Raw genomic sequence first — 223830 nt, 5'->3', positions numbered from 1 at the left:
TTAAAATATCCTAGGAATGACAGACAAAACACTCTAAACTCCTTAAGCTTGCTCAACCCATATTTCAGCCAAAATGATCAAGAAATGGAGATCCTAAATTCAACAATGATGTGGCTACTGTGCCTGCCCCACTTAAAACAAGAAGCACTTCCGTCACCTATTAGGCAGGTGCCTGAAACTCTCCAATTAGATTTCACTCATCATCCTCAACAAACATTTCATTCTGTTAGCTGAAGCCAGTGAGGTTTGTGGTCCTTGGGAAGAATCAGAGTGCCCCACAGGCAACCCAGTAACCAGTTACAAGTAACTGATTCCTAGTGTCACTGAAACTGTTCAGTTCCTGTTCTTTTGACTTCAGATTTCACAGGATGGCAGGGAAGAAAGAAAAGGGGTACTGCTTGGAGGGAGGAGCATGGAGGTGGGAAGGGGTGCAGAAGGAGGAAACTGGAGGCACGGAGAACATACTTTAGCTACCTTACAATTGAGGCTAATCATTACAATTTAGTCAGATTCTGCCTGGGACCTGGGAAGTGACTCCTCAGAGCTGGTGAGTCTGCGCCAGCAGCTTGTCCAGGCTGGCCCTGAATCTCCAGAGAGCTAGAAGGACATAAGAGTGCTATCTCCATCTGTAACCTGGTGTGATGAGGCTCCCGTTCTACCATGGGGACCATACCGCCCACCTGAGATGTGATCCCACCAGCCTCTGTACAAAGGACTTTGATTTGGTGTGGATCTGATTAAACGACTGTAGATGTCCTTGGAAGCACTGTGTGGAAGAATTTTAAACAGCTTCTCCTTTTTAATATGCACTTCCTCTTCAGTTTTAATTATTTTGTTCCTACATTTTCCCTTTCAATTTACTAAAATCTAGAAATGTAATTAGAGCAGAGGCTGGGCTCAGAGAAAGCTGCCAGGATTTCTACAGCATGATTAAATACACTAGGCATCCCTTTAGTGTGGGGCTGAAAAATAGGATTCTCATTATTATCTTTCCTTATCCAGGAAAGAATCAGTACCACGTACAGATACGGATTTATTGAAAACGCAGCACTAATTAAAAACTCACCCAGCCTCTTGATGAGGTTTGGGGGGGAAAGTGCAGTTATTTAATTATTTCCTCCATTTACTGTTTCTTTGTTGTAACCACAACAAGCAAGAAACCCCCTCTTCTCTCCCCTCACGAGGGACTTAATGAGGCTTTTTTATCTGTGCAACAACAATCAAGCTTACAATGGCACCAATTCAATTCACTGCTCTTTGTGATGGTAGGAAACATACAGAACTTGTTTTCTTAATCCAAAACACAAATGACAAAGTGTTCTTTGGCCATCATGAGCCAGGTCTGGGCAAGGAATCTGTCCCAAAGACCCCTAGACGTCTGGTATTTATTCCGCCAATGAGGATCTTCAGCTCCATTTTACAGTCCAATAAGCAAAGGCGTGGTTTCCCTTGAAGGTGTAGGGGAGGTAGAGGCAGGCAGGAATGAATAGAAGATGAGTGCCTGGATAGGAGGTGGAAATTCAGGAAGGAAGATCCTTAGTAAGGGCATGGTCCTGTCTAAAGTGACAGATGACATCCCCTGGGATACAGATGTAAGACCACACTCAAGGAAGCATACCAACAAGAACACACTGATGAGGTTGTGCTAGGGTTGTGATGGGGTTAGTAGAAAATTGGCAGCGATGAAACATTTATTGATTGATTAACTTTCCTAGTGAAGCAGCTGTGGCTTAATGAATGAGCTCCAGCCGCCTTGGAGACTCAAGTTCAAACCCAGCGCTATCGCTTTCTATGTATAAACTTGGACGAACCTCCCTGAGCCTGTTTTTCCATATGAACAATGGAGAAAATAATGCTCACCGTATCATAATGTTGTGAGGATTAACTGAAATAATATATGAACATAGCACAGTCCCTCTACACAGAATAGAATAGACCCCGCTTATTTACGGATGTGTTACTGAATGTGGATTTGGGGGTAAGTGTTCACATGCCTGCTGGTCTTCAAGCCTCACTCTAATCGTTGTGCCATCCTTGCTCCTTTCCTTTACGCCCTTCTTTAGAATTCTTCAGGAAGCATGGAATCAAAGAAAGCAGCACGGGCTTCTCGGCCAGAACCCTGACACTTGCTAGCCAGGGTCCCTGAGCAAGCTCCTTGACCTCAGGGTCTGTTTCCTCACAGATCAGTCAGGTTTCTGGTTGCAAGAACTGCCCCAACGCTGGCTATATCAGCCCCAACTGGAATTTACTGAAGAAATATCTCTGGCTCCCAGAATTGTCAGGAGCTGAAGAATCAGTCTTGGAAATTCGGCAGAAATCAAGGGCTAGTGGAGGAAGAACAGCAACCTTCTTTAATAGGACCTTCTGGCCAGGAGGTCCAACCTCTGGGCACTGCCACAAAGTGCAACCACCAGACACATGGCTCCTGCTGCTGCCATTGCAAAAGGACGTTTAACCTTCCTTCCGTCTGTGTGCCTCAGGCTGTGAACCCAGAGCCCAGGCAGCAGCACCCTGTTGACTAACCTAGACCACATCCTGGGCCCTGACCACCATGGGGGAGGGGGGAGGGGCAGTGAAGAGGGAAACGAAGAAAGGTCTCGCTGCCACGGTGTCCACGGTGTAACGTTCAGTACTCCTTCTCACTGACGCTGTCCGCAGCACGATACTCATCCCAAACAGGAAGGCGGTCAGATGCTGGACCACCAACCCTCCCACCTCATCCTTGAAACAGGGCATTCATCATAGGGTAATAAGCAGCATCAAATGACATGTTTGTTCAAAAGTGCTTGGCATACAAAAGACATTCTGTTACTTTACTTCCCTCTTTTATAAAAGGTTTGGAATGGTGTGCTTATCTGAGGATTTGATCAACGTGCTTATAGATATAGAAGTTCTGCGTTTTTCACCCAGAGAAGTGGTTGGGAAAGATCATGTCTGAAGAGTGGAGTATATCAAGCAGAGGAGAAGCAGTGTGAAAGAGAAGAGAGGAAATGGCAAGTCTGAGTCCACCTTGCCTTTGATTTTCGTCCTGGACTGGCCACACAGCTCCATCTCCATCTTGTTCATCTTTAAAATGGTTCTAAGAATTACCTAAAGTCATTGTTTCAAAATAAGTTTTAGAGGGTCAATATTTGCTTTCAAGAGAGAATATATTACCAAAAAATGGATTATATTCACTGTTATGAATTATTTTCAGTGGTTTCTTGGCCCTATTCTGAATGGGCTTGATCCACTACCTGTTGGTATTTGCCCTAAAGTAACATTTACCTAAATGTAGATAAGTTGTTTAGGAAAAACATTTTTTTTCTCTGCCTCCACTCAAATAGAAATTACTTCGGATTTTACAATTTTAGATTATCCTTGCCATGGCTCTACTTTATCAAGGTGAATTGATTTCAACTGCAAGTTGATTCTACATTAGAATCCTATTTTTTAAAGGGAATTTAATCTAAAATTCAATTATGGAAAGTCTGTGCCCAAATGAACAGTCAAGTAGCACTTACTGAATGCTCCCCGGGTACAGAGCTCTACGGAGGTAACTACAGGAGGAATCAAAAGAAATAGAAATAGTGTCCCTATTCACAAAGAGTTTTCAGTTTAGAATTTAAAAATTTTTAAAACCGGAAGGGACCATACTGATTCTCCAGCCCAGTGGTTTTTGGTTTTTTTTTCGGGGGGGGGTGGGGGGTGCAGTACGCGGGCCTCTCACCGCTGTGGCCTCTCCCGTTGCGGAGCACAGGCTCCGGACGCGCAGGCTCAGCGGCCATGGCTCATGGGCCCAGCCGCTCTGCGGCATGTGGGATCTTCCCGGACCGGAGCGCGAACCCGTGTTCCCCGCATCGGCAGGCGGACTCTCAACCACTGCGCCACCAGGGAAGCCCGGGAAGCCCGGGAAGCCCCCAGTGGTTTTTGAACAGTGTTTGCCTCTCAAGCTCTGGGCTTCTGAAGATTTGCCTCAGGCGTTCCAAGGAAGGGGGGAGCACAAAGGGGGCGGGGGCAGTCCAAGCCAAGCCAGTCTGGTTCTCTATCCACTCATTCAGACCAGAAATTGAGCACCATCCTTGAGTCCTCTTCTCCCCTAATACCTTACCTCTAATCCATCAGGAATTCCCATAAATTCTAGTTTCAAAGTATCCCTTGAATCCATCCACTTCTATCTCCCCAGTCCCATTCAAGTTCTAGCCAACATCCTCCTTTGCCTGAACCACAGCGAGAGGGTCCTAACTGGTCTTCCTAATTCTTTGCCGTCCCTCAATCTGTTCTTCACTCAGCAACCAGAGCAATCGAATTAAAACTTAGATCATGCTGCACCCCTGCTTAAAAACTTTGAATAGCTTCCCATTGTACCAAGAATAAAACCCAAACTTTGTACCACTGTTTTTAAGAGTCTCATATTCAACTATATCCCCTGTTGCTCTTTTCTTCCCCATCTTCATTTCAGCCACACTGGCCGTCTATCAATTCCTAGAGCCCATCAAGCTCTTTCCCTCCATGAGCATTATGGTTACTATTCCCCCTACCTTGAACAATTTTCCCCTAAACTCTTCACATTGGCTGGTTCTGCCTCTTATTTCAGGTCTCAGTTTAATTTTCACAGCCTCAGAGAACCTTCTCTGACCACTTGCCTTATCTAAAATAAGGACCTTCTAGGTATCTTGGTACTCTGTTTACTTCCTTTACAACAGTAACAATAATTTGTAATTGTCTTGTGTATTTACTTATTATCAATCTCTCCTAATCAGTTGCTGGCTCCAGCCTGTTTGTTTTGCTCTCCATAATGTCCCAGCATTCAGCATGGTGCTGACACATGGACAGAAGCTGCTTAGTACATACTGAATGAATGAATGTACCGCAGAAAACCCTAGACTTGTCTGGAATGTCTAAGAAGGTTGGAAGCATGAAAGGAAGGTTAGTATGCAAAGGGCGTGGAGAAGGGGAATGAGGAAAGAAAGCAGGCCAGGCAGATAAAGATCCTAAGGCCAGAAAGAACATGGAGTTTTTTGTTTTTGTTTTTGTTTTTTTTGCGGTACGCGGGCCTCCCACTGCTGTGACCTCTCCCACTGCAGAGCACAGGCTCCAGACGCGCAGGCTCAGCAGCCACGGCTCACGGGCCGAGCCGCTCCACAGCATGTGGGATCCTCCCGCCCCGGGGCACGAACCCGTGTCCCCTGCATCGGCAGTCGGACTCTCAACCACTGCGCCACCAGGGAAGCCCAACCTGGAGTTTTTGAGAAACTCAAGGAAAATTAGTGTGGCTGGAGTACACAGAGTAAGTGGGAGGGCTGTGGGGAGTGGGCCAGGAGGGTTAGGAAGAGCCAGCCAGCATGTCTCCCTATGAGCCAAACCACAGGACTGAGAACAGGGGAGGAGTGAATTCCCTAAAGGAAATTCAGGCAGAAGGAGGAAATGAATGCTGGGGGCCAACAGCAGACGACCATTACTCCTGGTTTTTCCTTCTACCTCTCTGGCTACTCCTTCTCAGTCTCCTTTACAGGCTCTTCCTTTGGACATCCTTTGAATATCAGCTTTCCTTGGATTGTGTTCAGTTCCTCTCCTCTTCACACTGTCCTCTCTTGCCTTGAGATGGCTCCTTTATTCTCACTGCTCCACTGCCATCCATCTGCTAAAGAATATTCCAAATCTGTCTTGAGCCAGGTCTTTCTCTTGAGCTCCACTTACATATCCAACTGTCAACCTGATATCTTCAGTTGGATGGACCATAGGCACCTAATATTCAGCAGATGTAAAACCTGATTCTCCTCCGGTGCTCTCTTGTCACACCAAGTAGCTCAAGCCTGGGAACAGGAAAGTGTCCTTGACTCTTCAATCCCACTTCTAATTCAACACCAAGTTCTGACAATTCCATGCTTCAGCTATCTCCCAGTTCTGTCTGCTTCCTTCTGTCTTCACTGTCACCTCCCCAGTCCTTTCTGGGATTGCAGCAGCCTCCTCCCTGGGCTCCCAACCTCTGGTCTTCACCCTTCCAGTTCATGTCTGCTCTGCAGCCCGAGTGAGATTTCTAAAAAGTCAATCTGATCGAGTCACTTCTTTGCATTCCACCCTTCACTGCCCTCAATACAATATCCATACTCCTTAATAGAGGTGAAAGGCTCTTTACCAGTGACCTATGCCTTAGTCTCCAGGTGGTCTCTTATGCTTCCCACCGCACCTAGCAATAAGGTTTCCTGTCACACAAAGAACTACTTTCAATTCCCTGGTAAACCAAGTTCTCTCTTTTTGTACATACTCTTATCTCTTCCCAGAAAAGTCTTCTCCACAGCTTTCCCTGACCCTACCCTCACCTTCCCCTGGTTAATTCTCTGCTGATTCTCCAGCTTCGATTCATCTGTCTGTTCCTCCAGGAAGCTGTGCGTGTCCCCTAGCCCTGAGCTAGGTCTTCCCATATTTCTCCTCTCACTGCAACCCCTGTATCGTGGTTGCCTGATTCCCTCTCTGTCCCTCACTAGATGGCAAGCTCTTTGGGGGTAGGGATTTCCCTTTTTTTTTTTTTTTTTTTTGCTATTATGTTTTCAGCACAGGGAACATTCCTAGCATGTAATAGGTATTCAGATAAATGCTTGTGTGATGAATAAATGAATTAACTAGTGAAAGAAACATTCCTTTCCGGAACTTGGATCCTGTCATTTCAGGCACAGAAGCCTCCAGGAGCTTCCTCTTCCTGCATCCTCGGTTTGGCCACAGGCTGGTGGGCAGCCTGTGAGAGCCCTGAACATCTGCTTGAGAGGCTCCTTGACTCACCGCATCCACTGGGAGCCCAGTCTTCCCTTAAAAGGCCACCTTATCGGAAAGTGCCAGTGATGGCATTTATGAGCTCTATTTTTATCTACGTTGGAAAAGTCTCAAAGTTAATTCTCAAGCCAACAACATTAAACTCAGGAACGTGGATGAGCAAGAAAGCATCTACATGATGCCTTTGAGTCACAGCTTTGTTTTCCGTGGCAAGACTTCCAGTCCTCCCGGTCACTGGGCCCTTGTTTTTCAGGACTGGCTGACTCTAAAAAGCTTCTGATCCCCCATTCGTTAGAACTAGATCCTGCAGCCCTTAATGGTCTAGGAAATGGTGTCCTCTTCCTTAAGGTTTGCTTAACTCTGCTGGGGCCTTCAGAGAAGAACACAGAATAGATTACCAGACACCTCCCGGTTTATTCAAACCAGCTTTCTACCCCCATTCCCAAATGGGAATGAATCGTGGGTGATAGCATTGCTAGCAGCAGGAAGGAAGGAGGTGCGTGGCCAGAGGAGAGGGCTCCCGATGAGCTTGGCCAGAGAGATAATTGGACAGAAGCTACAGAAATGAGAAGAGTAAACCCAGCAGAGCTGGCAAGCGAGTCGAGGGCCTATGCCAGGGAAAGGATTCGCTGTCAGAACTGGGGGAGATTGAGAGAGAGAGAGAAGGGAGGAGTATGGAGAGAGGAAAATGACATGAAGGACTGAAGGAGGAAGGCAGCAGGAGGGAAGGAAACAGGGGGCAGCAGAGACGGGAGGAACCACAGGTAATTTGTAAAGTGAAGAGGAGGGAGGGAGCACACATTTCCCTTTAATCCAAGGGGGGGTCCTTTGGGGAAAGGGGATGTTGGACAGTCAGGTGGAGGCCCCAGAGAGATGGTCAGTCACACCGCCCATGGCAGATTAGAAATGAGACAAGGAATGTTCTCACTCCCAGATTCAAGGTACTAAATGGGCCACGATCCCTGCCTCTGGATATTTAGAAAAGATAGTTTTTGTCAAAGGATGCTGGAACTCGGAGGACTCGAGCCACTATTTGAGTCTCCTCCCCTTTCCCTTAGCAAAAGCCTAAACAATTCAGCGTCCATGCCCCACTGTCTTGCACCCCGATCTCCCCTTCCCAGCAGCACCCACACAGCCCAGGATCACAGCCCCTGTGCGTCTCTGCCTCTGCTGGCTACTCTGGGCCAGGGACCAGCCTGAGAGCTTGGAGTCTGGGCTGAGTCAGCACTGCCTGTGGGAGAGATTGCTTCCTGGAAAGTCTTGCTTCAAAGCTTCTGGCTGGCCAAGGGCTGGTAGGGAGCAAGATGCACACTGGAGGCTGGATGATGCATCTTTGGCTTTCAAGATACCTCTCACCAGAGGGAGAATCATGGGACAGAAATTTCCATAATCCCGCTTGAAGAGTGACTCCAATGTACTTCAGGCTGCCCCTCCACCCTCCACCCTCTCCGCTTCGGAAAATCACATTTCTCAGGTCTCACAAGAGATTTCAGGGCCCAGATGGAAGTTCTGATTCCTGATTGATCTGGTTACTTCTGTAAATCAGACAAAATATATTTTCTGAGCCTCAGATATCTATTTTCTGAAGATATGTCCTTATTCATTGGGGCAGCAAGAATGCTCCCTTAAAAAGAATGCTCCCTTGTGTGGGCACAAGGCAGAACCCTCTCTTGATAAAAAGGACAGCATACCGTTTAGCAGAATCGGCAGACTGCTCCAGGGGTCAAGCCCGCCCTCCGTCTCTGGGGGCTGCGATGGGGAGTCTAAGCCATCCTCACCCTTCTCTTCAGCTTGGGAGTTTTGATGCCCCCCAATGCAGGGTGAAGGGTCATTCTGATGGTCTCACTTTGGACAAGTGAGAAGAGAGAGCATTTTACTTTGACCCCCCACAACTGCTTGCTATGCAGCGGGCACTCTAGAGGGTAGGCAGTGAGTGGGTGGCAGCAGCTGCCAGACACCTTCCCCTGAGGATGTATCAGTTGGTGCCAAAAGCCTCTATAAGCTCTTTCTGATCTCTGTGCCAGCGACTACGGGTCCTGGAAGGAAGCCAGGAGTCCACCCTGAGCCCTGCATTCTTCTCCTCCCCCTCATCCACCGAGAATGAGGTGGGATGGCTTGGGAGCTCACTGAGAAAGGAGCCGATGGTTCTTAGACACATTTTCCAGCTGTCACACCTGCTAACGTGGGAACTCACACTCATGAACACGTGCATACTCAGCAATAAACTGTTTCAGGCTTTCTTGTTCCATCCGTCCCATGCCCAAAGCAGTGGGAATAAGAACTTCCATCAACAAACTGTTGTTCCCAGTTTGCCTCCTTCTCCCTCCCTTCTTTCCACCCTTCCACAAACATTTATTGATGTCTGACTGGCACCTACCCTGTGCCAGTCACTGTTAGGGGCTAAAGACACACGGACACAGTCTTGGGGGAGAAAATATATGTAAATACTAATCAGACACAAGACAGTGATATAGTGTTGCAATATGAGAGGTGGCAAACCGGTGGCCATAGGCCAGATCTGACTTGTAGACACGTTTAGTTTAGTTGGCAAGGAATTTTAAAAATTGTCAGAGTTCACATAAAAATCAGTATTTCCATCTGTTTTTGAAATAACAGATCTGGCAATAATCCGAAGGAGGTAAAACACCACTGTCCCCTTTAGCTGGGATGTTCTCTCAGTGTCACAGGCCACATACCCACCCCCAACCTCACCCACTTCCCTGTTGAGTTAAACTGGTTCTTTTCGTTCATCCACGTTCGCTACCACCATCATGCACGTGTTAGAATTTGGGACCCTTAGAATGAAAAGCCATCAGAAGACCTAAAGGAGGGAACCATCAGCTCTGCTCAAGGGAGACAGATCAGTTATCCCTTGAACTAAGTCCAAGTGCTTTGTTGATTTGATGACTTGTATACTGTTTCTCCCCTGCCCCCATCGTCAGATGCATAAGGGAAAGGCTCCAGTCGGCTCCCTCCTCCAAGTATCTCCAACCCACAGCCGAGTGCCTGGTACAGGGCCGATCTCAATGCACACTTGTGAAATGTGTTGAATGAATGGAGTTGCTAGAAGCATCAGGTGGAAAAGGGAATTCCAAGCAGAGGGAACTGTGGGTGCAAAGGCGTGACAGTGAATAGTATAGCGGGAAGCTGCAAATAGTTGGTGGTGAATGGGGGTGGGGGCGGGGTGCCGGAAGTGTGAGGAGGGTGGGATGAGGTAGGGTGGAAACAGCAGGAGTTGAAGCCGGGAAAAGACTCCTGTGGGATCCCGAAGGGCTTTTTAGATTGTATTAGGAAGGTAACCATGGAATCTTGGAAGTGATTTAAGGAGTGAAGTGACAGGATCAGATTCTTGTTTCACACAGATGACTCTGGCAGGGTGGTGGGGTGGGGAGAAATGGGAAGCTACAGAGGGAAGACAGAAGCAGCAAATAGAAACTTCAACTCAATATTCCCCTTTCTGAGGCCCTTGAAATGCCACTGGGGATCTATTTTAAGAAAATGGTGCCCCCTGCTGACTAGGCCTGGGCTTGCATCTCCCCCTGGCCAAGAGGGAAATTACAAAATGTTTGGCCCTGAACAAAAGTACCTGGAAGCCCTGGGCACAGAATTGCAAGTGGTGATGCATCTGAGAGTGCCTTCCTTTCCTAGAAAAAGAGGGGCCCAAGAGAACGGGTGACAATGACTAATGCCACAAACTGTTGCCAGATAAATACAGAACACCAGCTAAATCTGAATTTCAGATAAACAAGACACAATGGTTTGGTATAAATATGTCTCAAATACTGCATGGGACATGCTTATACTCAACAAGTATGTGCTGCTTATCTGAAACTCAAATTTAGCAGGGCATCTTGTATTTTTATTTGCTAAACCTGACAACCTTAGATAAAGTGTGTTGGAGGGGCCAGGAGAAAACTAGAAATGAAATCGGATGCGTTACCCTCCTTGGGTTTCTCTGCAAACTCAATCTCACCCCTCCATCTAAACAGAGCTGGAGATGATACTTTCTCACATTTTTTTTTTTTTTTTTTTTTGCGGTATGCGGGCCTCTCACTGTTGTGGCCTCTCCCGTTGCGGAGCACAGGCTCCGGACGCACAGGCTCAGCGGCCATGGCTCACGGGATTAGTTGCTCCACGGCATGTGGGATCTTCCCGGACCAGGGCACGAACCCGTGTCTCCTGCATCGGCAGGCGGATTCTCAACCACTGCGCCACCAGGGAAGCCCGATACTTTCTCATATTTTGCAGTGTTGCCCAGTTATACAATAACTCTATTTGTGAAATCAGTTTTCATTAAATGAGCCTATGATTACAGTGGACCCTGTGTATGGACCCCTAAGAGAATCTAAAGAGAGCTGTGGACCCTTTTTACAACAAAACCAACCTACTAGCTTGACATATGTGTGAGTACCTGTGTTACACACACATTTTTACATTAAAATTTCAGGGAGTTCTCAGCCTTCGTGTAAGAGTGACGTTCCCTCTAGGGCTATGGTCTGAATGTGGCAGTTCCAGGGTCCTGAGTAGGAGGAAATGGTGTCTAGTCAGCCCCTAAGCTGAAACATGATGCTTCTGCTAGCTCTGGCCACCCACACACCATGACAAAACACAGAAGTGGGCAGGAAGAAATATTCTGTCCCCCCCACTTGGAGAATGCCTTGAACCTCTTCCCTCTTCCACCTCTCCCAGAAATAACAAGGAGTCGGGCATATTTGGACAGAAAACCCACCAGCCCTTGCGGACTTGCGCCTCAGCCGAGTGGAAGGCACGGGATGAAGTCGCTCCCCGTTCCAAGACCCTCTTTGTTCTCCTTTCCAGCCTTCTTGCCACGGCAGGCATAGCACCCCGGTTCCCAGTCTGAGGACGGTGCCTGTCAGAAATTAGCTTTCACCAGTAGGGGGACGTTCTTCCAGGATAAATTCTGGGTGCTCTGAGCTGGGTGATGAAAGCCTTGGCCTGAACATCCCGGGAGCAGACCTTGGAGCTGACCTTGGAGCAGAGGTGCCGAGCCTGGCTCCCTCCTGCAGCCCTTAGAGGAAAGCCTTCTGGCCCCGCAGCCTGCTCTCCTCTTGACCTGCAGAGGGAAGGCAGAAGGTCAGGCAGATGTTGTTTTAATTAGACTCTCTCAGAATGTTCTAAATCATGTAAAACCTCATTGCATGTTGCTTCCATCTTTGTCAGCATGCTTATGCGACATTCAGCTTCAGTAGACTGAATTATGGAATACAAGCCCCAAATTGACCAAGGTGTTTCAAGCCAGCAATCATAGGGATATGCCTACAATGTATTACCATAGGATGACATTTTATGTTGAACATTTTCTGCAATTAATCAATTTTTCTTATTACCTATATAGTGGTATGATTTCCAACTATCATTTCTTTGGAAGAAGGATTCTTTATTCTGAGGTGGATAGCCTTTCCTAAAATTTCTGGACTCAAAGTGTCCTTTTATAAGCCATAATGATATTAGATTTTTTTTTTAAGTCCTTACTTGAAAATATAAAAAGCCAGCATACTTATATCAGCCCCTCAAATTATTTGAAAATTCTACTGGATCAGGAAATCCAAACAGCTGGAAACCAGTGGCTTAGGCTTAGCTTGCTGACCTCTGACACGTGCTAAGTGGAGGCTCACTCTGGGCCCTGCCCTGCCACAGAGTCGTGGGACCTTCAGCCGATGCACTTTGGTGGACTTTGGGCTCCCTATTCCGAACATGGGGAGACTTGTTTTTGGCCCAAGCTCTCTCCAGGAGTGTTGTTAAGGATAAAATGCCATGAACTAAAAGAGCTTTGGGAAAGGAGGAGCTCAATAAATATGAGATTGCTGTTCCTAAAGACAGCTGGTGTGTTTTCAGTGGGAAGGGCTGAAGGATCCCGCAGAGACCCAGGACAATCTCTCTGCCAGGACATCTGGGGAGAGTGACCGGCACCACTCAGAAAGCGTGCAAACTGTTCCACCGACAAGTGGGACCAGACGGCAGAGGCAATGGGCCTCCTGAGGAGGTTGGCTTCTCCCCCTCCAAGGGCATAGGTCCAAGATGCAACTAGAACTCAGGGAACCTTGAGCTCTAATTAATCTCTCTGGGACATACCCAGGGACCTACTGCAAGTTGCCCCCTTCCCTAACTTGTTTTTCCATTTATAAAAGGTACAGATGCCTGCTCAGTCCTCTTCACAGGGGTGTTACAGGGCTGTGAGAAAACACATCACCCAATCCTAAAGAACTCACTTTAGAGATTATACACAGTGAATGTTTAATTCCTGCCCCTTTAAGTCCTTTGAAAAACAACATATAATTTTTCTTCCTTATAATGATTAATTGCAGAATAGCCTTCCCTATGGTTTGACCCCAAATCACATTTGTGCGTCACTCCCCTTGCCCTAGGCTAAGAGGTGTACAGGAAATGGAAAAACCACTCTACCATGAACCTGGGCACAAACACCTAAGGAAGTAAGCCAGATAGTTTGACCAAAATAGACATTAAGTACAGTACACCCCAAAAGAAAAACACAGTGCTTGGGGAAACGTGTGTCCTGGTGCCCTCCCTTATACACATAGCTGAGAATTAACTGCAGATGAAAGTCCTTTGATGCTTAGAAACCTGAGACATCAGGCTGCCCAGGGTTAGTGATCAACAGTACTTCTGTTTGAACTTGCCTGGTATTTCACGTTTATCAGTACCATTATAACCTAGCAGAGTGTTACCAACGCCGAGCCTGACTTGGCACTCTCAGTTCCTGTGATCCTGTAGGTGAGTACGCCACCCCGAAAGAGCTGGCAGCTCACACAACATTTTAAAATATCTTGCAATTGAGCTGAAATGACGCCTCACTGTAGAGCCACTCACCTGCTCCTGTGCTCTCACTTGAACTGAGTTGAAGCAGGAGCACGGGGAGAAGCCAGGCAGTTTAAAACCTCATTTCCCACCTGGCGGTAGAGCCAAAGCTGCCTTTCCACTTCCTTTCATCTTTACGTGCTCTCTCCAGCTCAAGCCTCACCTTGCCCAGACACCTTCCTTCGCTGTTAGCACTGCATTTCTGAGATGCAATGATTTATCTACCTGTCTCCCTATTAGACTGTGAACACCCTAGAGGGTAAGTACTGGTCCTACTCAACTTTGAACTCACAGCATGTTCACAGGACATGTCACACAGAAGGAAGGGTTAGATGAATAGACACAGGACGGAATGAATATACCAGATCTGGGCTCCTGGCTCACCTAGGACAGGCTTGCTCTAGTATCAGGTGAGAGCCATGCTGAGCTGTTGGAAATCCTTCTTGCTCTTGGTGACTTGTATGAGGCATGCCTGAGACCCCTGGTTGGGGATGGCGGGGCGTAGAGGTGGAGGGGACTGGCCTGATAGCTGGGAAAATGTCAATTGTTAAAACAACAGGCCCAGGCGAGGACTGCTTATAGGCCCCTGGCCCTGGTAACGTGGTCTCACTACCTAACCAATCCACAGAAGACAGTTTGGAAGAACTATCAGTCCAGGAGGGAAGGAGCTAATTGATGCAACTTTCAGGATGAGAAACAGAGAAAATAAAGGGGTGGAGAAAAGAAGGAAGTTCAGCCAGTTGCATTTAAAACCTCTTCTCTCAAGGAGGAGTTCAAGATGAGAGGGGGCCTTTCGGGGCAGAGCTGCAGTGACACTCGGGCCCCTAGAGAGTGAGACGAGTGCAAGTGAGGCAGGTCTTGAAAGGCTGGGCGGGGGGTGGGAAGGCAGCCGCGCAGGAAGGAGGTTGGGCTCCCATCTGGAGAGCCAAGGGGCTGGGGCTACTGAACAGATGGAGTGAAAGTTGCAGCTGGTGGAAATGCACTTTCATGTGTAAAGTTTGGTCCACGGAGGATTTCGATTTCCAACTCTGAAGGCAGCAGTGGGCAGGTGGCTCTGCTCCACGCTCCGCCTTCTCCTCCCACTGCCACACAGATAATTCGACAACGGCGGCTCTATGCCAGGACTCAGCCACCGTGCCTTCCACCAGCATCCCTTTCAACAGGCAGGAGCTGGCATGGGGACACCAGGGCACAGCCAGGATGGCAGAGGACTGCAATGTTTTAGCAGCTGAAGGGGGCAGGGGAATAGGAAGGATTAATCCAGCCTTCCCAGGAGGGGACCGAGAGGACCAAGAACAGACGCGGAGGTGGAGAAAGGGAATCAGACCTTCCAGAGCTGTTCATGACATACACACTGGGTCTCCACTCTGGACTTGGTTGAGCTTTGGCTGAAGGGGAGGCACTGGGGAAATGTGAACACACAGCAGACTCTGAGGCTCTGGGCTCATTTTATCTCAACCTTGAGAGAAGTTTCTCAAGGAAAGAATATATCTGTAGTTTTTTAAGAAATATTTACCCACCAGAGCTTTAAGAGAGAAAGTGATTTTTACATTCTCTGGCTCTGACAGACAGTTACCTGTCCTGGCATATTTAGGCCTTGGCCTGTGGGAACAGAAGCCACAAGCACAACAGCTCTTGGGGGAACTGGCCACCCAGCCAGGTTAACCACACCCACAAGGGAGCAGCTTGGGCCATGAGCACCAAGCTCTGCCTCTTCCCTCTCTCTTTCTTTCTTTACTTGTGCAAGGCTGTGCTCCTGGCCATCAAAAACAGAAATAGCCACTCTGTCTTGTTAAAATCCAAATGCTTTTTTTAGAGTATGTGATTTTGCTTCCTTAAAAAAAAAAAAAAATAACAAAAGCAACAAAAAATACCCAGACTGAAACCTAGTCCTTTATCTCTATTGTGTCCATTTTCCCAAAAGATATCACTGTTCAAGAAAATAACTTAAAATATTCTTGGAGTGGAGGTAGTCTCTCTCTTCCTAGTGGGATGTCTTCTTGGCTCCTTTCCCAAACTTGGCATCGAGACCAAGACCTATAGAGAGAGAGAACACGGGCTTAACTTTATGGGGAGAAATGAAGCCTACAAATGTTTTGGGGTGGTGGGGGGGTGAGCCTTGGTTCTCTAAAATTGGAGCTTTAAATAAAACTACTTTTCAAACATTGGTTTTATAAAAGCTCCTCAGAGAAAAGAGATTGGTATCCAATGAAAAATAATCACCAAGATACTGGTAATTACATGTATACATGAAATACAGCAGGGACTTCCCTGGCAGTCCAGAGGTTAAGATTCTGCACTTCCACTTCAGGGGGCACAGGTTCAATCCCTGCTTGGGGACCTAAGATCCCGCATGCCACGTGTGGTATGGCCAAAAAAAAAAAAAAAAAAAAGACATACAGCAAGACTGAAAGAAATTTAAGAATCAAACTTCTAAGCTAGGTCTCTCAGCTTACCCACAGCAGCATAAATGAGTCGGGAATAAGTATAATAATTTTACCCTGCTCAGTATCTGGGGAAAAGAAATCACTCAAATGAAATGTTCCTTAGGAAAGCTGGAGTAGAGGTAATGCTTCCTTCTCTCTTTAAAAAAATTTTCTCTAGGGCTTCTCTGGTGGGGCAGTGGTTGAGAGCCCACCTGCCAATGCAGGGAACACAGGTTCGTGCCCCAGTCCGGGAAGATCCCACATGCCACAGAGCGGCTAGGCCCGTGAGCCACGGCCTCTGAGCCTGCGCGTCTAGAGCCTGTGCTCCGCAACGGGAGAGGCCACAACGGTGAGAGGCCCGCATACCGCAGAAAAAAAAGAATAAAGCTCTGTCACTGTCCCTTTGTGTGGTCCAGAGCAGCCCGCTCTGGATGGAACTTACCCAAGAACACAAGCACAGTGCCCACCCACTGCATGGGGCTGATGGGGTTGGCGAAGAGGATCACAGAGGCCAAAATGGTGAAGAACTTTCGAGTTGTGGTGATGATGGAGCAGGTCAGGGGACCAAAATACACCACTGTCATGAAAATGAAGCTCTAGAGAAAGACAGGGAAAGACTAGGTCAGGCTGGTTCTTGGCTATCTATCTGCCAAGAGGTCTGAAGTCTGTAACAGGACATCATGGCTAATCTTGCCACCCCTCTTCTCTCAGCCATGCCAGTCTCTTTTGGGGAAGCCAAGCCCAGTCTCTTTTGGGGAAGCCAAGCCATCCTCCATCAAGGCACTCACCTGGCCCAGGGCACTAGTCAGGCCAAAGAGCAGGATGTTATAGATGATGGTAGGGTACCGTTCGGCAAAGCTCAAGAACTCCCAGAGCTCCCCAGTGAACAGGATTCCTAGGAAGAAATGTCAAAAGATGAATGGTGCATCTTGTGTGCCCATATTCACACACCTGCAGAGGCCTGCTAAAGCACTCTGAAGGAGGGCATGGAATAACATATGGAGTGAGTTTGTATTGTCCCATCAGGCATCTCCTATTTTTCTGATTAGAGAAACTAACTAAAGACTCATCTGGGAAATACTTGGAAGTTAATGAGTTACTTCTGCCAAAGTGATTGAAAGCAGCAAACCTCAGATGCTGTGAAGCTACTGATCCACACATCCCTAGCTCAAGGCAGCTCCAAGCACCGGTCGATTCCAGCCATCAGTAGCCTCCTCTGTTAACCCTAGTGTGTTGTATGAAAAATACTCCCTGTGTGCGCCCAGATTTGAAAAAAGTGAGGAAGCACTGATTTAAAAGTTCAAATACATCCGTATTTGAACAATGTTCAGTATTCACCACATACCAATGTCTCATCTCCCTCAGAAGAGGGAGAGTTCCCAGGGCACCCCAGCATTTTACTACTGTGAGTCCTCCCATGGTACCTGGCACAGGTCTACCCCTGATTGCGCCAGTAACAAGGAGGAAGCAGAGCCAACTGGTGAAGGTTTCTCCAAGAAGGCTTCTCAGGGGCTTGGACGTAAAGGCATCTGAGAACCGATAGGCAAAGTTAGCAACTGGCACCAGAGCTAGAGATTATGTGGATGAGGGCAGTCTGCCCTCTGCTGATACGTAGAAAGAATAGCAGAACTGCTCCTTACCAGCTCCCAGCAACAATGTCGACCAAAGGTTGATGTTCAGCATCATGTGGTTCGAGCCTGTTTGGTAGTGAGCCCGCATGTGGTCCTGGGAAACGCCGGTCAGTCCATCCAGGGTGAGAGACAAGAGCTGGGAAAGAAAGAGTACAGCCTGCAGTGAGAAGGCCACCGGACCCTCCCTAACGCAGGACACGGAACTCTCACCTTTCTGAGACCCCTCAGAAAAGCCGCTGCCTTAAGACAGAGTCATCAGAACAAAATGCTGCCATTTGTCCAAAGGCAGAGGGTGGGGAGAGACCATGTGCGCGCCCTCCTCCCCTCAGGCACTCAGAACGACAGGTGATCTGAGCCACATAGATGTAATGTGCTCAGAGCAGGGCAGGAAGCCTACCACTTCCCAACACAATGCCGTGAAGTCTGGCATGCAGGGGCCTAGAACAGCTCATGGTGAGCCACACTCGTTCTTCCACTAAAGCTGGAGAGAGGAAATCTAGTCCCAGCACGTTAGCCTCCTGGCTTGGAGTATAGTGCTCCAGAGACTGGATTCTGCGGTCACACTGCCTGGATTAGAATCCGGGGCAACGTAAGCCACTAACTCTGCCAATTAACAGCCATGTGACCATGGGCAAGTGATTTAACTTTCCTTTGCCTCAGTTTCTTCACCTGTGAAATGGAGATAATGCTATCTAAGTTATGAGGTTATTGTTGTAAAAATTAATTAGTTTACATGTAGAACACTTGGAACAGTGCCTAACACCTAGTAAGTAATAGCTACTATAGTATTTTTAAAATTTATTTATTTATTTATTTACGGCTGCGTTGGGTCTTCGTTGCTGTGCACGGGCTTTCTCTAGTTGCGATGAGCGGGGACTACTCTTTGTTGCAGTGGCTTCTCTTGTTGCGGAGCACGGGCTCTAGGCACGCAGGCTTCAGTAGTTGTGGCTCATGGATTCTAGAGCTCAGCCTCAGTAGTTTGTGCATGGGCTTAGTTGCTCCACAGTATGTGGGATCTTCCCAGACCAGGGCTCGAACCTGTGTCTCCTGCATTGGCAGGCAGGTTCTTAACCACTGCGCCACCAGGGAAGCCCTATAGTATTATTTCTAACCCTGGCTTCCACGTTCCTTGGAAAGCCACAGTGAGAGACACATTATTCCTTTCCTCTTTGCTCTCAGGTCTCTAGAACCTCACACCAGCATTTAGACACAGGCCTCAGAGTCATCCCTTCTCCAGAAGGAGAGCCGACCCATAGTGAAATATTTTAAGCTCCCCACTATGGCCTTAGCAGAGCCAAGGGCTTTGCAGCCAGAGACAAAGACCAGAAATGTGGGGCAAGAAACATCACAACCTCCCTCAAAACATATAACTGGCCTTCTGCCTGCATAGGTGGGGATACTCCTTTGTTAAGATTACTGGAAAAGGCTTCCTTTCCCAACAGGATTGCATACCAGGAGCAGCTCTCCATAGCCAACTGTGTGTTCTTCTATCCCGACTACTTTCTTGGGTTTGTACATGAAAAGGGCCACTCCAGCCACAATTAGCAACACACACAGGTACTTGGCCATTGGATACTTCTTCTTCAAAAGGGTCACTCCAAGGAGCATGACTACAGGGAAGAAACAAAGTGAAAAATTCAGGCACCCATAGGCATTGATGAGCCCAACACTCTCCTCCTAGGAGCCAAAGACTCACGGGAAAAAAAAGAATGTCTGAGAAGGAAAGCCGACAGAGGACAAAAGGAGGGTGCAACGCTGGCACCTAGGCAGAGACGACTGAGCAACAAGGTTGAGCAAAGAGTATAAGGAAGGGAAGAGGTAGAGAACAAAGGTGAAAGTTCCAGGAAGGAACAGGGCAGGGGAGGGGCAGTAGGGAAGAGTGACAGGTTGAGGAAAAGGAAACCGATGATCAAATGGTATTTAGGGTGTCTAATGACAACGTAAACACATGGGACACCAAAATGACTGACTACGTGAAGCAGGTTAAGTCAGCCTCTGGCTCACAGTGAGGATTACCAGCTAATGAACACCCAACACCACAGGAAGTGATAAAGGAAGGGCAGGGGGAAGGGATGGAGGGAACCCTAGAGATAGCTATGGTGAGATGACAAAGCCCAGAGGATTAGAGCTCTAGCAGAGGAGGATCAAGCTCGCTGCAGGAAGAGTGAGGAAGGAAGATGGTGACCATCTTCTTCTGCTTACCTGGGATGGGCTTGCACGATTTACCAAGGACCTGAAATTAAATTCAGCAAAAATAATTTCTGAGCGTCTTTGATGTGCCAGGTACTGTATTTAGGTGCTACGATAAGATGAGTTAAGTGTGGGGCCTGCACCAGAGACTGCAGCCTCAGAAAGCAGCCCTACCACAGCCAGCCCACCACCACTAAACCTCAGATCTATGGTTCTTCACACTCTTAACTTCCCAAACACACTCTCTTTTTATTTAAGTCACAGGCCAGAGGGAAGAATCTTTCATCCTTTTCAAGCAACTTCTGAGGCAACCCTCATTCCACCCGAAGGTTTCACCTGAGTTGGGTAGTTGACAAACTGTAGTGCTGAGTTGCTGGAGACCATGGCACCCAGATAGGAGACAGAACAGGCAGCATAGAGCCAGCTCCGAGTACGATCCACCCTGGCAGTGTCAAAAAACTGGATCACTGGGAGAAGACAAAAAAACATACAAGAGAAAGCTGGTGGGCCTAGGATGGACCACTGAGCAAAAGTCAAAGCCACATGAAAGGAATTTGCCTGTCAAATAAGATGAGAAGCACAAACTATTTCTGTCCTTTTAGACTGGGAAATCTCTGAAGATTCTCCAACTCTCCAATCCCACCTAACCCTAACACAAGACCTCATGGAGGGCAGGGGTGGGGGTGGGGTGTCCATTCAGTTCAAGGGACTAGTTAGCCCTGCTGCTAACCCCCAGGGAACAAAGAGAGAATGCTCAAAACATGCTTGAAGCTGACACATAAAGGAAAATCAAAAGGACAAAGGAAAAAGCTTTAAGTATTCTCATGGGGATCTGGAACACAGAAGACCCATTCCCTGCACATTTCTGACTGAGAAGTTGATTTAATCTAAGGAAATGGGGTTTCACCCTTTTCCAAAGCCACTAATTTTCTCAATCGAACAGAGAGGCTGTTGCAAGCACTAAAGGGGCTGAGGGTGTTGAGTTAGACCTAATGCCTAGGATACAAAGGGAAGGGGACACACAACAGATTACTATCTAAGTACTCACAGATCTTGGCAAACACAGCATTGATCACGCATTGGATGAAGACCAAAGTTAAGGCAAAAGTGAACGTCTCCTGCTTGGCTCCCTCCCCATACTTTCCTCTTGTTCTAAGAATGAAATGCATGAGACAGAGGGGAGGAATTAGTATACTTCCCTCAGTGCCATCTACTAATCCAGAGCCACTGAACGCTTTGAAATTTTCTTGCCTCTCTAGACGTAGGGAGAGTTTGGTAAGGATCACCGGGCTCATTGACATCAGGAGCCGATTTTATTGGATCTAGAAACTAGACATTCCAAGCTGCTGATCACGTAGCCGAAGGAAAAAAAAAAAAAAAATCCGTACAGGATGGAGCTAGAGGAAACGTGAAAAAGTAGCTGGTGAAACGAGATACCCCGGGCAGAAGCAGGGATTTGGGCTACAGCAGCAGGGTCGAGGGCAAAGGAATCCGCTACCTGCAAGCATCTGGGAGTTCCAAAAAGGGGCCGGCACAGGTCATGGAAACCGAAACCTGTAAAACCTGGCTCCTTAGAACCAACAGGAAAAAACAGCAACCAAGGAAAGAAAAATAACCAGCTCCCGAGAATCCAGAGACCAACTTTCGCGTTTTGGAAACCTAGGGAGGTTCAGCGGCAAAGGCGGTCAGGATGCCGGAAGGGCGAGGCGGCGTGGGGGTGCAAAAGGGACCACTGGGGCCAGGGGCGGGAGGACCGCGAACCTGACCACAGGCTGGGGAGACAAGGCGGACTGGTCAGGGGGGCGGAGGTCTGCGTTCCGACCCCGGGGATCCGCTCACATCTTTTCCTGCAGGATCCCATAGTAGAAATAGCAGACAAAGACGCCGAGGAAGCAGAGCGGCAGGCGCAGCCGGTCGGGCACCAGGGAGCTGCTAGCGGCCATGAGACGCCCGGACGACCCGACCGGAGACCCGCTCACAGCCGGCAGCAGCGGCGGCGACAAGTCCAGCCGGACATCGCCGACCGGCGACAGGGGCTTCATAGGAGCTGCATGCGACCGCCGCTGAGCAGGGCCTCAGCAGCCACCGCCAGAACTGCCAGCTCAGGACCGCCGAGGGGAAACTCTTCAGAACCCTGAACCCGCTTCCAAGGAAAGGACACCCACCCTGGGGCCTTGGCCTCGTCCCTGGTGGCCAGGGGAGCCCGCTGTCCCGAGGGTAACGCCTTACCCTCGAGACTTTCCGACCAGGCAACTCTGAGGACAACTGAGACCCGGAGCTCGACGGGATGGCCTAGGAGATAGGTGGACGTGTAATGATGACGTATAAGGATGTGGAGGTGACCAATTGGCTGCGCTGTGCAAGGGCAGACAGGTGGGAGGGAAGGAGGAGTGCGCCGGCCCGGCAAATCGGAGAGTCTTTTTCCCGGTCGGCTGTCAGGCTTCTGCTGGGTCCTAACGCCCGGAAATCTCAATGGAGCCTTAGCGCCCCCTAGCTGTTTCCCGGCGTCCCCGACTCTAACCCCTCTACAGGAAGTGTTGCTCAAGGCCTGGCTTTTGGGGAGCCGTCCTCCCCCTAGGGCACATCACTAGGCTCCCAAGGGCGGCAGGGCTCTTGTTTTAGCTCTGTCAACTTAAAGGCAGGGTAACCTACGCATGTCATCTAAATTCCGAGCTACAGTTTTCCTAGTCTATATTGTTACTAAAAATAGCCACATTGTCGCCTCTTGACTGTTCTGAGGATCAAATGAGCTGAGGTTGGTGAAACGGTTTTATAAACTGTAAAGTGTGCTGTGCAAGTTTAAGGTATTTATTAGTCATTACTCTTTCTCAACTCTAATCTTATTTCCTCACATCCTCGAGGTGGAAATGGAAGCTTGCCGAAGTGGATTTTCTTCAGGGTCTTACAACTCACCAACAAGGGAGCAAACCCTCCTGCATTGATGAGCTCCTTGTTGGGAGCCCCTCCCTCATCCCAGTGTTGGACCTCCACCTGCTGACACCAAGAGCTAGGGCGGGACTGACCCCAAGGCTTGCCACTACCGGCCTCAAGCGCCACGGTAATCACTGGACTCTGGGTTGCTCTTTGGGTAGAGGCTCCTTCTCCCCTTCTAGCAGCCTGCTCCTTTGGCACAGCCTCACGCAAAGGAAGGAAACTCAGGGCAGCACCACACCCATCCCTCCGGGCCTGACTCACTAAGACTTTGGGGGTAGGCCAAACATCTTTCAGGGGAGGGGTAAGAAGTAGAAGATAGGGTCTGTCCGCAACCCCCTGTGTCCTTTATATAAGTTGGGGAGGGAGACCCCCCCACACATTTGCTCTCTTGCCCAGTGGCTTACTTTACTGTGTTAGCCGACGATTCCAGGGCACGGAGCTGGGGTTCCAGTCCCAGCTCTGCCTCTTTACCAGCTGGGACTTCAAACAATTCACTTGACCTCTGGGTCAAGTTTCCTCATCAGAAATTAATGGAAATATAATAACAAGCGGTAGAGTACTGTGGTTAGAAGCACAGGCATTGGATTCAAAAGATCTGGTTCCTAGTCCTAGCTTCCCTGCTTTGTACCTGTGTTTTGGGGGCAAAGTTTATCAATTTTTTTTTTGTCCTTCCCTCATTAGTACCGTGGGATTTATCACATCAGATGGTTTGCGATATTTCAATGACATTTTATGTAAAGTATTTTACAGTGTATCTGATGCTTACCTAGCCAATACATGGTAGTTGGGATAGCCTGGCTTAAGAGTTTGTTTTGAGGTTTTATGAGATAGATATAATTGTAGTTATTATGACTGCCCTTGGGGTAGTCAACTTTTTACCCATACAGTGGGGATAATGTGTCTTTTGTGAAAATGCTTTGTAAATTGCAAAGCACTATCAGAATGTTCGGATGGTTATTCTCATTTTCCCCAAAAGCCTAAGAGCTCTTGGGGGGGGGGGTGCACTATAAAGCTGAGGAACAGTTTCTTCTACCCTCTGTGTTGTGGGTACTCACTGACGTGAAAAGAATACTCACAAGGAGCTAAAGCTTCCCTAAAACTGTGCCCAGAGATTTGATCTGAATGCCATTCCCTCATCTTGTTTTCCTTGCTGGTGCAAGGAGCACCCACAATGTCAAAGTGTCTCCCCTTGGTCACCCTGCTAAAATCCACTCTCCCTTAGGGTATTTTTCCAGACTCACCCAAGAAAGGATGACTTCCCCACTGACTCCTTCACCCCACCTCCACCACACTCTTCATTCTGGACAGACTCTCCCTGGCCCCACTGTTTCTATGTCCAAGTAGAGAATGCAAGCCTGCTGTCCTGAGGACACAGACTCTGGATCCATCCACCCAACATTATGTGTTAAGTAAAGGCTCCTCTTAAAGACAAGGATGATGTGATTAATATGACACCCTCAATCTCCATCCCGCTCCCTCCCCCAAAAAATATTTAACAGAACCTCAAGCTGCTGGGAATACTTATTTATTTGGTCTATTAACACCAAGATCTGCAAAAAACAAAAAACAAACAAAAAAACACAACTTCTAAACACAGGATAATAAAACTTGAACATTAACATTCTTCTTCGATTTTGTGTAAGCTCTGCAGTATGGAAAATATACAAACTTCAAACAGCTGCAAAAATAGTGTCTTTGGGAGAAAATAGAGTTTCTACATCGATACAAGAAAAATAGGCATTTTTCTAATCCAACCCAGTCCTGGGGCAGGTGGAGGGTGGAGAGTCACCACTTGCCACCCAGAGGAATGCCAGCTCTCCCTCTCCCCTACTACCCACCTGGGGCTGGGCAGGCTGGGCTGCTGCTTAAGACAATCTTAGGGTGAAAGCGAGATGAAAATGCCACTTAGGAAAACGCTTGGTTCCCCCTCTGCCAGCAGCTGGATTGGTCAAGTGTTATGGCCCTTCCGGGCTGCTTTGGTCAGCTCCTCCAATGAGAGGGAGGTATGGGGATGGGACTAAGAGGATGGGGGAATCTATTCGGGTCTCCTCATCTGTGTCTGGGGAGGAGAGGTAAGGAAATCTGTGGTGTCCCCTCTCCTTTAATCATGGCCAGCTTGCTCCATGATAAAGACAAGGGCCCCATACACAGTCCTTTGGACTCACACCGAGGGGTGGGGGAGCCAAGACCTTCTGGGTGAGTTTTCCACCAAGTAAGAGAGGTGACAAGAACACGGGTGTGACTTGTGAGCTGCCCAGCTGCTAGTGGAGAAGGCAGGTCCCCTCACATTCGAAGGGGCAGGGGTCCATCGGAAAGAGGACCCAGGGCTTTGACACAATAAATGAAAGTGCTCAAAGGCCAGGAGGGAAGGGCTCCTTCATCCCCCATCTCAGGGGAGCTCAGGAGGGGCCTGCCACCAAGGCACTGGTCTCCATGGTGAAGTGGGGGTGGGGCCCTCAGACCACCAGGGAGCTCTGGAAAAGCACAGGCTCTTCTGACGGTGGGGGGCGCTGCCAAGGCTCGAATGGCAGCGAGGAGGCCTTGGGGGCCTCTGGATCCTTCCGAGGCGGTGGCCTGGGGCTGGCCGGGGGAAGGGGGGACCCCGGGCTTGAGGGGCAGTTACGGAAGATGAAGCCCATGCTGGGGAAGAGGGGCTTCATCAAGCTGACGGGGCAGAAGGCCGAGCCGGTTGGGTTGAAATGGACTTTGTTCTTGTCAGGACAGGAAGTCAGGAAGGCCAGGTCAGGACCTGGGGACCTGGAGGATGGAGAGAGAAACACAGACATACATGTGTGCATGCACACGAACAGCCAGTGAGAAGGGATGAGAGGTGTCACAGCATCAGGGGAGCAAGGGAGCTAGGTCTCTGTTCAAACATATTGGTAACTTGACCAAAAAACAACAGGCTACTGAGCAACAACCAGTGCTCAGTAGGCCCCTCAGCTCTCCATGTTTTCGAAATATGGCTAAACAACAGGAAATCTACTTTAGCTAAAAACAGGAGGGATTAAAGCTAGATGGGAAGGAGAACTTCCTGACAGTGTGATTCTAGAAGAGGATACCGAGAGATCTTTTAATTTGAGAGATTTCATCGCTGACTAGTGGTTTAGGGGCAGACCACTTGCCTGAAAGCAGAGATCCAAGCAGAGTGACTATAGCCTAAAGCAGGGTTTCTCATCCTCAGCACTATTGGCATTTGGGGCTGGATAATGCTTGGTTGTGGGGGCTATCGTGTGCATCGTAGAATGTTTAACAGCATCCCTGGCCCCTACCCACCATACGCCAGTAGCACCCCACCCCAAGTTGTGACAACCATTGCCAGATGTCCCCTGGGGGGAAAAGTATCCCCCATTGAAATCTACTGACCTCAAGAATCTAATTCTTGAGCAGATTTGAAAGGTGTGATTTTCAAAACCCTTGTTGGGAGGAAAGGACAGCAGCTAGACCTTATCAGATCTAGGTTCCAATTCACCACATGCTCTTGGCCTAACCTGCCTCACCTCTAACGTGGACAGAATCCCTACCCTCTGATCATGTAGGGGAAATGAAAGGATTAAAAAAGGTCAGGTCAGAGAGTTCTGGAGTAAGGAATCCTTATGATAAAAAAGGAAGAATGTCTGGCCATGCTTCAAGGGTGAAGAGCCCTGAGAAGCTACTGGTTATGAGGATTCTGGGCAAGAAGACAAAAGTGTGGGAAGATAGTCAAGCTCTGCACCAACGCTTCCCATTGCCTAACTTTTTCTTGAAGTGTAATGTATACGTACAGAAGAATGCACTTAGTGTACAGCTTGACAAATTGATTACTATTTTAATTGTAGAAGTCTAATCATTCCAAACCCAGGAAGAAGAGTGAGGCACGCAGAGGAGGGCAGATGTTGGCCCAGCGTGAGAGATGGAAGGAGAGGCAGAGGGAAGCGAAGGCCCATGTGCAGGGTGTGTTTGGAAGCCTGGGGTCCCAGAGGACTCTGCAGCGGCAAGGTGCCCCCTGACTGAGAAGGGCTTCCACTTTAGGAAGAGGTGGGGGAGGGGCAGGAGAGGGAATGCTCTCAGTGTGTGCATGCATGCACGAGGAGGGTGACCCAGGGGAGACCAAGTAACACTCGAAGGACGTGAGGGCAACCGGCGTGACCCTGAATGGCTTGATTCCCTCCCTGGGAAATCTTACACGGTGGGCAGCCAGGAAGAGGAAAATGTGGCAGAGGAACCACTAAACACAGTAACTTCCCAGTAGGAAAGTTCAGACAATGAAGAGACACCAATGAGCTGAGAATTTCTATCCCAGGATATCTAAGAAAGTAACTGATGGATCACCACCTCTCTCAAAGGGTTAACATAGGGGCAGGAAGCTGGATGAGATGACTTTAAATCTCTTCTGGCCTTATGAGCCTACAAAAGAATAAAGACAAGCAACAGCCTAATTGCCACAAGCAATTCCAGGTTGTAATTACTCAACTATACCGTGGACTGGGGAAGAGTACAACAGCCCAGAGTCTGCTTAAGCTACAAGATCTGGCCTCTTGCCCCCACACGACCCCAGAGGACCGAGGGTTCTCGGAGAAATGCCAGGCAACAGTGATGACGGGAGCAAACCCTCAGTGCCCCTGGTTTTCTCCATAATTCCCACTCTGGGTTATATATGTACCTCCTGCTACGACCATGGGTTGTCCTCTCCCTTATCTGAGATACAGAGGGAGCCATCAAGGCCCCACACCCTGTCCTAGCTAAATCTCCACTCACACACCATAACTAAACTTCCTCACTGCCATCGAATCCACAGCTTCCAATGTGAATCGGCCCCGATGAATATTACAGTGGCAGTGGGAAGATGATGAACTCTCTTCTGAGCTCCTGCTAAGGGGGACTGTGGGGCATTTGGAAAGTTTTGGCTCTTGATTCTCTCTGCTAATGGGAGGGAACTGTACTAAAGAAATCAACTTAAGAATGACTTCTGAATTGTCCAGTCTGGTTTGGGAATATTCCATAGTCCTTACTTGCAAGGACTGGAAATTTCTGTCTGGGAGTTCATGACACTTGAATCACTGCAGCTGCAGGGTGAAGATTTGACTCAGAAGCAATCAGAAAACTTTTTAGGCTCCCCCTGCCACACTGGTGGGCATGAGGTGCTTCTAAGCTCTGCCTGAAGAGAATTACTAGTATGTTCTCTCTCTGATTAGGGTCTAGCAAATTCTCACACCTTCCCCAGGGATGGACAAAAAATAGAAGAAACACAGGATTTAGGTTTCAGATCTCTTTCCTTTCCAGCTCCTGCTGCGCTTGTGGCTGGCATGTGGGCAGAGAGCAGGTTTCTATGGAGATCAGGATAAGCAAAGACTTAGGTGCTCAGAGGAGGTAATGTCAACAAGTTTGGTCATGGAAAGACTGCAATACTGATCATCTACAGCTGACAATGTCTCCAGGACAAGAGGGAGTCAGACTAAAGAGAGGCCTATCAGGTGGGATGCCACAGGGCCCAGCCCACATCCCTGTCCCTCCCTCGCACATCCTTACCCCCACCGACCCACTGAGGTACTCACGTGGCCTCTTCAAACACCCGCACTCTCTCACAGCCTTCTGGGGGTTCCCGTTTGAAGACGTAGCTGTGATTGGGCCGAGGGGAGGCGGCAAAGGCAAGGACTGGAGATGGGCTGCCCTCTTCAAGGAAGGCTGGGTGGCCTGGAGGGGAAGCTGCAAACAGAGTAAGGCTGAGTTCCATGGTGCTAAAGGAAGGTCTCTGCTTTCCCGGACTCAGGCCTTGGTGTAAAGGGGCAGGACTGGGAGATATGGTATGGTGGGTGGCAGTGGTTATGTTAATCCAGGTTGTTTGTCTACACTCTACCTTAAAACATCTTTGAGGCAGCCTTACAAGAATACAAACCCCTTGTATATGTGTGGCTGATTCACTTTGCTGTACAGCAGAAACTAACACAACATTGTAAAGCAATTATACTCCAATAAAAAAATATTAAATACCATAAAAAGAGGCCCAATAAAATAATGATGATAAATAAAATAAAATTTTTTGAAAAAGAGAAAATAAAACCAGAATTGTAAGGGAAAAAAAAATACGGGCAAAAAAAAAAAAAGACCCTGTTATACAGGATAAAAAAATTACAGTTGAACTGAGGGAAAAGTTGGGTCTAATACCAATTCCATATTCCCCGGAGGTAGACTGCGACTGGAACTCCAAGTCTCAGACTTGAAAGAATCCTGACTTCTCTATCTCTGCCTTCTTCCAAGACTGCACCGCCCTGCCTGCCAACATACCACAGCTTCTTCCTTCCCATGGTCTTGAATATCTATCCCTTCTTCCAGGAAGAGCTCTTGTACTGACTCAGACAAGCAATCTTTACTCAACCTAACTTGTAGGATAAGATTCCTCTCACTTTCCACACAGCACATGTACTTTGCCTAGGTTGTAAATATTGACTTTATCTGTATTTATCTCACATTTATTCTTTATTTTCTATGCTCTGTTTACCCCTGTATTGTTAGATCATGCCTTTGACCAGCCTACCTCATGGGGTTGCTGGGAGGATCAAGTTAGGTGATGCAGACAACAGTGCTTTAGAATGTCAGGATCATTATGACGGGGAGGAGGGACTCTTATCTTGTCCTCTCAGTGACGCAGCCACGGCAGAATAGAAAGTGGAGATTTGGACTCAGAAAGCTTGGGTTTCGATTTGGGTCAAACTGTGTGACCCTGGGCAAAAGACCACATTCTTTTATTTACAGCATTCACATCCGCCTTGAGATGTATTGCGAGTGATGGGTACAGTGGACACCCGAATGGGCTCGTGGGCTCTCCACAATGGCATGCTGAACCTCAGCCAAAAAATGGGGGTGGGAGGGATTGCTTCTTTGGATTACAGTGAGGATTAAATAAAATTGTAAGTGCAGAAACTTCACATAAATTATAAATTAGAATCTATATCAAGGACCACTATAACGTATGGAATATAGATGACTCCCAAAATATTCTAGTTGGTTAGTAAGTAAAAAATGCCTGGCCAGAAATTGATGAGAGTTGGAAAAGGGCACGGAGATGACCCCATACCCCATGTGGGTCCCGCAGCCTGGGCCTCCCCAGCTTACCTTTGTCACTGGGGATGGACGTCAGCTCCTCGGCTGCACCCTGGTGTTCCTCACGGAGAGTCTGGCCAGAAGGCTGGGGGGATGCCAGGGGCATGGAGGGAGAGCTGGCAAGGTTTCCAGGCTCCAGGAGGAGGAGGGGATGATCACAGCTGCCGCTCTGTGGGGGAGCTGGGGCACGGTGCCCGTCAGGGATTTCAAGGATCTGCCGAGGAAGAGTGGGGGTAAGGCCTGTCTCTGCAGGCTGGCAGGGCTGCGGTGACCCTTAGGGTCATCCCCTTGCCATTGTCCTTGTCCTCTATTCACAACACACAGTGACAGCAGGACACCATTTCCTCACATCACTGACTTTCCCAACAACTCCCAGTCTAAGAGACACCTCCTCCTGCTTCTCCCAGAGTGCTTCATTCTTTCCCCTCATAGATAGAACTTTATGACTACATACTTATTTTATGGTTTCATCAAGGTGTTGCCCCTACAAGGCTGTAAGCCTCACGAGGGCAGGGGCCTCCTGTGTGTCAGGCTCTGAGAACACAAAGGTGAATAACACGTGGGGGCACAAGAGGGGGCAAACCAGCAGGACACTGTAACAGCTATAGGCCGTTGCAGGACAAATGTGCAGATTATTACCATGTATTAAATACACCCCCCCTCATTGTTTTTTAACATTCAATGGTACTTATGTCCACAGCTCACCAGTCTGTGTGCACATGTAAAATCCTACATATATGCACATTAAAAATCAACCAGCAAGTAAATCATAAACTGAGGAGTGTGCCCATTAGAATTATATTAATATTGCCCAACTGGCATTCCCCAGTTGTCCTGTGTCAGTACAAAAATGTGCCTGAGACTAAAGAAAAGGGAGCAAATAATTCTGCCTGGGAGTGGAGCAGGGGAGAAGGCTGCACAAAGGCAACTGGGCGTGAAGGATGAACGCATGTCACCAGGTAGAGATGGAGGGAAGGGAAGCATAACTCTAGTACTGGGGCCGCTTGAACTGAGGCACAGCTGGGTGACGGTGACAGTGACAGTGATAAGTATGCCAGGAACACTGAGCTTGTGCTTTGGCTGAAGAGTGATGCCTAGTCCCTTCCTCCCAGCCAGGTGCCTTCCTCCCTGCTGACCCCTGCTCCTTCTCCTTCCACTCAATGCCCCAACATCTTCCCCAACTTCACCCACCCAGCTCTGCTATTCTTGTGGTCAAGTCCATCTGAGTCTAATAAACTCAATTTGTGTTCCTCCCATGGGGTGGTTTGGGCATGTTTCTCTGTTGACATGTGCACAGCCTGTGAGCCCCCAGACAGCACGAGTCCCAACTCCCTGTGTCCAGACTCAGCAAGATGCTGCCTATCTGTGCATCCGGAGTGCGGCCCCCACTCACCCGCAGCAGCTCCTCCTCACCCTGCTCTTTCACAAACACCTCCTCCAGCTCTTGGTTGAGCCCTTCCAGGCTCCGGTGCAGGCAGGGGCTCAGTCGCAGGACAGGGGACCCTGAGGGGAAGCTGGGAGGGGACGCCTGAGGAGGAGGTAAATGAAGCCATCACTGAACCCCACCAAGCCCCGTGCAGTTATCAGTTCTGACCAGGGGGTAACAGTCATGTCTACACAGCAGAACCAAGTGAGTAGAGGAGAATTCGGGGACAGTTACCAATTGCAATAGGTCCATTCAGTGGGGTTTTCTCCAGAAGGCAGAGCTTTGAGGGGTCCAGAGTGTGCTTTTAGAGTCTGCATCATGGCCTCAATCGTGCAGGGGGTGGGGATGGAGGACAGAGACATGCAGTACAGCAAGAAACCCTTTCCAAAGTTGCACCAAAACTTCACCCGGCACCCACGTGGCCACAGGCCCTGCAGTGCAGGAGGGCTCAGAGGACCCACCCACCCCAGGGGGCCTGCCACAGAGGATGACAGAGGGGTGAGGGCTGGGGAAGAGACGTACCCTCAGTGCTCCCCGCACAGCATGGTCCCCTTGGAGGGGGGATCCCCGCTCCTTCTCTTTCCCACTGCGGCTAAGCTTTGTCCTCTGCAGCTGTTGCTTCAACTTGGTAATCTGGTGGCAGGGAGAGGGGGAGAGGACAGGCAGGTGAAGCAAAGCAAAACTGCACTGGGTCCTCCCTCCCAGGCGTGGCTCCTGCCAGAAGCCCAAGAAAATATGTAAAAGGAAGATGGAAGTTAATCTTCCATCTCAAAATACCTCAGTGGTGTCCAAAACTGTGATGATAGGCTCATCAGGCAAGCTGGACACCACAGTAACCAGATTACTGGATTTTTTGAATTACCATGTATTCCACAGATGGCTCACGTTCCGAAAAATTAAAAATATACAACACTGAAACCATTTTTGTCTTTCACAGATTCCAAAGGCATGGAATACTACTCTATTAATAGAAATGGAAAATGATGTTTTTGAATTCACTCCTCAAAATACATTCACAGCTATCTCAAAGGCCCTGGGACCAAGAAGGATGGAAGGATTTCCCCCCATTTTAAAGTAGACTGCACTGAGCAAGGAGCAGCCTCTCCAGAAGGAATATCAGCTTCTGTCCCAACTTCACATCCTGTAAGAATTATGGAGTATCAACAACAATTTTAAATATTGTCCCAGTCGCATTTGTAATTCTGGACCTACTGGTCCTTAGTGTAAATACTCTGATAATTACAAACTGTAAATACTTTGTATTTCCCACTAGCCTTAAATACTTCATATTCTCTCTCTGTTCTTGCAACCAAGAGGGCAGAAGCCACTGCCCTGTAAAGGGTGACCCCTGGTGAGTCGGCCCTCCTGGGGGCTCCCCACAGCATGCCAGGCGGAACTGGGTTGGGAGCCCTGGAATCCAGTCTATGGCTTTCTCTTCTCACCCTCAACCCCTGTGGCCCTCATGAGAGGGAGGGAGGGCCAGGAAGAAGTGTTTGAGGACACATCATTATTTATCTCTTCTTTTAAAAATAAGGCTGGATGAGTAGTTAAGTAGTAAATGAGGTTGGGGGCTTCCAACTCCCAGAAACTCACTCTTTTTCTCCAGCCTCTGAAACACTTATCTGGATCTAACCTCAAAGTGAAGTGAGAACAATGGCTACCCCCACCCTGAGCTAGGCTGCTGGAGGGCCAAGCCCCTGCCTGCAGGAGGGTCTGGGCTCATGAAGCCAGGACACCAGGAGGGTGGGAGGCAGCTATGAAGGTGCCATCTCATTAGGAAAAGGCTAGGTTGAGGCAGATGAGACTGGAAATGTGGGTCCACTTTGGAGCGGATGTGTTCATGGTGCTGGGGGTAGACGAGAGGCAGCTTCCCGGGCCAGGGAGTCAAAGGGGGCTGTTACCTCTTTTCGGTGGTCTGTGCTACCCCAGGATGCTGAGCGCTTGTGTGTACACGAGCTGGCCCGCTCACCTTCAAGCTCTTGCCAGGACAGGGGGGTCTGCAGGGAGAGAAACCCAGTGAGACAGAGCAGCTTCTCAGGCTGGCTCCGGGGAAACAGACACACCATTTCCCAGACAGAGGTGCTGGCTCTGTGAAGTCTTCTCTCATCTGCTCATCAACCTCCTGGACACTGCCAGCCCGTTTTATTCTTTCAGGCTTCTCCACCTGTACTGCCTCTTTCCCAGTCCATATCCTCCAGGAAACCTTCCCTGATGAGCCAATAAGGCCAACCTGCTCTTTATTCTCTTATGACTTTTACACACGGATTATAGCCCCAACTATTCCAAGTGCTTCTCCCCAGCAGTGAGGACCAGAATTGTCCCTCCCTATCCCAACCAGCTCCAAAAGAGCACTTTTTGGAGGCTCAGGGAAACACTGGCATCCTCAATTCCCTCCCCATCTATGTGCCCAGCACGGGCTCAGGTTCCTGGGAGCCTAATGAAAACAAGTTACCAGACGGGACTCCATTAAGGAATCATTAATTGGTAAGACAGGAAAAAGCTCAACAGAGATGCCCCATGCTCCATCCTGAACCGAAGCAGAAGACTTCTGTGCAGTGCAGTACCTCAAGCTTGTTCCGTGATTTCTCCCTGTCCACAGAGGGTTAGGGTCCCCAAAGTCCTCCTGAATACATAGGGAGGGGAGATTTTCGCAAACGAGGGAGCCAGAATTCTGAACTCAGCCCTGACTCCTGACCCCTCTTGGCTTTATCACAGCTCCTTCTCCCGGGCCCTGCTCTGCCCCTGTGAGAACTTGACTCTCAGTCCGCCATCCTCCCTCCCCCACTGCACAGAAGACAGAGGACCCAGGATGGAGGCAGGGGGAGTTGTAGACCCACTTCCTGAGCCCCTACCAGAGGGAGGAAGAGGTTGGCTCTAAGCACGAGGCAGAGGAGGACACAGTCCCTCCCCCCACCACCAGCATCCCTACTTCCATTCCAAGGGAGGGGCCCAAGGGGGAAGGCTCTGGTGGAACCAGTTCCTCTCTAACTTCTTTGCACAAGCTGCCAAAACCATGAGGGCCTGGGAACTGTCTCCTCCAACAGATCCGCTGACCTCCCCCGAGAGGTTGTTACAAACAGAAAAGGGGGAGGATAAGAGGGAAAAAGCCCAACAACTCACCACCCAACAGCTGTTAAGAAGAGCTCGGTGATGGCAGTCTGAGCGGGGCTGTGGGAGTAGGCTGCCCTGCACAATAGCTGCCAAGGAGAGGGTCCACGGGGGTGCTGAGCCTTCCTGCCTCTTCCTTCTCCCAGCTGCCCACCAATCAGGGCCTTTACCCAGCCGTGTGACACAGCCAGGGTGAGACAACTGCTGGAGTCCCTTCCCTGAGGCCAGCACCGCAAGGGAGACCCTCCAGAGATGCTTGCCCACTATTCCTTCTTTAGCAAAAGGGCAGAGAGCATATCCTCAGGCCTATACCCAGAAGCCTCGAGGTGGAGCTGGCTCTGACAGTAGAAACCAAGCAGCTGGTCTACTTCCAAATGCCTATCAGGGTGTTGGCAGACAGAGCCTCAGAAAAGGCTGCTGCAGATACTGAAAAGAGAGGAGAAGCCCACAGCCCCCTGAGCGAAGCAGATGCACGAACACTCCTCCCCTCCCAGGGCTCCAAGCCAACCCTATAGATAACTAGGCCTGCTCATCAAAGCTGAGTTCCACACAAGCTTGTTGTCCCTGGAAAGGTGGCAGAGACTACAGAGGAAGGGTGACAAAGGCTAAGGTGTTGATGCCTGTTTCTCCTCCTCCAGGAAGATACTGCACTCACAGGTGGGGGGTGAGAACGAGGTAAAAGCAGCCACATTCAGGTTGTCACCGGTTCTACTAATATCTCTTGCAAACTCTTCAACTGCCTCTTTCTTCTGAGATACGTGAGGGGGTGGAAGGAGAAGTGTAGGCTAGCGCTGGAGGCTGGAACGCATGTGAAAACTCACGGCAGCTGGGATCATCTCCTCTCTCAGTCCATCTCGCCTCAGTCTGCTCAGCAGCATCTCCCAGCAACTACTGCCTACTCTGTAAACTGTGCTACAAAGGCCATCGCTTTGCCTCAACTCCCACCCCTGGCCATAGACATCACCATCTTACCCTCCATCCGTGGGCTCTCTGTCCCACAGGCAAATGTAGCTCCATCTCCTTTTTCTTTCCTTATCCCTTGACCTCTACGCCTGGTCTCCCCACACCTAAGACGGCCCGCCATACCAGCTCTTCCCAGCCTTCCCATCAGGGAGCCCTTCCTAGCTGTCCACCTCATGCGGCCTGCTGCCTCACTCTGCATCTTCTCTGATCAGATGGGTTCAGGGTACACATCACTCATGTACTCAACAAAGAGTTACTGAATGCAAACTGTGTGTCAGGCACTGTTCCAGGTGCCGGGGATATAACAAGGCACAAAATGACAAAAATCCTGATCCCCTTTGAGTTTACGTTCTAGCTGGAGGCACGGTTTGAACAGTGGTAAGTACTAAGAGAGAAATACAGCAAAGAAAGGGAACAGGAATGCTGGGCTGGGGAACGTGATTTTAAATGTCAGGGAAGTCCTCAGTGAAAAGGGAACATCTGCGGAAAACATGAAGGAGATGAGGGGTGAGACATGTGGATATCAGAGGTGAGAGTGACCCAGATGGAGGAAATAGCAAGTGCCAAGGCCCCCAAGCAGGAGCCAGTCTGGTGGGTTTGAGAATGATAAGGAGGCCAGTGTGGCTGGCGCAAAGTGGGTGAGGGGCAGAGTAGTAGGAGACGAGGTCTGTAGGTGTGACAGGTTGAAAATGGCCCCCCAAAGAAATCAGGTCCTAGTCCCTGGAACCTGTAAATGTTACCTTACATGGTAAAGTTTTTGCAGATGCGATTAAGTTAAGGATCTTGAGATGCAAAGATTATCCTGGTGGGGCCTAAAGCCATTGAAAGTGTCCTTATGAGAGAGACAGAGGGAGATTAGACACTCACAGAAGAAGGTAAGGCAATATGACCATGGAGACAGAGACTGGAGTGACGTGGCCACAAGCCAAGGAATGCTGGCAACCACCAGAAGCTGGAAGATGCAAGGAATGGGTCTCTCAGAGAGCCTCCAGAGAGAGTATAGCCCTGCCAACACCTTGATCTTGGCCTAGCAGAATGAATTCAGACTTCTGGCCTCCAGAATTATGAGAGAATAACTTTCCATTGTTTTAAGCCACTAAGTTTGAGGAAATTTGTTACATCAGCCTCAGGAACCTAATACAGTAGGTTATCCTGTGTTTGAAGCTGTTTACATGCTGGCCTTGAGAATTCTTCAGGCAGGCACATGCACAGGTATGGGCTTTGGCCCCTCCATGGTGACCTAGGAGCATCAAGAAAGGGACCGTGCCCGCCCCTTATTTCCAGTGCCCCTGGGTGGACAGGCCCTTCCCTCCTGGGTCTCACCACAGACATCTGGGACAAGGTCTCCTTGGAGCACAGAAGAGTCACAGCTAAGGAAGGTTACCCTTCAAAGAGTGACCCTTCATGGCGCAATGGGGGTCAAGCCGGGCTGTGTGACAGCACCGTAAGTAGTTGTTCCAGACAGTCCTCTGGAAGCAGGGTAACGCTTGAGCTCAGCAGGCCAGTCATGTTTGTCAAAGGGACTCACACACTGGAACAGATTTATTTTAACACCCTGGCCCAGGGGGAGCAGCTAAGGGAGAGAAGCAGGGCTACTTACTGGCCATGAGTGGCATCAGCCAACTATGCAGACGATGCTCAGATTATGCAAAACTGTATGTAGGTTAGACCACGGAAGCTTTGCCTGGGATTCTGAAGTCCCAGGGCAACATGTGGGATAACTGGGTGAGGGCGAGGATAGCTTTATAACAAGAAGGCAGGGGTGAGATGGAGCCCAAACCCTCCAAACTGAAACCTCTTTCTCTGCCCCCCACTCAACTAAGCCTCTACCCAGATTCTGAGATAGGAAGAGTCCTGGTCCTTGCTGTCTCCGGTGACCTTGGCTGGGCCCTGGGAACATAACCCAGTGTACCTATGCGGATGTGTAGAGCAGCGTGGTGCCTGGCCTAGCATATATGCTCAGTAACTACTTGCTGAACTGAAATTCAACAGGGAATCAGCCTCTTGGGACTCTGGCCAGAAAAAGAGGCAGGAAAGGCTCTGAGGGTGGTCTGCCGGCCAGCGCCGAGAACTCTAGCAGCAGGTGGCCAAGGCCACCATCTGTGGCCCTACGGTGACTGTGCAACCCTCAGATTTTCCATCATGGACCCATTTTCAAATATCCTATGCTGATGTCAAACCATACTGAACAACTGGTTCTGCTCACTGGTTTGGGAAATAGGCACTCTGCCCAGGCCCTCACACCCGCAACGAAAGGCCCATCATAAGCAGACTGAATCGTGCGTCATCACCAAATGCTAAGGCACTGGATTGGGAAAAAGAGGAGGACAGCACACAGGTAGGGAAAGTCACAGAAAGGGAAGTCTTCCCAAACAAAGCATGCCACCTCTGCCTCTGCCCTTCAGGACACTCCATGAGGTCTCTCAAGGACTTAAGCTAATTTTTTTTTCCCAAAGGATAACTCAGGCCTAAAGAAAAAAAATGTCTCTCATAAGGGTATCCCTACCTCACCTGGAGCCTGCAGAGGAGATGGGGCTGGGGATGAGCAGAACGGGGGTCCAGGCAGAGCAGGCACCCAGGGTCCCATCTGTCTCCAGGATGAGAACACCAGCGGGGGAACTTGGCTCCAACAGTCATTCCAGCTGTGGTGAGACCACTTCCTCCCTCCAGAAGAGTGCGAGAAGACTCCCAGCAAGAAGGGAGGGGGTGACTGCAACCACCAGCATATGCTGCCATCTCCCGTCCCAGCCCCGGGCCCAGTGCCAGGAGCGGCCGGCCCACAGCACTTGATGGCCAGCTCTGAGTGACCAGCTGACCTGGGGGAGGGCAGTCAGGAGAGGGGAAAACAGATTCAGATTTACCTGGACAATCCTGACAAAGTCCTCTGAGACACAAAGAAACCTCCAGATGATGGTGACACCACACAAGAGTCTTCCTATTCCTCGGTGACTGGCCCCTCTGTGTCCAGCACCCACTGCACCCAAGCTGTTCCTTACACCCACCAAGCTGACCTCTGGGAGACCTGGTCGTCCCGCTCCCATCACCCATCCTGGCTCAGAACATGTAGCAGCTCCAAAGCCCTCCTTCCCCAATGACCAAATTCACACCTCCTTAGGAGAACCAATTTCCGAAATAAGATCCATCCACCTCTCTTCCTTACTTGCCCCAATTATTTGGGTGAGCCCGCTCTCCATGTCAGACTGCAAGTTGCTTGGGAACCACCCGTGCTATCCTTTGTGCCTGCCTAAGGGCTTAAAACACAGCTAAGCCCAGGGAGGGAATACTGGGACTGTTGGCAACCTGCTGCAATTTGAGAACCGAGAGCTTTTAACCCATCTTCTGCCTTGGGAGAAGCTTTGAGGATGCAGTGTGCTGGGCTATCTAAATGGCAGGTGTTCTGATATGAAACTTGCAGGGCTCTTGCCTGCTCTAGAGGGTTCAGAGAGGGGAGCCGAGCTGCTTGGCCTACACCATGACTATGGCTGCTGTCCTTACTGCAAGTCCTGCCCCTGGGAGTGCCAGGCTGATGAGGTCTCCAAACACACACTCTGGCGGCTAGCTGGGGTGTGTGGGGGGCTGGGTCGGGGGCACAGATAAGAGAGCAGAAGTGAGGGCCTGCCAGGTGCAGTGGGGGGTACTTCACTGCTGTGGCTAGAAGAGAAAGCGTAGAAGGTGGGGGTAGCGGTGGGAACAGCCCCCCTCGAGCTCAAAGGAATTAGGGAAATGTGCTGGCATTGCCTATTTTTAGTGACTTAAAAGCTTTCAAGAACTTTGGTAGATCCTGCCTCCCTACCTTCCCTCCACTCTTCTCTGCACCCCCTTGTGTCTCCCCCATAAAACCTCTCCCTCATCTCCAGTCCCTTCTGGGTGATGTAGCCCTGCTCAGTAGGGAAGGAGCACCAATTTCTTTGGGAGATGTTGAAGAAGGTAGCTTGCGCCAGACCAGGGTGCTCAAGCAAGAATTTGAATGAAGCCCAAAACCTAGAAGCAGAAAATTCCCAGAAGGCCAGGAATGAAAGATGGGCAGAGCACATACTTGGGTTTGGATGCCCACGTTGATCAGAATTCTCCCACCTCCTGACTGCAGCCACAATATTGACAGGTTGCTAAGGGTTCCTCGAGGGCTGGAGCCCAGCCCAGGGAAAGAGGAAAGCTGCACAGCTCGGCCTTGCCAGACCCGCGGAGGCGCATCGCTGGCCTCTGTCTTGCTGTGGCAAGAAGCCCGGACTTGTTATATAAAAGATCTGGACTGCAGCTGGAGCCTGAGCAAAACACACAGCCTAGAGCCCATGCCTCTAAATCCGGCCAGGGAACATCTGAGGCCAACCCTGCCTTGAGTTGACAAAGAGAACGCCATCTGAGGAGTGGGATGGAGGCTTCCTAGAAGGCTGGTAGCAGGAAATGACAGTGATGGGGATACGAGGATAGGTAGATGGGCTGCATGGAAGCCTGCCATCTGATGAAGGGGGATGTAATCATGAGCTTACACAACCAAAGCAACCTCAAGTTCTGCTCCTCCAGGAAGCCCTCCGTGACTAGACGCATTATTTGGACTAAACACTCTCTCAAAAGAGAAAGAGGTGTGTGCTCCAGGCACGTGAAGGGGAAGTATAACCTATCCTACTTGCCCTTTTCAGGGGACACAGGGAACAACAGTGTCTGGGTCTTCCGGGAAGTCGGTGTGCTACCTGGAGCGTGCTCTCCCTTCACAGTCTGTTCCTAGATCTAAAGAATGCCATTGGACTTCCCTGGTGGCACAGTGGTTAAGAATCCACCTGCCAATGCAGGGGACACGGGTTCAAGCCCTGGTCAGGAAAGATTCCACATGCCGCGGAGCAGCTAAACCCGTGTGCCACAACTACTGAGCCTGCGCTCTAGAGCCTGTGAGCCACAACTACTGAGCCCACATGCCACAGCTACTGAAACCCACACACCTAGAGCCTGTGCTCCACAACAAGAGAAGCCACCACAATGAGAAGCCTGCACACTGCAATGAAGAATAGTCCCAGCTTGCCGCAACTAGATAAAGCACACAGGGAGCAAAGAAGACCCAAGGCAGCCAAAAATAAATAAATAAATAAATTAATTAATTAATTTTTAAAAAAAGAGTGCCATCAATTTTTATTTTATTTTATTTTTTTTTGCGGTACGCGGGCCTCTCACTGTCGCGGCCTCTCCCGCTGCGGAGCACAGGCTCCAGACGCGTAGGCTCAGCAGCCATGGCTCACGGGCCTAGCCGCTCGGCAGCATGTGGGATCCTCCCAGACCAGGGCACAAAACCACGTCCCCTGCATCAGCAGGCGGACTCTCAACCACTGCGCCACCAAGGAAGCCCAAGTGCCATCAATTTTAACAGCAGCAACTCTTGTTGGTCCAAGGTGGCATATTCCTATGAGAGTTCCCCTCCTGTAAACTGTGCCAGACATTTGGCCCCATCTCATCCTTTGGCTCCCTGTTCACTGGCCTTCATGGAACTGGCATCCAGACTCACCAAGGTCAAATCTTGTTCTCATTTCCTTGTTCTCCAGTCTGACATGCCAAGAACAGTACTGGGCAGTCAAACATTCACTAATAACATTTGAAAATGGATCTGATTTAAAAAATAAATAAAAGGGACTGGGAGATGTACTCTGCAGAGGAGGACAGGGGAAGCGAGCACACAAAACCCTTTCCCATTTGGCCGGCACCCCACCTCCAATCAGGCGGGGCGGGCACGCTCCAGCATGCAAAGGAAGAGTGACTGGCCCAGCATCCCCCAGGACATGGGCTGCCTCTCCTCTGAGCCTGTGTTCTCCCCACCCTGTTTCCTCTTTCCTGAGAACAACTCATTTGTTCTGAATTTGAACAGGAATGGGCTTAAACTGCATCAAAAGGGAGACGATCTGACTCTTAAAAACTTAACTGCTGAAAATGTTGAAGTCCTGAGTCAGATGAAGAGATATCTTTGTAAAATTTCACATATGAGATGACTTCTTGCTCAGGCTAACACTACCTTTCTCAAAAACTGACCAATGGACTGGATGATTACAGAGATCCCTTCTAAGTTTAGGATTCTTAATGAAGAGAAAAACCCTGAAGAGGGGACCTGGGCTCCATCGGACTCAAACGGGTCCACCGAAATCCCAGGCAGGGCTGCTGATTAGGGATCAACTCTCCATTATCTGAGAACTTTCCACTCCTGTTGCTCTAGTGGGATCTCTCCTGGCTCAACACACTTTCGGGCCACCTCTTCCAATTGTCTGGGGAATGCATACTCAGTTGAATGTTGGTCTGTTTTGGCAACATCAATCTCATTTATTAAAACCTAGAAAAAATTCCAAAATCAACTCTTGTATACCCACACATGAATACTCAAAGCCAAACTGATAAACCCAGATTGCCTTCTCTCTCCCACCAGTCAGGTGGAATGCAAACTCATTTTCAGGTAAATTTACGAAGAGAACCAAGATGGTTAACATGAGATGATGAAAAGCTACATGGAGCATATGTACAGCCAAAACCCAGAACAAGTCACATCAATGACTGAGTATAGGTAAGTCGACCCAAGGCCTCCTCGGCCAGCCCACCGCCCCACCTTTATCCCTTATCCCATTAGCAGAGAGCTTCATTACCTGGGTGGCCTTGTCATTGGTACAGCAGGTGAAGGCCCCATCAGCATCTCGTGGCCACTGGCCCAGAAGGTAGGAGCTGAGGATGGTGTCCAGGGAGAATGTACGCCGGACTTGGGGTGGCTGAGGCCTACACACTGGCTTTTCTGGGGCCACGGAACACGGGACGCTGGCTGGAAGAGAGCACAGCCCGCACACCTGGACATCAGCATGGAGGCAGCAGACACAGTAACCAACCTTCCCTCTTTTAGGAAGCCTCACCAGACTGACGCATCTTCACTTATATTTACCTGCCTCCTACAGAATCTGAAGCAGCCCATAAAAGCACATACAGCGTGATGAAAGCTCTTCTGACTTATCCAGCTGGTCTTTGTCACTGGAAACAATTTACACCATTTCACTCTGGATGAGGAGTTACTTTACACATGTCTTTTCTCCTGTTCCTAATGGACTACAGACTGTGAACTCCCAGGTCTCCGCACTGAGTTTCCTGAGAGCAGGACTGTTTCCCATCATTAAAGAAGTAACTGGAAGTGGACAAAAACCAAGTTTTCCTCCATCTTTTATCCTGCCTTTTATTTCCTTTTATCTCCTGCCTTCTTCCAGCACTGATTGCAAGGCTCCTATGTACAAATTCAACCCAGTTAACTGAAGGACTCTTCCTATTTCCTTCAAGACCATTAGCTCCAGGGAACCTAGGTGACTGAGACAAAGAGAACGACATAACTACTTTCAACTATCCAGGATCCAGGAGAATATCCTAGTCTTTTGGTTCTCTCCTCTGTCTCTGACTTCTGGCTAAATAGAACAAAAATAAAGCAGTTACAAATCCACTTATTTTATTTTTACCTTGATTAAAGCTTTCTGGGGGAAGGTAAAAGTTGAAACTGTTGCTAAAATCTAAGCGTTCTGGAATCATCTGTAACTTTCAGTCATCTGGGTTGACCGTGTTTTCCGCAGCCACATTCAAAACACACTACGATCTTAAGGCCTGTAAGGCTCTTTCCTTTAAACAGAGCAAAATGCTTTCACATCTGTACTAATCTCTTGATAATTTATGTGTGCATTAAGCACAGCAAAAGAACTGGGGACTGTAGATATAAAGAAACTTGAAGAGCTTTATATTAAAAAGACACTAACAGGTTGGCAGGTTCCTCAAAAAGTTAAATATAGAATTACCATACCATCCAGCAATTCCACCTCTAGGTATATATACAAAAGAATTGAAAGGAGGGTCTCAAAGAGATATTTGTATACCCATGTTCATAGCAGCACTATTCACAATAGCCAAGAGGTAGAAACAACCCAAGTGTTCACTGACAGACGAATGGATCAACAAAATGTGTTCTATACACACAATGGAGTCTCAAAAAGGGATGAAGTTCTGATACATGTTATACCATGGATGAAACTTCAAAACATGCTACATGAAATAAAACCAACACAAAAGGACAAATATTGTATGATTCTACTTATATGAGGTACCTAGAATAGGCGAATTCATGGGGACAGAAAGTAGAACAGAGGTTACCAGGGGCTTAGGCAGAGAAGAGAATGGGGCATTATTATTTAATGGGCACAGAGTTTCTGCTTGGGGTGATGAAAATATTCTGGAAATGGACAGTGGTGATGGTTACACAACATTTAAGTATACTTAATGTCACAGAATCATAAACTTGTAATGGTTAAATGGTAAATTTTATGGTATGTGTTTTAGCACAATAAAAAAAAGGAAACACTAATAATACTATCTACATTCTCCAAATCCATTTAAATATTTACACACATTTTGACACAGTATAATCAATACAAAATTTACTACATGATATTCTGCTTTGTTCTACCCATTTCATATACCCATTTCCAAGTATTAACAATCTACATATCTGTCATTTTTAAAGACTATATAATATTCCACCAGATTGATCAACAGGAGTTTGTTTAGCCACTCCCTTATTATTGGACATTTGAGAGGTTTCCCCCACCTCAATTTGGATATCATAAATGTTATTGCATGGATAACTTTCAGTCTCAGGTTTTATCTAATTCCTTACATATTTCTAGGTCATTTACCTCAGCCATCATATAGTATGTGCTCATTTAAAACAAACTAAAGGGACTTCCCTGGTAGTGCAGTGGTTAAGAATCCTCCTGCCAACGCAGGGGACACGGGATTGATCCCTGGTCCAGGAAGATCCCACATGCCCCAGAGCAACTAAGCCCGTGCACCACAACTACTGAAGCCCACGCACCCAGAGCCCGTGCTCTGCAGCGAGAAGCCTATGCACCGCCACAAAGAGTGGTCCCTGCTCGCCGCAACAAAGCCCACGCACAACAACGAAGACCCAACACAGCCAAAAAATTAATAAATAAATTTTTAAAAAAACAAATTAAAATGACTTATAAAAGTAGTGTGGGGAATTCCCTGGCAGTCCAGTGGTTAGGACTCTGCACTTTCACTATCGTGGGCCCAGTTTTTTTGTTTTTTTTTTTGCGGTACGCAGGCCTCTCACTGTCGTGGCCTCTCCCGTTGCGGAGCACAGGCTCCGGACGCGCAGGCTCAGCGGCCATGGCTCACGGGCCCAGCCGCTCCGTGGCACGTGGGATCTTCCCGGACCGGGGCACGAACCGGTGTCCCCTGCATCGGCAGGCGGACCCTCAATCACTGCGCCACCAGGGAAGCCCGTGGGCCCAGTTTTGATCCCTGGTCAGGGAACTAAGATCCCGCAAGCCATGTGTTGCGGCCAAAAAAAAAAAGTAATGTGAATTGTGGAAAATTCAAAAAATACACAAACAAACAGAAAAAACTTCAAATCTCAACACCCAGAGATAATCATGGATAATACTATGAGATATATATCCTTGGGGGCCTTGCCTTCTATGTGCGTGCATGTGTATGCTTTAAAATGAAAAATGGGATTATACTGTACATATTATTTTGCAATGAGTTTTCACCTTGTATCATAAACACCGTTCCAAATCAATATATACTGACCTACAACACACCCTTTTAAATGACCTTAACACTCTTTAAACTCTTCAAAGGCTTTCTTTCAAAGACAGTACTCAAAGGCCTCGTGTTCTGGTCCCACTTACCTTTCCTTTACCCGTCACTCCTCTCCAAGATCTCTATGTCCTGGACAAACTACACTATGCACCATTTCCCACCCATGTCTTGGGCCTGCCCTCCTCTGAGGTTTTGCACATGTGCTCAGGGCTGAAATCTGATCCATCCATCAGGGCCAGCCTAAACATCTCCACCTCCACGGAGCTTCCAGAGTCCCCTGGAAGGAATGTCTCAGGATCTTCTGATTTTCCCCAGTACTCTGTACTCTTCTAGTACTTCCCAGCCTCTATTGGATTACAAGTATTTGTAACTCCCAGCTAATAAACAACCTGTGGCCAAGGGCTGTCTAACTTATCTTTGAACGCCACACAGCATCTAGAGCATAGGGTTGGAGATTGGCAGATGCCTAAGTATTTGCATAAAATCAAAAACCTGTTACTATAAGGGAGAGCCTGCTCTAATTACACCTGGATTCTAAGTTTGTGTGCCTTGCACACCCACGCTCACCCTGCTCCCTGTGAGTAAATCCCCCTGAGCTGCTTGTTCCCTTTCCTCTCTCTGAGGCTCAGGGAGGCCCAACCTCTTTCTTCCCCTCCCTGCACCTGTCACCCAGAAAGTTAGTGACAGGCATGCTGGGTTCAAGCTCCAACTGTATCCCCTACACTGGCATTTCAACCACTCATTCTTCTATCCTGGGCTTAAGATCAAAAGGTGGCAATCTGGATACTTCTGGGAGCTCCTGACCCATGCTGGCAGCCTGGCCAGACACCAAAATGCTGTCCTGTGGTTCTCCCAAACTGTCTCTAAGAACCCACTGATGAGACGGGGGCCCTTGAAGGCAAGTTTACAAGATTACATGACAGACAAGCAATGAGGCAGGTGGGAAGCAGATGAGACAGAGACTGGCAGAGAGGCCAGAACACCATGATTCTAACAGCTCCTTCACCACTGTCGGAAGGAAGAGGGCTGTGATTCCAGGGCTGAGAAAAAAGCACTGGGGAGAAAGATTTATTGGGGCCACCTCTCCCAGCTCCTCAGCAGAAATTGCTGCAAAAACCTCCTTTAGAATTTTTCCATTCTGAGACCCTAAGTATGCTCTTCTGTTTGTATAACACTTTCAAGTTTTGCCTCCTCCTCACAAAGTACTTGTGTGTGTACAGTCTTTTGTTCTCCTAAAGGGGCTCCAGAAAGACTGATAAGGAGACCAAGGCACAGAGAAGTCCAGTCTCAGATTGGACTTGGTCGCCCAGAAAGTCAGGAGCAGTCCTACATCCAAATCCAAGCCTCCTTCTTCCTACATCAGTTCACGGGGCTCTTGGCCCTTTTGCATCAGAAACACCTCCAAGGGTGAGGGACACCTGCCTACATACCTGAAGAAAGAAATTCCTGGCAGCTCCTTCAGGGAGGGGATTAAGGAAGGAGACCACATAGCAATTTTTTGTTTGGGGTGTTGGTTGGTTGGTTTTTTGGAGAAGCCTTTGAAACCTAGTGGGAAGGATTCTAGTAAACCATGCCCATTTTACAGCTTCCCACTGATACCCTTCACAGCCCACCACATTCACGAGTTACAGGAGGAGTCCAATTTCAAGGGCAGTAATCAGAGATGACATTTTACTCCCCAGCACCCCCAGGGTTGGGGAGGACCCAGGATCCTGGAATTTGGTATAAGAATCCAACCACCCATTTTGATCAACTCTACATCCAAATCTGATCAAAGTTATTCATAAAGACTGAGCGCTTCGTCAGTTCTGACTTGCTCCTCCACATACAAAAACAAAACAAAACAAAAACACAAATACAAAAAAAAAGGGGGGGGGGAGGAAGGGCGGATGGGGACAAACCAAGTACCCCAATCCAGAACCAGCTGCCTCTGACCCAGCCCCCTCCTCTCTGCTAGGTCTGCAAGGATGTCGCTGCATTTAAGACAAACTGGAGGACTCACCTCAGTTTATTTTCCTGAAACGAGACCGCTGGGCCTCAGACTTATTTCTACAGTGACCACATCCTAGCACAGGGTGCCAGCCCAGCTCCTGACCAGCCGCAAGGTGACAGAATTCCCGTCTGTCTCAAAGCCCTCAGCAAAGCCGCAGCTCCCCTCCCAAACCCCCACGTTCTTAGACCCTTTGAGGAGACAAAAGTGCCAAGTTTCCTACATGCCCAGAAAATAAGGGAGGGGGCCACTTTAAAAAGATGAGATTTTGACAGGAAAACAAATCTACCACTTATTTTATGTTTTTTTATTTATTTATTTAGCGGTACGCGGGCCTCTCACTGCCATGGCCTCTCCCATTGCGGAGTACAGCCTCCGGACACACAGGCTCAGTGGCCATGGCTCACGGGCCCAGCTGCTCCGTGGCATGTGGGATCCTTCCAGACCGGGGCACGAACCCGTGTCCCCTGCCTTGACAGGCAGACGCCCAACCACTGTGCCACCAGGGAAGCCCTCTACCACTTATTTAAAAAACCCCACCCCAAATGGTTTGATGATGACCTGTTAATTTGGGCACCAGAACTGATTAAGGGTGAAACCAAGGTTCAGTTTCCTCCCAAATGCAACACAAACCAAAACCAAAGCCAGACATTGACATGTTCTGTGCCATCCTCGAAGGGGCCACAGGCTGGAGCGGTGTGGCCCCCGAATATCTGGGAGGCGCTCAGGTGTGAGGGATCTGGTTCTGACTGCAGCTCTGCCCTCACTGTGGTGTGACTGCAGCCCACACCTCATGCCCTTCCCCACACCGGGCCTGCTCTCCCATCTGGCAGGCAGGAGCACAGTCCCAGCCTCAGTTACCTCTCAGGGATGCTGTAAAGAACAGAAGATGAGATGCAAAAAGGCTTTAAAGTCTTCATTAGATAGATCATGTCAAACCAATTACTGTCAGTTAGCCCCTCCCCACACCACAATCTTTTAGGACTGAAGGTGTGGGTGGGGAAGGAAGAGGAGACATGCAGGGTGAGTTCCAGCCACCACTGTCCCCTGGGAAGGCCCACAGCTTCAGTGTCAGAGCCCTTTCCTTTCCTAGTGTTGGTCTAACCCAGCCAGGACAGCACCCGGAGTGAATGATGCAGGCGAAAGAGAGCTGCTGGGAGGCGTGGGCATCAGCAGCGCTGTCAGCACTGAGACCTCCCTCAGTCGGGAACATACTCTAAGAAATCTCACAAGTGAGTGCAGTTGAAATAGGGGTTCCTGGGCTTATCCCTCCCTTATGGGTGCACCCACCGGAAAGATCTGGGGATGGGGTTCTGCCCTGCAATTGTGTGATTATGGTTAAAGGAGAAGTGTTGAGAAGTCACAACGGTTGCTTGTGGTTGGAAGATGAACTGGTTTCATTTCTGGAAAGTACCCCTCTCAGATTTGGGAAACAGGACAATTGGCTGCCCCGTCTGAGAAGAGACGCCCCTATCATGACAGGCCAAGACAAAGCAGCAAGTTGCGGGGCCCAGGCTGGGTGGCTGAGGGAGGGTGGGGTGTCCTGTTTACAGTGCTGTGGGGTATTATCAGCCCATCGCATGCAGCAGCCTCCACAGCCCAACCACCTGGTGAAGCTCCCTGGCACAGGGCCAGGCCATTTCACCATGCAGCTGAGCAGTGGCGGATGCTTTGGTTCTTGGGCAACGGCAAATGGAAAAAACAAAACAAAACAGCACGCACCAGAGATAAGAAGCCTTAGGTGCTATCTTCCGGAGCCACTTGGCCCTGTCTCCCAACTGCGTATGGCTTTGGGGAGAGTGGGCTCTGAGTGGAGAGGACCAGTGGTCAAGTGTCTGCTGCGCTTTGGGGGACAGTGAATAGGGCAGAAACATACAAACGGCTGACGAGGGGCCTGGCACGCCACAACAGAATGACTGATTCCTTCAGTAGCAGATTCTGAGTGCCCACCACAAACCAGCCCTGTGACAGGCACTGGTGACACGGGAGGAGCAGGACAAGAAGCTGCTGACCAGGCTGAAGGAGGGTAGGCCAATACGATCCCTAAGGGCCAGGCTGCCCGCTCAACCTCTGCAGGGGGGTTCCTCCAGCCACTGACTCTTCAGAAGGACCATCATTTGGTCTCTGCTGTTCCCTCATATTCCTGGCTGATATCAGCTCAGGCCTGACCACACCAGCAAACCCCACTGCGGGAACCCGAAGGAGGAGGGCGACAGCTCTTAGAAGGAGGGGTCAGGGAAAGGAGGAAGGCAGCAGACGACGCAGGAAGTGAGGCATCTGTGGCTGCCCTTCTCAACTTGGCCAGAGATAGACTGTGGGGTGGAGGCTTAGCAGCTTATGAGGAGAGACCAGCCCCTGACCAGAGGGGTCCTGGCTGGGAATCTAGGGGGGCTTATTCACTTATTTTACTATCTTTGGGGCGATGCAGCAGAGAGAAACCTGGGAAACAAAACAAGGCTACTCTCCACCCATCCTCCATTAGCTTGAGGCTGAGTGACCCCAAAATACCCAAGAAGGACTACAGAAGGAAGAAGAGAGACAGCCAATGAGATTTCACAGGTGGTAAAAACTCAGCAACTGGCAGGTTCAACAAACAAGTTATCAGTCACTTTCTCATGTCACTGGGGTTTGAGCCATTATTAGCACTAATCTTCTCACCTCCCTCTTTAAAATAACTCTCATTATAACAGAAGCTATACATATACAGGAGGAAATTTTTAAAATGCAGATTAGCAAAAACTGAAAAACAAAAACGATGCATGCCGCCACTCAGAAATCACCACTCTGCACATCCTTCCTGACCTCTCCCTGTGCACCTATGTGTGCACATGTATTTTTAATAAAATGAGATCTTATTACATGTTTTTCTAACAATATGCTTTTTTCAGCCACTGATCTTCACTTCAGGAGAAGCAGGCAGGGAAAGGGCCACCCAGGAGGCTGAGGCAGGGCAAACGGTTAGACACTGAGGGAGCAGGCCCTGTCCTGTCCCATCTCCTAGCTGTGATGCAGCACTTTTGTTGGGGGTGGGGGAGGCGGGGGGAATGATAACCTGGAGGGGAGCAAAGTGAAACAGGGATGCAGAATTTCTAAATATTCCCCAATACCAGATTTGCAGTAAGTAGGGGAAGTTCCTCCTCATAGCTTCACAGGGATTACTTTTCCATTTCAGTATGTGTGTTGGGATTAAACAGTACAGGCAGTCTTCTGAGCTGCTTGCGGTCCTGCGCCGCTTAACTGCTTAACTCAGGGACATGTGGGTTTTGGAGGGAAGCTGTGGTCAAACCGAAATCCTCAATATGACTGTACAAGAGTTAGAAGCCCTCCTTGGAAAGCCCAAGGAGACCCCATCCATCCCAGCTGGGAAAATTAAACCTGGGGCTTTAAACACTTCTTTCAACCCCAAGCAATAGCTCATTTCAATCATAACAGGGAGAAGAAACTAAAGAAATGAGATTAAAAAGAAGGAAGGGGCTTCCCTGGTGGCGCAGTGGTTGAGAATCCGCCTGCCGATGCAGGGGACACGGGTTCGTGCCCCGGTCCGGGAAGATCCCACATACCGTGGAGCAGCTGGGCCCGTGAGCCATGGCCGCTGAGCCTGTGCATCCGGAGCCTGTGCTCCGCAACGGGAGAGGCCACAACAGTGAGAGGCCCGCGTACCGCAAAAAAAAAAGAAGGAAGAAAAAAAGAGTAATAGCACATTTCCCTTACCAAGAAGGCTTACCTAAAGAGAAAAAAAAAAAAAAAAAGAGTGATATTTGTATACACATGAAAAACTTCTCAGCCAGGACCTCAATACTAACTCCATATTGAATACTAACTCCATATTTAATATTAACTCTGTATTTAATACTGTCTCCATATTTAAGTGTGTAGCTCAGGTGAAAACTTTTCTTGCTGTGTGTCTGACTCCCCAGGATGCAGACCACATCCATGGGCAGCTGGAGAGAAGGGTCAGGAGAAACCCATTTGGAGGTGTCACTATGGGGAAAAAATGAGGAGTACCCTAACTCTTATCAGCAAGGAGGGAAAGGGTGAACCCAAAGCATACGTGTGTGTGTGTGTGTGTGTGTCTGTGCGCGCATGCGTGCATATGAAGAGTAGACAGCGGTTACTCAGACATTTGCTCAATTCTCAAGAAGCTGCAGTTAGAAAAAAAGGAAGTGGCGTGAACTTTTCACCTTTTATCTGAATTCTATGAAGAGGAGTTCTGAAGGATTTCAACATTCTTAAAACAGGACAAAATACTAGCAGTTACTGACTGGAGCATGCCTTCCTTTGGGATCTATTTGGCCTTTGTTAAGAATAGCATAAATAGCCATAGCCTAGCCTTCTCCCCCTAAAAGCAATCCTCACCGCCTGGCTATTTGGGAGTGATGAATTTCTGGATGGCTATAAACTCAGAGGACAGGCATAAACCCTTCAGTATCTTCACTTCAGACAACAATCTGATTCTTATCAAGTAGAGGAGAAATCATGATGTCCACTCAGCTCTTTAAAGATAAAAGAGGTGAAGGAAGAACCAGAGATTGGGGAGGTTCATCTACAGTAAATCCTGTGAGAGGACAACTGTGATTGAAACCCTACTCTGATTTTTGTCCTGAATGTGTGCGCCCCACACACTCTCAGGGATTCTCTGGGTGGGGGCCCAGGAACACCCTCGTGTAGACAGGTGAACTGATTTCTCCAACACCACAGAGCAACCTGAGACACAGGCCTTTCTTCCCCCACAGAAGACTTTCAAAGTGCATTTCCCCCCTTGTGTTTCATTGTCAGACTCAACTGTCATGACTGCCTGGCTGCCTTGGTTCAGGAACTTCCCCACAGACTGGAAGAGTTCTATTATTTTCCCTACTAGGAACCAGCACAATCAGACCTGGGTCTCGGGGACACTGTTTTACCCACTGGGCATGTAGGGCAAATGGAGGAAGACAATCAAAAAGGAGAGATCCCTTTTCTAGTGAGGACAGTGGAAATCGAGTGAAAGAAAAAAAGGAAATAAGAATAGAATTATAGATAATGTTCAAAGAGTCAAAATAATTTCTGCTTTGTGAACAAACCATGAACTTATTTTTAGCTACATCCAGCCTGCCTTCTCCCTGACCTCACGCAAACATCCAGACAGCAGCATATGTGTGAACAGCTGATACTCAATTTACTATCGGCCCAAGTCACACAAAAGACCTAGAGTTTGACAGAATTTGATGGCCTCATTTTGTTGCCTTCCCGCCAATGATTCTAAAAGCCCAAAGAAAATTTTTTTACTCCTCTTTAGAACAACTCACATCAATACTCATGTCCTTCAGTGTTAGTTTAGAACTGGCTTTATGCAGCTCCCAAAGTAACAGCTCCGTCAGGAGGAGTCAGCAATGGATGCCAAAACAACTGGGAGAAACACTGTGTGGAACAGAACACTTACATAATGTACCACATATAAGAGGATAATGTACTTTTACAAAGGGAAATCTGGTTGTCACCACCTCAAGTGATCAAACTTAGCATTACTAGTGATGGACATTCTGACACTGTGTACCTCCTGAAGTGATGTATTATGAAGTACACAGCTTCACCCACGAAATGTTCATGCCCAAGATGTTTTACCTGAATTGAATTGGGCCCCAGACCTAACTTCCCACTTGCAGGAAATACAAGAGATGGAGGAACAAGTCAAGTGCCATTGAGAGGAAACAGAAAACTCCAGAATGTGGGACAGCTAGAAGGCTGTCCACACTTTCAATAAGTCAGTAATCAAAAAAACTAAAAACAAAAAGACAGGGATGGGAGGGGAATTTTAAACAGATTTTTTTAAAGACATAACCAAATGAGAACCTTGACTGGACCCTGGATCAAGAATAAAAACAAAAGAGCCACAAAGAGGAAATCTGAAAATGAACTGGATATTAGATGATATGGAATTATAGTTTCCTTATGTGTAATAATGATATTATCATTATGTAGAAGAATGGTCTTATTTTCAGGAGATGCCCTTGAAGTAACGGGCGCAGTGTCAAGATATTCACCTTGTTTTCAAACAGTTCACCAGAAAAAGTGCCTATGGATGCACATATGTGTATGTCTAGACACACATATACATAATACACACAAGGAGGGATGAGAGATTACACAATTGTGGCCAAAAGTTATCAGTGAGTCTAAGGTGAAAAATAAATGGATGTGTACTGGGCTTACAACTTTTCTGCAGGTTTAAAATTTTCCAAGATAAAGCTGTGAGGGAAAAAAAAAAAAAAGAACTGGCTTAATTTGGAATTTGGGAAAACAATTAACTTCACTCCTTAGCAAGGATCTAAACTGTTTAGCAGTTCAGTCTTGGCAGGTTGTAGTCAAATTCAATTGGGTCACTGCTCCGGTCTTCTAATTTGGGGAAAGAGAAGGTGGGCAAGAAGAAATGAAACAGTCAATGAGGCTTACTAGGAGGCAAGGAATTGAAGGATGTAACTCAGTACAAGGTAGAATTAAGATACTAAGGGAAGGAAACTTTAAATTAAGAAGTGGCATGTCGGGCTTCCGTGGTGGCACAGTGGTTAAGAATCTGCCTGCCAATGCATGGGACACAGGTTCAAGCCCTGGTCCAGGAAGATCCCACAAACCGCGGAGCAACTAAGCCCTTGCACCACAACTACTGAGCCTGCGCTCTAGAGCCCGTGAGCCACAACTACTGAGCCCGTATGCCACAACTACTGAAGCCTGCACACCTAGAGCCCGTGCTCTGCAGCAACAGAAGTCATTGCAATGAGATGCCCACACAATGCAACGAAGAGTAGCCCCCACTAGGCACAACTAGAGAAAGGCTGCACACGGCAACGAAGACCCAATGCAGCCAAAAATATTAAAAAAAAAAAAAGAAGAAGTGGTATGTCATCCCAGGAGAAAGACTCAGATTGTGCACAGAATTAAAGAGTTCCTATGATCCAGAAACGTAGTTGGAGTTGGATATAACCTCAGATATGCCCCACCAAGTTACCTTGGGCATCCATTCGCTCATTCATTACAGGAACGTAGAAACCAGTGAGATCCCAGGAAAGATGGGTAAAAATAGCTAAAGCGAAGATAGCTAGATCCCAAGAGAAAGATGAAGTGAATTAGAATTTATGTCTTTTTCTGCATGAGTATAGAAAGGAAGGGCAGAACAGACTTTAGTTAGAATAGGAGAGATTCCAGCTAGATAAAAGGAAGAACTTCCTGCTCATCAGAATGAATGAGGGAGATTGTAGAGTCTGCCCCTGAACAGCTCCAGGGAGAGATCATTACATGCCCCCAGAGGTCTCAGTATTCACCACCCAGAAGGCAGGCGGTTGTACCTAGAGAGTTTGAGCCTCCTTTAGTTCTAGAATTCTCCAACTATTAAAGGGTAAATAAGAGATGGCTACTGACCGATTCAGCTAAACTGAAAGCCCCAGAGCCCATGCTGTTATCGGGGCAAAATTAGTTAAGGGAGAAAAAAGGCACAAAGTCAAAAGGACATATGCCTTACCTAGGCTGATCAGACAGCTGTGTTGTGGGCTCCCAGACCATCTCTCCCACTTCCTCCCCCAAGCAGGAGAGTATAAATAGCGCTCAATTTACCTGTGGCTCGCCACAGGCAGAAGGGCTGGTCACGTGGTAACTGCCGAATAGACATCAGAGCTCAGAGGGCAGGTTTGCTCACTTGCTACACCTCAGTAGGTCTGTCAGGACCTCTGCTCTGGTTCATTTTGCTCTGGGATGGGGGGTGGGGAGAGGGGCTTAAAGGAACAGTTACACAGTTATGTCCCTCAGGGCCATGAAGATACAGTCACAGAACTTGCCTTGCCTTCAGGGTCTAAAATCTTATTAGGGTTAACTCTGCTCAACGCTCAAAGCTTTGAAAACCTGCGTGGATCATTTTGTCCCACTTGCAAAATCTTCTCTGGTTATGCCCATCTCTTTACTTAAGTTCTACTGCGTCCCCAGTTTCAAAAAGGAAATACCTAAGAGACCACTACATCCCACCTAGTGATTCCCTACCTGGCCTCTGGCATTCTGGAACTGATCCACCCTGACCCCAAATCCCAGGCAAATTCCCAGGCTGGGCCTGGTGGAAAAACCCCAGTGTGTGCTGGGCAACATTCCAGGGCTGCCCCTGCTCTAAAGCCCTGGTCTTGAAGGTTGCTCAGATCTCCTAAGGGAGGCTCAAAGGTTATATAGTGCCTCCAGGGTAAATCTTGTCTGAACACAAATTAGACAGTCCCTCTAGAAAGAGCCTTGAAAGGTATGACCTTGGGAAGATTTTTCCTACCCTCAATGTCTGCCTGAGACCAATGATAACTTCATAGCAGAAGGATGCTTGTCAAGACACCTCTCCACATGTGCTTCCAGGCACAAAGGAGGACATGCCAACACATACCACTGGATGGTGAGTTACACCATCTCCCCCATATACAATGAGCTTTGTATCTGCTCTTAAATCAAAAGCTGCTTAACAGTAATGACGCCTTCTTTTATAAGTCAGGTAAAGAAAAGGCTTATCCTCCTGAAGCAAGAGGAGAATATGGTCCAGGGAAACAGTCTGGAGTGTTAATTACCAAGACGCCCCATCCATGCCTCTAAGAACTGGAAGGGAAAGCACAGTGGTCCCAGTCCCCTCCAAACAGACAGCTCTGGCCGTTTGCACGGCAGCTCTAACACAGACCTCTACACTGCAGACAACCCAGTAAGACTTGGGGACAGCCTTTTGTCATCCTCCTGCAACTTGTCTGGATTCTGGATGCCATCGACCGGGTGCTGATTTTGGGGTGGGACAGAGCCAAGAGAATACTGGAGACAGCCTATATAGCTTGATAACTGCCTAAGGACAAACAATCTAACTGTATAAACTAGTGTAATAATATAGTAAATGCTCATGGGTCTATTTCACAGAACTGGCTGGAATCCATGAAAAAATCCTTTGATGCTAACTTAACCACAGTCTCACACTCTAGGGCGGCTGCAGGGAGGCATTTTAGATAAAGGACACATAGTAAAGATTCTCCAAAAACTGTTTTTTCTATGTTAAGAAGTAGAGTCAGACTCATTCACTTACCCCAATTCTGGAAGCTGGCGGGAAATGTCAGTAAGCAAAAATGTCAGGAATAATTCAAGTGCCTTCAAGGAGCACAGATAGATGCAGAGCATGCGGTTTGGAGGGAGAGAATAGGGGCTGGGAACAAACAGTAGGGTCTGAACCCCTAACTCTGCTTAGCGGTGATTACCAGATCCACCCCTTCTGGTGCCCTGCGGTTAGTGGAAAGTTCTCATTGACAAAGAGTGAAGCCCTCCCTTTGTGTATGAAGTTGTAACTCCTGTCCACTTGGTAAGACATGCCTCACTAGGCCATAGGCTCCTGTACATTCACAAGGTGGTGGGCACAACAGACCAACTGGTACACAGCCAAAAAAGCTGTCTGGCCTGGCCCATAACTTGGCATTGCTTTCTAGACAAAACTCAACTCCTTTTCCCCTTGGATCTCTACCATAAAAATGCAAAGTAGTATTACTCTATGGCTCTGGCACATGAGAGCCTTCCGATTTCATGTATTTGAAGAAATGAAGAGTTGAGTGAAGAGCAGAGTGAGAGTTTTTCTCAGAATGAGGAAGAAGTTTTCCCTAGAAGGTACCTGGACATCCTGAACATGCTCAGTGTGGATCAGCAGCCTGCTGCAACCCTGCCGACCCCTCTGCAGGGTCAATGTGGGGCATGGACTGGGCTCACACACACGGCTGCAGGTGCCCAGAGGTTCTCAGAATCTGATGCCAACCTTGTCCAGCTCGAGCAGCGGGACAAGCTGCAGTCTCCTACCATAACAGTCAACACCTGGGCCCAAATCCTGCCTCCGCCTCAGTGTGCTACATGAACTCAAGACGAGTCACTTAACTTCTCTGGGCTTCAGTTGTTCTTTCTGTTAAATGGGGAGAATAAGAGATGTTATAAGGATGATAGAAGAAAACTTTAAAGAACTCCTGGTACAGTCAAATTAGTCTAGCATATATTCATTTTTTAAAACTTTTTATTTGGAAATAATTTCAAACATATAGATGTAAGAATAAGACCAGTATCCAGAAGATCCATATGCCCTCTACCCAGATTTGCCTATTGTTAAACATTTGCCCTGTTTGCTTTATCATTTGCTTTCTTTCACATGCACTTTTCCTCACATACAAACTCATACACATGCCCTCCCCTACATTCACACCCGGCACCCACACATTCACACTCAAGACACACACACAGACACTCACATCCAGATACACACGCATACTGTCCTTTGTTGGGTTTTGTGTGGTGGCCTGTCTGTAAACAACCAGGAGGGACAGGCGGGTGGGAAGTTTGAGGCGAAAAGAAAGCAAGGGGGCCGTGCTACTTTGGTGATGGGTCCACAGCACTGCTCCCCGCTCCCTGCCTCCAATGCAAACAGCAAGCCCTCCAGTATTCTGGTTTAGAGATGAACGAGCACACGGACAGGGACGAGGAAAAGTACTTGTTACATAAGGTAGTTGGTCACTCTTTTCCTCTGAACGAGAAAAACCACAAAAAACAACAACAAAAGCATTTATATGAAGCATGGAAATAGCTTTATTATGTAGAATCATTTTTATAATACTTGTTATAATGGGGCTTTACGTTATGTAGTTGGAAAATAACTGGGAGAGAAAGGTTCCACATAAGCATACGGTTATTAGAACATTCAAGAATTCTATACGAAATCTGGTTTTGTAAGAGAAATAAGGAGGTAAAAGCTGCCCATAACCCTCTCTATGAAGCAGGTCAGGCAGTTCTCCATGACACTACGTCCCTAGTTGGAGCTTTCTCCTGAGTTCAAGTCCCTTCTGGTCCCCTTAGTGGGCACACACTTGTCTCATAAAGGCACTATCACATATCACAACGACTCCACTCCCAGTTAACCTAAAGCTAGGAGAGGGAGACACGCCCAGGCAGAGTATGGCAGGGGTGGGGGAGGTCTGCACCAGCCGTCGCCTACACGGAGGACTAAAGTGTCACCTATGACACAATGCCACCTGTACCTAGCCCCCCCACCACTGAAATGCACCACCCACATCTACTCCTGAGTGGTTTTGGGGGGTTCCACATAGTCACACAGAAGAAAGACACCCTTTCCTGTAAGCTCCATCTTAAGAGTATCTCCCTGACATGGCCCCAAGCTCAGTAACCATGACCATGACCCCACGGAGGCAGGAAAAACCTGCCTCCTGGGCCCTAGCTGTCCCTGGTTAGCTTCTCATTCCATGTGGAAATTGCATATCTACAACCAGTTGGAAACACTCAAAAGCAGCCACCACATCACACATATAATGTAATAACCATCACCCTCCTGTCAGCTGCACCAAGTGGATAGTTACTTATGGGGTGTTGAAGGAACAAACAGACTTCTCTGCAGCCCATTTTCCACTCCAATTCTCTTCTGGTCAGTTAAACAAACGAAGTTTTGCTCCTGAAATACAGGTATATAAGCAGAAGGGAAATAAGCCGGCTGTGTGCTGGGCAGGCAGCAGAGGATGCCAGTCTGGGGGGAAATTCCCCATGGACTCTCCACACATATGTGGGAAGAGCCCTGGATCAGGAGCAAAAGGGCTTTATTAGTCACATGGTCTTGGGCAAGCCACTTCCTCTCGGGGCCTCAGTTTCCTTATCTGCAAAAACAAGCAAATGCCACCTGCAGGACTGTGGCAAGGTTGAATGAGAAACGTTCCAGGGTACCGACTGCGAGCAACAAAGAGCTAAACATGAAGAACGCGTTGTCAAAACTAACACTATCCATACTCTCAGCTTCCCTGAAAAATGCAGATGAATTTTGGGGCCTTCCAGGGTTGGGATCCACAGACTCTTTCTTTCCACAGAAGCAGCTGCTTTAGACTTCTCTTGTGAACACAAAACTCCCCAGGATTACGGTACTAATGAGAAAGAGTCCAGGTGCTGCCTTCAGCATTAAGACGTGCACATACCACATGGATGGCCTCACATGGGCCTCCTCTCCCCAACTTCGAAATCCAGACGACATGATATTGTGAAAGCTCTCTGGTTGCATCCCCTGTCATGCCAAATGCTATCCACTCCACCCTCAACTCCAATTTGTGTGTCATATCTGATGGGCATGAGTTACAAAGACAATCCCCAAATAGGGGCTGGGCGTCAGGTTCTCAGCCAGCTTGCAGGTGTAGGGGAGGGAGCGCATGTGTTATCAGCCGCGTTTCTCTCAAAGCCGTGTGGGCGATCAAACATACACAGAGCACAGAAAACTCTTAAAGGGAAGGCAGTGTGGCAGGTGGGGGAGAAAAAGGGGGAGGAGGAAGAGAAGCTGCCTTTCTTTCCTTGCAATCACATTTTCATTCTGTTCAAAGTTACCCACAGCTGAGCAGGTTTATAAAACCATTTTTACTAAGCCACCAGGCCCGTGGTTGGCAGGGGAACATAGGCTCCATGGATGACAGTGTAGGTATCAGGGCTTGGGGAATGACAGTGAGCATCTCTTTCCAGCATTTCCCCCATTTGGTGAGGAAAAGAGAAGGAGAATCAGCAGTGCTTCATATAAAGGATGGTGCCTGGCTTGGGAGGGGGGCGCTTCCTGCCTTATCATACCTCTAAAACCACCCTAAAGCCAATAGACAATTCTGCTCCAGCCTAGAAAAGCTGCTAATTCAGATTTTTGTTTTCCTGCTTTCCTTTGCTATACATTATAGCAGTACTAGGAATTTGGTGCAAATCTACCTGGAGTGAAAGAACATCCCGTATTCATCTGTCTCCTTGGCCTCTCACCCATATCCACATATAAGCCTAAAGCCAGGTCTTCTGGCTCTTTTACAAACTCACAACAAAATCCTAAACTTTGGCTGTTTCCATGGATCAACCTGGTAACTAACGGCCCAAGCTCACCCTCTGGCTTTAAGTGTGTGGGGAACAGAACCTACAGGCTTAGCGAAGACATCCATGGAAATGCCACGTCTTCGCCACCAGCTGGGCTTTGAGTCCAATGACCAGGATGAATGGGAGACCAGTGATTTGAAGAGAGAACACTAAGACTTCGGGCAGGGTGGGGGGGCCTTGTAAGTAGCTAAAGAGAGGTACTATAAAGGGGGCACAGAGTGTGGGGGCCAGAAGTGGAAAAAACCATTTCAAATGAGCCGGGGGAAGTGTGGTTCACTCTCCCCACCCCTGCTGCCTTTCCAGCAACTCCATCCAACAAGCATTTATTGAGCACAGCAATCCCCATCTGCCCTGGCCCTCCCTCTGCAAAAACACTCAAATCTGTTCAAGCTGCAGGGGGAGTTCCATTGCACTTGAACTTGAAACATGAGGTGCCTACCTTTTAAAAAGGCAGGCACACAATTTCCAGCATGGAGCAGAAGGGACTAAAGAGATTTGAGAAAGTTAAAGAACACAGCTGACCAAACAAGGACACACCAGTGCCACTTTCAAAAGGGAAGGGAGAGAGTAAAAATTTAATTTAATGGTAGGGAGAAGAATATACTGGCCAATTAAAAAAAAAAAAAGCCTACTAGAGACATCGCAGTAATTCTCTAATTAACTCTACCTAACACTGAATATTCCTTCATTCTATACCTCCTCCAGCTTGAATTTATCTTTTATTCACTGGTGCACATGTTAGTAATTTGCTTTTAGAGTTGTATGTTTACTCCTACCTTTGCCTCTTGAGGAGGTTAGACCTCCATGCTCTCCTGCATGTTTTCACTTAGGATCAGATGATGAGGGATGCAAGCAGCAGAGCAGGTGGTAATCTAGACCTATGCTCATTAACAAAGCTCCCCCCAGAAAAGCCACCCACCATTTGCAAGATAGGGAGTACAGGGGCAGAGAAGAGGCACCCCAAACTTATCACTCTGCCTGCCAAATACTGCCCAACTCTAAGAAGCCACATTCAGGCAGGCTCTGAGAGAAAACTCCCCCACCCCTGAAGCCTGCCGCTTCAGATCGACCAAAGCCCCCAGAGGAGTCTTCCCAGGCCTCCCCCAACCTCCCCCCTTTTAGAATGTGCAAGCAGAGCTGAGCCCAAGGCACTCGCCACCCCTGGTGTCAGCTGTCTGGGGCTCAAGAGCAGGGCAGGTTAAGTGTCTGCACACGGTCCAGACTTCAGTTCCAGGTTCCCCAGGGGCTGGAGTTGTAAGTTTTTCTATTATGAAATACTTTGATAGCATTCTTTTAAGTTCGTTGAAGCCACCCTTGATTGGCTGTGATGCTCCCACACAGTAAAAGTCAATTGAGGCGTACTCAGGGCCTAAGAATAAACATTTAAATGACTCCAAGCTGGGCGTTCAGCTTTGTAGTGACCCTGAGGAAAAGTGTGGAGGAGAAAACAAAGTGCCAGGAAGAGTTTTCAAAACCAGGAGGTTCACTGAGGACCATGAGCTTGAAGCCTGGGTGAGAGCAGCCAGCTGGGCAGAGCTTCCCACCAGACAGCTGTTTCCAAGAACAAGAGCCCCTTCACAAGCTCCACACAACTGGAGAGGAACTGGAAAACAGATAATTTACAGCTTCAAATATAATCCAAAACTCTTTTCTCTCTGAGATCAGGATTTGTTTTGGACCCAACAATGTGACTAGATTTGGCTGTTTGGTTAATTCATAAACCAGCAAACCAAATAATGGAGCCCTCTGTGAAGACTCAACTCAGGCAGAGGTGGGAAGTTGACCAGATTCCCCACTCAACTTTTCTTTGCTTCCACTCTTCCCTGTTCCCTCTTCTATCCATCTCAGAGGGGGATAAAACTTACTGACACACGAAGAGACAGCCCAGTCTCACTAAACTAACTTGCTGGTGGTCACCCACCTTCACTCTGAAATGGGAAGGAAACACAACGTTTTCTCCCTTCTAGCCCTTTCAAAGGGCTCCAAGCTGCCTGTGGAATAAGAGTAAGCCCAGGTAAGTCTAGTAAAGCATTTGAGCTAGTGTCATATAGCATTTGATATATATGATAGTGTCAATAAGAACTCAAAAACCAGACCTGCCCCCAGAATATGTCACACCCTAAAGTTTGAATCCTTTGGCACCAAGGCTCTATGTGAGAGCTGAAGAATCCAGAGGATGATGCTCCATTATGATCCAAGGAATAGGGATTCCCTGGTGGTGCAGTGGTTAAGAATCCACCTGCCAATGCAGGGGACACGGGTTCAAGCCCTGGTCCGGGAAGATCCACGTGCCACGGAGCAACTAAGCCCGTGTGCCACAACTACTGAAGCCTGTATGCCTAGAGCCCATGCTCTGTAATGAGAAGCCACCACAATGAAAAGCCCGTGCACTGCAACGAAGAGTAGTTCGCCACAACTAGAGAAAAGCATGCGCGCAGCAACGAACATCCAACACAGCCAAAAATAAAATAAATAAAATAAATAAATTTTTTTAAGAAAAGAGCCAGGGAATAGTGTGGCCTTGGTGCCCATCACATCATTCATTATAAACTAGCAGAAAATGCAGGTAAAGTGTTCTCTGGCTATTAAAGCCCACCAACCACTTTGGCAATGCTCATATTGCCACCACAACTATGAAAATTTTGCGATCCTGCCTCAAATTTTCTAGAGGACAATCTATATCTGGAACCAGAGAGAACAATGCCCTCTTACCGCCACACCCCACTGTTGTTCTCAGCCCTTCTCCACTGACCTCAAATGGTTTAAAAAATCCTCGCTCTATGTGACCTAAGTGGAGAGCTTCCATATGTATAATCCTTTACTGTCCAAAATACTGAAGAACACATGGATGCACTCTCCTTTGGGTACCAAAAGGATAAAATAGTTAGGCACCTTAGCCCCGTTTCAAGGATGCCATCATTGGTGATAACATTTAAGAGTCAGGTATTTCAGCAGTGCATTTTGCTGACCACGTGCCTAGTGCTAGCAAAGCTGTCAAAAACAAGCTAGCAGTGTCAGGCTGGGAAGTGCCTAGTGTTTAACGCCTCCCAAACAGAAGCTGCCTCAATCACAGGTTTTCAAAGCACAATTGTAGCTCTTAAAGGACTTTAACTGCAGCCCCAAGCTTCATTATAGCAAGATGGCTCCTTGGCATAGAAAAGTTACACTCTATTCTAATCTCCAGGCTGTTTCAAACCAAGGACAATGGTTTGATGAGGGCTTTGTCTCAAGAGTTTCTAATAAGCAACCTCCTTTATGTGGCTCCATACCTCTCTAAACACCCATCCCCTAAGGACTAAGTTTACAAAAGCACTGCAAGGAAAGGAGTTTAATCATTACCAATAGCATTTAATAACATTGCTGCCTTACATTCACTGAGACAACCACCCTGGAGAACCTAATGGACATTTGAAATAAACCCTTCCTATGTCCCGGTGAGGAAGTCAGTATTAGAGGGCAGCCATGACTACTGCCAGCTCTCAACGATCTGTTCAGAAAAATAAAAGGTAAGGAGAAAAATCCAAAACAGGAGATAAGCCTAAAGTAATTTCCATTTGATTTTGAAATATGTTCACTGCAGTTGTGGGCTGTTAGATTTGGAAGGCGGTAAAAGGGGAGGAGATGCAAATTTGCCTAACAGTTAAGCTTTTATGTAAATCCAAACTAGTTTATATCTACCGAATACATGTCACCTGACAAGGGTGGGGGTGGGCAGCATGGATTCACATGTGCTGATCTTCTATAAAGATTGAGAACTGAATGGAAGCTGATGATCCCCCTTTCTTTTTCCCTAAAATATGAGTGGGGATACAGGCTTCTTAGTTTTCTTTACCCCCTTAGGATTTTCTGCAGAGGTGTATACTACCTACACACATTTGAAATTAATCTTTTTAATAGGAATATTGGTCAGGAACATTGTTGAAGACAAGGAGTAGGCCAATTTTTTTCTGAAAAGTGTCATGTAGTAAATATTTTAGGTTTTGTGGGCTATTCCGTCTCTATCACAACTACTCAACTCTGTCATTGTGCACAACTACTCAAATTCTGTCAGTGTGCAAAAGCAGCCACAGTCAATACCTAAATGAAGGAGCAGGGCTCCATGTGTTCCAATAAACCTTTATTTACGAAAACAGGCAGAGTCTTGGATTTGGTCTGCAGGCCATAATGCCAAACCCCGGTTTAAGAAGAGTCTGGTGGGCAGAGGAGGTTCAGAGGCAGCACTGGACACCCCCAGCACCCAGCTGGCCAGTGGCGCTGGTCCACTAGAGAAGAATTTGCAAAGCTGTATTGAACATTAGCTTCTGGACATGGATATGGAGACACTAAACAGAATAGGTAAGACTGGAACCCAGAACAATTCACCTCCTAGCACCATTTTGTCCATCATGAGTGGTCCTGGAAGAACATAAAAGTCAGCAGCCTCCAACTGACTAAAGAAATAAACGAGATTTAATTAAAGGGGAAATTGCAGTAAGAAATTTATCCTGGGTTTCTGTTAGCCACTAGTAGCTCTTAGCTTCTTAGAGTTGACCTTCATTTTTCTCTCCATTCTCTTCTACCTTCCACACCCATTGCCCAAGGCTCGTAAAAATGAAGCCATTCCTCACTTTACGAAGACATCCCTTACAGATGAATGGCCACAGAAGGTAAATCCTGCTCTTTACACGATAATCCTTTTTTTTTTTTAAACAACATCTAATATACCTAGTCAAGAACACAACAGGGTGTGTGCTGGAGAGATAACTGCACAGCCCTGAGCACTATGTCACTTTGAGATGGGAAACAGAAACAGTGACGACACTTAATTGTTCCTAAAACTCCGTCTCAGCCCACATGCTTTTTTAAACAGTTGGGTTTCAGAGCCCTGTTTAGAAAGCTCATTTTAAAAGATGAGCGAATAAAAGTGCAAGGGGAGGCCCTGAAATTCTGAAACCTGCAGTACTGGTTTCAGACCAATATGGGTTTGCTCTTTGAAGCCTGAAAAGGCAATGGGCTCTGGCCAACAGTGCTCTCACCTTGGCTGGGTGGAGAGAATAACAACAATATAAGCAGCAGCAAACACTTCAGAGTACCTTCTACTTGCCAGGCACTGTTCTAAGCACTTTATAGCTACTGACTCATTTGATTCTTATGATGTAGATATTATTATTCACACTTTACAGATGAGGATATTGAGGCACAGAAGTTACTTAACTTCCTCCAAGCCACACAGCTAGTAAAAGGTAGAACCTGGATTCAACACCCAGGTAACTCTGGCATGCAAAGCCATTCTCTTAAGGGCTTATGACTGCAAGGCTTTTACTTCTATCACATATATCCTACAGGCCCAGAGGAAACCACTTCTGCCACTTCTCAAGGCCAAGGAAGGGAAACAATCTGAACACACATAAAGGTAAAAGTTAACATTCGGAAGACCTGATGTGCTCCCAAACCAAAGGCCAGGAACATTTCCTTAATGTCTGGCCACAAAGAACTCCACAGGCTCAGGCCACTCTTTCCTCCTCCTGTCTTTCCTCTCTCCTGCCTCACTGAAAACTATAGATAATCCCACTACAGACCAGGTAAGTGCCTTATTAGTGCCTCTGGGCTACTAATAGGTGGAGAAACAATCCATCAGCCCAATCCATAAGCAAGAGATCACCCAATCTGCCTTAAATCACCCAACAAATTGTGCAGAGCTCTAGCTTCCTATGTTTTTACCAGTATCTTAGGGTCCCTGGCCCTAAAAAAGGAACAGGCCATGTGAAGAACCCAGTCATCCAAAGCTACACTATTCTTTCCACAGCGTCCACCAGTGTTTGTCATTTAAATATTAGTTCTATAGTAGACACAAAATAACTGCTCTTAAAATATGACTGCTAGGGCTTCCCTGGTGGCACAGTGGATGAGAGTCCGCCTGCCGATGCGGGGGACACAGGTTCGTGCCCCGGTCCGGGAGGATCCCACATGCCGCGGAGCAGCTGGGCCCGTGAGCCATGGCTTTGAGCCTGCGCGTCCAGTGTGCCCCGCAACGGGAGCGGCCACAACAGTGAGAGGCCCGCGTACCGCAAAAAAAAAAAGACTGCCAATAGATTTCCAGCTAATACACAGGCAGGCTTTCTGCTGATTTCTACTAAAAGCTAAGGTTCAGGTGCTTACTGTTCTACTAACTTCCCTGGACTCCAAGGAAGCACAAACAAAACCAACAGGCTTGTAGTCTTCTGGTTTGCTTTACAGCAGTTCCTGATAGGCATGAGTTTATGTGGGCATTGCCCTGCTCTACAGATTCTAGGCATACTTTTACTAGTTGGTTACCATCTTGCTACCAAATTTGACCAAGTTTCTGCGTTCCAAGATGCAATGCGAACACTTACAATGAAGTCCAGACAGACTCGGATTTTCTACTTCAGAGACCCTCTTAATCCCATTCCTACCTAGGAAGGCACCATAGCAGCTATACTTTCAGGAGGGGGTGTGCTGAAACTAAGTTTAGTAATCACAAAAAGCTCAAGAAACTCTGGTTTAGAGAATGTCATTAACCATCAGATGGCAGGGACCATGAATTTTGTACATTTGGTAGACCCTGAGGCTTTGGAAGTGTGCAGTCATCTTTTCACATTTGGTGTGAATCAAATGCAAGTCTCACTTTCAAATTCTTGCCAACCTCCTCATGCAAGTAGGTTCCTTTTCCCATTCCTAACTGCCTGCATTTGCAGGGGATCCATTACAACTTTGAGTGTGAAAGCAAGATTAAGCTTGCTCTTCCCTACTTTCCCCATATCCACCACATTATTAAGCTGCTATTAAGACATCTTTTTGGTGCTGTTCAGAAAGTGGGGGTATTTGCCACAATGTACTTGATTATAGCCCTCACCCCACTGCCACGTTGACTGACATGCCCAGGACAAAACAGCCTTGATGGGGGGAGGGAGGAAAGGCAGGGGGCAAACTACTCAGGTTCTACACACACACACACACACACACAAATGGTTGGTTGGAAGCCATATTAAGCAGGTCAGTGAGTGATCTGGGAACATACAACTTCTGGGCCAACCAAGAGGAATGTAGGGAATAGGAGCGGAGCGTTTGTACGGTAGTAAAAGCCGTTAAACTAACTTATTCCAACGGCTCAGAAGAAATCAGCTCCAGGAGGTGGCAGAAAGGGAAGCCCACGTGAAGTGGTGGGAAAAGGAATTCTAGAGCTGCAGAACGGGATGCTGGTGCCAAACTCAAGTTGGAGAACACACACATAGCTCCACGGGGCTCTCCTCCATGCCCCTCCCCCTTCCCGTGCAGACATCCAGCGCCCACCGGCTCCTCGCTCCAGCTCAAACCCTGCATAGGGCGCCCCCATCACGCGCCACTCACTCCTTCCTCACACCTCGCTGCCACCCCTGCATCTTCCACTCACCCCCACACGACACCTCTGCCCACTTTTCGGTTACGCCCCCAAAGCCAGCCTCCATCTGCCAGGTTCCTTCCCTCACCTCTCGGCCCCGACTCCTTGCACACTCTGTCCCGGCGGTGCACTCCGCTTTCACGACTCCTCGCTCTCGCTCCTTCCGTCCTCGCAGACTTTGCGCGACCCCCTTGCTCTTCCTTCGCCCCATCCACTTCCCCCTCACACTTCTCCCCATACCCCTCCCCCCAGTCACGCGCCCCTCCTCCCCCAACGGCTCCCCTCGCCCCCCCGCACCCAACTCCAGGCCCGACTCACCTGCGCGGCCACCCCCGTCCCGGCGCTGGTGCGGCTGCTGCAGCTGGAAGGGGACGGTGGCCCTGAGCGGCTGCAGCCCAGCCCGGGGGGAGCCAGCGGGGGCTGGGGGAGAGCAGCCCCGCCGGAGCCCCCCAGCCCCCCCGCGCCCCGGCCCCCAGGCACCTCCGCCTCTGCCGCCCACTGCGGCCCCCGCCATCGCCCGCCCGCCCGACTGCCGGCCTGCCTCGGTCCCACAGCGAGCCCCACACAGCCCCCCAACCCCCGCTGCTGCTGCTTATCTGCCCTAGGAGGCGGAGACCGGCCCCCCTCAGCCCAGAGCCCTCATTGGCCTACGGATCCCCAGACCCCTCCTCCCAACCAATCCTCGGCTTGATCTTCCCATACCAGAGGATGATTGGCCGATATGCCCAGCGATCCAACCCAAGACCCCACCTCCACCCCACCCCTGCCTGCTGTCCCACGTCCGAGGGTCCGCTGATTGGTCCGTCCGGAAGAGGGCTGGTTTTCCGGCGCTGCCAATGAGAAGACGCAGAAAAGGGGAGCGTCACACCCAGTCCCAGGTAGTATGCAAATACGATATCACGTGACGTCAGGCTAAGCGGGGGCGGGACCGGGTGTAAAATGGAATCAAGCAGTAGTGAAATCATTATGGGGGGCAGGGAGCAGTGTCAAACTTTCAGCAGTTGAGTCTCGGCAAGTATGGAGAAACCAATAACTTCAAAAAGCCTTACTTTTGGTTTAACCTAAAAACATTAGTTTTGAATCCTCATAGGATCTCAACGCTGCTTGCCAGCTCCAAAGTAAGTTTCTACAAATTAATACAAAGTTTGCATAATATTTGCATGCTATTTGCATTATATCCGTGAACTTAATGGCTACTGTGCCTCACGTGACACCACATTTGTCTTTCTTCACATTTCCCAGTCCTTGCTTGGTGTTGGTCCAACCTAAAAAAAAGCAGCTGCTAGCCTGTAAATTAAACTGAGACTGAAAAGGAGCAGAGTCGTCCATTCCAAGTCTAGCTCAGCAGAGTGGAAGGAACAAAGTGACTGAGAAAGTTGACCAAATTTGCACAGTGACTCCATAAGCAAATCCTGGTCTTCCCAGTTCAATGCTCTCTGACCTACAAGTCAAAATGAGACTGGACGGTCCCCAAAAAGAAGGCACGCAGTTGTGAAAATCATATGCTATAATATACATGACGAGATTTGGGGAAGAAAAGAGGGTTTAAGTTACTATTCAAAATTATTACTCTTCAAAAGAAAAAATTGTTACTCGTGGTATTCATTAACCATTTTGTTCTCTTATATGGAAAAAGTGAAAGGCAATCAACCCTGGATTCTCTGTGATAAGGGACCATCCAAATAATTAGATAATTCCCTCCAGGTTTATATTTAGCCATGATATCTATTTTTGATCTTGCTACAGATTTATCTTTCTATTTCTGTTTTTGCCCGGCTTAACGTTAAAATGAAGGTATTCCCTGAAGCCATACTAACTAATCAGAGAAAAGGAGGTAATCTGGGAGCGTGCTGCAAGGCAAGGAGAGGTCATTCTCGGGATTAAATATTGAAAGCAGAAAATACCCAAAGTGCAAATTCATGAACTGGATGAATATTAAAATCAGCCTATGTACAGAGAACAAATTGAGGCAATGGAACGTCCTAAAGAAAGGTTTTCTTTGCAAAGAGTATATCCTTGCAGATTTGAAAAATTTACTTCGAAGTCTGACATTTGAAATCTTTTTTACTGACAGGGAGATGCTGTACTCCTTTTCCATGAAGAGGACAACTTTACCAAAGGCAGATAGGAATGAACAAAAATTGATGAACTGATAAAAATTCAGTCTTTATAAACTTAAGTCAGTTTTTTAAAAAAATCTCGCAATTTATAACATTCCTCAATTCCAATTCGTTCAAAGTCTTCATATACTTTTTTTTAAAATCCCCATGACAATCTGGAAAAAGAAAACCATGGATTCTTATTATGGTGCAAGTAGAGAAACTGAGGCCCAAAAAGGTGAATCTTTTTGATTCCTAGCTCAGATCTCTATCAGATCTTATTGCACCACCCTGCCTCACATCTTCATTAATAAAATCAGTAATAGTAGCTGATAACATTCAGTGAGCTCCTTTCTCCTTGCCAGGTATATATTAAGCATCGAGCATACATTATCTCATTTGATTCTCACCATGATACCTATGAGATGAGTATTATCTCCTCTTCATTGAGACTTCAGAGTGAAGCAAGATTACTTATTGCCCAAGGTTACTCAGGCAGCCTGACTCCAGAGATGAAATCCTAATCTCTATTCTTTTAAAACTTTCTTATGAACATAGAAGGATTAATATGTATATTTTACATAAAGAGTCTCCAAAGATGCAATTTGGCTGAGATGTTAAAATGAACTCTTGTCTAGTACTTCACAGCTTTCACGTACATCATCTCATTTAATTTTCACAATAGGCATGTAATAGGTAAAATATTACCAAAGATACTACAAAAAAAGAAAATTACAGACCAATATCACTGATGAATATGGATGCAAAAATCCTCAACAAAATACTAGCAAACAGAATCCAACAACACATTAAAAGGATCATACACCATGATCAAGTGGGATTTATCCCAGGGATGCAAGGATTCTTCAATATACGCAAGTCAATCAATGTGATAAACCATATTAGCAAACGGAAGAATAAAAACCATATGATCATCTCAATAGATGCAGAAAAAGCTTTTGACAAAATTCAACACCCATTTATGATAAAAACTCTCCAGAAAGTGGGCATAGAGGGAAACTACCTCAACATCATAAAGCCATATACGACAAACCCACAGCAAACATCATTCTCAATGGTGAAAAACTGAAAGCATTTCCTCTAAGATCAGGAACATGACAAGGATGTCCACTCTCACTGCTATTATTCAACATAGTTTTGGAAGTCCTAGCCATGTCAATCAGAGAAGAAAAAGAAATAAAAGGAATACAAATTGGAAAAGAAGAAGTAAAACTGTCACTGTTTGCAGATGACATGATACTATATATAGCAAATCCTAAACATGCCACCAGAAAACTACTAGAGCTAATCAATGAATTTGGTAAAGTTGCAGGATACAAAATTAATGCACAGAAATCTCTTGCATTCTTATACACTAATCATGAAAAATCTGAAAGGGAAAATAAGGAAAAACTCCCATTTACCACTGCAACAAAAAGAATAAAATACCTAGGAATAAACCTACCTAGGGAGACAAAAGACCTGTATGAAGAAAACTATAAGACACTGATGACAGAAATTAAAGATGATACCAACAGATGGAGAGATATACCATGTTCTTGGATTGGAAGAATCAATATTGTGAAAATGACTATACTACCCAAAGCAATCTACAGATTCAATGCAATCCCTATCAAATTACCAATGGCATTTTTTACAGAACTAGAACAAAAAAACTTAAAATTTTTCTGGAGACAGAAAAGACCCCAAATAGCCAAAGTGGTCTTGAGGGAAAAAAAACAGAACTGGAGGAATCAGGCTCCTGGACATTAGACTATACTACAAAGCAACAGTAATCAACACAATATGGTACTGGCACAAAAACAGAAATATAGATCAATGGAACAGGATAGAAAGCCCAGAGATAAACCCACACACCTATGGTCAACTAATCTATGACAAAGGAGGCAAGGATATACAATGGAGAAAAGACAGTCTCTTCAATAAGTGGTGCTGGGAGAACTGGACTGCTACATGTAAAAGAATGAAATTAGAACACTCCCTAACACCATCCACAAAAATAAACTCAAAATGGATTAGAGACCTAAATGTAAGACCAGACACTATAAACCTCTTAGAGGAAAACATAGGAAGAACACTCTGACATAAATCACAGCAAGATCTTTTTTGACCCACTTCCTAGAGTAATGGAAATAAAAACAAAAATAAACAAATGGGACCTAATGAAACAAAAGTTTTTGCACAGCAAAGGAAACTACAAACAAGATGAAAAGACAACCCTCAGAATGGGAGAAAATATTTGCAAATGAATCAACGGACAAAGGGTTAATCCCCCAAATATATAAACAGCTCATGCAGCTCAATATTTAAAAAATAAACAGTCCAATCCAAAAATGGGCAGAAGACCTAAATAGATATTTCTCCAAAGAAGAATACAGATGGCCAAGAAGCACATGAAAAGCTGCTCAACATCACTAATTATTAGAGAAATGCAAATCAAAACTACATTGAGGTATCACCTTACACCAGTTAGAATGGGCTTCATCAGAAAATCTACAAACAACAAATGCTGGAGAGGGGGTGGAGAAAGGGAACCCTCTTGCACTGTTGGTGGGAATATAAACTGATACAGGCACTATGGAGAACAGTATGGAGGATCCTTAAAAAACTAAAAATAGAATTACCATATGATCCACCAATCCCACTACTGGGCATATACCCAGAGAAAACCACAATTCAAAAAGACACATGCACCCCAATGTTCATTGCAGCACTATTTACAATAGCCAGGTCATGGAAGCAACCTAAATGCCCATCGACAGACGAATGGATAAAGAAGATGTGGTACATATACACAATGGAATATTACTCAGCCATAAAAAGGAACGAAATTCGGTCATTTGTTGAGAGATGGATGGATCTAGAGACTGTCATACAGAGTGAAGTAAGTCATAAAGAGAAAAACAAATATCATATATTAACGCATATATGTGGAACCTAGAAAAATGGTACAGATGAACCGGTTTGCGGGGCAGAAATTGAGACACACATGTAGAGCACAAATGTATGGACACCAAGCGGGGAAAGCCGCAGGGGGGTGGGGGTGGTGCTGTGATGAATTGGGCAATTGGGATTGACATGTATACACTGATGTGTATAAAATTGATGACTAATAAGAACCTACTGTATAAAAAAATAAATAAAATAAAATTCAAAAAAACTAGGTAGAATATTACATGTACAATAGGTAGAAAATGCAGATATTATTGTCCTTATTTTACAGAAGGCTAAGTCACAGAGGCTAGATGACTTGCCCAAGATTTTCCACTTAGTAAATGGCAGACCCAGGACTAACATCCTAGGTCTTCTGACTTCAGATTCAAGTGTTTTCCCAACAAACACTCAACTTCTAGACCACTAACCTGCCTGAGAGCCAAAGTGTAAGCCAGCTAGTCTCTTGAAATCTGTTCTTACCTGACAACTTTGTGCATTTTAGGACCCAACATGTAAATTCTCAGACAGTCTTAGAAGATGATGTGTGATTTTTATTGGTTGGGCCATACAGTGTGTGTTGGAGGTAAAAGCCCTGGAGTGAGGAATCTTGAAATACTTTGGACAAATGGCTTCCTTTCTCTATGCCAGAATCAACTGTGCTTCATCAACCTCACAGAGCTGTTCTAAAGATAAAATGGCGGGACTTCCCTGGTGGTGCAGTGGTTAAGAATCCACCTGCCAATGCAGGGGACACGGGTTCGAGCCCTGGTCCAGGAAGATCCCACGTGCCGCGGTGCAACTAAGCCTGTGCGCCACGACTACTGAGCCTGCACTCTAGAGCCTGCGAGCCACAACTACTGAGCCCCTGAGCCACAACTACTGAAGCCTGCATGCCTAGAGCCTGTGCTCCGCAACAAGAGAAGCCACTGCAATGAGAAGCCCTCGCACTGCAATGAAGAGTAGCCCTCACTCACCACAACTAGAGAAAGCCCGCGCGCAGCAACAAAGACCCAACTCAACAAAAAATAAATAAATAATAAGTAAGTAAGTAAAAAAAACAAAGAATCCGCCTGCCAACGCAGGGGACATGGGTTCGAGCCCCGGTCCGGGAAGACTGCACATGCCATGGAGCAACTAAGCCCATGCACCACAACTACTGAGCCTGTGCTCTAGAGCCCACGAGCCACAACTACTGAGCCTGAGTGCCACAACTATTGAAGCCCACGCGCCTAGAGCCCGTGCTCCACAAGAGAAGCCGCCACAATGAGAAGCCCGCACACCTCAATGAAAAGCCCGCACACTGCAATGACGAGTAGCCCCTGCTCTCCGCAAATAGAAAAAGCCCGCGCACACCAACGAAGACCCGATGCAGCCAAATATAAATAAACAAATAAATAAATTTTTTTAAAAAAAGATAAAATGGCATTTTATTGGACAGAGGCATTCTTCCCTTGGAGAGAAGGGTAATGTGGGTAGTCTCAAGGATACGCAGTTTAAATTTTATTCTAAAGCTGAAGTACCAGGAGTAGAGAGCCTGGACAGTGGAAGAAGAGTTGGTGGAGGCGGCACAGCTGAAGAATTGGATCTTCTGAATCCAGAGAGTCGTGGTCCTTCTTGATAAGCTGGCAAAAGACACTAAGTTGACCTAGCTGGAGGAATGCAAAGGCAGGCATGTAGAGGAGATCCCTGTCCTCTCCTTACCCAGGTATCATGCCCAACCAGCTGTCTCTTATTCCCTTCTCTATCACTGATAGCTTCTCCTGGCATGGGCATGATGGGAGGATAAAGTCCTCATCTGAAGATTAACCCCTGTCTGTTTCCTCCAATTAAAAAACCCATGGCTTTGAGGAGGCTGCATGCAGCTACGGGGAGATGTCTTGCCTTACAAAGCATCTTCTAGCTTGCAAGAAAACCTTTGTCACTGTCCCCCCATCATCTTTATCAACATAATTGTCACTAATTAATTCACTTGTCACAAATTTATTGAAATGACCACAACGTGCCAGACACAGAGCTAGGCACTAAGGAATGACAATAATGTTCGGAGACATACTTCCTATTCTGGAGTTCACAGCCAAGCAGGCCTTGAAGCCTGTAAGCAGAAGTGGTCTAGATGCTGTTCTGATTGAGACATGAGCTGGGTCCTGCTTTCAGGGAGGTCAAAGGCAAGCACTCAAAAACATCAAAAGTGGAGGATTACCTACACCAAGTATATCAATAAATTGTTTTTCATCTATGGGAGAATTACTTGCATTAGAGGGTTCCAACAGCAAATGCTTAGTCCCTTGATCCCAGCCTGATTTGGGATGTCCATACCTGTCACAAATAAATGAGGACTCAAGGAATTGCAGTTATTTTTCCTACAAGTGTGAGTCAGAGATACAGCCCCTCCCCAAACAGTCCCTATAAGGCCTGGGGTCTTCAAAGCTGCAGAAGTCTGAGGGACTACCAAGGATGAAAGGCTGTGGAGAATTCTGGAAGATCAGAGGATCCACCGGGAGGCCTTATCCTGCTGGCTATTGAATTAAGAGAAGGCTGGGGTTGTCATAGCCAAGAGAAGCTTTCCAGTTCCGAAGGCACTGTCCGGCCCTACTTCCAGGGCACCGTGACCCTCACCCTGTGCATTTATGCCATAATAACCAACAAGAATGGAAATTCTAAATCACCATTTTTACCCTTCAGAATCTGATACTCAGTAGCACTTGTTCAGCAGGGACTAGAGAAGTCCTGACATTCCTTGGTACCTGGGGGACTATCTCTGAACTTCCTGGTAAATGTCTAAGTACTTACGTCTTTGGCCCCTGGGTTCCAAAATGATAAAAGTGAAAAATAAAATGACACAGACACACAGTGTCTCTTTCTGACCTACCTCCTTCCCTCAGCCTCTGTCTGAAATGTCAGGCCCAGTTCCTCAGGGAACGAGATCCTGAGGAAATGGGGTCAGAGCTAAAGGAGCAGAGCAGCCTGAGAGGGATTGGGAAGGAGTGTTGAGGGAATGAATGAGGTTATGGGAACAGAGTAGGGAGGGGGGCCTAGCCCTCAACCTCTCTCCCACTCTGGTGGCCTCCCTCTCCCTACATCCCTGCCCTATTACTCCCGAGGTAACCGTGGCCTGGATTTTGACCTTCAGTACTCTGACACACTTTGTCCCTTGCTGCGGCCCACCACTTCCTATCCTCTGCTTAGTTATCTCACTTGTTCATTCTCCTTCTTTCAGGCTGGGTGATGTTCACTCCTTAACTCTTCTTTTCCTCTCGGTGGGAATCAAATTTTCCTGTTAAACTGCAGCCTTTTAAAACTGAACCTTCCTCGTCTTTAACAATAAAGGATTTGTTGGATGTTTCAAAATAGGTAAAGGGTAAATGTGGGATCAGAGACATCAAAATTTTGGAATACAGGACCTAGTGGCGCTCCATGAAAAATACAAAGTAGATCTTTTTGGAAGCACTGGAAGAGACATTAGAGACTGTATATGATCCAGTCCCTTCATTTTACAAATGGAGAAGTGGGCGCCGAGACAAGGGAATGAATTGCCAGAGGCCACTTGGCAAATCAGAGGCAGGACAGGAGACCAGGGCTCCTGCATCCTGGTCAGTGTTGCCTCAAAACATAAATAAATAACTTCCAAAAGAATTTATATGGCATACTATTCAGCAATAAAAAGGAATAAACTACTGATATATGCTACAATGTGGATGGACCTTAAAAAACATTATGCTAAGTAAAAGAAGCCAGATGCAAAAGACTACATATTGTATGATTCCATTTATATGAACTATCCGGAAAAGGCAAATTTATAGAGACAGAAAGCAGATCAGTGGTTGCCTAGGGCTAGAAGTAGAAGCAGGGATGACCTGCAAACAGGCACAATGGAACTTTTTGGGGTGATGGAAATGATCTAAAACTGGAATGTGGTTATGGTTGCACAACTCTATAAACTTGATAAAAATCATAGCATTATTCATGTATAATAAGTGAATTTTATGGTATATAATTTATGCCTCAATCAATCTGTTAAAAAAAAGGATTTAGATGTTTATGGATGAGAGATCTATGATGCATGTCAGACCCTGCTAATCTTTTAAGGGAACATCTAATGAAAAAGATATACCTACCCCCATGATATCCATAAAAGTTCACTGTGAAAGACATAAGATTTGCTTCTTTGACCTATGAAATACCCAGGTTAGCATTCTTCATTTTTAAAAAGTGTCCTCCTCACTAAAATATGTAAGTTTCCTGAGGAGAACAGGCATGTCTTTGTCCTCAGGCTAATTACTACACCTAGCACTGTGACCAGCATGCAGATGGTGCTTCACAAAAAATGAATTAAAATAAACTAGTTCTGCTGTGTCATGTGATTATGGGTACCTTGAGGGACCATCTGGTTTCTAGAGCAGTACCTCGGTGGGAAGAGTTTGCATCCTCTACACACTCCCAGGCCCCTCAGAGAGTAAAGTCTCTGGAGAGGAGATGCTGGTTGCATACATTCCTAGGAGACTGTATATAAACCAAAAGGCCTATTCGTTTCACCCCCTTTAGACCTCTCTCTTCTCTGCTATTGTTCCCATTTACCTTCTCCAGGTCAGCCTCAAAAATACAATGACCCCTGGAGCAAGTAAGCTACAATACCCTAAACATTCTTCATCTAATTCCACACCTAATCCTTTCCCCTTCCCCTCACACCATGCACCAAATCAGGAATCAAGTACCATGAAATCCACTTCAAATATATTATAAATATATTTGGGCATAGGGCATAGGCTCAGAACTTGTTTTCAGAGCCAATAATATTATCTAAAGGGCTTTTGTAATAGACAACTGCAAAATATCACCACAGATGCATCCTCAGTTTTATCTTCTGAACCTTGGATATGATATTCCCCCTCCCTCCCTGCAATTCCACCATCTTCATCACCAGCTTCAACTTCCAATCAGACCTCAGGTCCTTCTAGCATTCCTCAAATGACCCTGTGAGGCACTAATGATGCCCCCAGGACTTAAGTGTTCGGTTTTTAGCCCATTATTTTGTGCTACTTTATGGGTAGCTTCATAATTCCTCTTCAGTCATTTTATATATGTTTGTCCTTTCTCACCAATTCTGAGCAAAGGGACCCATTTGCTCTGTTATTTCTTGTCAGCTACTAGTGCAAGCCATTGCATCCGGCGATGTTGAGGCAACATTGGTTGTTTTTCCAACTAATGTTTCTGATCACTCCTGAAGGCTGAGGCTAAAAGCCCTGCAGGAACTTCCCTGGTGGTCCAGTGGTTAAGACTCCACGCTCCCAACGCATGGGGCCCGGGTTTGATCCCTGGTCAGGGAACTAGATCCCGCACGCCACAACTAAAAGATCCCGCATGCCACAACTAAGACCCAACGCAGCCAAATACATAAATAAATAATAAATAAAACAACACTATTTAAAAAAATAAATAAAAGCCCTGCAGACTAAAAGTAGGGAAGGCTCCAGGTTCTGTGAGGCTTAATACATAATTTGGGGGTTCCTCTTTAAGTTAAACAGTAAAATAATTATAGAATTAGGGAGAAGGACTTGGAAAGGTTCTGTGCAAGTGAGGGGCTCTGACTCTTAAGTTTCATTAGCTTCATTGTAAATTTGTTTCTGACTGAGAAAAATGAAGCCTGGTTACATCCTATCCAACTCTTCAGCCCTGATTGATCAGGTGCCTATTCCTGGCTTTTCCTGTGGATATCTTGTACCCAGCACATCTATTCCACAAGAAGGTTCTGGCTCAACAAAATGGTCTTGGCAGCCAAGTCTCTCTATTTAGTGAAAAAGTCCCAAAGGGCTGGATTAACACTCCTCCCACTTAGTAACTTGGAGGTACTTAGAATAATGCTCCTTTCAGAGCAGGTGATTTCTTGCTATGCATGGTGGAGGGTGAGGACCTTGTATCCAATTCTTCTTGGAAGACCCTGATGGCTCAAAGCCTCGAGGAGTTGTGTTGTTATGCAGCAGAAGGGTCTGGAATGTTCCAGTACATTCCACAAGTGGCCTCTGTGACCCCTGCTTCTATTCAGCTTGGGCAAAGGCCTGGTAATCTACAAAGCAGCATGTATTCTGCTGGGGTAGGAAGCAGCTTGGTCTTACTTCTTCCATGCCACTCTGATAGTATCATACAAGTTAGTACCTTCCTTGGAAGTCCCACCCAGAAGCTCCATCCAATTCTCTGACCTACTGGGTGTTTGCCCAGAATGTCAAGTCAGGGTCTAGATCTCAACCCTGTTAATTTTTTGGCCATATACACCCAACTTTGAATTCTTCCCCAAAAATTCTTCCTGGGATCTCTGAATCTGTGGTGGGTCTGCATTCCTCAGAATGCCCAAGAAGTTTGTGCCACCTGTGGAGACACTAACATCAGGGTCCCAGAAAGAAGGTAATATAATTAGGATGCTATAGACCATGTGCCCCAACTACACAGCATAGAAGAATACTTCTGCTTACTGGGAGCTTCCTATAGGCTAAGTAATTTGCACACATAATATTATTTAACCCTCAGTCTTAGTTATTATATCCTATCCAGTTGGTGTAACTATCCCCAATTCACAGGTGAGAAAACTGAGGCTCAGATGTATTGGAGGTTATCTAGCTAGAGAAGACAGGTTCATCTGCTTTCAAAGACTGTGTATAACCACTACTGGGGGGTTCAGTGGACTAGGTCAGAGGGATGCAGACCTAGAGGTCCACCCTTACCCAGAAGTTGAAGGTCAGAGTTAGGAATACAGACCAGACCCTATAACCCACTTCCCTGCCTCCCTGTCACCTCCCCTAGCCCTAAACTCTCTAGAACTCTGACTTTGTTTATAGTGCAGAGAAGCAGTGCTCAGAAATTATGGAGGTGAGTCTGGCAGGTTCCAGCTGTTCTTGGTGAGGGAGTTGAACATTTTTTGGAACTCCTCCTTGAAAAAACCACGGACTAAATGCACTTCCTTTCTCCAAGCTTCCTACCCTGGGGAAGGAGAGAGTTGGGGAAGCTGGGGGGTTTCCATTTAGGAGAAACCAGAGATGATCAAAGGAGGTAGGACAGTGGTGCTGCCCTTTAAGAAAGACTGTCAGAGCTCTGGAACTTGGACTCTTAAGAAACTTCTGTAAGGTGCCAAGTAAAGTGAGAAAGCTCTTCCTGGGGTCAGAAGAGGAGCTACAAGAGGAGGCCCTAGGGAAGACTTGGCAGAAAAGGGTGGGAAGGAAGTCAGACTCTATCCAGGACCAAAAGTGTGGTTTAATTCTGAACCCACCAAAACCAAAAAAAAAAGAAAGGGGCTCACCCCTTGACTCCCTATGTCCGGGGTAGGACAGCGAAATAAGGGGAACTCTTGCCGGACCGTGCTCTCCATTTTGACACAAAACACTGGCTGTACTGCCTGCCCAGCCTGCCAGAGAGCTGCTGGAAAGAGCCACTGACCGCTGCATTTGGTTGATAAATGATGGGCACCCCTGCCTGCTGCCCATTCTCTTTTTTTCTCCCTGCTTAGTTTGCAGCCTTCTGCCTGGCAGGGGGCCCCAGAATAGGGGTGGGAGAGAAGGGTCCTCCAGACAGTATTTAATCCTTAGTGATTTATAGGCTGCTGGAAGGGGAGGCGGGGGATGTCAGACAGGGGAAGCCCCTGGGACTAGTTTCCATGATGCATCAGCACACCATTGACAAGAGTCTAAGTATTTTCCTGATGCCTGTGCCTTCAGGCCCATCCTTGAGAGAAGATACAGCCCTTAGCCCTCTGGTACCAGGTAGGATGAGACCAGCAGAGCTGGCTGGGAAACGAACATACAACCAAATCCTAAACCTTTAAAGCCACACACTGCTGGGAGAGGGAAGAAATAAGTGAGGATGAGCAGCTCAATAGTTGTTTTTGGAGGATTTATTTTTTTAATGTACAAAAATTCTTTTGAACCCTCCATGGCTCTAAGAAAAACTATTTGAAATGTCCCTGCTTAAGGGGCCGGGGGGGCTGGTAAGTGCCAGGGATGGAAGGCTAAATGCCAGGGAGGCTGGTTGCAGGGATTCTTGGAACCAGGGCTATTGGCCTCCCTGCTGTGGGCTCAGGAATACCAGCCCCAGGCTCTGGTTGCCCTGAGAGATGCAGCCATTTTTACTTCTGATTGAAGGGCACCACCTTCTGGGATTTTCCCCTTTGGTGAAAACCTGAGTAGAATATGCCCAGGGAACCAATGGGGCATGTGCCCAAGAGTCTGGAGGGCACTGGAGATAACAATGTGAGGCAGGGTGAGATCAATGCTTTTTATAGTTTAGAGTTTGGTCCCTGCTGGTGGAGAGAAGATGCATTTTGTGAGAGTGTATGGTAATTGCCCTTCATAAGGATGATCTCAAAAGGTCAAGGGATGGGCCTTGAATAGCCCTAATGTCCCTGAAATAGTCTATTGTATAGCTATTGTCCATACATGTAAAGGAACCCTTCTTGACCCTATTCATACTTTTCTGCCTCTGGGATTTCCCAAGTGAAAATCGTATTATACTTTATCCCCAGACCCGAGTCTACCTCTTTTAAGCTTCAACAACAAAATAGTTCAACATACATTTCTTGAGCTCCTACTATGTGCCAGGCATTGTGCTGGGTTCTGGGAATATAGAGATAAATAACACACAGTCTCTTCTCTGGGGAGTCCACAGTCTAGTTTTTGAAAGATTTTCCTTTGCACTGACTTTTCGGATTTGGTAAATAAATCTGCATCTATCCCCTTTATATTTTCATATGCATGGATCATAGTCTCAGCTTCCATCTTTCCACAATCTTTAAAATTTTGCTCATACGGTAACCTCCATTTTCCCCTTGACCAATTTAGATAACTGTCTTTGGACTCTGATATGTCTTCTTAGGAGTTGAGTGACCAGAATTAGATACCATATTTCATATACAAATGCTATATGAATGTGTGTACAAGAGTAATGCTATGTTGTCTAACTTCCTTCATTTATCATTATTATTGCCATTCTTTCATACATCCAATAGTTACTGAGTACCTATTAAGCACTATGTACTGTGCTGGGTGCTGAGAATGCAATGGTAAATGGACACTGCTCTCATGAAACCTAGTCTGGGTATGTGTTGGGAGGACAGAAGCAAAGAATCCAAACAGTCACACAAATAGATATATAATTATAAACTGAGACAAATGTTATGAAGAAAAACGCTGGGTGCTGTAACAGTATAGAAATAAGGGCTTTGGTCTAGTCTGGAAGCTTCGGGAAATAGTTTCCTGAGGAAATGACATTTATCTTAGATCTGAAGGATTAGTGTAAAGAGGTGAAGAAGAGAATGCGGGAAGAACATTCCAGACACAGTAAAGAGTATGTGCAAAGATCCTGAGGTGGAAGGAACCAGGGGACTCCTGAGAATTGCAGGAAAGCCAATGAGGTTAAAGCACAGAGAATGAGGTTGTGTGGGATGGGATGGAGAATTAACCAAAGGGCAGATCATGCAGGTCACTGCAGGCCAGGTAAGAATTTCAGTCTTTATCCTACAGAAGATCATGGAACCAAAGTCTTTACAGAAAAGCTTTTTCCCCAGATTATTAATGCTGCTTATACTTGTCTTGAAGGGGAACAGTAATGATAGTCTGAACTATTAGGAACTTTCCCAGTTTCCTGGCATGGTGTGGCTGTCTGGCTGGCCCTGGGGAGGCCCAAAGCTGATGAACCGGCCCCAGCCTGGCAGCCTTCAGGCAAGGGATGGACACTGTCAGTATGGACAGAGGGGCAGGGGTGGAGGGTGGGTGGAGTGCTTTGCCTGAGGTATCAGCCCCACAGTGACATTTGGAACAGCCCCAAGCCTATGGCTCTTGTTCCTTGATAAGTCTATCATGTGTACCCCCCCCATTTAAATGGTCTTCTCACCCTGCCACCCTCCCTACAGCAGCTGTGCACCCCACCCAATCTGGGGAAGGCCTCTGGATAAGAACTCTGACACTGCCCAGAACCTGAGGTCTTGGCCTTCTGAGTTCAGGCCTTAGTACTGTCTGGAACCATGTATATACATATCCCTGATAGTTTTCCAGAGTTATTAATGGAAGCCATGGGAGAATAGGGTCATGATGGTTGGACTTGGCCTTTCTGAAGCCCTCTCTTTCCTTCCAGGCCTATCTTTGGAGAATGTGGTCTGGTGTAGTGACATCTACTGGCAAGGCTAGGCAGGTAAAAAAAATGACCAGATGCCCACTCATCCTCAAGTAATTTCCAGACTAGTAAGAAAATCATCCTTAACCCCTGAGATTGGGTTGGGTCAGTAACCTCAGTTGGTTAGAGCAAGACTAAGAAGAGCAGGGTTGTGAGTTTGGACCATGTATGTGCTGATTTACCTTAAATAGAGAAATTATTTTCCTAGTTGTAGCTCGCATCCCTCACCCTGGCAGTTGATTCACATTTGGGTACAATTAGTCACAAGGGAGATTGACTGAGCATGGGTAAGTGACTCAGAGAGAACCATTCCTGGCCCCAGTTCCTGGGAAAGCATCTCCCAACAAATGAAATGACCCTCAGTTTACAAACGGCAGAAGGCAGGGTCATTTTTGACTGGTTTGAGAATTTTTTTCCAAGTACTCAGTTTCTCCTAGGTCATCAGGAAAATAGTGTCAACACAACCATCTTCAGTTTCTATAGTGGGCAAGAGTGACGACAGCTTTTAAAGCGGCCCCTCAGTTCTTGCTGAGATATGACATAACTTGCCTCCCCATTGCCTTCATCCATGTCATCTACACATTCTGTTCATAATATCATTCTCCTTTTTAATAGCATGCATACCTGACAAAGAGTTTACCACTAGAGGTAATAGGGAAGCCAGAGAGAAAGAGTGAGGAGAAACTACTAGAGAAATCATTATGAAGCAAATCTTCTGCTTTCTTAGTAACGCTGATTCCATAGCTGAATGTGGCTCAGACAAAGCATCTATCTTTCATACAAACTTAAAAGAAAATCATCAAGACCTCAGTAGAGAAATGAGTAATACATAGGATTTCATGGAAGAGGAATCAGGACTAGTAAAGAAACACATGGAAGACTGAAGTCTATCTTAACTAGAAATAAAATGAAAAGCACATTTGAGGTGCAGTTTTCATTTTTTTACTAAACTTGCAAGATTTTATTAAGTGGTAACACTCAGTTCTGGGAACATCTTAAAATTGGTATCCTCCCACAATGATGGTGACACTTTAAATTTGGGCAAGTCTTCGGGGAAAGAAATAAAGCAACGTATAAGAGGCAGAAATAAAAACAGGAGAGCTACAGATGCATGCAGACTCTCACTGCAGCATTATTTGACTTAAAAGACCCTCAATGATCCCAAATAGGGGAGTGAGAGCACATTATGTCACAGAGCCACATTGCAATGTCACATGGCAATTACAATTACGAGGACTACAGAGAAACATGGGAAATACTGAGAATGTGTAAAAAATATGAAATTTCATGTAAACAATGAGTGCATTTATACAAAACATGTACATGTAATAAAATGTACACATGTGGAGAAAAATAGGAAGGCAATATGCAAAAAATAAAAATAGCTCTATGGCACCAGTGAGATTAAGGATGTCTTTTATTTTTTCAGACATTTATTTAGTGTTATTATACTGTGTTAGTAACTTTTGAAAAGGTGGAGGGGGTTGGTGCCGGTGAACGTCATACTCCCCCAGCCCCCTCCTATACACACTTGTCCTAAATCATCAGCTGGAGGAAGAAAAGACCATGTGTGTTTATTCACAGTGTGCACTCAGCTCCTACCCAATGCCTAGCACTTATCAGATGCTCAATAAACATAATTTGAATGAATAAATGAAAATGCCTGCAGTCTAAAAAGTCTCAACCCATGATCACTGAGTACATTCCATCCTGGGGAATAAAGAATTTGGTTTTGCTAGAATTTTAAAAATAAAAAATGAAGGTCCATCCATAACAGCAATTCCCTGGTTTTCTTGATAAGTGAATTTGGGCATGGAGAACCCAGGGAGAGACAGTCTGTTAAAGCAAACCCAATTACCACCCAGGAACATATGTTGCCCTGAGGCCTCTGCTGCCATAACAACATTTCGTAACTATAACTACAGCCCTGGAGGCTTTGGCCCTGTCAAATAAGGAAAAGGATGTCTTCATTGTATGAGGGCTTTGTGCTCAGATTGGCTTCCCTAGGGAGCTTGGATTGGGGAAAGGGAGGTAGATAAGTGGAAGAAAGGAGATGAAGGGCAGGAGTGGGAGAAGAACTGCTCCTGAATCAGGATCAGAGCGATTTTTTTTTTTTTACTTTTAACAATTTTCAAAATGCAGTTATTTGACTGTTTAGTTTTGGTTGTTATTTATAACCCCAGCTACAGAGGTGGGGAACAGTGACTGAGCCTGCTGGGATCTGTCCAATACCTTCCCCCAGGGCGGGGCTGGGGTGGGTGGTGGATAAGGTGATCCAAGAACCAAATTAACAATTGACCAAGAAGGTAAGAGAAGTTCCAGGCCATCTCCAGCAAGAGTAAGAAAGGAGGCACCACTAATGACCTCACTGACAATATTTTTTTTCGATTAAAAAATATATTTACTTATTTGTTTATTTATTTATTTCCACTGACTTTATTTTTAAGGCAGCTGTGAGAGAAAAGATTTTAATATGAATTATGGTCACATCAGCAAATTCTGAGATTCTTGCAGAGGGACAGAGACTAGGCCAATACTTTTACTCAGAAGTTGAGAGATTGGCCTGGCTACACTAGCATTGTCTTTAAAAGGTCAAGGTATGCTTCCCCACCTTACAGGACAGTTATCTACACACAGAGGAAACTGCTATCCCTAACCCCTCCTGGTCAAAAAGAGGCTTAGAGGTGAGAGGGTGGCTGGTTCTGTGCAAGTCTTTCCTAACTGAGGCAACACCTGGCAATGGCCACCCCATTTACTGAGCCCTTTTAGATGCCAGCAAGGGAGAAGCTGGAGACGATGTGGCCAGCCAGGCAAGGCTCCCAACCTCCAGGAACTCCCAGGCCTTTGAAGCAAACAATGGACAACCTCACTTTGTATTTGAAATATGGTACCCACCATTTTTATTGGCAAGGGGAGCATTTGAAAGGAAATTGAGGGATCTTTTAGGGAGCTTCAAATGTAACTGAAGAGACAAGATACAGGTATGAGAAAGAAACTTCACAAGAACATACACAAAAGATTGTCCCCGTTACCCCTGCCCTGTTTGGTTCCTCCTCAGCTCTGGGTAAGGGTATTATTATGGAAGCGTTCTGACTGGTCTCCCTGCCACTCTGATCAGTCCCCCTCACAGCTTTCAGAAAGAGATCTCTAAAGTTCAAGTCTAATCGTGGGACTCCTCTGATTAAAGTCCTTCAGAGATTCCCTCTCACCTCCAGCCCAGGCTCCTCAGCAGGGCATTCAAGGCTCTGCATGAACTGGTTCCCAAAACCATTCCTGCCTCTTCTTATGTCAACGACTCCAAATCCAGTCATGCCTTTAGTCACCCACACACAGTACTGCTCCACACCTCTCTGCTTTTGCACATGCTGTTCCCTCTGCATAGAAAGCCCTTACTCTCCTTGTCCGCTGGCAAACTTATCTGTCCTATGAAGTTCTACTCGTTTCACCTCCTCTATGCATCCTTTCCTAAACCCTCCTGATAAAACTGTCCACTTCCTTCTCTGTAGCACTTCTGAACCTTGCTCATCTTTCTATTTTTCCATTAATACTCTTATAGTGTTTTGGAACAACAAGCTTACTGGCCTGGGGAAACACGATGTTTTATCCATCTTGCTTTGACTCAATGCCTGACATATAATGCCTGGGTAATCATCTTGCTCAATAGACAAAAGCAAACAAACATCGAGACCATATAAAGCTATATTCACAAAGATTAAGATGTTACTGCCATAACTAGGGTAACTGGAATAATAAATATCAGTAACAACAGCCATTTATTGCCAGAGTAACAGCATTTACTCTGTCAGGAACTGTGCTAAGCTCTCTATAACAATCATTTCCTTTAATCCTTATAACAACCTATTATGCTATTTGCATATCCACTTCACAGATGAGAAAATTCAGGCACAGGTAAATTTTATAACTTGTCCAAGAGCAATGCAGACAGAAAGCGACAGAGCTAAAATTCAAATCCAGATCGGACATCAAACCCTGTACTGGATGCTAGAAGAGCTGATGAGTAAAACAAATAGGAGTTATGTTCCTCTTACTTTTTAGGGAAGGAGAGAGGGAAACAGAACATCTACCAAACTGTATAAGGAAAAGTACACATAAAGCAGTAAGTGCAAAATAACATAAATCACGATGCCCTAATACCTTAGGAAGAATAAATCAGGAAAGACCTTCTGAAGAAAGTAAATATTAAAGAAGGTTGCGGCGAGATGCATCAAGGCAGGAAGAAAAGCCTGTGTGAAAGCATAAAAGCAGGAAGAGCAGTGGAGCTACCCATGTGAAGTCTGGCGTACGAGTATGGGCAGGGGGCAACTGGTAAAAGGCTTTGAAACGAACATCAGTTCCTGCTTTGAGCAATAACTGTATCATGATGAAAATAAAACTCAAAGTAAAGATTATGTTTGGTTCAAAAAAAGAAAGGAAGAGAGCAAAAAGCTTTTAGGATTTCCCCTTCCCCATTCTAAATATATCTAGCTAAAAAAAAAAAAAAGGGACTTTCCTGGTGGTGCCGTGGTTAAGAATCCACCTGCCAATGCAGGGGACACAGGTTCGATCCCTGGTCCAGGAAGATCCCACATGCCAGGGAGCAACTGAGCCCATGCGCCACAACTACTGAACTACTAAGCCCACGTGCTGCAACTACTGAAGCCCATGCACCTAGAGGCTGTGCTCTGCAACGAGAAGCCACCACAATGAGAAGCCCACGCACCGCAATGAAGACCCAATGCAGCCAATATATATATATGTATATATACACACACCTAGCTGTTTGACTTTCATCTTTAGTATACACCTTTCTTACGATCACATTTCTACCTTCTCGGTGTTAGTTTTTTCATCTTTCTGCCAGAGGGTACACCTTTCCAGGACAAGAACCATGTCTAAAGGAAACTGTAAACTCTTTTAATGCTACCTGCAGTGTTTGAAAATTCGGTGTAAGGGATTAACTAATGTTGAACATCTGTAATGCTGGTGTTTGTATTTTGAATGGCTAAGTCAGGATTTTATTCTAAAACACTAATTTCTAGGGAGGGATACTTCACCATCTTTGAGTGCTATACATTCAGAGACTGTGAAACAGTAAACATATTCTGATTAACTAGCAAGAATTTACTGTACGTAGAGCATGGTCTGGGTACTATTTATTATTTTTGGATGCATTGGGTCTTCGTTGCTGCGCGCGGGCTTTCCTCTAGTTGCAGGAAGCCACAGCTACTCTTCGCTGCAGTGCGCAGGCTTCTCATTGCGGTGTCTTCCCTTGTTGTGGAGCACAGGCTCTAGGCGCACGGAATTCAGTAGTTATGGCGTGTGGGCTCACTACTTGTGGCTTGCGGGCTCTAGAGCACAGGCTCAGTAGTTGTGGCGCACGGGGTTAGTTGCTCCGCGGCATGTGGGATCTTCCCGGAACAGGGCTTGAACCTGTGCCCCCTGAATTGGCAGGTGGATTCTTAACCACTGTGCCACCAGGGAAGCCCAGCTCTGGGTAATATTAAGGATGGTATAAAAGAAATGAGATATGCTCTTAACATTAGAGCTCCTTACCAATAGTTGGGGAGCCACAACATCCAAGAGTAACCTCAGGAACACTCCAGTAAGTGCAAAATAACAGTAATAGTGTGAAATTAAATGCTTAAGTCCTGAGGGGATACAAAAGAAGAAACAGGAGCCCTTTCCAAATACGCTTGTATGTGCAATTCAACCTAAGTAAGTTATTCAAAGGTATTTATAGTAAACACTAAAAGCTAAACACTAAATACCAGAAGCTGCCTGGGTTAACACCAGCCCAGGATATCTTCAAGGAGAGTACTAACCAAGGGTCTGGAACTTGAATTCTTCAGAGTCCTCTGTTCAGCACATTAATCAGATGTTTACCTTCTGCTGCTTTGTTCCTTAGCTCAGCTCCAGGGGGAAATCTCCATCTTAGCTAGCCTCAGGTGAAACTGGGGTCCAGGATCCTAACTTAATGACTGAGCTGGGCTGGATTCCACCCATGCGCTCTGGGCCAAGCCCTGGTCTTCGCAAGGCTTTTCTTCCAGCGAGACTAAATCCTCAATGCCTGCTGTCCACTTCCCAGCCTTTTCTTATGATTCTTCTAGGCTTACATCTTCCACAACTTCTCCTTTCAAGGCGCTCTCACTATTATTTAAAAATCAACGCCTTTCTGAGCTCCAGCTTTACGAAACATATTCCTTCCTCTTCCGCCTTCCCCCAACTCCTGGCTCAAGTATATGCATTTCGAGAGGTCACTTGGGCTAACGGGTTCAATGCTTCTCCGGCTCTGGTATGGCGCACACAAACACACACACTCTCACCCTGCGGGCCACCCAAGGCTCTCAAACCTATACAGAACGTGGTCACCACAGAACTAAATTGGTAATTCTTTGGAGCTACAGTTTCTGGAGAATGGTTCTGTCTCCTTTCGCGAGTGAACGGATTAACTTACTTGCTGTTCGCTAAGGGCAAGGACAGTCTCTCCTTTACCAGGCAAGAAACTTCCCGATGATAGACGCTACCCTTTCGTTCCTTTCACAAGCCCCCATTCTCACCACTTTGAGACACAGAATGGCTGTTAAAATATAGTTTCTTCTGCAAAATATCCCTTCCCAACTTTGAGTTTATGTCATAAACTGAAACGTCCTTTAGACAATTCGGCGACGAAGGGGTTAAACATCAGCAACCTGATGGATTCTGGGGCTTTTTCCTTCCCCGACTTCAGAAATTAAAACGACCGGGAAGGGAAATGTTGCCCAATGTAAAGATGAGAACCGTTAACTTCAACTGTCGGGCTTCTGCCCCAAACAGGAATGGCTACCCACGCCTACAAAGGGTGCCATTCCCCTAACTAAACACGGCTCACCCCGTTTTCCACCATCGGTGTCCTTTCCTGACCAAATCCAAAATGGCGCTCAGTAGCCTCACCGGAGGAACGAACCTCCCAGCATCCTCTCTGACCCGTAACGTCAGGTGACGCAAACCCCAGCCGGAAGTAGAGGAAAAAGCGCCTCAGCCCGCGGCGCCTGCGCAGAAGGCTCTAGACGCTGTGAAGCAGGAGGCACTTGGGATCGTACGCAGGATTGGGACTGCTACAGAGGCCGCCACGGAGCCCGCCGGAGCCACCGTTCCTTCTGCTGCTGCCGCCGCTGCCCGAATCGGAACCGTCGGGCCGCAGCCGCCGGCAATGCCGCGAAGGAAGGTGAGAGGAACGGGACAGGAGGGATGGCGGGCTTCTAAGGACAGTCTTTTGAGCAACGTGACGCAGTTGGCCACGTCTCACAGTGGTTGGATTCCAACTTCCCGCTCCCCCGAACCTAGCTCAGCAACCCTCTCTTCTGTCCATATCCAACAGAAAAATGTGGGCCCGACCCTGGTCTCGGCCTATGCTTGCAACTATTCCCGCCCTCTGCTTGCCTGGCTCGGAGGCGTTCTTCTCGTTAATTGGTCGCTGAAACGTCTAGAAGCATATTGATTGGCTGGTGACACCGCCCATTTGGGCACAACGGTCACCTCCCCGCGTGTGGGGGCGGTGTCTGGGCCCGGCCCCACCGCTCTCCGACTGGCGGTAGAGAACGATCCCTTTTCTTTTGATTGGCTGGGCTTGGCAGTCTGTCCTGTGGGGGCGCGGTTTAGCGGTGCCGAGATTGGGTGGCACGAATCCCCCTCCCTTCCGTCTGGAGATGCTCATAGGAGGAGAGGCGGGGTTTTGGAGCATCCTTCCTTTCCCCGCGGGGGACACAACAAAGCAGAGGACTGGGTGGTGGAGAACCAGCGCCCACTTACAAGGGATCTCACTCTGGCCTGTTGCTCCTAAGCTGTAATTATTACTTGTTTCCTTAGTTGGATAGCGCCTAGAAAATGCAGTTCGTAAAGTCAGAAACTTTGTAGAATTAGATGGGACTTACGAGATCACCTAAGGACACTCCCAGCCCTTCTTTTGTCAGCTAAACAGAGGCTTATTGGAGTGCCCCAAGCTGCTCAATTAGGCAATGGCAGAGCCAGGACTACAGAACAAATCTAATTCAGTTCAACAAATGTTTATTGACTACTTGCTACATGCTGGTTGCTGGGGATTCAAAAATTAATTAGACGTGATCCCTGGCTTAAGGAAATCAGAGTCTGATGGGGAAAACAGACATATAAATAACTGTAGAAGAATCTAGTAAATTCTCTACTTGGCAGTAATATACAAAGCTTAATGTCAGGGAAGTGAGAGAGCAATTACATCTGTTCTGGAATAAAATGGGAAGTAGATTGGTGAAAGCCAGGGAGAAGAACTGAGTTCCATGGTCAGGCCAGGAAGGGATGGTCAGAGATGATCAGGGATTCAAATATCTGGGTAATTGGACCAGATGACCTTTAAGATTCCCCTTTTATCCTGTCAATTTTCTGTGACCCTCTCTGGGGCCTCCACTCATTATCTGGGCAGATTAGACTTGAAATATTTGGAAAGTTGGGTGTTATTCTTGTTCACTTCTGCAGAAATGTTTCTCTTCAGAGAGGCTTTCAAATATTCACACTTTTTAATGTCTCCTAAAATGACGTACATTGATAGGTGGTATTTATGTTAAGGCTTACCAAATGCAGGAATATTACTGGTGCCTTGGAATAGGCCCACAGTCCCCTTTCTTCAGTTCCCAAATACAAAGAGCTCTTGAAAATGTAAATTTTTTAGTAACTTATTTGGTGGCAAAACCTGTCCTAAACTGTCCTGAGTTTTCATGTGTCTCATTTAGTGTGATTATTTACATATTTTGCTGCAGAAAGGGTGTTATTTGCAGCATATATGCAACCTTTCCAAATGCTAAAAAGTTATGAATTCTAAACACAGCTGGTCCTAAGGGTTTTGAATAAAGAATTGGGGATTTGTAATTTGAAACTTTGGTGTTTTTAAAAAAAATTTTTTTTAGCAAATACATTTCTTTCTGGTTTAGTAAAAGGTGTAGTGTTAATGCTCAGTTGATAAACGTTATCTTTATGGTTAATCATGCCTCAGGAGGTTAACAATTGACAAATAATTATTAATTGAAAAGATGATTTATTTTTATTTATTTATTTTGCGGTGCACAGGCCTCACTGTTGTGGCCTCTCCCATTGCGGAGCACAGGCTCCGGACGCGCATGCTCAGCGGCCATGGCTCACGGGCCCAGCCGGTCCGCGGCATGTGGGATCTTCCCGGACCGGGGCACGAACTCGTGTTCCCTGCATCGGCAGGCGGACTCTCAACCACTGTGCCACCAGGGAAACCCTTCTCCCCCCCCTTTCTTAAGGCACTTTTGCCATTCGTGTGGAGAAGCTTCAAAAGTAGATAAGAAAGAAGAATGTTACTCTTTTTCTCCTTAAGTTCTTTTGGGATCAGAGTTGTGGACCATGACATTTTGAATTAGTGTGTAGTTTTTAAAAATGTAATAGCTTGTCATGGAGACTTTGTACAAAAGCTACTCTGAATTTCAATGGGGTCTAGTACTAACATTTTTCTCATTACCCTGGACTTTCTGTAAGTACATGGTTATGTCAACCAGACTGTTTTGAGCAGAATACTTTCCAGTTTGTGGTACTGACCTCCAGATGGACTTGTTTCAGAATTAACGATAATACAGTAAGAATTCTCTTTCTGTGTTTATTTAATAAGGGTGCATTATTTTTAGGTTGTTTCATTTAAATGCTCTAAATAAAGGAAAGTTGACTGTGGAATCCTTTCTTAGGTTTGAACTTGGTGTTTTCAGTATCACAGTTCATTCTTTTTCCAGTGTTAATTCAAACCCACAGAGTAAATGTTTCTGTGCTAATGTTTGGATCTATGGTGTTACAGAGGAATGCAGGCAGTAGTTCAGATGGAACCGAAGATTCCGATTTTTCTACAGATCTCGAGCACACAGACAGTTCAGAGAGTGATGGCACATCCCGGCGATCTGCCCGAGTCACCCGCTCCTCAGCCCGACTAAGCCAGAGTTCCCAAGGTAAAAGGCGGCTTTCTTCTTCCTGACCACACCTCACAGCTGACTGGACATCACATTATGGTGCTAGTTACTGTGGAAACTAGTCCCATGTCTTGATGTTGATGACAGAATCTGGTAAAATGCAGAGTAAATGACTACGAAGTATCAGGCTTTTAAAAATGTTTCTGTTGGGGGTACTGTCCAATTTGTAGACCCAAAGGAACTATGTCTGGTTTAATAGATGTGTGACACATGTATGTCCTGAGTCATTTAATTTTTTATAGATTACAGTTTCCCTATCAGTAAAATGAGAATGCTATCTTTTCACTTTCGTTAGAATGGTTTATGCCTAGGGGCTTAAAGTAGTCTCTTGAACTTGTTATTATAGGAGGCCCAATTAATTAAACCACGTTTAATTCTGTAATATAGTCAGGTACAGGTAATAAATATAAATAGTTGACCTAACTATCAATTGTAAATACCCAGAATTTTGCTTTGGTAGTATAAAGAACAGAGAATCTTGGTGTCAGAAGGTTCTCTAGTGCAATTAGCTATCTGGGCTTAGATTTGGAGGGTACCCCTAAACCCTCTTGGCTCTGCTCTGGGATTCCCTGGGGAAGAAAGAAAGTTGTAATGAATACAGAAAGCTGATGATCAACAGGCGATAATAAATTAAGAGGGAAAATATAATATACTTAGAGTGCTTAAACAGTGTTGATTTGGTTAGTGCTTTATATAAGCATGTTGCAAATTGAGAGAAAAACATCTCTTTTTTCAAGCAAGAAAGTAGGAGCATTCTCAGCAACTGTTCCTTACTTTATTTTTGAATCTAATATTTGAGTTGAAGGATAGATGTTGTCTCTTGATTTCTCAACTTTTAAGTTTTTATCTTTTGGCATAATGGGAATATTGATAAATGGCTACTATAATTCAGGTACTATGCTATGTACTGGAATACCATGATAGAAAAATCATACTTCCTGCCCTCAAGGAGCTCACAGTTTAGTTCGGGGTGTAAACTGGTATGGTAATGCATTGTGGAACGGGCATAGAGTACTGTGGAAACCCAGATATGGAAATCTTACAGGATCTAGTAGGAATTTACAAGTTGAAAGATGGGAAAGTGTTATTATAGGCAGAGAGTACAGTATATGCAAAGGAATGGGCATAAGTGTTCTTAGAAAGTATAGTTGGTCATGCCCTGGACACCTGAAAGTTGTAAATATTCAAAATAGCTAGGAATTACATGAGCTCTGGGTCTCCTTCTAGTTATACTTTATGACCACTGAGTCACACAACTCCATGGGGCACCGTTCACAATGTGGTCCATGTAAGATGACCCTCTCTAAAGCAAAATGTAGACTATCAATACATTGTGAACGGAACCCCCGGTGGTATGCAAACTGAAAACCTAGCTGTGTGCTAACTTTTACACAAGAGTTTGAGAATTTCAGTTTTCTTCTTTGAAGAATCTGTAAGATATACATGTTAGGATTTTTTGTTGATTAAAATGTGCTTCAATTTTAGCTCTGAGTTTCTTTTATTCCTTTTTTGAAATGTCATCAGAGGGGAGATGAGAAAAGGCTACTGGGTGCTTCAGAATAGATTTCTCTATCCAAAAGAATTTTAAAAGTTGTAGTCTCGCCTTGCCCTTTACAAATCTAATATTATTTTGCTTTAGGGTATCAGATAGGGTAGTTGGGAAGAAAAAAAAGAGATCCTTAAGGAAAGGAAATATTCGTATATTGATACACCTTTAGTAGTAGAGCATCTGTTTCCTGGTGGGTTAGAGTAAGGGATGAAAGAGAGGACGTAGCTAATATTTATAAAGCACTAGATTTAGCTACCTAGGGATCATGTTAGGTGCCTTACATGAATTATTCTACTTATTCTCACACAAAATGTATGAGGAATATGCTACTAGTTTTTCCCCATTTTTTGTAGATCAGGAAACAGGCTTGGAGAGATTAACTTGCCCAAGATGCCACAGCTAGTTAGTATGATGAAGTGGAATCGAATCACATTCAGTCTTGATTCCAGAGCCTAAACTATTAATTCCTTGCTGTATTGCATCTCTATACCTGATTTATTTTGCTTATATTTAGTTCAGTAAAATGGATATTTTGAGGATTTGTTGGATTTTTTGAAATATGAAGAGGAGGACCTACGTGCTAATAAGTCATACCGCTGGGAAATAAAACAGATTTCCTTCTTTTTTCTTTAATTGTTTTATTGTTTTTAAAAATCGGGATCAGATTCCAGTCCTGTTCGAAATTTGCAGTCTTTTGGCACTGAGGAGCCTGCTTATTCTACCAGGAGAGTGACCCGTAGTCAGCAGCAGCCTACCCCAGTGACTCCGAAAAAATACCCTCTTCGGCAGACTCGTTCATCTGGCTCAGAAACTGAGCAAGTGGTTGACTTTTCAGATAGAGGTGAGTGGGTATGGTATGATTTGGACCCATTACAGAGAGGATCTAGTCAGTTTCCTCTTAAGGGACGCTTGGAGCCACTGCAGATAGATAGATGCCCAATACAAAATTCAGCTAGGTGAATGCTGTGTGTCTGATTCCTTTTTTGTGTCTTGCTGAGGTCAAGTTTGGTACTGTAGTACTCTTGAGGTCCAGAGTAGCTGGAGTATATTTGATTGGACCTGCAATAGGCAAAAGGGACTGGGTACCTCTTACCCACAGATGAAGGCTTAAAGCAGATTTTCTTATAGCCATGCTTGTCAGTCCATTTATCTCTGAATTTCTGAAGAGGAGTGACCCATCAGTAATGGGGAATGGTAAGGTATTGAGGTTGTGATTCAGTAGCCCAAATCAGAGGCCTTAGATCAAAGGCTTTAGGCTTTTAGCCTGCCAACACCCCACGACATGTGTAACTTCCCCAACCAGGGATGGAACCGGCGGCCCCTGCAGTGGAAATGCAGTCTTAACCACTAGACCACCAGGGAAGTCTGCTCAGCTGGTTTGATAGAACCGTATTTACTTTTTAAAAAAAGTTTTGTTGCCAGTATTTGAAAAAACAAAGATTTCATGTAAAAACCTGAGTTACTAGTTTCTTTTAAAAAATGGAAAGCTCTGGGAACATTAGGTGGCCATTCACCACAGTAATAATTGGCTGGAACTGAGTAGTAGTTGTCCCCTTCAGAGGGACAGTCAGCTCTCGATTTGGCCTTGCTCAGCCCCGGTAAGCATTTGGTTTGCAACCCCTGATTTAGAGTTAGGTCCATTCACAGTCTCACACCAAGTCTGTTCAGTGTCATCCAGAAAGAACCATTTTCATTTATCTTCCATCCTGTGTATCTCCTGGAAGGAGAGTGGGGTTGTATTGGTTTTTAAAGATTTATTCCCATCCAGTTTTGATTACCCATAATTTGGGGCTTGGGAGAAACACAGATAAGTAAAATGCATTAGGTAAACTCCAAATGGAATTTTAGTCAGGATTTAAAGTTGCAAAAGAGGAATGATGTTATTAGTTTCTCTTCATTTTATATTTAGCTTTATGGCAGATTAAGTGGCTAAAAGTTACTGGTTAAATCATAGAAAGAGGATCTTGGAAAGCCCATGAGCTTTTCTGAATATAATAACACTCTAAATAAAATAAACCCCATTCATGAGTTCTACCAATTGCTTTTACTTTAGAAACTAAAAATACAGCTGATCATGATGAGTCTCCACCTCGAACGCCAACTGGAAACGCCCCTTCCTCTGAGTCTGATATAGACATCTCCAGCCCCAACGTTTCTCACGATGAGAGCATTGCCAAAGACATGTCCTTGAAGGACTCAGGCAGTGATCTCTCTCATCGCCCCAAGCGCCGCCGCTTCCATGAAAGCTACAATTTCAATATGAAGTGTCCTACACCAGGCTGTAACTCCCTAGGTAAGTGTGCCCAAGCCTCATGACACCCTGTGATATGTGGTTCTCTCTCCCTCTGGAATTAGGATCACCCAGAAATGTTTAGTGTTCCATTGCGACTTAGCTTCTTAGGCTCTTCAGTGATCACTCCTCAGAATAACGCTGAATTGCCCGCTTGAATAAAAGCATCTCTGGGACTTCGCTAGTGGCGCAGTGGTTAAGAATCCGCCCGCCATTGCAGGGCACATGGGTTGCAGCCCTGGTCCGGGAAGATCCCACATGCCGCGGATCACCTAAGCCCGTGCGCCACAACTACTGAGCCTGCACTCTAGAGCCCATGAGCCGCAACTGCCGAAGCCTGCTTGCATAGAGACCGTGCTCCGCATCAGGAGAAGCCATCTCAATGAGTAGCCCGCACACCACAAGGAAGAGTAGCCCCTGCTCTCTGCATCTAGAGAAAGCCTGCGTGAAGCAATGAAGACCCAACACAGCCAAAAAAAAAAAAAAAAAAAAAGCATCTCTGCTTCTTGGCCTCTTATCCATAGTAACAGATTTGGTTACAGGGAAATTAACTGTGATGGGCCATTCAGTTTATTGAGAACTTTTCCCAGTGCAAAATTCTCTCAGTTTTCCAGCAAAAACAAAACAGAAAACCAGTTATCTCTAAATATTTCATTGTGCGGTGCTTAGTTCAAGCTTACTGAGGACTAATAGACTGTAAGTTAGTGATGAATAATGGTTGTATGGCCATAGCTATTAAGGAAATGAGAAAAACAGATTTTTTTTGGTCAAGAGGCTCTGAAGGTAAGGAGTACAGATGAGACCCTGGCCTTTTGTGACTTCTGTAGTTTCAGGTTTTGTGGCTCTGTGTACTTTAGTAAGTATAAACTAGATAAGCATTTTTTCACAGATAGATGAATATTTCATTATTTTCTTATGACTTATTTTTCCCTCTTACTGAGGGATTCTAGTAATGGTTTAAAAACCTTATTTGTGCTCCTTAAGTGAGATTAGGTGCAAATGTTGGGCTAAGCTTTTGTCTAGAGTTGAAAGGTGCTGATTGGAAGATAAGGGACCTCTCTTTCTATCTGCAAATTTAGCCTTTGGGGACTTCCCTGGTGGTGCAGCGGTTAAGAATCTGCCTGCCAATTCAGGAGACACAGGTTTGAGCCCTGGTCCGGGAAGATCCCACATGCCACAGAGCACCTAAGCCTGTGTTCCACAGCTACTGAGCCTGCACTCTAGAGCCTGCGAGCCACAACTATGGAGCCCATGTGCCACAACTACTGAAGCCCGCACGCCTACAGCCCGTGCTCTGCAGCAAGAGAAACCGCCACAATGAGAAGCACACACAGCAACGAAGACCCAACACAGCCAAAAATAAATAAATAAATAAATAAATAAATAAATAATTTAGCCTTTGAATGTGGCCACCAGGTTCAGAAAAAAAATAGAACAGAGTAAGTTGCTGCTTTGCAGACCACCAGTACATTTTCCGTAGTATTTTATTTACTTGGATCCTTTCCTGGTCTTATCAGCAGTTTCTTAGGTAATTTCAAGCCATCAAAATGCATAAATAAAGCAAAAGTTCCCCTGTACACTATACCAGTTGTTACTCAAGATAGTTGTCTCAGGCCTAAATCAATTTCCTTGAGATAAATAATGAAAAACTAAGAATAGACAGTATATAAACTAGTACAAGAGATAGCTAATGTGCTTTCAGACGGTAAGAGGATCTCGTTGCCACACAGCAGGAGAAGGAATTTTCCTCAGCTCTGCTTGTAGCTATCCACACATCCTTAGATTGTTACTTTTATTTTATATACTATGTGTAATCAGTCATTCAATACTTATTGACTGTTTTAAATTCTGGGGGTGGAGTTGTGAACATGTCAGATTCCCTACCCTCATGTAGCTTATAGTCTTACTGGGGAAGGCAAAAGAGATGTGTAATACATCAACTGGAGATGTATGCTGTGAAGGGTAGGATACCACACATATACACAAGCGTGTGTGAGTTGGGAAAGCCATGCTGATATGCTGATATTTGAGCAGAAACCTGAGATAAGTGAGAGAGTGAACCATTTGAGTATCTGGGGGATAAGCATTATGGGTAGAGGGAACAGCAAGTGCACAAGGTCTGGGGCAGGAGAATGCTTAACCACTTTGAGGAGTAATTTTTTTGGAGGGTTGGAGATGCTGCGCCGTGCGGCATGCAGGGTCTTAGTTCCCTGACCAGGGATCAACCCGTGCCCTCTGCACTGGGAGCACGGAGTCTTAACCACTGAACCTCCAGGGAAGTCCCTTTGAGGATTACTTTAGGGGCCAATATGCCTGGAGCAGATAGACCAGAATGGGGAGGAGGAGACAGACCAGAATGAGGTTAGAGTGGGGGACTGATTCGGTGTTATTTATGTCCTGGACTCAGCACCCTTAATGTGGTAGACCAGAGGGTAAATATAAATCTGTTGCATCACAGGAAAGTTTACTTGACTTTTGGTTTTAATGTATTGGCGAAGTTTGAAAAGTATGAACCGGAGCTTCCAAAATTATTCTGGATCTTGTTCCACTCTTCATCTTAGGCAAAACAATGTTGTTAATTTTTTTTTTTTTTTGGTAATTTTGGTATGAAAGTAGGATGTGCTTTTGAAAAATTAAAACCCTACAGGAGGTCTTGAATGCTAAGTAAAAGTTCTCCTTCACTCATATCCCCAGAACCATGCCCTAGATATAAAACTACTATTTGGTAGTTTTTCATGAATGCTGATAAGATTCTATACATATATAGCACATGTGTATGTGTACATGTATTTATTTTTTTGTTATTTATAAAAAGGAAAATATACAATGGTTTGACATCTTAGATATTTATTGGCACTCAGAGGTCCATCTGTTTAAAGGATATAGAGAATTCCATTATATTGAAAGTTCAGAAATTATTTAAATTGCCCTATATTGATTGACATATATATAGTTTCTCATTTTTTAACTTTTTTTTTCTTAAAGCTATTTTGAACAGTACTGTAATTGATAGCCTTGTATGTATGTATTTTGGTGTCTTTCTAGAAAATCTGTTGGATAAATTCATAGCAGTGGAATTGCTATGTCAGTAGAACAGCTATCATTTTTAAACTTTTAATATAGACATGTTGGTTGTAGTGTACATATTATAAAATAAAACAAACTTGAATAATTTATACAGAAGTTATAGATGCATAGTATCTAAAAAGCTTGCTATAGCAGTGATGCTTTACATTTTGTACATAGTGTTTGATCAGTGAGGGTAGTTTTTTGTGTCTAAGATAAATGTGTGGATCTCTAAGATTACATTTTAAATAATATAGTCCTGGAGAAATGGCAGCCTGCATATCATATATTATCTCCCCTCTCCCCCAGTACTTGGACTGTTTTTACCCTTTATTTTTATTTTTTTTTGGCTGCGCTGCAAGGCTTCTGGGATATTAGTTCCCCGACCAGGGATCAAACCCAGGCCCTTGGCAGTGAGAGCACGGAGCCCTGACCACTGGGCCACCAGGGAATTCCCCATTTTTACCCTTTAAAGCTTACTCTGTAAATCTTGTATAATTTTAAAATCCCTTTTAAATGTCTCCTTTACCCCAAGAAAGATAAAGTTTTTTGTAGATTTGCAATTTAGCTTAGCTAATTTATCTTTTTATCTCATTAGCCTTGGCTCACCATCCCTCTCAATCTTAGGTGTTTGATAAACCTTTTGATTGAAGGGACATATAAAAATGAAATATCAATTCTCTGTGTATTTTCACAAACCACATGAGAAATAGAAAAATGAAGAGATACCCCTTTAGATAAAATGAGCTTTCTGTATTGTTTTTCCTAATATCTTCATCTTCCCTTCTTAAGAGGGCCTTGTGCGAACTGCCTGTTTAAAAGTTTGATTATGTATTTTATAAATAAATGAATGAATGAATAATATAAAAGTTTGATTGTAGAAGAAGGCTAAATCTTTAAACAAAACCAACCACCCCTCCAAAAGAATGAATATATTTAATCTGGTCCAAAATTATCAAGGTGTGTTTCCTTATATGATAGAAAAGGCCACTTCCTTCTCCATTTTTCATAAGTTTCTTTTGATTTTTGAAAGAAGTTCAGGGGCTTCCCTGGTGGTGCAGTGGTTAAGAATCCGCCTGCCAATGCAGGGGACACAGGCTCAAGCCCTGGTCGAGGAAAATCCCACATGCTGCGGAGCAGCTAAGCCCATGCGCCACATCTACTGAGCCTGCGCTCTAGAGCCTGCGAGTCACAACTACTGAGCCTGTGTGCTGCAACTGTTGGAGCCCGTGCACCTAGAGCCTGTGCTCCGCAACAGGAGAAGCCACCCGCAATGAGAAGCCTGTGCACTGCAATGAAGAGTAGCCCCCACTTGCCACAACTGTAGAAAGCCCGTGCGCAGCAGTGAAGACCCAATGCAGCCAAAAATAAATAAATAAATAAATTTATTTTTTAAAAAGGACTTCCCCTGATGGCACAGTGGTTAAGAATCCGCCTGCCAATGCAGGGGACACAGGTTCGAGCCCTGGTCCTGGAGTATCCCACATGCTGCGGAGCATCTAAGCCCGTGTACCACAACTACTGAGCCTGCGCTCTAGAGCCTGAGAGCCATAGCTACTGAGCCCACATGCCACAACTACTGAAGCCCGCGTGCCTAGAGCCCATTTTCCACAGCAAGAGAAGCCACCGCAATGAGAAGCCTGTGCACTGCAATGAAGAGTAGCTCCTGCTAACTTCAAGTAGAGAAAACCTGCGCACAGCACCGAAGACCCAACACAGCCAAAAAAAAAAAAGTTTAATTCAGATTGGATAACATTGCATAACAGGAAGGAAAGTACTTGCTGTACATATTACCTGATCAATTTAGCATAGGAAAGTTAAATTCCACCAAAAGAAAATATTCTTGCTTGTAACTTTGTGCCTTTTATTTTTAAAATTTATTTAAATTTGTTTATTTTATTTATTTATTTTTGGCTGCATTGGGTCTTCATTGCTGTGCACGCGGGTTTTCTCTAGTTGCGGTGAGCAGGGGCTACTCTTCGTTGTGGTATGCGTGCTTATTGCAGTGGCTTCTCTTGTTGCGGGGCACAGGTGCTAGGCACGTGGGCTTCAGTAGTTGTGGCTCTCAGGCTCTAGAGCACACACTCAGCAGTTGTGGCACACGGGCTTAGTTGCTCTGCGGCATGTGGGATCTTCCCGGACCAGGGCTCAAACCCACGTCCTCTGCATTGGCAGGCGGATTCTTAACCACTGCGCCACCAGGGAAGCCCAACTTTGTGCCTTTTAAATAAGTTTATGGGCTTAATGACATTTTGGAATTTGAGAAATAATTATCAGAAGAGAAGGAACTATAATTTATACTGAATATATGCAAGTGTGTTCAAAGATTGCTAGATCCAACTTGTGGAAGAAAAGAATTTATTGTGGGTTCAAGTTATGACCCTAACAGCACTTACCTTTGATGGACTTAATCTGTAATCAGACATGTATGTGATAAAATGATACCATAAAAAAAGGTAGAGGAAGGTAGAGAAAAATATGACTTTACAAGCTTAAATCTTTCATCTTGAGATTAAGTTTTTTCCTCCTTTAACAGGACACCTTACAGGAAAACACGAGAGACATTTCTCTATATCAGGATGCCCCCTCTATCATAACCTCTCAGCTGATGAATGCAAGGTAACTGTATTGTCATTTATTCAACATATACTTATTGAGTGCTTACCATTTGCCAGGCACTTTGCTAAACAATGGGGATACAGTGTGAACAAAATGGGCAAGGTCCATGTTCTTACATTCTAGTGGAGGAAACTTAAAAATCAACTGTGTTTAAAAAAAAAACAGACAAATGAATTATTCTACGTAATGAGTGTTTTGAGAGAAATTAACAATGAGATTATGGAATATTTGGAACACCATCCTCTAAGTCTCTGATATTTTCTGTTGAAAATTATTTTCAAAGATTGCTAGGGACCTTTTCCACTAAGAAATAATTTACATAAATATGTGATCTCAATATTTATGCATTAGTTTCTCTTCTTATAAATCTATGAGGACATTTTCCTTTTTAAAAGCTTTTCAAAATTCTTTTCCTCTTTCTTTGTCTGTTTCTGTGAAATACTTCTCTTTTTCTTACTCTCAATCACACCTACTCTTGGCTAATTCTTGTCTTACATTCTTGAAAAATACAGTTCTAAATAACCTTTGGGATTTGGAATAATGGATTTAGGAGTAGAGCCTAAGATCCTATTTTGTATGTTTCTGTATGGGTTGTTGCTACCAAGGAGGAACCAAGAAACTAATTATGGGCAAGCAGGAGTTGAAAATGTTACTAATTAAATGCATTGCTCAGGTAGTATTTGGACAAGTTACCCAAGTTGGTTAGACCAAAGTATTAATTGTCGTTTTTGTAGTTGTTATTTTGCTAAGAAGGCCAGGATAACAGGTTTATTCCTGTTTGGGCCAGTTTCCTCCTGAGAAAAATGAGATTCCCCAGCTAACATTAATTCTTCCTGATTCAGGAATGTGTTCTCTTATTTACAAGTAGACCACAGGAGGGAAAGTTTCTTCTGTGTTGTGTTTAGTCTTTCAGCAAAGTAGTATACTTTCAATGCTTACGTAGATTTTGAGGTTGTGGATACTTACTCTTATCTTCCTATCCCAGATCTCTGATATAAGCAAGGCAGTTTCTTCTGCTCTCTGTAGAAGTGGTAGGTCTTCCCATTATCTTCCCATTCGTGTGAGACCAGATCAAAACAGGAACAGCTCTTCCAACATCTGCATCAGAAGCTGACAAGGCATTAGGTGCTTCTTTCTCTGAAAATAACTGTGATCTCTGGTTTTTGAGAGTTGTCCGTTACCACTTGTCTTTAAATATAATGATCTGATACTATGGATGGTTTTATGTAAAAGTCTTCTTAAGGTATAACTTTTTAAATTGTTGGCTAATAGGTATGAACATGTTGCCTTAAGCAATTAATTTTTTTAAAAAGAAAAAAATTTTCAGTGTAGGGAAGAAAATTCTGAAAAAAGGAACGCATTTCCTGAACTTTTGTGCTCTTTTTTACAGCGGGAATCAGGCTCAGCATAATCCATCTTTACTACTGGACCATGTGCTTGTGAGGATCAGGAGAATTTCTGAAAGATACATATTTTTATTACATTTAGAATCCCAAATGGAAAGATTAGGCTAATTCCTCATTTACTAAAAACCCCAGAGTTTTTAAAGTACTTGCATGTACAGAATTACTCTGAGTTTTCCAGTAAATGATTGCAATCAGTGATATTACCATTTTTATTCAGTCAGAAGACTGAATTCAATGAGTTTACATTTTCATGGGGGAAGGCAAAATCAACATATAAAATTAGCAATTAAGAATTTCGTGTAGTGGTAATGTTGTGAGAAATGAAAAGGTTAAACAGAGAGTGACTGTTTTGGGGGTGACAGGGTATGGCACTGCTCTTGCTTGGGCTGTGGAGAAAGACATTTTATCTGAGTCATGGGTGATGGCAAAGAGGCAGTTAACTGTGTCTAGGTCCTGAGTAGAAGGATGGGCAAACACAAAGGCCGTGAGACAGGGATAAACGGTTGCATTTGAGGGGTGGAAAGCAGGCCAGTGTGGCTGGAACGTGATGGGAAAGGAAGAAGCAGGATCTATATCATGAAGGGCCTGTAGGCCTCGGCAAAAGGAGTATGCTTTTGTTCTGATGGCTGTGGGAGGCATTCGGAGGGCTTTAACAGAGGTGTGGTGTAATATCATAAACACTGTTTAAAAATCACAGCTTGCTGGTATGTGGAGAGTGGACTGGAGGGGGCAAGAGTTGACACAGGGTAGATAGGCTGTGTCTGAGGCTTAGGCAGTAGATGGTGGCCTGGTTTAGTGTCAGTGTCAGTGGAGATGGTCAGAGTTGGTTGGACTCAGGATATGTTTTGGAGGGGGGCAACCTGATAGAGTTGCTGATGAATTCATTGTGAGGTGGGAGAGAAAGAGAACAAGCAAGCATGATGTTCAAGGTTTTGACCCGATCAGTTGTTTAGAAAGTGTTGCTGTTTATTGCTACAGGGAAGATTTGGGGTGGAGCAGATTTGTGGGAGAGTGTCCGTCACTCTGTTTTGACCGTGTGAGTCTTAGTGTTGATGTAGAATAGGGAGTTGGATATGAGTCCTCACTGCCCAGAAGATGAATCTGAGACTTTGAGAGCTAATGTGATTTGTCTAAGGTCATAACTACAGAGTTTAGTTTCTCTATAGACTTGATCCCAAGTATCTAACCTTTTCTTTGTACTTCTTTACTCTGTTCTTGCATTTCCTCACACATACTGTTGCACGATGGAAAGAGTACAGAGGCTCAGAGTCATCAGACTTACTTAAAATCTTAGCTTTACCACCACCTAGCTGTAATTATTTCACTTCTCTGATTCTCAGATAATGGCTGAGAAAACAGAATGTGAAGCTTGTCTTATCTATTTCTTATAGAGATTGTGATAATAAATGTGAAGACCCTTTGAAAGTAAAAGTACAGTGTAAATTCAAGGGATTACTATTGTATTCTTGCACTTTAAGTAAACATAGTCTTAGAGGCAGGTGGATTGATTGACGTTGTTGATGGTTGCAGGTGAGAGCACAGAGCCGGGATAAGCAGATAGAAGAAAGGATGCTGTCCCACAGGCAAGATGACAACAACAGGCATGCAACCAGGCACCAGGTACGGGCCTTGTTAAAGCTCTGGCCATTTACAGTTTGAGAGCCAAGTCTTGGATCTCCTCTGCCCTGTAATGGTCCTTAGGTGTATCCATGCCTCGTTTTCTATGCTGTGTCTGGATAACTGGTCTTTGGTCATAAACTTAGAATCGTACTTTTTCCAAATAGTGAATTTTCAAGAAAAAAACTTCTACCTCATGAAAGAAGGAATCATGCTACCTATAATAATAATAATAATGGTAATAATAATATTAGTAATAATAGGTAATCTTGATTATTTGAAAGATTATACTTGCTGCTCTATTTCCTTATTTGCATCCATTCTAACCCATTATAATTTACTTTCAGGCCCCTCTGCTCTGGTGGTATGTTTCCAGTGTCACCAGTGACTTCCTTAGCATTTGATGCTTGTTGTTTATGTCAGTTTTCTTCTACTTCTCTTTTCTGTTGGATTCCAAGATGATGCTTCGCTCTAATCTTTCTGCCTCTCTGAACATTCATGCCCATTGATTACATTTAATTCCTTGTTCCCCCCTGAATGCCTTTGGTCTTTCTCTTGCTGTTTATCTCCCTAGAACTCTATACTTACACCAAGAAGAGATTGTGTTTCTCCTTCAAGGCCTTGTGCAACTCTTAGCTGTTGTAGGAATTCTTCCCAAATCTTCTACCATTAATGAATTTCTTCCTCATGTATTCCTATTTGCAATGTTCTCAGATTGTTAGTTCAGCCTTCGGCACATATTATATACACATAGCTCATCATATGGATGTCTGTTTCTGTGGTTAGATTATAAGTGGATAGCAGAGGAGGCACGGTGATGAGGGAGAAGTTTGACTTTGGAGCCAAACAGATCTGGATTTGAATACGGCGATTCTGTTACTCTAGCTGTGTGGTCTTGGGCAGGTCAGCTAACCTCCCTAAACTTTATTTCCTTGAATAATACCTACCTGGCAGTGTAATCAGCTAAATTATGCATGTAAAGTACCTGTTCCTAGTGCTTGGCAGGTAAAAGCACTCTACACTTGTCTTCATTGTCTATCTTGGGTTCTAAATCAGTTTTTAAATTTTTATTCATTTTCATATCAGTACTTGGAAAACTGTAAGCATTCAGTAAATGCCTATTGAATTGAAATGATCTTTTATTCCTGTTGCTTCCATCCTTAGTTTATATTCTGTTTGGATTAATATTAAAGTATACATTTCCTGAGCTCGTATTAACTGACAGGGTAGTGTTCTAGGTGATGAGGGAACCCCATTTGGAGTTTTAAAATTACCGCAGTATTCACAGGGTGCCCGTAACGCATCTGGCGTGCCCCCCTGCCCCCCACCCCTTCTTTGGTATATGTTACTTTCATTTAGAAACTTAATTACATAATGAGTTTTCTAGCTAACTTCTCAATTTTCTCCTTTTTAGGCACCAACAGAGAGGCAGTTGCGGTATAAGGAAAAGGTTGCTGAACTCAGGAAGAAAAGAAATTCTGGGCTGAGCAAAGAACAGAAAGAGAAATATATGGTGAGAAAAAGTTAAATATTTAATTACCATGAACTCTTGCCATCACATTTGATTCCTTTTGGTTACTGAGATTCTGCTTTTCACATTTGCCATTTGGTATGCTCTGTAAGTAACAGGACTCTTCTCTGGCAGTTAGAGTTCACTATGTATAATTCCCCAATAAGAGTGGAACTGGGAGTCCTTGAAAAACAAAATACTGTTAGAATTTAGATGAAAAAAAATTGAATCCTTTAGTTTGTAAACCTCAATTTAGGTTTAAAGGGTTAAATTTACCCGCTTGAACAAATATCATGTTGGAGATGTCTGTGTAAGGAAGAATATTCAAACTAAGCAGTAGTGCATTTCCTTTAATGGAAGAATAAAATACCTACATGATAAAAGGTATTAATTGGGTGATACATTGTATAATAGGTCTTTTTGTAGTATTTTATTGTTCTAGTTTTAAAAGTAGTGCACGTTTGTAATAAAAAATATAGAACAATTAAGGAAAGTATTCAGAAATGAACCCTGATCCTACTACCTAAAAATAACCACAGCTAGCATTTTGGTAAAACTTTCTAGCTTTTTACAATGCCTTATTTACGTAGTTTGGATATTACTATAAGTACAGCTTTTAATTCTGTGTTTTCATTTACCTATCTTAAGCTGATATCCCCATTTTATTAAAAATTCTTCCAAAAATTTTTTGCACAAAATATTAATTTTTAAGTAAAGATTTATTATAAATATCTTCATAGCATTTACTTTGAAAGTATCAACTATAGAAAAGAAAGATTAAAAAAAAAATCACCCTCCCAGATATAAACCACTGTTAACGTTTTGGCATCTTCTTCTGATGTGTATTTTTATTTTTTCATGGAGTTGGACTCTTTGTTTATTTAGTCATTAGAGTAGATTATTAAGAGTATGGTTTGTGAATACTTAGCATGGCTTCATTAAGACAGAAATATGCCCAACTATGTATTTGCTTTTGTGGTAGCAAATTTACTACCATTTACTACCATCTCCATTTACTCGTAAGGGTATCATTTTTAAGACAGCGTGGTAGTCATCACTGTCTTAAAAATGATACCCTTACGAGTAAATGGAGATGGTCCAGTTTGAGATGTGTGGAGGCTGTGGGGTGAGTTTGTAGCTAAACACCTGCTCCAGACTGTGCTGGGTTTGTAGAGAGAGGGAAGCCTCTAGAAATGGGCTGTGGCGGGGGAGTTGTATGCTTCCCCTCTGTCTTGTTCAGTATTTTTATCTACAAGTTGGATAGAGGTGTAATAATATGATAATACCATTTATAGAGTGCTTATGTGCTAGGTAGGCACTGTGGTTATGTTGCTCCCATAATCTTTGTTACAAAGATGGATGGTATTTCACCTGTTTTATAGATGGGAAGCTGAGATTTAGAGAGGTAATTTTCCCAGAATCATACAGGTAGAGAGAGTGTCTGAAGTAAAAGCTCCTGAAATTTACCTTACATTTGCTTTCCATTAGTTTGGGCTAGGTTATTTGGACTGAACCTTCCTGGTAAAAATGCTGGATAGGATTTTTTAAAGCTTTAAAAAAAAAAATTCATGAAACTAGAAGAAATAACTTATACTTAAAACCCAAGTGTTAGATAACAGCCCAAATTAAAAAAGATATCCATCAGATGGGCCCAGATTAAGCGGAAGAAATTTTAATAGGGGTAAAGATGCTGGTGAGTGGTTTCTTCATATGATAATATATGAGCGAAGTCTACTGAGTTCTTCCTGGGATGAGCCATCTGCTCCTCTTAACAACCATTATCTTCTGTTCTCTGGTTAGGAGGTGGAGTCTAGGACGGAGTGGGAAGGGCTAGAATCAAAGGTTAAAAGCCAAGTTTCCCCTGTGGAATTTCTTTCTTGTGAAAGGATATTTGTGTAGTGACTGCCATGGTAAGATTTGTTACTTATTTAAAAAACTGGATTATTTCTATGATTCTAATTTTCTATGTCTGTTCTGTCGCTTGTTCTTGCTTAATATTGAGTAAAACATTTCTCAGAGGGCAGCCTTTTTTCCAGTGCACTTGGGCTGGAGTTCTAAAGTAGGAGCATTACGGTACCTTTGGTGGATCTGGATCGTGTAGTGGTGGGTGCTGCAGCAGTTCAATTGAAAGAGTTTACAAAAGACTGCTTAGTCCAACTGCCCCTTCCTACCTGCAGATTTTATTCAGTCTAAAATCTTAGACTTGAAGTCTTAGAGATTCTAGTTTTTATTTGGTTTTGTTTTTAAATGGGGAGTATCCCCCAAGGTTCCTTCCAGATCTCAGGATTCTGGGAATTGGTAGTGCCTCTGGGTTTGTTATATTTTATTTCTTTGTATTGTCACGCACATTTTCAGAGAAAGAAATGGAAGCATAGAGTTCCAAAGAATGAAACTCAACTTTTGGAGAGATTATAAGAGCATTTCCTTTCCAGGTTCACTAGGGTGGGTAGTGGGTGTCTTCTGGAATTAACCTGTCTGATAAATCCCTAGTGCCTAGTATAATGCCTAGCAAATAGTAGGCACTAAATAAATAGCTTATGGTTGTTCCTGGCTCTCTGGTTGGCATCCATTGAAATGCAATAGTTTAAGTTCTTAGAAGCAGAGAGTATCACGCTCTGGTTATTTTCCTAGGAACACAGGCAGACCTATGGGAACACTCGGGAACCTCTTTTGGAAAACCTGACTAGCGAGTATGACTTGGATCTTTTCCGAAGAGCACAAGCCCGGGCTTCAGAGGATCTGGTGAGTAGTGAAACCTCCAAGCTGAGGACCACTTGTGAGGGGCACTTGGAACTGCCAAGAAAAATGATTAGCAGTCAGTTTGATGGGGATTAAATATACCTTGCTGGATGACTCTTTCCCCTTCCCCCAGCCATCCTTATTTGATACTTTCTTCCTTCCCATTCATATTTAAAATTAATTACCCCTCCTCCTTTCCCTTGTCCCTTAAAGTTTTTCCTCCCCACCTCAACTCCTGGAAGGACCTGTTTTGTGGAGGTGGTTAGCTGGGTAAAACAACAGGTATCCCTTTGTGTCAGGTGGGTCATTTGCAATTCCGAGAACCTCTAGACTGAGAGATAACCCCTCTCTGTTGTCCTCTTAACCGAAACAGGAACTCCCCTTTGCAGGATTGCCTCAGCCCTTCATTACAGCTATAAAAGAATAAAAAGAACGGTGAAGAGGAATAATGGACACAGTTGTTGTCAGACATTTTAGAATTATTCTTTGACACAGCCTAGTTTCATGTATTAAGATGGCTTCCTCTTCTGATTTTTATTTATAGTTGCCATTTAGTTTTGATTCCCTAGGTAGAATTTTCAACAATTTTGCTTTAAGAAAATTGTGATTGAGGGGTCTTCCCTGGTGGTCCAGTGGTTAAGATTCTGTGCTTCCACTGCAGGGGGCATGGGTTTGATCGCTGGTCTGGGAACTAAGATCCCGCATGATGCACGGTGCAGCCAAAAAAAAGAAAATTGTGATTGAGGTTACCTCGGATTTAATGAATTAAATGTCTTCAAGGAAATTTAGCTTGTAAAGTGAATTTCATCTTCCTCTTTAAAAAAATTATATTGAATACTTTATTTAAAAATTCTCAAATAGACTTGTTGAAAGTTTTGTGGGAGGCAGGGTTTGATAGCTGCCCTTGGCTAGGCTGGGTTGCTGCTGCTGGTTTTCTCTATCCTACCCTGGAACAGAGCATTTCCTAGGCCAGCTTTTCACAACTCTTTACCTGGTTATTCAAAATTATTTCTGTAGCCAACTCATAGCTGCTAAGTGGGGACAGGCATCCAAAAATATCTTCTGTTTTCTAGCTTTAGATTCTAGAATTAAAGCATCATCCCTCTTTAAAAAATATTTTTTAAAGGACCTAAGTTGAGAGGATGGCTGCCATGGGTGTATGTCATGCAGATTCTCACAGCTTTATAAAAGCTGCAGTTACGTAAAGCACATTCTAGAGAATCTTTTGTTTAGTTTTGGAATGTTTTGTAAAGTTGTAGGGAGTATTTGTGGTAGATTGCCTTTTATAATTCAGTTTGGTTCTGGCTGGTAAAAATAAAATTTTACCAAGGACTTGTTCTGATGTTTAGGAGATGAGGCCCAAAGTGTGGTAGGGAGCAGAGAAAAGCCACTATTGAGATCTGTGCTCTGGGTAGTGCAGATAGTACATTTTATATAAGCTTCCTGATTCTGGTTATCTATGCTCCTGTAGTTCTCCAGTGCAGGTTTCTCATGAGATAGAAGCCAAATCTGATTTTTTTTTTTTTTTTTCTCATAGCCTAGCATGGTGGCGTGCACACAGCTTAACAACAACAGAAATGATCAATTCTAATCCTCCTTTGACTTAATTTCTTGTCTACAATAGGAGAAGTTAAGGCTGCAAGGCCAAATCACAGAGGGGAGCAACATGATTAAAACAATTGCTTTTGGTCGCTATGAGCTTGATACGTGGTACCACTCTCCCTATCCTGAGGAATATGCAAGACTGGGACGTCTTTACATGTGTGAATTCTGTTTAAAATACATGAAGAGCCAAACAATACTCCGTCGACACATGGTAAGTTGTTTGGGGGGGTCCATGATAATGGTGTTGATAAGCTATGGGATCTCTAGATTTAGACATCTATCTAAGCACCTCTAAGTGGTCCACAGAAATGGGAGGAAGGCACAGGAAATTGAAAGCCACATTTCGGAGTCGGAATATACAGCCTGTGGCAAGCCTGGGTGGCCCTTAACCACATCCTGTCATACTCATCTCCCTGTCTTTTTTCTTGCTGCCTGCTCTTGTCTGTTTCTCCCTTGGGATGTGAATTACCTCTGCCCACAGTTTTTCTGTGTCTCAACTAGATGAAAATAAATGGACTTCATTAGATAGACCTTCATTAGACAGAACTGGGAGGTGACTCAACTTTTTGTATCCCTAGCAGCTAGCATGGGCAGTTAATGCCCCATATTAAATGAACACTTGCTTAAGAAAGACAAATTATGAAATTAACAGAATGGGTCCTTAGGTCAGCCTCTCCCTTGAGTTGCTTATTGTTTCCTGGTTTCTGAACGGTCTTATTCCTGTGAAAATAGGAATAAACACTTGAATCTGATTTTATTGTTGACAAATGTGCTCACTAGGTATTTTGCAGTTTTAAGGCATTTTCTTTCCCTAGTTATAGAATGAAAAGTCTTGTCTTAAAGGGAATTTCTGCCATGGAGCAGGGATGGGGAAGGGTCAGGGGTGGAGATTAGTCTGTCAGGCGATGAACCCTATCTTTTTTTCTTATTTCCATAGTCACAACGTAATTGTGGCTCTAAGGCCTTTTAGGGTGTCTCTTTTCCCTTCCCCTTCCGTCTTTATTTCCCAGGATTTCCACATGCTGAGAATCTATAACCCAGACTTCCTATGATTTCTGTCATAACACTCTTCTCCCCAGTTTGGTGATAACTGCTTTTTTGTGTTCCCAACTCTGGAGTACGTAGTGGCCCGGAACTGCCACTGCTAATTAAGCCCTCTAGACTCCAGCCCACTAGGCTCCCACTAGACTGGGTGGGGAAGGATGGGGGGAGGGGGGAGGGGGAGGGAGGGCAGGTGGGTGATGGGTGAGGACTGGACTCCATGATTGAAGACCATGGAGATAACCTAATTTAGGGTTTGCTATGTGAAAGACTGGTATTTTTATTGATATGAACTGCTTACTATTTATGCCCTTTTTCCTTTTGTTTCTGTTTATTTAGTGGCACTAACCAATGAAGTAGCTAAAAGGCAAGAAATAGCAGTAGGGGGAGAAAACAAAGGGCCTAGATAAATCTGAGGATCAAGTAAACATTCTGAATATTTGAGGTTCTCTACTGTATTATATGAGTTACAAAAATTGAATTTCATGAAATAAAAACGTATTTTAATTCACACCTCTGAAGATTCCTATTGCTTTAGGCATAATCACAGAAATGGGCTTTCTTTGGCCATTTGGCCAACAGTTTGGCTTCTGTTTCTGAACAGATAATTGTTGTTCGTTTGCTTATTGTTGGGAAAAGCCAACATGAGTAAAGGGGTGGAGATAGGAACAAACTACAGATAGAGCTTTCTTGAAACAAGACCAGTTACTGCATATGTGGCCGTACATGTGACAAATTGGGGTATGATTCTTGAGTTGACCAAAAGAGTCACAATAAAATTTAATAAAAAATATGCCATATACATATGCCTTTTAAATGATATTTTTAAAAGTATTTTACATAAAACCTTTTAAAAATTCACCTATTTACAGCAGTGGCTTCCTGGCTGCATTAAATCTCTTAGCAATGGAGGGTGAGGAAAGGAGTACCTTGTGCCCCCTTGTGGCCAAGTCAGTGTCCGTTGTCCTGTCTTCCTCCCTCTTCCACTCCCCCTGCTTCCTGCTGCTCAACCAGGCTTCCTTGCCTTTTTTTTTTTTTAAAGCCACAGAAGGACATGCTCCTATTTCATTATAGTATAACAAACGGAACACTTGGAGAGGGGGGCATGCGTGGTTTTTATCACTGGGTCTGTTTTCTAATCTGAAAATAAGACCATAATGGTTTAGGTCGTAATGAGAAGTTTCTGGTAAAGGTGAGAGTACCTTTACTTAGCAACTCTCAGCTGCTGAAAATAAGCTGCTTAAGAATTTCCTGTTGGCACAAGGCATTTTATAATAAGCTAGGGGTATTTTTTTTAATTTATCTTGCTTTTACGTGGTAGATGATTTTAATCTCCTGGGTTGGAACAGTGCCAGAATATAATCCAGAAAACCTGTTCCAAACTGCTATAAAAATTCCATAAATATATTGCAGTGACTTTAGAAGCCTTTATTTGTTTCACTAAAAAGAAAATCTGTTTTGCTATATGTTCTCAGGTTTGTCCAACTGTCCATCTCAGCTAACTAAATTTGACCTGTGATTCCTTTTCCCTTTTGAGCAGCAGTCTTACTGGGAAGGTTTATTTCTCTGATGTGAATTCCATTCTCTTGCAGGCTAAGTGTGTGTGGAAACACCCACCCGGAGATGAGATATATCGCAAAGGTTCAATCTCTGTGTTTGAAGTGGATGGCAAGAAAAACAAGGTAAAAAGTGCTGGCATCAGAAAAAGGGGTGAAAGTGTTGTACTTTCACAGGTTTCAGAAATTTGTTTTATGTGCTGACATCAGAAAAAGGGGTGAAAGTGTTGTACATTCACAGGTTTCAGAAATTTGTTTTATCTCCATCTCACCTTGTAAAGAAGATAGAACCCTTCTATTGGCCAAAATACACAATTTCTGCTTCATTAACAATAATGGTATGATCTTTAAATTTTAGGCCTTTATCTGATAAGTATAAGAATCACTGGTTGGTCCACACATAAAACGTTGTTTCTCTACTTCCAGATCTACTGCCAAAACCTGTGCCTGTTGGCCAAGCTTTTTCTGGACCACAAGACATTATATTATGATGTGGAACCCTTCCTGTTCTATGTTATGACAGAAGCAGACAATACTGGTTGTCACCTGATTGGATATTTTTCCAAGGTCAGCAGGATCTGGAGATTAAGAAGCTGATGACCAGAGCAGGGTGATTGATGTTGGCATATGGTGACTCAGGACACTGATGGAAAGAGGCAGTTCCCTGGGCAATGATGACAGCCCTTCTCTTAAAGGGTGGCGGGGGGTGGGGTGGAAGTCCACGTATCAAAGGTTATTTAATGAAAATGTGCAATTCTTTGTTAAAAGCATCTGATTTATTCATTTCTGGATTTGTGGATTGAAGCTGCCCATTAATTACTGGCCAGGGCCCTGCCTACTAACCCACAAGCCCACATCTTGTAGTCAAGCCAACCAACTCTCCTGGCTTTGCTCTCCTCTGTGTTATTAGCTTAAAACCAGGAATATGTTTCTTTTGCCTGGTTTTCTAGCTGGGCTCCTTCAGTTGATAAACACCACTGTGCCTTTAAAGACTCAAGGCCAGATTTTGCTTGTGACGTTTTTCTTTTTTGTGTGTGTTACGCGGGCCTCTCACTGTTGTGGCCTCTCCCACTGCGGAGCACAGGCTCCAGATGTGCAGGCTCAGCGGCCATGGCTTACAGCGGGCCCAGCCTCTCCGCGGCATGTGGGATCTTCCCGGACCGGGGCACAAACCCGTGTCCCCTGCATCGGCAGGCGGACTCCCAACCACTGCACCACCAGGGAAGCCCTACTTATGACTTTTTAATATAACAACTTTATTGAAATATAATTCCCCTACCATACAATTCACTCATTTAAAGTGTATAGTGTAGTGGTTTTTAGCATATTCACAGAGTCGTGCAACCACCTGGCAGTCACCACAGTCAGTTTTTGTTACCCCAGTAAGAAACCCCTTAGCCATAAGTAGTCACTCCTCATTTCCACTCATTCCCTCCCAGCCCCACTGTCTCTATAAGTTTGCCTGTTCTGGACATTTCACATAAATGGAATCATGCGGTATGTGATTTAATTGTGTCTTGACCCCCTTCCAGAATGGGGACTTATGTTTGGATTCCCTCCCTTCTCCAGTACTCAACACTCTTTTGAAATACTGCTTTTAAAGAGGGATGCTCTAGACTGACTCAGTGTTCTAAACCTTCTTGCCTTGCTCGGTGCCTGTAAGGAACCCAGAGTCAGCCCCCTTAAGATGAGACTGGAAATCTTAGAGCTAGGGAAACCCTGGGATCATCATAAAGGGTGTGGATGTACCAGCTGTGAGCCTGACAGCCACTCCTCAGGACTAGTTAGCATATATTTTGCAAGCAACCTTGTTTTGTATCTGTGTGACTGCTGACACCTTTGGTTCCAAATTCTCATGACCTGCTCATCTGTTTGCTCTTGATTTTAGGAAAAGAATTCATTCCTCAACTACAATGTATCCTGTATCCTTACCATGCCTCAGTACATGAGACAGGGCTATGGCAAGATGCTCATTGATTTCAGTAAGTGAAACAGGAAAGTCATAAGTTCCACAAGCAGTGACCATGTGAATATGGTTGTTTGTCTTTTTGTCCTGTGATCTATCTATACAAATCCTGGCACGTAGTGGAATTACACTGGTATTAAGTGAATGAGTAAGTGGAAGAAATCTGAACATCGTCAGTTGGCCTGATACACATTGAACACTCAGATGAATACAGGACCCAGAGTTGGTACCTAACGGTGGGAGATACAGAGGATAGTAAAGTGAGCTCTTTAGGATTACCCCAGTTTGAGACTTACGAACAGCACATACATTTATAAGGCTTCAAATTTGTTCTTGGGTGTTAGGAATTTTAGTTTGTTTAAGCTTTTGTTTAGAGGTAGTCATCTTATTAATCATGGATTCTGTATTTGGGAATTTGCTTACTCATTAAAATTTATTCATAAGCCCAAAATCAACCAACATGCCCATGGCAGCAAAAAAAGTCACCATGCATTCCCAGATGAGGTTAAACAAGGTGCCTTGTTTCGGCTCTCTGTGTTTAAGCAAGTGTCCTTTTCATGGTCTGTTAGTGCCATGTCTTTCATATTTTTGTGCTTTTTAAAAAATCTTTATTTATGTGGCTGTGCCAGGTCTTAGTTGTGTGGGATCTTTGTTGCCTCGTGCAAGATCTCCGTTGTGGTGTGCGGGACCTTTAGTTGCGGCATGCGGGATCTAGTTCCCTGACCAGGAATCAAACCTGGGCCCCCTGCATTGAGAGCATAGAGTCTTAACCACTGGACCACCAGGGAAGTCCCCATATTTTTGTAATTTTCGTTATTGATTTTCTTTTTTTTTGGCCACGCTGCACAGCTTGTGGGATGTTAGTTCCCTGACAAGGGATTGAACCTGGGCCCTTGGCAGTGAAAGCGTGGAGTTCCAACTACTGGACCGCCAGGGAATTCACTGTTGCTGATTTTAAATGGTCCCTAAGCATAGTGCTGAAGTACTGTCTAGGAAGGCTGTGATGTGCCTTACAGAGAAAGTGTGTTTTATAGATAGGTTTTATTGAGGCATACATTATTGTGCTGTTGGCTGTTAGTTCACTGTTATTGAATGAACGATATGTATTAAATAGGTGTTTTTACACAGAAGCACATAAAACAAGGTTATGTATTGATTGGTTGACAAAAATGTGACCAGCAGCCCACAGGAACCTAACACTGTATCTCCCCTAAGAGCAGTGGTTCAATATTCGCTAATTCAGTGTTCACTGTGACTTTGTAGAGTATAACTACTGTAAATAATGAGATTCAACCGTGTTTTATTCGATATTCGCTGTAACATGACATATTTTAGTCAAATTAGAATTCTTAGAAACAGCTTTGTGATCCTTTTTTTTTAAGCCATCTGGTAAGAGATGAATCAGGAAATGGCATAATCCACTAAGGGTGTGAGGGGATTGTATATCTTTGAATAGGTAACACCTATTTTATAAACTAAACTTTGTGGAAATTTTCAAACATATACAAAAGTAGCATAATAGTATAATAAACTCCCCTGTAATGATTACCATTTTATGGCCAATCTTATTTTACCTATAGTCCCACCCTCAACTGTTTTGGTATCTCTAAAAGAATAAGGTCTATTATACTTAAAAAATACCAAAAAAACCCAAAAAATTCCGTAATGTCATAAATTTTACTATTCAAATTTTCCTTATTTTGTGATTTTTGTTCTTTTAAAAAGAAATTATTTTTACTCAAATCCAGATAGAACTGATATTGGGATTGATAGATGTAGCTTATAAATCACTTTTAGTCTAAAAGTTCCCACTCCATCTCTTTCTTTTTTTTCTTTGCTATTTATTTGTTGAACAAAGCAAGTTAATTATCCAGTAGAATTTCCTGGGGTATGAATCTTGCTGACTGCATCCCCATGGTGTTGAAAGTTAGACGTTTAGATGTTAAAACTAGCGACTTAGTGAAATTCAGATAGTATCCATCCCCATCCCCCACCAATATTTCATAGGCAGTACCGAGATAACCCATTCTTAAAGTTCAAAAATTTGAAAAAGATTAATAGCTATATAGTGAAATGCCTTCCCAATCTCTGTTCTCATCTACCCTGTTTTTTTGTTTTCGCTTTTCGGCTTTTTGGTTTTTGTTTTTTTGGCTGCACCACTCGGCTTGTGGGATCTTAGTCCCTGACCAGGGATTGAACCCAGGCCCCTGGCAGTGAAAATGCTGAGGCCTAACCACTGGACTTCCAGGCAATTCCTCATCTACTCTGTTCTTAACACATATGTACAGATAACCATTGATAAGTTTCTAGTGAAACCTTCCGGAGTTTTTTTAATGTCTATTATAAGTAAATGTAAATACACATTCGTCCCCTTTTGTTTGTATAAAGGCAGCCAACATACTATTGCATTAAATGACTGAACCCTAATTGATATTGCAAAGCAGGCTCTGCTCCTTAAATCTTTCTTCCATATTGGTACATTGTTCTTACTAGGGTGAGACACAGTGTCTGTATTGTTCCCTGGCAGGTTATTTGCTTTCCAAAGTGGAAGAAAAAGTTGGCTCTCCAGAGCGTCCACTCTCAGATCTGGGGCTCATAAGCTACCGCAGTTACTGGAAAGAAGTGCTTCTTCGTTACCTGCATAATTTCCAAGGCAAAGAGATTTCTATCAAAGGTTGGTTTTTGACTCTTAGAAAATGGTTGTTACTCTAGATGTTAGCTCCACTGAATATTCTGACTTTTCTGTTTGGCCCTGTTCATGCTTTGTAACCTGCAAAGAAAATGCCCCATTCTGTGTTTCATCTGAATATGAGAGCAGAAGGCCCACTAATGTGGACCACTCACTAGAGGTGTCTAAGGATTCCAGAGTGTTTGGTCCTTGGGACTGGTTATATGACTTGCTTTCTTACAGAGAAAATGTGGTGGGTTTTTTTGATTTTTGAATTTTTTTTTTTGAGTTTTGAACTTTATTTATTTACTTAATTTTGGCTGCATTGGGTCTTCATTGCTGCACGCAGGCTCCCTCTAGTTGAGGTGAGAGGGGGCTACTCTTCGTTGTGGTGTGTGGCCTCTTATTGCAGTGGCTTCTCCTGTTGCGGAGCACAGCGCAGGCTTCAGTAGTTGTGGCTCGCGGGCCCCAGAGCTCAGTAGTCATGGCGCACTGGCCCAGTTGCTCCTCAGCATGTGGGATCTTCCCAGACCAGGCCTCAAATCCGTGTCCCCTGCCTTGGCAGGCAGATTCCTAACCACTGCACCACCAGGGAAAGTCTGAAAATGTGTTTTATAGATAGGTTTTTTTGTCTTTTTAAAAAATAAATTTATTTATTTTATTTATTTTTATTTTTGGCTGCGTTGGGTCTTTGTTGCTGTGCACAGTCTTTTTCTAGTTGTGGCACGCAGGCTTCTCATTGCAGTGGCTTCTCGTTGTGGAGCACAGGCTGAAGGCGTGCGGGCTTCAGTAGTTTCAGCACGCAGGCTTAGTAGTTGTGGCTTGTGGGCTCTAGAGTGCAGGCTCAGGAATTGTGGCACACGGGCTTAGTTGCTCCGCGGCGTGTGGGATCTTCCCGGACCAGGGCTCGAACCCGTGTCCCCTGCATTGGCAGGCGGATTCTTAACCACTGTGCCGACCAAGGAAGCCCTATAGATAGGTTTTATTCAGGCATACGTTATTGTGTCTCAAATCTCAGGTTACTGACACTTTAATTCTCAACAAAAGTCAAGAAAGAAGAAAAACTTCAAGTCTTTTGGCACACACAGGAACTTCTAACATCCCTGAATATTTATGTGAGGATGGAAGAATTTAGTTTGGTCTGTCTTTGACCTTGATTTCTATAGGGGCCAAGTGGTTTCCTGCTATAAAATCCCTCTTCTGTAGTTATTTTAACTGGTCAAATGAATGCTTTGTAAATTTTCTTCTGAACAGCTTGGGTCAAGTAGTGAAGATTCCAAACATTTGGAGTCTGTGTCTAGATTTCCTCCAAGGGAAAGGGGGCCTTGGTGGGGCGGGGCGGGGGTGGTGTCTGCATTTTGGCCAAGTTCTCGGTAGCTCTTCTGTTTCAGAAATTAGCCAGGAGACAGCTGTGAATCCTGTGGACATTGTCAGCACTCTGCAAGCCCTTCAGATGCTCAAATATTGGAAAGGAAAACACCTAGTTTTGAAGAGACAGGTAAAGTTACTATCAGCCTCTTGCTTATTGCCTAATGTCCCGTGAGGCCTAGCAGAGCAAAGTGAGGCCTTCACACCTTACAGGTATCCTTCCCTTCTTAGAGGAGTCCGACTCTGTGCATCCTTTACTTGGTCTCATTGTTAGGCTTACCTTAAGCTCCTCTCTCAGAGCTGAATGACAGACGGGTAAACAGCTCCAGTTAAGCAGCTTTATGTTGAACAGTCGTACTTCTATCCTTTGATGATTTTCTTAGATCGGATGAAGAGTGACCATCTGTGGAGGAGAATCTTCATAAACTCCAGGGCCTGTGGAAGGGGTTTTAAATTCCTTTAACAAATGCCATCTCAACTCATGCCAATTTAAAATTTTTTTAAGTTGACTTATAACATTTAATGATGGAAGATGAATAATGATTTTCAGGTCTTACAGAGGGCATAGTAGGAAGAAATGGATTAGGTAGGAGAGCACTAGGTAAATCAAAAGATAATTTTTTTTTATATACCTGTCTCACTTTTATATACCTGTCTTAGTATATTATTAAATCTTTGGCCATTTCTTCTTTGCTAATAATCATTTTGGAATCCACTTATAAACATGTTTTAGTTGAATGTATATAATAATTTTTCCCATTGTTCTCCCTCAGGACCTGATTGATGAGTGGATAGCCAAAGAGGCCAAAAGATCCAACTCCAATAAAACCATGGATCCAAGCTGTTTAAAATGGACCCCTCCCAAGGGCACTTAAAGTGACCGGTTACTCCGAGCCAGCGAACCCCAGCAGTAGGAATCCGTACCCTAGGGATCTGTCTGTCATTTCTGTTGCTCTTGTGATTGGCAAGTACAGTATCCTTTGGGAAGGCCATCCCCCTCAGGACTGTCCTGGCTCCGACCTTCTTGTACACTGCAGACGCTGGTTCTGAGGAACTGTTGTTTCGGCCTCAGTGAGGTTGCCTGGATGGGATCTGTATTAGACTTGAGTGCAGATCCCTCGTAGCACTGACCCAAGGTGTTCTGTTTTGGTACTGTACCTGTCCAGTCACTGGTTCTCTCCTCTGGCCCCATGAGGTTGTGTCGTGTCTTCTAAACTTTGTAATAGTGCTTCTTCTTGCCGCCCAGTCACGAGACCACCAACTACGGTTACTGCCACCAGGATATTCCCAGTTACTCCTTACCTGTGTTCTTGGAGGGGCAGGGAAGAGGTAATACTTCTGAGTGTGTGTGTGTGCTGGGAGGGGTCCCTTCCCTTTGGATTTCATCTCACTTAAAGTTTTTTCCTCCATTTTTACTAAAAGACCTGTTTTTGATCATCAGGCTGACCAGAGCCAAATACTTTTGAAGACTTGCAGGGATTAATTAGTCTTGGTTACAGCACATTATCTGAATGAGATGGAGAAAAGAATTGAGAAGTGGTGATTCTGTATTTGGATTTGAGTTCACCTGTGGGCAGTGGGCAACGTCTTGGTGGAAGGGAATGGAATACTACTTTTTGCCTCACCAGAAAGTGCCCAGTAGTAAATGTTTTCTTCTCTTTACTCCCTGCCCGTCTTTACGTTTGCAGGTGCCAAAATAATTTCCAGTTCTCCCTTTCATGCTGCATGTTAACTGGTTAATTATACTGCAGAAACCTTTTCACCAGTACCAGTCTGATATAGCATACCTATACTTCAACATAAGTTACACTGCTTTTGTCTGAACATCCTTGGAGAAGTGATTGAAAATGACTTCCGTGTCTCAGCCCATGACTCAGCAAGGCAGAATGGCCACCCCTGCCAAGGTTTGCTTCCCTTTTCAACAGTGCCTCACCCTCCCTCTAAGACTAAAGTGCTTATGCCCTTCCAAGAACAACTCCTCCATTTCCTTTTTGGGATTTACCACCGTCCCCCCATTCTCTGGTCTCCTATTTATGGTGTTGTTTAAGTGAAGGAAGAGATGCTCCCTCTAATTTCTCTCTAGCCCATTATAACCTGCTATCTTGGGGCAGCTTTTGATGTATGACATGTCACCCTTTCCAACTTGGTCTCTACAACACCGCTGTCTTCATGTGGAACCCTCACCACAATCCCAACTCTGATCATTTGTGCCTTTCTCTTGTCATCTTTGTACACTACTTATATTCACTGTGGGTTGGGGGGAGCTAATTTTAAGCATGTTCAGTGGCAGCTCCCTGCCGGTTTCAGTGTCACTGTTAAAATTTATCCAAAAGCAACTTCACTGGGGGTTTTCTTAAGGGGTAAAGGCCTTTTACAGAAGCTAATCCTTCCCCACATGTGGTAGAATGTGCTGTTCTATATCTGCTCCTCAATAAAGCATGTTCTCTGCTCAAGTCTGTTTCACCTAGGAGCTCTCATTTGAGTACAAAGTGGTGCCACTGACCTGCTGCTAATAGGTAATGCACTTGGGATTTATTTTCCTAGCAGTAAACTGACTGTTGAGGGATGTGGTTTGTGGCTGGGGAAGGTTGTTTCTTCCTCTGTGATGCAGGGTATCTATGGAGGGAGTGCTTACTCTGAGCTTGTTTAGTTGATGGGATAAACTCTCCCTGCCACACTCTGGTTCCAGATAATAGGTATGCATAGCAATAAGTAGTCTGTATTACCCATTCTTCCATTAAGTTCAAGGACAGAAAACCCAGCAGGAAGTTAGGATACGTGGGGTACAATCGATAGCTGTGGGAGGTGGGAAAAGGTGGGTCCCTTGTCTCCAGACTTATTTGCCAGTAGGTGAGCAGTGCCACCTCTAATCATTGTCTCACTCAGGTTGAGATGATTTCTGAAAGTAGCTGCATTTTCCTGTAGCATTTACCTAGAGCAGGAAAAGGGTGGCCGAGCACTTCGCTATATGGTGGAGAGGAGGAGGGTGGAAATTGTATTTGCTGGGGTGGTTTTGCCTACTGTGGCCAGCGTGGTGAGAACTTCTCCTGGCAGACAAACTAAGCGTCCTCCTTGGTAAGGTTAGAGTCCAGTGTGTCACTTGACTGGGGGTGGGAGATGGGATGGAGAGAAGCTCAAGCTTATAAAGAGACCCTTCTTACACATCTTAGAAAGATGTGTGCCCAGATCTCCCTTTTCTAGGTATTCGCATCAAAGGGAAAATCTGCTCTCTCTCGCATTTTGAAAAAATTTAGGTAGTTAATGTGGAACCATGAGAATGGATGCTGAGAGGTCAAGGCACTTGAAGTTTTGTGCACAGTGCAGATCCCAAGCCTCCACTGATTGCCACCCCCTTTTCCTCACCTAGAAATCAAAGGAAGATTTCTCTGGTTTAAATCCTTACAGGTATGGGAACAGACCGTTCACTTCCTTGGCTACTTTGAGTCAGCCTGTCCCCTCTGACTCCTTTTTACCTGCACAAAAGAAGCTCAGCTGCTTAGGCTCCTTCATTAGAAGAGCAAAAGCCTCGAGTCATTCCTGGATCTAGCTCCTGAAACTCTCTAAATGGAAGCACCTACTCTATCTCTGGAGGGAGGAAGAGAGCCCTAGCATGAGCTGGTTGCTTCCTATCTGCTCAGCACTGTGCTGGGTACCTTCACACTGCCTTGTTTGACCCTCGCGTTAGCTCAGTGCAATGGAAATTCACACCGGTTTTGCAGAAGGAAACCTAGAGCACAGGGTGATGCAGGAAGCGTCAAAGACAAATATTTTGGTCTGTCCAGCTTGAGAACCTATGTCATTTGCTTTCTTGGCTTTTTTGATTCCTTAATGATTTATCATCTCCCTTCTAGTTAGATTTCCTTGCTTCAACTGTAGACCCCCAGGCTTCTAGTGGCTTCCACTGCCAGAAAAATGACAACACTGGTGAAAACCTTAAGATGAAAGAATTGATTTTAATTGCTCCTATAGGCAGCATTTGGAGGCCAGAGACCTAAACCTGGAAACAAAGATGTGCTTCATTCTGGCTCTGCTTCCGATTTAGGAATAAACTGTTTAGCAAGCACTGTCTGTCCCTTTACTTACATGGTTTCCTTCAGTCCTTACAATGCCACCACTGTAAGGTGAGTATTGTAGCCCTTTTCCACGTGAGAAAATTTGAGGCTCAGAGGTCTTGCTGCTGGGTTATAGAAACAGAATGAGAGCCTTGCTCCTCTGATTCCAAATCCCATGCTTCTGACAATGCTATTGTGAGTCATCTAATGCCTCTGCCTGCTTTCCCATTTCTCAGGGGGAACAGTGAGTAATATTAAGTAACTTTTAAGAATATGGTGTGCCCTTTATAGGGAAGATGCTGCTTTTGACATGTCCTCAGCTTTGGTTTGTCCCTGTAGTTCTGGACAGGTTGCCTCGCTGGGGTTAGGAACGGCCTCTAATGGAGTTCATGTGAAGCCAGTATAGAAAAATACCACAGCTTGCTTACAGCACACATTCCTCTGGAATATGAAACCAATGAAAAGCAGCTTTTTTTTTTTTTTTTTTTTTTTTTTTTTTGTGGTACGCAGGCCTCTCACTGTTGTGGCCTCTCCCGTTGCGGAGCACAGGCTCCGGATGCACAGGCGCAGTGGCCATGGCTCACGGGCTTAGTTGCTCCGCGGCATGTGGGATCTTCCCGGACCAGGGCACGAACCCGTGTCTCCTGCATCGGCAGGCGGATTCTCAACCACTGCGCCACCAGGGAAGCCCAAAAGCAGCTTTTTGAATGTATATTAGTAACTGTAGTCATAAACATGGTTGCCTTTTCCTCCTTTGAAGAGCAATTGATATGCCAAACATTGAAGAAGTGTAGTTTGTATGAAAGGTGCTAGGATCAAGCAATGTAGCTCTCAGTGATCCTTACCCTTTTTACTTTCCTTCTGACCTTTTGAGAATCTAATCAAAGTATCAAGTCTTTTTAAAAAAAAATGTACATAAATGCAAATATGCACACATTTGTCTACAGTTGAGGAAATTGAGCCTTTGAAGTCCATTTCTGAACTGGGGTTAATAAATAAGAAACCCTGGTTTGAGAAAGCTCCAGTGAAAAGGCAGGAACCCCACCTACCTGCCTTCACTCCCAGCCCACGACTAGTTCTCTGTGTAAAATGACAGGTCCCGTTAAGTGAGGTACAGTGATGACAGAGGGAGAAGGCCTGGCTCACTGGCTCAACGTTAGGATCCTCACAGGTGCGCATATATACACAGTGCTATACAGGGTTTTGCATGTTTAGAGAATAAGGTGAAAACTCTTGCTAAATATATATGATGTATGCTAGGAATTCTAGAAACTACTTTTTGCTCTTCGTTGATATCATGGAATTGTAGAATTAGACCACCTCTGGGTTTGCTCCAGCACTTTCTGCTATAAACTTGTATGACTGTCTCTTCCAGACTGTCTCCTGCTGATGGGGGCAGTTTAATTGCCCACTTCCTTTGTGGTATCTTCAACAAAATGCCAATGAATGTCACTAAGAAGAAAAAAGAAGGCTGCCCAGTGGTGAAAAATGCCCCTTGCTGGAATATCAGTTTGTCTCTTCCATCTTGTGCAATAGTGTAGATGCAGGTCATGCTGCTACCATTTTGGGGTTTGGGGGTTTATTTGTGCCCAAGAGTGGAGAAAATAACCTGTGCTGTTGCACAACTTCAGCTCCATTGCTCCTCCCAGGTGTTCCATATGAGATGTAAACACCTTTATCCTTGGTAAGTCATATCCATTCCAAGAAGTCAGTCTTTCTCGACTGGGTATTTGTTTTTGGAAACCACTCACCTTATGTTTAATCAGTTCCAAAGTTTTTAGGAACCTATACCGTTATCTCACAAAAAAGGTGTGGTGGGTCACCTCCAGAGATGGCCACCAACAATTTCTCCCATCTCTGGATGTGTGTGACGCTCCTTCCAGTAAGAGCTAATTTTCCTTTGGAGTGTGAGCTGGACTTCTTTTTGGCGGGGGTGCTGGACCGTGGGAGGCCTGCAGTCAGGAGAAGGCTTGCACCGCCCCCTACTCCCATATTTCTCTCTGGACACGGGTAAAGTGTGAGGATGAGGAAGAGAGACACCTCGTGATGAACAGTCAGTCTTGAAATGGAGACTATTTCACTACAGGTCAAACAGAAGAATCTTAACTGGTTGTGCAGACACCGTCTGGCCTCTCGGGGGCCTCTGCTGTCACTAAAACCTTCCCCGGCACCCAGATGAAGGGCCTGGCCTCTCCACCAATGCCTTCTTCCTTCCCCTCCTTTTATTTTATTTTTTTTTTTTGTTATTTTTTTTTTTAATTAATTAATTTATTTAGGCTGTGTTGGGTCTTCGTGGGCTTTCTCTAGTTGCGGTGAGCTGGGGCCACTCTTCATCATGGTGCGCGGGCCTCTCACTGTCGCGGCCTCTTGTTGCGGAGCACAAGCTCCAGACGCACAGGCTCAGCAGCCATGGCTCACGGGCCTAGTTGCTCCGCGGCATGTGGGATCTTCCCAGACCAGGGCTCGAACCTGTGTCCCCTGCATTAGCAGGCAGATTCTCAACCACTGCGCCACCAGGGAAGCCCCCTTCCCCTCCTTTTAAACAGCCTAACAACCCCACCCCCAAAGAATCAGGTGCCCCCCAAGCCCCTAACCCATTTTCTTTTTTTTTTTTAACATCTTTATTTGAGTATAACTTTTACAATAGTGTGTTAGTTTCTCCTTTACAACAAAGTGAATCAGTTATACATATGTTCCCATATCTCTTCCCTCTTGTGTCACCTTCCCTCCCACCCTCCCTATCCCACCCCCCGTTTTCTTTTTGGAAAGAGGGACACAGAGAAGCTGAATGTTATGCAGCCCAGTGAATTAATGAATCACCCTTTACCGCCGAACCCACACAACTCCCAGCTCAGTCCTTTGTTCACCTTTATGCTTATTACCTAGGTTTGGCCCCTAGGATTTCATTCTAGCTCTTTCTAAGCATCCTGGGGTCCTTTGTGTCCCGCCTGCCTATGAACCACTGGGGCAAGACAATGTTCTCCCCGTCAGAAGCGGGGAGCAGTGGCGGCTCCCTGAGGTGTGGGACCTGTTTCCTTCCTTTAGAGCTCTTCCCAATGCTGGGAGCATGACTAGCTGCCTGTGTCCCCAAAGCAGAGCAGTCAGTTGATGGGCCACCTCATACACAAGAATTGATGAAGGACCTGGGACCCCATTCTGCTCCTTGAGGTTATGATGGTGGGTAGGGAGGGGGTGTCTGCTTTCAGGCAGGGGTTGCTCACCTTTACCTGTGTCCCAAGCCTGTTTTCCCACCTCGGGTGGGGAGCATGACTGTTTAGTATTTCCCTTTACAGCTCTGAAAAAGGTCTCCCAACTGCTGACATGCCAGGCCACTGGGCAGGGTGCGGAGCCCAGGCTATCCCTGCCCTCTGCCCTGCACCGGAGAAGAAACCATCCACTGTTCACTGGTTTATTGAGCCCCTGCTGTGTTCTGGGCACAGGAGATAGAGGAGTGGGGGAGACTCATCCTGCTGTGCAGTGAGGTCCAAGTGAGGGGGCGGGGTCACTAGCTCACAGTGGTGACAACAGTGCACTTAGCACGACTGGTGCTTGAGACCGAGAGTCCTGGGAGGAGCCCCAGTGAGTTCAGTGAGGGCCTGGTGGTAGGGACGTTCCGGCGATGAGCACAGGAGACACGGAGGCTGGCTGGTTGGCTGTCACGTCCAGGTAGGGAGAAGGGTTTTCTCCTCTGGGAAGCACGTGGCGGGGGCTCTCACTCTGACCAGTGGTCCTCATCCTCTTGGCCTGGGAAGAGTGCTGCACGTGGCCGGTCGTTAGGGGAGACTGGTCTGCCTCCTCCACCCTCGGAGGCCTTCCCTAGTCATCCACACAAGGCCCTCCGCATCCCTAACTCGTGTTTCTCTGGCTGCGGATATCTAAGGCAAATTACAGGTTCATCTGGCATAGCTTCCATTTTTCAACCATAAACGCCTCCAGAGCATGGACGAGCCAACCCTCACTAATCCTCTCTAAAGAAAGGGAGTGGTAGGGCTTCCCTGGTTGTGCGGTGGTTGAGAATCTGCCTGCCAATGCAGGGGACACAGGTTCGAGCCCTGGTCTGGGAGGATCCCACATGCCGTGGAGCAGCTGGGCCCGTGAGCCACAGCTACTGAGCCTGCACGTCTGGAGCCTATGCTGCACAACAGGAGAGGCCACGACAGTGAGAGGCCTGCGCGCCGCAATGAAGAGTGGCCTCCGCTCGCCGCAACTAGAGAAAGCCCTCGCACAGAAACGAAGACCCAACACAGCCAAAAATAAATAGATAGATAAATAAATTTAGAAAAAAAAGAAAAGGGAGTGGTAATCCACCACTCAAAATTCCAAAGGCCCTCCTGGGGCCACGGGAAGTGCCCTGGCCTAGGGAGCAGGAGACACAGTGTTTAGTCCTGGCTCTGTTATCAGTTCAGTGTGTGACTTTGGACAAATTGTTTCCATCCCTGAAAAATGATTTCTAAGTCTCCTGCCGACACTCTGCGTGGAGGGACATTCATTTCCATGTTGGCATTGGGTTGACTTCCATGGCCCTTCAGGTGGAATGGCTCAAACACCTAGGAAAAACTCTTGGGGGAATATAGAGGACTTTCCCATCTTTATTCCCAAGAGCCTATGTTGGAAGGAGCAGGTATCAGGGAAGCTAGAGAGGGGTCCACAGGTGTGCAGCTCTGGGGGGAGAGGTCAGGATTAGGAAAGCAGACTTGAGCTTGGCATCTTTGGTCAGCTGCGACACCCCCTGCCCTTCCTCTTGAGCTGACTGGCTTGAGCTATGGATCCTTCCCCAGCTTGATTCACTTATCTACTTTCATGCCTGTTCATTTATTGAGCGTCCCCTTGAACCCCTTTGGGGTTGTGACCCCTACCAGAAGGCGTTAGCTGATAGCTACTTAGGGTGTTACCCCTCCCAGGGCGATTTGCCTTTGTTTATAATTGTTGAATATAGAAAATACCTTAAGACTTTCTAACAACGATTAGGAAGGGAATAAGGGGGATGTTCCAGGGTCTGAAAAACCACACACTACTCTGTAGCTTCGGCTGGCCCTGAGATGGGGGAGCAGAGTGTGCCTGGGTGTGTTGGGCGTGGAGAGGGTGCAGCTTCAGGGCTATGGCTGTTACAGGCCTGGATCATCAAAGCGATCATGATCTCCCTGCACCTCTTCCATGGGGCCTCTGCCTAATAGCTTGTGGGGAGCCTGTTCTGTCTGGCCAGCTGCCTGGCCCCCACCATGCAGACTGGCAGCAAAGTGTCTGGTCACTTTCTCATTATGCCCTTGCAATTCAGTAGAAGCTCTCATCTACCTTCTGTAGATGGTCCTCCCCTGCCCAGGTGGCCCTGGACTACTGGTCCTCGCTGATACCCTGGTGGTGAAGAAAGGAGATAGAGAAGAAAAAGAGAGCGTGCAGTAGAGGAAGGCTGTCTTGGGAACCAAGACAGACAGGGCCGGGGCTTCCCTGGTGGCGCAGTGGTTGAGAGTCCGCCTGCCGATGCAGGGGACACGGGTTCGTGCCCCAGTCTGGGAAGATCCCATATGCCGTGGAGCAGCTGGGCCCATGAGCCACGGCCGCTGGCCTGCGCGTCCGGAGCCTGTGCTCCGCAACGGGAGAGGCCACAACAGTGAGAGGCCTGCGTACCACACACACACACACACAAAAGTCAGGGACAGAGCTGGGGCCTCATGAATGGAGTCACTTCTCAATCAACCTAGGAGCTGAGGTTCATTCATTCACTGATGCATTCACTGATTCCTTCCTCTTTCTCCTCCATTCTCCCTCCCTTCTCCCCTTCCTTCCACCTCTAATAGAAATGGGACAGAGCAGATGGCAGACCTCTACCTGCCTGTGGGGTAGTTCCCGCTCTGGGGACACCAGCCATGTGACCCAGCAGAACAGTACAAGGCAGTGTGCCAAGGAGGGCACCGTGCCCAGGCTATGGAGACAAGCTCTGGGTAAGGCAGGCAGGCAGACAGGCAGGCAGGGAAGGAGAGGAGCTAGGAGTCCTGTCAGTGAGGGCGTTTGGGAGGATGTGGTGAGTCTTAGGGAGTTAGGTTTGCTCCTGAGAGCACTGAAGGGTGGTGGGTAAAGGTTGGTCTGTTTTCTCTTGATATTGTTTTTCCCTTTTCGCCAAAAGGACAGCCTTTCACTTTTAAGGTCCTTCTGGATTGATTAGTTTCTCCAACTCCAGGCTTTAGAGCCAAGGTGATTTTGGACCTTTGGCAGAACTAGATTCATCCCCGTCTTTTCCATATCCCTGCAGCTACTCCCCAGGTATGCACAGACTGCCTCTCTAAGGAAACAACCAGGGAGCCTAGCTTGTGGCCAAAACATGCTGTCCCGGTCCTCCACAATGCCAGCCTGGTGCGCCCTGGCCAGAGCATCTCTCCCCGCCTCCCTGGACAACTCGGTTTTCCCCAGGGACCACGCTGGGGGAAGGTCTGGACAACACTTACCTCTTCTCTCTGGCTGGATGGGAGGTATTCCTGGGGGAAAGAGAGAGAAGAAAATGAGGGCTGCACCGCTTCCCTGGGGGCCCAGTGAGGTGAAAGGGCTCATGGCTCTTTGGGATCCCGCACCTTTGGTGGGTCTTCAGTGGAACTCCAGTCACTCCCTGTTGTCCTGGTGTGGCTGGGCCGCACAAGGTACAGTCTGGGTAGGAGGCAGTGTGGGGTAGTAGGAAGTGCACAAACTTTGGAATCATTGCGCCTGGCACCAGCTGGGCATCCTTGGGAAAGTATTTAGCCTATCTGAGCTTTAGCTTCCCTGCTCGTGGCAAAGGGGATATTGTGAGATTTAATCACATGTGAGCACAGTGTTCAATAAAATTTTTTTTTTTTTGGCTGTGCCACGCAGCATGCGGGATCTTAGTTCCCTGACCAGGGATCAAACCTGTGCCCCGTGCAGTGGAAGCACGGAGTCCTAACCACTGGACTGCCAGGGAATTCCTCAGTAAATATTTCTCTTATAATCCCTTCCCCTGCTTCCTCATGGGTTGCTGGATTTGCAAGAGAGCTCTGAAATGGCCCAGTCCAAAACTCATTTTTTAGAGGAGGAAACTGAGGCCAAAAGTGTTTGCTCACAAGTTGATTTCCTCTATTTTTTTTTGTGTGTGTGTGTGGAGGTACTAGGAAGGTTTTCTCTATTTTTATACACATTTTTTAAATTACAAAAGTAGCCTCTGGGGACTTCCCTGGTGGTCCAGTAGTTAACACTCTTGTGCTTCCACTGCAGCGGGCACGGGTTCGATCCCTGGTCGATCCCATGCCATGTGGCACGCCCCCCACCCACAAAAAAAGAAAAGAATAAAAAAGCAGTCTCTGAATAAATGCCCACTATAAAATGGTAATGTAGAGGACAGTGTAGTAAAAGTCCCTCTTAACTCTCTCCCTCACCTCCACTTCCTATCCTAGGCGTAAACACTGTAGACAGTTTGATATTTATCCTTCTGGAACTCTCCCTATGTTTTCATATATATATCTGTGTAAGTATGTAGTGTTTCTTTTTAAACAGGTAAACTCCTATCTTACATATTGTTATATAACTTGCTTTTTCCACTTAACCAGTGTCTTGGAGATCTTTCTCTATCTTTCCACAGATCTGCCTCATCCATTTTAATGGCCATAAAGGGTATGGATGTGCCCTATATATATATATATATATATATATATATATATATATATATATATATATATTTAAAGATAAATTTATTTATTTTTGGCTGTGTTGGGTCTTTGTTGCCGTGCGCAGGCTTTCTGTACTTGCAGCAAGCAGGGGCTACTCTTCGTTGCAGTGCGCGGGCTTCTCATTGCGGTGGCTTCTCTTGTTGTGGAGCACGGGCTCTAGGCACGCGGGCTTCAGTAGTTGTGGCACATGGACTTAGCTGCTCCGTGGCATGTGGGATCTTCCCTGACCAGGGCTCGAACCCATGTCCCCTGCTTTGGCAGGTGGATTCTTAACCACTGTGCCACCAGGGAAGCCCAAAGTGCCAGTTCTTTCATATCCTCACCAACACTACTTTTAAAAATATATAATATTGGCAATAAGAAAAAGAAAACGGCTCTCTGTTCAGGCTCTTTTCTCCTTGTCCCCCCAGGACATGAATCACGCGTCAAGCGTGCCCTCGGGAACATAGGTTCATTTTAATAATTCTATTTGAGCCAAACAGAATCAACTAGAAAGCTTAGCCCATGCCTTTACTCACATCTAGAGGCTGATCTTGAGCACCACCACCTCTCTCCACAGCCATCCATTGTACTGAAGGAAGGGCACCAGCGGGATGCAAAGCATTTGTCCCCACCCTTAGGGTGACTGCACTCCCCGGATGCTGGAGACAGCCCTGGTTTGCACCTGTTGCCTGGCATAATTACCACTCTCTGAAGTATCCTGGTTTGGGTAATTGACATGGACACTCTATCCCATCCCATCACGTGAGCGACCCCTACTGGACTGGAGTAAGAGCCGCTGTAAGCTAGGGACTCTGCTTGGTGTAACAGAACCCACCCAGAAGCCCTCCTCGCTGGGCACCTGCCCACTTCTGTCACTCACCTCCCACCTGCTTCCCCATCAGTCCAAAGAACTGGCTCACTTTGCCCTTCTTCACTTCCCAGAGCTGGAGCTGAATGCTGGGCACAACATCTTCCTGAAGAAGCAGAGAGTTCCTTAGAGTTGGGGCAAGGAGACAGCCTGAGCAATAACAATCTCAATAATGAGCTCTGTGCTGGCAGTGAGCTCTTTTGCACATTTTACACAATACTGTAAATAATAATAATAATAATTAATAGCTAACGTTTTACCATGTTCCTAAGCACCTGCATATATTAATTCACTTGATCCTCCCCAAAACCACATGAAGTAAGTACTATTACTGTCCCCATTTTACAGGTGGAAACACTGAAGCACAGAGCAATTATCAGCAAGGATGTGAGATGAAGCCAGAACTCAAACCCATGTCATCTGGCTTAAAGCTCAAACACTCTGGTCATAATCTCATTTACTCTTCACAACAACCATATGAAGTAGGGACTGATTTATCCCTGTTTTACAGGTAGGGAAACTGAGACTTTTGGAGGTTAATTGACTTGTTCAAGGTCACACAGGAAGTGGTAGAGCCAGTAGAGCCACTCAGGAAGAGCACAGGTTCTACTCCATCTTGGGAAATGTCTCCAATCTAGACAAGGAGGTGGCAGCTGATGAACTTGGGGTGGGCACCCCGTTGGCGAGATGAGACTGATTCCCCTCCAACCCCCTCTCTAACTCCTGTTTTCCTCTCTTCCCCTGGCACTACCACCATTGTCCTGGATTTATCCTGCCCTAGAACCTGGGCCTCCCGTGAGGATCATGGCATGTGGCCTGGGGTGGAGGCCACCCCCCTGGGCAAAGACATTTTCATCCTTGAGCTGATGGGGTGAAAGTTCTGGACCAAGGACTGTAGATTTAAGTTCTCATTCCTCCGTTAACCTTTGTGACCTTGGCCAAAGTCCTCTCCTTCTCTGGCCTTAACTGCAGCCTCTGATGAAGGCCCTGCTTAGCTCTGCTGAGAGGGAGAGATGCTCACTAGTAGACAGAATGACAGCGGGTGATGTTCATTAGACCGTCTTCACATCTCTATATCCCCAGTACCTGGCACAGTGCCTGGTACACACAGGAGCTCAGCATGTGTGGGATACAGGATGCTGAATGAAAGGCCCTTTCTCTGACAGTCTGGGAATAGGGAAGAGGATGGGGTCTCCTTTTCCAAGAAGGCTGAGACAGGTGAACAGAGCCCTAGAGTATCACAAGCCACCTGCCAGGAGGCTGGCAGCTGGGGTTGGGTCAGGGACTTGCTCTTCCATTCCGAGTTTCCCCAGGGGCAGAACTGGAGCTTTGGGGACCAGCAGGGACCTGGCTGGGGTGCAGTGGAGACCCCTTCGCCTCTCACAGTTCGTCCCAACTTTTGAGATCAGGAGTGAATTGTTTTCTAAGCTTTGGACGAATTCAGTCACTTCCAATCTGTCTCCTCCCCAGGACATCAATGGCTGGGGCCACTGTCTCGGCCTGGAGTCACCTAGCCTGGCCAGGAACCAGAAAAGTGTCTTTGGACCCATTTCTGAAAATCTTTTTTTTTTTTTTAATAAATTTATTTATTTATTTATGGCTGTGTTGGGTCTTCATTGCTGCGTGCGGGCTTTCTCTAGTTGCGGCAAGTGGGAGCCACCCTTCATCTCGGTGCGCAGGCCTCTCACTGTCGCGGCCTCTCTTGTTGCAGAGCACAGGCTCCAGACGCGCCGGCTCAGTAGTTGTGGCACACGGGCTTAGTTGCTCCGCAGCATGTGGGATCTTCCCAGACCAGGGCTCAAACCCGTGTCTCCTGCATTGGCAGGCAGATTCTCAACCACTGCGCCACCAGGGAAGCCCCCCTGAAAATCTTATGAAAAGCACTTTGCCTTGGCAAAAGGCAGTCTTCAAATGCAGGCTGGAGAGAATGGCTTTTTAGGAATTAAATAAGACTCACCTTTCTCCCACCCACTGGGTTTCTGGGGGGCCTTTAGGAGGCATCTTTCACTCAGGAAGGACTCTTGCCCACACCGGAAGCCCTCCTTATCCATTGAACCCAAATCTCCAAATCCCCAGCTCCAGGGCTAACTGCAGGCAGGGAGACCTGAGAGCTAGGGAGGTGGTCGGATCATTCCTGACAGAGGCACCGTTCCTCCCGTCACCTCACTTGGATTAATGGTTGTATCCCAAGCCCTGTGTCTTGGGAAGCAGAGGGATGTTAAATGAGAGTGAGCAAAGAAGAAGCATTAGACCCAGCTGCAGGGTGAGATGCTTGCAGGTGCCCAGCCATACTAGTTGAAGTTGATGATGTTTCTCATGTGGCCATGTAGAGAGGTCACCATCACACAGGTTCCCTGGGCCTGGGCACAGACTCCATGTCAAAGCTGGAAATAAACCCTTGGGGATCATCTTCTCCCGGCTGCCCCCATTTTACAAGTGAGGAAACTGATGTGACCTTCCCCAGTTCGTACAGAGTCAGTGGAGAAGCTGAGACTTGAACCTGGGTCTCTCCAGCCTGCTGTCTTTCAATGGCACACACTTCTACATTCAGACAAACCAGGATGGAAACCTGCCATGAAGGAAACCCACCAGGAATGGCTGTTATTCGATGGCTCGACCTGTGGCCCCAGTGTCCTCACCACCATGCCAGGACTTGGAGGAGCCAGGCCCCACCCAGTCCCATCTGCCCTCCTGGAGGCCTTCCCTGAGCACTGGGCCTGTTTGTCTCTGATCCACTGGCCTTGCTCCCCTGTCTGATTGGAACTCCCCAAGGTCAGGATCTTTGTCTCCCTGACCAGACAGCTTTGAGATTTATTCCCAGTGACAGAACTCAGGTCAGTTTAGTAGGAGAGACTGGCAATCAAACCAGTACTTATCAGGAAATAAGAGTTTCTACATGTGAGACAAAACAGTGACCCAAGTTGACCCCCTTGAAAGGAAATGCTGGACAATGTCCTCTGAGGCACAAATACACAGAATCAGACCTTGGGCAAGGTGTACAGCTGTGCCTTTTTAAAAATAATTAATTAGTTAATTAATTTTTAGCTGCGTTGGGTCTTTGTTGCTGCATGTGGCTTTCTCTAGTTGCTGTGTGTGGGCTTCTCATTGCGGTGGCTTCTCTTGTTGTGGAGCACGGGCTCTTGGCGTGCGGGCTTCAGGAGTTGTGGCACGCAGGCTCAGGAGTTGTGGCTCACAGGCTCTAGAATGCAGACTCAGTAGTTGCGGCGCATGGGCTTAGTGGCTCCGCGGCATGTGGGATCTTCCCGGACCAGGGCTCGAACCCGTGTCCCCTGCATTGGCAGGCAGATTCTTAACCACTGCGCCACCAGGGAAGTCCCTGTACAGTTGTGCTTTTGAAGCTGCATAACCTTGGACAAACTGCTTGACTTTTCTGTGCCTCCATTTCCTTATCTGTGAAATGGGTATAGTAATGGTACCTTCCCCACCGGCTGATATGAGGATTACATGGGTTAATATTTATGAAGCATTTAGGACAGTGCCAGGAACATAATATACGTTAAATAAGTGTTTGTTAAATGAAGCGTGTGCGTGCGCGCGCGCACACACACACACACACACACACACACACACACACACACTGTTGCTTCCATATGCATGCGCCTCTTTGGAGGTCTGCCAGGCCAGGGGCCATGACCTTGAACCTGCCCAGAGAGGGGAGGCAGACACCCTGCCTTGCAGTGTACAACCTGCTCTCGTGGCAGCCATAAAGGGGATCTTCTGCCCCCTCCACCATGTATCATCCCCTGCTTCTCCCCAAAGGTACCTACCTACCTCCGGGGTCACGGTCACCCAGGACCCAGCTTCAGCATCAAGTGCCAGTTCCCTGTCACCTGCCACAGTGCAAGCAGACAGCCCCATCAGGAGAAGCAGGGGGGGCAGGTACAGCAGCATGGTGAGCACTGCTCTGTCCTGGGGCCCTCAGGGAGCCCCTCTCAGAACCCAGACCGCCACTAGCAGGCTCCGTCCTCTCTCTCTGGCTCCTCTCGGCAGGTGGGGGAAACTCCGCCTGTTCTGTCCTCCCAGCTACTGGGCTTCTTCCTTCAGCTTATCTGATCCCCGGGGCCATTTCCTGTGACTGCCCCCCGCCCCCACCAGCTGGAAAAGCCAATGATACCACGAGCTGCCCAGAGAAGGGACCAGGTCTCCTCCACCGCCGCCCCCCAGCAATTGATCTCTGCTGCAACACCGCCTCACCGTTGGCTGCATTCCCCTTGGGAGGCAGGTGCATAATGGAGCAGTGTGTGGGGCCTGGTGCTTCGGGCTTCCTCATTGGAAGCCCCGAGTGGGCAGCGTCATCTTGGAAATGGGAAGGGGGAACTGCCTGGCTTCTCCCTTACCCTGTAAGAGAGGCCTCTCCCCAGAACTTAGTATTCTACCACTAGTCTCCCCTTCCGGTCACTGCACCCCTTCCTCGGCATTCCCTGCCATCAGTAGTCCTCATGTGAACATGGTAGCACATGTCTTGCCCTAAGAGGTAAGGCAATACGTAAAGAAATAAGGCTCCTCACAGGCAGGAATTGGGATTTGCCAGAAAAATGGCCTCCTGCTCAAGTGTCATCAGCTCTAAAATATCTCCCCACTTCTGGTATCTTTTCAAAGCCCTAACCTAACCTATCTCTCCCTGCTTACAACCTTCCGGTGTCTCCCCACTGCCCGTGGCGTAAAGTTCAAGCTCCCTGGCATGGCATTCAGGGCGCTTCTCCACTTAGTTCCTCCCTGTCTCCCATCCATCCATCTGTCCATCTGTTAGTGTAGAACAAGGGTCCTGTGGTCAGAGAGCCCTGAATTCCATTCCTAGCTCCCCCACTAAATAGCTATGCAACCTTAGGCATGTTACTTAACCTTTCTAAACCTTGGAATCCTCATCAGTAAAATGAGATTATTAATAGCACTTATTTCCAAAGTTGAGGATGAAATGGGATAATGCATGTGGAGCACTTAGCACAGTACATGATGGTAAATATTTAATACCCATTAACTATCATTCCTGTCCCTAAGTGTCCCTAAGACACTGTCCCTGTCCCTGTCCCTGTCCTACAGCATCTCACAGTCTCCAGGAAAGGAGACCTCTGGTTGGCAGATAAGCTGTGTCCAGTTTGCTCTGTGCTGGCACAGAGGTGGGTGCAGGAGAAGGCCGCGCCTTCAGACCCCCTTCCTAGTCTGCCCATTTCCTGCCCCCAGACAGATTCACCACCTGCTCCCAGACAGGACAGTTTCCCTGCTTCTATGCTTTGTCCTCAGCTGTTGCCTCTGCCTAGACTTCCTTTTCTACCTGGTGAACTCCCACTCATCCTTAAAAGTCTGCTTAATGATCACCCCCAGTAGAGTTTCTCTGTCTCTTTTCTGACTCCAGCAAGAATTAGCTGGCTCCTTTCCTAGGCTTTCCCAATATCTCCTACTCATATCTCTTGCAGCTCTGCACAGGCTGTGGTCAGGGGCTGTGCAGGTTGTGTCCTGCACAGAGGAGGCTGCCGATGGGGGAGTGAAGGTGGAAACCCGCCCTTGCTCTGCTCGCTGCGCCACACAGCCTGGCGAGAGGCTTCACCCCCTGCAAGAAGGTGCCTGGCTCCATTTCTCCCAGAGGGGCCAGCTGGGCTGAGGACAGCCCTGCTAGGCTGCCGTATTATATCACGAATGCTCCGAGAGCGGGGCTGTGATATATGTGTGCTTAGCACACAGTGGGTCCTTAGGAAACGTGCAATTACTCTTGAGTCCAGGCCAGTGAAGGCAGAGATGAATAAGGACAAGTGTGGAGGTTTGGGGGAGAACAGCTTCATACCCACCACGTCCACCCCCTTCCAGGAATCTCTTTGGTGAATCCCGACCTGATGGTTTCAGAATCCCCGCATTTGCTAAAATGCAGGTTCCCCAGCTCAGGCCTTTTTGACACAGCCAACCCTAGTCTGTGGGTCTGAATCTACACAGCCCCTGGCTGAACTTTCCCAAGGGCAGGGCACTTAATAGCTCACAATCCACTTTGTTTTTCCACTGTTGTTAACAAGTTCTTCTTTACAGGGATGAACAGCCCCTTCACTTTACAGGTGTGGAAACTGGCACTGGGTTTCACAAGCCAGCAGGTTGGGCTTGCTCTAGGTTACACTGAGAATTTGTGGTGGACTAGCATCCCAGGTCCCCAGTCAGCTGCTTCCCACCTTCCCACAAGAGCAAGCAGCACATGGGTGGAGGCAGAGTAACAGCATGGCCCTCTGGATAGGGGTGATGCCTTCCCATTCTGCAGATCCAAACCAGGTGACCTTAGGAGCCAAAGACCCTCTCTGAGCCTCAGTTTCTCCATCTGGAAGTTGGAGCCACCCCTTTTCTGGTGGTGGTAAAGGTTTCATAAATGCCCACCCTTAAAGAGCTCAGCAGAGTGCCTGGCACATAGTGTGTTCAATTAATCCGAACTTAAGTTTTGTGATTATTCAACCTCTGGAACCATGGACCTCAGCACTGGTCTCCTGGCCCCAGCTGCGCGGTACAAGGTGTGGGGGGTGCACAGCGGGGAGGGGGCGGGGCCACGGGGCCGAGGAGAGGGCGGCGGGAAGAAGGGAGAAAAAATCCCAATGGCCCGGAAGGCCGGGAGGGAGGCCGGGCACGGGCTGGAAACCGCGGCTATTTGCAGCTTTGCCCTTGGGCTGAGGTGTGGCCGGCGCTCGCGGGCCCGGCTGCGGAGCCTGCCGCCCCGCCCTGTGCCCTCGGCCACCCGGGCTCAGCCCTGGCCAGCGGGTCCAGCCTCGCCCGGTCCTCGAGGCTCGGCGGGGGTTTCGGGACGCCGCATACGAGCGGTGACAAGGCCGCGGGAGCGGACGGCGCGCGGGGCTGGGGCGCGGGCGGCGGGCGGGCCGCAGGGTGAGTCGCGGCCGCGGCGAGGCTGCCCGGGCGCCGGGTGGGCGCGCACGATTGCTAAAGGCTGCGGTTTGGCTAAGATTGCGGAGCCGAGAGGAGAAAGGGCGCAGGAGGGAGGAGAGCGGGGAAGAGGGAAACACAAGCCGAGGGCGGGATAAGGGCGGGAAGCTGACGTTTCCTGAGCGCCGACTGCGTCCAAAGGAGGTGGGATGACTGGTCCCACTTCACCGGCCGGCTCGGGGAGGCTGGGTGCCTCGGACGAGGCGTCCAGCTGTGAAGTAGCAGAGTCGGGAGCCTGATCAGCCTCCTTCCCCACGACTGAGAAAGCAAACGCGAGCGGGGGAAGGGCGGGGCGGGCCGGAGCGGGAGGGAAGGGGAGCCGGGGGCGCTGGCCTTCTGGGTTTCCCCGCCCCAGATGACGCCGCAGGGACCCTGCGTCCGTCTTCCCCGCGCCCTTCCAGCGCCCCCGTGTGGAGGCTCCTTCTGAAACCCGATCTACCCCGCCCTCCCCGCCTCTGCGCGCCCCCTCCTAGAACTCGGAGGTGGCTGACCCGGGAGGGGCAAGAGCTGGGTCCGGTCTCACGGCTTGCCCCTTGGATACAGACGGGAGGTAAAGGGGAGGCTGGGCCCCCAGAGGAGGTGAGCATCCTTCGGGTGGGCAGCGCGGTCCTTCCAACGGAGGGGGCAGGGTGGTGGGTAAAAGTAGCTCGGAGTGTGTAACTGGGGCAATAGTCTTTGCAACCTGTGGTGGCAATGGCTTAATTCTACTGCGAATCTTTGAGGTTACATTCATGCATTCATTCACTGATTCTGGATTTGCTGAGACCTTACAACATGGGAGTTGCCCCAGAGCACAGGTGAAAGAAACAGACAAGCATTATAACACTTTTAACAGTGTGGAAAGTGCCATGGCGGGGGTATCTGGGGAGAGAAGAATAATCTTGGACCCCCTTTACCCACATTTACAGTGTGGGTACACTTCAGACCCTTGTCCTACACAGAACACATTGGGTTGGAAAAATGGGTCTCTACACACAGATTGCAGATGGAGCAAACGGAGCCATAATCCTCTGTGCCCACAGGTTGTGTAGGTATGGCAGACAATTTGGCTCAAGCCTGCCTTGCTTTCAGCATTTATAGCCTCTTAATAATAACCCAAGTATCTCTGGGAGGGCCTGAAGATATAGGTAGCCCAGTTTCAGAAATTCTCAGAGTCCAGAGGATGATTCCCAACAGTCCCTGTCCTGGCCCTTTTCATCAGCAACCCCCACCCCGCCACCAAAGGTGCATCTTGGCACAGGCCTATGGCCCTAGGAGGTTCTCACGCCATCTCCCTTCCTTCTCCATCACCTTTCTTCCCAGGGCCCTGCCCCCCACCTACCTACATCCTTTGTGCAGTTAGATTCTATAAGGAAAGACAAACCTGCATGGTGTGGGGTTGTTTGTCCATAAGAAGGATTTAAGACAAGAGTAGAAGCAAAGTGTAGTGTCTAAGGATAAGACTCTGGGTTCGAATTCTGACCCCACCACTTACCAGTGTGTGACCTCAGGCACCTAACCTTTCTGATTTTCATCATAAGATAGGGATAATAATATACTTTCTTAAAAAGGTTGAGACGTTTAAATGAGATAATGCATAAAAGAACTTCATGTGGCATCAGGCACATTGTAGGTCTTAGTAAATGGTAGCAATTATTATTGCTATTAATAATATAATTAAACAGTAACACTCATCCCTATTTTACAGGAAAGCCAGATTAAGAAAAATCATTTTCGGCATTCCCTGATATTTTGTTATCAGGTGAAGAGCTTCCTAAGGACAGGAACTGGGTCTCTCCCATCAGACTAGGAGCTCCCTGCAGCTGGGTCTCTCAGACAAGGTTCAGTGAGCCCAACCTTAAAGTTAGGGTTCAGAAGCTTCAGGCCTGGGTGCTGAGGGAGGCCTGTGGAGCCCCCTTTGTTAAGGGGATGTGGGTTCTGCCCGGCCCTTGCCTCATGTGTGGCGGTGAAGTCTCGCCTGTGTGCCTGTGTCTTCCAGAGCCTCTGTGCAATGAAGGCCGCCAGAGTGTGACGACCATTAGTGGGAGAGGTGAAGCTCATGATTCCAATCAGCCTTTTCTTCCTGGATCTTGGTTAGCGAGTGTGGCAGAAAAGTGAACAACTAATTGAAAATATAGTTATAATGCACTGTCCTTTGTCTACCAAGTGGTGCCTCCAGACCCCACTGTCTGAAGAATAGTTTGTTTCTCAAGTCAGGGAGGACGCCAGAGCCGGTCACTCAGATGGAGATGGTACCCATGGGTGGGGTAGCTTGGCTGGTGGGGACGGGGCACGAGACTCAGCATTGACTCCTGTCCTGCTCTCCCTGACCATGGTCTGGAACACCTGGGCTCTCAGAGAATTGCTGAGTTCAGTGAGACTCTGTACAGGCTGCCTGTGGACTGGAGAACAAAGAGATGAGGCCTTGAATGCCAGGCTAGGGAGTGTGGCTTTTATCCGGCAGACACTGGGGAGTCACTGAAAGTTTTAGAACAAAGGTGTTATGTGGGATTCTCTTTTTTTCCCTTCATGGGATCCCAAATCCTCCTCACTTCGAACATGTGTATGTTAACGCCTAGAAAAAGGGCTGGCAGAATACACGTAGGTGGTTGTGGTGCTAACTTTTGAGATGGACAAGTAAGTAAAGGGAGGTGTCCATCATCTATTCAGTACCCTATATGATTTGAATATTTTACGATAAGAATATACCTTTACAATCTAAAACAAGATGAGAAATAATCTAAATGTCCGTTAACGGGAAAATGGATAAGTCCATTGTGGCAGTGGAATACTACACAGCAGTGAAAACAAATGAATTAGAGTGTGTCTATCAACGTGGATAAAACTCATAGAATGTCGAGCTAATAAAAGCAAGTTGCAGCAGGATTCCTAGGGTATGAGTCCATCTATGTAGAATTGAAAAACATGAAAAAACATATATCCATATTATAAATGGATATATACACACGTAGTGAAAATATACATGGGGAGGAGGTTGGGGAGAGAACACAGGTGGCTTCAATTTTCTCTGTAATGATTCCTCTCTTAAACTAGGTAGTGAGGGAATTCCCCGGTAGTCCAGTGGTTAGGACTCTGCGCTCTCACTGCTGAGGGCCGGGTTTAATCCCTGGTCGGGGAACTAAGATCTCACAAGACACGCGACCAAACAAACAAGAAAACTAGGTAATGAGCGTTCAGGTTTGCTGTAGTATTATGTATACATTTTTATGTTCCTGATATAATTAACACATTTTGAAAGAGGAAGATTAGAAGAGAAATATAAAAATATGGCAGGGCTTCCCTGGTGGCGCAGTGGTTGGGAGTCCGCCTGCCGATGCAGGAGACGCGGGTTCGTGCTCTGGTCCGGGAGGGTCCCACGTGCCGTGGAGCGGCTGAGCCCGTGGGCCATGGCCGCTGGGCCTGCGCGTCCGGAGCCTGTGCTCCGCAGCGGGAGAGGCCACAGCAGTGAGAGGCCCGCGTACCGCAAAAAAAAAAAAAAAAAAAAAAAAAAAAATGGGGAGAGGGGTTATAAGAAAGAGGGAAGGGTCAACAGTATGAAATGCAGAGCAAGTCCTGCAGTGAAAGAGTTGAGGGCAGAGCCTGGACTGGCCTGAAGTAGGTGAGCTCCCACCAGTGTATTGGGCCCATAGGCTCAGGGTCTGCTTTCGGTTTTCCTGTTAAGAGTCCTGACAAGAGGGCCCTGAAGCCCATCATCAGCCAGTGGACCACCTGGGGACTTCCCACTGTGGTCTCGGCCCTGCCTCCTCTGGGACACACGAGGAGCCTTTGATGTTGCTGCTGACGATACAGTGAAGCTGTCCTCGTCTCTTACCCCAGAGTAAATGGAGTCACCACTCTGGGAGAGATTTGTTTGAGGACCCAAAGGGGTGACAGTGGCCAGGCCAGGCAGTGCTGCTGGAGGTGTAGGTTGGCCCCGAGGCAGGGGGATGACCGTGCTGACTTTGGCAGGAGTCAGCAAGTCTCTGGTGCCCAGGGGGTGGAGGAGGATGAGGATAGTGTTGAGGCCTGAAGGTTTGGGGAGGCAAAAGCCAAATCCTGGTGCCCAGGCATGGAGAGGGGGCAATGCCCAGGCTTGGAGACAGCAGGCTGAAAGATGCCATGCCAAGCTGGGGCTAGGGGCTGCCAGGGTTGGAGATCAGAGGAGGTGATGGAGGAGGGCCGGGGCACTGTCAGGGCTTGAAGCAGGAGGCCGCCAGGGGCAGGGTGGCGGTGGGTGGAGTGTGGAGATCAGTGAAGACAGAGGGTCACCGGGAGGAAGTGGGTAGTGCCAAAGGAGCAATGGGAAAGTGTCAGTGCCAACTTGGGGCTGGGGGGCAGGGGGAGGGAGCCCTCAAACTTATTCTTTCCCCAGGTCTCATTCACTTTGCAATAAAAACAGAGGCCTTTATTGGTGAATTATAAACCCTAGAGTTCAGGGTTCAGAGGGGCCTCTGGGGTCATCTTTTCCAATTCGTTCTTTGTACAGATGGGGACAGCGATGCCCACAGCGGGGCACTGGCCTTTCTAGGACTACCCAGTGAGTCGAGAGACGTGAACTGGATGGAACCTGCCTGTGTGTCCAAGTCTGTGCCACACCTGTGTGCTGTAGGGCGGGGGGCTGGAAGGTGAGGGGTGCCGAGAGTGAAGAGCTCCAGTCTTGACCAAGGAGACCAGTGGTCCTTGGGGAGATGAGGCCAAACACATCCAAACCCAGGCAGCAGAGGAAGGCCGTGTGTGCCCCTGGGGACATGTTCTGGGTCAATAGTGGAGCACACCTCCTGTGAGCTGGGACCTTTGGGAGGGATTCCATGGAAATTGTAGTTTTGGTGGAACTCCAGAAAATAGGGAGGTATTTAAAACCATTAGGAGTGCGTCCCTGGTGACGCAGTGGTTGAGAGTCCACCTGCCGATGCAGGGGACGCGGGTTCGTGCCCCGGTCCGGGAGGATCCCACATGCCGCGGAGAGGCTGGGCCCGTGAGCCATGGCCGCTGAGCCTGCGCGTCCGGAGCCTGTGCTCCGCGACGGGAGAGGCCACGACAGTGAGAGGCCTGCATACCGCAAAAAAATAAAAATAAAAATAAATAAATAAATAAAACCATTAGGAATTTATTTTCAATGGAACTCAAATATCCCACAGTACTAGAAAGGATTTTACCAGACAAAAATACATCATGAAGGTGAATGCTAAGTACCTGGAGCTGACCTTGGTTACTCTGCTGTCTGGGGGGTCAGGCTGTGGGTCCCTTCTATTGGCAGATAATCCCAAGGCCTGCAGGTCTGTTGGGGGACAGAGCTGAGGGCTCTGTCATTAGCTGGAGGCCCAGGAACAGGTACTGCAGGCCAAGGCTGAGGTCAGTTGGGAAGTGCCCCTGGGTGGCATCGATCCCCCTCCTCTCATTTCACAGTGGAGCAGACTGAGGTCCAGGAAGAAGTAACATATTCTCCAGCACGACCATTTTTGCAACATTCCATTTATTTCTGAGATGTGTTTGGGAGTGCTTGGCATTCTGGGAGGGCGTTGGCCTGAACCAGGATGCCCCAGAGGGCAGGCACTGCTCCTGGATGGGTGCTCAGAGGACTGGGCCTGGCTGGGCAGAGATGGAGGGAGCCATCTGCCCTGTTGTCCTCTGGTCAGGGGAGGCGCCGGTTGGGGCCTGAACCTCAGGATCCACCCCCACCCCCATCCTGTTTGCCTGGGAGTGCCTGATTGCTTTGGAAGGGCAGCCCACTGTCTGGGGGGTAGGGTGGAGCTTCCAGCAGCTCCTGGGGGCTGCAGGATCGGACCTGTTTAGCCTCCGCAGTCATCTGACCCCCATGACTCAGGCCTGGCCCTGCACTTGGAGGGCAATGGGCCAGTCTGAGCTCATCACCACTGCCCGGAGCAAAAGTGGTAAACAAGTTTGCCCTCTGCCTCCCACCCCTGAGAGGAAGCAAGGAAGAGGGTGAGGTGGGGGCCCACAAGCACTCCACCAGGCCCAAGCCATCTGCGTAACACAGGTGCGTGTCGTGGGTGTCCACGGGGCCTGTAGGATGTGTGCTGGGCTCTTGCATGTGGGTGACATGTACAGAAGCGTGTTCGCTTTCACATGCGTCCTTGGGGGAGCTGTGGCCAACCTTTTGCAGGGACCAAGTTGGCCACGGAGCAAGGGACCTTTCACCCCATCCCTGGTGTCTGGGGGCCAACAGCTGAAGGCTCATGAGGCTGGGCCTTAGAACTGGGGGTCCCTGTGGAGTAACACCTCGTTTGACCTGCTGGTTCTCAGCCTCCTGACTTTCAGGTCTCATGGATCAGACTCAGGTGCTGGGGGTGGAGCCGGGGCCCTATGACCCCTGGGAGCCTCTGAGAGACTGCAAATCTTCTTGGGCTGCTGTTCTGGGCTGCCGGAGCCCGTGGCAACATCTGAGAGGCACAGTCCTTGGCATCCTCCCTCTTGTTGTGCGCCCCTGACCCCATCTTCTCTCCTTCCATCTCAGTCCCTCCTCCCCTCTCTCTCCCTGATGCCTGTCTGTCTCCCTCCTTTCCTTTTACACCCACTTTCCTGCCCTCCCATCCCTCCTCCCTCTCTACGCTCAACCCAGTAACTAGCATTGCTATTTATAGCCACCAGATGGCGCCAGTGCACCGTGTGTCCCATCCTAGATGAGCGTACCTCTCCCCCCTCCCCCCAGCCCAGGGTAATTAACCACCCTTAACCCTTCACAACATCCACACCCTGCCCAACGCCTTCCTGGGACTTTAAACGTGGAGGAAAACAGATGCAACAAAATATGGGCAGGGCCAGGGTGGGGGCCCGGAGCTGGAGAGGCTCTAATGCTCCTCAGGGTACCACCTACCTCACAAAGGGTGTTCGCACACATCACAGCATTTCTCTACCTCAAACCCGTGAGGTCCTGGGCAGTGTGCGCTGTGCATGTGAAGAGAGTGAAACCCAAAGGAATGGAGTCAGTCGCCCAGGGTGGGATATCAAATGTGTAGTGGGAGGGAACTTGAACCCCAGCTTTGCAGGTTCCCCAAACTTGGGGTCCTTGGGCTGGCAGGAGTGGGTGGAAATGGATGGTGCGAGGGTCCCCAGAGCAGGTGAGGCCCTTGAGCCCTTTCTCCCATGCTGAGGCCCCGTTACTGTCCCTTTGGTGTCTCTTGGTTTGTTTCTTTCAAACCTGACACAGAATGATCCTTACCCAGGGAAGTGCCTGCTATTATCTTAGCCTCTGGGTCTTCTCAGAATTGAGGCATCTTTACACTAACCAGTTTCTCCTTTTCCTTTTGGTCTCTCTATGTATATTCATGCTCTGTCTTTTCTAATAAGGCTGAAATGTAGAAGAGGCAGCCCCCCTCTCTGCCTTCTGGGGAGCCCCCAGGATAGTGGGAAACACAACCCTGCCCCAGAAGCCTATTGAAAGGGGGACACAGAGGTGTAGCTTTCTGGGAGCCCCTACTGGTGTAGAGCCAGAGCCAGGTGAAGGTATTCAAGGGAGGCTTCCTGGAAGAGGCAGGGGCCAGGAGTAGGGAAAGGTAGGCTGAGTGAGGGCAGTGTCCTCCATGGCAGCTGCTGAGTGATCCTCATGTATGGGGAGCAGAGGGGGTGGTCTGTCAGAGCCCTGGAGTCAGGGGAAGGGCCCACGTTGGCCCTAACTTGGGCTAAACTCCCCGACTGGCCCATCCCCCCGACCCACCCCTCACCCCCTGTCCCACTGGGAGGCCTGCTGTGGGCTGGGACAGGAGGCCCAGGGTGGGGTCCCTTCCCCAGGGCCGGAGCAGGATCCTGGGCCGGCTGTGGCAGTGCCCAGGAGCCAGAGAGGAGCCGCCGCCCCCCACCCCCTTGGGCCCCTCTGTAATTAGGGTTATTTTTAGCCCCCTCTTCCTTCCTATTTCAGGCCTCTGGACTGGGCCGGAGAGTGGGCTGTCCTGGGGCCGAGGGCTGGAGCCGCTAAACTGGGCCTCAGCGTGGGAGCTGCAGCCACAGTACAGACCACAGCCTGGGGCGGAGTCCTGGCAGGGGGAGGGGAATGGGGACGTGGCCAGGCCTGGGGCAGGGCCCGGTGGGGGCGTGTCCTTGGCCATCTGACCCCTCCCTGGGCACCCCCCGCACTGATCTGCCCCCCTGGGCCCATCTCTCTGCCCGCTCCCTGTAGCGCTGCTGATTTGAGGCAGCTATAGCCCTGGGCCTGCATCTGTGTGTGTCTAAGAAGGTGTGGCCAGAGCACCTTCAGGACAGTGTCGCCCCTGAGGGGTGCCCAGAGCGTTTATAACCATTTATTAAGTGCTTACTGTGCCAGGTATCGACCCAGCACTTCACCTGTATTAATTCATTTACTGTGTACAATGACACTACGAGGTCTGTGCTATTTTATCCCTATTTTGCAAATAGAAAAACTGAGGCTTGGAAGGAGCCCATTTTTCGCGTGCCAGGCTCAGGGAGCATCCTGATCTTTTCCTATGGTGGTTTGGGTGCGGGGTGCTGAGACACAGGGCTTTCTTCTTCATCTACTTCCAGGCTCCAGTCCTTGGATCCCAACACTCTCTCCGGCTCCCGGGGGAAGAAGCCTGTCAATCTGCCTGTCCCTGGTCTGATGGCCCATGGCCTGTCCTGCAGGCGGAAGGGTGGGTCTTGCCCAGCTGGTTCCAGTTAGGCACAAGAAAGCTGGCGAGGGGTATATTTAGCCCTGGTTTCTGGAGGAGCCAGAGGTCTTTCATTGTTGGAGGCACTGGCCACAACCGGACTCAGCTTGCCAACGCTGGGCTCCTGGGCTGCAGGGCAGACAGGCTTCGGGCAGGGAGTGGGGTCAGGGAGGAGAAGGGGCAAATGTGGCCGTGCCCATCTTTGGGGGCTGGGGTCGGGGGAGTGTCAACGCCAGTCAGGACCACTCAGTTCTGAATGCCACGCTCAGGATGTGTCTGTAGGTTTGAAGGCTCCTACAGGCATTGGAGGGCAGGCCTCGGGGAAGACCTGCTGCCTGCCTGCCCCGGGGAGCCCAGGCCCAGCCGAGGCCTAGCGTGTCTGTGGCATGGGGCTTAGTTGGGCCTGGGAGTCTGGGGGCCTGTTCTTCATCAGGGAGGTGGGCAGGGGGCAGAGTTCCAGGGACAGGAAGGCGGTGGCCTTTCCATTCTCTCTAAGGAGACTGACATGTTTGGGCATCAGTGTTTGGAGAAGGCGGGTGGGGGGGGGCCGGGAAACTGTGCAAGAGGGAAAGAGAGGCTCACAGAGAGGCAGCCTCCTGGTGCCAAGTGGTGGTGGGTGCTGGGCGTGAGGAAGGCACACAGGTGTTTGCCTCATTGCCGCGGGTTTCGGGGAGGTGGGCACTCACTGTGTGCTGGGGCCGGTGGGCTGGGACCCGTGTGGTGTGGGTGGCTGCATGATTGGGCTCTGGTGGCGCACGGGTGTGAGATGACCCACTGGTGGCCAAGGCGTTGCTCCACTGTAGGTGACTAGGACAGCATGTGACCCCGTCATGATGTTTCTGTGGGGCAGCCTAGGAGTATGGTGGCAGATGAGGGATTAGGGCCGTTTTAAACTGTCCAGCTCTGATCCTGTGGGGCTGTGTAATTATCCCCCTGGATGCTGGTCTCTGTGTGTGAGCCTGGGAGTAAACGCACGTGTGGATGCAGAGTTTAGGACTCAGGCTCTGTGTGTGTGTGTGTGTGTGTGTGTGTGTGTGTGTGTGTGTGTGTGTGTGTGTATTGTTATTCTGGGTGTGTCTGGTTATGTGACTGCAGCGGGGCTACCAGTCAGTCACCCACCAGCTTCCCACTGCAAATGAGTCCTGTTCCCACTGAGGGTCATGCCCCACTGCCCTTCTGGGGACCCCTACCCCAAAGCCACAGGCCCTCTGGGCCTGAGGGAGGGAACCCTACAAGTCATAAACGCCTGTCTCTCTCCTAATCCTCTCACCCCCACTCCCTCCGACCATCCCCACAGACGGCAGGCTTCTACCTGCCCCCGGGCGTGAGGCAGGGGAGAGAAAGAGGAGCCTGCCCGCCTGCCCGCCGCCCCTCTGTCGTCTCTGCATTCAGACAAAGAGCTCACCCTGGTCTCTGTGGGCGTCTGGGAGACGCTGGGGGGATTAGCTGCCCGCGCCGCCCTCTCCCCACCTCATGCCAGCCCACCCGGCTGGCACCGACACCTCTGAGCCCAGGGGCGGTAACCCTCACCGCAGCCTCTCCAGCCCCGGAGGGTGTGTGTGTGTGTGTGTGTGTGTGGGTGTCCCCTGCCCCCACACCTTGGTGCCCCCGTGAGAAGTGGGTCCTGGGGTACACACACTGCTGGCGGGGCCATGTCTCCCCTGGGTTTCTACTTCTCTGTCACTCAGCACATGCTCGGCAGGCCTACACGCGTGTCGGCACCCCTCTGTCTTTGAACCTCTCATTCCTGGCCCTTGCACCCCTCCCCCACAGTTGACTGCAGCTCCGACCTCCCATTCCTTCCCCTTGCATTCCTGGGGGAAGGCGTGATCCGGCCAGTGAGCACTGAGAGCAAGAGAGAGAAGGCAGTGGGCGCCCCTCTGGTGTGGGCTTGGCCCACCCTAGCGAGGTGAAGCTGTCTGTTTCAGTGTGGGGTCCAAGGAGCTCGATGCCGGAGACTTGGGAATGACACTGGGTCTCGTGTTTCTGTGGCTTCTCCATCGGGAGAGTGACTAGTCTGTTAGTCGTGCCTCCTGACCTTGAGGCTTTAAGTCTAGCCTTTTCTTTGTATTGTGCAAAACCAGAAGTGATTTTCAAAGTTCTTTCACATTTACTCCCATGGATTTTCTCAACAAGTGGGGCAGGTATTACTATAGTTCCTATTTCAGAGGTGTTTAGATCAAGGCTCTGAGAAGTTAAAGGATTTACTCAAAATCACACAACTGGTGAGCCACAGAGCCTGGACAGAGCCCAGGGTCTTGCTCTGTAAGTGTCAAGGGAGACCCTTTGGACCCCTCCTAATCCCCATGGCTGGGCCTCTGCCTCCTCAGTACCCTGTCCCTGCCACCCTCGAAGAGTCTGTTGTTTCAGGAAACTATGGAATGGAGATAGGCCAGTGGGAGCTGGGTGAGATGACCTGGCCCCGCCTTGAGTCACAGCCCATCCTGAAGCAGTCAGGGCCCCATGGCATGGACAGTCCTTGCATCCGTCCTGTGCTTTTGCAGGTATTTATGGATGCTCTATCAAAATATTACTCTGAGGTTTACTCCCTTCCTGTCTCCTTTTATTTGGTCTTCAGTGGAGGCAATGAGGCACCAACCCCATTCCTTCCATTGAAGGGAAGCTGCGAAGCATGCCAAGAAGGAAGCTGGGCTTTCCCAATGACTGGGAAAGGGCATGGAGGTTAGGGATCTGGCTCCGTGCCTTTGGTATAAGAGATGATCAATGTATGAAGATGGACATATAGTGGTGAGTGGGTGGATGAATATATAGAAGAGGGTGAATGCACAGGTGAGTTGGGTGGGGGATGCATGTGTCAGCTGGCGGGTGACTAGATGGACAGATAACTGAGCAGGTGGAACGTGTGGATGGGTGAGTGGGTGGTGTTAGGATGCATGGGTGGGTGGGTATTTAGATAAATGGATATATGAGTGAATGGTTGAACGGATGGATTATTAGGTGTGTGGAGGATGTTGGATGGATAGATGGATGGAAGAGTAGGTGAATGAATGGATGCGTGGAAGGATGGATAAATGGAGGGAAGAGTGAATGGATGGATGGACAGATGGACAGATATACGTATGGAAGGGTAGAGATGGGAAAGTGGGTAGATAGGTGTGTGAGTGGATTTGTGGTAGAGATTTGGGAGCCTGGAGGAGCCTTTGAAAGACAGGCTATACACAGGGAATGAATTTTTCACAAGTCTCTTGGTTTTGGTCAGCCCTCAATTCATCTGAACTGATGGAGAGAAACAATGTTATGGAAAAATCTAGAAGATGCTGTTTGGTTGCAACCTGATTTATATCACACTCAGGGGTGGATTTTGGCTCTCCCCTATGAAGTCTGAGGGTCTGAGCATTGCATATAACGTGTCAGTCATACGCAAAGATACGGCTCATCTTGGGAGTCCAGCTCCTGCTTTCCTCTCAGCCTGCCATCATCTTTCGCCCTCCCGTGCTGGGCAGGACGGCATCTCCTCTCAGACAGTTACAGAGTGCAGTCAGTGTGCTGTGATTCTTCTGTAGCTCTCTGGTGGGCTCACTCCTTCTCTAGGGTCAGGGACAGTGGCTGGACTTCCTGAGGGTCTAGGGTTGTTCCTTCAGGTTTCTCTGAGGCTTAGTCAGCACTGGAGGAGCCCAGGACCACAGAGATTAGCCTGGCATCTGCCAGGTGGTGGGATGCTGACATGAACTTGATAGTGGCAGTGCTGCCCTGACAACAGAAGGTGGACATTGACCTGCTTTCCCGAATGAGAGGAGGCAAACGGAAGCTGTAACAAGACACATGGAGGTTAAATGCCAGGAGGGGGTGTGCTTGGCGGGGGGATGGAAGGGTGAGCTGTGGAATCATTTCTCTGTCCCTTCCCAGGTATCAGGCCTATACTTGGCTTCAAGAGGATTCTCTTTTGTCCTTCTCTTGGGGAAAATCTTCCCTTGGGGACTCTGGATGGCCTGGCTTCCATGACAATTATAGGAGCCTCACGCATTGAGAACCTGCTGGATGCCAGGCACATTACATACATCATCGTGTTTAATTCTCACAGTATCCTTTCAAGGCAGGGAGTATTTCTCCCATTTTACAGATGAGGAAACTGAGGCCCAGAATGATTAAAGAATGTGCCTGGTATTACCCATCAAGGAGGTCATAAAATCAGGATTCCTATTCAAGTCGACCTGACTTCTCTGCCACATGCCATCTCTCATGTCTGAGCCCACCACCCCCTCCGTGCAGTCTGGTCCAGCTGGTTAGAGTGGGTTCAAGGAGGAGCAGTTGGAAGGACACACCAGAGGGATGTAGTGAGGCCCCCAGAGAATGAGAAGGCTCAAGACCAAGGAGATGGGCTATAGCCAAGGACCTTTAAGTGTTTCTAGGGCTCTTGTACAGACACCTGCTGGCCTCTATTTGAAATAAGAGGCAGCATGAAGGATTTGGTTGAGACTACCAGCAGGACTTTCTGGCCTAGAGGGCTGTAGAACTCTGAAAAGGGCAGAAGAGGAAGGGCAGAAAAATACATTCTTTGGAGAAGGTGACCTATGCTGGTTCCAGCGCAGCTGATTTGCTGACCTGAGACAAGGGTGGCCAGAAGTCATCTTGGGACATCCTCTTGCAGCCAAAAGAGGCCAAAATGGCCTGGGTGGGAGTTGGGAGTCTCAAGAGCTGGAGCTTTCCGGATCCAAGGAAAGACCAGTCATGGGGACCGGCGCTGGGGTGCTGAAGCTGGAGCAGTTCGGAGCCCACCTCAGGATCCTAAAAGTCGGGGCTGGGAGATGCCAGGACATATTTCTGGGGAGACAGGAAGCGGGGAGCTGCAGGAACCAGAAGGGAAGCCTGCCCCTCCCCAGGCCAGGCAGTCCCTGAGGCCAGAAGCCTGCCCTGGCCCTGGGGATGCTGAGAAGGCAGCAGGGATTCGTGGCAGCCTGAGCTCCAGGCCGGTGACCAGGTGGCCAGACCTCTGGCCAGTCCCAAGCAGCTGGGTGGAGGGGAGCTGGCGGCTGGGGCAGGGAAGGGTGGAGACTGGGAGGTCCAGGTGGGCCGTGGCAGAGGGTGGCCCCTCCTGTGTCTCCCCTCGCCTGCTGGCCTCCGCCTTCTGCCTTTGATGCTTCTCACCACAGACTTCAAACAGGCTGCCCTCTGGTTCTGCCTGCCCGCCCATAATTAGAGCCTGACTCAGGCTGCCTCGCACCCTTGCTCCCTTCCCTGCTGTTGATCTGGCTCAGGCTCTCTGTCTTGCCTCTACCTCTCTCCTTTCTCTCTCTTGCTCCATCTCTCTCTTTCCCTCTCTTCCTGGTTCTCTGGGTCTCTGTGTCTCCGATCCTCTGTCTGGATCAGGGACCAGCTCTAGTCTGGGCCCCGGGCTGCAGTTGCCATGGACGCCCGCTCTCTCCCCCGCGCCCTCCCCTTCCCTGGCTTCTGTGTGCTCTCACTCTGACTGGCGACCTGACTTCTCGGTCTTTATTGCCATACCTTCTCTCCATCTCTACCAGGCTCTGTCTCCGTCTCTCTCCTTTTCTTTCTCCCTTATTTCTAATGTGATCCGCGTCCCCTCGCCACACTGAAGGCTGTCCTCATCCGTGCCTCTCCCATCCAGAACCTGGGGCTCAGGCCCCACCCGCTCCCTGGTGGAGACTGCCCCAGTGCAAGCCCGGCAGGGCTGTGACTCCTGCCCCTCCCTGGACTTGTTTCAGGCCCTTCCCGCGTCTGGTTTTCCTGGCCAGGCTGACCTCCCACCCAGCGGGCCCTCTTTGCGGCCCTATGGCGTGCAATGCCATGTCCATTCTCTTTCCTGGGAGAGGGCGGAGCTTGCTAGGAGCCTCTCCATGGCCTACTATGGGAAATAAGGGATTAAGAACCCTACAAATCCCCTCCCCTCCAAGGCACTGGGGCTTGGGCTGCACCTTGACCCCTGCGGGGGCCCAGGTATCTCTAGCAGCATCTGCCCATCAGGTGTAAGGGCTTCACCCCCATCAGAGAAGAGTCTCACACTCCTCTCACTGTTACCCCCAGGGCACCTGGTGCCACAGACCCAGGTCCTCTTGGAGAGACGGGCCTTGAGGCGCAAGGCTTGGGCAGTGAGTGGTCTTGGTTTGGATAGACCCCCAGGGCTGACAGAGCCCTCCCTTGACGCTGCAGTTCTGGACTAGCCCCGGGGCCTCCGTGGGCCTGTTTCGCAAGGATGCCATGAGGAGGGGTGATACTAAGAAAGCCATGACTAACCCCTAGGTTGGACTCCATGTTTTCCAGCTGACAGCGCCCTTTCCTGGTCATGTGGGAGCCTCATGACCCCTGACAGGGGTGTGGAATGAGGCGACCCCATCTTTCTACAGATGAGGACACTGAGGCACAGGGATGCCACGTGCCCTATCCAGGACCCCTCCTCAGGAGGAAGGCAAGCTGGCTGGACTGGGGGCTCAGGGCCTTGTGGGAGTCCAGGCTCCAGACAGTGGGGGCCAGGCAGGACACATGGCCCTGGCTGGGGCCTCACGTCCCTCAGGCCTGGGTAGTTCTGGCCAGTTCTAGGTTCTAGGCAAAGATGGGCGCCCACTGGGTGGCTGCGAACTCATGAGTCAAGGGGCTTCAGCAGGGACCCCGAATGGGGGCATTTCTGAACAGGACCCAGGAGAGGCCATGCCTGGGGTATGCTCAGGTGATCAGCAGCATGAGAGGCTGGGGCGACACCCCCTCTGAATTGGCAGCCCAAGCATGCGTGACTGTGTGAGTGTGTGTGTGTGTGTGTGTGTGTGTGTGTGTGTGTGCACGGCTGTGAGGGAGTGTGTGATTCCGGGTGCGTGTGTGAGAGTGTGTACACGAGCACGAGTGACTGTGTGTGTGCGCGTGCACACGCTGTGTGCCTGGGAGCGAGGGTGCGTGACTCCACAGATAAGGGTGTGAGAGGCTGTGGTTCGCGAGGGCCTGCAATCCTGTGAGGTCATTTCAAATGTGAATGAGTGAGAGGGTTGTGTCGGCATGAGTCCTGAGTATGCGTAATTGTGTGTGTGTGTGTGTGTGTGTGTGTGTGTGTGTGTGTGAATTGACTTGGGTCTCTGATGCGGGAGGATCTATGTACACAGGTTTATACATAAACGTGAGCAAGAGCAGGAGGGAAGACAGGTGTGGGTCCGTGTGCACGTGTGTGTGCATGCGTGTGCTGCTGTGTGAGCACAGGCTCAGGAAGCCCAGGCCTCCTCCTGGGAAGGCAGCATCCGGGGCGTGGAATGAGGCGACCCCATCTTTCTACAGATGAGGACACTGAGGCACCCTCCTAGGGTCAGCAGTGTCACCTCCTCCCTCCCTCCTCTGTCCTCCCTCCTTGCCCCTTCTTTCTCCCTCCCCCGCTCAGCCACCCTTTGGGGATCAAGTGCCAGGACCACTCCCCAATTCCAGAGGCACCCTGGGGACACTTTTTTCTCCCTTTGCTGGCAGGAAGGGGTCCTCAGAGCCGGGGTTGGGGTTGGGGGGGGTTGGCTCGGGATGCAGGACGAGGCGGCCCCTGTCTCGGAGGCCTGGAGAAGTGTCTCCTGGCCTCTCTCCCCTCACCATCCTGAGGCCCAGGGTGGGAGTGGGAAGACGGTGATTGTCCAGCGTCAGTGTCTGGGTCCCATTGGTCAGGGAGGCGGCTCCCAGGCCCGGGTGCTGGCTCCAGCCTCTGCCCTGCCAGCCTCTGCCTGAGCCTCACCGGCCCCTGTCTCTCCGGGCCTCAGCTCCTCACCTGTGAAGCTTCTCCTCCTGCTGCCTGGGTCTCAGCCTCTCGCCCAGCTGCCAATTTGGCAGGGCCCCCAGTCTGAGGTCCGCGGCGGGGAGAAGCATGGAGGAGTGAGGGAGGGTTTTCTTTGCCTTTAGAAACTGGAGATTTGTGCTGGGATGGGTGTGCTCTCCCCAGATGGACTTGTCCTAGCACACCTCTGCTGCAGGAGGGGATGGATCCCCGGGGTGGCTGTCTGAGGGAGACATTGCAGCACTGGTTCTGTGAAGCCCCATTCTGAAGGCGGAGAAGCAGCCGTGGCCCGGGAAACCCCTCAGTTTGATGGGAGTGATGCGACTGGATCACTGGATACCCAGAGAGCTGTATCCACACAGTGAAATAAGGACACAATTCCCAGCCAGCCAGAACCACAAGATCCACAGTACTTACCGAGGGCTGGGCTGAAGACAGCTACTCAATTCTTTGAATAAATGAAAGGACAAAATGGAAAGAAAGGAGGGAGGGAGGGAGGGAGGGAGGGAGGAAGGAAGGAAGGAGGGAGGGAGGGAGGGAGGACATCAGAGCAGGAAGGGACAGAGGGGACAGACATAATTCAGCTGGGAGGCCCTGGGCAGCTTCCTGAAGGCAACTGGATGCAGGGACAGCTGAGTCTTCACCTGAAACTCTGGATGTTTGAGGCCTCTGGCATTTATTTTGAGCATCGAGGCCTCTCCAGGACCCTGGAGCCCTGCTTAGTTCGTTTCTCTTTCTGCCTTAGTCTCTCATTAATATTTTGGGGTGACCCCCTCCTGGAAGCCTAGAGGGCTGTAAAGGGTCCCCTTTCTGCTCCTCCTAGGAGAGGAAGCAGTGTCCTCAGCAGGGGGTGGTGGGGCCAGCCTGGGTTCCTTACCTTCTCAACAGCCACTTACTCCCCTGGACCCACTCCCTCCCTCCCTCCCAGACCCAGGAAATCTTGGGGCAGGCTCCTCCTCCCTGACACTGTCCATGGGGTCCAGCCAGGGAGGCAAGGGGGTGAATGCCAGTGGAAAGGGCCCCTGGGTCATCCCTGTAGGGGGTCCTGTTGGGGAGCTCAGAAGGACAGGAGCCCCTGGGGGTGTCTGGCACCCACTCATTCCCAGGTAGCCTGCTTGACTGCAGCCTCAAAACCAGGCTCAGAGAACTCCAGAGGTGAGTGGGAGGGTGGAAAGCAGATTCCGGGCCACGCCCCGCCCCACGAACCGTCCCAACCCCCACGTGGACCTGCTTTGCCTCCCTGTGCTCTCCTCTATGCCCTGGGCCTTGTCTCCAGGTGGTGGGAGCAGGTCCTAAGACCTGAGGCTGGTCTTTCCCAATCAGCTGAGAAGCTCTGGAAGCAGGGAATGTGTGCCCCCCTCTGAGCGGTTCCAGGAAGAGGAGGTGTGTGTGACCAAGGATAGGCAGATCTAGAATTAAATCCTGCTTGGGAGATCAGCCCATTCCCTTCTTAGTAGAAGATCAAGGTTCTGGAGGGCTGAGCGTGGGCTGCCCCTTTGCCAGGTGTTGAAAGCTCATCTGACCCAAACCAGCTTGTATAGCAGTAGCTCCTACAGCTATATTTGCAACTGATTGACGCAACACATCTCAAGTAGGAACTACTTCAGTCTGTGATCACTTCACAGTTTGCACATTCACACACCCAACCTCATTTTGAGCCCCTGGCAATCCTGAGACTCAGGCCGTTCAGGAAGTGCGCCAGGTTCAGGGATCTCAGACCACCTCTTTCCCACTCTCTTATTATTTATCACATTCGGGAAATAATTCGGTTTGGTCCTCAGAGCCAGGAAGGCCTTGGGTCCCTCGTGGGTAGCCTGTGTGTCTGGTTTAGACCAGGGGGACAGGGCCAGGGAAGAGTGGATGGGCTCACCTCGGCTGAGTGCAGACCCCTTCCCATTCCAGCACAGCCGTTAGCCCCTCAGGGCTGGGGCCACAGCAGTCTCAGGACTCAGGACCCCTTCTGAGGAAGTTCTGCATGGTCGCTGCCCTCTCTCCTCCAGGGACAGGGCCTGGTGGCCCCGGCCAGCATCTAGTGGGCTGCATCCTGGCTCTGGGGCTTGCTGGGGCTGGTGGGAGGCATGGGGTCCGGGTCTGGCCCCAGACTGGGTGGGCTGCCCCTCCATGGGTGAGTGGGAGATGGGATCGGGTGCCATCTAACTCTGGAGGCTGAGTGCCAGTGTGGCCCCCTGCTGGTGACCGGCCAGGCCACTGCAGAGCACATTTTTCTCTGGGTGACAGCCTCCTTCCCTCCCTTGCCCCTGGCAAGAGACCCCTCCTCTTCAGTCCCACCCAGCAACCCAGCCACCTCAACTCACGACCTCAGAGCTGTCCCTCCTCCTTCTCCCTTCCTGCTCTGTATTGAGGGGCTACCAGTGCCTGGCACCTAATAGGTACTTTACCCAGGTGATCTCATTAACTCTGCCGGAGAAGAGGTATCATTAGCTCCCATTTTAGGGATGAGGAGCTGAGGCCTAAGAAGATAGAGTGACTCACCCAAGTTCACACAGCTAGGTTGCTGGCAGAGGTGAGATTCAGTCTGTCAAGCTCCACGGAGGGTGTACGTGGAAGAAATGCTGCAGAGGGAGCTTGGAGCTTGGGAGGGGCTTTGACTACTTTGATGAGACGCCTCAGCTTGATTTTGTAGGTGAAGGGCTTTTAAACAGGAAAGTTACACAATAAGAGCAGAGACCCAGACTACCTGGTCCAAATCCTGCCCTGAAACCCAGCTGTGTGACTTCGGGCAAGTTATTGAACCTCTCTGTGCCTAGTTTTTTTAATTAGTAAAAAGGAAATGGTAATAGTGGCAACCTCATAGGCTTGCTAGGAGGATAGAGTTCATGAGCCTAAGGTGCTTTGGGCAGAGAGCAGTGCATGCAGCACACGATGCACCATGTGTTTGCATTAATGCTGGTGGTTCCTAGCCGGACCCCTTCCTTCTCCCTTTCTCACCACCTTGCCCTGTCCCACACCCACCATCCTCTCTGAGGAATGAGAAATGCTGCCCTGAGCAAGGAACTGAGCCTGTGATCTGCCATGGGCACAGGCCCCCATGTGCCCTGCCCATCTTTGCTATGGCCGCTAGGTGCCTGGTGGGCAGAAGGTGTGTATACTTGACTCAGATGGGGTAAAAGGGGCAAAATGGAAGAGTCTGAAATAGGCTTCCTAGTGAGTGGGTGTGGCTGCCAGGGTGCAGGAGAGGCACGAAGGGGCTGCCTCCTTGTCCAGGCTGTGGAGGGTCTTCAGGTGTTGGGTGAGGAGGAGTTGGGGCTGGCTTCCAGCAGGAGGACAGGGGTAGCTGGGCTGAGAAGGAGGGAAGGGTAGGAGAGGGAGAGGCGGGGGGGGGATGGGGGCAAGTGAACGATGGACGGGGGACACTGGGCGGGGGACACTGGGTGGGGGACACGATTGAAACCTACCCTGGGGTGGGAGGCTGAGGCCAGGCCTGCAGGCAGAGGAGACTTGGTGAACAGATTGGTGGAGACACTGCCACCGCCCAGATGTAGAGATGAAAGTGTCCACAGAGGCTCCCGCACCACCCTGGTGGGTCCCCTAATCCCTACTCACTCCTCCAGAGGCTGGGGCATTCTCCCCGGAGCTTTGTGGATCCCTGGCCAGTCCCCCTCTCAGCACTCAGGAGCATGCCCCACCCACCCCCAGCTGGAGCCAGGAATGGGCCTGTGGGTAAGGGGCTGGTCTCCTGGGTGACTCCAGCTGGAGAGGTGTCCCTGAGGGGCACCTGGCCATTCCTAATGGTGGTCAGGTGGTAGTGGGGTGAGGGGGGCTGGACAGGACCTAAGCTGCAGGAAAAGGGGGTTGTCCTCAGTGGGAATCAGTAGAAGAGCAGCTTGGTCCTTCTCTTCTTCCCTCCCTCCCTCTCTCTCCCTCCCTCCCATGTATTCTTTTTCTAGCTCTGAGTATAGTGCCCTGACCTGTAGTAGACATTCAGTAATTATTTGAATTCATAAGTAGAGCTAAGGATGTGAATTCTATGGTTTCCGCTGACGACCTAATGCCAGGATCCAGTTCCTTGGGCTGTGAGGAAGTCGGGACAGGAATGGGGATGGAGTTTGTGACGGGTCGGGGGCGCAGATGTAGGAGTGAATTCCGGCTTGAGACCCAGCAAAAATGAATCACTTGGGGCTTCCCTGGTGGCGCAGTGGTTGAGAATCCGCCTGCCGATGCAGGAGACACGGGTTCGTGCCCTGGTCCGGGAAGATCCCACATGCCGCGGAGCAACTAAGCCCGTGAGCCATGGCCGCTAGGCCTGCGCGTCCGGAGCCTGTGCTCCGCAAAGGGAGAGGCCACAACAGTGAGAGGCCCGCATACCGCAAAAAAAAAAAAAAAAAAAAAAAAGAATCACTTGCCCAGGGACTTTTCTCATCAGCTGGGACTGAGCAGAGGAAAGCACGGGAAACGGGTGGAGATATGAATAAAAACATTCTTTTATTTTTAAATTAATCTTCACAAAGAATTAAACAGATATAAAACAGACATGAAATTCCAAGTACGTCCCTTGAATTCAGTGCTTCCCACACTGGCTGTGGGAACGCCACTGGCCCGATTTCTGCAGTGAGAACTTTGAAGTTGACTGATTTGATATCAACCCACCTTTTAAACTTAGCTTCTCCACCACTTCCTTCCTAGCTGTGTGATTTGGGCAAGTCCCTTGATCTCTCTGTGCGTTTGTTTCCTTACCTGTGAAATGGGGATAACAATAGCACTTATCTCATGGGGTTATCGTGAGGATTAAATGAATTAGTGTTTGTAAAGCAGCTGGAAGAGTGCCTGGCTCAAGGAAAGCTCTATGTAAATGTTTGTTAGATAGAATGAATAAATAAACACTTCTGAGCAATGACAGCTGTGAAGTCGTGGCTTGGTGCACCCGTTCGATTTTCTTTTCTTTTCTTTTTTAAAAACATTCACTTTAAAAAAATATATTTATTTTAGGCTGTGTTGGGTCTTCGTTGCTGCGTGCAGGCTTTCTCTAGTTGCAGTGAGCAGGGGCTATTCTTCGTTGCTGTGCGTGTGCTTCTCATTGCGGTGGCTTCTCTTGCTGAGGAGCACCAGCTCTAGGCACCCAGGCTTCAGCAGTTGTGGCACACAGGCACAGTAGTTGTGGCACACAGGCTCAGTAGTTGTGGCTCACAGGCTCTAGCTCGCAGGCTCTAAAGCGCAGCCTCAGTAGTTGTGGTGCACGGGCTTAGTGGCTCCGCGGCACGTGGCATCTTCCTGGACCAGGGCTCAAACCCGTGTCCCCTGCATCGGCAGGCGGATTCTTAACAACTGCGCCACCAGGGAAGCCTACCAGTTAGATTTTTCTCACACACGTTAAAATAGAGAACTAAAGGTCCAGTGGTTAGGACTCAGTGCTTTCACTGCTGTGGCCCCATGTTCATCCCTGCTTGGGGAACTAAGATCCCGCAAGCTGCCAGCTCGGCCAAAATAGAGAAAACTATGAACCACTAGTATAAAATGATCTTCCATACTGCCAATGGGACATTGTCCCAGATGAACCTTCCATGCTGTCTGGGTGCAAGTATATTTTACGTGGTTTAATTCAGTCCCAGTTGTAGCCCATACTCTCTTCCTGGGGGCACCATCATTGCATCTTTATTGGCCTCTTTGTCACCATGGCTTTGTCAGCGCACCTCTGCCATGGGATGTCAGCGCTTTTGGATCCCATGCTCGCTGTGACCCGGCTCATCCGTGGGAAGTTGCTGTTCCCAGCGAGGCACCGAAGCAGGTGGGCCATCTGTGCTAGGGATCTTTCTTTCCCAGAAGTAACCATTCCAGGTCCCAGAGATTCCATGTTCTGTCCCAACTGAGCCCCTCATTTCAACCTTCTGCCTTTTATGAACCTGGGAGAAAAGGGAGCCCGGGAGCTGGGAATGGGAACAGGATAATTCCGAGGCCTGGGCAGGTTACCTTCAATTTACCCTCTGGGCTATTTGATTGGCTTGAGGACCTTAATTTGCTTGTCGTTTGAGGTTCACTACCTTCCTTAATGAAGCTGGGGGCAGCGGAGAAGGCAGGTGGGAAGAGAAACCCCTGAAGGTGCCGAGGTGTGAGGACTTCTCTTGGAGGCTCCCCTGTGAAGCAGGAGATGGCGCCTGCCAGCACCCATCTCATCCTCCCAGGTGTGACCCATGGGAGCACACCTGATTGTTGTGGGGTGGTGGAGGAGAGAGGCCCTCTATCTTCCAGAAGCTCTGCCCAGAGGCAGGGTTTCAGGACAGAAAGCTGGCATTGCAGCAGGAGGACTTCCCGCCACACCAGGGTGGGTAGAGGGGCTCAGGGGGATTCTGAGGGGATGGGAATAGCTGTGTTGGTCAGACCGGGGTGAGAATCTAGGCAGCCAGTCACACGCTGAGTCCTCAGGCTCTACTGTGGGTTCAAGTTGGGATGACAGAGTCGGTGAGGGGACAGCTGGGCTGCTTTCCTCAATTTGCGGCCGGAGGTCTGCAGCCCTGGTGTGCAGGAGAGTCAGTTTGCACGTTCAAGTCTACATGTCCTGGAGTGTGTGTGTGTGTGTGTGTGTGTGTGTGTGTGTGTGTCTGAGAGAGGAGCTGCGTCTTCCATCACACCAGGGGCTCCCAAGGCAGGGCCTATCTCTCCCGTAAACTGGGGGCTCGCTGAGGGCAGGAGCAGTGCTGCCTCAGTGATCCGTTCCTGCTTCCAGAGGGTGTTCACCTGCCACTCAGAGCACGGCCCCAGGCCCTCTCTGTTCTCTGCCTGCCCACCCCCCTCCTTCCCTCCCTTCTTCCCTCCCTCCCTCCCAGCAGCCTTGAAGTGCTGCTGAGTGTGTTGTTTTTAGGACAGAGTAAACAGGCAGGCAGAGCCGTGGGGGGGGGGGCCCTGGTAATGAGGCTTTTCCGGGGGAGGGGGCCTGAGTGGGCTCCCATCGGATAAGTCAGTCTTTCACTACCTTCCATTTGCTATTCTAATGAGGGACACAGCTGAGGGACCCGCAGGTCTAGCTCTAGCTGGGCACATGGCACCTGCCTTCTCATCTTGGCTGAGCTGGGCCCGTGTGGCTATATGACCTCTGGGGTCCCCCGATGTCCTGTGTCCAAGAAAGCCTACGACAGTTCCTCCCACCTCCAACTGAAGGCAGGGGCTGTGGTTGCCTTTCTCACCCCGTGTATATCCTCCGCCATGCTGTTAGAAAAGGCTTTGGGTCAGACTCCGGGAAGAACCTCCCAGGTCGTGGGGGTACATGATAATGAACCTGCCAGATCCAGGTCTGCAATGGGGCAGAATTAGGGAATTAACCCCCTGCTCCAGGTCTCGGAGGGCCGCCCTGTTGGTGTGGCACGGAGCAATTCAGGAAGGCAGGCAGGCAGTGGACAATAGAGGGAAGGAGGCACAAGCGTTAGCACCAAAAAAGACCTGAGGGTCAGGTCTTTGAACACAGGAAAAGAAATACCCCTCGTCTACTTCTGGCTCATTTTCCTCTCCCAGGCATAAAAATCAGGACACCTAAAGGTCATTCTATTGGCCCCTCAAGAGGACTCCACCTGAGGTCGCCCCAGGCGTGCTCCTGTCTCCAGACTGTTCCACCGGAGGCTGCCTCTGGAGTCACAGCCCCCGGGCTGGAATCCTCGCATCCCCCCTTGTTTACTGAGTGGTCTTGGACAAGTGGTTGCCTCAGTTTCCCCATCTGTAAAACGAGGATAAGAATGAAGGTGGGAGAAGGGATGATATAGTTCCTGTAAAGCTCTTTTTACAGAGTCTGGCACCCACTGGGCTCTGGTAGTTCCTCCAAAGGCCCCTTTCTTTTTTTTTTTTTTTTTTTTTTTTTTGCGGTACCCGGGCCTCTCACTGTTGTGGCCTCTCCCGCTGCGGAGCACAGGCTCCGGACGCGCAGGCTCAGCGGCCATGGCTCACGGGCCCAGCCACTCTGCGGCATGTGGGATCTTCCCGGACCGGGGCACGAACCCGTGTCCCCTGCATCGGCAGGTGGACTCCCAACCACTGCGCCACCAGGGAAGCCCCAAAGGGCCCCTTTCAAGTGCTCATTTTCACAGCCCTCTTGGAGGTTCTTTCTGCTGTCTGCCCACTACCCCTCCTCAGAGTACCACACGGTGTCACCTTCCCAGCCTACGTGGGGAAGCAGGCTAGGGGGCATGTTGGTCCTTTCTGCCCTCAGTTTCTCCTTCTTAAGTGCTCCCTCCCCTCCTCTTCCCCTCCCTACCCACTGCCCCCACCTCCAGGCCTGCATGGTGAGATAATGTCTAAGAGATACTTGGGAGTTACTTGGAGGAAGAGGCCAGACAGTGAGTGACCAGAGGTGATTATCTGGCGTGACTAAAGCAGTGGTTTCCCTCCCCCCAGCCCGGGCAGGAGGGAGGGGGACATCTGAGGTCACGCTCCAGAAGGAACTTCCCAAGAAGGGCTAGGACCCAGGGAAGCCGACCTTGGGGTGGGGGAATGGGGAAGGGTGGCAGCTGGGAACTCAGCTTCAGGTGGATTTTCGCAGGAAAAAATGCCACTGCCAACAACAACTCATCCCTTTCAGGAGGGGTTTTGAGGCAGGGGGCCGGCCCAGATGGTCCCATTCTCCCCTTGAACAGCCACCCTGTCTCCAGCTCTCAGCCTGCCTCCTCCCTGGACACCGCTGTCTATCCTTGCACTCGGCGCCTGCGCTCCTCCCCTCCACCTCTCAGGTGGACCTGGCTCCCTCCCAGCACCTCCTCCCCATCCTGCCCTGGGGTCCCCACTATGGCATCCCAAGTCCAGACGCCCCTCTGAGCAGCAGAGCTTCCTCTGCAGGAGGATGACCCATTTTCTTCTTGCTCTGTACCTCCTCTGCCCGCCCTACCCTCAGAGGCCTGCAGAGGACCTGAGAGCTGCCCACTGTGGGTGGGACTGGACAGCCGGACTCGCATCAGCTCCCCCAGCCTCCCGTCCGCGGGAGTGAGCCAGCAGGTGGGAGGCACGCAGTTCCCACGCAGACCTCTGGGTGCTGCCCGACAGCTGTGGTTGGCCCTCCCCTGAAAGACCTGGCAGGTACTCACCTTCACTCGAACTCTCCTCCTGCCCCTCCAAAAGGGGCCACCTTCATTCAGAAAAGAGAAGCAGCTGCTAACATTAATATTTTCATAAACATCATCTCTTCGATCCTAGTTATTAGTACTGCCGACTCCCATTTTACACACGGGAAAACTGAGGCACAGGGAGGCCACGTGGCTCGCCTCGGGTCCCAGGGAAGGGTGAGAAATCCTGACAAAGCCTTGGGAAGACAGAATGAGCCTGCAGAACTGAGGTAGTCTCCGACGCCCGTGTGTGAGAAGCAGATACTCTGGTTTGTTCTGGTCTCTTCGTGCCGCAGAGAGGAGAGAGAGGGGAGGGCGTGCCTAGAGGACGGAGCCCTGGGTGGGTTTCCAGTCCAGCCTTTGCTGTGGTCTTACTGCTACATGCTTGGAGTACGGAATTTCTGTAAACAATATGGAAGTCTATAGAACACAAAGTACTCCATAATCCTATCCCCTTGTCAGGTACCTGTGTTAATGTTGGCGTGCTTCCTACCAGACCTTTGTAAGCATTCCAAAAATTTTTTTTCAACACAAACAGGACTTTACTAACAAATGGTACTAAAACAAACGGTTCCTTCATTTGTGTTTCCATTGCTCCCATCCACATTCACAGAGCGATCGCATGTTTAAGGCTGCGGAGCACCCACCGTGTGGATGAAATCTAACCTGGTGAACCTTGCTTCCCAGGAGGCATCCGCGCAGTCTCATCACAGGTAACGCTGAACAAGGATGCTTGTCCCTTCTGTTGGTGGGAACGTGCTTCTGCAGAACAGCTGCACATGCGTCCGCATCCCTAGAGGAAGGCATCCTGTCTCCCACTTGGTGATCTGATCCTGGGGGCAGGGTCTGCCCATTCAGGAAGATCTTCCTCAAGTCTGACCCAAATCCCAGTGGGTGGATTGAGCTGTTCCCTCCTCACATCTCCTGGGCAGGGTCTTCCTTCTCAGGGCACCATACATTCAGCTGGCTGGGTGGTCCAGGGAAGGCTCTGCTCTCCCTATACAGTGGTGTGAGTGCACTGGGAAGTAAGGGAGCATTCCTGTCCTCTCCTTGTTGGAAGCTTCTTGCAGAAAAGAGGAGAAAGACCAAGGAAGGTCTGGAGAATCAGCAGTGGCATGTTAACTGAGGGCTGGGGGTTGTGGGCCCAGGAGGCACCTTTCCGCCTCCTGGGTCTTAATGTCTGGGAAGTGCACAGAAGTCCTTCCAAGGCTAGACATTTCAAAGCACTTCCCAGATACTACAAAAGCTTCTCTTGAGAGATTGGGGGGACTGTCGCTTCCACAGTGGGGAGGTGGGGGGGGGAGCAGACCCAGGTGTCCCTCTCTCCTTAGCTTCTTCCGGCATTGGCCCCCGCCTTGCCCCTTTGGTCCAGCTGGAAGACTGGAGTCGTCCTGTATGTGCATGTCTGTCTCCACACTCACCTGGCAACTCAGAATACCTGGGTTCTTGGGACTCAGCAGGTGAGAGGAGTCAGCATTAACTCTTCATGTGTTAACCTGATCCACAAGCCTGTGGGTTCTCAGCCAAAAACCAGCCAATAGATCTAAATCAAAGGCAGATCCTTCAGGGCAACACCCAACCCCTTCCGGAGGCTGTTACCGATTTCACTCTTTTTTTTTTTTTTTTTTTTTTTTTTTGTGGTACACGGGCCTCACTGTTGTAGCCTCTTCCGTTGAGGATCACAGGATCTGGACGCATAGGCTCAGCGACCATGGCTCACGGGCCCAGCCACTCTGCAGCATGTGGGATCTTCCTGGACCGGGGCACGAACCCGTGTCCCCTGCATCAGCAGGCGGACTCTCAACCACTGCGCCACCAGGGAAGCCCTAATTTCACTCTTAATCTTTGCGCTGAGCACTTATTCATACAGCAAACCCTTACTGCACACCCAGGTGCTGAGATCCACAGTCTCATGTATGTATTGTGTGTGTGTCCAGGAGACCAAACCCATACAATGTGATAAGTGCTTTGACTGGAGAAGCTGCAACAGGAGAAATGAATGATTAGAAGCTCACTCACTGATGTGCTGTTAGCTCAATTACCCCTAATTGACGCTGTTCCTGGCATGCTAACAAGCCAGGGGAAGTCCCAGGTGCAAGGGACAAAGCCCTGGGTGGTTTTCACCAGGAGCCAGAAGGCTGGATTTGAACTGCAGACCTTCTGACTCCAAAGCCCTTGCTCTTTGCATCCTTCTACTGCAGGCAACAATGCTGGTGATTGGAGAGGGTCAGGACAAGGACCCTTGGTACATGTGTGGTGCATGAGTGAGTGAATGATTGAATGTCTGACCACCCTGGATCACAAGTGTCTATTTCATGCGAGCATCTCTTGATGGCACAGAGTATGTCTTATCCATGTTTGAGTCCCAGTCTTGAACAGAGGAGGGCCTGGTGCATAAGTGAATGCGTGAATGAATGATGAAGCCATCAGTGAGTTCCACTTTAGTAGTGCTTCCTGGGGAACCTCTCAGCGGGATATCAGACTACAAGGCTAGAGGCCCCTTCCCCTCCATGAGGTCTGGCACCTTCAGGAAATTTCACTCTCATCTGGACTGGGCAGTGCTATGAGGAAGCAGAGAGAAACCTGGCCCATCCTGAGAGCCGGGGTGGGAAGGCCAGGCAGGGATGCCGTTGGGTCTCCAGGGTACCTTAAGAGGTCATCGTGTACATCCTCCAGCCCTCACCCCTCCTTTGCCCCTCGGGTAGGTGAGCAGGACCTCTTCTAAAATGACCAGCCACGCACAGTGGTTAAGAATCCACCTGCCAATGCAAGGGACACGGGTTTGATCCCTGGTCCAGGAAGATCCCACATGCCGCAGAGAAACTAAGCCCGTGTGCCACAACTACTGAGCCCATGTGCCACAACTACTGATGCCTTCATGCTTAGAGCCCGTGCTCCACAACAAGAGAAGCCACCACAATGAGAAGCCTGCGCAACGCAACAAAGAGTAGCCCCTGTTCACCGCAACTAGAGAAAGCCCGCGCACGGTAATGAAGACTGACGCAGCCAAAAATAAATAAAAATTTTTTTAATTTAAAAAAATAATAAAATGACCAGCCACGGCACGTGGCACTTAGTGGGCTTGCAACAAAGAGTATTAAGTGAATGTCGAGTGAAAGGATAGAGACATTGGGGAAAGGTCTTTGTTACTCAAGTCACTTGTCAGGGGGAAGTTTCCCTTCCAGTCACACTGTTCTCCCTGGGGCTACAGAAGGCTTGAAGGCTTCTGCCCCCCAAGTCTGAGACCCCCAAGCCTCACCCTCTAGGAACTGCTCATTGGGCTGGTCCTTTGCAGAAATTCTTAAACTTCTCAGAATCACTGATGGGCTTGGGGTGATGACTTTGATGGGGAAAGCAGTATAAAATACAGGTTTCTGGGCTTCCCTGGTGGCGCAGTGGTTGAGAATCCGCCTGCCGATGCAGGAGACACGGGTTCGTGCCCTGGTCCGGGAAGATCCCACATGCCGCGGAGCAACTAAGCCCGTGAGCCATGGCCGCTGAGCCTGTGCGTCCGGAGCCTGTGCTCCGCAACGGGAGAGGCCACAACAGTGAGAGGCCCGCATACCGAAAAAAAAAAAAAAAAAAAAAAAAAAAAAAAAAAAAAACAGGTTTCTGGATTCAGTGAATTTCAATGGGGAGATTGTGGGAACATTTTGAACAAGTGCTCCCCTGATTCTGAGGCAGGTGGGTGATCTGTGGTCTACATTTTGAGAAACAAACGCTCAGTGCGTATCTCCCTGAATGCTAGGAAATGACCTTGAGCAGACATTTGGTCTTTTTTGCTCCAAGAAGGGCTGGGTTTTATTCCTGGGGAAGAAGTTCTGTGTATCTATGGAAACTTTGGGGGCTTAGGCATGGTCCTTTAGAGCAGGGGTCCCCATCCACTGGTCCTCAGCCTGTTAGTAACCAGGCCACACAGCAGGAGGTGAGTGGCGGCTTAGTGAGTGAAGCTGCATCTGTATTTACAGCTGCTTCCCATCTCTCGCATTACCACCTGAGCTCCACCTCCTGTCAGCATTATGGTGAGTTGTATAATTATTTCATTATATCTTACAATGTAATAATAATAAAGTGCACAATAAATGTAATGTGCTTGAATCATCCTGAAACCACTCTCCTTCCACCCCACCACAGACCCCGGTCTGTGGAAAAATTGTCTTCCATGAAACCGGTCCCTGGTGCCAAAGAAGTTGGGGACCGCTGCTCTAGAACCCACCTCACACTTACTGGGACTTCTCTGCACCAGCACCACAGCAGGCCCGGGGAAGGAATGGGGCAGGGGGCCCTCACAGTCCAGAGATGGGAGAAGGACCCAGGTAACCGAGTGAGAATGTTCTGAGAAGAGAGCTGGGCTTGGCATGTCCCCTGGGCCGATTTTGGGACTTACCTTTGGTCACCAGTTTCCTTCTTTGGGTCTACACTAAATCTCTCTTGCTGCAAAGGATATTCCGAGAGAGGTAGCACTAGGGGCTGGAGCTTTTCTTAGGTCTAACATGGCCTAGGGTCCTGGGAAGCAGCAGGGGTCCAAGAGGATAGTAGGAGAGCACCCCCTCCACACACACACACACACACACACACACACACACACACACACACACACACACACTCATCGTAAGGAAGGAGGAGTTGGTGAGGGGCCAGTCAGCACATACTAAGGCTGCACTTCCTGGGTTCATCCCAGGCTGATAGCCATTCTCTTCTTTTCTCCTTAGAGAATACTTCACTCCTCCCTCACTGCCATCTAATTCATCCAGGGGGAAAGTTCTTTTCGATATCTATCTTCAAGCTTTCCTGCCTATAAGTAGGACACCTCCCCTGTCAGACTGGGAGAGGGAAAAGGATCTGACCCTAATCTCATCTGGCTTCGGAGTCTATTAAAAATGCTCCCACCATCCAGTCAAGCCACGCTTCTCACTGGCCAGAGAAGCTCCTGTCTCGCTTCCTCCTCTCATGTGCTTCCCCTGCCTTCTCTCCTCCCCAACTCCCCTCCCGGGCCCATAAGTGTGGAATGTAGGGAACCTCCAGTTCCTGTGACGCCCTCTCCTGAATCCACAAACTCCAGGCTGGTGTGTATTGGGGGGGGGGCAGGAAGACCAGTTTTTCCAGCCCTGAGACCAGCCTGCCCCTGGGGGCACATCCAAGCCCAGTAGGATGGCAACCTGGGCCTCTGTGGAATGCGGCCCATCCGGCTCTTGCTACCTGGCTGAGCGAGGTCGAGGTCGGAAGTAGCCCGAATCCAGGGCTGGCGGATCCAGAGACATCTCCTCCCACTCAGGCCAGGAATGAGTGCCAGCAGCATCCCTCCCACCACCAGTCCCCTCCCCTACTCTACCCAAGGCTCTGGCCTTTCAGATCCCGTTGCACTTGGCGAGGCCACCCCTCCTTTCCTTCCCCCTGGTTGGAGGAGGTCCTCAGATTGGCCTGCTCTGCCCTCCCACATTACCTTCTCCAGCCAGTACCCCTGCCTCCTTACCCTCCCTGTCTCTAGGTGGGCTTCTCAGATTGAGGGGTCACTGCTCCTTCCAGATTATAGGTGCCCCAGCCTCAGGGACCCTGACTATCTTGGTCACTGCCTATGCTCAGGGCCTGGCAGTCAGTGCCCAGTAAATAATGCCCACCTGCCTGCCAAACTGCTGAATTAAATGCATGGAGATGAATACACCTTGCAGAGGCATGGACTGGCTGAGAAGCCAGGCTCCCCGCACATGACATGAGCTGACATGGCTCATTGGTACCCAGCCTATCCTGGCCAGCATAGGGTCTGGAAAGAGCCAGAGTGAGGTGCCCTCCCCACTGCCCTGTTTGCTGCTCTCATCTCCCTATCCCGACCCCCTATTGCATTCCCCCAGCATCCTCCTCTCCTAGCCCCCTCTGTCCCCATCCTATCTCTGGTCCAGGATAAACAGAGCCACTTCCCTCTGGTTATTCCCATTGCTCCTGGGCGTGCTCTCCTCCCTGAGGCCTTTCTGGAAGTCGATTGGCTGAGACTCTTTCTCTGGTCCTCCTTTCTCCCTCTGTGAGTCTTCACCATATGTAGCCATGTGCCCCCACCGACCATTCCTGCCTCTGCCTGGGGGCTTGGAGTCCCTTCTAGTAGATGGCTGGGTCAGTCTGAATCCTGGGGGTTACTCTGGGGCGAGCTGCAGGTGGAGCAGCAGGTGCAGGGGCAAACGCTGATTCGCACAAGACCAGGACCCACTCAGTTTGCAAAGGTCCCGTCTGGTCCATGGCATATGTGGTTCGCCATGTGTGGGCTCCCTGAATACTATTAATACTCCTATCAATGACACCTGCCATTTATTGAGCACCTACTATATGCCAGGCTCTGTGTTGAGAACTTTACATGGTATTTCATTTAGTTCTCACAACAATCTTACGTGGTAAGTACTATTATTATTCCCATTTTACACATCAGCAAACTGAGGCTATCAGCTTCCTACGGGAAGGGAAAAAACCTTAGTCTTTTTTTAAGTTCTCGCACCTAGCACGGTCCTGAGCACCTGGTGCTGCGTGCAGGAATGTGCAGGTGTTCATCTGACACATGGTCTGGTTAGGAGGGCAGAGACCTCCATGCGGAGAAGGGGGACTAGGCCTCCTCTCTCAGGTCCAAGGGCTCCATAGTCCAAAGGAGCTGGTGCCAGGCTGGGGACTGGCTTACCCTCTGCTCTTTTCCTAAGAATTCCAGGCAAAGGGTAGACAGCAGGAAGAACTTTTAGACAAAGCTAGGTGTAGCCTCTTGAGGCCCTGGATCCAGTCTGTGTCCCTATGTGGTCAGAGAGCTTTGTGGGCGTGCACATGGGTGAATGGGGGTGTGGAGGCTCAGGGCGCTGGGGTGGGAGGGCGGCTGGGATGGCCTGCCAGGCCCTCGGTGCCTCGAATCCTGGATCCTGTGTCTCAGGTCTTTCTCCTGGGGCCCTGGGGAAGTCTCTGATGGGTGGAGCTGCTGTCAGGTCTGTGTCGTGATGTTCTGGGCAGAGGGCGGGGTGCAGTGCAAGCCCTGACCTGGTTGGGCAGGTTGGCCCCCCCTGAATGGCACCTGTGACCAGGCGCCAACCCCACCCACCACCCTTTGAAGTCATCCAGCCTGCACTCAAGGCCCAGCCCCTCTTCTGGGTAAACTCCCTGAAAAGAATTGGGGTCCTCTCAGGAGAAAGCTCCTCTTGCCTGGGGCCAGCTCCAGCAAGGGAGGGGGAAACCGGCAGGCCTGGGCCTGGCTGGAGGAGGTGTCAGCCTCCTTGTTTGGGTCTCTGCAGGGATTGGCAGAGGGGCCATGTGAGGGGAGGCTGAGGCTGAGGGAGGAGACTGGTAAGGGGGAGGGGGACTAATGAAGGGAGAAGGCTTAAAGTGGAGGAAAGCTCAGTGAGGGGGAGGGGATTCTGCTAGCGGAGATGGGGGCTTGGGGAGGAGACATCCCCCCTCCCCCGCCACGCCCCAACCTCTCACCCACTCAACCCGAGGAAAAGTCCTCTCCAGCGGGGCATTGGGGTATTTTAGTCCCCCAGCCTCTGGCCCATGCATTGCTCTGCAGTTGGCCTCTGTGTCTTATGTAAAGTATCGGGGCAATCGCAACTTTAAGACAAGCCCCATGATACCCCCTCCCCCCAGCACCTTCATTTGGGTCTTCATCCCTTCTCAGTGCTTAGAGCCAGCAGCCCTAGCATCTGTCAGTGCAGCCACCGGGCGCTGGGTTAGCACGAAAAGCCACCCCAACTCCTGGCCCGACTCTGCACATGCAGGGCCCTGGCCTATCCCACTCCGAAACCCGGTTCCCTGTCCCGCCGCGGCTCAGCGGCTCCAGCGCGTCCTTTCCCCGCCGCCCCGCCCTGCTCAGAGCAGACCTCTAATCCTCCAGGAGCCTCCTCGGAAAACCATTAGGCAGCCGGGCCCCAGCCCCGCGGGCCTCCAACCCGGCCTCCCCCCACCCCACCTCCCACCTCCCGTCGACACCGCCTCAACCCTGCAGTCCAGGGCGCCAGGCCCAGACGGACCCCTTGGTTTTGGATCCATCGCCTGATTTCTACTGCGGGCGCACGTATGCCTTAGACCCGGCCCGAGGCTGAACCGCATCTCCCACCTCGTCCCGGGGAGCCGCTGGGGAGCGCTGCAGGAGGGAGCTCACCCCTGCGTCTAGGCTCCCGGGCTCCGCCACGTCCTCCTCCAGTCCCGCCAGTTTCGGGGTGGCCGGGGACGCTCTGTGGGCCGGGCGGGTCGCGGGGCTGGCTCGGCGCCCCTCCTGGGCTGGGTTCACCCTGCCCCTCCCTCAAATCCCGGGATCCCGCAGCCCAGGCCGAACCCGACCCTGGCCTCCTGCCTCTCTGCCCCTCACCGACCCCTTCCCAAACCCTCGCCTCTCCTCCCCCTCCTCCCCCCTCTCCCCCTCCTCCCCCCTCTCCCCCTCCTCCCCCCTCCCCCTCCTCCCCCTCTTCCCCCTCCCCCTCCTCCCCCTCTTCCCCCTCCCCCTCCTCCCCCTCTTCCCCCTCTTCCTCCTCCTCCCCTCCCCTCCTCCTCCTCCGAGAAGCCTGCCCAGAGGGCCACACCTCCTCTCCTGGAGCCCACGCTTCAGCCACCGTGGCGGCGATGGAAGGGCGGGACCCTCAGCCCGAGTCACAGAGACCCGGGTTTGGTTCTGGCCTTGGACAAACCAAGCCGCTTGACCTGTCTGAGGCTGTTTGCCCAGCAGTAAATAGACTGTTAACCCCACCTGCCGCGTTATGGTGGTAGATGAGCCTGACCCAGTAAGTGTTTGATGATCTTTTGGTGGAGCCACGAAGGGCAGGGACCTGTCTCTCCCTTCAAACTGGTCAGGGATTGTCACTTCCAGCTTGAGGCCACAACGGGCCCATTGGGAGAGGGGCTGAGGACTGCGGGGGACCCCTTTGCCTCACAGGTCACACCAGACATCGGAAGCAGGTGTACCTCCTGTCCTCACCGGCCGAGACAAGGAAAGGCCTCATGTGGGCTTGGGGGCTTCTCAGCAGTTGGGAAGGTAGGGAGGGGATGTAGCATCCTTCTTCCCAGGCCCTAGGTTGACATGACTGCAGGTTGGGGGCGGGGGACTCCCAAGGAGAGGCAGGAGTCCCCTCATGGGGCTTCTTCCATGGCCCTCTCTTTATTCAGGGCCCCCGCCAGGAAGATAAATGGTTCCATTTGGTCGTGGTCATCGCTGTCTCAGCTCTTGTGATCACTTAGCAGCACTGGGGGAGTCACTCCCCCCGCCCCCGCGCCAGGCCCAAGGGGCCATAGAAGTGACATCTCACTGATTTCTTCCAAATTGCTCCCTCAGAGGTTGGATGACAGGTGCTTAAAGAAAATGAAGAATTAGTGATTGCTGAGCAGGCTGATTTTGGAGCTCATGGAGTAAACCATCTTCTAATCAAGATGGATGACAGAAATGGCAACAGAAGTGTTTATTGCATGAAGTAATATGCATACTTTTGGCTGAATGTTGTTTTTCTCCTCATGAAATTTCAGTCTCTTTCAGACAGGCTGGTTGGTGTGGGTTTAATATTAACTGTTTCCATTTACTGTTGCTCACCCTGTGCCAGAGACTGGGCAGCACTTTACAGGCTTTGCCTTGTTTACTCCCCTATTCATTTAGTCAAGATTCATTCAAGGAAACATTTATTGAGCATCTACTATCTGCCAGGCGTTATCCCCAGATACTGGAGCTGAGGATACAGTGAATTTAAAAAATGGTCAGATTAAAAACCCTGCCCTCAGCACTTTCCTTGTGGTCCAGCGGTTAAGACTCCATACTCCCAATGCAGGGGGCCCGGGTTCAATCCCTGCTCAGGGAACTAGATCCTGCATGCCACAACTAAGCGTTCTCATGCCGCAACTAAAGATCCTGAGTGCCACAACTAAGACCTGGTGGAGCCAAATAAATAAATAAATAATTTTTTAAATTATTATTTTAAAAAATCTTCTGCCCTCTTGGAGCTTACATTCTAGTGAGGGAGGGAGAAAATAAACAAGTGGGAAAACAGACATATAATGTTGGGTAAGTGCTCTGAAGAAACCTGGAGAAGCATGAGGGGACAGAGGGTGGTGGGATGGGCCTCCCAGAGGGAGCCAGCCATTTGAATATTGAGGGCCCAGCAGCGGAGGCAAGAGGAACAGCAAGTTTAAGGGCCCTGAGGTGGGTGTTTGCTTGTATGTGGTGCAGCAAGAAGGCCAGTGTGTGGGAGCAGAGAGGGCTCAGGTGAGCACAGGTGGCAGGAGGTCGGATGAGGTGAGGGGCACAGCAGGAGAGGAGTCTATGGGGAAGTACTATTATTAAGTCCATGTTACATGGGGAAACTGAGGACTGAGAGGTTCAGTAGTGAGTGCGGAGACTGGATACGAAGCACTGAAGCCTGAGTGCTGATTCACAGTGCTCTCCTGTGTCCTGCGTGGGGTCTTCACTCAGTACAGGAGCAGGGGCAGAGGTGGGTCACCTCCCCAGGCCTCCGAAGGCTCTGGTACTTTAAGATTTGTTAAGTGATGAAGAAAGGCAGGCTTCCAACATCACGCTAATCCCCACATTTGAGTGTTGTGTGGGCAGGAACCATGCTTTACCTGAAGCCCTGGTACATTGCACGGAGCTGGGTATATAGTAGTTGCTCAATAAGTGTTTGTGGAATAAATGGGAAAATATTAGTTTTGAAGTAAAGAGACGGATTTTCTAGTGAAGCCTACAGTTTCTATAAGGAGGTTAAGATTCTTGCTGTAGGAAGATCTTCAGAGACCAAAATTCAACCCTGCCATTTTGTAGATGAGGAGATGAGGGAACTGAAGCGTGGAGCAATGGAAGATGAAGAACGCTACTGTGTGGATGGTGTCGGGGTGCGCTCTGGGGTGGAAGGCTGTGTTTTGCTGCTCCCCAGAATTGGAACTGCCAAGGGCTCTTCTCTGAATCAGAGCAAAGATTTGGCTTGGCTGGAATTGGGGATGGTGAGCCTTGAGGGAAACCCCACTGCAGAAAAATCTGAGATAAATGGGACATGTTTGGGACTTAGGGCTGGAGAACTTGGCCTCAGATAAGGTCAGAGTAGCAAGGGAAGGGAAGAAATGATGTTCTGGCCAGCCCCAAGGAACAGGTACCAGAATTTCCCACGAAATTCCCTGACCGCCTGTTCACGTGCTCCATCCAGATCACCTCCTCCCTGTTCCTTCAGCCCTAGCTTCTCCCATAGAGAAACTGATGTGCCCCAAGCCACACGGGCCGTGCCAGGGAATACCCCAGACATTGCACATCTTTCTGATATGTCTATGTGACCTAAAGGTCACATGGAGAAAAAATAATTCAACTATATATTTTAGAGCAAGCTTTTTATTTTTTATCTATTTTTTATTTTTGGCCGCGTGGCTTATGGGATCTTAGTTCCCCAACCAGAGATTGAAGCCAGGCCCTCAGCAGTGAGAGTGTGGAGTCCTAACCACTGGACCAGCAGAGAATTCCCAAGAGCATGCTTTTTATATTAAAGCAAACTTGGACATAACATGGAGTAAAGTGTGCATTACATATGTACACGTCTATTAAAAGTAAACCAGAGGCCTGAAATGAAAGTACTTATGAGTGAGATGCTCCGAATGGCCTTCCCACCCACCTGTGGATCCTGCTCTTACAGGTCCCCCATGGGGAACTTTGAGAAATACCCTTTGCCAATAACCACCATATTTCCTCTCTGCCATTTGGGATAGGGCCCACTTTAGAAGGGGGGCAGGTCAGTCACAGTGGGGAAGGACTGTCTAGAGAGGGCCAGAGCCCAGGCAAAGACCACAGGCCCCACCCGAGGTGACAAGCTGGCAGAGCTGTCCCAGGACAGGATGTGGTAGGTAGGGAGTGTTGGTTTCTAGGTAAAGGTGTTTGGAGCTCGTTTCCTGGCGGCCTCGAAAGGGAATGAGTGTGTGTCCACAGGGGCTGGGAGGTGGCAGGTTTCAGCAAGAGGAGGCCTGAGCCGCCGGCCCGGGCTGGTCTTGGCACCCCATGCTCCTCCCAAGACCTGCTGCAGACTCAGTCTGCACACAACCGCCACCCGCCACCCGGGAGAGGGAGGCCCAGCTGCCAGGCGGAGGGGTGACAGGGAGGAGGGTGGAGAGGGAGGTCCCTGGTGGAGAGCAGGGCAGAGACACGGGAGGAAGGATCAGTCCTGGAGACAGGGAAGGAGGAGAGGGCAGGTGGTCCAAACTGGGTCCTGGGTGGGTCCGGGAGGGCTCTGAGGAGGTGGAACTTGTCTGGAGTTTCTCCAGTCTTGGGGAGAGTATTTCTGAGAGAAGGAGTGTACTGAGGAAAGGACTTTCTGATCTCCAAGGGGGGAGGACTGGGCCTGGGGTGGGGGCGGGCAATAAGATAAAGGGAAGAGGAAGTGTCCTGGGGCTTCTTGCTCCTTAGCTGTTTGAAGATAGGGTGGTGTGGGCTGGAGGGAAGGCCCTTCTCTGTGCTGGGGGAGAGACAACGTAGCCTTTAGTGGACCAACACCAACACTGACTGGGCTCTTACTAGGTACCAGGCACTGCTGGAAGATCTTTACCTGGACTCACTCATCCAAGCCTCACGATAACCCCACCAGGCAGGGAGTCTCATTCTCACCCTTTTTACTGCTGAGGACACTGAGACCTGGAGGGGTTAAGTTGGAAATCCAGATGGTGCCCAAGAATCTGTAAGGAAATCAGGCAAAAGACATAAACAGCTCTTCAAGTCCATCCATCCATCCATCCAACCATCCATCCATCCATTCAAGGATACTGACCCAGCGGCTCTGTGTGCTGGGTGCCAGTAGGCCAAAGGCTTCCATGACCTCCGATCGTCCTCACAGCATCCTCTGTGGTAGGTTTCCCACTTCCCGGGTGAGAAACCTGAGGCTCTGAGAGGTTACATAACAGCTCAAAGTTATGTAATAACAGATCATGTTCCCAGAACAAGTAAGTAGCAGAAGTAGAATTCACACCTGGGTCAGCGTGACTCTTTGGGTGGGAGGAAGAGGTCTTATTCTTAGGGAAGATAAGCCCACAAATCAACTGGGAACTGTGTGAGAAAACAGAAGGTAGAGGGTGTTTCTAAAAGAGACAAAGGGACTTTCCTGCATTCCTCCCTGCCTGTTTGGGCTCTGCTCTCTGGAAGCCAGGTCCATAACCCTGCCAGGAGGGGGCACTCTGCTTAGTCAGGGGCAGCTAGGGAGGCAGGTAAGGTAGGGAGGAGTAGGAATTATTGAAAAACAAAATTAAGTTGCTGATGGAGCGGGGTGGACTCTGTTCAGCCCTTTGCTGCTTCTTCCCTCCCCAGGATGCCCCCTGACTTAGCCCACAGGGTTTGCGTGCCTCCGTCATCTTTGTCCATCTCTTGAGACCCTGGCTCCAACTCTGTCCTGCTCCTCCCTCCTGGAACAGACCACACCTGGTCCCATAGGTTATCATACCAGGTGACCTCTCCCCCTCAGGGCTGGCCCCACCCTCCCTAGTTTCCCGAGTGGAATTCCCCCTAAGGGAGTAGCACAGATTGCAACAGGATTGGGCCTTGGGAAGGTTGGGATTTGGGGTGAAAGGTGACCTGGGAAAGTTCTTAAGGGCCATCCCCAGAGACAGCAATGGCTTAGCCCAGAAGTGGGCTGGGGGCCTGGGGATGGGAGGTGACCTCGTCCCCAGAGCTAGTTGGGCTGGGACACCTGGATGCCCTTCACCTTCTCCCCAGCCCTCGGGCAGGAAGTAAGTGCTGGCAGCAGTATTACTCTTGGGCTGGGCATGGGGGGCCCCTGCCTTAGGCCCCAAGGTTACTAGCCCTGTTCTGTCCCTCTATCAGCCAGATCCCCCTCCCCAAGAGTAAGGACTCCATGAAATTAAGGGGGGAGACTTGGCACAATTCCTTCTAGACCACAGAACCTCAGAATCTCCTGCCCAAGCAGCGCTGAGCCTGCTGTCCGGGTCTACACAGGCTTTCCCCTTCACTCCATCTTCCCTAGGCCAGGCCCACTGAAACTCCGAGGCCCCAGGGTGGCTGTTTGGGTGGGCGGTGTGGTCAGGGGGCAGGGGGAGGGTGGACCTCGGATGGTGGGCTAGGGCACCCAGACCCACGTGTGTGGCTCCCTTTCCTGGTGCAGGGCAGAGAAGAGAGAGAGTCCAGAGGCTGGGGCCTCCCTTTATGCTCCTGCCCTGGCTGAGCCCCCATCATCACCCCTATCCTACCTCCTGGAACCCCCAAACCCCAGTAGATGCCCATCTTATTATCACCTTTTGATCTGCATTGGAGAAAGGGAGGTGCACGTGAAGTGGAAGGTGAGAAAGTTCTTCTCAGAGTCTCACTGGCAGCCTTCCTGCTAGTCCTACCTTCAGTACATGATTTTTGTAGAAGCATTTAAGGGGTCAGTTTTCCTCAGAGTTGGAGAGAGGGGGAAGGGCCCTCTTTTGCCCACCCCCAGCCCCCAGCAGGCTCAGAGTCTGTGGCCCTAATGGGACCTGGTAAACTCCACTGCCTCCAAGAAGTGACTTCATCTTGCCTGAAGGGATCCCCTAGCCTTTCCCAAGACCCCTCCCCGCTCTTCCCAAGAATATCTCTAATTCCCTAATTCCTGCCTATGGTACCCGTTTCCAAGGGAGCAGATGCCTTAGCCCCCTTCTCTTCCTCACCCCCTTCCCCAGGGTCCCTAAACTCTGTGGCCCTCAGCACCTAGGGCCTAGTGGGCTGGCAGAGATGGAGGGGAGGCAGGCTCAAGCCAACTTCTGGGCTCCCACAGGGAGGGGCGTGTGTAAATCTGGACTCATCCCCTTCCCCCCAGCCTGCTGTCAGCTGGCCAGCCCCAGCCCTAGAGCAAAAGCACTTCCATGCGGGAGGGAGGGAGCCTGCTCGGTGGGAGAAAGATGAGGCCGGTCCCCCCACGTGTCAGTGAACAAATTGGGCCAATTTGGTGTGATTAGTGAAGAATTCACATCTGGCCAGCAGAATCCTCCCCCCACCCCCAGCCCAGCCTGGCTCCTGCTCCCCATTAGAAGCTATTTTCTCTGACGGCTCCATTTGTCTCTGTAGTGGGGGATTTGACAGCTCCCTGGCCAGCCTGGGGGGCCTGGCTCTGAGTGAGAGGCCCAAGGCTAGGCTGCTTGCCCACCGCCCCCTTAACCTGCTTCCATGGGGGATGCCATGCTCCAAACAGGGCCCAGGCACCTGTATGCCCCGTATCTCTGCTCTGTGTGTGTGCGTGTAGATGAGCAGCTGGGTGGGGCCTGGGGAACAGCATTCTCTAAGCTTTCCACCAGGTCTCCCTTGGACCTTGGTTTCTCATCTTGTGCAGTGATGGTTATGCTTTGAGATCAACAGAGATTGTGTGTGTGTGTGTGTGTGTGTGTGTGTGTGTGTGTGTGTGTGTGTGTGGTGGGGGAGGCAGAGGTCTGGTGTTTCCTAAAAGAAAACAGCTGGGCATGTATAAGGGAGGGCCTGCCCCCACTTCCTTCACCCCTTCCCTGCCCGTCGCAGAGACGGCTGCTGCAGCTACCCCTCAGGACTGCCTGTGGATGGCTGTTGTGCAGCTGGAAGGCTCACCCCTAGAAGTGGCTTCAAGGTAGTACCATTGGGGGGTATGGCCTTCAAAGTCTTGGGTCTTCCTCCCCCAGCAGTGACCCCAGGTTGCCTGTGTCAAAGGCAATTTGGGGCTATTTAAAGGAGCCTGACCTAGAGGTCACCTGGGCAAATCTCTTCCCTGGGGAATTACCACCAGATGGCAACCTGGGGCTTGTCTCCTCAAAGGTTCTCCTTGGTTGCCAGGAGAAGCATCAGAGCTCTGTTGTTGCCTGGAGTGGGCGAAGGGGGGCAGGGGCCCGGGACCTCCGTCGTTCTTCGATGAGAATTCTCCTGGAAGAAAGATGACTGGGGAAATGGGTCCTAGCCGGCAGCATGGGGCAGGACTGCTTTCTGTCGTGATGTCATACAGTTTGGGAGGTTGGCAGTGGAAGCTTCTCAGGCCTCCTGCATTTTTTCATTGCTACATGGGTACCTAAAGAAAATCAGGAGGAGTGAAGGGAATCGGACATCTGTGATGTCTCCAACCTCCAAAGCTCCCTGAGAAAAGGTGACCGACTGTCCCAGTTTCCCCCAGACTAAGAGGTCTCCAGGGATGTGGCCTTTCAGTGCTAAAGCCAGAATAGTCCTGGGCCAGCTGATCACCCTGCCTAAGAACAAGCCACAGAGACCAGGCAGAGGGATGGAGAGGAAACCAGTTCTTCTGAGATCTGCTGCCTGATTTCTCATTTGATTTTATTTCGTCCTTACCTGATTTTGCCTGATGCCTTATTATTATCTGTGGGTTCCTCAGCCTTCTTTTCAAGGTAGTGCCTGGGGTGTTGGAAGGATACCCTGACTTGGGCGGGGGGCCACTGGGGCAGGCGGTGCATAGTTTAGTCATTCATCTCATTCACGCTGAGGACCACAGGTTTGGGGTGTGATCACAGCAGCCGAGCTGGCCTGCTCTCCCAGGGTACCGACCACCCAACACCCATCTCTAATTAACAGAGGAACCTTCAGAACACCCCCTGTGTGTGGTTTCTGGAGTTATGACCCCATTTCAGAGATGGGAGAACTGAGATGGAGTCATTGGCCCCAGGGCTGAGTTAGGGGAGAGTGAAGCAAGGTCTCCTGGATATCTGCCCCCCTGGATGTTTTCTTGAGGTCAGGAATAAGCCCTCTGCCCCAAGTCAGGGAGTCAGTTGCTCCTCCCCTGAAAGTGGCCTCAACCCCACTCCCCAGACATTAATGACATAATTAACTGAGGACAGAGAGCGGGAGGAGGTCACCCTGGCAGAATTCCAAAGGCAGAGAAGACTTCTGAAAATCTAGACATCGGACCAAACTTCTACCTGCTCTCACACTAGCAGCTGGCATCCCAGAGACAGAACTGGAAGAAGCCAGGATGTAAAGGAGGTGGCTGAGCGGCCTGGAGAGGGGAGGGAGACCAGTGGGCAGAGCGGTGCTTCTGTGGTCCTGAAGTAGGGCTGCCCTGGGGCTGGTCCCCACCTGCTCCTGCCCTGACCCAACTCTCCTCCACATGCCTCTCCCCCCTGAGCCCCTCCTTCTCCTCTGCTCACAAGCGCAGGGCCCTTGGAGCTCAAACAGAGAGCTGGAAGCAAGAGCTGAGCTTGCACTTCAAATTGTGCTTGAAGTGCCAATTTGAAGGCGGAGGTGGAAAATTCTCAGGATTCTCTGCTGGTTTCCTGGGTCTGATGACTCTGGGGCTACTGAGGCATTTGGGGAGCTGTGCAGTTTCGGGCTAGGTTGCCCAGTCCCTTTTTCTGGGCAGCCCTAAGTGCCCCTTTCCCAGAGGGCTTGGGTGGACAAGCTGTCCCCTGGGGGGAGTTCCTCTCCCAGGAGCCGTGCCTTGTACACTAGTCTGGTGGAATGGAGTGGTGCCGGGCCTTGGGCTGAGCTCCACTTTGGGGACAGGCTCGTCCTTAAGACGAGGACCCCTCTATGAAGCCCCTCTCTAATTCCATTGGCCTTTGTGGAGAGCCCCCAGGGCCAGTGGCGGAGGGAGTGCATTTCCACCACTTTGTCAGAGCGAAGATCTTCCTCACTGCCCTGATACTTGGTCTCCACCTGCGGGAAGCCTGAAAGATGGGGTGCTTGCCTGTTTACACCCTGTCAGAGTTTGCATCAAGCCAAAAGCAACTTCCCGTTCCCACCAACAGGCCTCAGGGGAGATCAAAGGCATCAGGGAAGAGGAACTGAGGCTGGCCTGTGCCGCCACTGTGTAATGGGAGGGTTGAAATTTATGTGGAGAGCTGGGGAATGCGGAGGATAAAGAGAACAGAGGCAGAATTCCAAGGGACCCCCGCCTAGGTCTGGGTGTGCCTGTCCTGTCCTGACCCCTCCTCCAGGAAGCCCAGGTCATCTCTCCATCCCTGGATCCTGACCTCGTGGCAGAGGCTGAGCCCTGCTCCTCCTCTGTGTCCCTAACAGGGTTTTTTTCCTGGTGTCTCTCCCGGCCTGGGACTCCCCCCAGAGCACGGGTCACAGCAAGAGGAGAGGAGAGAAAAGAGGCGGCGCGGGTGCGGGTGTTGGGGGTGTGTGTGTGTGGAGGGGTGTGGGGGGTGAGGGGGGCAAGGCCCTCCCCTCCCCGGGGGCCGGCCCCCACCTCTGCCCCGCGCAGCGGGCGGGTGGGGCGGGCCCGCGAGGGGCTCAGGCGCGGCGGCGGCTGTCACTCACGCACTCACGCGGGAGGAATGCAGACGGCAGGGCTGCCCTGTGGTCACGTCTCCGCCCCACCGACGGAGGTAGGCGCCCAGGTACCCAGCCTGTGGGCCTTGGGAGCCCGCCAAGCTGCTGATGAAAGGCTCTGCAGATTAACCCTTTCTTGGCCGCACCCCCTCCCTGCCGCCAGCTGCCGGGTGGTCGCCAACCACGAGGGGCAGAGGGGCGGGAGGCTGGAGCGGAGGCTGGGCGCGCCGGCTAATGAGTGGGCGTCCGGACGCTGGAGGGGGGCTCCCCCGCTCCTCCCACCTCCCGCCCCCCGCCCCCCGCCAACCCCGCTGGCCTCAGGCCTCTTTGGTTCTAGGGCTGACACACCTAAGAGACAGGTCTCCCAATAACAGATGATGCCTCTTCCCGCTTCCCCCACAAGGACTCTACACGGGGCGAGCCAACCTCCCAGGCTGTTGTGCCCTCTCCTGGAAAGTCGCTGTAGCTCTTGAGCACTGGACCCAGAGTCCAGGAATTCATATATTCATGCAGTGCATACATCTGAAGAGCTGAGAGGGTTAGCTCAGCTGTTAGACTGAGGGAAAGTGGGCTCTGAGTTTCTCCAGTGTGCAGAATTACAAGGTTGGTAATTCAAAATGTGGGGTTATTTATTTGTATCTGTTTTAGTAGCAATCTACATTTCTCCCCCAAGCAGAGTCTCAGGCAGATGCCTAGTATATAAATCAAACAAAGTGGAGAGTTTCTGGTTGGAGTAGGGGGTGAGGTCTCCTGTCCCTCCCATCCATCTCATGAGAACGCCTAGGGAGGATTCCAGGGAATGCGGTTTGGAAAGCTCTGAGATCTAGGTAAGGTGTGAGATCCTTTTTGGCTCTGACAGCTTTCTCTTCCTTTTGTCTGCATCTGCTGGGTGATGCAGATGCATCTCTGTTCATTGGGGGCCTTGCCAACTAGGCACTTGCTCTGTGTCCAGGGCTCACCGTGGGGTATTCTGTGATGCCCTGAGGTCTGGGCTCCCACTTCCAGGGTCTGGGGGCTGTGTCCTGAGCCCTCCATAGAGAGCTGCGCATTGGACCTTGTGTTTATCGCTCAGGGTCCGTGTCCCGGGGCTGCGCTCCCTCTCTCTACTCCATGTGTTGCTGGACCCAATGCCTCCCCACAACCCTATGTGTTTCTCAGACACCCACCCCCTTTCTCTTGTGCTAAGAGTTCCAAGAGTCCAGGTGTGTACAGGGGTATCTGGTGGGGAGGGGTGAGGAGGGCAAACCTCTAGGAGCTAAACCTGCCTCAGAGTTCAGATCTCTCCTCCCAGATCTTATCCAACCTCCCTGGGGAGCTTCCTCCCCACCTAGGAGGGGTGGGAGCTCCAACAGGGGCAGGAAGTCAGAGGCAGTGCCAAGAGGGGCAAGAAGCGAGGAGGCCCGGCGCCCAGCTCCAACCCCCACCTTCCCACCCCCTCCCACTCCCCGTGGTGTCTTTGAGCACCGTCACCCTGGGGGAAGCTATGCCACCCTGAAGCTTGCACGGAGGGGTAAGAGAACATCGGCTTTGGCTATAGTAGGAGAATTGGAGAGTAGACATCAGGAGGGACTATGTGTCCAAATATAGCTCATCTCCCTCAAAAACTGGTACCTTGGCTATGTCTTATCCAGCGTGAAGGCATCACCTTTTCCAAGGCAGTATGACTAGAATTTGCAAGTCATCCTTAACGTCCACTCCCTTCACCATCCAACTGGTCCCCAAGCCCCATCCTTTCAGTAGCATTAGTAGTTCGAAGGTGCCCACTTTTCTTCCCACCTTGATTGCTCCGGACTCAACTGAGGCCTTTTAAAACCAGTCCCTGAGACTATTGCAACAAGGGCTGGTGCCCCTGGCTCCAGGGGGGCACACCCCAACCCCCCCAATCCCTCCTCCGCATGGTACTAGAGATCCTGGGATCTCAGAGCACAGGTTGGAACATGCCACTCTCATGCTCAAAAACCTTTGACGGCTCCCCACTGCCAGCAGGATAAAGTCCCAGCATTGCCTGGCATTTACAGCCTGTCCTGATCTGGTGCCAACTTCCCTTGCCAGCCTGGGCCGCCACTATATACTTCACCCCCTTCAACTCCAGCCATATCCAGTGGCTTGTTTTACCCTAGTCCTGCCGCATGCTTTCACGGCCCACCACTTTAGCTCACAGACAAGCTTGTTCCTGGCACTTACCGTGCTGTGGGGGAGAAGGATTAATTACATAATCCCATAAATAAATATATCCTTACAAACTGTGATAGGTTCAGGGTGTCTTTAGGAACTCAAGGAGAACTTATAATGGGGGTGGGACAGATTTAGGCTGGGGACTCAGAGAAGGCTTCTACGCAGAAGAGGCACTTCAGGGTATTGGATCCAAGCTACTTTTTGCATTACCCTTTGGATGTTTGGGGAGGTTATCTTTGAGCTTTTGTCAGGATGAATTTCCCTGTCTGAACATCCAGATTTCTCGGCCTCTCTGCCTAGCTTGTATTTCATTCTGTCTTGAAGTGGAATCTGTCTTGTGTATTGCAGCCCCTAGACTGTGAGCAAGTGAGGGAGGGGAGCGTTGCTCATTCATGCTTAGAACACCACCCTTCAGCACACTGTAGGTTTGGAACATGGCAGGCCTTTAGTGAAAGGGTTTTTATTTTTGAAGTGAGGATGTGGAGACTTCTGCATTGAATGCATATGGAGGCAGACCTGAAAACAGGAGACATTCTCTGATAGGACTTAAGTGAGGCTTGGCATGGAAGGGAGGGGTGGGCACGATGGGCTCCTAGCTGTCCCCTCTCTCCAAAGCTCTGTCCTCTCTCTGTCTAAATGACTCCCAACCCACCCGATACTTCCCAACGTGCCTCAGAATCCTCCCAGCTCCTAAGAGACAGCATTCCATTTAGCCCAGCTCCCTTCATCCCCTAACCCTAGATGATCCATATTTGGATTGAGTGTGGAATGGCGGGGAAGGGGCTCTTTTTCCTGCTGGGAGAGTGGGTGCTGACATTAGGAGCTATGGGTGTCATCAGCTCCAAATCTGGGCTTTACCATCCCCCACCCCCAAGGTCTCAGCCACCCAGGAGCACCCCCTGCAGGCTGCTGTGCCAGCCTGACTGCAGGTCTGGCGGATAAAGGTGCCTTCTTCCCCTTGGTCTCACCCCCACCACTAAATGCCAAGCAGTCCCTTCCGGCTCTAGCTCTTTGGGGGCAGGGCACAGGGGGAGAGAAGGGCTTAGCCTGCCTGGCTTTGATGAGGGAAGGGAGGAGGAGGGAGACTGATTTGGGAATGACCCTAGAGGCTGTCTCTCCATACCCTTCCCCCTACCTCAGCCATTCCAAATCACAGGGCAGCAGACAATCTCCCAGGTTTTCTAGTTCTCTCCAGCTTCCCCGCAGACTTTCCCATCAGTGGAAAATTTTGCATGTGAACAAGGAGTTGGGTGAGACTGTTGAACCCATGAAGATTCCAGGCTGACCCATCAAATCCCAGCCCAGTCCCCTTGGGCCAGGTTCTTTGGCAAAGCTCCCCCTTCAGGACTCCTTTGGTCTGATGGTGAGGGCCCGACCCCTGCCTCACGGAGACCCCAGTCTGAGAGTGGAGATCCAGCCCCTGTTGTGAGGGGACTCCCAGGGTGCTGAGGTCACAGGATGAAACCGGGATAGAGATGCTTAGCCCCTCCATGAGGGCCAGCTGCTGGTGCCCCAGCTGGCTATACAGATTGGGCTGCTCCCTCGGTTCATTCCTTCCCTCAGAGCAGCTGCAGAGGCCAGGTGAGCTGTGGCGCTGGCAGCACAGGTGGCAGCCGGCAGGTGGGGAGAGCAGGGGAGGAGGAATGTGCCCCAGGCTCAGGCAGATGCCACTGGACAGTCCAGTAATCCCACCCCTTCCCAGTGACCTGCTCACCTCACTGCCTGCCTATCACAGGCCTGGTCCCTATGCCAGGAGTCACAGCCAGGTCCAGGGTCCCAGGCAGCCATTCTGGGAGGGGAATTAGCCTCCAGACACAAGGGACATCTTGTGGGGCATTAGTCATGGCCACAACTGCCATTTTAGGAACATGGACCCTGGGCTGGCTTATTTAACCCTCATAGTTAAATACTGTATTCCTGCCATTTTACAGGTAGGGAAGCCAAAGCTCAGAGCGATGAAGTCACTGATAGAATTTACCGTGTGCAGCTCCTACGTGGAGAAGCAGTGGATGGGAGATCCTGAGGGTCAGAGAAAGAGGTCTTCTCTTGTATCCTCAGCTCCCGCGAGGTTGAGACAGGGGCAGGGAATCAATCAGAGGACGCTTCTCAGCCCAAGAAGGAATTTTCCCCTACAGTGAGAGGGATTAGACCTGGGCTGGGAGCGGGGACAGAGGGGCCACAGGCCAGCACCCCGCAGCATGCCAGGGACCCTGCACTGAACGACCTCTGCCCACCTCCTCACCTCACCCCTCCTGAAGCTGAGGGAGCACGTGGAGAGATGGTGGTTCCTCAGAGCCATGACCTCAGCAGAGAGCTTGCTGCCCCCACTCCCACCCTGCCCTGTGTGGTGGCCCAGGTGTCCCACTGCTGCAGGCCTAGGGCAAGCATCCCTGAGACCCCCCAAGGTGCCTCACGGGCCTCTCCTTGGTGATGCCTCAGAACATGGGGAGGGGCCCAGACCAGTGAGTCCAGGGAGAGACTACCCAGCATTGCTCTCCAATCTGCCTGCTCCCCCACTCTCCCTCTCTCTGCTCCCTCCCCACCAGCTTCCCTCCCAAACACTCACTCATTCATCCCCCAGACCACCTACAAACCACCCATTTGCCTGGACCACACAGCTCCTCTGCCAGGCTCAGCTCAAAGGGATAATGGCCGCCCCACCCCCATCCTTCCAGGACCCACCCCCAAGCCTAATTACCACCTTGGCACCTCTGGGGCTGGGCGGGGGGCACTGACTTCCACTTCTGCTTGGAAGTCTCTTGGGCACAGAAGGCCTGTTTTCTTCTGGACATCAAGGGGCAGGAGCAAATGAGAGACCCTCAACTGAGACCCACTCTGGTCCTTCCCACACCACCACCCAGTCTCTGGGCCCAGGCTACTGGGCAGGGCAGGAGGCAAGATGGTGGAGACCCCTGTTTGCTCCTTGGTTCTCCTGGGCACAGTAAGGGGACTGAGGAAGGACAGACCCGAAATGCCCTCAGGAGCAGGTCAGGGAGGACTCCCCAGAAAGAGCACTGGACCGGGAGTCAGAAGACCAGGGTTTAGTTCTGCTGCACTGACTGACTGCACTCTCCCCGCCACCCGTCCTGGCCTCAGTTTCCTTGTGCATGAAAGAGAGGAGAGCTGTCTCTAAGGCTCTCCCGCGTGGGGCCTTGAACCCCAGGGAGGTGACTGTGAAGTGCCAACTGAGGGTCTCTGCACTGCTGAGGGACCCCTGAGCAAGGAAGCAGGGAGAACAGAAGTGGATGGGGGAGGCTGCCAGAGGAGGGCAGGGGGCCAGCACAGGGAGACAGAGCAGGGCTGGCCTGACACCCGTCAACAACGGGTGGGAGGCAGGATTGGGCGGCCTGCCGGGTTAGGAGTGCAGAAGTCAGGAAGTCCTCACAGGCTTCTGGAGCTGGTGGGCTCTGTCCCCCAAGTCCCCGCAGCAGCGGCAAGATGGTGGCCAGGGAGGGCCTCCCTGAAGTGGCCTGTGATCCTGGAGGGGGCCCTCTGCCTTCCCCTCTGCAGTGTCTACACTGACCCGCATCCCAGGGAAGGGACTAGTCACTTCCAGTGCCCAGCACGGGCCCTGGCTCAGAGAAGGTGCCCGATAAATGTGGGATGAATGAATGAGGATGGAACAGCTGGGGGCCAATTGAGGCAAACTCAGATGTGTGAGCTTACCTGCGGCTGTGGGGCTTGGACAGCAGGGAGAGGGGAGGGCAGTGGGCAGGGTTGGCGTTGGTGGCTTCCTCTTCCCCAGGAGGAGCTGAGCTGGGCCTAGGCCCTGGGGGCCCTGGGCCACCACGGTTGGGCCTGGGCGGATGAGGTGGTCTCTGTGGGGTCCCTCTAAGGATCCCTCCTTCCCCCATAATTACTTCTGATTAGCTTCACCACAAAAGCCAGGCTGGAAAGAGAGGGGTGTTTGGGACATGGGGGAGGGGACAAGGTGGAGCAGAGCACTCAGGACAAGCAGGGCCCCCAGCTGTGTTCCCTCCCCACAGCTCAACACACACACACACACACACACACACACCATGATCTGGAAAATTCCAGTGCAGCCCCATCTACTGAGAGTAGCAGCGATCCAGGGACATCAGGCACTTTAGACAACTCACCCATATGTATTAACTCAAAATGCCCCCTCCAGATTTCTTGCAAGGGAGGGTGGGTGGGCAGAGCTTCTAGGCAGAGGGGAGCAGGAAACAGAATAAGCCCTTCAGGCCAGAAGGGAGCTTTGGCAGGCATATCCACCATCCCAACACAGGGGCCAACCTGGAGAAGTCCCCAGAGCTCCCTGCCAGGACTCAGAAAGTTCTTGCCTGTGTCCAGCTACCCCTTCTGCCTGATCTGTGCTAAGCTGAGGATCTGCAGATAGATTTGCCATGTCCGTGGCCCTCACCCACTCACTCCTTTTGAGACAATCCATGCTAGGGCCTTCTCTGGAGGCCAAGAGGCTGGGGCCCCTCCTCTCTAACCTAGGGGCAGGACCCTCCCTCCCACTTCCTCACCAGGCAAGTAGGAACTACAGATCAGGTCACTCAGACTCACCCTCCAGGAAGGCCCCTGGAGAGGGGGCAGCATGTGAAAAGTGTCCTCTCTTTCCCGACTGTTCTGGAGTAGGCACTTGTGGACTGGGGGATAGAGAAGAAAGGCGGGACATGACTGCTTCCTGTGACCTCAGCTTTGGGGACACTATTATGTAACCAGTAGTCGTATTAGCTAACAATTAAAACACAAACATTTACTGTAGGTCTGAGCACCAGGCTTCCATGCTTTACAAACATTCCTTCACTGGCTCTCTATCTTTTAGGAAGAGCCCAACCCCTGCCATCTGAGATCTCCCCAGTCTGATGGGGGAAGCCCTGACCCAATACCTCCCCTCACAAGGCTCTAGTCTGAAGAGAACCAATTCCTGCCCTCAGGGATCCTCTAGTCTGATGAGGGGAGACACAACATACAAACAGAATGGACACTCCTGACCCGGTCTCCTACTGAGTCCCTCCTTCCCCATCAGGGAGCTGGGCTTTTAGAGGTGCAAGGGACAGCGAGGCAGCAGCGGTTGGGGAAGGCACGCAGGCTCCCTGGTGGCGTTGGGCTGCCTGGAGGAGGCGGCGGGGCCGGGCTGGGTGCGCGGAGGAGGCCGCCCCAGCGGCGCTCCCACGACCCGGGCAAGGCCGTCTGGGCGCCGTCTCCGGTCTCTGGGCCTGCGGTCGGGGCACCGCGGGGCCGTGTTTGAGCCGGTCAGCTCCCCGCGGAAATTACAGGGGCGCTCGGCGCTGCGGTCGCGCCCCCCGGGGCAGCGCCCGCTGGTTGGAGGCGTTTAAATTGAAAGCAGCTTTGGGGAGAGGGGGCGGGCGCGGGGCGCCGAGCAAGAGGAGGGGGCGGCCGGGCACAGCGACCCCTTTGTCTGCGCCCGCCGAGGGGCGGAGCCTTGCGGTGAGCGCGGCGCCCCCTCCCCGCGCTCCGGCCGGCCTGTTCCCACGCCGCCCAGCAGGCCGAAGCCCGCGCCCCTTCTCCACCTGGGTGTCTGCCTTCCCTCCTTGGGCAGCGCACGCGTACACTTCCTCCAGGAGGCCCTCCCAGACTAACAAGCACTGACAGTCTGGGTGTCCCGGGGTCACAGTGGGTCAGGAGATCTGGGTTGAATCCTCTAATAGGCTCGGTGACCTTGATCAAATTTCCTCCTTTCTCCGGGCCCCAGTGTCCTCTACAAAAATACAGATATTTTACTCTTTCTGCCTACCTCTCTTAGTAATGTTAAGGATGATTTGAGCCAATGTAAGGGAAAGTGTTATGAAAACTGTAAACCGTCGGAGGAATAATAAATACCAAGAATAACACCCCCAACTCCCTACTCTTCACTGTGAGAGATCATCTGTACACAGGTGTGCTTGTGCTGGAAATCCAGCGTGCTGGGGATGGGATGGGGGAGGAGTTAAGCAGCCAACAGCGCGGAGCAGGGGAGAAACCCCGGTGGACTTCTGGGAGGAGGGTAATGTGGAGCAAGCAGGGCTAGGAAGGAGTGAAGGGAGCAATGCTGGAAAAAGGAGACGGTGTCTCGGCCTCCTGGGGGGGAAGGTCACGGGGACGGGACGGAGAGGCAGGAGCCAGGAAGGAGGAGGGTCTCTGTAAGATGAACGTGTCCTGCCCGCGGGCTGCAGCCGGAGAAGTGGCTTGGGGCAAGCAGCTGTTTGCCCAGTTGGTGGGTGGCATGTCTCCTGGGAAGGCAGGTTGGTGGCAGAGCCTGGTGCAGCCCCCGATGTTTGGGAGGGAATGCCTATTGCCCCTAGGGAGTGTGCTCCCCTTGGCCCCTTCCTATTCTTTTTCCTGAGGGCTCTGGGCACCAAGTGCAGGGAGCTTGGCTTGTTTCCTTTGCTTCCAGCAACAGCAGTGGAAGGTTGTTTGCCAGGCCTGATGCCCAGGGACATACCCGCTTGCTCCACATCTGGCAGAGCTGCATGTTTCTGTTTTACTTTCTAGAGGTCCTTAGTGGGCAGCCAGGGATAGAGCAAAGCCCACAGTTCCAGGTACCTGTTATGGGCACTTGACACGTACACACTTGGGGGCAAGATGGAGAGCTGAGCCTGGCCAGAGGGAAGAGGAATCTGTAAGGGTGCCTGAAGAGGAAGTCGAGGAGCCGCCCTGGAAAGGAAGGAAAGAAGAGGGTGAGGCCAAGCAGGGAGGGAGGGCAGAGAGGCTGCACCAGGTGTTTCCCCTAGAGGAGCAGGGCTGTCAGGTAGAGTTTCTTCCCAGTCCTCCTGGACACCCCCTTGGGGCCCCAACCCCTCCTCTAGAGCCCAAAGCCCCTCAAAGGCCTACACAGAGAGGGCTCTGATCTGGCAAGTGGGATGAGATCTACAAGTGGGCTTTGGACACAGGCAGGGGGTGGGGTGGGAGTGGGCAGCTTGCCAGCTCTTCCTGTCCCCTCTTACCTCCTCCCCTGGCCCCAGCAGCTGCTGAACCCACCCACCCAAGGGCACCTCACTCACCCCCCTGGCATGACCCATGCTCATGCCAGTGGGTCACAGGGTCAGGAATGCCACAGGAAAAGAATGAGGGAGCTAGGGCTTCCCTGGTGGCGCAGTGGTTGAGAATCCGCCTGCCGATGCAGGGGACACGGGTTCGTGCCCCGGTCCGGGAAGATCCCACATGCCGCGGAGCGTCTGGGCCCGTGAGCCATGGCCGCTGAGCCTGCGCGTCCGGAGCCTGCGCTCCGCAATGGGAGAGGCCACAACTGTGAGAGGCCCGCGTACCGCAAAAAAAAAGAACGAGGGAGCCCAACAAGGGGTGGTGACTGCCCAGAGTGACCCGAATGGTTAGGGCTGGGCCACCCCTGTCCCGAGAGCTGGCCAGGTTTAAGGAACATCCCTGACCCCCAGGTCTGGGACCCACTAGATACAACCTCTCCCGGGGGGCAGGGACTGGAGGCTTCCTGGACACCACATTCTGCATTAGCAGCCAGATACCAACAGGACTCCATCCTCGTCCAGGCTGAGGGCTCCACCAGAAGCCCTCTGAGGGTGTCTCTCCTGCCCCGTTCCCTCCCCATCCCTCCCACTGCAGACTGCCCATTGCCATGCCCCCACCTCCTTAGAGCCCAGACTGGCTTCTGCATATGCTGCATACCCCTCAGAGCACGAACAAGCTTTTCCCAAGCCCACTTCTTGTAGGAAGCCCACCAGGTTGGGCAGGGATTGGGAAGGGGAGAGCCAGATACCCACAGGTCTTGGCCTCTAGCCCGTATCATGGGCCAGGCCTGAAAGAGGCAGTATCCTGTTTTATCCTACTCTGCTCAGCCCTAGGGTCCTAGAGAGCAGAGCTTTGAGTAGGAGGGAGAGGGTCCTGAGGCTGAGGCCTCTACAGGCCCTGGGCCCCAGCTGACAGGCTCAGCATGGGGTTGGGGGTGACTCTTCTTGGTCAAATACTTCCTTGGGGCCAGGGATGAAACTTTTGGGAGATAGAGTGGGACAGGAAGAGGCTTACTCATCCACCTGGGTCATCCTGTCATTAAAGTACCCATGGGTAGGTGCCATGGCAACGACCATCACAGAGGAGTCCGTGATCTTGGGAACTCATGTCTGATGCTTTTAGAAAGGGTAGGCTGGGGGAGGAGACCCAGAAGGTGAGAAGGTGAGTTACCCCACATGACCTCTAAGGCTCCTTCTGAGCTAAGACTCTGTGGTCCTATGATCCCAAGATACTAAAATCCTGAGCTGATGTGGTCCCGAGATATTGGGATTGGAATAATTTCCATCATAATAAGAGCGCCAGGCACTGTTACAAAACTTTTCATGCATGGTACCATTTACTGCTCCACAGTGAGGGAACTGAGGCACAGACGGGGTAAGTTTGTTCATCCCCGAGAGCCTTGGGACAGGCAGCCCAGCCCAGGTCTGTCCGACTTCAGAGCCTGCTCATTTACCTGCTTCACTGCAGCTTTTGTGACTCTAAACCCTGCTTTCCCAGGGCCCATAATTCAGCCAATCACCAAGTCCGACATCACTGAGTCCAACATCAAGTCATGACTCAGCGTCTTTGATGGGGAAGCAGCAGGTGGGAGGGGTGGATCCTAGCCGGGAGCTGTGAAAACAACAGTCTTCTGTCCTCTTCTGGGTCCTGGAAAGCTTCCTGGAGGAGGAGGATGCGTAAGAGAAGGCAGAAGAGGGGGAGGAGGAGAAGAGATGTTTAGGAGGCACGGCCATTCCAGACAGCAGGGTGGGCACTTGGAGGGAGATGATCTTGTTTGAGAATAGAGGATTGGAGGGACCCAGAGGGGCAGGACAGAGGAAAGGAGTCTGGTCTGGCTGCATTCCCCTCCTCTGCCAGCCCATGGACTCAGACCCCAAGGGGCAGATACGGTTGTGCCCCATGGCCCTCTGAGAAAGCCTCCTGTTTCTCGCCCCCTCTCCCAGCTACTTAGCCCTCTTCTCCAGGCTGGAGGCCACTTTCAGCCACTCGAAGGCTGAACCCCTAGGGGAAGGGCCTTTGCTGATCTCCCCCAGGGCTGATTCACAGCAGAGAGCTGGAGTTAAAACACTTGCTCTTCTCCTAGGAGCGCCTGTCCTTGTTCCCCCAAAGGTATGGAGCCTACAGACCTCTTCCCGCCCTGCTAAGGAGACAGTGCTGCCTTCGCAGGCATCCGAGGAGGCTGGATAGAGGAGAAAAGATCAACACCCAGTGCTAGCCTCCGGGCAAGTGGAAATACCCTCACTTTGCGGAGGGAGACACACCAGCAGGAGCAGACACTTGCCCAAAGCGCCATTGAGGTAACAGCCTGCATGCTGGTTGGTCTGGCTCTCTTCTGGCTTCAAGGTGCTAGGGGTCTGTGCCCAGCTGGTGCATTTTGCACCCCCTCCAACTCCCACTCCCTCCCTGGCCCATGGGTTTTCCCACGAAGGAACTGCAGTGTTGACTGCGTTCCCCCCCCCCCCCCCACCACCACCGGGAGGCAGGGCAGAGAGCACTCCCAGTACAGGCCACTTCCCACTTCTTGTGACTATTGCAGCTTTTCTGCTGGCTGGCAGTAGTCCTGACTGACCTTGGCTGAGGACCTCCTACGTTTTAGGCACTGGGCTAAGCATTTTGTCAGACCACATGTTTAATCCTCGTAAGAGCCAGATGAAATAGGTCCTGTTACTTTCCCCATTTTACAGATGAGGAAACTAAGCCTCGGGAAGGTGAAGCCATGTATCAAGATCACACAGCTGTAAGCAGTGGAGGTGAGATTTATATCCAGAATCCTCTCTCTTAGGCTCTCTACCACTCCCTTCGGTGACAAAATTGCTGCGTGTGTGACTCTCGTCTCCCCTAATTGGGGTCCAGGTGGATGGAAGGGCAAAGCCTCTCTTGCCCGCCCTCTGGCCTCCTCTCAACTGCCTGAGAAGGAGGGGCCTGGAGCTCTGCCTCTAAGAAATGAGGCCATCTCTCCCAGCCCAGGGTGTGGGGCTGCAGGAGGAATCAGAGAAGCTGTGAATCCAGTTTCCTCTCTGCTCACCCTTGTCATCAGCTGGGGTTTCAGCTCCCTCCAGGGTCAGAAGGAAATGACTCATGGTGTTTGGAAAGTGGATAAGGGTTCGGGCTCACATCCTGCTACTTGCTTGCTGTGGCACCTTGAACAAATTACTTAACTTCTCTGTGCCTCAGTGCTGAGGAAATCCAAATACCAGGCTCATAGGGATAATGAGAGGATTGAGTTGGGAAGAGTTTGCAGAGTTTGGAACAGTGCCTGGCACACAGTAAGTGCTATTGCTATTATTATTAGCTGGGGAATCAAGAGAGGACTATTTTAAAAGAGGGGCCATCAAATATGTGGAAGTCTATAAAAAGGACATGGTTGATTTTTAGGGAGGGGTGTCTAGATTTCCTAATTTTTCAAGACCCAGGATTCCTGAGAGGGAAGGAAAGGGTGGATGGTTTCCAGGCGACATTCCTCCGTTCCCACCCCCCTCCCCAGGAGGATAAAAATTCCTCGCAGGTTTCTGTGCCCTTTCATGTAGAACCTGCAGAGCCCTGGCCAGCATTCCTCTGCCCCTCCTGTCAGCTGGGGGCCAGTGGAGGGGGTCATTAGCCCCTTTTACAGCTTTGTAAAGTGTGAGGGCAGATGCCTCTACCTGAGGTCCCAGCTGGGACCTGCTTAAAGCAGGTGCCCCACCCCCCGGAGGAGGGGCTTTGAGACTGAGGACAAGGGGAGGAAGCCCGTGAGGTGGGTGGCCAGGGCTGTGTGCAACGCGCTGACGCCTGCAGTGGGGACCGGAGGACCGAGTCTGGTTACTTCCCTGCCACCATTCCTATCCTGAGGTCCCCTGGAGATGGGTTCCCTGTGGACACCAGGGGATGTGCAGTGTTGCCCCAGGGGACAGGAACCCCAGCTCTATCCCTGCCCCAACAGCTCCCAGGCTACAGACCTAGAGTGACATCTAACACAACTAGTCTGAGCTGGGGAAACGGGCGAGATGGAGGGGAAAGCTGCAAGGATGGGGAAGTAAGGGCGGGCTTCCTGCAGGAGAGGGTAGGAAAGATCAGGGCTGGAGCTGCAAGGGTGGGCAGAGAGGATAATGGAGACCTGCTCCTTTAACCCTTTGCTTCAATATGTGTGTGTTCTTCTGCATCCATCCATCCACCCATCCATTGACCCACTTTCTATTTAAACAGGACCCACAGAAACCCTTTCCACAGCTGCTGGAGCTGTTCTACCATAGGACAGGCTAACGACAGGGAGGGAGTTTCCCTTCACTGAAGTTCTTTGAGCAGTTATTGCAGGAAGGAGTCTTGCACAGGATGGGGGCTCTCTTAACTCTCCTCCAAGATGTCCTTCTTGCTTGGAATGCTGTGAGGTCCTCCACCTCAGTTCTGCCCTCTGAGGGCTTGGAGCTCATGGCTTTTTCCCTCAAGCCAGTTGTGTCACCCATTTTTCCATTCTCCTTCCCTGCCACCTCCAACTCACCCCTCCTCCTTGCTCAGCCTGGCCGCACCATAGCCAAGGTAGAGTTTTATGTCCCTGCCCTCCCTTGTCTCCCTACCTCTAGCCCGGCCTCTTTGCAGCAGCTGGGGCTATTTCCAAAGGACCTTGCTGAAAATGTGGACTTCCCTTGCTCAAAAGCCTTCCCTGCCTCCCCATTACCTACAGAAAAACAACCCTCTGCCAGTGGGCCCCAGGCTCTCCCACTTTTACACATGGCGTGTGCTCGTCGCACCTTGCTCACGAACTCACTCTTTTTTATTTTTTTAAAAACTTAATTTATTTAATTTATTTATTTTTGGCTGCATTGGGTCTTCGTGGCTGCACACAGGCTTTCTCTAGTTGCGGCGAGTGGGGGCTACTCTTCACTGGGGGTAATGGGCTTCTCATTGCAGTGGCTTCTCTTGTTGCAGAGCACGGGCTCTAGGCGTGTAGGCTTCAGTAGTTGTAGCACGCGGGCTTAGTAGTTGTGGCTCGTGGGCTCTAGAGCGCAGGCTCAGTAGTTGTGGCGCACGGGCTTAGTTCCTCCGCGGCATGTGGGATCTTCCCAGACCAGGGCACGAACCCGTGTCCCCTGCATTGGCAGGCGGATTCTTAACCACTGCGCCACCAGGGGAAGCCCCCAAACTCACTCTTAGTCAACTCACTCTTAGTCTAGGCTGAGAAACTGACTCCCTGATGAAGACTCTGGCTGGCGCCCCCACCGAGGCAGTGATGGAATTGCTGTGATGGTTTCCTGAGGGCAGGGCCACACCTTTTCATGTTTGTATCCCCAGTGCCCAGTAGGGGCTCAACAAAAGTCAACCAACAGTCTGAATGAGTCAGTGAGTGAATGACTCCTTACCCTTCTGCTTTGAGGACCTCCCATCTTCCCATCCGTGCTTGTCAGAACAGTTCCCATCCTTCGGGGGCATCTCAGTGCCTCCCTGTCCTTAATGCCGTCCCTGGGGCCCTCACCTGGGAAGTTCTGCTCTTCCCTGAGCTGCGTTCTCATCCTCTTGTGCTCACAACACAGCAGGCTTCTCGAGGGCAGGACCCGAGTCTTCCTCATGTTGTTGGATTGCTAATCATGTTGATATAACCTATAATTTAAAAAAACTTTCACCCACACCCTGTTCAAAATTAATTCAGCAGACAGTTCCTGAACTCCTAAGGCTAGCACGTGCCAGGCACTGTTCCAGGCTGGGGCTCCTGGCTGCGGAGTCACATACATACTCCTGTGAAGGAGGCAGATGTGAACCAACCCACTGAGGTCAGGCCACTGTGTCTTCTGGCCGCCCCCCCCCCAACTTCAGAGCTAAGTTACTGAACCCAGAGAAGGTGACTCTCCTGCTGGGTCACTCAGCCAGAGAGTGGGGCTGGGCTGGCCCCAGGCTGCCCCTTTCCCCCTGTGGCTCAGCAGGAGTCCTTTGACCCAGCCCAGGACAGCCCAGCTCCAATGGGTGCTCCATAGAGGGATGAGTCTACTGTATTGAATTTCTTCTTCTTCTTTTTTTAATTGAATGTAGTTGATTTATCATATTGTGTTAGTTTCAGGTATACAGCAAAGTGATTCAGCTATATATTGATATATATAGAGAGATATAGATATAGATATGTTTTTTCGGATTTTTTTCCATTTTAGGTTATTGTAAGATATCGAATACAGTTCCCTCTGCTCTACAGTAAATCCTTGTTTATCTATTTCAGATAAAGTGGTGTGTGTCTGTTAATCCCATACTCCTAATTATCCCTCCCACCTCTTTCCCCTTTGGTAACCACAAGATTGTTTTCTATGTCTGTGAATCTATTTCTATTTTATATATAGATTCATTTGTATCATTTTTTAAAATATTTATTTATTTGGTTGAGCCGGGTCTTAGTTGAGGCAGGCAGGCTCCTTAGTTGCAGCATGCAAACTCTTAGTTGTGGCATGCCCGTGGGATCTAGTTCCCTGACCAGGGGTCGAACCTGGGCCCCCTGCATTGGGAGTGCAGAGTCTTATGCACTGCATCACCAGGGAAGTCCCTGTATCATATTTTTAGATTCCACATATAAGTGATATCATATGATATTTGTCTTTCTCTGTCTGATTTACTTCAATTCGTATAATAATCTCTAGGTCCAGCTGAAAATGGCAATATTTCATTCTTTTTATGGCCAAGTAATATTCCATTGTGTGTGTGTGTGTGTGTGTGTGTGTGTGTGAGAGAGACATTTTCCTTATCCATTCATCTGTTGATGGACACTTAGGTTGCTTTCATGTCTTGGCTATTGTAAGTAGTGTTTTTATGAATATTGGGATGCATGTATCTTTTTTTAAAATAAATTTATTTATTTTTATTTTTGGCTGCGTTGGGTCTTTGTTGCTGCATGCGGGCTTTTCTGTAGTTGTGGAGAGCGGGGGCTACGCTTCTTCGTTGCAGTGCGCGCGTTTCTCATTGGGTGGCTTCTCTTATTGCAGAACAGGGGCTCTAGGCACATGGGCTTCAATAGTTGTGGCACTCGGGCTCAGTAGTTGTGGCTCACAGGCTCTAGAGCACAGGCTAAGTAGTTGTGGTGCACGGGCTTAGTTCCTCCGCAGCATGTGGAATCTCCCCAGACCAGGGCTCAAACCCATGTCCCCTGCATTGGCAGGCGGACTCCCAACCACTGCGCCACCAGGAAAGCCGGTGGGATGCATGCATCTTTTCAAATTAGAGTTTTCGTCTTTTCCAGGTATATGCCCAGGAGCGGGATTGATGGATCATATGGTAACTCTATTTTTAGTTTTTTAAGGAACCTCCAACCTGTTTTCCATAGTAGCTGAACCAATTTACATTCCCACCAACAGTGTAGGAGGGCTCCCTTTTCTCCACACCCTCTCCAGCTGAAATTCTTCTTTAAATGATAGCAAATACAGCTTCTTATTTTATTTGAGGTCTTATTGATTGGAAATCCAGTAGATGCCCCAACTAGGTAATGAGCCATTTCTGTTTCTGACATGGAAAGACATTTCAAGGTTGACTTGTTACTTTCTGGATGAAACCAAGGTCAGGGTCGCTCTTGTCCTCCACCCACTTCCTCTGTTGCTTGTCTCCTAAAGGAGAGGGTTAGTCCTCAACTCTTGGGTTCTTTTTCCCACACCACCAGCTCCTGTGATCAGGGGCTGGGTCCTTGGTACTCCTGTGCGCCCTCTCAGAGCAGAGAAGGGCTCCATCCAGACTGGGAAGCGAGTCCCCCGCCCCACCCAGAAGTCTGACCCCAGTCCCTCCTGCTGTGGCCACCACCATCTCTGTGCTGTGATCTCCAAGAGAGACCTCTGCCCTCTGGACCCCTTGCTCCATCCCTCAGGTCCTGCCTCTCTTGCTGTAGAGCAGGCTCCCAGCCCCCACCAGGCTCACCTGCTTGGCTCCTGTCCCAGGGGACACGGAGATGTTATCCCTGGGGGTATGGAAGTCAATGGGGGCATTGTTTCCACCTGGTCCTAGCAGAATCAGGGAGGGACAGGACAGAGACTGGGAATGTCCCAGGTGCCACACAGGCTGGCTTTGTCCTCCTCCTCCTCCCCCTCCCACCCTGCCCCCACCCAGACCACAGACCTTTCCCTGCCCCCTTCAGAGGCCCCTCCATATCCTGAGGCAGTGCAGCTGTTGCAGGGGTGAGGTCAGGATGGCTTTGGGCAGTTCTGCAGGAGCAAGGTGTCCCTCTACCTGATGGTGCCCTTTGGAGCTGGACCTCTGTTCAGGGAAGCCCAGACCTGCCTGCCCAACTCATCTGCCTGTGGCACTCCCGTCTGGGGAGCCATCCTGTCTGGTCTTTGCCCTAGGCCTGCCCCTTCCATGTGCCATCCAGACCCAGCCCAAACTTAGCTGCCCTGTGGAGACTTCCTGGCCCCAAACACGATAGGCCCCCAGGAGACAGAACAGGTTGTATATAAAACTCAGTTCCTAAGAGCTGACCCCACAGCGGGGACTCCTGGATTCAGGTCCCATCTCTGCAAGTAGCTGTGTGACCTGGGTGAGTCACTGCGCCTGGAGGCTTAATTGGCCCCATCTATAAAATGACAATGTTTTGGCCCATCTTCCCTAAGCTCCCACTGGCCTCATGCAGCTGCCTCCTGGGAAGTGGAGAAGCAACTGCCCTGGGGAGAAAGGAGCTCCCACCCCCAGACTTTTTCCTCTCCTTAACCTCCAGCCATAGCTTTGTCCCTAAAGCATGAGTGACAGCCACAGAAAGCTAATGGAAACCTGCAGTGCTGTGAGTGAAACTGATCTCCAGATCCAGATCCAGTTTCTCCTCTTAGCCGGCCCCAGGCCTCCCTCACACCTGCTCTGGTCCCCTTTGTACGTTAGGCCAGGAGTGCTGGCCGTCTTTCATCCACCTCCCCGCTCCATTCATGCCTTAAGCCCAGGGCAACGCCTCCTGCCGCCTGGCTGGGGCTCGAGTGCTGTCGGCTGGCTGGGCGGGCACCCCAGAGCCCGGCCCTCTTCCCCCATCCTCTCACCTGGAATGATCACAGGGAGGGGCGAACAGGGTGGGAAGCCAGAGGGCAGGAGGGAGGCGCTATGTCCCATCGGATGCAGCAAGGACAGCTCAACACTGGGGGTTTTGTTTTTTTGCTGAAAAAGGTATAAGTTCAGGCGGGCTTTTTGGTGGAGGGACAATTTCTCACGTGGATTTAGCACATGTTTAAGCCCAGCAGTGACCATGAGCAGGTCCTGCCCTTCTTGTCAGGACTGATCAGAGCCAGTCATTTATTTATTCAGCAAATATTTCTTGATGTTGACTGTACGAGGTACCATTTTAGGTGTTGTGGATACAGGTGTAAACAAAACAAAGCCCCCGTTTTCACAGTTCATATTCCTGATTGGGGGTGAGGGAGACAGACACAAACATATAGATAAGATGGTAGTTGGTTAGGAGAATTCTCCTGTTTAGGAGAAAAATTAAAATGGATAAGGGAATAGGGAGTGACCAGGTGACAGTTAAGATTTGGAGCTCTGCAGGCCTCTCTGAGGAGGTGACACCTGAGCAGAGAGCCAAGTGGACAGCTGGGGAAGATATCTCAGGCAGGGGGAACATTAAGTGCAAAAGCCCTGAGGTGGGGAGAGCTTGGCGTGTTCAGAGAATAGCAAGGAGCCCACTGAGGCTGGAGCGGAGTGAGGGGAGGGGAGGATGGTAAGAGATGATGCTGGAATCGGGTCACACAGGACCTTGTGGCAATGACTCTGGATTTTATTCAGAGTGAGATAGGGTAAGGAAAACAGCCAGGGTGCCTCTCCTTTGGGGCCCCTGAAAGGCTCTAGCAACCCCCTCTTCCTTACTGCCTCCCAGGGTTAGGGAGAAGTTAAGAGATAAATTTGGGGATCAAACAGACCTGATAAATTTGGGGATCAGACAGACCAGATCAGACAGACAGGTTTACTCACCCATCCATTTACCCGCCTAATCATCTATATATCTGTCCATCCATCCATCCATCCATCCATCCATCCATCTATCCATCCACCCACCCACCCATTTATCCATCTGTCCATCCATCCATCCCACCATTCATCCATTGATTTGACAAATATTTATTGCACACCTACTCTGTACCACCACTTACTTTGGGCAAGTGGCTTATTTATCTGTAAAGTGGGGCCAGTGATAATTCTTTCCTACTTCAGAGACTTGGGAGGACTAAGCAAGATGAAGTAGTTAAATTGCTTAGCACAGTACTAGGCACGTAGTGTGTACCTCATAGGCACATGGTCTCTATGTGACTAGTCGCTGGTATTTACAGCCTCCCTCCACCAGCCTTCTCCGACCCGCTCCAGGGTACCTAACCCGTGCCCACCTTGCCCTGGGGAGCTCTCCCAGAGAGGGCATCCTGCTCTGTTCTCAAAGCTTCCCTGTACTCCTCTCCCCTCCCAAACTGCCCGACCCCTGCGGCCCACCCTCTACCCTCTGCCACCTGTCCCACGTGTGGTGTCAGAGCTCAATAGAATGTTCTCTCTGAGCCTCATGTTCTGATTTGCCCTCTTTACTTGTCAGCCGGCCTCTGTCTGCCCCAGCCCGTGGGCCACCCACTCACCACCCCCTCCAGAAAGGTGTTGTGCTGTCTTGTGTTGGAGTTCAAAAGCCAGAGACAGAAACTTAATTTCCAGGGAGCAAAACCTGGAAAAAGCCCAGACCTTGAAGCCCTTTGGAGTCCAAGACGCTGAACAAATCCTGGCTCCAGCACATCCTCGCTGTTGATCCCTGCAAGTCTCTTTATGTCTCTGGGCCTCAGTTTCTTTATTTGTAAAAGGGAACGATAACACTTGCATAAAGTTCCTACGTGAAGAACATGCTTTGCAAGTCACTGTGAACAGTGGAGGAGTCAGGATGCACACCCCCCCACTGAAGCCAGAGCCTGGGGTGTGAATCCTGGAAATTATATTCAAATGTATGTATACTTTTGTCTGGGGTGAGGGTTTATTGCTTTCATCAGGTTCCCCAAGGGGTCCTGAGCCAAAAAGATGAGAACATGGCCCCAAACATTAAGTAGTTGAAGAAATCAAGTCTGGAATGTGTTCATTCATTTTGTAAAAATTCAATTACTCAGACGTGGTTTGGGTGCCTATTCTGTGCCAGGCCTTGTGGGGGAGTTGAAGACACACAGGGACTCCCCCACCCCTCATCAAGGTGTCCCCCTTTTTAGCAGTGGAAGCAAGCCTAATGGGGGCACTGCACTTTAGAGTTTATAGAGCGCCTCCTTTGGGTCATCTTCAATGATCCTTTCTGCTCTCCTGTGGAAGAGGCTGTTTTACAGGCGATAAAACTGAGACTCAGAGAGGCTAAGTGACCGACCCAAAGTCACACAGCTGACATGTGTGCCTTCCTCCCGGCATGTCCCCTGGCCACCAGGGATGGACAGCTGCTTCCCTGGCCTGAGGTGCAGGGGCTCCCTCTCCTTTCAGCCTTTAGCACGATATAGGCTACTTCATTCTCCCTCCCCTCCTCTCCCTGGCCTCAGATGCTCGATGCAGCCCACCCACGGCCCTCTGCTATAGGAATCGGCAGGGTCCTGGCCTGTCAAGTGTTCCCTTCCAATGACACTTATCACCACCTGTGTTTTCTTCTTCCCCCCGTTGAAGGATGCAATCCGGACTTGTTGGAAGAGGCAGGCTGGCTTTGGAGTCAAAGATGTTGAAGGAAGAGTGGCTTGTGCATGAGGTAGAACAGGTGGGGTTGTGAGAGATGGAGGGCACCTGCTGAGGGACCTTCCCTCCCTACACAGCTTCCCTGGCTCCTCCAATATGCAGTCTTTTTGATGCTACTGAGGATAAGCCGGACCTCAGCCCACGTGAAACTCTTCACACACACCTCGGGCTCCAGGTGGTCCCCGAGACCTCGCCAGGGGCTGGCCCTGTGCCTAGGTCCCAGCCCAGGGCGCCGGGCAGCAATACAGGAGGCCCAGCGTGTTCCAGTATTTATTTATTTATTTGAAAGGCGCGCGCGGGCTCTTATTACCCACCCTGGGGCCGGGAGGAGGGAGAGGCTGCTGCCTGGGCCTTTGATGTTCCAGAGGAGAGATGGCGAGATGGTGAGATGGTGCTGGGAGTCGCTGCTGCTGTGGGGTGTGTGCGCGGGGGGGAGCCCTGGTGATGTCACCTCAGGAGCCCAAGGGTGGCGGGTGCGGTGTCCAGGCCCAGGCATGACTAGAAGGGGTGGGAAAGTGGGAAAGAGGAGGCTGGACCCTCAGGACCACAGCCACTGCCTTGGGTTTGGGAGCACATATGCTCTCCAAGGGAGGAGGGGAGAAGGGCAGCAGGTGGATGGAGGCAGGGAGGAAGGAGTCGCCAAAGCCCCGTGGGCAGGGCCCAGCCTCTAAAAACTCCACCCAGTACCTCCCATCCCCCATCCCACAGAGAGGCCCGAGGATAGTGACAACCCCATGCAGGTCGATGTCCGGTGGGGACATCGAGATACAGGCCCGAGACTCACTCAGAACCACAAAGACCCACCAAGGTGGGCTCTATAAGCGGGTCCTCCTGTCTCCCACATATGTCTAGGGAAAGCAAGAGGCTGTGTGCTGAGTGATGCAGTGTTTACTCATAAGTGAATAAACGAATGGAGATGTTGGGACAAATGCAAAGACAGAAAGACAGGAGCACATCTAGCGTATCAGCCATATTTACTTCTGAGTGTCTCTATGCGCCGGGTCCTGTTCTAGGAATGAGTGAATGAGACATGGGGAGCCCCCATCCCAGGTCTATATGAGAGGAGTGCAGGGATAAGGGAGAGCTAGAGCTGTCCCTTTTTAGCTCTGTCGCTGGAAATAATTTATCTCTTTTTTCAAAAAAATTGTATTATTTATTTCTTTGGCTGCGTCAGGTCTTAGTTGCAGTACGTGGGATCTTCGTTGTGGCCCGTGGACTTCTCTGTAGTTGTGGTGCGTGGGCTCCAGAGTGTGTGGGCTCAGTTGTTGTGGCATGCAGGCTCTCTAGTTGCAGCGCACAGGCTTAGTTGCCCTGAGGCATGTGGGATCTTAGTTCCCCAACCAGGGATGGAACCTGCGTCCCTTGCTTTGGAAGGCGGATTCTCAACCACTGCACCACGAGGGAAGTCCCTGGAAATAATTTCAAACTTAGAAAAAATTTCACAGATAAAAATAGTACAGAGAATTCCCCGGTGGTCCAGTGGTTTAGACTTGGCACTTTCACTGCTGTGGGCCCAGGTTCGATTCCCTGGTCAGGGAGCTAAGGTCCCACAAGCCATGCGGTGCAGCCAAAAAAAACAAAAAACAAAAAACAAAAAATGTACAAAGAGCACACCCTTATACATTTCACTCAGATTAACCTATTGTTAATATTTAATCCCATTTAATCTTTCTCTCTCTCTCTCTCTCTCTCTCTCTGTATGTATTTTTCCCTGAACAATTTGAGGGTAAGTTACACATATCGTGGCCCTTTACCCCTAAATAGTTCAGCATGTATTTCCTAAGAACAGGGATATTCTCTTCCTCAGCCACAGTATAGTTATCAATTTTATAATTTTGCATCAATTCAATATTTTCTCTAATCTACCAGCCATATATCCATGTTCCAGTTTTGATTAGACTTAATTCAGTTGAACCAATAACATCCTTTCCAGGATTTTTTCCCCCTACAGGCCACAGGAACCCAGGAGGTCACTGAGCTACATACAGAGGAGACAAACAGTGACAGAGCTGAGTGACAGCAGGCCAAGAGGGCAAGCTCCTGAGTGGGATGGAGGTGAGCATTGGCAGGAATGGGGGGGGTGGTCCCCAGGTCTCAGCTTCCAGGTGGGCGCCTGAGTACCTGAGGAAGCTTCCTCTCGCCGTGGACATCTGGGCACTGTCAACCAGGAAACAGAAAAACCCTGCATTTCAAGGAGGTTTACCAAGCTGCACAGCCAGCATCCCATAAATCTCACCTGCCACCCTCCCCAACACACACTCGGTGGGTGGAGATGAGTGGGTGAAACACTACATCAGTTCTTCCAGATGTTCCAGCCGGCGAGTCCCAGGCTCAGACAGGACCACAGAAGGCCAGTGGGAAAGTGGTGGCCCTGGCTGAGGGAGCCTCTGGGATTTATGGGTCTCCAGGATTTATGGTGGGTGGAGTCTCTACCCAGAGTTTCCCTGGACAGCCTAAATCCTCCTCTCCCTCTGAGGCCTCTTCTAGAAGCAGCCCCCAAATCCCTGCTGTATCCCCATGCCCAGAACAGTGCTTGGTACCTAGTAGGTATCAATAAGTACTTGTGGAACGAATGAACTAGTCTTCTTTCTATTCAGGAGACCAAATTAACCCTTGAATTTTATGGCTCTGAGGCTCCACCAAACAAATCATTGGGTGGTTAATCCTGGGGTCTGAGGCTTTGCACAAATGCTCCATCCATTGGCTATGTCCACCTGTCTCCACGCACCACCTATTGGAAACATAAAAGGAGCTAGAGGGAGAAAGCATGGTGGGGCAGAGAGGAGTCCCAGGAAGAGCAGTGACCACCTGGACTTTACCCCTGCTGAAGGCCCAATGGGTGTAGCTTGTAGCAAGAAGACTCATGGTTTGATATCAAGAAGGCCTTCCCAATATATTTTGGTGAATCTTGGATGTTTCCATTGTTGACCTGTCCAGAGGCAGGGGGATGCCCGAGATGACCTCTTGATCCTCCCAGATGGCCCTTTGGGACCTCCCAGGCCCAGCCAAGGTTCTGCCCACCAGGCGTGGGTGGCTGGACTGTGGATGGTTGGCTCTAGCCTGCATCCTTGGTGTGCGCCAACCGGATCAAAGGTGCCCCACGCATTGCTTGGCCCGGGTTAGTGTCCAGACTTGGTCCCCAGGGCCCTCCCACCCCTGCTGGACAGCAGCCTCTCCCAGTGACTCAGCCCTGACGTCACGGGGCGAGCGGAAAGGCCGAGGGCGTGGGAGGTGGTGACTCCCTCCCTCCTGTCCTCACCTCCCTGGGCTCAGTCGCCATAGCCTCCTTCCCTCCCACCATCCCTACCCTCTCTCACCTCCTCGTGAGTTTCTCATGAGCCCATGTGCCCAGGGCTGTTGCCTTTCCCTGTGGACACATGCCTTGTGTGTCTGGGTATGTTCTGGGCCACTGTGGCTCATGAAATAAAAGAAGCACAGCTTGAGAGCTCCTGGTCTGGATCCCAGGCCCCCTCTCCTACCTGTTAGGGGGTGATGGGGCACCTTTCTTAGGTGACTGGGGCATTCTTTTTCACACTGGGGCCTCTCTGTGCCCCCAGGCCTTGGATCTGCTTGTCTACCCCATGCCCTCCAGGGCCTCCCTTAGGTGTATGATCTCAGCTTTTTGAGTTCCTTCAGATGGGAGAGGGTCCCTGGGATTCGTATCTTGCCCCTCTTCAGGCCAGTGCACTCAGGCCTCCAACCCTGTCCTTCCCGCGCCAGGCCAACAGGCTCCCTCCTCCACCCCACTTCAAAGCCCAGAGCCAGCAGGGGCCAATTACATGCCCCCCACCCCCCTCGCTTGTTAAGTGTCATTAGCCCCGGTTTACAGATGAGGAAACTGAGACTGGGGAGGTGGAGGACGTCACCCCTTCCATCCCCACCCTGGCCCTTGTGTCAGGACTGGCACAAGGTCTGGGGACCTTGCCAAGACTCCCCTTCCTTGGAGGAGCCGGTGGCCCAGTGCCCAATCTACCTCCCACTTCCTGACTTTCCCCCAGCCCTGCTCTCCTTCCCCTGAAGCCAGCTGTGGGTTAGAGCAGACAGCTGTGGAGCCCCTGGGATGGGGTGGGCAGGAAGCCTCTTTGAAATCGCACAAAGGCAAAATGCAAATGAGCCCCCCAATTAGTATAGAGTCAGGGCGGTGGTACTTTAGGTAATAGGACTTAGGGAGTAGAGGGACCCCCCCCCTCCTGCTCATCAGCTTGCCAGAAGCCCCCGCTATGGGAAGAGGCTGGCGATGCTGTCAGCTTGAGTGGAGCTGGCTGGGTGGGGCTGGGTGGGATGAGGAGGGGTGGGGAGGGGAGAGTGATGACACTGGCAGGACTTCAGAGGGCACCGAGATGATGCTGTCAGCGAGGATGGTCCTGCCCTCAGGGATGAGAGAGAAAGCCTGCATCTCAGCCCTCCTGGGGAAGGCAGAGGCTCCCTCTGTGGTCTGGGAGCGCAGCCAGCTCCTGGACCCCGTTTGACTCAGCCAGCTGGGGCTGAGTGGGCTGTGAGGTCTTTGAGACACCCCCAACAAAAGGGGGAAAAGGCCCCCCTTTTTATAGACAGGGAGACTGAGGTCCAGAGAGCGGAGTGATTTGTCCAGCTGGGATCACACAGCACAGACGGGGCTTCCCTGGTGGCGCCTGAGAACCCGCCTGCCGATGCAGGGGACACGGGTTCGCACCCCGGTCCGGGAAGATCCCACATGCCGTGGAGCGGCTGGGCCCGTGAGCCATGGCCGCTGAGCCTGCGCGTCCGGAGCCTGTGCTCCGCAATGGGAGAGGCCACAACAGTGAGAGGCCCGCGTACCACAAAAGCAAAAAACACAGCACAGACGAGGAGCAGAGACTGTGGAGAATGCCGTTCACAAAATCAGGGCTCCTGAGGGAAAAGCGAAGGCCGGGAGTGGGGAGTGGATGAGAAGTGTGGCAGCTGTATGGGGGAAACGCGTTGCTCACAAAGCTGTAAGCTTCTCAAGTGCTGCGATTTATGGTAAATTCCTTCCATGGCTCCTATGGACAGACGGCATGCTGGGCCTATGGCAGAAGATAAATACTTATCTACTCACTAGCTGAGTTTTTCAGTGCTGATGACTCCAGGAATGCACAGGGGTTTAAACTGCAGCAAGAGAGATGGAGGGCAGACTTCAAGAAGAACTTTGTGCTTTTGTGGATGAGGGCCTCTGAGATAAGTGCCTAACTCACACAGGAGCCGGCATTCAGCCCTGTCTTGTACCCTGGATCCTTCTGTGGGGTGGGAAGGGGGCTGCCTCTGGTATCTACTCCATAGGCGCCCCCCTCCACACTGTCCTCACCACGGAATGAAAGGCCCGTGGACTTTGTCTGTCATCATGGGATGTGCCACGTCCAGCAAAATTAGCGGTGATGTCACCACAGCTTTGGACCAGGTGTGTGGCTGTCCCTGGCTGAGCCTTCGCCCCTGCAGCTGCGAGGGTCTCAGCTGAGGTCTCGCGGGGGAGCTGTGGGGAGGGGCAGAGTCAGAAAGCAGAAAGGGCCAGAATCGAAGAGCCTGACTCCCCGCTCCTCCCGTCTGTCCCCACCCTGTCTTCCTAACAGGCCTTCCCAGCACAAGATGTGCCTCCTCAGGGTCCTTTTGGCCTGGCCACTCCTTGTCAGTGGCGAGGGCCAGAGAATGTGACTTGGAGAGGAGAGAGGTCAGGGCACGTGGCTCTGTGAGCCTCAGTGGGCGTGTCACAGTCCTTTACTGAGCTCAGACTCCTCTGTTTTCAAATGAAGGGCTTGGATCTGGACAGTGGCTTTGACAGGGGTAAGGGATTCCACCTTGTCCAAACCTGCATAGAAGGACAACTCGGGAGACAGTTAAACAGACTTGCTGCAGGTAAATCAAGGGTGGGGTCCACAGTGGGCCTGCTTCCAGCCTCTGTGTCCCCTCCCCTGGGGAAAGCCTCTCCCTCCTCGGCCCTCATCAGCAGAAGCTCAAGCTTTCCCTGGGACAGAGCTTGTGTGCCTTACATTACTGTCAGTGGGCTACTGCCCACCTCCTTTCCTAGAATATAAGACCTTTAAGGCAGGGACCAGCTTCTCTGGCACTGATTGGCTGGCTCAGGTGTAGATGTGTCAGAGGCTGAGTCTCATGCAGCCTGAGCTACCACAACTCTCTTAGCTGTCCCCACCCTGGGGGAATTCAGAGACTTCCCCCCTGAAGGCCCAGCTTCTTCCATTTGGGCTGGTGCACAGAGCTCTGGCCCTGGTCCCGATGCCAGCCTATGTGCCACAGACCTTCAGCTGAGGCATTTCCCCTCCCTGGGCCTCCCTTTCACCATATTATCTCCAATGTCCCGTCCAGTTAGAACATTGCATCAGAATCTATGCTCAGACACTCGTTTGGTCCCACCAACTACCCCATCCTTCTTTCATTCATTTGCATGCTTGTTTGCATAAAGCTGAATGGAGCATCTAACAGTGTCTATGTTTTTCTGCTGACCTGCCTTTGCTTCAGTCTCTGGTTTCAAATTTCTCCTGAATGACATGAACGAGGGGTGGGTGCAATGGACAGAGACCATGTCTTGTCTCTGTGACCACATCACCTGGCACAGGGCCTGTGACATAGTATGTGCCCTATAAATGCTTGTTGAAGTGAAAGGGCTGAGCAGAGGAGCTGGGTGGGTACCTTGTGGGAAGGGGGAGGCAGGAGGGGAGCGTATGGGGAGGGGCTGACTGAGGCGGGGGAGTGATAGGCGGCATCAGGGAGGGGCGTGAGGCAATGTCTACATCCCTAGATTCATCAAGAGGCTGAAATGGGGGTTGCGGTCAGTGGCGGGGGGCGGGGGGAGTGACGACTGCCCAAGGTCGTACAGCCGGTTGGCGGCACAGCTCAGACTTGAACCCTTGACTCCCAGGCTGATGCTGAGAAGTTTAGAGGTAGGACTTGGAGGGAGGGGGCTCTCCCTTTCCTGCGTTACCTCCTCTCAGACTGGAAGAGGAGCTGAGTTCACAAGGAGCCAGAGACCTGCCTGTGAAAGACTCAGAATTCAGTTGGAAAGGTCAAAGGGCCACACGCTCTGGTCCTGCCATTCCTTTGGGATCCAAAGGGGGTTCTGAAGGGGGTGAGATCCTCTGCCCTAGGGGTCCTGGAGAATCAGGGGAAGCCTGAGAGCGGCCTAGTGTGGTGGCAGGGGACCACTCAGAACGTCTCCAGCCCTGTGATCCAGGAGGGAGTCCGGGAAACACGGGGCACACAGGGCCCACCTCCGACAGCCTGCATTCCAGGCCGCCTGCCTCTTCTCAAGGTCATCCAGGGCTGGCACCTGGGGGAGGGCTGGGAGATCAGGTTACTTCAGGCCCCCACCCGCTCTGAGGGGCTTAGAGCATTCACTCCCACTGGTGGCCCAAGGGGGAAGGCTAAGGGCAGGCTGTGCAACTAGAGGTGTGGGTCTGGAAAGGTGCTGGGACGCATTCTTCAGGGGAGGAGGCTGGGCCCAGCCAGCTTCCCCATCCCATACCCCCACCCCCATTTCATTGGCCCTGCTTATGGACCTCTTCTCTAGGCCACTCAGAAGAGATGGGTGGGGATCCCCGAGGTCCAAGCCCCTCTCCTCCTGCCCAGGACTCCGTTGCTTTGACTGGACACCATGGATCTCTGGATGGAGCCTCTCTCGAAGGGAGAACAATCAATCCCTGAGCATATCAAACTCACAGTGTTTGCATTCTGCTTGCAGGGAGCCCTCCAGAGTGATGGGAGAGACAGTAATCAGTCTGATGGGGGAGGTAAGACACCAATGTACTCAGGAGAGTGTAGATGAAATGAATATTGAAGGGCTGGGGCACACAGAAAAGGGTAAATAGAACTTGGGTCGGAATCCTGGCAGACTGTATGGAAAAAAGGAGCCCGGAACAGGAGGATAGGAGAAAGGGAGGTTGCCTCAGACAGGCGATCAGCTTAGGAGGGGAGAGCGCCGGGGGGATGAGAACCTGAGCTGAGAAGGATGGAGCTGAGGGAGGACAGCTCCAAGGAGCTACCCAGAGAAAAGCAGAGAGCCTAGGAATGAAGAGGAGGAGGGAGGATGGGGAGCCAGGAAGATGTTCCCTCGGTCCCAGGCAGAGGCACTGAGGGGGTGGAGGGAGGACACCGAGTCCTCACAGGGCAGAGTGAAGCGTGGCCGGGATGCAGGGGCCCCAGAGGCAGGCCTGGCCCAGAGCCCTGACCTCACTCCCCCTCCCCTGTGCCCATCCTGGCCCACCCTGGCTCTGCCCAAGGCCAGCCGTACCCTGGCCCTCAGCTCTCCCCAGGCGGAGCCAGCCCCAGCCGGTGCCCAGAGAGCAGGGTGCCGCAGCTGCTGTGAGGGTTCAGCGTGGAGCCTCCGTGGGGGTTGATGGGAGACTGCCAGGCGCCGCTTAATAGGATTTTAATTATACAGCTCCAGCAAGAATTCTTTCCCCCCCTGGGCTCGGGCCCTCACAGATACCTCCATCTCCACCTCAGCATCCTCCCAGCCCCGGCGGCCCGCTTGCCCAGGCCCCCGCTGCCCGCCCCCGCCCACCGTGGGGGACTCCGGCTATGTCCTCAGGGCCCCGCGGAGGGCTGGCATCTGCCTCCAGCAAGCATGGGGAGGACACCTGCTCTTGGGGAGGGTCCTGCGGGGGTCGGGGGAGCTCCTCCGAGGCCTGCATCCAGGGCTGAGTGTGGCTAGGCTGACTTCAGTGCTGGCGGAGAGGGGGTGCTGGCCACCCCTCCACTCACTATGGACTCAGTGCTCATTCTTCCGCAGTGACTGTACTCCACTCCAGGCCGCTCCACAGGAGTGTCTCATGTGATGCGTACAACACGATGACTCCAGGAGGCAGGCAGGGCAGATAGAATGATAATGTCCATATTATGGATGAGGAAACTGAGGCCCCAGGAGTTTAAGTGACTTGCCCAGGGACACAGTGAGTAAGGAGTCTGGACTCCAGCATGGACTCCACATTCTGGCTGTGGCCCTGAGCTGCCATTCCCCTCCCCTGCACACCCCAGGCAGAAGGACCCACATGCTCTGTTTAGACAGCTCTCTTCCCCTCTCCCGCTATCTCCCACTTACCCTTTAGGCATGAGATGTTACCTCCTTCCAAGAGTTTGTTTCCATGCTCCCACAGCTCCTGTATTTTGCCACCATAACCCATCTGTCTGACTTGCCATTAATCTAGAAGTTCCTTGACCCATCAAGACAAACCTTCCTGACGCCCACTGGTCAAGCATTCAGAGCCTCCCCAACCAGCTGTGCTCTGTGAAATGACCCCAGACCTCTCCCCCGCACCGGCCCTGCCCCACCGCCTCCCAGTCAGGCCAATGTCCACCACCAGTGTGGCAGGGTGACAAATGGACTTTCTTAGTGGCAGCACTTTGTCTGAGTGAGGCTTTTTTTTTTTTTCTTTTTGGTCTTTATTATATTTTTAACACCTTTTTTTTTGTTTGTTTGAGAATAATTTTAGATGTATAGAAAAGGTGCAAAGAGGGCTTCCCTGGTGGCGCAGTGGTTGAGAGTCCGCCTGCCGATGCAGGGGACATGGGTTCGTGCCCTGGTCCGGGAAGATCCCACATGCCGCGGAGCGGCTGGGCCCGTGAGCCACAACTACTGAGCCTGCGCGTCCGGAGCCTGTGCTCCGCAACAGGAGAGGCCACAACAGTGAGAGACCCATGTACCGCAAAAAAAAAAGAAAAAAAAAAAAAAAGAAAAAGAAAGAAAGAAAGAAAGAAAAGGTACAAAGATAAAACAGAAAGTTCCCATACACCCCATTCCTCTTATTCTTAACAACCTATATCACTAGGGTAACTTTGTCCCAGTGAAGAATTAAACACTGGTACATTTCTGTTAACTAAACCCAACACTTTTTTCAGACTTCACCGTTTATTATATTTTTTAAATTCCAGAGTAATAGATGAGTGCATTCTTTTTTTTTTTTTTTGATAGATTTATCTATTTATTTATTTTTGGCTGTTGTTGGGTCTTCCTTCTTGCGTGTGGGCTTTCTCTAGTTGTGACGAGTGGGGTCTACACTTCCTCGCGGTCGCGCGGGGGGTAGTCGTGGCACACGGGCTTAGTTGCTCCGCGGCATGTGGGATCTTCCCGGACCAGGGCTCGAACCCGTGTCCCCTGCATCGGCAGGCGGATTCTTAACCACTGCGCCACCAGGGAAGCCCAGATGAGTGCATTCTTGCATGAGATTCAACAGTGTTAGAAAATAAACAGTAAAATAATGATGTCCCTTCACCACCTCCCTCCAAGCGTAATTCTTCTGCCCGCTCTGTGCACAGGCACCTTCTTCCTGCCCCTTCTCAACAGACAGTGAGTCTTGAGCTCTGGCGGTCAGCACACTGCTCGCCCTCATCCTCTGAGTGGTGTGATGACAGTGGTTCTTGCCTACGGCTCTCCCCTGCTGCAGTGAAATGCTCTTCTCTCCAATTCCTGCCCATCCCTGGAAGCTCTGCTCAAGCCATGCTGCTTCTGGGCGACTTTGAGGAGCTCCTAGCCCGCAGGCGCGCGGCTTCCTCTCACCGTCCAATCAGCTTGGCTGGCAAACAGTCGGGGAGATGACAGAGCTCCCCACACCCTGCTGCTCCCTGCCCAGCTCCTGGAAATCAGGAAACAGCAGGTAATGAGGCTGCTGAGGAAGAGGAGAAGCAGGCTTCAGGAAAGTCACCTGGATGTAATTGGCAGTGGGCAGTGGCCCCCAGTACTGTGGGGGAGCAGGTAGGAAGGTACAGAAGACCCAGGGTTTGACCTCAGGGCCCCTGTGCAGGAGGCACCCACACATCCTGGCCTGGCTCCTGGATGACCGTGGCCCATAGAGCTCAGGCCAGGCCCACCTGACTGCTCAGAGGGTGCTCAAGGCTGGGGGAGGGGGGATTCTGGACAAAGTCTCTGCTCTCCCTCTGCTAGATGTGGCTTCTGTTCTTTTCTGATGGTCAAGGTATGCCTTGGCCTCAACTCACCCCAGCCAGAGCAGGAGGCTGTATCCCAAGCTTTTCAGTCTCATCCAGACTGAAAAGCTTGGGATACAGCAAGGCCTAGAGGTCAACTTGGACCTATTATGTCAGCCTACCTGCCCCCATCAAAGCATCTCCTGCTTCCCTCCCAGCCTCCTGGCAGGCTGCTGCCACCCACCAGTACCACAGAGGACTTATCCGATCGCACCTATGCTGGTGGTCCTCACCCCATACTTTCCCCCAAGGTCCTGGGAAGGGATGGGGCTGGGGCTGGAAGGGGGCCGATGCCTGCAGTGGCAACCGATCACCTGAGGAGCTGACCGTCCTGCCTTTGCCACCTGTCAGTTCACCCCTCTCCCTGCCTCAGCGCTGTGCCTGCCTCCGTCAATCTCAGGAAAAGAAGATTTGGGTGAAGCAAATGGCAGCCATCCTTCCAACGTCTGTTCTTCCCATTGTCGAGCCTTTTCCCTCAGTCTCACGGCCTCCTCCTGGCTTCCTGGTCCTTCAAGTCAGAGAGGATGGGGCAGGACAAGGGCCCTGGGGACAGGAAGTTTCTCGGGGTGAAGACTGATGGAGGGGAGGTTGCCGGGGGAGGAGAGGGCAGTCAGGATGTGCCTCAGGTATGCGCTCCTGCTTACAGGGTGCGGAGGGGCAGGCCCCCTAGGTCACACTGGGCAGGGTCTGCAGCAGGAGGCTGCAGTCCTGGGAGACCTGGGTCTCCGGCCCTGTGGGCCCCAAGCCCGGGAGAAGCTGTGGAGCTGGACAGCCTGGTGGGGTGGGGGATTGCAGCATCATGGCCAGCTGCTGTGGCATGAGATGAAAGGCCAGGAGTGGGGCTATTGGCAGAGGGACAGGCGGGTGGAGGCGTGGGGTGGGGGGAGGGGAGATAACCATCTGCGAAGGCTGCCAGGTGTAGACATGGTGGAGTGCGGAGGACGCAGGCGGAGTTTTAGCCCTTGGGATCAGGGCAGAGAGCCTGGACTTTGAAGGCTTCCCTATGAGGTTATGTTGTCCAACCTGATGCCTCCACGCCCTTGGCCCCAAACCAAGCAGGCCCTGCCTGGGGATGCTCCTCCCTGGCCCCAGCCTTTCCTCCACCTTGCGCCTATCCCGAGCAGTACTTCCTGAAATCTAACTCCGATCCGTCTCTTCGCACGTTTACAGGCACTGCACTCCATGGGGACCATCGGCTAGCCTCGGCCTCTGGTTCGTCACTAACTAACTGCTGGAGAACATCAAACAGCTCAGGACTGGGTCGATCTTGGTCACCTTTTGCCCTTGATTCTGAATTTCTCTTACTTTAGCTGTATGATTATTTGTCCGGTGTCGCCCCTACTCCACCTTGGTAAGAAGGTTCTAGAGATCGTGGAGAAAAGAAGAAAAAACCTTCTTGCTTCCTAAATATCTCTCTTAACCTTTCTTCACCATCCTATACCCTCACCCACGTCTCTGTACAGGATTCCATCTTTTCTCACCCAGAAATTATTTCAACTGTCCCCCCTAAAAGTCCCCCAGGACTCCTCATTTCCCTCCAGTCCATTCCCCAGAGCTTCCACGGTGGTCTTGCTAACGTGAGGATCTAACCACGTCACGTCTCTGCTCACCACCCTTCAATGCAATGTTGCCCTTACAACCATCAAGAGGGGCCCCTTCTCCAGGTCCCTCAAAACATGAATACAGCACTGGTGCTACATTTTTTGAAGCACCCCTGGATGCCTAGGTCATGCAGGATCTGGTACTGAGTGCTGCATGGCCTAACCCAGAACTTTAAACATCTGCTCTTGTGGTTAACACTGATCATGCCGGGATGGACTTGCTCTAAGTTTGTGAAACAAAAAGCAACTGTGTCTGTTTGCCATCCCAGTGTGCCTCTGCCAGTGACATCACTGTACAAGTGCTTTTGGGTGAAATCAAAAATAAATGGATATACTTGTTAAATCCTTCCTCCCAGCTGGCATACATGTAATATCCTTGAATTTAAAAAATTCAAGGATAATGCAATGGATTCTTTTTTTTTAATGGATTCTTATATAATAAAATTTCCTGGTAGTATCAAGGATCCATGTTCCTGCTTCCCCTCGAGTTCTGAAAGTCCACCCAAATTAGCATAGTGTTCGAGATAGATGCACATTGCAAGTGAGAAACATTTTACTCTACTAAATAATTCATATAACAATTTGTATAAATGTAAGTCTAGATGCACCATACATGAAATGTGACAACGAATCTTTGTATGGGCAACTCGATGGGCATTGAAAGCTAGAATTACAAAGCATTATATATTATAAAGATATCTCCTCATACATAGTTATGTTTACAAAATTTTAAATTAAACATTTAGATTTATATCAATAATTCTTATTTACTGTCTTGAGGTTCATTAGCTATAATTTGTATTTTGCCTTTTAATGTTATATTAGAATATTTTAGTAAATTAATATTCATCCAAGTAAAATCCATGGCTTGATGCACATTTAAAATCTTTATTGTTATGAAGGCTTATTGTCAAGGAAGGCAAGAAGAACATACTTTATGTGGCAGTTTGCTGTCTCGATTTGTGGACCTCCATTTGGACTCTTGTCCTGGACCCCGCACATTTTGGGGTGGCCAGCTTCATCGCTGCCCACTTCCTACTGGACTCCTCGGCCGGGCCCACAGAGGCCTCCGCAACTTGGCCTCTGCCTGCTCTTCCAGTTCCATCTGCTGGATGTCACCCCGCAGCCCTGGTCAGGGGGGGTTCCCCGAACACGCTGTGCCTGCGCCGTGCCCGAGATGACCTCTCCTCCCCTTTCGCCCACCCAAACTTTTAGTCTTAGCCCACACGTGCCCTCCCCTGGCCCCAGCAGGCAGATGGGTGCCCTTGCGGATGCCCCAGTCTGTTTGGAAGCATCTGTTAAGGCACTTCTTCCACCGTGAGGTGAGGCTCATAGGCTGCCTCCCCCATAGATCAGGACCTTCTCATAGGCAGGGAGGGGCGGAGCTCCGGCAGTAGGCAGTGGCCAAGGTGGAAGGGAGATCAGAGCTCGGTTCTGATTCAGTGCTGGGACCATGGAGGCTTTGATACCTCTGAAGTCTATAGGACTTGGACCCTGAAAAAACTAGAAGTTCTAGGGACAGCTAGCTGAGACCTTGGTCTTTGCCCAGGTCTCAACTGCCTGAGTAGGACCCAGAGAGTCAAGGCCTGTGAGGAGGTTGGCAGGAAGCCCCATCGCCGCCCCCTGACCCCTGCCAGCTGCCCTGTAGCTATGGGGTGAGCGAGGGAAAGGGGAGGCAGGAAGCTGGGAGGTAGCCAGAATCAGGGGTAGGATGGAGGCTGGAAAGAGGCAGGGCCAGCCAAGGAGGCTGACTGATAGCTTCATCATCGTCTCTGGCTCCCTGGGGGAGGATTGTCTTGTTGGCAGAAGTTGGTTGTGGGGGGGCAAGTGGAGTATGAGGGGAGCCCTGCCTTCAGTCTCCTCAGAGGACGACTTCAAACGTGTTGGAGCCCCAATATTTATTGAGCACCTACTATGTGCCAGGCACCGTGCTGATGTGCTTCACCTCACTTTCCCTAGAGAACCACAGCCTGTCCATCAGGGAGGCATTAGAGACCAGCCAGTCCATCTTCCCATTTGACAGAGGAGGAAACTGAGGCTCCGAGAGGGGGAGTGACTTGTCCCACGGTGAGTGAGAGGCAGAGTCTGGGCTGAAGATTGGGTCTCCCGACTCCTCGCCCAGGGGGTTCTCTCACTATCCCTGGGATCTCCAGGACAAGGATGTCGTCTGCCCAGAGCCAATGGAGCCCATGTCCCATGTCCCCAGCATGGTAGCAGGCCCCGTGGGAGGATTTCCTGACGCTGCCATCCTCTGTGCCCCGCCCCATCCCTGCTGGTGAGTAATGCAGAGCAGTAAGGGCTCAGTTCCGCCTCAGTTCTCCTTTCTCCCATGGACTGGAGAGGCTGGCCTCCCTGGGCCTTGCCTCCCGGGGCCCAGCCATCTCTTCTCTGGGTCCCTGAGTCCCTATCTAGCCTTCAGCTCCCCTAAGGCTCAGACCCCTGGGATCCTGATTCCTTTAACCCAGCAGCTGGAAGAGGAGTCTGAGATGACCCCCAGGACTAGGAAGTGAGAGGCTGGGTCCCTTGTTTTACCTGTTTATTTTTTTCATCATCATGATCCTTGTCATCAGCATCCTCACAACAAGAGCAGATAACATTTCAGTGCTTGCTCTGTACTAGTGGCTCAGCTTACAAGCAAGCACTATTATTATTTTTCAGCTGGAAAAACTGAGGTCAGAGAGGCTGAGTGAGGCCCAACAGCACCCTATTAGAAAGTGACAAAGGGGCTGACTCCACAGTCCGTGAGAAGGACACAAAGCCGAGCAGTTCCACCCTATCTCCAGTCCCTCTAGCCATGGCCATCGGCTCCTCCTGCTTCTCCTGGAACCCCTGAGAACCCTGCCATGGCCCCTTCCCTTATGTCCACATCCCAAGACTGCAGATTGGTCAGCTAGCGAGGCTGTCGGGACCTGGGTGTATGCAGACCCACCGGAGAAGGAACCGGTTTCCTCCTCGTAGCCTTGGTCCTCTCGCCCATCCCACCACGGCTGTGCTGGCAGGTGGCTCTGGATGTGCCGTGAATGGACAGGAACTCTGTTGATGACTCCTGTTCATTCAGCCACCAGACATGGACATGAGCTCCTCTTGTGCACCTGACTCTGCACGGGACACTGAGCAGACAGATACAGGCATGGACTCTGCCCCGCTGGACCTCGCTGTCCAGGGGTGGTGATGGAGAAGAAATCTGTTACCTTCATGCATTCAACCGATGATGATCCCCGTGTGCCAGGGTCTATTCTAGGCTGGGGATACAGAAATGAACAGAAGAGTCCCAAATCCCCACCCTAAAGGAGCTCACATTCTAGAAAAGGGAGACAGAAGGTAGTTACAAGAAATAAGCAAGTGATATAGCCTGTAGAAGGGGATGTGTGCTGTGGAGAAAGATAACGCAGGGAGGGAGTCAGAGTAGGAGCGAGGCTGCAATTACATCCCAAAACTAATTGGTGCTGTGACAGTTTGGGGACTCCAGGAGAGTAGATAAGGGACCTCTGATCCCTCCTTCAGCTATGCTCACTCCCCTGGAGGGAGATGGGAACAGAACTGGAGAATTTGGAGCATCTGAATCTCAGGCCAGTGGAGCCTCCTGAAATGATCTCTGATGCCCACCTGTGTCAGAACTTGCAGTCTCTGTGCTGTGCGTACCCAGAATGCACGGGGACAGGCCTGCACACACGTAGGCACGTGTTCAGCTGAACACGGGTGTGCATGTGGGCACGTGCCATCGAACGGATGCCCAATTACTGAGCACCTATGCGATTTCAAGTACCCTGTGCCCAAGAGGCAAAGAAAAGAAGGCGTGAAACAACAGCCAGCATGAAAGCAGGGGATGTACAAGGGAGAACCACGGAGCAAGAGGTTACAGAAAACTTCCAGGAGGCAGCAGAAGCTGAACTGGGCTGGGTTGCCTTCACTAGATTAAGCTCAAATAACTACAGCTTGTCTGGAATGAAATGAAATGGGCTAGCTCAGAAGGTAGTGAGTTTTCCTCACTGGAACCACAAAGGAAGGCTTGACAATAACTTGTAAAGGGGATTCACAGACTGAATTCTTCTAAGAGTTCTAGTACTGATGTCTTCTAAGGTGTCCAGTGAAGTTGAGGAAGCCACTAAAAAGCAAGAGGGGCAATGAAGCACTTGGACTTCATCTTAAAGGTCAATGGGGAGCCATGCAGTGTGTCTGGAGCAATGGAGAGACGCAGGGAAAGCTGAGTCTTGGGAAGATGAATCAGACAGCGTTATGCTGGACCAGATTGGAATAAGGAGGGATGTGGAGGGGAGGAGACCAACTACTATTCTAGCCAAATGCACCAACGGATGTGTGTGCATGTGAACACATGTATATAATGTGTGTGCGGGCAATAATCTCCAATGACTAGACAATCGTCTGTTGTGAGCGCGTTGAATGGTCTCTATTCTTGAATCAGGGGCTGACCTCAACAATATCTCAGCCTCGTTTCCAATGTTTTAGGCACGTGTAGGAGTCTGTATGGGTGTGTGTGCACGCTTCGGCAGCCATGAGTCTGTACTAGCTGAGCACTCTATCCATTGAGGTGGCTGTGTACAGGGGGCAGCAAGGTACACCGCAGCATGGCTTGGGGTTGGGTGGCTTTGCAGGCCTCTATTTGGGGGTGCAGCTAGGGAGCTGCATGCCCCTGTCAGAGTGTGTGAAAAGGGGAGTTCAGGGATTCTGCTGTCACAGGTATAACACACGGGTGTCTGGCGTGGGGACGGGTACACGTGTGCAGGCCGAAGGACTGGGGAAGTCCAAATGTTGTGTGAGGCTCTGTGAGTGGATTTTGTTCATTTGCTTGTGTGCAGGCTCAGGTAGAGGACTAACCAGGTGTGGGGCTCCAGGTGAGAGTCGGATTTCCATCTAGTCTGGGGATACCTGTATTGAGGGTCGCCATGAGCCAGGGGCTTTTCGGCACACCAGCCCATTGAACTGTCCTACCTCCCTGCGGGGTACATATTCTTGTTTCCATTTCAACAGGTGCGGAAGCCCAGGATCTAAGAACCTTGCCCAGGGTTACAATACTACCCAAAGCAGAACCAGGGCCCAGGCTTCCTGTCTTTGAGTCCAGCACTCTTGGCCACCTCCAGCATCTGAAGAGGTGAGTCACCAGAACACCATTGCGGGAGACAGTGCTCCGTCTAAGCATCTGTTCCCAGGCACCCACCCCAGGCCAATGTCCACCTGCCTAAGTTCTCTGCCCCCATCCCTGCCCTCATCCTGACCTCTCTGGCCCCCCGCAGGCTCGTCTGCTTCCCCCAGGCCCTCTCTCCCCGAGATGCACATCCTCGGCCGCCACCTCGTTGCAGCACCGGCCCAGAACAGCTTGCCTGTGTATTATCCATATGTTTTCACCCCCAGCTGGGTGCTCAGTTATTGTTCTGGCGCAGGAGGGCGAGGGGGTGGCTTGTGGGTGTAGTGACGCCAGGCTGTCTGCTCAGTTCTCTGCTTGTTATTACCTCTCCTCCAGGCTCCCAATAGCCTGCCTGCTCCAGCGGCCCACGCAGGCTCCCAGCTCCTCGGCACCTTTGTTCCTTAATTATCACTGGGGAGTCCCGCTCACCTGCCCGCCACTTTCTAAGGAGCTGTCTGGCTCCCCTTCCCCACACTGTACCCCCAGGACCTAAGCCGGTATACCTCCTGGGACGGGGACTGGTGTCTAGCAGCAGCTCCCCTCAGGCTTCAGCAGGCTCCAGGGCCTCAGGCTTGGCCACTTCCCAGCCCCTCTTAGGAGCCCTTTCTTTTTTATCTGCTGCAACCTCTGAGAACCCTGCCCAGATTGACACTGCCTTGGCTCTCCTGGCTGGAAGGGACTTTACCATGTGATTCAACACCCACCTCCCCATTTACTGCCTGTATTGAGCCATCTACAGAAGGTAGTCAATGAGTATTCAGTGAGAGGATGATTAACTTCTGCAGTCTCTACTTGAATGCCTCCCTAATGGGTAGCTCACTCCCTTCCAACACAGCCAGTTACACTTGGAGATGGCTGGGACTGTTATAAAACCGCTCACCCACATCTCTCCTGAGGACCCTCTGATTTTCATGGTCTTAAATCTAGAGTCCACCTTCTGTGTCTCTGAGTCTGGGGCTAAGTCCTGTCTCACCTGCTGGGGGCTCACTGATGCCCTTCTCAGGCAGGAAACCTCCCAGAGTGAGGCTTTGTTCAGGGAACACTTGATTCTCCTCTTGGGCTCGGGGACTCAGCCATGTCCCAGCCCAGCTCTAGCCCCTGGCTTTCCTCCTGTCTCAGGCCGCTGGCTGCTGTTCTTGAGCAGGAAGGTGAGGGGGAGGAGGCACGGGGGGCTGGGGGGCACCCTCAGGCCAGATAGCAGACAACCGAGGACAACCACCACGGAAGAGGGTGCTTGCTGCACACAGGCCAGGCTGCAGGAGGGAAGGCCTCAGGGAGTCGGAGGGAGACAGGGATCTCCCCTCCCCAGCCACTCTGTTGCCCTGCCTCCTGACCCTTGCCCAACTCCCTGTCCAGTGCACTGCGGGTACGAGGGGATCAGGGACTGAGCTTCGGGTGAAGGAGCCAGGAGTGAGCTGACCTGTGCCCTCAAGTCAGGACAGCAGCTGCCTAGGTTGTGAGTGTACAGTGCTTCTTCTCTCCCCGACCCTCACTCACCTCATCTTTTTTTTTTTTAGCTGAGTAATTTTTTAAAAATTTAATTTAATTAATTTTTTTATACAGCAGTTTCTTATTAGTTATCTATTTTATACATATTAGTGTATATATGTCAATCCCAGTGTCCCAGTTCATCCCCCACTTCCCCCCCGCTTTCCCCCCTTGGTGTCCATATGTTTGTTCTCTACATCTGTGTCTCTATTTCTGCTGGTTCATCTGTACCATTTTTTTAGATTCCACATCTATGCGTTAATATACAATATTTGTTCTTCTCTTTCTGACTTACTTCACTCTGTATGACAGTCTCTAGGTCCATCCACGTCTCTACAAATGAACCAATTTCATTCCTTTTTATGGCTGAGTAATATTCCATTGTGTATATGTACCACATCTTCTTTATCCATTCATCTGTCAGTGGGCATTTAGGTTGCTTCCGTGACCTGGCTATTGTAAACAGTACTGCAATGGACACTGGGGTGCATGTGTCTTTTCGAAGTATGGTTTTCTCTGGGTATATGCCCAGTAGTGGGATTGCCGGATCACATGATAGTTCTATTTTTATTTTTTGTTTTTGGAACCTCCATACCGTTCTCCATAGTGGCTGTATCAATTTACGTTCCCACCAAGAGGGCAAGAGGGTTCCCTTTTCTCCACACCCTCTCCAGCATTTGTTGTTTGTAGATTTTCTGATGATGCCCATTCTAACCGGTGTGAGGTGATACCTCATTGTAGTTTTGATTTGCATTTCTCTAATAATTAGTGATGTTGAGCAGCTTTTCATGTGCTTCTTGGCCATCTGTATGGCTTCTTGCCTCCACTCATCTTGATCCAGTTGGGGAGTTTCCTTTGGATCTCCATCTTTGTGTTCTTTAAGTGGGTTTCAGTCTTCTCTCAGACCGGGGGCTCTTGAGGGCAAGGCTGTGCCTCTCTCCTGAATCTGGGGGCTCTGTGAGGGCAGGGTTATGCCGCTCTCCTGTGTCTGAGGACTCTTTGAGGGCAGGGTCATGTCTCTGTCGATTTGGGCCCACAGTGGGGTGGAGATTGGAGCCCAGCCACGGCCTGGTCTTGGCTCTGAGCTTTTTGCGTCCCAGGAGTGCTACACTGAGGTCAGGAAGGTGCCTGGCGCACGTCGCAGGGCCCTCTGGACAAGCACCAGCTGGGGGTGGAGGACTTGGGTCGGAAGCCACCTCCAGCCACCAGACTGTGACCTCAGCCGGGCAACCCCGCGCTGCTCTCCGGATCTGACTCAGTCCCTTCCCAATTCTGCTGCACGTCCATTCCCAGGGCCAACCCCCAGGAGGCCACCGGATGCCACAGGCCCCACCCAGACAGAGGCCACCCCCCACTGGTTGGGAAGCCAGGGGCTCCAGCAGGATCTGAGTGGGGAGCAGAGGGCAAAGGTCACTTGCTGGGCCACTTGCTCCACCACCCACCTCCCTTCCCTCCTCACTCAATTTGTCCAGACC

The 223830-nt window shown here is 49.5% G+C and overlaps 4 protein-coding genes across 13 annotated transcripts; 1 reads left to right on the top strand and 3 right to left on the bottom strand.

The window, feature by feature from the left end:
* Window positions 1-15458: 15458 nt before the first annotated feature.
* SLC35B1 (solute carrier family 35 member B1) lies at window positions 15459-22145 on the bottom strand. 5 transcript variants are annotated; one of them, XM_067021491.1, is made up of 9 exons: window positions 22064-22145; window positions 20883-20986; window positions 20171-20276; window positions 19847-19877; window positions 19097-19254; window positions 17654-17780; window positions 16802-16908; window positions 16456-16609; window positions 15459-15624 (listed from the first exon to the last, which is right to left on the bottom strand). In XM_067021491.1, exons 2-9 carry the CDS (start codon window positions 20912-20914, stop codon window positions 15572-15574), a joined length of 768 nt encoding a protein of 255 aa, XP_066877592.1. In that variant the 5' UTR covers window positions 20915-20986; window positions 22064-22145; the 3' UTR covers window positions 15459-15571. The 5 variants fall into 5 exon arrangements, with proteins under 5 accessions (XP_066877592.1, XP_066877590.1, XP_058902355.1 ...); XM_067021489.1 differs by having other exon boundaries at window positions 21674-22108; XM_059046372.2 differs by having other exon boundaries at window positions 20171-20301; window positions 21674-22107.
* A 2133-nt stretch (window positions 22146-24278) lies between these two features.
* FAM117A (family with sequence similarity 117 member A) lies at window positions 24279-88943 on the bottom strand. 3 transcript variants are annotated; one of them, XM_059046367.2, is made up of 9 exons: window positions 67311-67433; window positions 41957-42126; window positions 37852-38161; window positions 33176-33271; window positions 31797-31907; window positions 31242-31376; window positions 29861-30062; window positions 28303-28453; window positions 24279-25525 (listed from the first exon to the last, which is right to left on the bottom strand). In XM_059046367.2, the coding sequence occupies exons 1-9, from the start codon at window positions 67431-67433 to the stop codon at window positions 25225-25227; spliced, it is 1599 nt and encodes a 532-aa protein (XP_058902350.1). In that variant the 3' UTR covers window positions 24279-25224. The 3 variants fall into 3 exon arrangements, with proteins under 3 accessions (XP_058902350.1, XP_058902348.1, XP_058902346.1); XM_059046365.2 differs by lacking the exons at window positions 37852-38161; window positions 67311-67433 and adding an exon at window positions 88880-88943; XM_059046363.2 differs by lacking the exons at window positions 37852-38161; window positions 67311-67433 and adding an exon at window positions 67541-67736.
* A 463-nt stretch (window positions 88944-89406) lies between these two features.
* KAT7 (lysine acetyltransferase 7) lies at window positions 89407-121864 on the top strand. Of its 4 annotated transcripts, XM_059046360.2 has the most exons (15): window positions 89414-89629; window positions 92243-92390; window positions 94625-94801; window positions 96014-96253; window positions 101853-101935; window positions 104872-104961; window positions 106373-106471; window positions 109100-109210; window positions 110832-111023; window positions 113446-113535; window positions 113836-113976; window positions 115298-115391; window positions 117903-118049; window positions 119435-119541; window positions 120185-121864. In XM_059046360.2, the coding sequence occupies exons 1-15, from the start codon at window positions 89615-89617 to the stop codon at window positions 120284-120286; spliced, it is 1836 nt and encodes a 611-aa protein (XP_058902343.1). In that variant the 5' UTR covers window positions 89414-89614; the 3' UTR covers window positions 120287-121864. The 4 variants fall into 4 exon arrangements, with proteins under 4 accessions (XP_058902344.1, XP_058902343.1, XP_066877588.1 ...); XM_059046361.2 differs by lacking the exon at window positions 104872-104961 and having other exon boundaries at window positions 89407-89629; XM_067021486.1 differs by lacking the exon at window positions 117903-118049 and having other exon boundaries at window positions 89433-89629.
* A 5311-nt stretch (window positions 121865-127175) lies between these two features.
* Window positions 127176-135895, bottom strand: TAC4 (tachykinin precursor 4). Its single transcript, XM_059047275.1, has 5 exons — window positions 135776-135895; window positions 131996-132089; window positions 129904-129933; window positions 128756-128815; window positions 127176-127207 (listed from the first exon to the last, which is right to left on the bottom strand). The coding sequence occupies exons 1-5, from the start codon at window positions 135893-135895 to the stop codon at window positions 127176-127178; spliced, it is 336 nt and encodes a 111-aa protein (XP_058903258.1).
* Between the last annotated feature and the right edge of the window lie 87935 nt (window positions 135896-223830).

The sequence above is a fragment of the Kogia breviceps genome, chromosome 19, assembly GCF_026419965.1.
Source record: "Kogia breviceps isolate mKogBre1 chromosome 19, mKogBre1 haplotype 1, whole genome shotgun sequence".
NCBI classification, from domain to species: domain Eukaryota; kingdom Metazoa; phylum Chordata; class Mammalia; order Artiodactyla; family Physeteridae; genus Kogia; species Kogia breviceps.
This window is presented reverse-complemented; position numbering and strand designations above follow the sequence as displayed.

What these genes read in the sequence shown, in the direction of transcription:
- FAM117A (XM_059046367.2), bottom strand. Translation starts at nt 67,433, where the DNA reads ATGGGGCGAAGGAAGAGCAAGGGGGTCGCGCAAAGTCTGCGAGGACGG. An exon ending in CTGTGCGGGGAGCACTGAGG is followed by an intron (nt 31,377 to 31,796) that starts GTACGTCTCTTC and finishes CCTCCTCCTCAG; the next exon opens with GCGTCCCCTCCCAGCTTCCC. An exon ending in GTCCATCCCCAGTGACAAAG is followed by an intron (nt 28,454 to 29,860) that starts GTAAGCTGGGGA and finishes CTCTGTTTGCAG; the next exon opens with CTTCCCCTCCAGGCCACCCA.
- SLC35B1 (XM_059046372.2), bottom strand. Translation starts at nt 21,876, where the DNA reads ATGAAGCCCCTGTCGCCGGTCGGCGATGTCCGGCTGGACTTGTCGCCG. An exon ending in GGGATCCTGCAGGAAAAGAT is followed by an intron (nt 20,987 to 21,673) that starts GTGAGCGGATCC and finishes TTTCATTCTTAG; the next exon opens with AACAAGAGGAAAGTATGGGG. An exon ending in GCTATGGAGAGCTGCTCCTG is followed by an intron (nt 17,781 to 19,096) that starts GTATGCAATCCT and finishes TTTCTTTCCCAG; the next exon opens with CTCTTGTCTCTCACCCTGGA.
- KAT7 (XM_059046360.2), top strand. An exon ending in ACTAAGCCAGAGTTCCCAAG is followed by an intron (nt 92,391 to 94,624) that starts GTAAAAGGCGGC and finishes AATCGGGATCAG; the next exon opens with ATTCCAGTCCTGTTCGAAAT. An exon ending in TCTCAGCTGATGAATGCAAG is followed by an intron (nt 101,936 to 104,871) that starts GTAACTGTATTG and finishes TGATGGTTGCAG; the next exon opens with GTGAGAGCACAGAGCCGGGA.
- TAC4 (XM_059047275.1), bottom strand. Translation starts at nt 135,895, where the DNA reads ATGCTGCTGTACCTGCCCCCCCTGCTTCTCCTGATGGGGCTGTCTGCT. An exon ending in CATCCAGCCAGAGAGAAGAG is followed by an intron (nt 128,816 to 129,903) that starts GTAAGTGTTGTC and finishes CTTCACCACCAG; the next exon opens with GGTATCAGCGAGGACCAGTA. An exon ending in GGGAGGACCATCTACAGAAG is followed by an intron (nt 127,208 to 128,755) that starts GTAGATGAGAGC and finishes CACTCTTCCCAG; the next exon opens with GCCAAGAGGATGAGGACCAC.